This window comes from Tympanuchus pallidicinctus, unplaced genomic scaffold (genome assembly GCF_026119805.1).
Source record: "Tympanuchus pallidicinctus isolate F22 unplaced genomic scaffold, pur_lepc_1.0 scaffold4, whole genome shotgun sequence".
In the NCBI taxonomy this organism is placed as follows: domain Eukaryota; kingdom Metazoa; phylum Chordata; class Aves; order Galliformes; family Phasianidae; genus Tympanuchus; species Tympanuchus pallidicinctus.
The window spans coordinates 14,723,580-14,970,000 of record NW_026294758.1 but is presented as its reverse complement, the minus strand read 5'-3'; the positions used below and the strand labels follow the sequence as shown (position 1 = coordinate 14,970,000).

Sequence of the window (246,421 nt, the reverse complement as noted above, 5' to 3'; positions counted from 1 at the left end):
TGCCCCTGCCCCACTGCACTCAGTCAGTTCCTTTATCCCAGAAGGGGGCTAGAGAGAAGGAGGAGGAGAAGGATGTGGAGGAGGAGGATGGGGAGCAAGAGGAGGGCGGTGCGCAGCGGTGACGCCGGCCGCAGATGTGCGTGCGCTGACTGAAGGAGGCAGCGAGGTTTGGCTCCCACCATGGGAGCCCCAGCCCAGCTCTGTTCCCGCAGTTGTGCGCGGGCCGCTGGGCAGCGCGAGAAAGGACCTAAGGAGCGTCTGCTTCTTTGCAGTCTCTCTGTACTGTTATTTTTATTTCCATGATTTGCGTGGAGCCGTCTGATCTCCTTTCATTGGGCCACAGAAGATGCGAGCACCTAGCAGTGGGGCTGGTAAAGCAGGAAATACCGAAAGAAACGCTGAAGGATCGGTGTGGTGGAACTGCACTGGATCTCACAGATCAAGCACGACCTTATTTAAAATGTGTTTACATATATGCATACATGCTTGTATACATACAGTACGCATATATATTCAAGTGTAAATCAGTAGTTAAACATATGTATATATAAACATATACATATATTTCATGTATACTCATATATGCACATTAATAGAAACGTATTTAGAAACACGTAAGTGTATTTAGGAACATATATGACAGTTTTTGCAGAGGGCTAGACCCATACTTCCATAGAGCTAAGATATTCCTATAGTGATTCATTACATATACACGTACCTCGACATCTCAAATAAATAAGTAGATAGATAGATAGATAGATAGATAGATAGATAGATGGATAGATAAATAAATAAATAAATAGATAAATGAAATAAATAAATAAATAGATAAATGAAATAAAGAGAAGGAAAATACGTGTAGGGGCAGCATTGTTTTTATGGAAGAGCTCATTTAAAACTATGCTATCTCTGAGCTGCACAAAGAAAGGAGTCTTCTGGCTTTATTCAGGTTTAAGTTATTGTTTATGTTTTAATAGTCACTGTCCCACTAAGGTAAATCACAATGCACCTGCCGCCTTTGAAATGCAATTCAGGGCCTGAGTATTTCTGGATCGTGGAAATGCAGCGCTACCTGCCGCACTGTGGCACGACCCCGAAAATGCCAATTTGGGGTGTTTTATTTTGGTTCGTTTATGTTATTGTTGTTGTTTTGGTTTTTGGTTGTTTCTTTCTTTCTTTCTTTCTTTCTTTCTTTTTTTCCTGTAAAGAGTTAGGCAGTCAGTTCAAATCTACATGAGCTAAGATGACAGGTGATACTTTCAACAGCGCGTTTAATAATGTAAAACTGCAGCGCACAGAATGTCCCCCTGAGAGGAGCTCTGTGCCCCCGTGTCTGAGCAGCTTCAGGGAAGTCTTTAAGCTAAGGATTCATGAGACAAGCGCAGAAGCAGGCGCGTCCACAGGCCGTTCTTCTGCAGTGAGGCATTACAAATCCATCGTAACAGTGCTCGCTGCTCCCAGCCCTGGTGCCTCCGTGCGATGTTTCCACGTTTCCACCGCAGCGGAGCGCTGCCCCCAGGCCCCGCTGCGTGACAGCACCAGCGCCGCAACTCCTGGGGGGGAGCTGGGAGAAGGGAAAGATATAAGGTTTGTTTTTTTCTTTTTTTTTTTTCTTTCGAAAGAAAGGAGAGATGAATGGAAGAGTGATAGATGTCAACTTTCAGCAAATTAAAAAAAAAAAAAAAAAGCGAATATATCTTTACATATGCATCTGTATCCAACGGGAGCGGCGGGAGGAAGGGAAGAAGGGAGCCCGGCCCTCCGACGCTGCCGCGGTCCCATCTCGGGGCCTCCTCACGCTGCTGCCGATGCTGGCAGCTGAGGTGGCCGCCGAATTTTTGCCGGAGTCTGGGCCCGCTGCTGCCAGAGGGCCCGCTGCTGGAGGATTTGCGTATCTTTTTTTTTTTTTTACCTTAATGTTCTAATTTCCTCGGCGTGTGTAAATACAGAGGACGTACGATGGATGACGTCAAAAGACGTGACCCTGCCGTTAAACCTGAACGCGAATGGGATTGGCGATGCGGGGAGCGACGGTGGGGCCGGCAGGGGGTACTGGGAGGGCCCCTTCCGCGGCCGCGGAGCTCTGCGTCTTCGCGCATCCCACGCAAACGGGCAGAGCCCCGGATGGCCCAGCACAAAGCCCACCCCGCTCTGCCGCGCCGCCCCCGCTCTCCTCCTCATTTATTTATTTATTTATTCATTCGTTCATTCATTTTCCCTTTAATGGAATATTATTTGCTGTTTCGGATCACCAGATGATGAGCGGGAAACAAGAAATTCAGAACAGTTTTAAGAAGAAAACAAAAAATTATATATTGTCCTCTCCAAAAACGATACGCGGTGGATCGCGGTCCTTCATCCCTACAGGGGTAGCCGTGCCTCGGCGGCACCTGCGGGGGTGGAAGGGGTTGAAAAGGACTGGAATAGGCCGTGTCACGAGCACGGAAGCGGTGGGCGTAAGGGCGTCTTCCCACCTCTCCCCCCACCTCCTTCTTCCCCCCTTCTCCCCCCATTTTCTTTTACCCAGGCCCTCTCTGATCTCGTGGCACTGCTGTTTGCAGGAACGTGGGAAGAAGTTTCAGCGGCGACACTGAATGCCATCAGAGTCCTGAAAGCGGAGGGTGTTCTCTATTCGGATCCAAGCCTTCCTCCTTCTTCTCCCAACGTCTATTTGCTGTGATGCCGTCAGAGCATCTTCCTGCGCCGTGGCACGGTCTCTCCGATTTGCATACACCGCACTCTGCTTCCCCCATCCGAGCGTCTTCCCTTGAACTCAAAGGGCCGAACGGGGGGATGCCAGCACGCGTGTATGTAGGGACAGAGCGGGGCCGGAATTCGCGCTCGTCTCCAGAGGCCGAGGATCGCCCTGCTCATCCGTGGGCCTCTCTCGGTCCTCACAGAGCGCCCTTTGTCCCACCGCACCTCTGGGGCAGCCCTGCCGGGGGTCTCCCAAGTACTTGGGCGGATGGAGGAGGCAGTCCCCTGCTGGCATGCATACACACATACATACATTCACGCGGGGCTGTGATAGGCACACACGAACCTCCTGCTGTCAGCCCGCCCCCAGCCCCCGCCACCTCCCCACGCCATCGCGGGCGTCGTGCACGGTCGCCAGCGGCCCGCCCCGAAAAGGGCAGTGGGGAGCCGTTCTGACGCCCCTCACCTCCTCCCGCCCTCCGCGCTGCTCCGCGCACACAAATTTCCGCCCTTAAGCCCTAAAGCGATGCGTTTCCACGCAGATCGCGCGCCGCTGGCTCGCAGGAAGCAGCGGAGGAGCCGGGAGAGCTCTGCCGGCTGGAGAGCACGCAGCGCTGTGCGTGGCAGCTGGAGTGGGGAGAGGCGCTCTCTCTCCCTCTTTTATTTTTTTTCCCCTTCTTTTTCTCTTTAAACGGTATGATTTATTATTATTATTATTTTAATTTTATTTATTTATTTGCTTATTTTGCAATTGTCGACCCGTTGTTTCGTTCAAAGAAAAGTTACCCAAAAAGGGCAATGCAGCCCATGAACAGCACTCGGTAGGAGCCGCTCTTCAGATCGTGGCTGGAGGAAGACACCTACAAAAAACTCCACCGTTCTCTGCATTTGTAAGTTTCCAAAGAAATGCACGCCTCCTTCCCTTTTCTCCTGGAAGACGCAAGCCACGGCTCTTCTTTAGGCATTTCTAATTTGTTCCGTCCGTCAGAGCGGCACTAAGAGAGGTTTGGTGCAAATTCATTATCTCTGGCAAGGCACAGCGCGGAGCAGGAACTGAAAAAAGACCGTGGCAATGGGTGAACAATGGGGCTTCAGTTCGTCGGCAACAAAAGCTGTGGGGAAATCGGTTGGATTTCAGAGCACGTCCTTCTCGACAGAGAGGGCTGGACTAGACCTTGGCCAACCTTCCAAAAAAACTTGCGGAACATCTCATGCAGGACTTCACTTTCTACACCGGGGCTTAAGAGGCAATATATATTAAAAAAAAAAAAAAAAGAAGAGGGGGGGGAGGAGGGGGAAGAGGGGAGGCGAAGGGTATTAGAAAACTTTCTGCGACCGTCTCCCGTTTTTCCGGATAGAGGATGCCGAGCTACTTTAAAGCCATTTGTCGCAAGAACCGCAATGTGGAGCTACGCGGAACTTTCAAAGCAGATGGAGGAACGACGTGAATTCATGGAGATTTGCCTGCTGGGATCTTAGTGTGTGCCTTACCGCCGGAACCGGGGGGGAGAATCCCCCCCACCCTCGGAGCCGCAGCGATGTGAGTACCGCGGAGGGGTCCCGAATCCGGACCTGTTGGTCGCGGGGCATGGGAACTGCCCGCAGTGGCAACGCTTTGTGCGGTTCTCGGAGCAGTGCGGGCATGGGGAGTGCTGCTGGCAGGGAGCGAACTCGGCCCGTGGTATCACTCTTTATGTGGAGCCTACCTGCGAGCTATGTTTAAATAAACTTAAATATGCATATATGTATATATATACTCTCGAGATGTCAGGCGTGTGAGGAATTATCCTCCGTAGTCTGAAAATCCTCCATTCCGCCCCTGCGTGGAGGAAGCATCCTGCAGTGTGCAAAAGGCCACCAGAGCAGAGTGTGCATCCCTGGCACGGGGCGAGGAGGAGTTGGATGCTCTGCACGGCCCCGAGCCCGCTGCATGCGGCCCTACAACAGTAGCATCCCTCTACCTGCCAACCGCTCTAAGACCATGAAACGAGTGAAATCTCTTCAGCATAACACGGGAAAAACAGTCGCTTCATGGGAAATAATATGCTTTTAAAAAAGTATTATTCTTATTATTTTTATTTTGTAACTAAAGCTGATGCAGCTGATATGATGCAATGCAAGCTTGTGGCTCACTGTTTTTATTTACCCCCGCTCCCTAGGCACGCTGTCAGTGCCGACAGCGCCTTCCCCGTGCTCCCGGTCCGAAGATCCGAAGGAGCGCGGGATGAGGCTCTGTGCACGCTCTGGGCTGGAGGCTAGGTGGAGCTCCGTCCTTCATTAAGGAGCCGCAGAGTATAGTATGCAAATATCGTGCCCGCCCCTGGAGTTTTGGCCACTTCCATTCAGCGGCCCAAAATATTTTCTATGCTTTATCCGTAAACGGAGTTGTCCACACAAATCGTTGTAGTCTTTATATTATTCCTTTTATTTTATGTAAATATTTATTGCCACATTTAACTCCGCAGATGCTGGAGCACATCACTTATATCTGTTCCGTGTTATGCTGGATCATCTGCAAGAAATGTGGCTGGTTGACTCCCGGCTTAACCCAGAGCTGAGCCTGCCAGCGGCAATCAACTTTGGGCTTGTTGAATGAACCACCTCAGATACGAGTGATCTAGATCTGAGCACCTATACACCAATCTATTCACATACATTTAATGAACAAGAACCAAACAGTAAAGGTATTTAAATCATGACCCTTTGCTTCTTTTGTGGTTATTTTTCAGATTTAAACAACGCAGACTCAGGGCACTGAGCACAGGGAATGACATCCAAGGCACAACACGGTAATATGTTTTTCCTTATTAAAGCTGGACGGTGCTCTATGTGTTACCTACAGATTTTATAAACGCGTGGTGCTTAGCAGCGTGCATTGCTTCCGTGTGTGATTACTGACCGAGTGCGTGTTTCATTTGTTTTTCCCTGAGATGCTGTATTCTCGATAGTTCGCCTGCTCTTATTGCACAGTTTGGATTCGTGCTGACATCCCCTTGCATGCCAGCAGCAGTACGCCGGGGGTGCCGGTGCGGTGGCACCGCGGTCACCAGAGGGACGATAAGGGCAGCTCTATGGGAAGCGGCTCTCCTGGCTGCGGGAGTGGGACGCTGCGGGAGCGCTGCCCGCCGCGAGCTGCCGCGTCGTGGTTCCTCTCCGCGAGAATTCTGCTCGGCTGTAGTGCGGAATGGGGTTTGTGCCGTACTGCACCTCCTCCCGTGGTTCCTGCGCGGAAGGCGGAGTGCCGGCATGAAGCCCGGCTCTGATTGCGTTAATTGGAGCGTCGTGAGCATTCCTTTTTCAGTCAAATAGGGACTGTTTATTCTTAAGAAATCCGTGCAGGATGCTTCTTCTTTACGTCACAGCCATCTGGAGACCTATAAAAAGATTAGACAACAAGCATGACAATCACATACTGATCTACGGGCCATAAGCAGGAGTTCATTAGGAAGGTGGGAGTAAAAAGCAAACGTTTGGGTTCGGCGTCTCACAATATGCAGCTCGTCTTCACAAAGCCTTTGGGATAAGTAAGCTTTGTACTGTTATGTTATCTGGGAATAAAATTGCACGTAGTGTTGACCGCAGCTGTTACTCCTGACGGTCATTCCAGAGCAGCAGGCTGCACGAACTTTTCCCAAGCTGGAAAATGCTGCAGCCCTGGATGTGTATACTATCCACTGCAGAATGCATTTCTGTGACATTCAGAGCAAGCAAATACTTCGTGCAGTCTCACTGCACACGTGTAGATTTCAAGGCCCTGCCAAGTGATTGAGAGTTAGAGAATTCATTTGGTACTGCAGCTAAAGAACAGCTGGTTACAGCCATTGCGTTGGCTCACTGCTGAAGCTCTCACAATGGGTGCATTGCATTTACTAAATCAGTCAGTGTGTGAGTAAGTGAGGTGGTGCTGAGAACAGATCTTCATGTTTTAAAGGTACACCTTACATCTCTGAAACATGCTATTTTATTTTTATTTTTTTAGCCTTGCATTTAGCTGTACGCCTGGTCACATTGTGATTTGTTTTAAATGCATGCATTTATATGCACTTATGTGTCTGCGTTGATACATATTGTACACACACACATGTCTGTAAAAGCATAGACTTACACACAACAGCACAAGGAGCACCTGAACCATCATGTCTCTCACTGGAAGAATTCAATGCACGAGCTCACAATCCTGCTGTGCACAACACATCCACATACGTCTGATCACTGATGCTGCTGCCTCTGAACGTTGCCAAACAAACAAACAACAACAACAAACGCATTTCTATCTGTTCAGAAGAAACTCTTTAGAATTTTACTTAACACCAAAATGACCATATGCTTCCAGAAGTCCCACTTGTGACTGAGCAGCCTGAGAGATAATGAAGAAGCAGAGGAAGAGTAACACAGCCCAGTAGGAACCCTGACCACTCTGTGCAATCAGCTCCTTGCTCTCTCCTACATTAGTGGCAATTTGCAGTGACACCTTTACCGAGACATCTGATGGGCATCACAGAAATATACAAACAAACAAACAAATAAAACCCAAACTCAGAGGCTGAGAATACGAAAGCACTGATGAGAGACTTCGTTAGTAATGTAAACACTGAATTCAGGGCTTGGCGCCTTCACAATGCATATCTGCTACTTCTTGGGCCTTGTCTGATAAAGGAAATTGCTTTTCCATTTTCATGGTTTTGTAATGTCACCTTATGATAAAGAATGAGGCAGCTGGTACTGTGCCATTTCACAGTGCAACCACACAGCCCTGTCTGTGTATTTTAACATGAAAACATACGTGTGCATTCATGCGGATAGACTGACACTTGTGTATGTGGTTTCCCTATACATGCACCAGCACATAGACATTTGTAACGTAAACAGACCATGCACTCACAACAGAGCTACAAGAACTTAGATTTATCTCCATGCATTGAAAATTTTCACCTTAAAACCAACAACATGAGTAAACATAAGTAGATTTACAAACTGATTGAAGTGTGGGTTGATATATCCTCTATAATGCTAAGGGAAGACAGAGCAGGATATGCAGGGATATGCTTCTCCTCTTAGGAGAGGATTTTAAGCCCTCCTTCCTTAGAATTGTGGGGCAGTCCATATTCTGCCTGTGCTGAAATTTCCGATGGGCATCCCATTCCCAGTGCAGCATGCACAAGCTCCTGAACTGCATTTATTAATTCCAACAGCAAATAGTGCAGATCTCGGTGAGAAGATTCACTGTACCATGTACACTCGGGAGACCTTTAATGTTTGCACTTAAGACTTAGGAAAATTCTATACGAGTTACAGTGTTAAATAATTCAAATTATAATGTCCTTTTTGGTGTGGGGGAGGGGGAATCGAGAGATTTAGGTCCTAAAGCCTTTGCAGTTGGGAAGGAGGTGTCCCATCGGCCCCACGCGTTATGCAACACGAATGTCCGCACTCCACGTATGGGGTTCATAAACACGAGCGATAAAGCCGCGCTTTTACGGAGGCTTTTGGCCGAAGAATGCACGGCTTCTGATGAGCATTGCTGTGGCGTTTACCTGCGCTGCATTCTAACGCGGACACACACAGAGAATGGGAGGACAGGAGGTGCAGATGCACGGAGCCGGGCTCGCAGCCTCCTACGGACGCGCTGCAGAGCCATCCTGGCGAGAGCACCGAGCCCTGTGGGCGCGCACCGCCAGCGGGAAGCCATGGGCGAGCGGCGCTCGGCGGCCGCGGCAATTGCCAGTGCAGTCACACTCCGTCCCCGCTGCCAGCCCTGCAGGGAGAGGCGGGCGGGGACAGCCCCGGCCCCGAGAGCGCCTTCCTCTGCCCGCAGGGGCAGATCTCCCGCCCCGCAGGAAGGCACGGCGGCGGCGGCGGCGGCGGCGCTGCCCGCGGCCGGGGCGGCGGCGGAGGCTGCGCCGGAGGCCGGGGCTGGCGGAGGCCGCGCTCCGCTCGGCGGCCGCCGCGTCTCTCGGCCACGTGTGCTCGAGGTTTCTCATGACATCATCATTACCTTGCTCTCCCGCGGTCCAGGACCTCTGACCTCGCCGGGCCGGCCCGCGCCGTGGCACCGGGAGCCCTCCAATGATGGCCCTTATCTCCTTCTTTCAGGCCGGGGGCAGCAGCACGCCGGCCAGAACGCGCCTACTTCTCCCCAGCCCCGGGAAAGCAAGGAGCTCCCCTCCCAAAACACGCACACACATAAGATGTTTGCCACCAAGCTGCCACCATTTGGCCAAAAGCTCTCTGTCATGCATAAGGGATCGGAAGCTGTGTCCTCACGTCACTTTCTACCGAAATGGGATTTTTTTTTTTTTTTTTTTTTTTTGGCTTCCTTACACAGTGCTGGAAATTACTGATGGCTTTTCATCTTCACAGAGGCTAAGGAGAGTTTTGTGAGAGTGGAGTGACTTACAACGCACAGAGAGACCTGCAGTGGGATGGATGCTTCTCACTCCTAATGCAGCCAGCGCACCTTCATCTTTGATGTTGTTTTCTGGGGGGAGCAGATGGACCTTGAGTTATGCTGTCAGGAATCAGTGGCTGGAAGGAAAAGTTGGGAATAAACTTTAAAGGTGATGGATCTCCTTTGGATGTTACTGTCTGCACACAAACCAGGGTACAGCTGCATGAAAGGATGGAATTTTAAAGCAGGACTGGTACTCCTGGAGGAGACAGCATGGCTGTTAGCCAGGATTCTAGCAAGGAAAATTATTATTATTAACAATAATAATAATAAAGCTTTGAGGGAAGCGAGTTGTTATCTTTGGTTATCTAGCTGTATGAGTGTTTTAGTCTTCATAAAGCTAGATAACCGAAAGTAAAAACTCCTTCAAAATCATCGTACAGCGTGTGAAAATGAGAGACTGCTGCAAGAGACAGTAAAACCCGAGACAGGCCAAGAACGCTCATTGCACTGAATGCTTTTACAGCTGGAGGTGGGAGCGGAGGGTGCTACATGGCGTGCTTATCACTTATCCCAAAATGCGAAGCTGTCAGATGTCACGGGATGGATGGCTGCTGGTGGAAAACAATGCTTGTGTGACTGCTGACCTGGCACAAATGGAAAAACAAGGACCCAGGCCAGTAAATGCTTAATTGAGAAGACACATATACACACACACCTATATATGCATATGTATCAGAAAGATGTTTGGAAATGCTGAGCTTCATTTTCCAGAATGATGCATTGCGGTGAGATAGCCTCAAAAATATTCTAGCAGCTGGTGGTGATGAAGGTGACAGTGGTGGTGATGGTACAGTGTGGACGGAGCAGGGAGGAAAACAACCGCAGACCTGTCTGCATGCATACAAGACAAAGCACCAGGGTCTCTTCTGAACAATGCCAGAGCAGGCTTTCAGAAAGTTTGCGCTGCAGTGTAGGCAAGCTTAATAATTTATACCTAGTAAGAACGCGGTAGAGCTGCACAAAGATGAAAAAAGTGATGGCCGATTTTTATTCTTCTATTCAAAACACCAGCACAGATGCTTCTCTGTTCCGAGAAGGTTTCCTTGAGGAAGCTACTGAAGCAGAAAGACATGATGGAGACGAGATTGCCTCCCCCCTTGTCAAAGTGTTAAAAAATGTTCTGTGTCTTACTCCGCGCCCAGCAATGGAAATGAAAGTGACATTTACTCCCCAACCCACGTGTGCGCCTCCTCTCTTTTTGTTTAAGGATGATCAGATCTATCCGGGAAACAGCTCTGGCATCCCAACCCGAAATAATTAGGACGTATATAGACCTGACAAAACAGAAGGGGGGGGGGAGGGGGTAGAGGGTAGGGAAGGGGCGGGGCGGGGCGGCCGAGGGTCTGTCCTGCCTAATTGATTCCGTTAACCGGCGCGCAGGAGCTGTGAACGGCTGGGCGCTCCCGTTCCCACGCTCGGGACAAGTGACAGCGCCGTGCCCTGGCGGCCGCTGACGGACAGCGCCGCGGGGAGGGGGGCGCGGGGGAGCGCGGAACTTCCGCGGGGGACGAGGGGCGCGGAGGGGTGCAGATGGCTGTGGGTGAACGGCAGAGCAAGAGGGAAGAAGTGGGGGTAATGAGCAAGAGTTAGGGTGCTGTCGGTCCTTGTAATTATAGCAGCAATCGAGCGGGAGTAATTTTTGAAGGGTACCATTTTCCTTTGGACTTGACCTAAATCTCTTCCCAGATGCGTGTTGAGTGATGAACCGAACGTCCGCAGGGCTGATCAGTCAGGGAGATGAAAGCGGGGCTCGGAGGGCTGCACCACTTGAAGGGCCACCGCGCACGAGGAGCGGTCACACATACCTACGTTGGAATGGGATCAGGCCATACAACGCGAGTTACTCGCTCGCAGGGGAAGGCGGCGGAGGGCCCGCAAGCGCGTTTAGAGCTGTGGATTTAAGATAGAATTTTCTCACTCTGCCCTTAGCGCGGGACTTTCCGGCCCCGGGGCTTCCTGCCCCCAGGGCTCCGCCAGGCTCTTGGCGCAGACCCCGCTCCGCGCGTGCCCGAGCCGTACCGCAGCGCCCCGTTTATTGACACCGCCCGGCTTTCAGCGAGCGGCCCGCACGCCTCCCATTCACCCCGTGTCTAGGGGAGCTATTTACCTAGGGCCATTGTTTACTACTATTAACATTTACATTACAAAGTACGAAGGCTTTCTTTCTCAAAGAGCTTCAATTAAGGCAATAGCTGTTTTCCTGGGGAAGCCCACTGTTTGCTTAGCCATTTGGCAGTGCCGATTGACTCGGGCTTTCCCTGGCGTCCCGGTCTTTGGTGTATTTTTAGAGATGAAAACACCATTGAAAAATATCAACGTTGCACTCGTAAGCTGGCCACTATCATACCAACTTGTTTCATACCCTCATCCCGTTACGTGATTTCTGCTCAATAAAAAATATTTGGGCTGCTATCGCTATTATTATCGTTACTCCTTCGCTGCCTGAGAAGCAACATGCCCCGTCTGTGCTCCCTTTTGTCCCGTGCATCTAACTTCTGACGTGTAAACGTGGTGGCGTGCTTTAATTGGCTCACGCAGCAAATAATGTTTTATAGGATCATCTATGTGTAAAGTGCTGTTTCCTGAAAACTAGGAGGGGAAAGGGGGGATGGAGGAGGAAATCAAACAATATACAGCTTCACATTCAAAGGAATTTTTTTTTTTTTTTTTAAAAAAAAGTAATTAAAAATAATATATTAAAAAAGATGTAAATATTTGCCCAGCAGTCCTTTGAAGGCTAGTTTTATCACCGGGAGAGTCCAGATCAAGTTTATTTAGCATACCAGTGCATTGTAAAACAGTTGGAGTGAAGTTGCAGGTTGCGTGAGTATGCATGTTAACTAGCAGGGACCCAGGCTTATTCTCTGTGAAAAGGGAGCAGCAGATTGCTGTGCAAGGCCAATGTTAAAAAGGCAGCTGAATTTAACACCATCTGGAAGAAAAGATCCCTTCACGACTTTCTCACACCGTCAGACAAAACTAGTGTCTCTTGTTCGGAGCCCTTGTCTATGCAACCGCACAATACTGGGTCATTATACTTTTGCTGAGAGAAAATTTGAGAACACAATATGGGTAACCAGTGAATGACCAAGTTTCATTGTGCCCGCTTAAGTCGATTGAAATCTAAGTCTAGAGACATGAATGGCAGCATTGTTTTCCTCACTGGGGCTGTACTAAATGTCATCACAGTGTAAAGAAAAACTTGAAGTCTGCAAATAACTTACCAGATCTCAATTATAATATTTTCCCACACTAGAACTAATATCATTGCTACAACTCACAGTGCATGAAATACAAAAAGAAGTGAGGAAAAACAATGAATTAATTTACTAGCTATTCTAGCCACATAAACATTTTAAATTTCTTATGAGGAAACTCCAGTTCAATGTGTGGAGCTCACTAATCGCTTCCTGAGAAGTGACAAAACTGCTTCTTGTGTAATTAAGAAAACAAACTGTGTAAACAAGCTTGTCTTCTGCAACTAGTGCAGCTCACCAGCGTGGGACTGACAAAATGGTAATAAGTGTGCTCCATATTACACGGGTCGCTTCTTCTGATTTGGGTGTAGGGAAAGATCTCCTCTTGAATATTTAGAAGAAATAAGGCAGACATTCACAAAGTGTTGGGAACTGTGAATCTGCAGGTGTCAGAGGAGTGTCAGAGGAGTCTGTGGATTCCTCTGTGGAATCTAGGTACCGAAGAAATGCTTCCAGTTCCCTCTGCTTTCACTACATTCCCTCACTTTGGTGATGGTTTTCTATTATATGTGCCTAGCGCACAAGGGATTCACACCACTTCACACAATGCAAAAAGGACTTAGGCATGGCTTATTAGAGTGCCTGTCTTAAACACGATCGCCTGCGCCCTGCATGAAAGCACAGCATGAGGAGCAAGGAGCGCAGGCAGGACATCTGGGCGGTGCTGTGTGCATGGATGGATGGATAGACGGACACTAGCTTGGCTCCAAGTCGAGCAACCCAGCTGGTAGCTGTGGTGCCGGGCCTTGCTGCCAGCCCCAGCAGGGCAGAGTTGTTCTCCCGTCCCCAATGGCTCTAGACAACAGCACGCAGGTTCCAAAAGTTTGTTTCAGTGTCAAAAACGTGCACCACAGTCATGGATTGTGCACTCCAAGGTGCACAGGAGCCTGGTCGCCTGGCAGTCCATTCTGCTCTCGAAGCTTCTCCTCTAACACACGGCACGACGCACAGTGTGACCAGTGCGAGACCACAACCTCACACAGGCGCCGTTGCCGGGAGCTAAGAAGGACCCGCAGCCCCACCCCCACAACCACCCCCCGCCAAGATGGCTGCCGCGGGGTCGCGGGGCCTGCCGGGAGCGGCCGCGGCCATTTGCCACGCCCCTTTCCCCCTCCCGTTCACTGATTGGCACTCCCCGGGAGGCCGCCGCGCCCGGCGGGGCGGGGCGGGTGGTGGCAGTGAGGGGCTGCGCCCGAGCGGGGTGCTGCCCCCTGAGGAGCCGGCGGCGCGCTGAGCGCGCCTCGCGGGGCAGACAGGGAGAGGGGAGGGGGAGTGTTAGGAGTGGCTGAAGGCAGCTAATGGCATCTTGTACGGGCGTTTAAACTTCTTCTAAGTCCCAGACAGGATTAGGGAGGACTCCTGCTGAGCGCAGCTAATGACACCGCGCACCTCTAACCTCTCTCACCTTTGATTATTTTTTTTTTTCCCACCTGGCCTGCACTTCAGAGAGGTATTTCTGAAAGGTTTTGCCTTTAAACGGCAAATAATCACAGAGTGTGTTGAGTTCAGGGCGCAAACAGTCGCGTTCCTCCAGGTGCAGGTGCTTCGTTGGCAGTTTGTTCAGTTCCTGCAGCAGTTAGTAAAATCTGATGGGTAGCGTGTGCTGGCGAGTGCTCTGAAAGGGACACAACATGAGAAATGCTCCACGTTCTTTGCCGTTTGGAATGTTGTCTTTAGGAAAGAAGATTTGGAGGGCTATAAAGTAGTATAATCCTGAGAATAACAGTGAAGGGTTAACGTTACTGGAATCTAACGCAATAACCTTGCATGAGACAGGTGGAGTATGTAGTGGAAAGCCTACACAGCAAGGATAGAAAGCACAAGTGCAGTTCTTTCTTACCTGTCTGGCTCAGCAACTGTTGTGTTATATTAGAAAGCATAAAATTATATAAATCGTGAATTACTGTTTTTAGCTCTTTGTCTCAACAATTAATTGCGGATGTGGCATCTCACAATTCTCTACAGATACATAGAAAAGTACAACCTCATGACGATATAGCCTGAGCTAATTCTGTGCTTCCTTTTCTGCATTAAATACTTCCTTCAAAACAGCAGCAAAACCTCCTTCTCTATGTTTATAGTTGGCTGCTATTGACTACACTATATAGGCCCAGCTGAGTACTGCTCTGTAGAGTAGTGAGAGTTTTCTGAGGTACCTGTATTTACAAGCATGTGTAAGTATTTTGCTGGGAAATATTAGTTTTATGATTAGTTTTATAATGAATATTATATATATATATTGCCCATAATTCTCAAGTAAATTAGACTCCTATAACAGCAACGTGGATCCTCTTGTCACTTCAGCAGCATTTGCATGGACACAGTTGGCATAGTCCAACTTGTTTGTGTTTACATGTGGGTGAATATGCATTCAAATCTTGATGACCTGTGGTCTGCAAGTGCATGTGCATTGCTATCAAGTGAGCTGGCTGCACCCCATAGAAACTGTGCGCTTTGCCCCGTTTGACTGGGAGGAGCTTCTTGGCAATTAACTGGCATGAGTTACTCTGCCACCTGTCTGTCTGCATTGGTGAGATAGAAAACTTGTATTTCTTCCCTGTGTTGTTCTTCAACACTAGTGGCCAGCGGGACAGCTCACTGTAACTATAAAGAATCATATGACATTGTGTGATGGCATTGTACGAATATGTTTAATATTCCTTCTGATAGTTTACAAAGAGAGACTTCAGGATTTGATTGTAATTTATGTTTAAATTCACACCCACTCTAGTAGGATCATATTTTATATTCTACTTCCTATTCTGTGTGTAAAAGTTGCCTTTTCATAAAATAAGACTAAAAAGAAAAACAATATTTACATATTCATCATTTAAAAATAATTCTTCAAATATAGTGATGCTAGCTATCTTGCACATCACTACATTGTTAACTTAATCTAATGCCCAAAATTGTTAGGCACGTTCCTGGGTGTCTTTCTGATATCTCTCCAGTCCACTGGATTTTGAAGTGTGATTATGTAAATTTTTCACTGATAAATAAATTACTATAATTGTAGTTGAAATGCCACTCAAATCCTTAAGACTATTGCATCTAAATAATATATTATGCATTAATTAATTATTTATCAAGACTAATACAAAATAACTGTAGGGCAAAGTATGCATTTATTTTTAACCGGTCCTTTTTTTTTTTTATTTTGCATCATGTACAAGAATATTCCAGAAAGAGAGAGAACAAAGTTTCCTTCATTAGATGCGACATTTCTATTTGGATTAATAATATTGCAACTGTGTTGCCATTCTTATTTTGATCAATTGCCATCAATTTGAATATAGTTCAATATGTATAATTTCATTTTATTGGGGCATCAAAAAAGAGATGGTTAGCATGGATAGAAGGTGTAAACAGTAAAAAGAGAATAGCATCCTTGGCTTATATCGAGAAACAGTGAGGAGCTGGCAAGATTTTGGTGGCTTTACACTAATCTGTTAAAAGATAGATCAAGCACTGCAAAATTAAGATCATGAGCAAATTATGTTAAGCCTCATATTCAGTGCTTGATTTAAAAGTCTCAGTGAACTGCCTGGTGGTTATTAGCAGGACTTGGCTGCTTTCAGGAAGGCCATTTAAGTGCACGTTATTTATTTTTAACTTTATTTTCCTTTATCTGCAAATTCTAATTCTAGATTGGGTTCTAGTCATTGCATAGGAATCATCATCAGTGTTGGAAGTTCCCAGTCTTTACACAATAGTTTTACTTTTCCCTTTTCAAGGCATACCTCTGTCTAGCTACTAATGAAATACAGGAGATTGATTGCAGAAAACCTGCAAGGGCATATTTGCTGTGCCATATATAGTAAGCCCCATTAGCATGTAGCTATTTTATGCAAATTTGGTGAGAAAATGACTCGTGTATATGATTTAATATGCATGAGCAATGTTACATCCTTATGAGAAGAAAGAAATTAAAAATTCATTAGAAAACTTGACTAGTGTCACTACATGGCTAGAACATTATTAAAGCATATTTCAGTGTTTTGCTTGCACTAGTGTTCTCATCATGGTGCCACCATTTCACGACAAAGAGCGTAGAGGAGAAAACATTCAACTTAAAATGTCTGCTGGCACACACTGCTGGATTTGTATGTCACTAAACAATGAACGAGCATAGTCTTGAATACCAACTATTTAATTAGCACTTTTGCCAGCCATGCATAGAAAATAGCTCATTTACATGCATCATGCTTAATGATTGTTCTCATATAAACCTACCAATTTTTAGTTTGATGTATGTTGCATTCTAGTAAGTCATCATAAGGAAATAAAACATGTATTATTATTTTAAACACCTTGAAATTCAGAAATTCAATTAAAACATGTAAAGTCTTTATATTTCTCTTGGAGGTATATTTTAATTATTTAATTTAACCTTAAGTGTTCCATAAAAGGCTGGATACAACCAATAATTAAGAACATCAAAGGGCAACAGAATCCCTCTAAGAGTCCCCAGTTTAATTAAAGGCCGTTATTACAAACCTCCTGAACATACAGTTACATTTAATGACAAGTGGCGACTGGTAAATGCTGCATTCCAAAGATACCACTCCTATTGTAAACGCTGTTGATAGATGATGCTGAGTGTCATACATTTTCCAAGTGAAATATACCATCTTGAACATAAATGGAATACATTCATGAAATTAAGTACTTCTGTCACTTTGGAAATACGTTATTTTGAAGTATTTTGCCTACAAATATTCATTAGATTTGTTCCTGTCTTTCAATATCCGCAAAACAACTACCACTGAAAAAGAAAAAGATATGCCAGTTATTGTAAATGAACGTCAGCTGTCTGAGCACGTTTTGCTAATAACATACAGTATGCAGGCATGTTCACACTGTGCACACATAAACATAGCATGCCGTATTTAACACAAATGTTTAATTTCTTAGATTGGGTTTAAAGCATTGTGTTTTCAAAATGATATATCTTCAAGTACCTGCAGGAATGCAGGCCACGACACCATCCAAAACAAAAGCCACTGTATGAACTATTAGTCACATATCGAGCCCCATCGTGTGAACTCCCTGTTGTTCAGGTAGCTGTTACTCACCTATCATGTCTCTTAAATGAATCAGCTCCTATACATATAAACTACCAAAGCAAATAGATTTGGCCTATCGCACAGAAAAATTAGAATTGCTCCTTAGTGCTTAACATTTTGTATGTTTTGAGTTTTATACCTGATTTCGATCTGTGCTTTGTCTGTTTTCATCCCTCTGGTTTTGCTGCTTCCAGCGTTTTAACTAGCTTTTAATTACAGAAAATGTTAAAGATCAGAGAAATTTGAAGCCTCAAGTCTCATATGATGCATTCACCTAAAAATGAACAAAACAGTAAGCATTTTAATGCTCTAATAAATTCACAAATTAACATTTGTTCCCCAAAAATATTCATTTAATTGCACACATTCGTGATTTTAAGGAAGTTTATTTAGTTCTCTGAACACAGAGTTAATAATCGAGACCTACCAGCAGTGTGGCCTGGAAATCAAAATACGCAATTTAATATGAAGAGAATAAAAGGGAAATTGGTGACTGTGAGAAAAAAAGTTTCAAAGACAAATAGGTGTCCTGTGGAAATAGATACTAAATCATAGGAAGAGATCTAAGAGGAAAAGTGGACAAAAAGTAAGTTACAAAGTTGAAATATGATTCAAAAATAGTAGCATCATCACTGTCTTTTATGTTATATATTTAAAGACATCATAGTTGGTAACCCATGATTTCCAGATGACAGTATTAGACTATACAGAATACAGTATGCAGTCCAAAAAAACTATAATGAGACAAAGTGAGGAGATTAAATTTAAAAAGGAAAATTGTTTTAAGTTACAGAATAGACTTTTAAGTCAGTGATTCCAGAAGAAAGCTGAAGAGAACTGGCTGAGTTAACTGATAATCAAAAGCAACTGTGCATTGGAGTCAGGTAGAAGTAATCTGAGCTCCCAAAGGCACGCAGGCATCAGCTGGCCATGCTTTGTGTGTGCCTGGACTTTTCTGTAACGTGGACCAAAACCTGTCCAATCTAACTGAAAATGAAACACAATGCCAGAACAGTGCTGACATGATGGACAGGGTACGTGGGAGTCGTAACGGAGAAGAAACTGAGCACAGGAGCTGGTTGTTTGAATATCTGCAAACGTTTCTGGTAAGGAGGTGAATTGTAGAATCACTTCAGAGGAAATGATGGTGACACTGTAGTTGAGCCACTTAAAGCTGGAGTGAAAAAAAGCCCAGAGAGAACCCAACCTAGGTTGGGTTGCAGAATGTAAACTAGAGAGTGCTGACCAGGTCAGCTCTTATATCTTTTTCATCTCTAAAATTTTGCTATTATTTTGTCATTTGCTTCTGAGTGACTCTTTTGCCTAAAGTTAAATCTTTGAATAAAATGTTTCATGAAAACAATCCTAGGCAGTTCATTTCCACATTGGTTTCAGGAAACAAGACAGAAAAACTTCCCTTGTGTTAGTATTTGCTGCCTAGCTACTGTCCCAGGAGTCACAAGCATTGGCTTGAAATATACATTTAAAAATCAGAAGTGAAAATTGTAGTCTTAGTAAGTGTGGTCATATGCTGAAGATCTCAAAGGTATAATTGTATTAGATAGAAGCACATTCCTTCAATTTATTTGACACGGGTAGATATGTGCTGCCTTTGTCTTTTCTTACACTTTCTGTAGGATGGTATCCAAGTTACTTTTTTCTATTAACAAGTGAAATAGAAATATGTCATATTACACATTTACATTTACAATTACATATTACATAGTTATATTTACATAGGGATAAATATTATGTAATTATATTATACTTTGGAAAATATTTTGCATATAATTGGGGAATATTAAGAGAATTTATTAAAAGCTCAGTTTTCTAGCTGATGTCAAAATGAGGCTTGGAAGTATATCCAATCTGTTGGACACCACAGTCCTAAGCCTTTGGATACTTGGTTTTGTGGAGAGGACACACAAGGTATGTGGGAATAAGCCCAGTGTAAACCAGCTGCATGCTATAGAATGGTCTGGTGCTAAAGAGTGGTTAAATCATTACCAAAATACTTAAGTGCGGCTTCAGAGAATTGCTGCTTGCAGACAGAGCTCATTACGTTTCAGACAGGTGTAGGAGAGGAGATGGTGCTGAAAGTACCAGGAGTGCATGCAAGGTAACTCTCCTCAAAGCAGTGACTTGATGGTGGGATCACTCCTACAGAAAACTGCAGTCAAAGGATTGGCTCCTTCCCCTGCTGTTCTCATATTTTCATGTCAGCTACAAACTGGGTGAAGCTGTGCTGCTGTGTGGGAATGTGATTGAGGACTCTGTTGGGCAGAGGAGGACGAGAGCAGAAGGCACAAACTAGGGTCTGGGGGTTGCATCCATGGTTTCTTATGTTGTCCTGTTTGTTCTGATTGCTAGCATGCTGTTGCATCCACTTTCATGGTCCTGACTGGAGACTGGTTTAGGGCTGGCATGGATGAGAAGTGGTGCACTTTTGGTGGAGCCTTTTGTATGGGATCTATGTCATAAGTTTCTCCATTCCTTTTCTCCTTATTTCTTATGAGAGAGGCCATCAATGACAGAATTCAGGCTTTGCAGACTAGGGCACATTCTGATTTACTAGCTTTGCTTCCTGACAGTGATGTTAATTGAATTAGTTCAGATTGGATGTGACATAAAATGAAATCCCAGTGAAGTACTACTTTTTCTGAAGTTTTGCTATCTTTTAGTTTCCATTCTAATAAGGACAGGTTTTCTGTTCACATTTTAAAAATGTCTTTAAACAGCCAATGAACTAAAGCTGACAGACTGGAGAATTTGTATCTCACAGCCAGCCAGATGAAATTGTTTTAATTGTTTAATTTATTGTGAATGTGAATGGAAATGGTTATTACTGCAAAGCTTGTGCAGTTCTGAGACTCTTTACTGCTAATCTCTGAAAATTAGTAAATGAAGATGTATCTTTTCCCTTTTCTTGAATAAACAAAACAACATTTTGTGGTTTTGCTGCTTCACTACTTTGTCTTCTTTCAAATCTGGTAGAAAATATATGTATAAATTAATAATGAGCCTTTTGCAACACTCCCTGGAGGCATTCAAAGGTGGGTTAATTGGAGCTCAGTGCAGCCTCATCTGCTAGGTAGGTCTCTAAGGCAGATGGGTTGGAACTAGCTGGACTTTAAGGTCCCTTCTGTGCTTGTGTGAAATAATATGACATAGCATGTGTGTTACATATGTGTGCATCCATGTGTGTATGCGAAGATGTATATGTATGTAGAGGACTTCACATATCATGCCCTTCAAAAATTCTTATTAATTTTAAAATAAGGTACATTTGATTTTGAGGCTGACAGGACATTACTGGAGCAGTATTATATTTAAAATATATATAATGTAATTTTAATTTAATTAATTAATTATTAATTAATATAATTTTAAATATTCAACAAGTGTTTTTGACTTTTGAATTAAGAGTTGACATACGCCATACTTCTAGAGATTCTTTAAATGTAGTGAACTGAATAGTCATCCTTGTTCTGACATTATAGCGAAGGAGAGACAGCTTCATGTGAATGATGAAGCTGCACGTTCAGCGTTTGTCAGTTCAAGGACTGCTTGTTAGACACATGTTCATGATAAGCAAAACTTCTAATGTTCTTTGGTCACTGACTTAAATAGACTAACTTCAGAAAGTTTTAGATAAACTAAAGCTTATTGGAGCAAACTTCCATGGCTCATTTGATACAGTTTATCATTTTTTTGTTTTGTTTTGTTTGGTGTGGGTTTTTTTTTTTTTAATTCTTCAAAGCATCCTGTCTTGAAATTCATTTCAGAGTAGCATCTCTTAAGCCTGGGGATCTTCTAAATAACACCAAAAGTGTTATATGAGTATTGACTTAAGAGGCAGTGTACAATCGAAACCATATATTAATTTAGTTTGAGATAAATTTAAATATTTATCTATAATAACTTGGACAAGCCACCAACTCTTAGGGAGCTCTGCTATCACTTACTTTAGCAAAGTGTGATAGACGTGAAATAAATCTATGGAGGATACATATATATATATGTAGGAGGTCTTCAGAAAGTTTATTTACTTTAGACACAGAATGGTGGTTTTCAGGAGCACAAGCTTGTGTGATCTTCCTGTCAGTACATGTCACAGCTGTAACTAGACTTCAGGATAGTTTTGCAACTTGTAAGAAAGTTGAGTATCAAAGCAAATAAGTGGATGCCAGAATCTCCCTGTCACGGGGGTCTGCAAAAATTCTTACAAAGCCTATGTAGAAATAACTATTATGACAATTTTATCCAGGAGGTTCATTTTCAAAAAACAAGAATCAGGAATGAACTTTTCTTAAAGAAAGCGGTATGGTGGATGAGACTCATAAGCTTGACAGTTGAATTCCTGTCCTGTTTTGACACGCTTTAGTTTAATCTCAATGGACCCAGCTGAGGATTTTACATCTTCGTGAACAGATTCTTAAATTGGATAGGAATAAATTCTTTATACATCTTTACAAGGTTTTCTTCACTTATTTGTTTATTTATATTTTAAATCCAACAACGAAGGAAAAGATCTCAGCCACCATGCTATACCGAACCTATCAGGTTAAGTAGATACTGAAGTTCTTGAAACTTGCCTGCTTTGGACAGGTGGATCTTGTTTCCCACAGCACACTGCAAATATACAACTCCACAAAAAGCTTAGCATCTTCTGTGACATGATCATTTTAATGTTAATGGAAGTTGAGATCATTTACCACCTTGTAGTGGTCACTCAGCAGGTCTAAAACTTCAAATGCAGGGAAAAGAACAATAAAAAAAAATTCAAGACAGAGTCAATGTGCCATTATGGAATTTTTATTTTCTGACCCAAATCTAGCAATCAGTGAAATGTAGTGTATCATATTAGAAATTTCTGACAGAACAAACTGCATCCTAATACTCCTGTCTAAGCTTTAACACTGAGGCAAATGGCAGACATAAAGCCACTGGAAAAGATTGGGAGAATGTATATGTGGGACATTTGTTGTTGAAGAGCTTCTGCTTCACGTTAGAAATTCTTGATCTTCTGAAAGGAATAGATTCATAGGAATATGAACAAATCTGAACACAATGGCCAGTGGCAGCCAGATTGTCAGATCTCCTTGAGAAGTGAGAAGGCTTAACCAGTGTTGTCCTCATGGAGTTGGAGAGCTGTTGTAGTACTTCAAAACCAACTTTGTAATTCCTGATTCTTTTCTTTGTTTTATCCTAAACACAGCTGGGAGTTTAAAAAAAAAAAAAAAAAAAAAAAAAAAAAGTGCTACATGATAAACACTAGCCAGAGTAAAAAGGAAATTTTCTGAGCTTAAATTTACTAGACATGATAAGAAAGAAACCTACTTTATATTTGTGATTATTGAGTTGAGCAGAGATCAATGCTGCACCTGTGAGAGCTGCTCAGCCTCCTCTGTTCTGGGTTCAGGGGCCTCAGTCAATCCTTGCATATTTTGCCCTCCAGACCCTTCACCCTCTGTAGCCCTACTTTGGATGTTCTCTAATAGCTTTATGCCCTTCCAACACTGTGCCATCCTACCCACACGTGGTGCTGGAGGTGATGATGCAGATGATGAGAGCAGAGGGAACAAATCCTTGCCTCATCCAGTGGCAGTGCTGGGCCTGCTGCATCCTAGGGTCCTGTTCATATTTAATTTGGTTCTTGCTGGTACTATTTGTTGATGGCTTAAGAGTGAGCAATGAAGGAGCTTTTCTTTCTCCCGAGACTCAAATACACTGTGTGGATATCTAAAATCTTGCAATATTGACAATGAAACAACCGAAAACAGAACCACAACTTTGAGTTGCAGGGTGTCAGTAGAGATATACTTGGTATTTGCTGTGTGTGGCTTTAACATGATTATTTCTGAGAGACTCTCACTCTCACTGGCCCATGTGTAGCATCTTTTATAATTGCACTAAAAGATGAATATGGTAATGGAAGTGTTGGGGAAAAAAGAAGTGGAAAAAAAAATTGAATGTTTGCTAAAATGTTTTAATTTTCTTCTGGAGAAAAAATATGGTTTATTCATTTCTATCTCTCTGTGTTCCAATATCACTGCATAGGAGTTTCACACTGGATGCCCTTTCTCCTATGTGAATAGTGCTCTGATGCAATATAGTCTCCTGTCTAATTGAGTTGTAGGTGCATCACTGAGTTGTGTGGATGCAGGTGCTTTCATGCTGAAAAACAAACCCAGTGTATAAAGTAAAAAGTAAGCAAACTCCAAGAAGAAAACATGGTGCAAGATTTAAATGTATGAGGGCTGCTTTGAAAGTATTGCCTCCTATTTTATGATACTGACCCACAGTGTCAGAGGAGGATGGAGGTGTGTCAGTAGAGATTGGACCTTTCCCACCAATATCCCATTACAATTTGTTGCTGTGTGACAAATGGCAGTGGAGGGGCAGTCTGACAGAATGGTGTCTGACATGGAAGTGCGTCTGGAGCAAGCCTGTGTCAAAGAATTCTTGTATGCAGAAAAAATGGCATTTTTTTTTTGTGACTGACATTCACCGACATTTGCTAAATGTTTGTGGAGACAAAACAATGGACGTGTGCACAGTGAGGCAGTGGGTGGTGTGTTTTAGCATCGGTATCCATGACATGAAGGACAAGTCAGATACTGGATGGCCATGCAGAGCTGTTACAACTTGCTGCGAAGAGTCTTGATCAGCTCATCCATGTGAATTGGCAGATTACAACCAGAGAACTGTGTTCAGATTTGAATACTGGCTTCAGTGTTTTGGAAATAATGGTGGCAGTGTTGAAATATTGCAAAGTTTGCACCCACAAATGCTCACGCAGGAATGGAAGAATGACCACATGCATGTTTGTCAGATGTATGTCAGGACATATTGGACCAACATGAGGCTTCAGTGACAGTTTTCAGGATAAAATTATTACCCGGGACAAGATGTAATGTCATTACAATAAACCAAAGTCAGAACAGCAGTCCATGGAGTGGTGACTTGTGAATTACTAAGAATAAAAAGTTCAAGACATAGTCCTCAAAGGGCAAAGTGATGTGATCTCTCTTTTGGGCTTGAAAGGAAGTGATCATTCTTGATTTCCTGGAACCCGGGTAAGTCAACAACTCTGACAAATCCATTGCAATATTGGCTGAAGCTTCAAATTTCCAGAGTTTGGCCAGGAATGAAGACAGTTTATGTCTGGCATCAATATCAATCCACACAACTTCGAGGACTGTGGAGTATGTTGCCAATCTTGGCTACTCTGTCATACCAAACCCACCTCACAGTCTGGATTTGCTACCTTCTGGCTTGGATCTGTTTGGGCCAATGAAGGTGAACTGTGTGGACAACATTTTCCGAGCTAAGATGTGGCTGTGAAACAGTGGTTCACCTCTGCTGGTGCAGGTTGTTAATGAGCATAACATGCAGGCTCTTGTTCAACTCTAGTGAAAATGCACAGCTAATGTGGGTGATTGTTAAAAATAGTGTCTTGTAGCTGAGAATTTGCTCTATCAGATAGTGTTATTGTTCTCTCTGCATCTGATGTTTTCTCCATGCAAACAAACAGAAGGCACTACTTTTGGAAAAATCTAGTTGTAATATCTGATGTTGCAATTAAATTTTGAAGTGTCAGAGTAATAAATAATGGGAAACTGAATTTTTATATGCTTTTTTTGAATTCATGTAGATTAGTTTACAATTGCATTGTGTCATAGAGAGCAGAAGCTACTGTTTTCAAAGAAAAGAAAATGAGGTGGCTTTAAAAGGAAGGAAAAAATCAACAGGTGTTAATATTAGGAAAAAAGAAAGATAATTGCGTTTTCTAATTATCATAGCAAGTTTAACCTAAGTTGTAATATCATAGCCACTAAAGCCAAGAAAATATTATTTTAACCTAGATGAAATCTATGCAGCTTGACTTCAGTCTTAATTTATTTGTCTAGATGTATTCTTGCTTGAGTTAAGCAAAAAAGCTAAAAACCTTTTTTTCTAGTATTTTTTTTTTTCGTTTTCCCAACTTGTATATACACTTCAAACATCCCTTTAGTCAGTTTGGGCAATAGAAATAAAATCCTAATCAGTGGGGGTAGGTAAAAAATGTCAGTAATGAAGAACAAGTTTTTTTCTATGACAGTGAGTAATTTAACCAATCATATTGATTGTCCTTAAAAAATAGAAAGAAAGAAATTAGCAGATTCTCAGACTAAATGGATGATTAAAAAAAATCATTAATGATTTTAGTCACAATCACCATCCTTTTTAACAATAATTTTTGATAATGTATATGAGCAGAACTTGAACTCAAGACTGTACACAGTACACACAAAAAATTTCATTTCTTACTCAAGACTGTACACAGTACACACAAAAAATTTCATTTCTTCTTCCATATGGATAAATGTGCAGAGATCAGTTTCTTAGTTAATGTTATGTAAGTCTGTGGAACAGCTGATTTATCCTGCTTCCACACTGACAAAAAAGCAGAGTCCTTAGACTTGCTTGTAAATGCAAGCCTAAAATTGTTTTGGCTATTAGAAGTGGCTGTTTTTACTCATTAGTTAGCTTCTTCTGCATCTAAATTATAAGAAGAGAAGTAAAATTCTACTTATTTGCTTACTCAGGTTACTAAAGTGAAACACTGTCAGACTAAACTGTACCAGTATACATTAAGGATGGAGGTTATTTTTTTCCAGCAGGACTGCACAGTCTTTGTGAGGACAACTTGAGTATCAGGCATAGAAATAATTTGAAATTATAGATGATCCAATTTAAAAGTTGAAGATATATTTGCAAAATGTATTGTTTTTGTACATTTTATCTGAAAGTTGATTTTCCAGATTAATCTTTTAAAGCAGTGGTTTGGGTTATCTAATTACTCTTGCATTTTATTTAATAAGGTAGAAATAGAGAAGGTTCATAGTTACATTATTGTGAGTTTTGTAACTTTTGCAAATAGCCACAGTTGTCAAAATTTAGAAAATAATCTTAAAAAATGAAGCTGCAATATTTATTTATTTATAAATTTTGTTTACTTACAGTAAATACTTATTTGTAATTTTTAAACTAAACTCTAAATGCTATTTTAAAATGGAGAGTATTTTTATGATAGTTAATGGAAACATACTGTAGAAAGCAATACAAACGTCAGTGTATATAATATAAATATATACATCAGTAAATGTGAAATCATCATGTGCTAGTGGTATAAGAATTTTTTTAAACGAGGAATGTGTTTTATGAACATTTGAAAATGTGAATGGTACTTTTAAGGTAGAAAGAACTTTTTAAAAGTAATTATATCTTTTTTTTTTCTTCCCCCCCCCCCCCACTAAGGCAAAAATGTATGGAATATGCAAAGTCCCATAACAGATAATTGTCATGAGTTGCTTTTTTTCAACCTGTTTCTCTGTTCACTTAAGGTAAGATACTGCCTCTTCTCCATCCTCCACTAAGTAAGTGAAAAGTATTAAAAACCCTAAAGGCTATGGATATGCTGTTGTCACGGAGTTGACCAGATCAATCTATGTCCGTGACAGGGGCGACAGGCCTCTGCCCTCCCCCCCCCACCCCGGTCCCACAAAAAATGGGAAGGAAGGAAGGGAGGAAAAGAGCAGCGGCAACAATCTATGGAGGAAAAACTTATTTTACTATAATATTGGAATACAAAATAACACAATATATGCAATTTAATTGAAATTGAGATGAATAAATCAGACAAGATGAGAGAGAGAGTTCCCGGGACCGATTCAAACCTGAAAAGCTTGGAACGGCTAGGAAAGCACCCTCCTGCACCCACTGCCAGACAGCAAGAGAGCGCTCCCCCCCACCCGGAAGGGCCAGATCCCGTGACTGCTGTAATGTACAGGGATAGGTAGCTGGGATTGGGGCAGTGACACTTTAATGGCCCATACACTACATGATGTTTTGATGTGGAATACTGAAATCCAAAAACAAGAAAAGCAAAAAACAAAAACATAAAACCATGACAGCTGTAATGCTTAACTTTTAGGGGCTCACACAAAACATCTAATTTTGCGTTAAGCTGCTATTCACTTATTGCTTTTCTCCAAGACTTAGTCACTCATTTTAGGCCAGATTGTGCCACTGATTTTTAAAAAGTATTCCTCACTGACGCTAATAGGAGGGTCTGCTCAAAAATCAATGGCCTGATCTGGATCACCGTGAGATCCTTCACAGGGAAGGTGCCTGGTGCCTCATAAAAAAGGATAAGTGGAAGTACTGATAGCGTGGCAGCTGGAAAATGAAAGGAGGGCTGATAGGAAACGATGCTCAAAAATAGAAACCGAGCTGAAGGTGATGTTTTGGCTCTTGGGCCTTCTTCAGCCTCTATGCTGACAACAGCGTTTTTCTGTCTGATTCAGCTGGAGGAAGGCCTCACAGACAGAATATTTCCTTCATCCCAGTCTGCATTCCCATGTGTGTTTTAGAGATAGGAGGAGTGTTGCTGGGGCAAAAGCAGTGGGCAATAGAGAGTTCGGAAGAAAACTATTTGTCCTAAGTAACAGGCTCTGAGGAGCATGTCCCCAGAGTTACTCTGACTTCAGAATTCTGTCCAGCGACAGTGCTGGTAAATAATTATTTACAAGTTGTGTGCTACTAACCTAGCTAAACCTGGAGTACACAAATGTTGCTCCAGAAATTGCTGTCTAAGTATTGTCCTAGTGTTGGTGTCTTGCAGCAGGGCCTGGCCCCAGCCTCTGCTTTCATCAGGAGTTTCATGGAGGTAAAGCATTCAACTCTAGGTCTCAACTGCACACAGGGGACCTACTTCAGGTATGCAACCATGGAAGTACCAGCTTGCAGGGTATATTCACAAAAGATTGATTTATGCTTAGTTAGGAGTTTGGGCAGCCAGGTTCTTTTAAAGATATACATCTCAACAGTTGTGTCATAATTTGTGTGCTTACCTCATTTACATACCTCCTTTAAGTTGCTGGTTTTTAATTAATATGTAAATGTAAACTTTTTAAATAATGCCCTTGAATTCGAGGAGATAATGCCAGAAAGAAATCAAAACATTAACTCTTCATTCAGTTGAGTAGCTAGTGGTTATTGCCTCTCACAGAGACCTCTTATAGATGCATTCCAGTAGCATACACATGAACTTACTCTGCTAAAAATAGGTTTGCCTTTGACAGATGTGGCCTTAGGCATGCAGAGGCTGTGACATTCAGAGGCATAAAATATGAAAGCCTAAAACACAGTGGATGCAGCTTTCCGATTTTCTCAAAATAAAGGGAAGCAATCTCATGTAGGAAGGAGTACATGCATCCTCCGTAAGAAACCTAAATATTATTGTTTAGAATTACAAGAACTGTCAACAATAGTACTAAACACTTTTACAGTGTTTTCTATTCAAAACATTGCGCAAGCTGTAAGAAATTAACCAGTAAGATAGCTGATTTGACATGATGTCTTCTTGGCTTAGGATAGCCACGTCTTTGGGTAAAAATATATACAGCTGTGAACAAAATTGTGTCAGAGAGCAAAACACAGCAAAGGCTGTACAGCCCTGAGTGTTTCTGGAACCAAAAGAAATGAAGTAAAATTCAGGCATGGGCAACTTTGTTATTTCTTGCTCCTTACCTGTTTCAGTTACATCACTTATTTATTTATTTATTTATTAAAGTGATTTTCTATCTAGGAAGGTAATTATAATGGAATGCTTCTTCAGCTGTTGTTAGCCCTAGGTGCTTTAGAAATGACAGCTTTGTAAAGAAAATTCACTACCCCTTTCAGTTCCTCTTAAAGTTCCTCTGTCAGACTCTTCTGAGCTCCTGAGGAGTTGAATGAGTTTCATATTATGGAGCTTCTTACCTGCACGACATTTGTCCTGGATGTAGAAATATTTGTTATCTGTTCTACCATAAATTATACTGTCTGAATGTTTTCTCTTGACATTGATACATACTAATGAAGATAACAGGTGTTTGTGTTCATAGCTGGCTGAAATGAACTTCCAGTTATGCCAGACATTATAGACTAGTGGCTGAAGTATGGAGGGAACCTTGAAGATGATGGCTGAGCATCACATTGTGCTTTGCTTGCTCCCTCCTCAGAAGGATGGGAGAGAGAATTGGAAAAAAAGGAAAGTGACGAAGTAGAACTTGTGGTTGAGATAAAACTATTTACTAAGAAAAGGAAAATAATTGTAACAATTATATATAGGTATACACATAAATGTATATGTACAGCAAGTGATGCACAAGGAATTGCCCACCACCCCCTGACTGATGCCCATCTAGGCACTCCAAGCAGCTGAAGAGGGTGAGATAAACTCCCACTCCCTTCAAATTATCTTTTGCCTGATGGCATATTGTATGGAACATCCCTTTGGCCAGATTGAACCAACTGTCCTAATTCTGTTCCCTGCCAGTTCCTTGGGCTCTTTGCTGAGGATGGCTTTGGATTTACAACACTGCTTAGCAGCAACTATAAATATCAGCGTGTTATCAGTGGCATTTTTCTCCTAGAACTGAAACATAGCATCATAACCGGTGATGAAATAACCCAAAGAAATAACTCCATCTCAGCAGGAACTAAGACATATCATATAGTATTGGTGGGAATTTTGCTTTTGCTCTTGAAAGACAGACACAGTCCCTCATTGGCAGGATGGAGTACAATTCTTTAACTGAGTAAGTTTGCAAGGTACAGAGTGGAATAGAATAGAGGAGAAATGATGGATTAATCATTTTGGAAATGGGTGGTGAGGTGATTTCGTAGACATAGCAGATCAGCAAAAATGACTAGTAAGATTTAAAATCCTGAATAGAACTGCTCTAGAAAATGTGAGAACCCAGAATCTCCCACAGCTGTCAGGAAGACAGTGTCATGGCTTTAGGCATCAGCTGCAATACCTGTGGGCTTATGGTAGAGGCTTGCACTGCAGACATAAGGACAGTGTCCAGAGAACAATTTGGTAGATACAAATGGCAACTCCTCTAATTGGTAATGACTTGAAATTACAAAATTATAATGCAAATGTAGATGAGTTGAGGTAGAGAGAGGAATTTAAAGCAGAGTTTTTAGTATTCCGCGTTTTCAAGTGAATGTCTTTTCGACAAGGAAATTGTGGAAAGCACGATATGTTTGTAGAATATGGCACAGTCAGAGGGAAGAGTGAGTGGTACTTACTGGAATGCATATGGAAACATGTTTCTGAAATTATATTTTGCCCTTTTTTGTTTTTGTTTTTAAATACACACTAAAGGTAGAACTTATTTTTTATGAGCAATTTCGGTTAAAGTTTGCAATTTGTTTGTATTTTCCTGAAGTTTTACCTGTAGATACAGATTATTTCCTTCTGAGTAAGCTGCAGACATTATGCCCTACAGCTCAGCACTTTAACAGTTACTTTTATGTTATGATTATACTCAATTAAATGACATGTAAAAACCATGACTTTTGCTTAACCATTCCTGTTATACTGAGATTGCTATTGGTTAACTGAGTGACCTACAAACTTCAAAACAAAGTTGCTGTCTCTCTTTTCTCTAATATTAGTGTTTATATTGCTCCTCCAAATGATCTTATTAAAAATACCTAAATGTGATTCCAAGAGGGAAACTCTAAATCTCATGAAGCTGCAAACAGCAAGTTGCATCATAGGATAAAACTAGCAGCAATTAGTGTTTTTTTCAAAGTGTGAGGGGTATTTGGAATCTAAACAAAAGAACACGCAAAGCTACAGGGAGTATTTCCTGCTGCAAAAATAAGGTAATCTACATGAAATTGTTGTTGAAGCTGAGAAGTACTTAAAGGTGTTTAAAACAGAGAAAATATTGTTTCTTAAGCTAAATTACGGAATTTACATGTAAAATCAACTTTCATAAGAAATAACTATAGTGATTTTCTAGCAAAGTTTTAGCTATACTAATGAGCTTCACCTAGCTTCAGTTATGCTATGCAGGAATTTACATGCTGCACAAGTGGCTCACTGGCTAAGAAAATAAGTGAAATTTCCTTCTTGAGTTGTTGCTTCATGATGGGCCATTCTTGTTTTAGGCAGATTTTTGTGTGTGTGTTGAAATAATGCTGGCAAGGTGCACTGCCTGGATAGTCTGATCCAAGGCATCAGTTCCCATTCTTTTTGTCACTGGACAGTTAATTCCCATGGAAGTAATGGAAACAGCCTCTGCGACAGTAATGGTTAAAAATTCATAAGGGTCACAATTAAAAGTTGTCTGTGAAAAAATAGTAGGGACATTATGTATTAAAATATGTGAACAAATGTAGCCTTTCAGCTCTAAAATAAAAAATACCTTAATCCTCAGGATTTTTCAGGTCACAAACTATTTTCCAATTTGGTGGCTACGGTGTTTCAAACCTCAGTAAATACATTGAAACATGTTTTGTAAGGCTGCCTTCTGTAAGACGACTGTTTGATATATTTTATATTCCACTGACATTTTTAAATGAAGATTTCTTTGTATGTGTAAGAGCACTGTGAAATCGTAGTCTCTTATTCTGTAAAATCTAATGTAATCTATAGACCTTTTCTGCAAAGTGCAGTCCACTCTTTTGAGACACTGAAAGACTCCTTCAAACATTTTGCTCATATCTTCTTTTTCTGTTTTGTTGTTGATTTTTGTTGCTTTTTTTGGTCTGATTTTCCACAGCTCTTTCCTTTATGCCCTCCAATATGCATTCTACTCTCCCTCTGAGTGTCAGCGAATCCCTTATGTCTCTTTCTTCTAAGCACCTTTTCTATTCTCATTCAAGTACAGACAGGTGATTTTTTTTCTTAAGTTAGTAAAGTATCTCTGAGCCTAATTACTCATACCATAAGGTTATATGGTTATTTGTCACACCAGCCAACAACTCTGAACTGGCTTAGCACATTGAATAAACAGATTGACATAAATGTGTGGAAAATATGCCCTTCATCTGAACAGAAAAACTTGCCCCTTGCTAGAATTGTTACTTTAAGACTTCTTCAGCTGTAGCAAGAAGCACAATACCAAATTTACAGAGCATTTTATGTATGCTCAACCATCACAGGAACAGTAAAAGGTGAGACAAATTTACGGCTTTTTATAGTATATAATATCTGATGATCACCTCAACATGTACATGCATATTCTGAAACTACTGAATATGGAGATTTTAAAGGTGAGCTATGTGACTTATCTCAAAGTCTTTTGTTATCAACACAGTGTAATGAATAGGCAGCAATGTCATAAAATGCTTTTTTAAAAAAAAAAACCTCAATCTTCTCTTTGAGTTCCCTGGATTCTTTAAAAACTGCTGATCCAATAAAAAGATATATAGACATAAGCTTTAATAAGCACAGATCTGCCTGTGCAGATATACACTCTAATAGGGCATTATTGCCATCTCATTGCTAGGTTTAGAATGTCATTCCTGCTTTTTCTTAATTAGATTTGAATTGCAAAGTCACGCTTCAGAAACAGCTGGGCTCATTTTAATACTCAAGAAATACTATTTTTTTGCTCCATGTTTCCCATTAACTAAGAAGTAAACACTATTTTTTTCTCAAGTAGGTTATTTGGATTATACTCTAACTAAAATGAGGAATAAAGGAGTTCAAATTTTCATGACAACGAAGGGAATGACCCTCTTCAGATGCATCTGTGTTTGGTCTCAGATCTCAGAGCTCACAGACAGTCCACAGTGTGTGCATGGCAGAAACCACAGACATTTCTGGATGAAAACCCTTCTGAAGAACCCCAGACCCTTGCTCTCATATCAGAAAGGACTATTGTCATAAATGTGTACCTTCAAGTATAATTTCATTGGAGCTGGTTGACATTATGCCAATGTTTTGAATGGATGTTTTTGTTTGTTTGTTTGTTTTTGTTTGCCTGTCATATGACAGAAAACTGGAAATAAAGAATCAAGTAATAAACCAAATAAAATGACCCAGGAGAAGGTTGCAATAATATTTATAAACATCTATAAACTTCTAATTAAAAGAAGGCACTGACAATGAAATTCAGAGTCTAGAGAAGTGCACTGATCGTATCCTATTGAATGTAGGCTGCTGCAGCTCTCAGGTACTCACACCAAGAAATGCTGCATAGTTACAACAGCTGCCTCCCCTCTGCAAAATTTTCTTTGCCTTACTTGCCAAAATACACATCATAAATACGACAAAATGCCAAGTTGGCGATAATGGTGCTAATGTTGCCAGTGTGAAGGTTTGCAATCATACGAGCAATTGGACACTTTCAGTGGTGTCATGACATTTTGAGTCCTTACAGCTGGTGACAACTCTTTTCTTTGTGCACTCCTACCTTGAGGGAGCACATACAAAGCCAGATGAATGTTATTCATTTGTTCCTTTATGTTACTCTAGGGGTGCTTTCAAAACAACAATCTGGCATTGAAGGACTTTGGGTACAGTACTCTGTAGCCACTTCTTTTCTTTCTGTGACACTGTAGAATTTTCTTTTTGGAAGAAAGAAAACATGAAAATTCATGTTATATCGTGACTGACTATTTTCATTGGCAGTAATCGCAAACAAACTTTTTTTTTTTTTTCCATAGAAATTTTGAGAAACTAATTTTCAAAATTAGGCAAAAAGTACCCATGACAAAATATTGCACAGTCAGTAGAGGAGGTACTCCAGCCCTCTGATCATCTTTTTGCCCCTCTTCTGGACCTGCTCCAACAGCTTGCTGTCCTTGATTGGGGGTCCCAGAACTGGACACAGTACTCCAGCTGGGGTCTCACGAGAGCAGAGTAGAGGAGCAGAATCACCTCCATCACATTTCTCTTGATGCAACCCAGGATACAGCTGGCATTCTGGGCTGCAAGGACACTTGTGTTACATGGTGTGTGTACTGTCCTGCTTTCCTGTTCTACCTATATTATGAACCTTTTTTTCTTATTCACAAGACTCAGAATTCTTAAACAGATATGTAGCTTGTTCTGGAACAGGGCAATTTTGTGAACACATACTTACATGAGTACTGGTATTAGCCTTAATGGTACTCCCACTTTTGCCAAGGAAAAAAAGATGTAAGTGTGAAAGTTTTCACAAGTCATGCTGACATTAAAGGAGTGAGGTGTTGTTTTTTTTTTTTTTTATAACCAAAATAATATTTGTTGTTTCTTACTGCTGTTCTATTTCTCTGTCTCCGCTCAATCCCACAGCAAGCAAAGGTGGTGAAGAACTTATGGATTGTCTAATACCTTTCTTTACCTCTCTAGGATTGTTCCTTATAGTATATTTTTCAGTGTTTTGTGCTGTGTTTTATTGTAAAGGACATGATCCGACCATTTCCCCTGGAAATCCACTCAGCAGTCTAATAGAATTTGCCATTAGGAATATTTTTCCTTTGTTCTGCTCACATTTTCCTTTCTTGATTTCATTCATATACTTCTATTTAATGGTAATGATCTGACAATCACACTGTATCATCTTTCCAGATACATTCCCAAACACTTGGAGCCTAATTCCACACTCATTTCTAACTCACAGTGACTCAATGATGATGAAAATTTGATCTCCAAGGGCAGTTCTGCAAGGTACAGCACACATTTCTCTAGTTCACTGCCACCCTGTTGGATCCAAGTCTTCTGCATTTGTGTTCAAGCCCCCTCATCACATTGCCCTACCTTTTTTGACATAGATTTTGACCTACTTTTGCCCTCTCTTTTTGGCTGGTGATGTTACCCCAGTGCCCTGTCTGACTGCTCACCTCCTCCCTGTTGGTTGCAGAAAGCATCATCATTGTCGTGAATAGCAAGATGCCCACGTTCACCTCAGCTAATGTCCAGTTTTCTATGCTAACATGAAAGTATCCCAGATGATCTTTTTAGTTTTGGGGAATTTATTTAATTTTCAAGTTATAAACGGGAATATTCAATCGTAAGTTGAACTTGCTTTTGCTGAATAACCATAGTTATTTTTTTGTCAAGAAGTTGATGTCTCTTCTCTCATTTTATCCTGTTCTCAGACTTGAGTTGAGATTTTACTAGAAGAAAGTTTCTCTAGGAAAAGTTATTTGCTTTGGAAGCACAATGCCTAAATCCTTTGTAGCTAAAAATAACACACACACACACACACATGCACACGCACATGCACAGACATATATATAATGTATCAGTATGAAATTCTAACAAGACAGAAGAATTCTGTAATTTTCACTAGACTTTGTACTTCAACATCAAATGTACCTTGAGTTCCAAGGAAATAAATAAATGCACAGTAAATAGAGCACATCTCCATTCTGAATGTGAGCATCCTGAGAAAATAGCAGGAATCCCACATACAAACATTGCTCAATGACAAGAATAAGTACAAAGAATGACTTTGGATGCTGAGGCCTTGTGATGAAAAGGCCTTTTGACATGAACTGTAGAAGTATTTGCAATCAGTCTTGGCTAGATCTCCAAGTGTATCTGCAAATTAATTGTTATTCACTCAAGTTTTATGGGTACTTTTTCATGAGCCTTGCCAAAACTCCTTGCTGGAGAAAGGAGAGCTTTCTTTCTTCTCTGATGAAAGTATCTGTAGAGCTTTCAGGCTGGGGTGCACTTGAAGGTAAGCCTTCTTTGCTGTGAAAGGTTGAGGAAAGGAAGGCAGTACAAGCAACTGTGGTGCTAACAGTGATCCTGGGCTGAAGGAAGGACAAGAGGTAGAAATTTGGTTGAGAACCCCATTCTCATTTGATTTTTTAGGGGAAAAAATAATCAAATGAACAAGAAAAGAAAATAAAACAAAACAAAAAAAAAAACAACCAACCCCAAACAAGCACATTCTTTTCGATCTTGCATGGGAAAATATCTGTGGAGACCACCTTCTTTTGATTTTAGTTCTAATCCTCTTGCCTCTTCATTACCTTCCATATCTCCTTAGGGAATTGTCTTTATTTTTTATTTGACCTGACATAAGTATCTCTGCATTTTACAAGATGGCATGTATTTGTTTCACTGATATCTAAATTCTCTTTTACCATTTGCCTCAGGCTTGTTTTGTATTATCCCTAACCAGGAATCTGTGCACATGGTACACTCCTATGGCTCCCTGAGCCTGTGAGCAACATCTGTAAATTGCCATCACTTAATAGTTTGGCAAAAGAGCCCCCATTTTAATTTTATTTACATTTATTTGCATACCAGAACTCTTTCTTTCTTTCGACTGTGCAGTAAATGTAAACAAAAGATACATTTTCACAATTTATTTAAATAATGAAAATGCATAATTTTTTGTTTTTAATATTTATTCATTTTGACACTATTTTTAAGGGTGGTTTTTTTTTTTTTTTTTGCATTTGTACTCACTCAAAAATCATCATGCAAAGAAGCCCCAGAATTATTTAAAAGTAGATTTGACCAAAAGGAGTGCACCATTTCATCTTTGCTATTTTTCTTTCTCCTTTCTTTGTACCTACATGAAGCCTATATAAAAATTTTCATCCTTAGACTTAGTTTTAGGTGTGATGATATCCTTGTGTCTGGAGCAGAGAAACCCCTCCTGTCAAAGGTCCCATCCATGCAGTTCAGTGCCTTCCTACAAGCTCTTTGTTGAGAAGTTGAAATGGCAGTCCCCCTTTGTCCCAGGCTGCATATACTAATTTCATAAAGGGTTTATATATTCTCTTGGTAAAAAGAAGAGGCATAGCCACAAAGAGCACACACACTCACATGCTCTGTATTGCTAATTACAATGCTTGATAAAGCACCTTTTTATTTTCTTCTCATATATTCTTGGCTGCGTTTCTTCATCTGATAGGCCCTATCCCTCACTTGTATGTAGTTACCATTTCCCTGTGAGACTGGCTTCACCCATATTTAGGCCCTCAGTAAGGCTTATTTAGTGGTTCACAGGTTATCCTTTTCCAAACACTTGCGCTGCATGACAGAGAGGGTGAAGTTTTGATTTTGTTTGGTTAACCTTTGACTGATGTTTGTACATAGTAAGCAGATTGGAATAAGGGATGGTTTGTCAGCTCTGGAATCCTGTGGGCTATTGCAAAATATGAGTCAATATTCGCAACAGTCTCTGTGACTGAAAAATTTGTGTAGGTTACAGTGTGTTCTAATGAACTAAAAACATTTATTAATTTTAAGCTCATGATTCATATAAGCACAGCATAAATAGGAAAAATTCCAAGTATTATGTATATTCACATTGAGTGATGATTTCTTGCTTTCACAACATCCATTATTATATATATATATAATATTATTATATTATATATATATGTTATATATATATATATATATTAATATATATAATATATATATATATTTAACCAACAGAGCAATAGGGCCTGGATTTGTTCTCAGCAGAGATATTTTTCTGGCAAGGCAGTGCAGCTGACTGCTCACTTGAATGTTTAAATTAATGCTCACTTATGCAGAAGTATGCCAACTACCGATGCATAAAACCAACTTCTGTATCACCTGTCTCTTATCTCATTCCCTAACATGGCCCAGCTTCACTTACTCTTTGAAATATTGGTGCTCTGTTTGACTACAGATAAGTATACATCCTTGCATCCCTGAACAGCTCTTTTCCTAGCTTAGAAGTTACAGCTTTCAGGTTTCCAATCTGCCTTCCATGGTGCAATCCTTTCTTTTACAAAACTCTTCATATATTATAAACTTTACTCATGCAACCCTCTGCTTAAAGCTATTTGCAGTCTGACAGTATTTTGCTACAGAGCAGAGAACACAAAAATGATGAGGCAACTTAAGTACCTCCTGTCCCACACCGAAAATGTGGTTTCTATCCAGGTTTTGATTTGGTGACATTCTACAGGAAACAAAGAAGATTGCAAATTGTTTTTCTTTTATTTTTCTGCCGAATTTCATTGAAGTTCTTTTTCTTGTCCACTGCCATCCAACTTCTCAGAAACTGTAGGAAGTCATTCCAGGACCTTTAGGAAAAAGATTCTTAAAAGATTTTTTTTTTGTTAGTTATGCTGGAAGAAATACTGTAACAGTAATAAGATCAATAGAAGTAGAGAATTTTTCCTTCTTGGGGATTTTAAGATTGCTATCTCCATGCATTTGGGGTAAGTAGAGAAGCAAAGGTGTAGCAAATGAGAAGAGTGCTCAAAGGTTTCATTTGTGTAGCCATCTCAAAAACACAATTTGAAGAGTTGGAGCAAATGCAAGTCATGTTTTGGCATGGAATCTAGGAGGAAGAACAGTCTTGAAAGGCATAGCCTGTGCTGATTATGGGATGGTGTTGCTGGCAGGGCTGTGCTGCTCACATTTCATGCATGCTGGGGTTTGGTAGCTAAAATTATTATTTAAAGACAGCCTTTCACCTTAATCAAGTTTTAAAAATTGTTTCCTTATTTATTCAAGGAACTTTATCAGTGCTTATTATAACAAGCTTGGCAAAGTGTGGAAAAATACAGGTTTTGTCTATTCTGTGTTTTCTAGAAGTTTGAAATTGTAATATGAACCTAACTTGACACAAAATTGATTTTCACAGTCTAAAGGAAGATTATGGGATATATAATATTCTTTGTGCAGTACGCAGCAAAAGGATCATATATGCGTGATTTAAAAGGTTATCAGCCTCTCAAATATTCCCTGTAAGTTCAGTAAGTCTGTTTGCATATATCCAGCTAAATATAGCACTTGTGGGGTGTGTATATATGTGTACATATATGTATATAACTTTGTAGATGAGCACGTAAAATGCCATCTTTGAAATTTCTTAAGCATATATATCTGCCAATCTATGGAGGATTTCCAATTTCTCTCTCTCTTAGCAAGAGAATCAACTCAGATTGACCTACTGTCTTATGCATACAGTTCCATCATCAGACTAAAAAGCAAGAATAACATCACATGAATCACTGGAAATAAAACAAAACAAACATAAGAGATTGCAGTGTAAACTCAGTTCTGTTCCTTCTGGTGTATCTAAAATAAATAATCTCCCACTTGGCAAATAGTTAGGTGTGCAGGAGTTCCCTTCAAGGTAGCTTGCCATGACTCACGTGCATAAAATAAAACAGAGACCGCCACGCGGAGGGCTTGTTTATTGAATTCCCCTGATGGCTACATCTGTGCTGGGAATGGGCAGCCCTTGTACACATTGAAGCCCTCAAAACTCAGCCTAGAAAAACATTTTCCCCATAGACATAATTGTTTTTTTGTCAGGAGTAGTGCAGTGGAGCACTTTTGTGAGAACTGTAACCAGAAAGTGCTCTGCACAGGTGGTTGCACTGATAGATATTATTCAGTAAGGATAAATACAGAAGGAGCGTAAGCCAAATTATGCGTCATCATGTTTGTGATTAACCTGCATTTCCAGGTTGCTTTTCAAAGGGTGAAATAGTTTAGGATGCTTATGTTGAGCAATCCTTTGTCTTTCTATATAACATACAGCTAGGAGATTCCCCTTTTGAGTGACAGATAATACAGCAAGCAGTCCAACTATTGTGTTATTATTTGCAATGATGCTACTGGGGAACGAAGTAAAACAGAGAAAATTGCTTTTCTTTTTTTTCTTTTCTTTTTGTTTCCCTGAAATTGATTTTCCTACATGCAGTGCTGAAATATCTGCTGTTTCAACGCATTCTAAAGGCCCAGTCCTGTAAAACCCCTCTCCACATTCCTGCACTGCAGCAAGATTCCACACCTGTGTCCCGCACTAACGCCCGAGGGCCCAGGCCCTGTGCACACACATGCATTAGTCATTGCATTGAGCCCAATAGGGGGGTGACCTGCTGACATGACCGCACCAGGAATGAACAATGCCTTATTCTTGCGGCAGTGCTACAAACACAGGCAACAAACACATCTAGCATTGCAGCCATGAGCTGAAAGACAGAGCCAATGGGTAGGCAACTTTATTCTACGGTATAGGCAAATTAGAGGGAAGAAGGATTAGCAAATCTTAATGGTGGGACAGTTTTTGGACGTTTTTTTTTTTTTAAGGGAATAAACCAATAATCAAACAGCAGCGAGTGTGTATTTAAAATGATCACCAAAGCACTTCTTAGAAGCATTTTCTGAGAAAGTCTGATTGGCACATTATATTGCTACATACTTTTACATTTTAAAACAAATCTACTTAACTTCAGAGAATGGCAGCGTCATCTGGGGGTTACAGGGAGTATATTTGCTTACATGTCTTCAAAATGGGAAAAAAGCATGTTTTACCTAACTTCATGGAATGTCTTGAAACTGTCAGAAGATATGAACAGTAAATACCTCCCTGCCTTTCTTTTCTTTAGACAGTCCAAACTTTGTCACAACATCAGAATGGCAGCTTGTGCTAGCTGCAGCCACACAATAGCTCCTTACTAACTGTATTGGAAGTCTAGTTTTTACCAGTTCATACAAAGAATATAAATACAATATTCAAATGCAATATTTTATGTCCCCATAATTTTTAATGAATGTTGAATAAAATGGGCTTTCTCAGCATCAATCTAAACTCTGAAAAGAGTGTTTTTCAACCTTAAACTTTCCTGCGTATTTACATCTCTATTCTGTGTCTTTCTAACACTCAGCTCTGTGCCATGGTTAATAATCTTTTCTCCTTTTTCATTCTATGTGTGCTGATTCTGTGTGTATCATAGCAGCTAATTACCAGCTTCAGTAGTTAAAAGGAAACGAACTCAGAAAATGAAAATAAGGGTTAGGTAGGAGATTAGGAAAAAATTCTTCACCAGAGGTGGCTGGGCTCTCTTTTCCTTGCTGCAGGAAGCACAAGTCAACTGCCAGGCAATGTAAAAGGGAGCACTGAGTATGTTCCAGGCCAGAGCTGGGCTGCAAATCCACCTCATGGAAATGATGGAGGAAGCCTAAGCCCACGTGTGAAAACAGGACCTGGGGGGACAGTTTCACTGTAGATGAAAATATTTAGGTTTTTTGTAACAATGTGTTCATAAAAAGCATTTATTCTGCTCAGATTATTTGGTCTTTAGCTTGTAGAATAGTACCTGTGTGGAAAAAAATCAAAGCTGTATGAATGAAGCTCAGTCCTGCAAAGTTATCATATAAATCACTCATGATTAAGTAGATTTTGTGCCTAGCCAATATATTTTCAAAAGAGAATTTTGCATGAATCTCCAGTAATGACAGTGCTTTAAAACAATATACTCACTCTGGGGTAGTAAGCCTCACATTCATTGCAGCAAAGAGCAAATGGTCTTTTTATTTCCATTTCCCAGGAGTAGAGATATACGTGGGGTGAAGAGTTTTCTGAAGGTCAAGTACAATATAGCAGAGCTGGTATTAAAATAGGAGTTTTTCCAGTCCTGTTCCTATACTTGAGGCACTTCATATTGCTATGTCAGTTGTACTTTTATTCTCATAAAAATGATTTTTTTATGACAAGAATGTTAAAGTGCAAAATATCTATAAACATTAATGTATAATTATTTTTGTGTCCTACTATCTATAAACTGAGTCTCAGTACGTGAATACATACCTGCATCATTCTAATTCACAAAGAGAAGGAATTGTTCTTTATAGTTTTACTTAAACAAGAAAAAATGGATGTGCTTCCTTTTCAACAAGCATCCTTTTCTAATGTACTTAATAATTCTGTGTTTCAGAGCAGTGCACAGATAGTGACTTATCTTCCCGAGGAGAATGAACGAGATGTCAGTTTGGAACTATTCCTGGAATTACACCAGCATGAGGTCTCCTCTACCAATCTAAGGCAATACTACTGAAATGCAAGAAGTCCAAAGTGATCTATGTCCAGCTGACCATGCACCGACAGTGTCAAGCCTGGCAAACGTTCTATATGCCTGCACTCAAAAGGAGAAGGAGAATGGGTACCCCCTGGGACATTGCTTCACAAGGCATTGCAGACACACATTTCTCTCTGAGGAGTATTTATTCAGCGGAACAGAAGCTTCTCTAGCAGGTGGACATGTTTACTAATAATGCTAGACCAGAATTCTGCTCCCATGAAGCACCTTCTTGAGGTCACTGTGAAGAATAGCTAGGTAGTTTTTATCCACCAACACAGCATAACAGCAAATACAGCAGCACTGAAATCCTGCTTTCCTTGAACATGGAGCGCACCAGAGAAGGTTTCAGTTGCAATCATTTTGCATCAGGATGAGTCTGATCTAAAACGAGGGCGGAAGCAGCCCTACTGGGATTTGTTCACATGAGTAAGTCAAGTAGGATTTGCCAAGCGATATGCATGAAAACTAATTTGCTTACTGGAATATTCTTTTGAAGTGTTTTCTTTAAATGATTGCAGCTCAAAAGCAGCAGAAAATTTATCCAGGTCTGAGGTATGTCTGCCTCATTCTGCTTTCTTAATGTTGCATCAATTATGTATGCCCTTGTCACTTTGGATAACAGCCTGGATAGATACTAATTGAAGATATTAATGATTATGTAATGACTTTCACTAATTATTTTTCTCTTTCAAGTATTTTAAAAAATTGATTTTGTTGACAATAGTATGCTATGATGAATGGTTGTTAAAATGTCTCTGGTGCAAAATGAAATACATTTCTGCAATAATTTCAATTATACCAAGTCAGGACAATTTTAATAATATTATGGGTAGATTACACTTTTTTTTTTTTTTTGCCTTTTTGGGAGTGGGAATATCTTTCATATTTACTATTATTCATTAAAAACCTCCGTAAATGCAATCAAATTATTGTAAAAAAAACCACATTTAAAGATCCTGAAACATACTGTAAATGACACCAATCCTTCGTGTTCAGAAACTTCAGAAGTTTGTCTTGATTTCAATGTGAGCTCTGTAAATCATTTGCTGAAATATATAAATATATATATATATATTTGTTTAAGAAAAAAGCTTGAACAAAGATTTTTTTTCAACTTTATCACATATTTCATCTAGCTATCAAAAACTCATTAACACAAATTCAATGAACGTCTTAGTACTCGGGAGAATTATGGTTTCTTAACATCTGTTAAAGACACATGTTGCTGCATTTTCTAAAAACTGTCTTGGTTTCATTCTTGTTGCCAATCTGAAGTGCATCACAGTGCATATATACAGTGCCCATTATTAAAGAGGAATTACACACATAAATGAAAAAAAAATATTTATACAATATATGTATATATATATATACAATAAATGTGCCTATATAGGCACATTTCCCTCTAATTTCTAGTGGCCTCTTCTAGAAGTAAATTAACAACTTACACTGTTCTAATGAATGTGCCTAAAGAGTACATTATTCTGTAACACAAATGCCTTGACAATTTCTTATGTCATTTAAGCAGCATTGTACATATTTAAATTCAATCAAATACTTGATCTCTTCAGTATTTTTAATTACAGCACTACTCTTATTTCGTGAAAGTGCTAATGAGATCTCAGACTGATTTTGGTGATCTGTTCTTATATATGTGTAGCTTAATGGTCTTCTACAGTACAATAATGGAAACAGTATTATAACTAGAACATAGTAAAATACAGTCACTACAAAACAAAACAAAACAAAAAACAGAAATCAAAAAACAAAGAAAAGCCTTTTGAAAAACAGTGAGTACCTTCATTTAAGTACAGAGAACAGACAGGAATACAGATTTCCTTGCTGTGCTGCACGACTGCTCCTCAGGTGCAGCTTTGCTGAAGTCTCATGTAAATGGCCCTATCTGAACTCTTGGGGATGCAGCGAAAACCACCATGATAACCAGTAGCATTGTGTTTGCCTTAAGTCTTCCTAAAAACAGCTTGTGTCCGTTTGAGCTGACTTGGATCAGTAAGAGGCCTGGAGTTAATGTGGTATCTTTTCATCTTCTGAAGAATGGAGATTTTATGATAAAATGCCAACAGATATTTTGATAAAATAGGTCCAGGACTAGCTGCTGTTACTTCCAGACTTTTTTTTTCTGTGCGTCCTACTGAATCTTGAGCATTTCTTTGCAATGTTTTATGTTTTGAGCAGGAGTAAAGCTGTTTCTCACCCAGGTATAGTCCATTCCTGGTGGCTGGGATCTTTCTCTGCAGAGATAAGACATAGAGGTAGCTCTTAATAGGAACAAGTGATAGGATTTAGGCAGAATTTAACTGACGGGGTTCAGGACAGTCATGTACTTCATTATTGCAATGTAACTCACTGGATTTCACATCAGGATCTGTCATAGAATCATAGAATCACCAAGATTGGAAAAGACCTAAAAGATCACCCAGTCCAACCATTCACCTATTCCCAATAGCTCCTACTAAACCATGTTCCTCAACACAGCATCCAGCCTTTCCTTGAACACCCCCAGGCTCGGTGACTCCACCACTCCCTGGGCATCCATTCCAGTGCCTGACCACCCTTTCTGAAAAGCAATACTTCCTCATGTCCAGCCTGAATCTCCCCTGCCGTAGCTTGAAGCCATTCCCCCTGGTCCTATCACTGATGACACGAGAGAAGAGGCCGACCCCCAGCTCACTACAGCCTCCCTTCAGGAAGTTATAGAGAGCAATGAGGTCTCCCCTGAGCCTCCTCTTCTCCAGGCTGAACATTCCCAGCTCCTTCAGCCTCTCCTCATAAGCCCTGTGTTCCAGACCCCTCACCAGCTTTGTTGCCCTCCTTTGAACACGTTCCAGGGCCTCAATATCTTCCTTGCAGTGAAGGCCCAAAACTGGACACAGTACTCGAGGTGCGGCCTCACCAGTGCTGAATACAGGGGAACAATCACCTCTCTGCTCCTGCTGCCAACACCGTTTCTGATGCCAGCCAGGATGCCATTGGCCTTCTTGGCCACCTGGGCACACTGTCGGCTCATGTTCAGCCAGGCATCAATCAATACCCCCAGGTCCATTTCCTCTACGCAGTCCTACAGCCACACCGCCCCAAGCCTGTAGCGTCGCCTGGGGTTGTTGTAGCCGAAGTGCAGGACCTGGCATTTGGCCTTGTTGAAACTCATCCCACTGGCTTCAGCCCAGCTCTCCAGCCTGTCCAGATCCCTCTGTAGGGCCTCGCTACCCCCAGGCAGATCCACACTTCCAGCCAATTTGGTGTCATCTGCGAAGTTACTGAGGGTGCACTCGATGCCTTCATCGAGGTCATCAATAAAGATATTGAAGAGGACAGGCCCCAGCACCGAGCCCTGGGGAACACCACTCATGACCGGTCGCCAGCTGGATTTGACTCCATTCACCACCACTCTCTGTGCCTGGCCCTCCAGCCAGCTCCTTACCCAGCCAAGAGTGCACCCATCCAAGCCTCGGGCTGCCAGCTTCTGCAGGAGAATGCTGTGGGAGACAGTGTCAAAGGCTTTGCTGAAGTCTAGGTAGACCACATCAACAGCCTTTCCCTCATCCACCAGATGGGTCACTAGATCATAGAAGGAGATCAGGTTGGTCAAACAGGACCTGCCCTTCATGAACCCATGCTGGCTAGGCCTGATCCCCCGGTCACCCTGCACATGCCGCATGATCTCCCACAAGACAATCTGCTCCATAACCTTCCCTGGCACCGAGGTCAGGCTGACAGGCCTGTAGTTCCCCGGATCCTCCTTACGACCTTTCTTATAAATGGGAGTCACAGTGTCCAGTAAGTGTCAAGTGTCAAGTAAGTCTGGTGGTGAATTAATGATAGATGTGTGTGTAGAGAATCAAATATATCTGCAAAGGGATATTATTTTAAAAGCAAGTTTGCTGAGCAAAGTTCTGTTCTTCCTAGTGGTGACATAAGCAGCATCTTCTGCTGGCGTGCTGCCACCACCTCCACGATCTACCACATTTTGCTTGTAAGCTTCATTAATGAAATTAAATGGTCCCATGATGAAATGGCCTCTTCTGTATTTAGTAACACATTTTAGTAGCCAGGATGAAAGCAAGGTTAAGCATGAATCAGAGGTAATCCCAAATGCCTTTTTCTTGTATATTTTCACATTATAACCAAATTTTTAATTTTAATTCTCTAATCAGTTATACTTGGCACTGTCAGCCAAACTCCTATCAGTCTTGGAAGGTGTACATGTTACGTGAACAATGACTCCCTTTTGTCATCATTTTATGGAAAAAGAGATAGTGTGCATTAATATATGTGTAAAGACCTTGGAATGCTCTAAGTTTGAAAGTTCTTACTAAGTCCATGTAGCAAAAGTTTCATTAGAAGAGAATTGTGCAGTTGAGCTTTTGAAGTGTAAGAATTAAAGTATCCTTTGAAATCCTTACGATGTTATCACATACAGTTCTCACTTACTCAATGAATGGAGGTGGAAGATAAGATCTTCAAAGGTGTAATGTACTGCACATAAATGGAGTCACCAATAATTGAATTTGGGCACCTTCTGTACATAATGGACAGGGCAGTGAGATCACCAGGCTCTATTCCTGTTACTGTGCCCTTGAGATGTGCTGTGACCCTGCCTGGATTCCTTCTGTAAATGGACAGGATTAAACTTTTGCAACTTCAAGGAAATTTCACTTGAAAAGTGGATATCTATTTTCTATCTGTAAAGGTAGTGATAGGGATTAATATATAAGCAGTAAACTACAGGGGCTATGAAATAAGCAGAAGTCTTCTGATCGTGGTAGAAAAGAAGGGAATGGACTCTTTTTCTCCCCTGAATCACGACCAGATGTGCTTTCCTTTTGTAAACATCTTTTGTAACATCTTTGTCAGAGACAGGCATAGTGGAATTGGGTACACCACCAGCAAGACTGCTGATGACACACAGCTGAAAGTTGTGATTGAAATGCAGGAGGGAAGAGATACCATTCAGAGACACCTGGACAGGCTTGAGAGGTGGGCCTTCGTGGGGTTTAGTAAGGCCAATTGGAAGGTGCTGAACCCGAATTGAGGCAGTCTCAAGCAGAGATACAGCCTGGCTGATGAGTGACTTGAGAGCAGCCCTAAGAAGAAGGACTGGTGGGGTTCTGGTAGATGTAAAGCTGCACACAATCCATCAGTGTACATTACCAGCTTGAAAGGTCAGCAGTATCCTGAACTGTATCAAAGGAGGGGTGGCCAGAAGTGACAGGGAAGTGATTGTTCTCTCTTCTCTGACATTGTGTGGTCCCATATGCAGTACTGTGTCCAGGCCTGGGGCCTCCAACACAAGAAAGATAAGGAGTTGTTGGAACAGGTCCACAGGGAAGGCTATTAAGATGATTAGAGGGCAGGAGCAACTCTCTTATGTAGAAAAGCTGAAGGAGCTTGGCTTGCTCAATCTGGAGAAGAGAAGGCTCTGAGGTGCTCTTATTGCAGCCTTCTTGAAGTGGGTCTACAAAAAAACTAAAGAGTGTAGTGGTAGGAAAATAGGTAATTGTTTTAAAGGAAAGCTTTAGATTAGACATTTGAAAGAAACTCCTTGCATAGAGTGTGTTGGGACACTAGAACAGATTGCCCAGAGAGTTATGATGGGAGTTGGACACGATAACCATTAAGGTCCCTTCTAATACAAACCATTTCATGATTCTATAATTGTATGAAATCAACATTCTAAAGTTTGTATTGTGCTTCTTCTCCCCTTTAGATGATCTATATAATTCTCTTCACTATACAGGGAATGCTATAAATATTAATGTATGTATAGAAGAATAGAGAAGACAGCATCTGGTGCATTTTTAAGCATGGGGCAGCATGTCTCTTTCACCAGCTGCGTGCAGGATGTTCACTGGTGAAAGGCTGGAGGGATAGACTGATATCCTCAGCCGCCAAGGGGAGTGCCAAAACATCCTTCCTACAGTAGGCTTTAGGATACCTTTCGTGTTGAAAGGATTTCCAAAATAAGTTGGGTGAGAATATGGTCTGTGCATCTCTCAATAGGTGAAGAAATATCACAGTGTTTGAATTATGATAGGCTGAGTTCTTCTCTCAGTTGCTTACATGTTTACGCACATGCTGATTTTATTTTGACTGAAAACTGCTCCTGTAAACTCTGGTTCTAATACTTGAGTTTGATAGTATTTCACCTTCATAGGAAGAATTGCTAAGGTGAGATCTGGAATGACTTTGGCACTTCAGACCAAAAGTCTGCAAAAATAGCCTTTTATGGTAGGATGAGAAACATATTTGTACTTCCTAGGGGGACATCAGAGGAAGGAGGTCATTATGAGTGTCCCCTGTTGGTTCATGTTGAGAGCTTATTCAGAGGCAGCCAACAAGAGCTCCCATCTTCTGAAGAGGATCTTCTAATGTCTTCCTGTCTGATATGGTATTTCACATGCACTGATAACAAAGAATGGCTGTTGGGAATTCTGTGTGATAGTGTGCATACCAAGACCAAACTTTTAGGCTTGGATTTTCTATATCATTTACAGCTTCATAGAGAGCAGCAGCATTTACAGCTACATAGAGAGCAAAGTTCAATTTCTCGAGAGGCTGCATGTGAAGGATTCCTACAGGCATGGGTCCACAGCTCAACTGAAGATGTGATGGTTTGCTTGCTGCTCTGAGGACTATAAGCCCCCATATTCCTATTCCTGGGCTTCATCTTCCAATTTTGTTATGAGAACAGGAACAATGACTGTATTTCATATGTCATATAATCACAGAATAGTTTGGGTTGGAAGGGACATTTAAGATCATTTAGTTCCAACCCCCTTGCTATAGGTAGGGGCACCTTCTGCTACACCAGGTTGCTCACAGCCCCATCCAGCCTGGCTTTGCAAGCTTCCAGGGAGGGACATTCACAGCCTTGCTGGGCAATCTGTTCCACTTGGCCTTGCTGAACTTCATGGGGCTGGCATGGGCCTATCTTTCAAGCCTGTCCAGATTCTCTGGATGGCAACCCTTCCCTCTAGGATATAAGTTACACCATTCAGTTTGGTGTCATGTGCAAACTTGCTGAGGGTGCACTCAATCCCACTGTCCATGTCATCTACAAAGCTGTTGCACAGCAGTGGTCCTAGCAGTGATCCCTGAGGAATCAGTGTCCCTATTGTGTCCACCCTCTTGGGCATGGAGCCAGCTCTCTGAGAGCAACCATCCAGCCAACTCCTTACCCAGTGAGTGGTCTGTTCATAAAATCCGTTTTTTTGCATTTTAGCAACCAGGATGTCATGTGAGACTGTGTCAAATGCTTTGCACAAGTCCAGGTAGATGATGTCAGTTGCTATTTCTTTGTCCACTGACACTGTAACTTCATCATGAAAGTCCACCAAGTTTGAAAGATGTGAAATATGATCCGTGAAATCAGGGAGAAATAAATATTTGGAGCAGAGTGATAATGACATAGCGACTGAAAGCACCTCACAGTGCATTGCTTTATTTAAAAGTATGCATAGCATAAGCCTTAGAGACAGGTAATGGTGGCAGCTCTGAGGATGGCACAAATAAATTCTTGCTGGTAATTTTAAGAAGGCAGGCATTTCTTCCTCTGAATTATGGAGCTATTTTTGTATGCCATATCATATCAATGAGATGTAACCAATAATGCTAGGAGATGCTCTGAAAGAAGGAGGAAAGAGCAGTATTGTATGCCTTAGGACTAGAATGAGAAGTATAGCATCACAGAATCATCTATGTTGGAAAATACCTTTAAGATCATAAAGTCCAACCATCAGCCTGAACTACCAAGTTCCAACAAAAAACCATGTCCCTGTGTGCTACATTCGTACATTTTTTTCAATATTTCCGTAGAGATTGACTCTACCTCTTCCGTGGGCATCCCGTTCCAGTGCTTTACCACACTCTGACAAAATTCTTCCTAATGTCAAATCTAAACCTGTGAACAATTTGAGGCCATTTTCACCTTCTGTCACTTGTTAACCCTAGATAAGAGACCAACCTCAATACAACCTCCTTTTAGGCAGATTTAGAGAGACAAAGTCTCCCCACAGCTTCATATTCTCCAGACTAAACAGCACCTGTCTCCTCAGTTGCCCTTCATATGCTGTTTCTAGTCCCTTCTCTATCTTCATTGCTCAAGCAGCTCAATATCCTTCATGCACTGAGAGGCCCCAAACTGGACATGGTACTTGAGACTCAAATTTCCATACCATCAAAATATATTTGGTACATTATATGAAAAATCTGAAACGAATATTTCATGCTCGTGGGTCCAGTCTCTTTGTTCTTAGATACAAGGAAAGTGGGAACCTTTGGAAATGAAGGTAAGATGCCCTTATTGAGCCTTATCTTCCAAATTCTGGAATATATTTCATAACACTTTATTATCAAAATTAATATAGCTATATACATAGCAGATATCTCACTTGTCGAAAAGAAACAGTTCCTTCTTAATTGTTACATATCACTGCTCTCTTTATTTATCCTGTTAAAAAACGAAAACCTGAATGCATCATAAAAAACAAAGATTTTGTGTGTCAGTTTAGTCATTGGCTTTTCCTTTTTTAAAATAAGTTTGTTATTATTTTATAAGCAAGGACATACTTCTGTTTTAAGACTGAATTATGTTGGTAAACAAAATTCTCCTCTCTGATGGTTGGAAAAATTCTGAAGGGAAAAGGAAAGGTCTCTGTCTATAGGTTTTGCTTTGTCACCCTTCTGTACTCCGCATCAAAAGAACAAAGGCTATATGCATAATGAGGCCATGCAAATGAACTGAAATCAGCAGAAGTAGAGTGGGGGATGGGAAGATGTAAAATAGGGCTATCAGTGTAACGACCAAGGAGTAGAGAATTTAAATGTTTAATGCTTACACATTCAAGTTCATTTTTCTGTCATCTTTTTGAAATGCAGACTGAGGCTTTTGAAAGACCACAATGGAAATAATTCTGTTTTGCACCTAAAGGATTAATAATGTTACTTAGCAGACTGCCAAGATATACTGCCCCTCCCAACAGCTTTTTACCTTTATTTTTTAAAAAAATAGAAGCCTAGTAATAATTAGTAGGGATAACAGAGGAGAGGTAGAAGCCCTGCTATTTGTATTTGCAATGAGGGCTTATTTCTTGCCCTGCTGCACTGTCTGGATGCCAGCTCCCCATCTCAGACATGATGGAAGCTCAGAGTACAATAGAAGCAGAGCAACAATATGAATTACAAATACATGTATATCCTACTGCACGGCCTCTCCCTCCCCCTCCTTTAAATGAATGTATTCTAAAAATATCCTGTATTCTAAATTGCTTTACTGCTGAGGCAATACCTTGCAAAAACACCATGCTTATTTACAGAAGAAAACAAAACCTTAGACCCCAGACAGAAGAATGTTAATGTGAATCATCTTGTTTCTGACTGTAAATTAGGCATAATTTTGAACATTCAGAGTGATATTACTCTCATTAAATCTCGTGGAGTCCCCCCTGCTTGTGTTAAGAGCAATGGTATTTTACTTACAGTGAAATGATAGAGAATAGCTCCTCACTTCAAATTAAAAATAGAGAAAAAATGTAGATATCACTTGAAAAGTACATACTGTGGGTTGGTTTGTTTTTTTTTTTATAATTGTGGCTTGCTAAAATTAATTAATACAAGCTGGTTGAAAATAATTAATTGTAAATTACTTGTTAACAAGAGTACTTTCTGAGGAAATTAAAAAAAAAAAAAAAAGAAAAATACTCCACAGTAGTAAATTGAATGCATATTAAGACTATTTTTCAATTTTAGAGCCTGATTCACGAATTCACTTACAACAAATAGCTTGCACGACCAATCCACAGATAAAAAGAGGTTTACTCAGGTAAGTGTAGTTACACGTATGTGAGGTCTTGCAGGAGCAAGCCCTTGTCTGTAAATATTTGGCAAATAAATCATTAATGAAATACAGTCTATGCTTGTGTTTACAGAATGTAAATGTCCACTTGGCAATTGTAAAATGTGCTAATGAAAGGCCGTCTTAAAGACGTGAAAAATAGCTCAGTATGAATGACTTCCTTTTGAACTAGTTAAATCCTTTATTTTGTTGCTTCCAAAAGGAACGCTAAAATGAATTACTCGTTAGCATTTTAACTCTTTTGTGCAGAATCTTAGAGCTGCCAATGTCAGAGTGTGGGGCTTAATCTGACAAAAACTTATCGACTTTGTAATTCCCAGTGCATTTGCATATACGCAAGCACGTATGTGTACACCAGTTCATTTTACTTCAGCTATTTTACACAAGTGGAACCTTAAGTAGGCGAAATACTAAAAGAGCCAATCAAAATTTTCTCAATATATCCATAAAACCCCTAAAACTGACTCTTTTTCTTTTTTAAATAAAGCAGACAAAAAAAAAAAAACCCAAAAAAAAACCCACACACACAAAACCCACCGCTAAATGATGGAGATGCAGACTGCCTTACAGAATGTTTTCCAATTCTATCTTGCTTCTGATTTGAAATTCCCGCGAGAATAAGGGCAGGCCAGAAATATAAACCAGAGAAGCAGGAGAAAAAAAAAAAAAAAATAGTACATGGGGACTTGTAAATAAATCCATGTACATCAGAAGCAGGGATGTTATGATTATGCATTTTACTGGTACAAGTTGCTAGTAAAGCTGTAAGACCAGACATCATCAGCGAGATGTAGTGTCGTCTGTGCTGCAGAGGGGGAGTGGGGGTGCAAGTGTACGTATGTATGTATGTACATATGTAAGTATGCATGCATGTATGTGTGTGGAAGACAGATGGGAGAGGGAAAAGGAAGAGAGAGGTGAGAGAAAGGCAGCGAGGTGGGGACAGGCAGACACAATACAGCATAATAACCTTCCTGCATGTCTAATACTTTAAAGATGCTGTGTTCCTGTGCACCCTATTGCAGTCTATTGCAAGCAGACTCAGAGACTCAATATTTCATCCTTGATTCAAATACTTTTTAGCTACAACAAAAAAAGGAAAAATGAACAAAAAGGAAAAAATATTCCTAGCTTCAAGTACAAGGAAAAATGAAACATTTAACAATATTTTGAAGATGTAATACTGCTTGTACTTGTGTCTCATGTGCTTAACCTGGTACACAAAATATTTAAATTATTTATAATTTAGTTTTGCATCACACTTTATAGCAGAATATGAGTAGTTTCAGTTTATCTTTGAATAAAGACAGATTTTTAAAGATTGCAGTTTCCAAGACAAGCAGCGAAGCCAAGCCCACAGTGGGCAGCGCACATTAGCAGTAGCATTTGGTTCTTTTGGCAGCTCTTCTGGGAAAATAATGGCATTTTTTTGTTTACGTGATAGATGCTGTGGCTTCAACAAAGGCTGACCAAATTGTCTTAACAAAGAAGGTCCGGGCTGCACACTGCTCACGGAGCAATAACCACCCTGTAACTCTCTCAAGCCCACACAGTATGTCATGCATGTCTCAAGTGGCTTTTGTTTTTGACATCTTTTGTAAGGTTTAGTCCCCCTCACCCCTCCCTACATCAAATGTCAAGTTAATTTACAGGGTGCTATTACGGGTACGTTTCTCCATGCTGTGGCTGCCTGCCAGCAGCAGCTGGGACCTCATGGGGCAGCAGGACAGGAAGCCCCTGGCCATCATCTGGGTATTGGGAGGGACCAGCAAGGGAGCTTTCTGTTCAGGGTTGAGCCTTAGAAGCTGTTTGGCTTGCAGAGCTCCAGGAGGAAACTTTGCTTTCCTCTTGTAGGTGAAATTCTATGATATTAACAGCAGCAACTGTAAATAAATATCATTCCTTATGAATTTAGCTTATGTGAGTACTAGGCAGATGCTTGCCATTGAATTATTGTGTTTGGCTCCTTAGCAATGCAAAAGGAACTCTCTATCATAACCACTGCACGGAATGTGTGGAAGGTGCCCCTTTAATTTTTGAAGTTTGCTTTCCATAAATTGCATTAGAAATGTTATTTAAAGCAAATTAAAACATCATTGAAAGTCTATATGCAAATGCTTAAGAATGAATTTATTTGGGAGATGCATTTTTCCAACTGCTGCATGCATCCATTAGTATTTTCTAAGCAGCATGAGAAATGCAAGCATCTGTTACATAGGAGTAGGTATGTAGTGAACTTAGAATGTAATGTCTCCTCACATTCATTACCAATTTTGGTTATTCCTAGCACTCCAGTCCTAATAGGTGGTAGTGATAAAAACTCAGAACCCCACACTTTAATAAGATCTTAATGAAAGAGAGCCTCCTCTCTGAATGGGAGCTAGCAAAATACCTTGATTCGTCGCTAATTTAAAGCAACACATAACAGTATCTTGAGGTGCTGCTCTCAGAACTGCTCCTTCAGCAATTTGGACACAGGCTGTTGGTACACCTGTGAGCTGCATAGGGGCTGCAGGATCAGGGTCTCAGCAGGTGTATCCCCTTAAACATGACTCCTAAATCTCAGATTTTAAAAGTTAGCTTGTTCTGAGCACCAAGATCAGAGGATATATGCAGCTCAAGGGATGATGAGGGTAGAATATGGAAAAATGCATGTAGGACAGAGCCCTTGCTGATGTCATTCTTCCTACAGTATTTTATTCATACGAGCTTGTGATAATTTTCATTAGTCAGAGAACTGAGCTCTCATGATTGCTTTGATCAAAGAACCTCTTGGAAAGGCTCTTGGTCTGCACACAAGTGTCCAGGCTTGGATCCTGGTGAGGATGGGGCAGGGCAGGCACACCTTGCTGTCTGCCAGAAGCAAAGTATGCTCAAAGCAAACAGAGAAAATTCCTACGTATGTGTCTCACTATTTTCTGAAAACAGTATCTTAAGACACTCCCTTGATCCTCATGAATGCTTTGACAGATTATAAATCCTGCCATTATAAAAATACCACATGCGGGGGCTGTACTGCTTTGTGCAGATGTGATGCACATGTACTCATGCATATTTCCAGGCACACGTGCTTGTATATGTGGGAGCAGCATTTTTCACTCCCTTTGTACAGAAAGACACCTCTGCAAGTTTTGTCTGCAGTGTGCCACAGTCAAGTTTGCAGTGTGTACCTGTGCAGTCACATGAAACAAATAAACGTAAAATACAAGGTTCAGCTCCTCTATGTTATATAAGACAAAGGCTTCCCAGTTATTCCGTTGTTTCAGTACCTTCTGGCTGGTTTCCCCAATTAAATTTGAGATCTTGCACAGTACTGGAAGACAGAACTTTCAGTGAAGTCCTCTCCTACTTCCTCGTCAGGGATGAAGGGCAGGATTGTGTTTATGTCTGTTAAAAAATCCATAGAGAATACCTAAAAAGTTAAAGAAAATGACAAAAAAAGTTTGTTGTTTTTTTTTTTCCCCAGGTGCAAATGAGTCTTTATGTAAGTACTTCAGACACAATGAAGTGGACTCTTAAATTTTATAAGCAGCCAGTAAATTTTATTAAGAATGTACGTAACTGAAGCCTAAGTGCTGTGCTTTCTTTAATTCGACCTGCAATTTGTTTTTTTAATTTAGTTACGTATCAGCACATTAATCTCTGCTAAGGCTGAAGGATTCATGCAGTACTGATGCTGCATGTTTTGTCCTGTAAATATGATACAAATACATTTTTCTGCAAAGTAATTATCTCTACAGTAATATGCAGTAATTATCTGAGATAGAGCATGGAATTTTACAAGGTTTGGTTTTGTTTGTAAAAAGCGAGTCTTCTCAGTCTTGCCATTGCATACTGGTGTTTAGGGAATACCACTGGTATCTGAGGCATCAGAGAGCACTGCCCCTCCATCCACAAGTAACTTCAATGATTTCAAATGAAATCACATCATGAATTTGAAGGATTAGTGGATGTGCTATCTTCTTAAATTGTGTAGAACAAAAATGATCATACATGGTAAACACTACAAAATGTAATTTTGAGGTTAGATCCAAATTAATTTCTTCAAGAAAGAATGTATCCAAGCTCAGGGACATGCAAGAAATCTGAAACATAACTGCAGTATGCCATAGTTAACTGGATCTGATTTAATCTCTTTGCCTCAAGTCTGTGCTCAAAATAAAAACAAGAGAAGAAGCTTGCTAAATCATTCTATCGGGTAGGTGATCTGATTACTGAGGTAGCTAGACAGATCAAACTCATTTTCAGAAGCCATATTAGAAATACCTTGAAAACCAAAACTTTATCAAGAAGCATGCTGGTAAATTTGGTTTTCATTAAAGTGTTTTGTTCGAATTCCTACCAGTTCATCCTGTTCCCCGAAGAGACCAAGAAAATATTAAAAATGCTACAGAAATGAAAAGGGTAAGATATTTGTCACTCTTGTTTAACTTGAAGCATGCAGCTGTCCTATAAACATCACACTGGATAACTCTGAAAAATTACCATGAGTCTGCATAATTACACATATTCATGATGGTGTTTTCCATAGCATGAGCAGCAGGTAGAATGGGGAAGCTACAGAGGGAAGGGGCAAGGACAGACTGAGTGGTTTGACAGGCTAACAGTATTGCCAACATACTCCAAACAGGTCCCACTGCAGTTTTCTTCCTCTGGCTTTTCCAAACCAGAGCCAGTTCCCAATGCTAAACCTGCTGTGCTTGTGATCCGTTGGTGTATCAGTGCTTTGTTGCAAAGACGCTTTGGAAACACTGATTTAATATGATGCTGCACCTCCCATACCCAAAGTGTTTCCTTTGCTAATGTTCCTGGGTGAATGACAACATGAGCAAGATGAGCCTTAGCTAGGCTCCATAATAAAAGGGGTTTTGAATATCTGATTCCTGTTGAAGAAAATGGGAATTGTGTGACTGGAGGCCTTGAAGAATTAAGTTCCTTCACTCAGTAAACCAGAGGAAGGTTAGTCTAAATGTGGAGGACATCTGTATAAGTTATCTTGCAGAACTACATCCCAGCAATGTGGCCTTTGTTAGGCAGGCTTTAATATAAAGACATGCTAAAAGCTGTGTGATCATGCATGCCTGAACATGCACTGCAAAAGCAATGATGCTGAGAAGAATGCACATGAAACTTTTTGTTAACTTTATATTGATAGTTAAATTGGAGGCAGGAAATGATTTACATGTTTGCATTCATCATTCTGTGCATATTCATATCTGAGACAGATACCTGTGTACCTATGAATATTTATATGTAATTGTGAGTGAATTTATGAGTTTTCATGGCTGAGTGTACTTGAAAAGAATTCAAATACTGAAAGCAGTTCTCAGCTATTTCTGATGCCAACACTTGTATGTATTTAGTGGGAAATGGTAGAGAAGTTTGCCAGTGATGAGGCTACTGTTATTTTAGTTGTTGTACTGTAATGATTCATATGGAGAAGAGCGTGCTGTATACTGACTCAGTATGAGGCTTTGCTTTATTTATGCATGCTACATTTAGCTATCCATCAGCCACATGATGCTGGTAGCTTGTGCTTTAAGTGCTAATCTTCTAAACAAAACAGGAGAACTGTAATTGAATGATCTGTTTGCCATGCTGCAAAAGCTGTGCAGAACATGTACAAGAAAGGTCCACAATAAACTTCTATTTTGAATCCTTAGGTTTATTTTTTATGTTGGCAGCCTATCGGCAGAAACACACAAGGGAGTGCCCACAATGTTTTGCATGGAGAAGTACCTGATTTTAAACAACAGTCTCGCAAATTATATTTTCTGCTCTCACAGACAAATTTTTGTGCAACTGTGACTTGAGAATTGTTTACAGTGTTCAGCTTCCGACAAAGGGTGTTCTGCTGTAGAAACGAAATGCACAAACTTGCACTATATAACAACCCATAGTTATATGAATACGGGCACATAAAAACACACTCTAATATACTAAAATACTTCATTATATTCACCAAAACTTGGATTTCAAAGTATTTACTTCTAGATACTGATTTATTCCTGCCTAATTGGCAAAAGGAGAAGAAAGTGTTTATGATGTATTTGAATTGCAAAAATAAGACCAATTTCAGAAGGACTCCACAATCTGAGAACACAGTGGACATGTTTTCTTTCAATTTTTTTTTTTTCTTTTCAGTTTTTAGGATTATTATAACATTTATTTTTTCTTATTCCACAAAAATTAAAGACTGTATTTCATTACGAGTCTTGGCATTACACTTTCAACACATAATGACCCAATGTTTTGATTTAAGGCCTGCCTAAATGAAGTGTCTTTATGTAATGCTTCTGCAGACTGAAAAGCATTGCAAGCAAAAAAGCCTACTTGGAGCAATTATCACGATGATGTCTGGTACTGTGTTTACTAGCCAGAAACCTGCTGAGTAATCACAGAAGCTATAACTGTGAAACTATTTAGTAACAATACATATACATGCATATTATTAATATTAACTTAAACAGCAGCCCTTCAATTTTTTGGGAAAGGTCACTGGAGTTGAGTGATGCTTCTGAATGCCAGCATTGCTGTACAACAGCCTTAATGTCCATATGAACACAGTTTGCAGCTACAATGGAACAATGTTATTCTTTATGCAAATAAGTAAGCTTTGTAAAAATGCAGTCTAGATTTGCTATCAGTTAGAGAGTAGTTGAATGTATTTTTAGAACTGTAGCTAGTGCAATCACCTACATGTGAGAATAAAGCAAAGTGCAGTGGCATGATTTCATGGGTGATAATCTGTCTCTTAAAGACTTTCTGGTTATATTTACAATTATGTGGCACGCAAAAACAACACCTAGAAGAACTGTTCAGCAAATACTAGCTATGCTAGATGTAAATTACAAGGCCATAAGATACTCTGCAGTCACATGGAAATTAGATATCTTGTATGGTGCCTGCATGTAGTGCTTCCACCTCTGCAATCCATGTGTTTTAGATACATGATGATTAGAGCCAAATCCATGGGGAGGATACACAGCTAGAGTAAACATGCTTGGAAAATTTGGGGGGTTGGACACGATGATCTCTGGAGGTCGTATGCACGTACACATGTATGCTTACAGTTACTCTGCTATAGATATGCAGCTATACAAATGTGCTAATCTCACCAATTTTCTGTGTATGAATAACAGTGTAAGATTTTAATGTATGACAGCACTGTTTCTCTAAAAATGAATGATGTACAGATTAATATCAAGGATAATATAGAACAACACATTTATTCTTATAAGAATTAGCCAAAAAAGAATCAATTTATAAAGTCTATGTTTTTGGCTTTCCTTTAGTAGGAAAGACAAGAAAGTAAAAATTGACTGAGATAAAATATTACTGCACAGGTTACAGAAAGTCATTTAGTAATTTTTCAAACATACCATTTTCTACTTAGTTCTGTAGTCCTCCCTTGAATTGTCTCCACCAAAACTTATTTCATCTCCAACACCTAAAATGAGTGAAAACAGTAGCATTAGACTCCAAAAGAAACATTGAAGATCCTAACAAAATCACTGGAGCAATCCTGCAAGATACTTAGCATTTTGTAGCTAATCTGGCTGATGGATTCTGGAGCAGGACACCCTTACAGCATGCCCTCAGAGTCAAGGATGTGCTTCTGGTCTGAGCTCTTTGTTGAGTGGGAGAGAACAGGAAATATGGTGCTGCGGGTGCCAGTGGGTTCTGCTCAGGCCAGTGCAGAGCAGGATGAGGTGGTGAACTCCAGAAGTGCCAGTGGTGCCTTGTGCTGAGCAATGGATGTATTTGTTAGTTCCCAAAGCAGAAAGACTTTGCAGTCCCTTGAGAGATTTCAGTGTTTATCCTGCTGGGGGCTGTTCTGGAAATACCTGATATTTTGTGCACTCCTCAGGCAAATCAATCACTTTTTACAAGGTAGGAATACTAGTCAACCCCATCAGGGCTGGCTTGGGAATTCACAGAGAGGGCCATAGCTTTCATATCTTTACTTCCCAACATACTTCACATTTGGCATTGGTATAGAAATCTGGATAGCAATGCTGCTCCTTTCTAGATCTTGTGTTTTCCAGCAATGATTTGTATTTTCTCATTGTTTTATGATAAGAGAAATCATTGATAAATAACTGAGCTATACCTTGGACACATCTATGCCCACAGCCTTGCATCACTCAGCTTTCCATTAAGTTCTATTAAGTTTTTACTAATTTTCTCAGACTCCTTGTTCTGCATTCCCTGACATTTTTTCCCCATGGTCTTCCTTGCAGGTTTTTTTTGCCAGTTTTGTACACATTTCAACTTCAGAGGTCCTGCCCTTGCTCTCTGCCTCTCTTTTCCTTCTCTTTTCCTTCTGCTTTATCACTTTCTGCACCCCTACAGCTGAAGACTCCTTCCATTTCTCTGTCTCTCCCACAAGGATTTATTTCCTTGCCTGCTGTTTCCAGCATCATTCCCACTCCCTTGTTGCTTCCTTTTGCCCTTGCAGCCATACCAGGCTGCTCACTCCTGGGGGATGTGCAGCCCATCATGCTCTGAGCACTGTCCTCTCCTGCAGCTGCTCAGAGCTCTGCAGGCTGGTCCCCAGGTTTTGAAGTGTAATTAGGAGCCACTTGTTTTTCATACAAGTGCCCTATGTGCACCTGGCTACTTTCTTCAGCAGGAGAGGGCCAAAGAAAGCTTTTTGGTAGCTGAGGCTCAGCTGAGGCTGAGCAGCATTAAGCTGCACAATCATACTTAAAAGCATTGCCCATGTGCTTGTTTTCAACACACAATTGAGATGTTTATTCCAAAAGTAATTCTGCATACATTCTTTTATATTATGAACAATACATGTACAGCAGGCAATATCTCTATTCCTGCATCCTTACATACTACAAATTATAAAAACACCATGGTGTTGTGTTTTAATATATGATGCAAGCAGGAAGCATGCATCTCTATCAGAAACACTAATCAATGCTCCTAAACAAAGTATTTTATGCCTGCTGCACTAACGCTCAGATGAAACAACTTTACTATTTTATGTGGTCTGTTTTCAGACAGGACCACACAGACTTGTCTTAGACCAGACCTATTGAAAATGTCCATGCATAGTCTAACAAAAATGAATGTCCCAGCTGTGGGTATTGCTCTGACTTATGAGCCAGAATTCCTAAGTCTTGTTGTATTTGAAAGTTAATTCAGCTACTTACATGCTCTGCTAATTATTTCTTATTTTATTTTTTTGTTTCTGCAAGTTTATTCCCAATGAAAGATAACTGGCACAGTGTAATGGATGAGTTTTTTCTAAGTTTTAAGTGTCACATGAAACTTCATGTGGAAACTTCAGCTCAGAAAGATCCCCTGCATAGGGAGAGCGCTCATACACAATTTTTGGAGAGGATAGGCCCTCCAACCAGCATGAGAACTTGCACACAGGAGGAGTCAATGAGGTGGATGATTGTGTGCAGGACTAAGACCAGATATAGTTACTGTGATAGGAACAGAAGCAGTCTTCACAGACATTAACACATGATGAATCTGAGTATACTTGGGAACGGCACTTTGCTCCTTGGTGTTCATAAAATTTATACCATAACTGTGTATTGCAAGTGCCAATATAAATATAAAAAAATCTTTAGATAATGTATTTCTAGAGTGGAGATAATTCACATAAACCTCAATGACTCAGAGTAAAAAGAGGTAGCACTGAGCACCCACCCAGAACTGCCAGCACTTAAGCAATGTGTTGTGACTTCTGCGAAGCTTTCCATACAGAGGAAGTCACCTCTTTTGCTAAATGTTCTCATTGTTGTGTTCTGATAACATAATTCATCTTATACAAAAAACACCACCCCTTAAAAAGCAAACTATTTATTTTTATTCCCTTTTTTTTTTTAATAATTTTTGCTTTGACACCGCATGCAAAAAGTAGGAAAATTCTGCAAGAATTTAGGAAAAACGTCTAAACATTGCAAAGATCTTTTATTTTTTTCCCCAATAAACCCCTAAGTTATTTAAGTAATAGAGTTCCTTGTTCAGGATTAGTTACTGTTTTATAGAATAAACTAGAAACTGCTCATGTCTTGTAAGTCATAAATTCTGCTAATTTATACCATCTATCTAAGAACTAGCCTCAGTTACTGTCGTTCATACGTAAAAGGTGAGAACAAATTGGGGCAGTATTGATTGGGATGGTAAGTCAAAACAAATGAATTTTAGTTAATCCTACTTTATAACTCAACAAATGTGCTGTTGGACAGCTCTCCAAACTCGGCCTAATGGACCACATGCACGAGAAAGTGAAAACATCTTTGTTTCACAGAATCACAGAATCAGAGAATTGTAGGGGTTGGAAGGGACCTCTAGAGATCATCGAGTCCAACCCCCCTGCCAAAGCAGGTTCCCTACACCAGGTCACACAGGCAGGCGTCCAGGCGAGACTTGAATATCTCCAGAGAAGGAGACTCCACAACCCCCCTGGGCAGCCTGTTCCAAATCATAAAAATTTCTAACTGATATAAATTTATCAATAACTATTCTGAAAAAAACAAAGAGACTTACTGTTGTTTTTTTTCTCTTCTATAGTAGTTGGCCACATGCATGGTGCCATGAGGAGAAGGAAGATCAGGGCAGCAACCTGCCTTCCTCAGCAGGACTGTTTGTCCTCATGTTCGTCCAAGAAGAATGGTTGGAGTGTACCCTCTGGACAGTGTAAATCTGCTGCCCTGTGCCAAGGTTTCAGTGTGCAAGATAGGAATTGGAAAGACGCTGAATACTCTTCACCCTGATGAACTGCCAAGACCTTACTTCATGGCCACATGAGCTTCCTTCATGGCTTCCACCAAAATCCATTTTACAAACTTGTACACCCACAGCACTGGAATTTCCCATGTTCAGTCACAATCACATTACCAAAGATTTCCAAGTTCATTACCATTTGCTTACTACTGTGTCAGCGTTGGGTCCACATCACAGTATTCCAGTGTAAGAAAGTAAGTCTGAACATTTTCTACATCTCTATCAGTTTTCCTTAAACCAGTGCACCTTGGAAGATGAAGCCAAAGATTTTGTTCAGCTTTCAAGAAAGCCAAGTCATATCAAATCAGTTGAACGCTGTGACTCAATGTTGCTGGAAATTTTACTTTAACCTGAATACTGTGTTTTTCTGGGAAGTTTCGTTTTGTGGATTGCAGTGCAACCTGGATCCTTAAAGTTCTGAGTATGAGTAACATATCCTTGTATGAAGACTAGTTGCCAAAGTGGTATTTCATTCTTCATAACTACCCTCAACACCATTTTGAAGCAGGCAGCAGAAAAAGCCTGAATTTGATCAATGAGGAACACTATGCTGAGTCCAAGGGAGATAGAAAGACCAGTTCTACTGTACATATGAGTCTGCTTGCAGGAGGCAATTTAGGCAGCATCATGATTCTGTTCCCAGATATTCAAATAGGTTTAGACATAGCTAAAAAAAGTGCACTCTGACTATTCTCTGTGCTGTTTACATTAGGAAAATTAAGAGAACAGAAAGTGATACTAAATTAGTGAAAAAATAACAGAGGCAACAAAGAATATTGTGCAATATGGCAAGGTTATCTGCATTATAAGTTGTCCACTACTTTGTATCTATACAGATACATACACAAATATACTACCAACAGCACAGCATCGCGTACCTAGTGCGTATATGGATGTTTTCCTATCATCAGCATCCACTTCTGGATGAATTACCAGACCCTGCTAGTTAAAAGCAAAAGCCTAAAATTTTGAGTCTTCTGAGTCTGATCTTTCCTGACCAGAAATTTCTGCTGACACTAGTAAGACAGGCAATAATCAACATTTTGGAAACTCAGCTCTCCTTAGAGTAAAATTTTGCAAAGCTCTTGAATATGATTGTAGGAGAGGTAAAAAACAGGGAGGTCCTCAGGCTCATCAGCTCTTCCTAATGTCTCAGCATAGTAAAAGGTATTAACTCCTGCTATAAATATTATCTCATGCAGAGCGGCCTTTGAGTTTACAATAAAATTGCTATAAAATTGTCTTCAAGAATTTAAACTTTCTATTTTTAAGGGTCCTAGTTTAGCTTCCAGTTTTTGATAGGCATGATCATCTGCATTCTTGGTTGAGGCTTTCCTGATACAGTGTTTGGTGTTGAATTAAGCTGGTGACAGTTTTACATGACCATATTACTCTTCCATTTTTTCCCTATTTTCATTCCTTCAGATATTCCATTTTCTCCTGAAAATCTTTATATTTAAGAGTTGATTTTTCCCTATCTTGGAAATCTGCTACTGATAAAATCAGTGAGACCTATGTCACTGATGTCTGAACAAGAATAACAAAGACATTATATTGACAAAATATGTCAATCTTCTGTCTTCTTGTGATTTTAAAGTCTAATTCATGCATCATTTTATTTTATAAGCAAACTTGACTCTTTATTGAAGCAACTTGTTTGCACTCTTCTACTTTGTACATAAGGAGTAAGTACCATAATGTATAATTTTTCTCAAGGCCACTCATCAATAAAATATAGCAGTACTGCAAACGTAGTGCTTGGCCTTTTATGAATGAAAGATAGAAAATCTCTGTATTTAATAGAGGACAGTTCTGACATTCTGACACACTGATGTGAATTATATCATAAATGAAGCTTTCTAGTTCTCTATCATTTTCTTGACTAAGGAACCTATATCTGTTCTTAAGCATATTACCAATTGTTTTTATTTAAAATATTATATATTTAAAATATATAAAATATTATTTATTTTATTTTATTTTGTATTTATTTTATAGCCTGCTAATTGCACCAAATCCCACTCATATACTGTAGGAGGAAGGCTAATTTACGGTAGTAAAAAATCAAACTGCTAAAGCACAGGCTGAACTTAGACTAGACTACAGCATTTTTGCAATTGCAATAGATGCTTTTTGTGTTGTTCTAAACTAGGTATTTTAATTATGGTACCTGACTCTTCAGATAAAGCTAATCGTTTTTAAGACAGAAAAGACTTGGTATAATTTCATTTTACCTTTTCACAGCATGCCACCATACCAAGCAGTTTGCAAAGAAGGTCTGAAGATAATATTTTGTTCTTGTTGATTTTTAATAAGAGTGTGGTAGTGAATAATAAGTGGAGAAGTAAAGGGGGTGGCAACAGGTTACCAGCCTAACAGTGCAACTATTTACGCTGAAACCATCTTTGAGCTAATTTTTAGTCAAGAATGAGAATTATTTGATAGGCTTGCTCAGTAATTAGCAAGATATATAACAAGTGGAACTGATTCACTTCTTCTGGTGAATCCAAGCAACTGAGCACCTCTGCTCACAGCAGATAGACAGACTGCAACTGATTGGCTTTGTCACAGCAATACTTGTACTGCCTAGAAAGAAAAATAAGGAAAGCTATCATTGCATTAATAGCTAGGTTCATGTATTAATAAAGTAATATCCTGAAGGGATAGAAAATGTGCTGTGTTATTACATTTGGTGGTCTATGTTGTTGTTGCCATCAGACAGAACCAAACATATGGAGCTGTGCTGGATATAGACAAGCAATACTTGTACTTTAGAACTCAAAACTTAACTTATTTTTAATAATTACATAACTTGCCAGCTATAAATGATTCTAGCTCTTTCTGGCAGTCCTGTAGCAGGCTGCTGTGCTGGCGACTTCCGTGTTTTGGTCTTTTTTATCATTTGGCTCTTTTCTGATGGTTAGCAGATGAGACACTTTCAGGTTCTGTTCAGGGAACCTCAGGGCTCTCTTCTAGCAGTTCAGCCTAATGGAATTAAGTCTGACATGTTTCAACTCTTTTTCTTTATAAAATAAACATAAAACAATGGTCTAGATTTCTAATAAAACTCTTGAACCATGCAAGATTCAAACTTTCCCTGCTCCTTTGCACCTGTGTCAGTGAAGACCATAAAAGTGAGTTCAACAGGATCAATCAACACGAATCTGAAATCCACTGCAGAATATTAAATGGTGCAGTCTCGCTGAAAGAAAGGGTAACCCTGTAGCTCCTTGCAGTCTGAAGCTAATTATTTTCGTCAAGATGGGAACATCTGGAAGTCCACAGCAGTGTCCCACCAGCAAGGCTTCAGTAACTGAGCCAGCCTGCGGAGAATGAGCCCACTTTGTAGCGACACAGCGGGCTCAGACACCACCTATTCTGCTCTCCAAACTGTCATGCATAACAACTTCATTGTGCTAAATTGAAGTTGAAAGCAACCAAAGGCTATGAGAAGGAGAGGCTATGAGAAAAGCATGTTGTCAGCGCTGGAAAAGGCTGACCTGGAAAGTAGGCTCAGAGACAGCAGAATAAAAGACCAGGACCCATGAACACTGCATATTCTTTCATTTTAAAGTATGATTCCCATACCAGTGAAAGTAGCAAATGTGATGTAAATTTATTTAAATGGATTCCACCACTTAAAAGTTTGCCAGCCTCTCTTATCCAAGTTTCCCAGCTCTCTGATTCGTTACTTACAGTGGGAATATAATGACATATAGTCATCATTGTAACAGCTTCTTTGCAGGGGCACAATGATGATTAATAGCCAGCAGCAAATTTTCACATGGGCTCTGAAGCACTATAGCGTTAAGCAGCCAAACACTCCCAAATGCCCCTTTTCTGTTCCCGTGAAAAGTTCTCTCCTTGTACCTTGCAGATATGAACAAAGCCTATCTTAATTCCAATCAGCTTTTCCTCATTCAAAGAAACTTACTCTTTTCATAATTGATTCATGTGCATTCTTTCTCTTAGCCTGTGAGTCTTTGTTGAAAATTTTATTGTAATTTTTTTTTTTTTTTTTTTTTTTTTCCAGGAGGAGGTTGGAAATCATTTCAGAAAAAAATTTTAGCTTTGTTTTCCCCTCCAAAATACATTTCAAGATATTTCCCAGCTAGCTGAGCTGCACGTATAAAAAAGAATCAAAAACCAGGAGGCTGACAAAGAGGCCTTAGCTTTCCCTGTGTTGAAAGGTGATTAGCCTATAGCACAGAGGGATGAGCTTGGAGAAACAGCTCTGGTAAAGTGAGGCAACGACTGGAGAGCTACAACAGTAAGCTGATTCTATTTATTGCACCAGTTCTCATTCCCATGATAAACTTACAAATAAAACTGAAGTGGACTTATTTTTCTGTGCAGAATTATTTCAAAGATAAGATATCTTTGAATAGACATATTTTTTCAGAAATATTTAGAAACATTTGATTTTTCTTCTGGTGTTCACTGATGTGAATTTGCTGGCTTTCCACAGACATCTTTTCTACAGTGACAGATTAGAAACACTTTGGGAGCTGATTCAGTCTTCCCTTCATCAGTTTCATGTATCACTGCACTTTGACAGAGTTGCACACGATTTGCCCCAGAATCAGCATAGAACAGATCAGAAAAAAATCTGTCTTGATTTTCATTTGGGAAAACATTTTTAAAGACAGGGAAAAAAATTCAAAGCAATATTAGAAAGACAAACATCAGTCTGCTTTTTTCTCTGTGTGGAGGAAATTGTTACCATTCTATAATTTTACATGCAGATTGTACACTGCTAATGTCTCACTGATGATACACTTTGTGCACTATTGGTGTTCTGCTAATAAACTGCTGCACACTAAATTTGGTCTGTCCAATGCAAGAAAGTATTTCCTAGCCATTAACATAACCAATATAACACAGAAAGGAATGAATTTTGAAATTAACTTAATATCTAGGAATAAATAGTGTTTGCTGTAATGACTTCATACAGCATGTGAGATGAGCAAATAAATATGCTTAGCATCAACCTTCTCCTTTATGTGTTTTAACAGAGCACTCTATTCAGGTTGCCCATAAATTTAGCAGATTTATTTTTCAAAAGAGGATAAACTTTCTTCTAGTTTTACTCCCAAAATATTCTTTTGAGAAAATACGAACTAACAGAACATTTCCAATTATTTTTCATCTTTGGAAAATTTTCACCCAGTTCATTTTGTTTCAGCTTCTAGTGAGACAAAACAGATTTGTTTTACAATTTCCACTGAAAATTTTTTAAGATTATTTAAGAAATAGCACTGCATATCAAAATCTCTCAGGCGATCAAGTTGTGACTCAATTTCTCTGTGCTGCAGAGCTCTGCAAGCAGGGCTGCAACTCTTTTTTATCTTTCTGAGATTTTTACCCTGGTGTAACTTAGCAGAGTTACATGTGATTTAGTGCACCTGACCCAAGGCTTGAATCAGACTCAAGGGAATTTTGTCAAGTATTATTGATGCTCAGTGAAGTAAAGGTTGCATCACAAAGGTGAGATTCTTCTGCTGTATCACTGGGTGACACTTCCTCTGTTTAACTGGGAGATATATCACATCCAAGAAAGCCTTGCTTTGTTTTCCACAAGCGTTTTCACTTTGCACTGTTTTGAAATCTGATGGAAGGAGTTAAAAATAATGCAAATTCTAACATAGTAGCTGGTACTGAACAGTACTCACAGGCCATTACTTAAGAGGGACCATTGCAGAAAATATTCCTGGAGGAGCAGGAACCTAAAATTATATATGGATGAGGGTGTTTTGTTCTCAGGTTTATGGACCATGAGTTCCGCGGGCGGAGTCACAAATCTGCCTGCTGTCCCTGTCCACAGAAGAATTCTAGATGTGGTGCAAAATGTGTAAAATATTATGCAGCCAGTGAATTCCCCATTGATTATGCATCTGAAAAGCGTTATGAGTGTTGTTTATGTCAGGAAATGCATAGAATGCATGCACAATCCTGGTAGTCTCAAGAAATGGTATGCAAATAACTGGTTTGTGAGACTAAAATCTCAAATGACATTCCCCTTTCAGGAAGCATCAGCATGAGCACATTCAACATGCTAACGTGGTCATGCATCGTAATGTATCTTTTGGAGGACAGCAGAATCCCAGCATAGCCAGGATTTTACAGACAGGAGGCTTGCAGAAGTGTATTTGTTCATTCTGGTTTCACAGAGCTGAGCTTTATATAGCTACAGTTTTAGACTGGAAAACTTCTTTTACCAAGAGTCTCTGGTGATTTCTGGGCATAGGTCATACCACATAATTTGCTGAAAGTATTAGATGGATCCAACTCAAGAGCATAGCCAAATATTCGTAATCGTGCAGAGGGCTAGCTCTAAAGCTTAGGCCCGTGTCTCCAGTTACCTTACCCTGTATCTTCCGCTGTATTGTGAGCTTCTCACCCACAGTTTCAGCTATCTTTCCTCATTTTGGAGTGCATCTACCTACCTCTGCTACCCTTCCACCAGGAGTCCTGAGGTATTTTGGTAGGCATCAACTCTCCAAGATTTCATAAACAAACAACACATATCTGACCAGCACAGTAGTTGCAATTACAAAAATTAAATCTAGGAAATTGTTGAAGTAGTATAAGCTGAATTTAGTGGAAAAAGAGTCTAATTCTACCATCTTCACTTCTGCTAAATAACCCACCTCAAGTTTCAGAGGAAAACTGCTGCTGAATAGGACTCACTTTTCTTTGTGATTTGGTAACAAAAAATTCACTTCTTTTCCACTTTAATTTGCACTTCATAAGTATATTCCTTCCCTTTTTCCACTTTCAGCCTTATCAAACTTTCTTACCTATTTTTTTCCCAAATCTCCTTCCTCAAATGCTTCTTCTCTTTCCTCTGTTGTTTTTTCCTACAATCCAAAAATTATTGTTCTCTGTGCAAATACCTCCATTCCTGTGTAATCTTCCTTTCTTCTAGCTTCTTCTAGCTTCCTGGTGTTTTTCTGTTTGTTTGTTTGTTTTTTCAGTGTGCTTTGTGTTTGTTTTTTTTTTCCTTTATTCCATCTTTATGCTTGATTCTTCATTGCAGCCTTCCAGCTCATTTTCTCTCTTAGAGTTTGAGGTCAGATCATGATTTCCATTTTCAGTGGTTTTTTTTACTGCCTTTTTAAGATCCACCACTGTGAAGCTGTACCACACTCTCTGTGCATTGATGATCACTGACATAATGTGCTTATTCACGTGTTGTAATTCTGCCCGTATGGATTTACTTTCATAAGGAGGAATAAGTTCTGTATAGTCCTTCAGTTCTTCATAAATCAAATTGTCTCATTCCAGATTTACACAGTTGCGTATTTCCAAGTTATCCTATTTTATTATGCAGTTCCAGATCACTACTTGTTTCCTCTGTGAGCTATCAACCTTGTGATTAAACTAGATTAAGTATTTGGATTAAAATTGTGACAAAGCTGCTAAACAAATGCATTTAATTGTCTTGGGGAACAAAGCTATGAATGTATTGGCATTACATTTTGTGCTTAGCTTCAGCTGCAACAGTTCCTGTTGAAAAAAGAAACCAAATACTGTGAAGAAAAAACACTTCATTTCGAAGTTAACCAAGTTATCCACATAACAACATTTTACTTTAAATCTGAGCTCTGGAAGAGTTATAAGAATTAAAAATGTCTTGCAGAAGGCTACCCCAGAATAGGACCCCATCTGCCATTTTCTGATCTTTATTTTTGCCCCAGGGTTTCTGTATATTATTTAGGTCATCAGCAAGAGTAATAAATCATAAGTATCATTAGTATCATGGACACAGATATCTTGTGACATCATGTTTCTTGAATTATTCTTCTGGTCCCTTGCTGACAATTTCTCTTAATTGCTCTGAAGGCGGTTGGTGCTTTCTGTCTTGAATGTGCCTGTTCCTGTTTTCTCTCCATCTCACCTTTAACCTTTAACTTTCAGACTCTCATGGATCACCATTCATTTTATGCTTATCCAATAAAGGGCCATCTCAGAAAGGAATCTCCTTCTAAGCATAATACATCTTATTTCTCCAGTCTCTTCAAGAAAACAATCTTTTGCAAAGAAAAGCACTTTGTACTCTTTGGAAAATAACAAAGCAAATGTACAATCTGCTATGGGTAGAGTCAGCATATGTTGCCTCCTACCCAAACATCATGCAGTACAAGGTATTGTGAAGAATAGGAGACTAAAACGTGAGCAAACACTGAGAGGAATGAATCCTGCAGTGGCAATGGATAAGAACAGACTTAGAAAGGGCATAGGGAATCTTTGTTTTTTTACAGATGATGATAGGAAGATGGGGGGAACACCGGAGTCATGGAAGTGTTTCAGTAAGAAATTATGTGTTCTTCTTTTATTAATTTACATGATAAATTACATTTTACATTTTCATATTCTGAAAGAACATAGAAAACTTTCCAGAGAAACACTGAAAATTGGAGATGATCTAGCAAAGTATCATCAAGATGGTTGGAGTGCTGGGGAACTTGATGCTTGGAGAAAAGCTGAAGGAACTGTGTCTATTCAGCCTGAAAAAGAGAAAGCTGAGGTGTTTCCATAATGGAATGGTTGTTATAGAGAAGAACCTATCCCAACTTCACAAGGATGTGTGATGGCAGGGCAATAGGCAGTGGGCAAAAAAAAGATGTTTGAGGGGAAATTCTAAAGAAAGAAACTCACTACAAAAACTCTCAAATACTGGAATATTTTGCCTGGGGAAGTAGTAGAGTATACCTTGATGGAAATATTTTAGGTTTGGCTTGACAGTGGCCTCAATAACATAATCCAAGGCTTTGCTTTCAGCAGAAGGTTGGATCACGTGATCTCTAGAGCCCCTTCAGCATTTCAATTAGCTGCCTCTAATTTTTTATTCCTTTTGTTATCATTTGCCCCAAAATAGTCCGTCAGTTCTCACACCTTACTGCCGCGATGTACTTTCTACATAATTTCTGCTTGGAACTGAACTTGTGCTATGATCTTTCAAACAAAATTCCTTTTTTCTGTTGGTCTCCACCCCTATGCATTGCCCTTTCCAAGATGTACAACATGACAATATCATATCTGCTGTATTTCTTTCTTCTATTGAGATTATTATCCAGGACTTTATATTGTTCGCTTTTCATCTTTCTTTTCACCTTTAGTGTTTGCCTCTGGTAAGACCACAAACATTACTTTAATCTTCTATCTTTAAGCTTTCATTTTCTAAAGTGATTTCCTTCATTTGCATATTTTGTAGAAATTTTGTTTGTAAAATAACTGCATTTCTGTTTCTGACCAAGTGCTGCTTTTGCCCTCTTTCCTGCCTGTTCTGCAGCTTCCAGTCTTTTGTTCTTACTTATGCAGAAGAACTCACCCACTCACACAGTTCTTTCCCCTCTCTAAAAGACAGACAGTCAGTCTATCAAATAGCTTCTGACATAAGTTAGATCAGCCTGAAAATGATCTTAGTGACCTCTCTGCATCCCAGAGGAACCACTGCATTGGGTACAGATCAGGGCAATAATTACGTATTTTGCCCTATATTATCTGCCTGGTCATTACGCCTCCCTGGCTTTCCATGCATACAAATAAGTAGCAAGTGGCAGTGTAGAGCACAAAACCCCTGCATCCAGGGTGGTAGACATGCCTCTAAGGCTGACAGTTTCTCACCATTATGAGCACATACATACAACTAATAAGAACTTGATCTTATTCTTTCAGGAAACCATCAGAGTGAAAGCACACATATAATTCAGATTTTCTGTATGAATCACAGATTTTTCACAACAGACTACACCTTTAGGTGTAGAAAGAAGAAAATACCTATATCAAAAAGTAATTGATCATTGAATCTAATATCGAGGGATTCTCCATGCTTTAGAGCTTCCTCATATGAGGAAGAGGAGAAAGAATGAAAGATACACAATAACACTAATTGATAGAGCAAATTCTCAACTACAAAACATTATTTTTCAGCATAATCTACCACTGGCTATCCCAGCAATGAACAAATGCTGGTTTGCTATGCTTGAAAGAAATGTTCACCAGTGGAGGTGACATGCTGTTTCACAGCTGCTATGGCAGCATTGTTGCTTGAAAAATGTTGTCCAGGGAGTCCGTCTTTGATTGTCCCAGACAGATGGAAGCCAGAAGGCACCATATCCAGACTATATGTTGGGTGTGGTAGGACATTCCCACCAGGACTAGCAGAGTGGTCCACAGTGTTCAAACTGGTATGAGACCTTGTGTTGCAAGAGAAGCGCTGTCTCCTTCTCTGGCCTGATTCTCAAAATTAGTTTGTGTCACAATGCTATGCTTTCAGCTGATGGTTTGTCCAGATTCCAGGAAATCCAGAAGGATCACCCTTTCCTATTCCAAAAGACACTGTACATCACTTTACCCACTAAGAACTGTGTCTTGACCTTTTTCTTCAGTGGATAATTCACAGATCACCACTCCATGGACGGCTGTTTTGACTTCGGCTCATAGTGGTGACATCATGTCTTGCCACCAGTAATGATATAATCCAGGAAATTGTCACCTTCATCTTCTTATACTGGTTCTATGGGTCCTGAAAAACATGTATACAGTGTTCTTTCAGTTCCTGTGTGAGCCTTTGTGGAACTAACTCATCTGACACAAACATTGCAATATTCCAGCATTGCCACCATTTTTTCCAAAACATTGAAGCCAGTATTCAGCTCTATACACAGTTCCCTGGTTACAATCCACCAATTCACATGGACGAGCTGATGAAAACAGTCTGCATGTGACCTCCAGAGTGCAAAGAATAATGCTTTTTATACAATGGAATCAGAAACAATAAAACAATTAACACACTGGTGTAGAAAATGGCACAGAAATAAGAACAAATTTGGCATAAGAAAAGGTAATTATTTTTATTAGAATTATCAGTAATTATCTTTTAAGTAAGTTGCAGAGTAAGTGTGTTTTGAAGATGGAGTAAAGTGAAAAGAGATCTTTTGTTTGATTTTTTTTTGGTTGTTTGCTTTTTGCCTTCAGTTAAATTAGAAAATTCAGATGTGATGCAACTTTTCTTCCTCTGAAAAGCTGGGGTGAGCTTCTTTTAAAGTCAGACTGTCTTAAACAGTGAGTGAAATATGAAAACTACTTATAAGAAAACAACTTCCATTCTGTGAATAACTTCTACCATTTGTCTCAGTGAACTTGGCGTGGACTTGAAATATGCAGAGAGTACAATATAGTAATAAAAGAAACCTATAGGGAAATGAACAGACCAAAGCCAATTAAAGATCACCAGAAAGCCATTTGCTAATCTGTTGTGTACTCACTTACAGATGCAACTCAAGATCAGCAACAGTCTGAATTGGGACGGGATCTGGCAAATGGTTATAGAATCAAACCATTGTCTGTAAAGTTTCCATATGTATTTTGTGTATATTTTTACTCATTAATTGAGTAATAAAGCCTGAAATCATGCATGAGGCACCTTAGCTTTTAGCTGTGAAAAACACGTGCTCTGCTGCAGAAATTCTAATTGCTTGTTGTTTAACAACTGCAGGAAACAAATCCTATGAAACACTGGAAATAATATAAAAATGGAGCATCACTGTCAAGGTATCAAAAAGAAATCAAACCTTCAGTACATAGATAGTAATGCTACAATCTACAAAGGTGCTATAATATATTATTTTCAAGACAATATGTTGTAAACCCGCTATTATTTCAGAACAAAGATTCTTTAAAAAGACAAGCTTTCATCAGAAGTCTCGGTAAACTTACTTCAATGAACTTAATAAAATTGGACCTGACTCTGCTTTTAAATCTCATAAAATTGCCTACTTCTTGACATTTCTTGTATTGGTTCATTTCTCCCTAAGGAAATATACCAAAGACAAAAAGAGAAAAGTCTTGAAATCTTTTTCCTGCTTTTGATAAGATAATTTCTTCAGATAATATTTAACTTGAGTAACTCTGCAAGCCATGTAGAACAGGATATTTTTAAATGCTCTTCTTTCTCCATTCTCCGAACAGTTATTGGAATAAAAAGAAAGCAATTGAAGTATCAGCTACATGATAGAGAACTCAATTTACTGCTTTCTTGCCAGGTAATCTGTACATGCCAGGAAGTACAGTGAGGCCTCTATACCTTTTATAACAAATATTTCAAGGTGAGGTCTTTCTTTGAAGATTTTAAAGCTCTGTTTCCTTTTTGATGGATTATTAATCTTTTCTTTTTAAATAAAGATAAATTCACTTGATATGAATGATGGCTTTTGTTTCTTGATATAATAGCATTTTTCCATTCTGTAAAATACACAGAAACTACAATTTTCTTTTCTTTTCGAAATAACTTTTTCATTGAAGTTCCAAGGAATAAGCAAATCTTAATAGTTCTCATAGTCTTATAAATTCTATAACTTTTTTCTGCTTGTCACATCTCACATAAATTGAAAATTATGTAGTTTTGAAGGTCTTACAATTGATCATGCATACCACAAAACAACTTGTTTTGTAGGTGTTTTTTTCAGATAACATTATGCAACTATTGAGATTGTGTGTAATTCTCTGCTAAACTGAAAAAGAATTAGTATTCTGCTAAAAATAAAAATGGCATTTAACAGAGAGAAGATTTACCTTCGGGTAGTTTAAAATCTCTCTAAAGTATAACTTGTTTTGTTTTATGACAAACTATTCCTATTTGCTGCTTCTTCCCATCCTTTTCAACTTGTCTAGCATTCTTTATTTCTCCAAATGTAAACTATTCTTTAGATTTTTGTAAAAGGAAGGAGGAAAGGAAATTAGACCGTGTCTATGTAGAGAATTCACTTCAGTGCTCTTTATTGTTGAGAATGTAACCAGATTCTTAACTAAAATATTTGATCCACTTTTTTTCCACCTGAAGTTCCTTTTTAAATTATAGATAAAACTTGGTCAGAGGAAAGGCATTGCTTTATGAACTGCAGAAGTCAACTGGGTGCATGTTTTAGAATAAAGCCAAATCTGGAACTTGTTTCAGGTTTAATATCTTTCACTGAAGGCAGACCATGAAATTCAATTCAAAGAGCTCATAAACGGGGATTTGGTTCTGTGAGGCTGTAATTGCACTCACTACCTCAGTCCCAAATCCTTATATCACCGTCACCCTGCTTTAGTTTGTACAGCGCTGCTGCAGTCAAGTCGTGGAATGTGATGAGCTGTTAAGCATTGCTGGTGTAGGTTTACACATGTGCGAGGTCTCTCTGTTTTACTTTATGTGAACGTAGTTTAGATGCTCCTCATGAGGTAGTTTCCCTGTGTATTTGCTTTTATGCCTAATCTCCGTGTTAAAAACATATATATATGTGTAGCAAATAGGTGAAATATTTTTGTTGCATTTTTTGTTTTCAAGCAAAACAAGCTCCTTTGTTGTAATCATTCTCCTCAGTACTGATAAAATTCCAAAGTATACATGCTGTACTGTATGTATTTCACAAGCTACAACTGGATCAGATTGTTATAAGGGATATGTACATTTGTTCCTCTTCCTTGCAAACTTCCTTAAACCTTTTGTCCACAACCTGGAATCAATCAAAAAAATTTTCTCTAATTTCATTAGGTTTCATATCTGATCTGTAGTGAACCCATTAAATCAACAAGATCACAATATCTTCCTTCAACAAAAGTATGTTTAATTTTTATGCTTCCATTTCTTTTCTTACTTGGCAGCTTAAAGTCTTCTGCTTACATTGTTTGGATTATGCAGCAAAACAGCAGAAGGAATGGTCAGCTCCTTTGACCCACACACTGCCCATTTTTACCTTCGGATAGAATCTACCATTAACACTGGAAAAGAAATATTCATAAAAGTGCTTACCCTTGTGAAACACTTAGCCAGAATGACTGCCTTGGGGTGGATGATATTTTTTTTGTAAAAAGTCATTTTGCTCCTGGACAAGAGAACCAGTAAATTCTGCCTGGATGCTGTGCTATTATGAAGTTTCAAAAAGTCTCCAGGAGATCTCTGAAGGCAAAAATTCTGATGAAATTATCCAACTCTAATTACAAGAGGAATAGGGTCAGAGGCTGCTGGTGCAGAAAGCAGCAGCTGCCCCTGTTTGCTTTGCTTGTGCCTATGTCCTGTAAAACTGTGCTGTCTCCTGTTTCCGTGATGGATGATTTGACTCTTGAGCACCACATGTGCTATGTCTAAGGAAACAAAAATTACAATCTGTCTTACCTTCTTTGAAGAGCATTCTCTGTTTGTAAGGAGGACATGGTGAGCTGTTCTCTGACCACGTATTTTCCTTTATTTGGCTGCTGATGCTGGCTAACATTCTGTCGAGATGTCTGAGAAAGCCTGGACCTACCTTTGTGAGTGGACAGCAGCCTGCTGCTGCTGAGACCTAGTTTTTACTGACTGCACTACATGGCCAGCCTCCTTCAAGTATGTGTGTCACCAGAGATCTGATCCTCTGTGTCTCTGTGTTTAATTTTTAAAGAAAAGACAGAACCATCCTGTCCCTAGAGGCTATGTTTGTCTTTGGCTGTTTTATCCATAGCACTGTGGGTATAGAGATGTGCTAGAACCACACATAAATGTCATATGAAACGCTCGTTTTCTGCCTGCCTTGTTGCTAGTCTTATCTTTGAGGAATTCTTGAAGGAATTAGGGTGAAGGTTTCAGACTGGTACTTTTGATTGCAGAGTTACTGTTTGTTTGATCGTTTTGTGGAGGGAAGTTGTTTTTGTTGTTACTTATTTTTAATCAGGCTATGGGAAATTTCTGAAACCAAGGGCCACCTTAGAATTGCATTGTTTCTCCCTATGAACTGGAGAAGCTTTTCTTGAAAATCTACAGTAGAACCCAAAAATCCTCTTTCTGTGTGTAGGAAAGTGTGGAGATAATAATTTTATAGTGCTATTGAATACTAGCACTATATAGCACTGTAAAAATTAGGGATCAGTTTCCTCTGACTTTCAAGACAATTCTTTAAAAAATAATTTTAGAGTAATAAATGTAGAGAGCCATTTATTTTCTGCCTAACATTTACAACACTTGTTGACATCCAGGTCACATTATCCAGCATTTCCTTGCAACTATAAAGCTAGAAACTCTCAAATATTTAAAATAAAAATAGAGATATCTTTTCCAGTTGTTTCCAGATTTCTTCTTTTAACATACTTGTTTTCCAAGGATCTACTTCTCTTGATAATCCCTGAAATATTGTTCACCACCAGCTAAATTAAGTAATCTTGCCCTGTTGCCAAATAAAAAACTAGGCTACAATCAAAAATCTATGAGATTTTGATAGATAGGAGATCTAGGAGATGAATAATGTGGATAGATTACACATTATGGTCTATAGCCAAATCAGAACGTTGCACAAAAGTTGCTTTGTGTTCCCTGATCTCACACGGACCAGGTCCCCCCTGCCTTGACTGTACTGTCAATCACTTAGTGCTATCAAAATGTCAAAAGGACTGCTATGGTGTTCACTCCATGCACTCCCATTTTCTCTTTGCTTCCTGTGGAGTGTAGGGGCTTGTGTTAGTTGTCACCCGTGGGATAGCTGCACTTGCAGCAATGTTTTTGGAGGTGGTAGATAGCCATGCTGAAGAAAATAAGGAGGCCCATTAATCTTCAGATGCAGTCCATAAGTTAGGGGAAATGCACATCATCTCCACGCCCAGCACACCTGCATCTTCTATTCCACTTGAAGAAGCAGATTTTCCATTGCCATTGAACTCATATAGCAAAATGATATCATTACATAGGGAAAAAAAAGAAGTCTGAGATACAAGCCAATGAAAAGAGGCATATTTTGGCCAGAGAATATGCAGAAAGGTGTGAAACAGAGATAGATTGAAATAATAATGGATTTTCTCAGAATGAAATAATTGTCTCATTTTCCCCGTAAATATATAAAATATATTTTTAAGTCTTTTGTCTGAGAACTGAGACCATCCCGAGGGAGTAACAAAATACCATTGGTCATCTGTGCTTTCCTGCAGAACCATGGTATTTCAGGGACAGGTCTTTTGTTAAGCTTATGATGACAGTCTTATTTGGCCTAGATGCACAAAGAGATGGCAGATGGCAGAATAATTTGCTGTCTTAATTTGATATCATACATATACCAGCTTTGTAAGAAAAGTTCAAAGGGAATTAAGGTGTAACAGCAGAGAAAAAAGATACTGGTATGATATGGATGCATTGTCAGGGCAGAATCAGCAAGTCTGTTTCTAGATTGCCTATTGCAGAAAGTTCCTTTTTTCTTTTTTAAATCCAGAAAGACAAAATCCAGCATGCAACTTGTGCACAAGCTGCTGCCTATAGAAGTAAAGAATCACTTTTTTTTTCCAGATAATTCCAGATAATCACAACTTCTGAATAGAAAGATTTCCACTGGGGAAAAAGAGTTCAAAAGATTATTTTAATAAAATATATAATGCTAATATATGAAAAACTAAAATTACATGCATTTGCAACAATACTTTAAGTGCTGCAGAAGTAACATTGAAAAGAATATTCTCTCTAACTTCTCAATTTCCTTTTTTTTCCTTTTGTATGTACTTTTTTCCTTGTTTCTGCTCATTCATTACATCAGGATGGCATGTAGGAAAAAGGCTGAATGTGCTGGAAGGCTCCTCTCCATCTTCCACATGCATTCAGTGTGATTTCATGAATTGTATGTGACAGTTCTGCACCCCTGATGGTTGAAAACTATGGACAGTGGGGCTTGCTGTGACATTTTTGCTGGGTAGGATTTTCTCCATATACCTTTCCAGCTCCTGTACTGTCCTTGCATGGTTCAGTCTTGTCTCCAGACCTGTTTTGTATGGATCCCTGAACACTTGACTAAGTTCAGCTATGTCAATTTGAGATCTGCTGTTCTCAAACTCCACCTTGTTCCTAAAATATTTAGCAGGGATTTTGACACTGTGGGCAGTGAGCTGAAATTTCTAGTGCAAATTGATCAAGATAATGAAGTTTTAGATTTCTGTAATACTTCTGTAGTCATCGTATTCATTTAATTCTTCCAACTCAAATTGCTATGAAGTGTCATTATATAGGAACTAAGAAATGCAATTAAATGTAAATAAGAAATGATTTTTTCAGTACAGAGCTTGCAACTGAATAGCGCATTCTATAATGAGAAAAGCATACTGCTGTACATGTGGGAAGAAATAAAAGTACATCAAGATAAATAGAGCAAAATTTCATTATTTTCTCTTCTTTCCTTCCTTCCCCTTCCTCTACAGTAGTCTGTATCTGGAAGTTGTTTATATCAGAAAATTAAAAGAAGGTAAGATATGACCTCCACTTCATAAACATTTTAATGGCTGTAGATACTGTGTCACACTCACTGTTCACATCATACTAACCATTTTTACTACACTGTTTTACATCTTGTTATAGATAGGTTCTGCAGGTGAGCATTCAGACTTTATGCCACTAAGAGACGATGCAGACTTGTTTAGATTGAATTAGGCTAGATTTAAGTCACTCTCCTGTGTCTTTATTTGGACAACTGGGCTCTTGCAGCTTAATTCAAACTGCAGTTTGCTAAAGACTCCATGTGCAAACAATTGAGAGAGCAATATCACAAATATAGTGAAGTTAAGAAAGAGAAGAGTTGGAAAAAAAGCTCCGTTTTTTTTTCCCCTCAAAAATGTTTTTATAGGTTGGCATATTGATGTCACGTTGAATCTATTTCCTATATTGAGATTGTCAGAATACTATCACAAAAGATGTGAAGTTCTACAATAACTTTAATGGGATTCTAACTTTGTTGCTTAATTAAGGCCTTTTTCATGTTAACAGAACTAATTAATTCTGCAGATTAATTGCACATTGCAGTATCTGTCTCAGGATGAGATCTGCAGTTGGTAACATGTAATTTGGGACTCTCACCATTGTTTTTGGCTGGCGAGAATTCCTTGACAGTATGACAGTATAAACGTGTTTGCCAAGTGCTTCTCATATTATAAATAGCACGTATGTAGGCAGCTTGTGCAAAATTGATATATATTGAGTAAACATAAATAAAAAAGGACTTCACTGAGGAGTGATGTGGCAGATTCATCTAATGTTGTATGATGCACCTTGAATCTTTTATTTGAGGATATTCTTTAACAGCCTCGTCCTGGAGTTTGTAGTAGTAATAGCTGAGCAAAAGATAAACTTGGAAATCATAAAAGGTGAGTCTGTTTTGCATGTTGAGAAAGAAAAAAGAACCAAACTTGTGGAAACAGTTAACATCTTGTAAGAGTAACTGGTGAACCAAATTAAGTATGCTCAAAAATATGGTATTTCAAATCCAGGGGAAAAAAAAAAGAAAAAAGAAAGGATATCTTTCCATATGAGTATACTATATATACATTTTTCTTAGCTTATCTCCGATAATAAGGCCCTAATTATTGGTTGAAAGAAATCTATCATTATTTATAATAAGAGCAGTTCTCTAGCTGGTAGTCAGTCTCAGCCTTTCCCAAGTTATACTAACATTAATCATGCAGTTACAATACAAATGCAAAGAGAGAATTAAGCTTATTACCTCTCCATGTCATCCTCTTCCTCCAGGACATGTCAAATTTACATGATGATTTTGTGTCCAGCCTACTTGTTCCCTCACAGGCAGTTCCAGCACTGTAGGCTGTGATAACTGCATACTAGAAGCACTTCCAGTAGAATCAAGTTTCAGAAGATGCCATGAGAGTCAAAAGCTGTGACAGAAACACAAAATGAAGTAGTGTATCTCATCATGGGCTGGGTGCTGAACTGAATTGAATTGCTGAATTGAGTTGAATTGCTGTAGTGGGCTAGATCTACTCTTCTGAGTTGGGTACCTGAGCTCTAATGAGATCTATGAATTGGAAGGTGCAATGAGGCCTGCATGCTGTGCTTATGTGGAAGCAGATTAGCACAGGAAGAACTGGGTTACTCCGTGCTCTGAGAACAGCTGAGCAAACAGTGAGCAGCATTGGTCGCCTTTAATAATAACTATGGATTTAAATAAAAATAATAAAAATAAAAAGAGAAACCAGTCTATTACTGGGTTCTTTTTCTTCTAGTTTTTGAGCCCTGAGGTTTGAACTCCATTACTGATTCTAGCTTTTTGAATAGAATCATTTTTTTTTCCCTCTGATCATGCAGAATTCCTCTCCCTGTCTCTCCATAATGTAACAATTACAGTACAGTCAGGAGTTGATGATAACAACCGATTCATATGCATTCAAACAAAGTAGTAGTAATGGGACTCTAAGAGGAACTCGTGTTGTGGGAAGAAAACAGAAGCAGAGATTCTGGGGCTGATTCTTAGAGGATTACTGAGAAAATGTTGAAGGAGAGATCTGTCTCAGGTGTGAGTTTACACAAAAATGTCTGAGTTCTGTAGTCACAGAAAAGAGTTGAATGTTTATGGGATTGATTTAAAGCATCAGAATTAAGTGTGTAAAGCCAAACTGTGTGAATATCCCTGGGAAGAAATGGAGGGAAGTGACGTAGGATTGTCTATATTTTCACTAGGAGGCATCAAACTACTCATTTGAACAGTAATTTATAAATATTACATGATCAATTTTATATTCTGCTTGGGAAATAGTAACAAGGAGAGTTTAACAAAGAGAAGAGCAGTATTAAGAATCTGGTCTGATCCTTTCCTATCTAACCTTCCTGAACACATTACTTTTTTTTTTCCTTTGTAATTTGAAGGTGTGACAAAGATCTTAGCCAACAAAATTAAAGGCAAATGTAAGTAATCAAAGAGGGCTTAGCTGTCATCCAGGTGGCACCATGAGATGCAGGGCTGGGCAAGGGGCAACATAGTTCTTTCAAGGAACGTTATTCTTCCCAGGGAAATATGGAGGTTCCATGATTTCTTATTCACTGCTTTGTTTCTTCTGTCACTAGCAGCATTTGCATTACAGCTAAAGTCAGCTGAAAACTGTTTTTTCATGATTTATAAAATCTCTAAACTCATAAACATTACATATCTCTTCCTTGTCTTTTCCCTTCCTTGTTATTCTACAACTTGGAACTGTTACCATTCTGTTTACACCATGCTAGTGTCTGTTGTTTTGAAACTAACATCTTGAACCTGTATTTTTTTGAAGCACTTTGCTGCAGTCCATTGACAGTTTCTTAGTACACTTTGATCTCAACTTAATTGCTTTTGCAAGACCTTGTTTATAATGAAATCACTGCTGCTGAGCACAGAGCATTGCTACATTAGGAAAGATCAGTTTGCTTGGTTTTCATGTACATTAGCAAATTATGGAAGATTAAATACCACATGGAGCTGACATATGTGGACCTGGTCCTGAAGCAGCCTTGAAGTCCCTGTTCCAAGTTCAGGACACTGTGTGAAGCCATTGCTCTCAAAAGAGTCCCAAGAGCAAACAAAGATGATACTCGAATGTTGAATGATAAACAAGATATGAGATAGCGGATAGCTTCTGTATTTGCAAGTAAAAAGCAGGCTTGGGTGGCTGACTTATGCACTTTCAGATAAGGTGTTAATTGAATGAAGAACTTGTGAGCCTAGAATACTAAAAGCTCAGGGCTGTGGGCAGGGTGACATTGTGCAGATAATGCAAAATTGCAAGGAAATTAAAGGAAGAAAAACTGAAGTTATTAATTCCATCTTACACTATTAAATGTAGAGAAAAATGAATACAGTTTTTGCATGGTGTTATGCAATGAATATTAGAAGTTTTAACTAAAACCACATACTTCTAAAAATACTTTCTTATGTGTTCTATTTTATGTTATTTTTCTACCTACCAATTAATGCTGATTCTTGATCAGTTCCTGAAAACCATTATCTATAACATCTCTATAAGTAGCCTTTTACTGCTAAGTATTGACTAAGCCATAGTAAAAATTTACATCAGCTGTTTAGAAATTTGTATATAAATATATATATATATATATATATAGAGAGAGAGAGAGAGAGAGAATATCATAAAAGTGAAAAACAGAACCAAGGCAACAGCAGGCAGTAAGAAAAATGTAGGTGTATTATGACTCTTCATGGGTCGCGTAATGTAGATGCATCAGCAGCAAACAGTTAAGTATAAACAGTTCTGCTAAAAAATAGAGTTTATCATTCCCTGTCTTTAAAGACAAAGCATCTAATAGTAAATAACCCTACTTCATATCTTGATGTGACGGACAAAAGAAAGAATTCATCTTTGAAACTTGGTTGCCCAAAAAGTGATTTTGACTTGATTGCATTCTGTGTGAGGAAAAGGAAGAAGGTTCAAGTAGCAATATATGTCATCTTTTCAAATTGAAAATCTTCTAGGAAGAGAAAATGAAAGGATCAGTTGAAAATAAGAACTTAGAATTAACTGTGTGAATGAAAAGTAATGGCTATATGAGATGAATTTATAAGACAACCAGAAATTATGAATACATAAAGAAGAGTAGGTAACACTGTGTTTTGACCACTAAACAGAGAAGTGAAGGCAGAGCACAGATATTAATTTAAAAGAAAAAAAAGCAAGAAGTGTTACAGATGGGTAACAAAGAAAATGGATTGCAATAAATAAAAAAGAGAATTTTAGTGTGGATAACTGAAAAATCTAAGACAGTACAAAGAGATCCCAAGTGTCTTTAGAGAGATAAAGAGACAGATAAAAGGTTTTCAAATATTGGAGGAAGACCAATAGAACAACAAAAAAAAGATATTCTAGGAGGAAAAAAAAAACCCAACCACATCCTGTACACATTGGGATTCTATTTGTAAATAGTTATGATAAACATATTAATAAACAGGCAACTCAGAAAAATTCAAATTTATTTCTGCTTTCCACTTGGAAACAATATAGGCATTTTTATTTTCTAAGATTTATTATCTAATAAGTCTAACTAAAGTCTAACTTTATTATCTAATATTTTATTATCTAATAACTCTAATATGTTTAGAAGAACTTTCCAGTCAGTTAATAGATGTTAAACACCATATGTCAGTAGGTTTGAATAACTTTTACTCAAAAGTTGTGGCTGGGGAAAACAATTGTTCACTGATGTTAATTTTTAATAAACCTGGAAAGAGCGAGGAAAAGTCAGAATACTGGGAGAGTGCTGCTGTGCCAATATTAAGAAATGGCAAACAGTTCTGTTCAAGTAACTTGAGCCTGTTAGGAAGAACTGCTTTGGGACTCTATTGGTCAGAAATTAAAGGACAACTCACAGGTGATTAAAGGAAAAATATTTTTCCAGATTGACCTAGTTGATGAGTAAAGCTCCTGCTATTACATCACATAAAACAAAATATATTCTCCATTCAACAAATTCCAGATGGTAAATGGTTTCTGAGCTAGAAAGCAGGTGGTACTGAAAATAGGAATACAAAAATATGGATTTTCTGGAGAGAATGGGAGCACTACTTCTATTTATCAGCATTTTCACTGATGATGTAGTTGTGACTAAAATCACTGGTGGGAACAATGAACAGTGTGGTCTGCTTCGCTTAATAAGTGAAGGCAGCTCTGACTTTTTATACTGCTCAATGAAAGGTACACTTTGAAAGCAAGCAGCATCTGCAAAATAAGGGGCAGCACCCTAGTCAGCAGAGTCCTAGAAGAAGATACCAAGTGTCAGACAGAGTTTCAGATTTCTTTGGTTACAAGAGGGCTGTGCTATCCATAAAGGTATGTTATCGTAGGAATTTGGTGTTCATCTTTGCATTACACTATGATGAGGAAAGACTAAAATAAATAATTTAGGATGAGGTCCTTTAAAAAAAGATATTGGAAATCCAGAAGACTGTTCAACAGTGAGAGTCTTGAAGATCCTCAATAACAGAATTGTTTGGTTTATTAAAGGGGACATCACAAATGGACTTGATTCAGCACAGAGGTACTTGCATGGGGAACAGAGACTGTGCTCTAAAGGTCCTTCATCTACCAGAGGAAGGGAGGAAGGCAGATGAAGAGTTTGGGGTAGGCAATTGGAGCTAGGAGGATTCAAATGAGAAATTAGATATAACATTTTGCCAGTGAGGCTGTTCAGCCATCACACAAATTGCAAAGGGAGACTGCAGAACATGCATCTCTGGCACACTTGGGTGAAGGCTAAGTGTCTTTTGTAAAATATGCTTTGGCTCAATACAAAGAACAGTTCAGTCAAACAGAATGCAAATGAATTGCCACATCTTGTGATGCTCACGTGCCACACTGGTGTGGTCTGATGAGAACTCCCAGCTGAAAGCTTAAGGGAATTATCTTAGAACCATAGAATCACAGAATGGCTTGAGTTGGAAGGACCTTCAAGTCCCTCCAGTTCCAGCTGACCCAACATGGGCCTGTTGCCACTCAACAGTTCAGACTGCCTAGGGCCTCAACTAACCTGTTCTTGAACAGGGATGGGGTTCCCACAGTTTCTCTCAGCAGTTGTGCCAGGTCTCACCCCCCCGAGGAACGAAATGGTCAAAAATGGTCAACAAAAAAGAATGGGTCAGTAACAATAACAGCAATAGAAACAGCAATCATACTCACAGCTGCAGTCACAGTTGTAATAGTAAGGAATATACTTTTGATTTTTTATGTATCTGAAATTTAAAAAAGCCAAATGTAAAAAAGCTGTTAAAGTGAGATTGCCCAAGAAAACAGATTATCCTATGGTGGAGGGAAAGTAAGGTGTGGGGCCTCTGAAATTCTCTGTATTCAAGCACTATAGAAAGATGACTTCTGTTTCAGCAGGGCTTTCCTGCAGTGAGATGAGGAGACAACTGGCTAGATACTTCTTCATCTCCTTGCCTCCCGTGTCCTTCCACCTTACATTGTGGTGCTGCTGGGAAGGGGCAAGCAGCATCTGAAGACATCTCCGCCTCTCTTGTTCCCTAGATTCAGCATTTCTGCAGAGCAACAGCACCTGAGCCACTCTAGATGGAATGCTTCCTTGGATGGGAGATTGGTCAAAGAGATACAAGCCCATTACTGCCTGTCATTTGGGAAAAACATAATTGGCTATGGCATTCCGTCTTAATAAAAAATGTCGTCCTTGTAGAACATCTGTGGTCAGGTTTCACAAAGATTTAAAGTATGCTAATTGTAACCTTATGTACATCTCCTTCTCCTTGACCTGCTTGCCACCTTTCATGTAATTAGCTTCCACAGGGGATTATTTTAAACTAAGAAAACTTTTGACATATCCTGAATAAAATTCTCAGGAGAGAGGAAGCATTTTTAAATGAACATACTTAGGGACTGCAGATGCTTCCTCCCCTGGCTTCTAGAGTGAGGCAGCACCCTCTGAGGTTTCTGCACTGTACAATGCCTGCTGCCATTTTTCTTGCTTCTCAGCAGTAAGACACAAACTCAAGCCCTCTGCAGTATGCTTAGAACCAACGTGCCAGGAAGTTCTTCACTTGGTTTAGAAGAATTTGGTTGCATGTTTTCATGATCATTGTGTAATTATTCTAATTCACAGTACATTACAGTATCACAGGGTTGTAGGTTTTGGCTTTTCCAATGGAAAAGGTGTTGTATCAGATGTTTAAAAGGCTGATTAGCTTTTCCTAAGCACATTAATTTGCCTTTGCAGGTGGTTTTTTTAAATCTCAGATGTGGAAGTCTTGCAGCACAAGACTTTCAGAGGAGCAGCTCTATGCTCTATGGGTCACGAGCCGTCAGTCCTACGTGACTGCCATGTGCTCAGAGCATCAGAGCTGCCTTTGGCATTTTCTCTTTGTTTTACTTTTTCCTCTTTCCCTCACATGATGGCATTTACTTTTCCCTGCAACTGCAGTTGTTTTAGATGCCTACAGAAATTCGCAAGGGAGATCATGGTTAATTTCTTTTTGTCCATTTGTTTGTCTTCTCCAGTTTGACATACCAGTGTGCTGGCACAGTCACTTTGCAAAAGGAAACTGCAAGAAACAACTCTCCTGGGCATAATGGAGGAACACCAGCAGAACCAGCAGCATCCCAAACACGCACATCATTGGCAGTGGTAACTCCGAGAGCTGGAAGTGCATCTTGGTGCATCTCTGCATGCTGTGCAGTGAGGATGATGCTCATGGCATTACAGAATGGAAGAATGGCAGCCAGATCTTCCTTCTTCTAAAGTGAGCTTTGCAGCCCCAACTCCTGTAAAGGGCTGCACGCAGAAATGCAAGGAAAAGTCCAAGTGGAATTGGTGTCTGTGTTGGAAACACACGTTTGATCCTTGACTGCAAGCTCTCTCTGAGCAGGAATGAATGCTAACTGTCATGTTGGTGAACACCCTGTCTTAGGTTAATAAGAAAACTTATTTCAACCATGACAAGTGTCTGGTCATACTTATTACTGAAGATTTTATACTTACCTTTGCTTTTTATACTTGTGGAACATGGTCTGTGACAACAGTCCTACTGTACTTTAGGTACAAAACACAAATACTCATCCCTAATTTTCACTCTTGTTTTGAATAAATGTTGATCTTGGAACAGAACAAAAAGATGTTGGCTCTCATTTTGCTCTGCTTCTGCTCTAGGAACCCCACAGGCACTCCCAAGCAGTGTGATGCTGGGCACACACATTGGGGCCTCTTCAGGAATACATGAGAAGAAATGTCCCATATTCACATCTCACCCATTTCACACTGCGATAAATATAAACACTCTCAACAGGAGAGCAGTGTCTGCATCAAACTGTTAAACTTTTATTGCCTGTGAAAACTGGGTAAAAAAAATTAACTTCATGCAACAATAAACCAATTAAGGAACTTAAATCGTTTGTATCACCTCTGGTGATATCTGCTAAGTATTTTCTGACCATTCATAGAAAGCAAAATAGAAGGCAAACTCACCATGAATAGAAATAATAACAGCTTGTAGCATAGGTTGTGTGTTGTTTGAATGGAAAGTAATTTATCACTTCTGAAATAAAAGCTGTTTATACTCATGTTTCACTCTCTGTAGCAATCTTTACAATTTATCTGTGAAAAAGTAAAGCACTGTACAGTCATTAGCATATGAATACCTGACACACCAAATTGGCTGTAAAATAACAGAAGGACATTTGCTATTGGTGTATGCACACAGACAAAGCAGCCATTATGGAAAAAAATTTGGAAAAAAAAAAAAAAGAGAGAGGGATGGTGAGGTGCTTAACCCGTTTCCTGTCTCCCTGGTTTCACACTGCCACATTGATGGGACAGACACTGGAAACACCCAAAAAGCACCAGCACTCAGGTTAAATGCCTGGACAAAGATCGTTTGTGACAGATGTGTGTTGGGACAAGAAAACTGGTATGGGATGAGTGATTCTGTGTGTCCTCACCCAAGGCACGGGGGGATGCAGAGAACAGCACATTGCCATGGCATGGTTTTATTTCACAGGCCTTGGGTCAGACGTATGAAACTATTTCTCAAAGAGGCTGCATACATAATTGAGGCCCAATAAAAGGCTCTCAGTTGAAGTTGCTAGGCTACATTCATTTCAAAAGCAGAGCCATTTGTTATCAAATTTAAATTAACTCTCTCAGCGCTGAGCTCAGGGTGTGCAGAGCAGTGTGTCAGTTATCACTGGTGCCTGGTAACCATTATCGCATAACCAGAGCAACATCACAGAGAATGGGAATCTTGAGCGTAGTTAGGCCCATCAAGTGGTTAATCTTAAAAATAAAATAAAATAATTAATTTCTGAGAGGTATCTTTGCACCTTGTTGTGTATTAGGAATCACGGTTCTCTTTATTTTCTCTCTATCTCTTATTCCTCTTCAAAAAAATCATCATGATTTCAGATTTAATTTGGAAATAGTTAACTAAGTCAATAGTTACCACTGATTTCTTGCAAGCACACCATGTCTACCCTCAATATCTTTTTCCCATAACAATATTTCAGTAGTTTCAACACGCAGATATGGCAGCAAGGAAAATATTTGTACAGCCTACAGTGGCTGGGCCTTGTCCCACAGCCATGCCCCATCAGGCAGAGTACTACAGCTCCAAAAGCAGAAGAGTTGGTTTGGCAAATTCTGAGTCCTCCAGCCAAAGGCACTGATGGTTTGCAGTGCAGATTCTGAACATCGGCAAAGTAAATATAGAGTAGGGAAAAGAAAAAATAAACAAAACTATCTTGCCATCTGCTCACATATATGACTGTGGAAAAAAAACAAAACAAAACAAAACAACAAACTGCGTTTATGAAGTAAATTATTCATTGTGAATGATTTGCTCTGTCTAGCCTTAAAAAAGTTTTATGCAGGCTAATCAGCAAAGAAACACCAACAGTTAAGCTAGCAGAACATGCCAGCCACAGGCATGGTTTGTACACACCTGAAAACATCATCACATTGTGCAAGAAACAGAAGGTGTTAGTTCTACCAGTCCTGCATAAAAGATGGAGACATTTTTTCCAGTAAATTTCGGTTTAGGGCTCTTAAAACAGTTTGTTGTTTTTTTTTTTTTAACCGAACTCAATTTGACTGTTCTATTTTAATTTCTCTGATAAATTGGAGTTCCTGGATAAGAGTAAGACCTATTGCTATGGAGCTTAATGTCAAATACTGCAACCTTCACTATTGCATTTTTCTGTCCAGAAGCATCTGGGGAGGAATAATTGCATGCACCAGTACAGGTTGGGGGATGACCTGCTGGAGAGGAGCTCTGCGGAGAGGGACCTGGGTGTCCTGGTGGACGACAGGTTGGCCATGAGCCAGCAGTGTGCCCTTGTGGCCAAGAGGGCCAATGGCATCCTGGGGTGCATTAAAAAGAGCGTGGCCAGCAGGTCGAGGGAGGTGATCCTCCCCCTCTACTCTGCCCTGGTGAGGCCTCATCTACAGTGATGCTTCCAGTTCTGGGCTCCCAGTACAAAACAGACAGGGATCTCTTGGAAAGAGTCCAGCGGAGGCCACAAAGATGGTGAAGGGCCTGGAGCATCTCCCCTGTGAGGAAAGGCTGAGTGAACTGGGTCTGTTCAGCCTTGAGAAAAGAAGACTGAGAGGGGACCTGATCCAGGTCTATAAATATCTGAGGTGTGGGGGGCAGAATGGCGAGGCCGGACTCTTTTCAGTGGTGAGTGCAGACAGGACAAGGGGAAACGGCCGGAAACTGCAGCATAGGAAGTTCTGCACAAATGTGGCAAGAACTTCTTTACAGTGAGGTGACGGAGCACTGGAACAGGCTGCCCAGGGAGGTGGTGGAGTCTCCTTCTCTGGAGATGTTCCAGACCTGCCTGGATGCCTACCTGTGCGACCTGCTGTAGGGAACCTGCTTTGGCAGGGGGGTTGGACTCGATGATCTCTGGAGGTCCCTTCCAACCCCTACAATTCTGTGATTCTGTGATTCTATCCAACTTTGTGTTCTCCAAAACTTTGGAGACAGAAAGACAGCAAGAATACCACTGAGCGCTGTACTGCTACATTAAAATTACTTATTCACACACACACACACACACAAAAAGGCAGTTTCTTAGTATTCATCTATATAAAAAAATAAATCGTTTGCTTAAGAAATTAACAGGTGGCTGCCTCATTATCTGCCACATTAAAGAATTATCTGCCATGTATTTAAGAAGGGAAAATCAAAGGCAAAGACAAACTGAATTAAATTCTACAGTCAGCACTCACCTTTCAATTTCTTTAAAGAAAAATGGATCATGCATGCATGCTCCCAGACAGCCCTGGGTATGGCTCTACAACGATGAACCATTTGCTTATTTAAAGCTCTGCGCAGCTAGCAATGCTATGGGGCTAGTAAATCCCACTGAGCACTCCTTGAAATCCATGTTTATTTACTCATGGAAGTAATGTACTGTACTTGTGTATCCATGACAACGCTGTAACATGCCAGAGCAGTATGAGATCCTTTCTTGCTACTGCAATGTGAAATTAAAAGTAAGAGGCTAAATCGTATTAAATAGCAGGAGCTTTTCAAAAGATAAAGCATCAAGTTTATGGAAGCATATGATAATTGTTCATCATAATAAATTTGTGCTATTTCAATGCTTTGGTTAGGTTCATCTGCTGATTGTGAATGCTGAGCACACCAGGAAAGCGTCAGTATTCACTTTACAAAAGTGAACGAGAATTAAAAAGATTTTGTGAAATGAAACAACAGAATTGTAGAACAAGCAAGGTTGGAAAAGACCTCTAAGACTGTCCAGTCCATCCACCTACCACCAATACTGCTCACTAATTATGTCCCCAAGTACCCCATTTACAAGTTTCTGGCATGCATTCAGGGACGCTGACACAACCACCTCCCTGGGCAGCCTGTTCCACTGCCCAGGAGTTTTTCCTAATATCCAAACTAAACCTCACTTGGCACAACTTGAGACCATTCCCTCTTGTCCCTATCGCTGTTACCTGGGAAAAAAGGCCTACCCCCACCTCATCACAACCTCCTTTCAGGTAGTTGTAGAGAGTGTTAAGATCTCCCCTGAGCCTCCTCTTCCTCATATTGACCAATCCCAACTTCCTCAGCCGCTCCCCATAAAAACTGTGCTCCACACCCCATACCAGCTGGAAATGCAGTTCTGCTATTGTCAGGATTGACTGGTAACAAAAGTCAAGATAATACCACACACTGACTTGCCATCACTAGTGTTGTGCATTTGTTAGGCAGTCAGCAACACATAAATGGTAAAAAAGTGTAAAAATTCTATTTGATATGGATAAGCATTCAAAGATGTTGAGGTTGGGTGCTGGAACAGATTTATGCAAGGATATTAACAGTATATTGCAGCTTATGTATACAGGACAGAGTGTGGAAGCAGCAACAGATTCCAGGGCAAATAAAAACAACTAGAGACTGGTGGAAGCAGTTCTTTCAAAAGCTCTAATGTGCTTGGGCAAAGTATACTTCCAATGTAAAAGTACTGAAAATGTGCTGCTTGATCACAGCACTCCAGATGGGGCCTCACATAACACTTATACATATTTACAAAAAAAGTGATGTACAAAGCAATCACTCACCACCCATCAAACAGTGCCCAGCCAGTCTCTGAGCAGTGGCTGACCCCTTGAACAGCTTCTCACAGTTTATAGTCTTTTCTCATGATGCTGTGTGGAATGGAACACCTCTTAAGCCAGTTTAGGTCAGCTGTCATGGTTCTGTCCCTTCCCAGCTCCTTTTGTCCCTGGCCCCATCACTAGCATTTCCACAACATTTTTATAATGTATTAATAAATTAGTATCAATGCTGTTTAATTATTGGGCTTACTTAGAATCATATAATCACAGAATAATAGAATCATTAAGATTGGAAAGGACCAGTAAAATAATCTGATCCAACCATCAACCCATTCCCACCCTATCCATTAAACCTTGTCCCTCAGTGCAACATCTACGTATTTCTTGAACACTTTCAGGGACAGAGACTGCACAGCTTCCCACAGCAGTCTATTCCAATGACTCACCACTCTTTTAGAGAATAATTTTTTTCCTAATGTCCAAATTGAACCTTCCCTGATACAACTTGATGCCACTCCCTCTCATTCTATCACTGTTACCTGGAAGAAGAGGCTGATTCCACCTCACCACAACCTCCTTTCAGACAGTTGTAGACAGAGATAAGATCTCCACTGAACCTCTTCTCCAAACTAAATAGTCCCAGTTTCCTCAGCCGCTCCTCACAAGACTTGTGCTCCAGACTCCTCACAGCTTTGTTGCCCTTTTCTGGACACTCTCCAGGACTTCAATGTCTTCCTTGTAGTGAAAGTCTTAAGACTGAATGCAGATCTCAAGGCATGGCCTCACCAGTACAGAGGGGCAGAGTACAGAGGGGCAATCACCTCCCTGCTCCTATTGGCTGCACTACTTCTGGTACAAATCAGGATGCCATTGGCTTTCCCAGTCATCTTGGCACACTGGTGACTCACATTCAACTGGCTGCCAATTAGCACCCCCAGATCCTTTTCCACAACAGTTTTCCAGCCTCTCTGTCCCAAGCTGTTAACACTGTGTGGAGTTGTTGTAACCAAACTGCTGTACTTGGTCTTGTTGAACCTCATTCAGTTGCCCACAGCTCTTTGATCCAACCTGCCCTCAGGAAGATGAACACTTCCCCTCTACCTTAATGTCATTTGCAAATTTACTGAGGGTTCACTCAGTCCCCTCATCCAGGTCATCAGTGAAGATATTAAACAGGAACATGATCCAAAACTAACTCCTGGGGAACACCACTTGTGACCAATCACCAGCTGGATTTAATTCCATTCACTACCCATCTCTGGGCCTCACCATCCATCCAGTTGTGTATGAGGCACAGAGTGCCGGTCCAAGCCATGGGCTGTCTGCTTCTCGGGAGAATACTGTTGGAGAAGGCATCAAAGGATTTGCTGAAGTCTGGGTAGGCTGAATTCTGGGTAGTGAACAACCTTTCCCTCATCCACCAGGCAGGTCACCTGATACAGAAGATTAGATTTGGTAAGCAGGACTTGCCTTTTATGAACCCATGCTGGCTGGGCCTGATCCCCAAGTTGTCCTGCATAAGAAAATATTTTGCTAACCTGGCCCCGCAATTAGACTGCATACATTCTTAATCGGCTTAATGAGTGTAGACATTGTCACAAGTATGCAAAGTCTACAGTCATTAATTGATTTATCTGCACGTGTTCTGTTTGTATTCTGTACACTAGTTCAAATCTTATCATAGAATCATAGAATCACAAGGTTGGAAATGACCTGCACGATCATCTAGTCTAACTGTCCTCCCATTACCATTGCCACCACAAGCACTAAACCATATCTCGTAGCTCCTCATCCAGACGCCTCTTGAACACTGCCAGGGACGGCGACTCCACCACCTCCCTGGGCAGCCATTCCAGTGCCTGACCACTCGCTAAGAGAGTTTTTCCTTATGTCATATCTAAATCTCCTGTGGTACAACTTGCAGCCATTTCCACAAGTCCTGTTTGTTGCCTGGGAGAAGGTAACCCTCTTCACCCCAACCTCCCTTCAGGAAGTTGTACAGTGCAATGAGGTCTCCCCTGAGCCTCCTCTTCTCCAGACTGAACAATCCCAGCTCCCTCAGCCGCTCCTCATAAGGTTTGTGCTCCAGACCCCTCACCAGTTCCGTTGCACTTCTCTGGACACCTTCCAGGGTCTTAATGTCTTGTAGTGAGGGGTCCAAAACTGAACACAATACTTGAGGTGTGACCAGTGCTCAGTAGAGGGGGATGATCACCTCCCTGCTCCTGCTGGCCACACTATTTCTAATGCAGGCCAGGATGCCGTTGGCCCTCTTGGCCACCTGAGCACACTGTCGGCTCATGTTCAGCTGAGCATCAACCAACACCCCCAGGTCCCTTTCCTCTTCACACTCATCCAGCCACTCATCCCCAAGCCTGTAGCGCTGCATGGGGTTGTTGTGGCCAAAGCGCAGAACCCGGCACTTGGCCTTGTTGAACCTCATCCCATTCACCTCAGCCCAGCGATCCAGCTTATCCAGATCCCTCTAAAGGGCTGCCCTACCATCAGGCGGAGAGACAGTATCTCCCAGCTTGGTGTCATCTGCAAACTTACTGAGGGTGCACTCAATCCCCTCATCTAGGTCATCAATAAGGATATTAAACAGGATGGGCCCCAGTACTGATCCCTGAGGGACACCACTTGTAACGGGTCGCCAGCAGGACTTAACTCCATTAATCACTACCTACTGGGCACAGCCCTCTAGACAGTTCGTTACCCAAGGAAGGGTATACCTGCCAAGGCCCAGGCAGCCGGTTTCCCCAGGAGAATACAACCTGCCCTTCATGAACCTGAGGCTGCTCAAATATGTTGTGGAATGTCCTTCTGTGCATATATTCAAGACCCACCTGGGCACCTAAATGTGTGACCTGCTTCAGGAAACCTGCTTTTGCAGGGGTGTTGAACTTGATCTCCAGAAGTACTTTCCAATCTCTACAATTCTGTGGTTCTGTAATATCTAGGGCAGCTCCTTCCAGCTGGAATAATACATCACAGCCTAGGCAGAAACATTAGTTTTGGTCCATATTGTGGCAGCAAAACCCGTGGCAGAGGATGTAGGGTGATGAAGATGCTGAAAACATGGAAAGCACATGCAAGGTTTGATGGCAGGCACCAAGCTGCAAACTATTCTTCCATCCATGCATTTTTATGCCCTTCTTATTTAATGCATTTCACATTAGTTGCCACTGAAGTAATGAAGCCAGTGCTGCTATGATATCAACAGTGTTAAGAAGATTCAACTATAATTTACTTTATCTTCAAATGGATAATAAAATTTAAAGAATTCTTTATATTGAGTTACAAAATGATGCCATAAATTTATGCAAACTTTCATTTAGATTTTCTGATGTTTAAAATCAGATGGCAGATATCTGTGCTCACACATCTGCTGCTTGATCTTGTCATCATCATCATTACTGTAATCTCACATGAACATAATTACTCTTCATGTAAATCATAAATTTAAATGCAAACCATAATGGTATTTTAACAAGTGCTGGGAACTAAATGCTTATTTTCAATAGCTGATGTTAAATGTGAAAACATGGACAAACAAGAATAATGTGAAAGTTAACAAAAATAAGTGAAAGGCACCACACATCACAGAATATGTTCAAAGAGCTCAGAATGGGCTGCAATCTGGTGGCTGGGGAGCAGCCCTCATGAAAGGAACCTGGAGGTCCTTTTGGACCTAGCCTAGTGGCTAGAAATCAAGAACAGTCAAATGAGTGAGTCTTCCCAAAAATCAGTCTGCTGCAAACAGGGCAATATAGTGTAAAGAATAGAAGAAGCATTACAGATGGAGCTTCCACAGGAGTTGTTTCTAATCACAGATTAACAAAAATAACCACAAGTTTTAACATGGCTAAAAGGTAGTTTTCTGTAGCATATCTCAGAATCATAAAATGGCTTGGATGGGAAGGGATCTCAAGGATCACAAAGTTCCAAGCTCCCTGCCACAGGCAAGGTTGCCAGCTGCTAGATCAGGTGGTAGATCAGATTGCCCAGGACCCCATCCAATATTCAGGTGCTTTCCTTTAAAAAAAAAAATAATAATTTTGCAAAGTGTAGAACAGTGCTGCTGCGTGAAGGTTGCAGCTCTGTTTGAAGCACTGAAGACTTTCCAGCCTCCTGTGCTAATGGGAAATATCATGACATTCTGGCACTGCACTAGAAGAGGCTATTGGTTCGACAAAAGTTAGTGTGTCACTTCATGGAGATGTTTCCCACTGCTTAGATATACTTGAATTAATTTTTGAATTAAAATTTAAATGGAGATGTTAATGGATAACACCAGGGTCAAACATTCTGAATTCTGTTCTTTGTGATTCGTAAAAAATACGTATCACCATGAATGAAAATATAGTTTTGTTCCACCCTCTTTTGCGTTTTTAGGTAAACATTTACATAAACAGCTACTTATGAAAATGTTCCTGTAATTAACCACCACCAGAAAACATTTTCAACACCTTAGAAACAATTTTTATTTGATTCTTGTTTTATTTAGAGTATGAAGTAAAACTGAGAAAAAACAAATGGCTCAACTGTAGATCATTTTGTTTGGCATCTAAGGAAACAACCAATTTATTTCAGGGTATTTATCTTGCAATAAAGAGTTGTCTAGCTCTTTTTGTTTTGTTCTGCTTTGTTTTGCAGATGAAATATTTTAGCCATACTCCATAAGAGCATGTAAGATGTATTTCTGAGAAATACATCCAGTCCTGAATGCTTTGGAAACAAAATATAGTAAGAAAAAATGTCTCTATCTGCACTACAGCATATTTCAAGTGCTGTAATTTTTGAGGAATGTGAATCTCACACTGCCATAGATGCAGGGAAGTCTGCTGATAGTCAGCATGTAGCAAAAAAAATTGTACGAGAGGAAGCACTACTAGGGTGTAAAATAAGTTAAAATATAACTCTTCACTTATTTCTAGTGTTGTTCTACTTTTTGCTTAAGAAAGCATCGATCATCCCCAGGTTTTGAGCAGATGCAGAGGGGCACATTCAGAACATGAACTCTTCCTAGTGCATACAGAATGACAAGGGGTGTGCTTCTTCCTTCTTCCTGGGATAGAGATCCTGAGTCCTGCAGTCAGAGCCATGCAGGCAGAGGATCTGGGCAGTAGCCATAGAATAATAGAATCATAGAATCACAGAATCACTGAATGGCCTGGGTTGAAAGGGATCTCAAGGATCATCAAGCTTCAATCCCCCCACCACATACAGGGCCACCAGCCCCAATACCTAATACTAGACCAGGCTGCCCAGGGCCACGTCCAGTCTGTCCTCGAACACCTTCAGGAACAGTGCATCCACAACCTCTCCGGGCAGTCTGTTCAAGCACCTCACCACTCTCATAGTAAAGAACTTCCCCCTGATCAGAAGACTCTAATTGTAATTCATCTTCAATGCATTAACCATACGTTAGCCCATGTGGGTCTGAGTGCTCAGCTGGAGCACTTCTAAGAGGACCAAATCTGCTGAGCTGATAACTAAACTGAATGGAAGATGGAAAAGCTTCATAAAAACCTTGAGTTGCGTGTAATACCTCTTTATTTGCTTACTCATTTACTTTAGGGGATTTATGAGTAAATTTTACTAGGGTCATTCCATTACCTATTGCACTACCTATTGAAAATGCAGCTCTTCTATTGCATGACTTCAATTAGTTGTTTGATTGCTTTTGATACTGTACACCCTAATGGGCAGGTAAGTTATGTTGTTTTATTCTAAAGGTACATAAACTTTAGAAACAGGCAATTTCCTTCCAGTCATAATGTCGTAATGGAAACCAGCAAGATAAAAGTGGTAAAAGATGATCAGTATTTTATAATATTTGTGAATTAAATTTTAATATTAAAATTCCATTGGTTTTTATGAAATGCAGTTGTGTGTGTTTCATTCTTAGAAATTTGCCTACATATTTTTTTTTTGTGAAATTACTGCGTATTTTTCAAATTTCTTACTACATCTGTGTGTTTTTATATTTAAAAATAACTTTATAGATTTGTTTAAAAAGAAAATCTAAAATTTAGTGACAAATAATTTTCAACATAATTATAATTTTTATGGTCTTGTTAGATTAATTTTATAAACGCAGTGTTTAGCTTTTTGAAAATGTGTAGTTCCTTTTCAGAGGAAATCTTTGCTGAAATTTCATGAGATAAGGATGTTTAGATGTTTAAACTGAGCTGTCCATGTTTGTGCATGATGCGATGCTCTGTTAGCTGTTCAGAACACTTCTATCTCCAACCTTGGTGATTCTATGGACTCTTTCCTATTCTGGGAATCTACTTTAGCAGAAGGTTGGACTAAATGATCTCCTTCCAACCCTTACAGTTCTGTGATTCTGAGTGTGATTCCACCTTGACTTGAGATATAATTACCCTGACCTCTAAACTTTGGAGTTGATAGAAGCAATGCGCTGAGTGAGGAAGGAAGGCTGCTGAGGCTTGCTTTCTCTTGAGAAGAGAGAAGACCAAGGACTGTGTGCTTCCAACATACACTGCCTCTTCACAGCACCTAGGGATAATTCTAGGATTAAGCAAATCTGATTCTGAGTTTGCTGTGGGCATAGAGTAATAGAAGAAGGCAAAGACTGCAAAATTTGGATCTTAAGTGTTTACATTCATTAAGAGTATTTGAGGGTAAAATTTGTCTTTTGCATTTAGCAGAAAGCCATAGGACAGGTGTGTATGGGTATACACCCACCATCATCCCAATCAGAGGGCAATATCACCTGCATCAAGGAATATGCAGTTATCCATAGCATTTATGAAACAGCCCCATGGAACTCAATTCACCAGTTCATTTTTCACTAGTTTTCATCTCTATGACAGCGGATCAAAGACTTAATAAAATGTCACTGTTCTGAAAGGTCATTATGCAACTAAACATGGCAGTTCAAAATGGAAAATACAACAAATGCCAAGGCAAGGTTCCGTGAGCTACTAATGGTCCAAGATGTTATCCTTGGATAACATCTCTGGTATTGCCTAATTGCTTAAAATCATGCAATGGACCCATCACAGCACTGGTGTTGCCTTTCATAGCTGAATGCTGCTCAGGCATCGTCACTCCACTGGCAGCTACGAACACATTTGATACTGAACTGTCCAACATTATGGAAGTGTTCCTGTGCATTTTTCATATTTAAATGCTTACAAAAGCATTATTTCATTTAGCCTAAATATGAAAAAAGTAAATCTTCTGCCTTGCAAGTCTAAATATTAAAATGTTAAGATTTTCTGATTCATATTAAACTGCAGGGCTTCACCAGTCTTAAGATTTATAACCAAGCTCTGTTCAAACTGTATAGGACTGCAATTTAACCACATCTCACATCAGTTAAATGTTTATATTTTTGTCTTCTGACCGCAACTATGGAACTGCATACCTGCAAGCTGTCACTATTGTGCTTATTGATTTTATTCGAAAGAGGAGTACTAGCTCTGCATTTCAACATGTGGTTTCCAATGACTACCACTCAAGTACAATGTTAATCTCAGCTTCTAAGTCTCAGCATGTTAAACACAGTGGATTCCATTCTTGGCCCAGTTATTTTTGCAAGAGCAAAAAGTCACAGTTATCTAACCACAGCTGGGATTGACTATATCTCTAGGAGTATGGTTTCATGTCAGGTTTTTTTTTTTTTTCTCTCAGTGGGTATCCATCAAACTAAACATCTTCAATAGCAGTGGGGAAAAAAAAAAAAAAAAAAAAAAAAAAAAATTAAACACGCTCCTTTCTTTTTATTGAATATCAACAATTAGTAAGCTGGCCAAGAGTTTGTGTCTCCTTAGTTCTCCAGGGTTACGGGTAAGTTGCTCCAACCAGCTGTTTGGTACTTCAAGGCTCACCAATTTGACTTAAAAACAACTGAACCTAAATCCTCCCTCCCTAGCCTGCTGTTCTATGGCTCTACGGGAGCTATAATTTTACCCTTTTAACATAACAACTAGCCATTATGACTGATTTCATCCTAATAGAGACTGCTGAAAAGAAACAAGCAAATGGAATGTTTTTGCTTTAGAGTAGTTACCAAGTTTTTTTTTCTCCTGGGCAGTGAATCAGCCCCTTCCATTTTTTCCTACTTCACTACTGCCGCATCTACAGGAAGCATTCTAACTAGCTTTGATGCAACTTGCATTTTCTTTATGCCTTGAAAACATGAGAGCAACCTCCAGTGAGTCATATCCAAGGTCAGACTGGCCTTTTATCTCATTTCCAGTCAAGGTCAATAGCAGATATTTAGGAAAAAATACAAGAACAGGGAAAGCGTTAATTAATTTTTATCAACCTCTTGTGGTTAAGAAAATTGTTAAACAATAGATTTCTTTTTTTATATATATTAACTTCAGCTGTTGTTTCTTTTTTCCCAACAAATGTCCATAATTTAAGAGTTATAGCAAAAATTCACATTGTAGAGTTTCACAACAAAACCTCACAAGCATTAGAAATAATGTCCATCAGTCTGTGCTGAACCTAACACCTAGGAACCTACCACAGTGCAATCTTACAGGTTTTCTTGGTTTCCTCTTTCTCATTCTGGGGTTTCCTGATTTGGTAATTTTCAGTTCTGCAGGAAGAGCCAGTTCTTGTGCCTCCAGGCATCTATTTAACTGAGATAACTCAACTGAAGCTATGATTAGGATGTAAGTAATGTTGGACTTTGTGTTCCCCTTTGCAAAATGTATCGAATTTGATGAGACAACATCCTAGAATACTTCTCCCTTTTCACCTAAAGCCCTGAAAGAAAAAGAAAATTTGGAAAAATTAACAGCAGTTTTTAAAGTTATGGTTACCTTCATGTAAGGTAGACATCAAGTGTTTCACAAACAAGATGAGAGCATTTTGCGGTCAGTTTCCACTTTGCAAATCACTTTGGAAGCTACAGGACAAGAAATCAATATCACCTAAATGAGGGTAGTGCCATTTAAAACAGGGATACCCTGACCCAGTTTAAAGTTGCCATTTCAAAGGTTGAGATCAAAGATCCCAAACAGCACAGATTAATTTATCCAACAGAAAAATAAATTAGTTGATATTTAACACCTTCATGTTGTGAAAGGACATCTATGAGCATCAATCACTGGTGTCCTACCAACTCACACAATAGAAAATGTGTGAAGGCTCATATGTACCCATATCCTTGAGCTGGGAGATTTCATACTTAACTTTTACAGATGATCATGGAAGTTCCTTAGTCTGAGGGCTTACTTAAATGCCAAGTAAGAAGAAAAAAAACATAACTGTTTTTATATGTCTGATTCTATATCCTTAGCAGAAATAAGCAGGCAAATTCTCAGCCAGTATGTCTTCATTGATTCGAATAATGTATTCTGCACAGTTTCCTTTTCATTATTCAATCCAGCTGAATGGTTTCTTGCCTACATAAATTTCAAGTGGATAAAAGCTGCTTAGCTGCATGCAACATCCTTTGGAAGGCAAAATGGAAGGAATTTCAGAAACAGTTCACAGACTAAAGAAGACCACGTAGGAGCTGTGTTTCTATGCAGTTTTGGATTGAACATGCAGATTTACTTGGGCCTGACTTTGACAGCCAGTTCGTGCCAATTCCCACTCTCAGCAATGCCAGTAAAATCCTTAAACTGTTGAGGTGATGGTCCTGAAGTGAGAATGCTGATAGAAGTGAAAACCACAAGTTCACCTGCAAGATGTGCTCCTGTGGTTATCACTTTAGGGAGAATTGTTAACTTCTTGGTTTTGCATTTGCACCTCCAGAATTCAGAGCCCAGATTGTTGGGATTACTTATCAGGATGCTGCACACCTTGATAGATCGAATGAAGATCTATGAAGTTCCACTTTAAGATGGTTAATGTTAGAAGAAACCAATCTTATTGTTAGCTAGTTGGAAGCCATTTGGCAGTTCTGTAAGATCATATGTGTATGCAAAGAACAAATGGAAAAAAAAAAAAAAAAAAAAGAGAGTAGGGCAATATCATTTGTATTCTGGCATAGGCATGTTAGAGAACTGAAGAACTCACCTTTCGGTTTTCAGCATCCTGCAATATGCATATGTTGCAAAGTTACACAAAATACACAACATCAAAATCTGCATGTAATACAGGTTTTCCTTTATAGGCATTGGTTACCACTCCCATACTTGGGCAAAAGCCTACCACTGCAGCTGAAGTTGCTCAGGTTAACTTTAATAGGCATCAACATAAAAATACTCATGTTCAGAATGTTAAGTGTGCATATTGCTGTCAAACGACTTTGCGCTTCCCACTGCCAGTGCTTGTGGAAGAACAAGGAAAACTGGTAAAACGTTGAATATTTTCTTCCAGTACTTTCCTTATGAAATATTACAATATTTTCATTTTAAACAAGCCATATTGCAAATACTTCTCAATATATTAAAACCACACTTTAAATTGGGAAATAATTGCATTGTGCAGCTCTACAATAAACAGACATTCCTGTTAACACTCTGTTCATTCTAGTGACATCCAAAAATATGTTCCCTTTTATCTTATCCTCTGACACTCTTTCAGATTACTGAAACAATAAAATGTCCCAAGTCTTTCTTTTCTCAAAATGGGAAATCAAATATTAAACATCTGTGAAAAACAAACAAAACAAACAAAAGAACTAGTCTAGCACATCAACATACAATCCCTTATTATATAGACTTCAATTCCAAAGCAGTTTGAAGATCTTTTCAAAGACTTGCATGGAGGTATGCCATGGGATAGAGTGTTAGAAGATAAGGATGTTGAGGTGAGATAAGAGAACATAAACATCGCTTCTTCCAAGCTCAAGATCTGTGCATCCCTAAGAGTAAAAACTGGGGAAAGGTGGCAAGAGGCCTGTGTGAATCAGTAATAACTCATGGGTAAACTAAAAGAAAAGAAGAAGGTCCATGTAATGTGGGAAAAGGGCCTGTCCATCTGGGAAGAATATAGGAATGTTGTCAGCACATGTAAGGAAGAAATAAGGAAGGCTAAGGCCCTCTTGGAATTAAACTTTGTGAAGGAGGTAAAGGAAAAGAAGAGGTTTTTTCAAGCATGTGAACAGTAAAAAGAAGACTAGGGAAAATATGAGTTCCCTACAAATGAGATGAGTGCCTTAATAACAGGAGATGCTGAGAAGGTAGAGATTCTGAATGCCTTCCTAAGACCTGTAGCTACTAGTGTTCCCCAGCAGTCAGTGCTGAGTCCTGTCTTGTTCATCTTCATCAGTGACCAGGATAAAAGAATAGGGCCTACCCTCAGCAAGTTTACTGATGATACAAAGCTGGGAGGAGTAGCTTTGGGTAGACACACCAAAAGATTCTGTTGCCATTCTGTGAGACTTTGGCTGAGTTGGGCAGGGAGGAACCTGGTGAAGTTCAAAAAACTGAATGTAAAGTCTGAAACCCGGGGAAGAAAAAACACATGCTCTAGTAAAGGTTATGGGATGACCTGCTGGAGAAAACCGCTTCAGAGAAGGACCCAGGTGTTCTGGTGGACAGCAGGTTAGCCATAAGCCAGCAAAGTGCCGCTGTGCCCAAGACGGCCAATGGTATCCTGTGTGCATTAAAAGAAGCACAGCCAGAAGGTCAAGGGAGGTGAGGCTCCCCATATACTCTCCCCCTGTGAGGCCACATTTAGGATACTGAGTCCAATTCTGGGCTCTCTAGTTCAAAAAAAGACAGGGATCTCATAGATGGAGTCCAGCGGAGGGATACAAAAATGGTTAAGAGCCTGGAGCATCTCCTGTATGAGGAAAGGCTGAGTAACCTAGGTTTGTTCAGCTTGTGGAAAAGAAAACTGAGAAGAGATCTGATAAATGTTTGTAAGTATCTAAGGGGAGGTGGGAGAAAAATGGATGAGGCCAAGCTCTTCCTGGTGGTGCATAGTGGTAGGACAAGGAGTATGGCCTAAAACTAGAATGTAGGAAGTTCCATACAAACATGCAGAAGAACTTCTTTCTGATAAGGGGGGTGGAGCATAAGAACAAGTTGCCTGGAGTGATTGTGGAATTTCCTTCTATGAAGATATTCAAGATCCATCTGGATGCCTAGCTGTGCAACGTATTGTAGGGAACCTACTTTAGGAAGGGAGTTGGACTTGATGATCTCTTGAGGTCCCTTCCAACCCTTGAGATTCTGTGATTCTTTGATCCAGCTCTTTTTACAAGTGCTACTCATACAACAGAAAAGAAGAATAGCTGAGCCGTTACCTCAATCATCACTGATCTTTAAAGAACAGGATTATTTAAAGTATCTCATTCATGGAAGAGCAGTCTCTTTTACAATCATTTTTCCACACAGAACTTAACAAAGAATTTATTAAGTTATTTAGACAGCACTCACCAATAAGAGATTACCTTGATGACTTCAAAAGAGGTAGCTCATGTAGGTGAGGAACAAAATTCTGTCTGGTTTGTCCACAATCATTTTTAAAATGTAAGGAGTAAAACTACATGCCAATCTGATTTTCACAAAATGACAGAATTACTTCTGTGATCATTTTTGTAAATTATTGCCTGAATGATGCTACATATGTCCATACATAGAAGACCTATTCCACGTTGGGTTCCTTTGCAAATATACAGCGTGAAGGGCTTTAATGAACAAAACTGTTCATTCACAGATAGAGGCCTGTATAAAACTATCATCAGTCATTATGGGAATATTCACTGTTGTAAGGTTTATCTCTAAAATAATCATCTGAGGCTTTTTTAATTTTTTCTCCCCCAGTGGAAGCAAACAAATGGGAAATGCTTTTGCCTCTACATGCTGCATCTCCCATTCCACTGTGGAGAATGGCTGTAGGAACCATGAACACATAAAGCAGCTGTGCCTTATTAGCAATCTGTCAGATATAGCGAGCGATATATTACCAGTCACTGTGAACAAATGCCTACAACCTTGACTGTTCACATCAGAGTCTTGCATGCTCATTTTATGAGCAGATGTGTTATTGTAGTTGCACACAATGCAGTCTTTTGGGGAAAAAATAAATCATCCTTTTACTTGGAATGGAGCAGAAATATTTGCTCCCACCATATAACGTGGTTTTATGTTGGTGTAAGGAAGCACTCAGGGAGGGAAGTCTCTCTTGGGTGGCCTGTGCACAGTGGCAGAGAGATACCTCATTTTGGAAATGGCAGTGTGCTGCCAGAGCAGAAATCTCACTTCTGGCTATAAGGAGGAGCTCAGAGAAACCAATGGCAGGTGGCATCTTAGGGACTACAAATGTAAAAATGAAGCACTGTATCTAGCAATGTGATCAATCTTCTGTACTTCCAGGGTTGAGAGCTGCATACCAGTCATGAGGCAGGCTTTGTCCTTAGTGATTGAGCTGCACATCTAGTGGAAGTGTTGTATCATAAACACCAATCTCCTCTCCTCAAGTAATTCAGTTTTTGACTGACTTTAACTCAGCTGGAGATCATGATTCCATGGTGACATCACGGCCTGATGGTGGAGAATCTTCATTATCCATGCACACTAAAAATTATACGTGTACATGACTATTAATGTATAATACTTCGTAACAGGAGAAGAAAATATATGTAAATTACCTGTTAAATTGGACAGCTATTTAATTAACAGCAAATTTCAATTCTTTGATATTTTCACACTTCAGTGTTGCTAGTACGACTTCTTCCTCAAGCCCATTTACCTTCATACAAAAGACCAATTTCTGCCTTTTCCTCCCAGCATGGGAATTACAGAATGTAAGTGAAAAAGCCATTCAATTAGAGGCGTTTCAGGCTTGAAGGCAGCAGCCGCACTTAGGAGCTACACACAAACATAATTTGAAGAACAACAATGAACTGAGCCATATTTATACAAGCAGTTATAATAATGGCTCGTAAGTTCCACAGAATGTTTTATTCCAATTAACGCATCAGCAGTATTCGTTTGTTACATCTGACCAATCTATGCATCTTCCCACTGGGGGGGGGAATTAAATCTGTTTTGTATTGCCCTTTGCATTAGGTACGCAACTCTGCTGCTGTACTGGGTGGAGGAAGGTGGATGGGAAGGGGGGAGAAAAATCTAGGGATTCCTTAAAACGCTTCATTATTTTTTATTTCTACACCACAGCACATCAAAATTAAGATGAAAAGCCCTGCACCTTTTATTACTCAATAAACATTACAGAAATTGTCATAATTTTGTGGGTTTTTTTAAGGACTGCTTCTTGTAAAATACCTTTGGTCATGCAAGATCAAAGTTAAACAGAGGTGTCTGCTGCAAGATGATAATTCAGGTAAACACACTCAAATGGTGCAAATGCAAATGTGATCGACGTTTCTATTCAATGTTTATTTTCCCTGCCACAGCAGTGACAAGTTCAAACTAATTCCACACCTTCTTTAAAATAAATTGAAACTATCATACATCAACCTGTTTCTGTTGAACTTAGCCCAGATCTCAAATGATAAAACACAGCTCAAAGTTTCATCTGGTCAGCCTCTGAAGATCTCCAGGAGGAATGTGAGGGAGAGTTTAGAAGAAATTAGCCCAGCTATAAATATTTAAAAATAATTATGCCATTAATTAAGCCTGTATAAGAATATACCATGTGACAGCAGCTCTGATATCTGTACATACAGCGTGTCCTATAATTGCAACCCAGCCTCAGGATTAAACTTTCTAAATGAGTGTGATGTCCTGCCTGGGAATTCTAAGTGTGAGAAAATGAAAGAAGATGATGGAGAAGAGGCAGAAGGGGAAGAGGAAGAAGAAGCAGCAGCAGGGATGCAGTCCTGCATGCAGAAAGCTCTCTCTATATGGCATGTGGTGCTCAGAGGCTGCAGGGAGGATCAGGGCTGGCTCTTGCGGCATATGCACAAGGACGGGAATGCTCCCTGCCTCTGCACACTTCACTGGCTAATTAAAGCAGTCAGTACCACTAGTTGAAAAGGGGCAGGAAGCAGCAAGGACAACATCCATGACACATTGCCACTCCATTGGCCAGTTTCACAGATTTTCACTATACTTTTATTCCCTCTCCACTATGCATTCAATGCTCCTGCTGAGTATCTCCTTTCTGGGAGATTATTGAGTCACCCCTGAGGCTTTATTTTATTTCTGAGGAGGGGTAGGTGAATTTGGAGTTCCAGATAGATCTGCCTTAGGACAAACACTCTAAATCTGAGTGAGCCCACTGCAGCTTGTAAACACATCAAATGGGTGCAGTGTCTTCCATGCAGTCTCGCACAGTGACTAGAGATATAAGCAGCAAAAATGGTGCAATTAATTACCATTAATCATGATAATCCTGCTTACTCAGGCATCATGGAAATCTGTCATCACAAGATTAAAGCTTCTCCTGCAGAGAGCTGCTTGAAGTTTGCTGTATTTACCTGTCCTCAGTTCTGTGCTCCTGGTCCACAGAAAAGTTATTATTCAAAACAGGGATCTCTTTGAATGAGCACACAGTAGCCCAAGGAAATGCCAAACAGTCTAATTCAAGCATTTTTATTAAATAGACAAAAATGTGAGAGTGCAGTAGCATACATAGGTTGCTCCAAAAGTAATGCTTCCTATGTATGTAGATTAAACTACAACAGATACAAAGAGCACAATAACACCATTTGATCAAGAAAATTCACGGCCACAAAACTATTTTTTTTCCAACACAGTCACCAGCTATGTATTTTTTTTGCCAGTGATGAACAAGAAGCTGCATGCCACACTCATAACAATCTGCATTAGCAGAGGTAACCCACTGTCACTGCTGCCACTGCACTACCCACCACCTCACTGTGCTCACATGTACTGTTTGGTCTCCATAAAAGTTCAGCAAGTGTTGATGAATGCCAATGGGTTCCATTTTTCTCCACAGGGAGGAATCCAATGACACACCTATGCTCCATACACACTTCAATACCAGACACCATTTTGTCAGATTGCCCTTCTGCTGCCATCTGTCACACGGAAACGTTGTTTAATGGAATATCTATTGGTGGGAAGACTCAACGCTTACTGACTTATTGCCTCTGCCAACATGGGCCAACACAGTGTGCTAGGAGGCACTGCTTTCAGAGCAGCCCTTGCAAATAGAGAGGTTAGATTACACACCATCTGTGAGAAATTGAGAGTCACAGAGATGGAGATGCAAACAGCCAGACAGACATTGCAAGCCTGTGCTGCAGCAGCCCTGCTCACAGGAAGAAGCACCTATCCACAGAGAGCATAGCAGTGGTGCCCAGGTACAGGCTGGCCTCCAATACCAACGATGCTGGGCAGATGTGTTATTACAGGTTCTCCACTGAACCACCACCCTCATTGCAACTATTACAGTAATATTTTTGGAAAATGCACCATCTGTGCATTGGAAATTGCAGCTTCTCTAAAGTTTCAGGAAAACTTAAAAATGAAAATCATAGAGAAGGTTTGATCTGAGTGCAAATTATTGAGCTTGAGAAGAGTTACCTCTGAAGGAAGGATGTCTTCCACTCCTAAAACCAGAGTAAAAACATCGCCTCCTTAACATTTTCAGCAGACACCAGCAAGGCTGGAAAATCACTTCAGTTTTCTATTCCTTCATAATCTATTTAACTCCATCAGGTATTTTCTGATGAGCATATTCAGTGCCTATGTGAACATGTAAATGTTCAGGCACATGTAAGAGAAGACAGAGACTTGTGTTTGTGAAAGTCAAACACTCCAACACTGAAACACCCTGAAGTTCACTCACATCTGAGACAAATCTGTTTCTGTGTCAAACTTTATGCATTTTAAAAAAAAAAAATCATCCTCAAAATGTATATAGATCCTTTTTTGCAGTTGGCTGAGACAATGGAAAAAAAAATGGATGAAATAAGATTTAAAAATTCCAAGTTGCCTAACTAATTATCAGTGAAAACACAGAAGGCTTAGAAAGAAAAAAGCCCTCTAAGAGTAGCAAAAATAACTTTTGTGGATACAAACATTTCTGGCCTGTTTTACCATGGGATATTTTTAGGGCTAGAAGTGCTTGATGAATCCCTATTGGAAATCTCTTTTGTATGCACATGAAACTCCCACATTCATTCTCCATTAAAGTAGCAGACACTGGAATGATTAGATCTTTGGATTTGTGGAAAATTTAAAAGCCAGAGGTGGAATCCCTTCTCTTTAATAAACAGAAGAGTATGTGCAGCTGGAACACTGAAGCATCAGTCACACCTGAGGGAATTCTAATGTGGGGAAGTACTGAAGGTTTTCCATCAAGTCCTGAAGGAGGTGAATCTGTGGTTAGCTAGAATGTTAGATGACCAAAGGGGCACTTTAAATTAATGCCTAAGTTATTTTTGTTTTTGTCTTTGTTTTTTTTAACATGTATTTTATCTGACAGTACTTGCACTAAGCAGTGAAAGATGTCACCTTCTGTTTTAGAGTTCGTATTAATAGGCAGCTTAATCAAATACTTCTCAATGTGCTCTGACTGTTGTGACTCCTGTTCATGTCCCACTCTGTCCCCAGAACTCAGGATGGCTGGGCCACTTTTTGCGGGGTTGGACTTGGCAAATCTTACCCCAGTGATGGTCAAGTTGTTCAGGGCTGGGACATGAGTATCTCATCCACGAGCTCCGTCTGAAGTGTCTGCCTGGTCCTGTAGGCTTCATAGCTTAAATAATGGAGTAATTCCTTATCACATGTAACTGAGAAATGTTTTTTAAAATATTTTTCACAGTAAATTGCAAAATAAAAAGTGCAAAAGCACATTTAAATTATTTGTGTGTGTATGTATGCAAAACACCCTTCTTGCTCCAATGAAAGTAAAGCACTACTATCATTTGCACACAACATTTAGGAAATTTGACAAGTGAAATAATCTCTGACAAATTGATTGTCATTAAATTTTCCCTTTTATTTTGTATATACGCATATTCAAATATTCAAATACTATTAATTCCTGCTAATGAATGTACTTGATACATGACATTAACAAGATTTAAACACCAGGCACAAATGGGGAAATATCCATTTGCAGAGAAGTCTGCAGACTGTGTGCAGAGGCCATTCATTAAACAGGGAATTCCTAAGTGAATCTTTAACATCCACCTAAAACAGAACAGTCCTTTGTTTCCAGGCTGCAGGATTTGCAATCACACATAGATTAAAAATTCTTCAGGATTTTTTAGTAAAAATCTGTGTTTCTTTCATCATAGGGAGAAATAAAGAAGGTGACTTCAGCACGTGGATTCCAAACAAAAATTAAATCCTACTTCCAAACAAGAAAATTGATAAACTTTATTATTTTCTCAACCCCTCAAAATTGGGGATTTTATCTTAAGAAAAAGGAAAGAGACAGAGAGAATGAGTTGTTTCCTGTAGGAAATCAGAACATAATGTAGAAAACAAGAAAATAAACCTAAATGATGCTGTAATCCCCAGAGAAAAGCCTTTGGTAATACTGTGCCCTCAGCAGAGAGCTCACAAACATGTAAATCATTTTATCTATAATAACTGAAGATTGCAAGAAACTGATATAAATTGTTTTCTTCTCACTTAAACATACAGACCGATTGGAAAACAGAATTAGGACAGACTTGGGATTCAGAGATTTCTGGTTAAAAAAACTAAAAACCAAAAAACAGCTAAACATCAGTGCTGATTTGAAAGGATTATTTTATGAGGCAGAATGAGGAGGGCACAAGAAGATCCTTGCTGCTGGGTAGTGGGGAGCCAAGCAGGCTCCTGGCCAGGTGAGGAGGGGAAATATTCCTTCACCTTGGGTAAGGGACATTCATTTTATTTGTGTATTTGCACACTGTTGTGTTGGTGAGCAAGCACTGGTCCTCATCAGTGGTATCACGACTCAGGTATCAGTGGATTGATATCATGCAGCTCCTTCTCCTGTAGGTGGTGTCCCTATCCACAGGGTATTGGATCTATATGGGCTTTGAGGTCTTTCCCAGCTCAAGGCATTCCTTTGTCCACGGGTCAGGAATATTACATGTAGCCAAGTGCAGGTGTTTTTTTACACCTTTAATTTCTGGTATTTGGGCTTTTCTCATCACATGACATTGTCAAGTATAAAACCCTCACATTGGAACCTCCATGCTGCATTGCATTACAGCCATCAGTTTAGGCTCTGTCATTCCAAAGAGAAAACATGCAAACTTCGGGTGTGCTCCTAGAGTGGGTGGTATGAATAAGGGCAGAAGGACCACAGAAAGTTTGCAATCAAACATGCCTATGAGAAGCTCAATATTATCGCATCTCATTGAGATCAGAATAAAGAAAATTACATACATATATATATGTATATATACATATATAAACTTCCCAGAGAGCTTCCTATTTAAAAATGAACAAAATAATAAGTAAAAGGATCACAGAGTTCAGAATAGTGGAAAATGAACTATTATTTTGATGGGCAGCAGGCACCTTGCTAGGCCCAAACAGAGTGTCAGAGAGCACTGCCCGCTATGTGCCCTGCTCAGATGGTGGATGTGCAGACACAGGAACATTCCATAGATTTTCTTCTAGATTGTGCACGATGTATTTCCTAAAACTTCTTCATTGCAATAGATCATGAGGGTCTTTGTGTTCATTTTAATAATTTTCCTAGCTGTTTTGCATCATTTGCTGTGTTAGTGCCAAAAAGTCTCCTTGTTACAAAGTGATGAGACGCACGGTAAATACACTGCCAAGTGTGCAGCAATTTATTTCCTATTGACTTCCATTGTTTTTTCCTTTAAAAAAGAGACAGCCTAAAGTCCTGCAGGTTTTCAGGAGGAGCTGAACCCAGAACAGCACCATCTTCAATAGGGGAAAACCCAAGCAGTCTGTGCCACTAATTGCAGTGTAAACATTTAATATTCTTTCTTCTAGTCTCTTGCCCTTTTCAGAAATGAAAGGTTGTAATTTACATCTGCTATAGTTCCTAATTGTCTTTTCACAATACCTGCTTGTTTTGTTTGTTTTCTTCCTCCTCTGGGGAGGATGTGGTGGAGTTGAAAAGGCAGCAGCATTTCTCCTCTCATCTCTGCTGCAAAACAGCGCTGCCCCAAAGCAGCCCCTGCTCCCTCCCAGCCCCAGCCAGCATTTCCCGAGCACCCACCAGTGACTGCAAGCAATGGTTCTACTGAGAGTTTTTAATTAAGAATTCTACAGTTTTAATTACGGAACGGTTATCTGAAACCATATGTCTGCCTGCTTACGTATGTGCTCACGCCTGCACACTTGCTGCAATAGCAGAGTTTTGTTTGCTTTTCTGCTTTGTAACTGTTCTTATATGGATATGGTTACAGAATGCATTTGGCTGACATTTGTACGTGTCTGTGTGGTTGTTTTTATTTTTTACAGCAAAGGGTGGCTGCAGGAATGGCTGTGTTTGGGCTCCATATGCAGGTTCCAATCATATATTCAAGCTGGACAATAAAGCAGGGAAAAAACAGCTGATACACAAAAGGGGCCGTCTAGACAGTGCCCCATCAGTCTGGCTAAATTTGGTGCTGGCATTCCCCATGGGATGGTAATATAATTGTCCTGGTGTCTGCGTTCACTCCCGCTGTCAAACACCATCCCAAATATACATCCTTTTTCCAATGCAGTGGGTCCAAACTCCACCATTAGATTGAAACAGCTTTGAAGAAAAAGCAAAAGCAACAACAACAACAAAAAAACAAAAACAAACAAAAAAAACCCACAACAAACTAAAAACACCACAACCTGAGCAGGTATCTCCTGAATACCTGTTGTTTAATTGTCAGACAGAAGGAAATAGATCAACTAATGTGACTTTGAGTTAAAATGTAATCATTTTGAACAAGAACCTAATAATAATCTAGACAAAACAATCTGGAAATATACTTTGGTACTCGTAAAAAGCAAGGTCTTGTTCTTTATGTTTCTTCATCTCCCAAATAAAGTTGAAGAGAAACTCAGATAAATGAAAATATGGTAATGCCTATGGATTACTGGTTACAATGAAAGAAAGGGACCAAAGGAAAAGAACTAATGAGGAAAAGGCAAGGAAGGAAAAACCTGTCATTTTACCAAATAAAATAAAGCAAAATAAAAACCAAAGTAACTTCTTGGGTGTATGTGATTTGATTGCTTTATTTATTGGGAATTTTGATTGTTCATAGGAAATTTGGTAAATATGAGAAGCGCCAACATATTTACAAAGGTTTGGAATAAATCTGTGAAAAATCTGGAATCACCTACCAAAATAAATAAATAAATAAATGAAAATCAGGGAAATGAATCAACAATAATAGAACTTTAAAATGATGGGGAAAAAAAAGAGTGGAGGCTGTCTCTCTGTCCTCAGCACAGCAGCCCAAACATGCAAACAAAACACAGAGAAGCCAAACCCCAAGTTTAGGAAGGCAACCTACAGAAGTGTGTTTGTAATTTGACCACATTCTCAGTTATTTGTAATCATTTCTTTGCTGCACTGCCCTTCTATTGCAAGAGCGTGCGTTATTTCACAACATCTGGGACGGTGTCATGGCTTTTAGGCATCTCTCAGAGCTCATGACCAGTATCTGTGTTATGGGGAGTGCTGCTGCAGTCTGGGGCACAATGCAAAAATAAGGATCTTACCGAGCCCTGCGGCCCCAGCATCACACAAACAAATCTGCTTCCCCGATGCCCAACTTCCTCAAAGTTCTCCTTGCAGGAGATTTTGATTCCTGCAGCTCCTTCGGGGTAACGACAAGAGGAGACCTCCTTCCCTGACCAAAAATCAGGGCATCACAGAATATCCCAACTTGGAAGGGATCTGTAAGGATCAAGGAGTCCAATCTTGCTCTGAAGGGCTGAGATAAATCTGGAGGGGGGAGGGGGGGGGGGAGGGGGGGGGGGGAGGGGGGGGGGGAAAGGGAGGGGCCAGGGAGGAGAACAAAACAAAAACAAACATAAAAACAAGGTGATGCTGATTGGGAAATAAAAGAGGCATGGAAATATACAAATATGATCCCCCAGAAAAAACAAAAAACCCTCCCACAGTTAATGTCGGAAGGAAGGAGGGAAGAGCACAATATAGGGGGTTCAATTTAAGGTGCAGCTGCCTGCACGCAGCTCACACAGCTGAATAAAGGAGAAGTTTCCTTCGGAGAAGGGCTGTGATGTGTGAATACTTCATCCAATAAGAGATGGGGCATACCAAAAACTATATTAAATTACCCTGATTAACAATTTAGCCACGAACAGGGGAGCTTTGGGAGATCTCTATAGGCAGGGCTGGGGGCTATTCATGCCAGCAGCTACAGGGTCGAAAGGTTTCTGAAGTTCACAGACTCAGAGCCTTTGTTATGCTAACAGATGGCCCCAAATCAGCTGCCCGCTGGAGTGTGAAATATAAATGTTTCCTTGAGAACTTCTAGTTAGCTGTCACTAGTGTTCTGCACATACCTGGGCAGGCTGATAATTTCTGTCGGGACTGTTTTTGGAACCGTCCTGAGGCCCAAATGAGTGCCCGGGTACTTCGCATGATCTTTCAAAGGAAGCTGTCTGTCAGTAATAACCCAAATACGCCCTGGATTTTTGTTTGTTTTCGTTAGAGGATGAAAACGGAGATTTCTGCGGACCTGGCTTTCCTCGTGCCAATGTTGCTTGGGGTCAGTGAGAGGGCTTCTCCCTCTCTTTCGATGTTGATATCAGTTAAGGGCTATCATAAGTTTCGGGCCTGCATCACGTGGGGCCCAAACTTGCTCTCTTCGAGCAGATACCAGAGCTGAGGGTGATAGGAGAGCTACCTGCATCCCTCCTCCGCAGTTGCTTTGCCATGCTCCCGGGAGGATGGACTGCAGCCGTCCAGGTCCGAGCACAAAGGGTAATATTCATCTCCTCTTACAGGACACCGCCGCTAATGCCATTAAAAGGAGAAGAATGAGTTAATTATCTTCATACGAGAGGAAACCAGTCTGTGGGAGGATGCGGTCTGTACGGAGGGCGGAGGAGCACCCCCTCCCCTACACACACACACACAGCGGGGCTAGGTGCGCAGCTTTGCGCCTCCGCGTAACCGCGCCATTTTCAAAATGAAAGAAGTTGCGGTGGGGAATCAGTTACGTGCCCGCCCGCAGGCAGCCCGCGGCCCGCGGCACACGATTCGGAGCCTCCGTGGGCGGATGGATGGGAGGAGCAGGGAGGGAAAGAGGGGCTGAGCCACGGCCAGGCCCGCCCCGCGGGGAGCGCCGCGCCGCGTCCCGCATCGCACGAGGGAACTGCAGCACCGAGAGGCGGGGAGCGACCGCTGCGCCGTGCCTGAAAAGCCGTTTTTCTCCTAAAACAGGAGAAATAAAAGCTTGGCTCATCCTGTCTTCAGCAAGACGCGGGGAATGGATCTTTCGCCCCCGTTTTTATTTTGTTTTTCGGTGTTAGCTATGGCGCGTACGGCTTATTACGCTGAAGCACGCGAGAAACGAATTGTCCTCAGCGTTAGAAACAGCACTGCGAATTTCCTTCGCGCTTTGCTCTTACAGAGAGCTGAAGAAACGGGCACTGATCAGCGTTCCCATCTTAATGCTCTTTCTCGGAATTTCTTTTCCAAACTTAAAAAGAGTTTACTGTTTTTCTGAAAGTTTTCAAGCAAATAAAAGCCAGTGTATTAATCTCCTATTGAAAGTTTGCTAGCAAATAGCGAACTGTGCCGCAACCAGTAAGTTCTGTAGATGCCAGCCCTGACCCACGCAGCCTGCAGTGAATGACGGCGCTGCCGACGGCTCTTACTTAAGTGACAAATAACTTCACACCCCATCCTTGTGGTGTTACTGGTGGCCTTCTGCGCACTGGAATTTAAGTTTCCTCCTTTAAAAAGATATGCACTACTACAGAAATTGTGTACTGATAGATGCTGCAATTTTTAGATTACAGTAAGTAGATTTTCAGATAAATTTTCTTTTTTAAAACGATATCTTTAAAGTATGCGATACTCAAAGCACGAAGTTAAGGATTAGTTTGCATACTTCTGATCGACATCGAGATAAAAATCAATGCAATGAGCTACCAAAGCTCTTAATTCTTGCGTAGAGACAACACGAACGATCTAGGCAGTAAATAGATATTTCAGTAAACACCAACAGGATTAGAAAGAGTGAATTTAGTGCCAAAAAGGGTCCGTCCCGGTGGTTTCCCATTTCGCCATTCCTGAATAGTGCACCTGAATTATAGTTTGCAGAAAGTTAATCTTGTTCGCAGCAAGAATATTTTTTTTTACTCATTTGTCCTTTGCAAACAGATTCTAGCAGAGCCATACAATAATTATTAAACAACAACAAACAACATCAACAAAACATCTTCCACTCATATGTACGGGTAAATGTGGAGATGATGCAGTTTGCTGATCACCACCTGGCAGAGAAAACCCGAATTGCCCGAGCAGGGACAACTTTCTGCAGTGTGTGTAACGATGGAAATACATTTCTACACATCGAGTGCTACCTTCGAGGGTATTTAAAGTTAAAGGAGATGAAAGAGCAAGACGAGAGCAGGTGAGCAAAGAGCTAAGGAGAAAAAGTGCAGTGTGACACCCTCAAGATGGCTGCTCACCTCCTCACTCCTTCTCTGTGATTATAGTCCTATTTCTATAGGAAAGATATTGGAAAATGTCCTTCAGCAAATCAAACAGCAAAACTATAGTTGCGTTCTTCTAACACGTGTGCAAAGAATAATATCTTGTATTGAAAACACTTCGATTACACAAATAGAAGAGCCTACTGAGACAATGCCCACAGCCTTCAGTCATCAGACTGCATCTACCAGGTTGTGTAGGTGGGAAGGGCGGAATGACACAGGAGCATAAGCGAGAAAAAGGAAAAATCACTTCAGTTTGAAAGGCAGAATGAGGGTAGATGTACCTCTGCACAACAGTGTGCTGTTTTAGCAGATGGGAAAAATACATCTGACTTTTTAATGTGTATTTTTAGGGAGGTTTCTCAGATTCAGGCAAAGAACCTTAGCAAGATATCTCTAAATTTCCTTCTCTTGTTAGAATTCTGTGATTATTAATAATCATTCCTATAAAATAAAGGCGGTATTCAGCGTTGGATCACGGTTCAATCATAAGCAAATGATATTACAAAGCCTTCGATTCGATCCATCCAGCCCAGAAGGAAATCAGGTTCCATGTAAACTGTAACCAGTTCGGAGTTTTTGTCCGTTCAGCAGAACTGTTAGGTACGGGGTTACTGTGTGGGCTGAGACTACACAGTAGTCAAAGCAAAGCGAAGGACAAAGCAAAGGGTTCAGTTTCAATAGGAAATATAATAGAAACCCCTTTATCTCTAAGCCATCAGGGACAAGCACTCAATACAAGCTAACAAGCGGGAACTGATAAGATAACATTTATATGAGGTCAGAAGTCAAATGCCAGTCAAAAGCATTTAACCTCTTGGGTCATAAACAGGAACAGTTAAAACACACCGAGAGTTATTTATCGGGGTTTAAAGGTAGCTCATCACCGCCGGCGAACAACGCGATGACGGAGCTAATTGGTATTTATAGGAGAGGGACTGTGCGGTCGTTAACACGAGATGCAAAGCTCCCAGCCTCGCCGTTATTTATTTGTTTACTCATGTAAACTCTCATTTCCGCCCTCCCCGAAAATCCGCAGAGCAAAGCGAACCTCGGACCGAACCGAAAAACTTGGAGCAGCGCACACGCGGCTGATGCACGGATCGACCAGAGGATTCGGAGGGTCAGTTATGTACAGTCAGCACGCACAGAACCGCAGCCAGAAGCTCCCCACTGTGCGCTACTGCCACCAGGGTTTGTTGCGTTGGTTCTCTTCGAGTTTATGAAAGGAAGAAGAACCTTTGTTCCAGGATAAAAATAATTAGGGATTTCCGTTTAAAAGGAAGGGAGGAAGGGAGGAAGCGAGGAAACGAGGAAGCAAGGAAGCAAAACAAAAAAGCTCACAGTTTCTGACAGACACCCAATTAACGTGCATAAATATTGAAGATCTATTGAATAGATTTAGAAGAGATGTAATTACACTTTTAACCCAGACAGCAAATCGTGTTTTCTCCACTAGGTACTTTTGATTTCCTCCTGCAAATCCAGTCTCCAAATTCCTTAACAAGCAAAAGAACATTTAGGTCACATTAAAAAAAAAAAAAAAGAAAAGAAAAAGTAATGTCTGCCACCTTAGAGAGAAACAAGGGCTGAGAGAAGGCCTTTCCAGGCCCATTCTTAAACAGAGCTCACAGTAAACCAGGCAAACATTGTGGATTTAAAATGCTTTTAAATATTTATCAGAAGTATTTTATTGCCATATTCAAATGACACCTGGAGTGCACTCACCTTTACTGACAATCGCTGTTCTGAATGTCCATTTGCTTCATTGGAACCCCCCCAAGCAGAGCAACACGGGCTTACTGCTTTCATTCAGTTAATGTTTGGTAAAAAACCAAGCGACCTTAATCAGCATGCTGATTGCATCGTCAACTAACAAATAATTTACTACTCCGAGCATTGCATGCCATTAAAAGCTCATTAAATTTTCTGTTCTCCAATGGGAGCTTCAGCTTTTGAACTGCACGCTTTAGCTCCAAATTGTCACTTCTTCCATTTGTTTTCTTTCCCTTTTTCTTCTTCTTCTTATCTTTTTTTACAAAATTTGTTGTTGTTGTTGTTTGTTTTTTGTTTTTAAAGTTTATTTTCTTTTTTTTTTATTTTTTCTTTTTCAAACCTAGATGATAATTTCAATGCCTGTATCCAGGAAAGTGGTGGGAAAATAGATTTGATTAATCGCTATGAGAAACTTAGAACATTTTGGTTCCTGGGGGTAGAGAGGTAAACGACTGTGTTCTATTCTCAGACACTTCTCAGCATTCTTTGGGAGTGGCACAGCGCGTGGTTTTGAAGGTGCGAATGCTCTGAACAATTTCGGTATTTTTAACACTGAAGCATCTTGTCCTGTTTGCAAAGCGATCACATATCGGGAAAAAAGGGAGGAAAGAAAAAAATAAAAGGGGGGTGGCAGTGGGGAGGAAGAAAAAAAATAACCCAAGCCCCTTCTCTTCATCCATGTAAATAAGGAACAAAGGGGGGAGGAGGGGGTGGAAAAAAAAAACCCTTTGGGTTATGGAACACAAATCTCGCACGTCCTAAAAATATCAGAGATTCCACGTAGGATAGTTTGGGGGGGATCCTGGAGCACTGAAGAGCACATCGTCGTTACATTCAATAAGTAAAGCGCAAGGAAATGCCGGCACCTCAATTAACAGAGTTGCTAATTCTGTCCCGTTTCACAGGAGCGGCTGTAAGGCGGGCTGGGCTGCGGCGCCGCGCGGCGGATGCCCGGCTCCACGCGCTCGTACCGAGCGCAGTGATTGCGTCGGGAGCAGCGCTGAGCCCCGATCGCTAGCATGGACTCATCAACGCAAATGAGGCGGAGGCTCCCGTGTCGTTTCCTTCCGCACCCCCCCCCCACCCCCCACCGCTACTATAACCAGCTTTTTGCCAAGCAAAATGAACGGGCAGCAAAAAGAAGAGCAAACACGGGGACCTTGGCCGGCGGGGGCAAAGGGATGGGGGAGCTGGACGTCTTCTGTGATGGGAGGGTAAACCCAAATATGTGCGTGTCCTCTGAACTCGGATAGAAGCCTAACAGCGATAGGTAACGTGATGCGTGAATGTTGCAAGGAAGACTTAAGAGGAAAACTCAGATATGCAATATGAATTATATTTTGTAATTTTATATTTTGCATATTTTGTTAGATTTTGTAATTTTATATAGCAGTAAAATATATAAAAGTCCGTGACTGCAGGTTTTTCCCTTTTCCAAAGACGTTTCCCAGGAGGGGTCTGTAGGTCCATCCATCCATCCGTCCGTCCCGGCGGCGGGCAGCAGGTGGCGGTTTTGCGGCAACTTCTCTTGGAAGAATTTAGAGTTATAGAATAGAATCATAGAACCCTTACAGTCGGAAGGGACCTTTGAGAGCCATCTAGTCCAACTCCCCCATAGTGAACCGGGACACCAGGTTGCCCAGGGCCTGATCCAGCCTGACCTTGAAAGTCTCCAGGGATGGCGCATCAACCACATCACTGGGAAACCTGTTCCAGTGTCTCAGCACCCCCACTGTAGAAGATTTTTTTCCTTATATGTAATCTAAACCTACTTTCAGGGCACCTGGGGCCGGGACAGAGCTGCCAAATCCCTGGGGGATAGGAACCTGTGCCTCTTGGGCACAGCTATCCCATAGGCAGGGAATGGAGGCAATCAAATGTTCACATACAGTAATGTCTCCCTTTCCTTCCCTTCCCTTCCCTTCCCTTCCCTTCCCTTCCCTTCCCTTCCCTTCCCTTCCCTTCCCTTCCCTTCCCTTCCCTTCCCTTCCCTTCCCTTCCCTTCCCTTCCCTTCCCTTCCCTTCCCTTCCCTTCCCTTCCCTTCCCTTCCCTTCCCTTCCCTTCCTTCCCTTCCCTTCCCTTCCCTTCCCTTCCCTTCCCTTCCCTTCCCTTCCCTTCCCTTCCCTTCCCTTCCCTTCCCTTCCCTTCCCTTCCCTTCCCTTCCCTTCCCTTCCCTTCCCTTCCCTTCCCTTCCCTTCCCTTCCCTTCCCTTCCCTTCCCTTCCCTTCCCTTCCCTTCCCTTCCCTTCCCTTCCCTTCCCTTCCCTTCCCTTCCCTTCCCTTCCCTTCCCTTCCCTTCCCTTCCCTTCCCTTCCCTTCCCTTCCCTTCCCTTCCCTTCCCTTCCCTTCCCTTCCCTTCCCTTCCCTTCCCTTCCCTTCCCTTCCCTTCTTCCACTCCCACTCTCCCTTTCCTTTTTCCTTGATTTTCTCCCCTTTTTTCATTCCCCTTCTTTTCTCCAACCACCCATTTCCCCCTTTTTTTCCCTTTTACCTCAAGCAAAAAAGTTACCCAGATTAAAATGAACTCTGATCTTACATCATGATGTGAGGAAAGACGAGTCTGTAATCTTTAACTTCCGAAAACTATGCATATATTCACCAGTAGTGAGTATTCACTGAGTAGTTAACAGTGGGCTGCTGGAGCTGTAGCAGCCTCCTAAATCCATCTGAGCTGATACATGGCTCTTTCCTACATAACCTGAGAGCTGCTTGCCTAATGGCTAAGACTCAACAGATGGTTCAATTTGTTATATTCCTACTCTCTTTGCTCTGTTTGTATTCATTTTCTTGCAGAAAAAAAATAATTTTAAAAAATTAAACTGAAATGATGACTGAATACGTCAGAAGAAGTGAGAAGAGGAGAAAACTTGAAGACCTGTTTGTCTACCAGAAATGGTATCACAACAGCTATTGGATTCTTACAGTATTTAGTTCTTATATACTTAAGTCTCCTTCCAAGACATTACAGTGACAGTTACAGGAGGGAGGTCTGAAGCTTTTTGCAATTTTTTTTAGTACAGTGCAAGCATCAGGAAAGTGCTGTTACTATAAAAAACCCACATCATTTTTTCCTAAATGATTCACAACTAATAAGCGTAATAACAGCTTACATAAATTACATAGATACATTCAGAAGACGGGCAGAAGTGATGTGAGGGAATGTCTCAGCTACACATTTTCAACCACACCAAAGGCAGAAAGTCCCAGTTCCTTTCTGTGTACTACAAGGCAGTTTCTAGGTATGCTATTACACACCAGGAGAGCCAGTGATGTTTACATTCCTAAGCTATGCTTTCTTTCCAAAATATGAGGCCTCAGTGTGAGCATCTCTGCAACACTCATGTCCTGAGAAACGCTACCTATGGAAATCTTACATGGAAAATGGGTCTGCAGGGCTCAAAGTACTGCTCTGAGTTATTGGAGGGGAGATTAATGGGGGAAGGAAGCGCGCAGTCACTCTTCCCTCCCAGTTTAATATGGACCCAACTCTGATTGCCACTGGTGTGCTTCTGCAGGCAGCGTGCACATTCCTCATGCCTTCCGCAATATTTCAGAATGGGGAGATGCCTACATGTTCACAATTATGTTTGCTCACTACCATGAATAAAATACTTTCTGTTGGTCTTTCAGCTCTGCTAGCACTTGCACATAGCTGATGTTGCCATTTGCAAACCACTCTAAACAAATGCCCCGTGATGAAAACCCCTTGTCAAGAAGCCAGGCCAAGCTCACACATTTTTGTAGGGAACATACTTCTTGGTGGCTTTTTTATTTTTTGTATAGATAACCAACCAAAACACATTGAAATGATCATAAAATGCTTACAATGGGGGAAAAAGCTGGAAACATGCAGCAAATGAAGAAGCGTTTTGGAAGCCATGTGACAATTTAAGCGTTGTCCTTAGTTTTATGTTTTGTTTTTTTTTTTTTGTCTCCTCCTACTCAGCGAAGACTTAAAAAAAAAATCCTATTAGAATTCATTAGAATTCATCTTCATTGTTCAGATGTCATGTGCAGTTTGGTTAGTGAATTACTATTAACCTACTGTTTTTCAAGAGATTTTCACTAAAAGAGAATGAAGATGCATGCATATGCAGACACAGGAAGAAAACTTATTCCTGAGAGGCTTCGGCCTCCAGCAGATTTTGAAGTCTCAGTGATTCGTCTTATTTCTCATTTGATAGAAATGGTCTCAGCCTTTGGACTGTAGCTGAGAAAACACTTTCTTTTGCAAGTATTCTCATGTCAAGGCATACTGGACCTCTCTCAGCTTATGCAGACATTCATTCCTCAGTTGCTTGGAACTGAGGAAGTGGAAGTGGAGAAAAAAGAGGTACCTGCTTGACATGGGCCTTTTGTCTAAAGAGCAGTATTTGCATAAGAGCTACAACATAAACTCATTTGATAAATCCATTTTTTTATCACCTAAGTGGTCTTATGTTTAAAGATCCAATACAACAGCATTTGCTGCAGTCTAAGTAAAATGTTCTTAAATTTAGATGCTCAATCTCAAAATCTTAACTAAGAAGGCAGCAATAGCATTTTGCCTAGATTTATCTAAGCACAAATACAGTATTCATATATGCATATTTACACATACTACATACACATACATTTTTACATTTGCATACACACATTTTGTGTATATATACATATGTATATGTATTAGATATTTTCCTATATCTACTTATCTAGCTATCTATCTAGCAAGCAAACTGAACATCCACAAAGACAGGTGCAGACTTGCTTTTAACACCTGTGAAGAACATTTAAAAGGTTACTGCATAAAAGGCTGCATAAATCCTAAAAAAATATTTTTAACCAGATAATTTTATTTTCCAGGATGTTGTTAAATGACAGACTCAGATTTACCCAATCTCAATTACCACATTAGCAACAGAGCTAATGAAGCCTGCTTTCTTTTGTATTTGTGTCTTGAACTTGGATTTGTTCATGTGTGAACAAGATATGAGGGGCAGTTGACGTTTCACTTGTATTTAGCATGCTTCTCCACACGGATTTAGTAGGGGTGAGTTCACACTGAAGCACTATACTTTTTGGTGGCGGTACGAAGCGTCTCCTCTTTACACCGGCTTCATACTTTCATTGACACTGTAAAAACTTTGTCTTTCAAATCAATTTGGTTGGAAGCTGGCCAAGAAGCTGTACAGTATGGAGGTGAAATGACAGTAAGACATTGTCATCCACTTGCTCACATGCATACAGCAATCATCAGTAGTTCAATTCCATACGATAAATACCTCGAGCATTTAAGAAAGAAAAACACATAGCTTCCAATTAGCTTTGAAAACCTGAGATTCCCTTTACTCCATAAAACTTCAGGATGTTAGAAGACTTCTTTTAGATGTGATACATGCATACCAGAAAGTATGTCATTTATTTTTGCAAATATACTCAATTTTGATCAATTTCATCATTCCCTAAACTAAACTAAAAGGGCTTGTTTGAAAACGATAATATCTGAAAAGTCAGAGTTGGTTTAATCAGAGAAAAAGAAAGGCCTGTGCACTAATGTCAAATGTCGAGCATAAAAGGTGGATGGGAATGAAGGGGAGGATACAGCAAATCAGGAACAGGAAAAGGAGGTAATATCTGAAACACAGGTGGGTGCTGCGGGGGCAGACAGCCCATGGTGATGTCCCCGAGCAACAGGCTGTGACATCACCGGGTGACGGATTGTGACAGCTCTGCCCTCACAGCTCACAGTGGGGTGCCGGCAGAGCCTGGCTCAGTCTGGCTCGTTCCTGGACCGTGCTGAGCAGCTCTGCGAGGCTTGCAGGTCGAGCAAGGTTTTGGCTGTGCTGTGCTGGGTCGTGCCTGGGGCTGCTCGCAGCATCTCAGTGCCTGACCCCGCAGTATCGCTTCTGTTCCCCCGGCCCTGCCTAGTGCAGGCAGCCGGGACCCTACTGAGCGCACCCGCAGCAGCGGAGGTGAGTGGTGCGGGGACACCTGGGTCCCTCAGGGCAGCCGTGGGGAGCCTGGCCCTGTGCCAGCGGGGAGCACGAGAAGGCCCAGTCGTGGCCTTGGGAGGGCTTTGTGCTGAGGACTCGCACACCCTGGCACAGCGAGTGACTGTGACCTCCCTTCTTTTGCAGGGCAGACAGCACCTCTGCGGCTGCGTTGAAGGAGAACAGCTCGTCATCCTTGGTTCTCCCAGCCCCTGCAGCGAGAAGACCATGGCTGCAGAAGAGGCATGGACGTGTCCTGTGTGCCGCGACGTGCGGCAGGACACGGCCTGTGTGATTCCCTGCAATCACACCTTCTGCCTTGGCTGCATCCAGCGGTGGGCGAGGCTGAGGGACAGCTGCCCGCTGTGCAGGACGGCCATGCAGACCATCCGGGTCTCTGTGCGGGGAGACAATCAGTTCGTGGATTGCATCGTCTCCCCGCCCGCAGTGCCGGTGCCCGCCGGCTTCGGCGCCACCACTGCCCCTGACCCTGACAGCGAGGAGGACCTTCTTCCACCCCTTCCACCGCTGTCCCCTGAGCCTGAGCCTATGGCCGAGGAGCCAGAGTGGGTTGGCGGCCTCCTGCTGGATGACTGGGCAGCACTTTTCTATGACAGACGAGACATCGTCAACCCAGTGATGCCCTGGCTGGAGCAGGAATTGCGGCGCAACGGGGAGCTCCGCTGGTGGAAGATCAACTGGATAAAGAGCATAATCCAGGCACTCCTCTGCCAGGTGGGGCCAAACAGAGACATCCTGGTGCGGTGCATACAGGGCATCATGGGACCCAGCTCCGCACCGCTCATCGATGGCCTCATCGCAACCATCGAGAGCCGGTGCGGCCCGGGGGTCCGGAGGCTGCTGGGCCTCCAAGATCCCAGCGCTGCCCAGGAGCAGCAGGGCGGCCCCGCGGCCCCGTCCGGTCCCGCCGCCTCCCCGCAAGACGCCGTCGCTCCCCGCGCCGTGCCCTCCGGCAGCTCCTCCGGTCCCGACGCAGAGGAGCGCCCCGGCACGTCCAGCGGGGCCCTCGGCACAGGTCCTGGCGAGGAGCCGGCTCCCGAGGCACCCGGTCCCTCCGAGCAGCGCCGCAGCCGCGGCCCCTCCGCTCGCGGCCGGGGCAGGAAGCGCTCGGCTGGGGGGCCCCGGCGCCCCACCAAGAGGAGGGCCGGCAGCGCCCAGCGCGCTCCGCCGCCCTGCAAGAGACGGCGCCCCCGGCGCCCCTAGCGGGGCTTACGCATTTGCAATAAAAGATTAGAACGCAGAAGCACGCCTTGTCCCCAGTGTCCGTGTTTCGTATCCGCTCGCCCTTCCCACACGCGCTACACAGCGCTGCTTTGACGGGGCGGAGCGTCCTCGCGCCTCATTCGCCCAATTCAGCGCCTCTTCGTGCTGCGCGCGTGCGCCGTATGGCGGCAGACGGCCCGCCTCGCGCAGAGCAGCGGTACGGCGCATGCGCGAAAGCGGCTCTCGCGCACTCCTCGGGCTGTCTTTGGCGGTGCCGGTGCCGTTGTGGCGGTGCTCAGCGCAGCGTTGGGAGTTCTAGCCGTGCCTGCCTGACCGGAAGCCTCTGGTTGGGTGGCGCTGCTACTCGTCAGGCACCTCATCTTGCCTTTTCCGTCTGTGTGTCCGTCAAGAGCCGGACGCGAAGCGCGGGGCCGTTTGTGCCGCTTGCCTGTCGTCTCGTTCGCACCTTCGCTCAGGCTTTTCTCTGGGCAGCCCGGCGGGGCCTGGCGCCGGCGGGCCGTTGCGTGACCTCGGCCGTCTGCAGCCGGCGCGGGGCCTGGCGGGGCGCTGGGCCGCCGCGGCGGAGCGGAGCGGTGCCGGGCTGGGCGGAGCGGGGCCGGGAGTCGGATTTATGCGCTGCGAGAGGGTTCGGGACGGGCGGCTGGAGCGGCGGGCGGCGCCGGCTGGAGCAGCATGGTGAGCTTGGCGGTGGGTCGCGGCGCAGGGGGCAGGGCGGGACTTTGTGTGAGCTGGGAATTACCTGCAAACTTCTGCCGAACGCTTCGGTTGGTTTTAACGCTCCTTCTTTTTCGGTGTCCCGGGGTTCGACGGGGCTGTGTGTGTGTGGGGCGGCATGCTGGAATCCTAGGTTTATGGAAGAATCGGGCTGCTTTTTGTAACTGAGTGCGGGCGTTGCACGTGGGATAATACACGGGAAATTAGCTTCGATGGATAGCAGCAAGAGAGCAAAGCCTGGTTGGCGTAGTTAGTGTAGTGATACAGGCAGCATGGGTGTCTGTAGATTGAATTGTAGAGGTGTGAGTGCATCGCTGCTATATAAAGTTGGGGTGGGCCCTGTGTTTGGCCTTAACTACAGTATGAAATACCTGAGTTATCTGAGTGGGGTGGGTCTCCTTTCAAGATACCTATTCCACATATGGTTGGGCACCACAGTGATGTATGATTCTTGGTATAAATATATATTCTGTATGTTCCATTAGTACTTATGGCTATAAAAGTCAGTACATCAATTTAGCTATGGACAGCATTTGTCCAAGTGCCACAGAACTTGCTTGGCATCTTATCTCCACTTTGAAGTTGTGCTTTGGGTGAAATCAGATACTAAAGTCTTGTAACACTGGAATATTTAACAAGCTGATTCTAATTATCTGTTCTTTTATTATGCACATCTTGGAACGTGAAAGGAACTGTGCTGTTTTCTTCCCCACTGTGCCTCTTCTTCCTTCTCTTTTTCATTTGTTTCCCCCTACTTTTCCTTTAAGGGTAGAAAATTGACTCTAAAATTCCTGTAATATTCCTCCTATTTGTAGGATACTGTTGTCCCACTACTCCACTTTGAGCTATTTTGGGAAGTTGTAAACAATTACTTGGTTTTCTTTTCAATGTGACCCTTAATTGAATACCATTAGAATCATAGAATTGTTCAGGTTGGAAAAGACCTCAAAGATCATCATGTCCAACCACAACCAAACCAAACTACTATAATTCTAACAACACTAAATCATGTCCCTGAGCACCACATCCAGATGGTTTTTAAGCACATCCAAGGATGGTGACTCTCCCTGGAGAGCCTATTACAGTGCTTACCAAACCTTTCTGTAAAAAGGGTTCTCTTGATATCCAACTTAGACCTCCCCTGGCACAACTTGATGCTGTTTCCCCTCATCCTGTCACCAGTGAGAAGAGACCAACCCCACTTTGGCTGCGCTCACCTTTCAGGTATTTGAAGAGAGCAGTAAGATTTTCCCTCAGCTTCCTCTTCCCCAGACAAAACAGCCCAGTTCCTTTGGTTTCTCCTTGCAAGGCATGTTCTTTGAGCCCTTTTTCCCTTCTTTGGGCCTCCTCCAGCACCTCAGCGACCTTTACTGGGGTGCCCAAAACTGAACACAGTACTTGGCCTCACCAGTGCTGAGTACAGGGGCAGGATGACTTCCTTAGTCCTGCTCACCCCATCATTCCTGACACGAGCCAGGATGCCAGTGGTGTTTTGGCCTCCTGATCACATTGCTGACTCATACTTAGCCAACTGCCCATCAGTCCACCAAGGTCCCTTTCCATCAGGCAGCTTTCCAGCTACAAGCTGGATTTAACTCCACTGACCACAACTCTTTGGGCCTGCCATCCAGGCGGTGTTTCACCCAGCAGAGCGTATGCCCATCCAAACCGTGGGCAGCCAGCTTCTCCACAAGAATGTTGTGGGGGACAGTGTCAAAGGCTTTACTGAAGTTCAGGTAGTTCACATCAACAGCCTTACCTTCATCCACTAAGCAGGTCACCTTGTCATAGAATGAAATCTGATTGGTTAGACAGGATCTGCCATTCATAAACCCATGTTGACTTGGCCTGATCCCCTGGTTGACCTTTAGTAGATCCGTGATGGCTCTTTAAATTATCTACTTCATAATCTTCCCTGGCAATGATGTGAGACTGATAGGTTTGTAGCTACCAGGATCATCTTTCTGGCCCTTCTTGAAGTTGGGCGTCATTTGCCAGTCTCCAATTTGCTGGGAAATTCCAGTTAGCCAGGACTGTCAAGGATCATGGAGAGTGGCTTGGCAGCCACATCCACCAGCTCCCTCAGCACTCTACACTGCAATCCATTAAATGCATCCTATAAGCTTGAGAAATCATTTCCACTTGAGCAAGTAATAGTTGCTGGCTATATCTACAAATGTTATGGAATCACAAGAAAGATGCAAGTCACTTGAAAATATAGTCCTTGGTAGTCTATCTGTAGGCTGTGTGAAAGCTGCATTCTCCAGTTCTGACTCAGTGGCAGAATGAAATGTACAACGGTTTCATTTTTATCAGTAGGCTCACAAACAGTTGTCGCAACAACTGACTGGCTGTACAACTCTTAGCTGTGGCTATCAGGGCTGATATTTCTACCTGTAATGCTCATTATGTTCACAATTCTGTGCAAGCATTTTAATTCTGCCATAGCGTTTAGGCTGTACTGCAGAGACATTAGATGTTTTCCACTTGTTCTTGGAATGATTCTTGCAATGGCAAAGCCTTCTATAAAATTAGTTAACGGTTGTGAGGGTGAGAGCTTCCACAGTTTATGTGTCAATTAGGTGAATATAGTTATGGTAGATTTTAAAAATCTTTTAACATAATCTTCTGCCTTCTTTTCCTTCATTGTAGATCAATCCTCTGAACTGGTTTTGCCTGTAATTTAATACTACATTGAATATGTACTGATTTTCTGCCCAAGGCACGTTCTCTATTGATTACTTCAGTAGTAATGATAATTCTGTGACTTCAAAAGTGGTTTGGTTCCAGTCATGAGACTTCTACAACAGTAGTTTGATTTTCCTAATGATCCTTAATTCTGTAATTGTGGTGTTTAGGGAGTACTCTTTCCTGTTTCATGGAGGATAAATGATGTTGGCTGACAAGACTGTAGTTTGATTTTTAAACAATGCTCCTTGATTCAAAGGGAGTCATACAGCTTCTGACTCCTATCCACCAGTTTATGACCCTCCTTTGAACACGAGGAAAGCACTGGCCAAGGCAGAAGTGGTGCATGGAGGTGAGCAGTTGCTGGTTCTGAATTCCTTCTGTATTCTCTGTGCCACCTGATGCATCATTTGTTCTGTAAAACAAACATGTTTTTACAAGAATTGTTGCTTCAGAAATAAGTAGCTGGCATTGTAGTTCTGAACATGAAGCTGTGTTCTCCTGTCTGTTCTCTCAAGCATGTCGTTGTTTGGTTGGTGTACTATGCCAAGTAATCCTAGTGTATGCAACTGCTGGCTTCAAATCATGGCCTTCATCCTGCAACTGGGGGGGAGAAAGGGGTGAGAGTATGGGGGTAGTGGTGGCTGTTATAAATATTGTTACAGAGTAAGTAGTTTTGAAACCCTGAATAAACTTAGGTTTTGAATATTAGTACTGCGTATCTGTGTGATATGGCAAGGGAAAAAACTTGATGTGATACAGTCAGAGCGGGAGAATAACCTTGGGCAAGGTCAAAATGTGGGGTCTGAAGAGTTATCTTTGATAAAACAATTAACCTTGATTATTCTTGCTTTGCATGTTCTGTAAATATAAAAATATACTCTAGGAAGAAGTACTTTTAACAATGTTCATATTTTCTGTTAATATTATGAGGTAGCTATGTTTGTGTTGTAAGTGCACGTTCATTTGTAGATAAGAGTATGGAAGCTTTATCATACTTATTCTTACTTTTTGTTTTCTTTTTTATCAGTAGCACTGTCTGTAACTACGTAGTGCTAGAGGTATAGACTGTGAAGGCCGAAATCTAGGTTGTGCTTTGTTCAAACTTACCGTACTGCCTTTTGGGCCTGTCATTTTTCTAGATTTTAAGAGTGCGTCTGTCTTATTCTTTAATGTAGCTGCAAACACTTCCATTGTAGTCTGCTTAGGAATTCTTTATTATGTTTTATTCAAAGCTTTCTTATAAAATATGTTCTCTATAGCACAAACAGAAATAATGATGCCATAAGTACTTCAAGGTCCTGGAATTGAGCGATCGAGATATTGAAAGACCTCTGACCAAAGATCTTCCTCTGAAATGAAAACACAAGTCTGCAACTTATTAGGCATTATAGTCACTGTCTGGTTGTTCTGTCTTGCTTGAGACATTGACCATGGGGTTACTAGCCAGCCCCTGTTTTGAAGAGAAAGTGATTTATAGTCTTCTTACCTTGAGGCTGAGGGATTTTCAGCTGTTTACAGGTTGAAAGAAGTGTCTGATCTGTAAGGTACTGACTTCTGTCTCTAGTGTTTGTTTAGTCTGTCGCTTGCCCAGCACAGAAGCAGCTTCCCTGTCTTCAGACAGAACATCCTGCATTCCAATTTGTGCTCATTGTTTCTTGCAAAAGATTGTGTCTTGTAAAAGAGCTTCGTCCTTTAATGTCTTCTCCTTTAAACAAGCTATATTCTATTAAGTTGGGATAGATTTTTAAATTCTAAACCATGTCTGCTAATTAAGAGTATGTCAAGTAAAGCAGAAGATATTGGTTGGAACCAGTACCTAATCTGCCTTTGTATTCATTCTTGAAATGAGTATCAAAACTAATACTAGTGGTAATGGGAGGACTTAAAAGTGTGTGGGAGCTTTGATTTAGATATAACCTGAATTGGAACAATCCCTCAGTTTTGTGGTTTTCTGTGGGGAAAAGCAATTCTGTGATTAAAGATAGGTTGCGATGATATATATTTTTTCCAGAGTGTATTAATATACATATAAATAAGTTGTGCGTAGGTACATACAGGTAAGTGACAGCAAAATGTGTTTTCCACATAGTATGTTATTAGAGGAAATATCACAATCTGTGCTATTACTAGCTCCTTGCAAAAATTTATTGCAGTAATCCCTGGTCTTGCTGAAGGGAAGCTTCAGAAATCAGTTCTTTTGAGGTGTATCAAAGAATTGATGGTGGCTATTTAAGGAAGCAGTTGAAATTTCAAGAAGGGGGAAGTGTTTGTGCAAGACCACTGGAGAGACTTTGATCACAGAATGGTTTTGGTTGGAAGGGACCTTAAAGTCCACCCAGTTCCAATCCCCTGCTGTGGGCAAAGATGCTCTCTCCCAGCTCAGGCTGCCTATGGCCCCGTCCAACCTGAGCACATCCAGGGGTGGGTTACCCACAGCTTCTCTAGGCAGCTGTGCCAGGTCCTCACTGCCCTTTGAAGAAAAAAGAAAATCCCTTAATATTGAGTGTAAATCTCTCCTTTTTTAGTTTAAAATCAACCCCCCTTATCCTTGTGCTATCAGATAGAGTAAAAATTTGTTCTTCCTTCTATTTGTAAGCTCCAGGCCAGAACAGCTGAAGAAAACCCAAACATGTTATTTCATGTAAAAATGTAACAAAATGTAACAAGTACTTAATTGATAATTGATAAATGTAACAAGTATCTCAATTGATAATTGAAACCTCATTATGAAAAGTCTGGTAACATTCATTTCCAATGATTACAAATGGAAGGTAGTTTATGCTATCTTGATATTTTTAAATCATGTTTCATTAAGGATGGTATTGGGCATCATCCATTGTGTTTGATTGGACTGTAATTTTTTGTGAAAGCAGAATTGATGGCACAATTTCTGATATATTTGAACAACAGAAAAAAGTTGAAAGAGAGAAAAGATAATACAATACATAAGTTACACTGATTATTGTGCACCTTCCCTTCACCATCTATGCCATTCGTGCAGTAAGGAGCAAATGCTCTGTATTAACTGGAGGTTTAAATTTCAAGAGATGGATGTTGTAAATGGTGAACTCTGGTGGATTTGGAGGGTGTCAGGTGTTAAATCATGTAGAAGAGAAAGAGACCACGAACAGCACGACTGTGATGAGTGATTTAATTGTGCAGAGGAGTATCTTGTGGAGTGCCATATCAACATGTGGTATCCCAACTTATTGAGCTAAGGCACTCTATTGGAAGCTGGCAGGGTGCTGATGCTGCTGGCCTTGTGATGCTTTTTTCTTTTGGTAAAGGATGTGGTGGGTTATTGCAGGTTCCAGGGGATTTCCTGAACACTGATATTGCATGAGTTTTTTACCTTCTAGATTAAAAAATAAAAAAATATATTATCCCTGTTACGTGAAGGTGTTTTTAAAATACAGGAACAAAAACCAAAAAGTTACTTCAGCAGATTTTAAAAGCACGTGCTGACTTGTTAACTTATTCCTCTACAGGGTGTGATAGGTGTACAGTTGGTGGTTACCATGGTAATGGCTAGTGTCATACAGAAGATCATACCTCACTATTCTCTTGCTCGTTGGCTTCTCTGTAGCGGCAGGTAAGATACGAAACTGTTGATACATGGGGTGTGAATGTGGTAAAGCAACTACGCATTGCAGTAGAAACATTACTAGTTTGGTTTGTCTTGAAAAGTAATTGATCTACTTGCTGTTCTTGAACGTTACTCAGCATAGTGACGCCTGACTTGCAGGTTCAAAGTATTTAGGTGTAAAAGAATAGACTTGTTGCTGTTAATTGTGTTAATGCTAGCTGTTTTCCAGCTCTTACCTTACCAAAGGTACAAGCTGTGTAATTTAATATTGAAAAGCTAAAGTAAATTCTGTTGAGAATCAAAGGACTTCTTTCTCAGTATTTATTACAATTGTACTGATTAGCCTTGCATAAACAGAGTGCTTAGGTGTTTATTAAAAATTGTGTTTTTGAGAACTTCATAGGACAGGATTACTATAAATTTCAATATAGACTTCATAATGATAGCTTAAACAGGTATAAAATGTTGCAAGAGAAGCATTCCCTGTGTGACAGTATCCATTATAAATAAAAATGGCAGGTTTTGAAGATGATTAAGTATCTTAAATATTAAAAGAAACAGATGCTTCGTTTTTTCTACTGGGAAGAAAAAAACTTTGAATGATTAGGAGATATTATGATGTCTTTTAGAATTGTTAAACTTTGGAGAACACTACAGCTCTGCTCCTTGATTTCTAAAGGAGTTTCCTTAAATGATAGTGTATTCCAAAATAGTCTTACCTAATCTTATATAGTTTTCCACTGCTTTTTTTCTCCTCAATATCTTGGCATGCCTTTTTTTTTTTTTTTTTTCATCGTTTTTCCCTTTTCAATTTCCAAATGATTGCCAACAAAAAATGTCACTAATGTGACACTTAAAACACAAATAAATGTGTGTTAAATATCACAATAACAGTGGTGAGGTGGAATGGAAAACAGAAATCAGTGTGCAGATGATGCAAATGGGAATCATGCTCTTAGCTGTTTTGAGAAGTTTCATTGTTGACCACACTTGCAGGGTATTGACAACCTCTTTTTTTTTTTTCTCTAAAAAGAATATTATACTGTAAGTGAGCTCTAGAAAATTTTCAATGAGTATGAAACTTTGTATCTTCCTTGTTTATAGTATTCCTCTCAGAGTGTTGTATCGGTTATATTTCAAATGATATAGTCTACTTTCTATATTGCATTTAAAACATTTGTCTCAATGTCCATTTCAGAACTTTTCTTTTTTTTTTTTTTTTTTAAGGATTGCTCAATATTATGCCTGTGTCCTTCATTCTAATGCCATTTTCAGTCTCTGTATTCACATTCTTAGGCAAATGTTGTGCCAGTGAAAGATTTGCTGTTCAAATACGTTTTTGGCCACCCTTTCTTGTTTTTAATCTTTGTACGCATACAGATAAGTACGTAAAGCAAAATTTCTGCACTAGTGCTTTGGAATTATGCTCCCACTGAGGTCAGTGGGTGTCTCATTGCCTTTCATGTTAGTAACCTTGAAAATCTCATTGTTGCTTTTCAGCATACTATTCATAAGGTAACTATTCTAGTGTGTTGTAATTTCAGTCATTATGAATAACATTCTGAATGCTATAGTTTTGTAAAGAGCTGTGAATACTTCTGTGTTTCAGAAATAAAATCGTCAGGAGCTTTACTGAAACAAGAATCTGAATTTTAATGTCAGAAAGAAAACTTTTTTTTTGTAGTTTATCTGATGAGCATATATAAACCTATTTTCCTAAGCATTGTCCATTTGCAAAGTGTTTTCTTAGATGGACTTCCATAAGCAGGGTAGTGGAGTGTGAAGTTCACACAGTGAAGTCCAGCTTTCCAAAGAAAAGTTACTAGATCTCTGTCCTTTCCTGTCAATATATTATTTTCAACTAGATGGTAATCACCAAAGCCGATTTAAGTTATTTGGCCTGAATGTTTTTCTTTGGAAGTGTTGGGAGACTTTTCTAAAGAAGTAATCTGAAATATCTTTAGGAGGTAGTCCTTGCTAAAGAGGAGAGAAGGTAAACATTTTATGAGGAAAATGCAGAACCTTCAAGTGGCCAGCTGGTTTCAAGATGTCGATATGTGTCCATTAAAATGGAATATAAACATCTCAGAATTTAAAATAGTTGTTAGAATAGACAGACAGAAGTTGTTTTTTCATTTGTAGGGTGGATGGTTATCTTTAACTGCTGAAACACAATTTACTTACATTTGAAAGGGAATACAAACCTTTTCAGAACTTGATCAGAGTATGAACATTTGTTATTTTTTTGAAGACAGTGAATTGGCAGCTGAAGTATCTACCCAGGCCTTTCCATTTTTTGTTAGTAAGTCTGCTCTACCAAAATGTTGCTTTTCTCAGCCTCTTTCATCCAATTTCCAAGCCACTTCAGGAGAAAAGTGATGCTCTGTTCTACAGTCATTAAAGGCAATCATTCAAACTAACTGGGGCATGTTTGTACAGGTCTTCAGAGTAAACTCTATCAAAGCTACAGAGTAATCAGTTGTCTCAGTTTTAAACTCACTAAAGAAAATGCAAACGTTTTTTTTCCCAACCTCTAACTTAATGAAAATGTGTTCACTTTTTTTTGTTTTTGTTTTTGAGATTTTTAAATTGAAGACCTGTAAGCTTTATTAAATTAAAAAAAACAACAATACCCTTTTGTATGCTATTACTTCTGTTGCTTGTAATTTTGAATTACTTGCAATGCTTTTTGTAGTGTAATGAAGGCCAAGTTGTGGTTTAAGTATTCTTGTTTTGTGTTAGCATACTAAATTTTCTAACTTGAGTAATAATAATAGTTATGGATACCATTGCTCTCTCTTCATTATTATGTTGTATTAAACTATATCATAAATAAGTGCCCTTCTCAAAAAAGAAGTATTTTCTCAAGAAAAATACTCGTACATTAAGACTGATAAATTTTCCCAGTATGTTTCTGTGCATAGTTGGACTTTGCCTTAACATTTTAGCAGAAGAATCAGAGTGACAGCCATCCAAAATCTGAAGGACACCTCACCTTTGCTGTACACAAGATTGTGCTTGAGCTACTAAGGTTGTTGCTTAGAAGTTTGAATAAAGTTACTGAGAATGAGCAATCTTTTTTTTCCTCCACTTTAGAATTTCCTTGCCACCACTTGCCTTTTAAATAAATGAATAAATAGATAGTGCATTTATGTGTGAAAGTGGAAAACTGTACACTTTACATGTAAATTAGTGAATTTTGTTTTTTTGAATAACTCTTGTGTGAAATCCATAACAGAGATAGTAGAATATGCAAATATTTTTGTAGACAGCAGGTACATATTTTAACGTTTACCTATCTGTGCTTTTGTAAGCTGCTGTCCTTTTCCTAGTAAGTGTGGAAGGTATCACAAGGGTGATGTTGCTTAGGGCAGAAATACAGATATTACAATTTTGACTGTTTAAGAAAAAAGTTGGGTAATAGTTGTCTGCTTTGAGAAGTGAAGGATTTGTTGTGAAGGGGTAGCATGTGTTTCTAATGGTATCTGGTAAGTAACTTGTACTGAAGAGAAGTGAGGGTCAGTTGTTGTTTTTCAGTCCAAGCAGGGTATTTTTGTAGATGTTGCAAATGACTGCTATTTTAGTGTATATATAGATCTGTGTTTATACATAGTTATGTTTTGTTTGTTGTTGTGTTTTTTTTTTTTTTTTTTAATCATTCTACATTGCTAGTGCTGATGAGGTTTTATTTGCGATTTTCTTTTCCTTTAGTTTACGATGGTATCAACATCCTACTGAAGAAGAACTACGGATTCTTGCGGGGAAACAAAGAGGGAAAAGCAAGAAAGATAGGTAAGTATTTGTTTTAAGCTTCTTTCTCCTATTTTTTTTTTTTTTTTTTTTTTTGTATGATGTGTATGACAGCTTTGGCCAGTTTCTGTCTTCTGTGATTATAAAACTGCTTGTTGCATATGACTGCAATACATGTATCGTCACAGCTCTGTACTGAACTGTGTTCTTTTGTTTTACTAGAGAATTTCCAAATTGTGCAGCGGTGAATGATTCCCAATTCTTAAATGTTGTTTGTGAAATTGCTAATTAGGTTACAGAGGTTCTTTTAAGCAATATACCCGTGTCATGGAGTCTGAGGAAAGCAAATCTTCTGTAGGGTTGAAGGTCCTCATATTTAGGCAGGATTTGAATGTACTTGATATGGGATTGTTGTTCTGGATCATAACTCGTTTACACAGCTGTGATAAAAGTAAATGTGCTCCTAGAATTTATTGAGTTACTTCCAGTGGAAGTATTAGTCCCCTTGCACGAAGCACTGGTGTAGAATTTTGTTGTGATTATTGTGAAAAGTTCTGGTCATTCATGTTCAAGAAGAATAAATTCAGACTTGAATAGGTGAACAGAAGGGCTACTAGCATCAGGCAGGAAACAGCATGTCTTACAAGAGCCATCTGGAACAGCTTGACTTGTTTAACCTAGCAGAAAGAAAATGGGGAATGATGAGATAGATGTTCATCAGCTTCAGCTGGAAACAAGATTCTCACATACAATCATGAAGGTCTCCAACAGACTTTCCAGAAGTAGAACTGCCCAAGAGCCAAGAGTGATGATGAGGAGCTTGTTGTGGTAATTGAAAGATAAATAAATTTTAAAAATCAGAATTGGCTGGGCTTAAAATAAACAGCAAAATGCACTCTTTCTTGTTGATTTCCTTTAGTCCTTTTCCTTTAACTCTGATATGAAATACTGATATACAATTCCTAACACCTGTTTTAATCCATGTATAGTCTATTCTTTATGCTTTTTTTTTTTTTTTTCTGGAGTTTTTAAGTTACTCAGGAAACTTATTTGTTGTGTTTTGGATAAAGACTTCAGTTGTTCCCTCAACGTAAGTATCTTTCATTTTCTTTCATATGTCACATTCTTTCATATTGTGACGTTTGTCACAATACTCTTAAATTCAGACATTAGTTATCTAACAACGTACTTGTTTTCCTTCAACTTGTTAAAAGATCTGTGAATAGCATTACATTTTATGCGTTCATCTAATCGGTAATATATGTAAAATAATTAGTATGACAGAACTAAATGTTTAAGTCCATAAATAGGAGCCTTATACAAAATAATTTTACTTTGCTAATGTCGTTTCTTAGTGTTGCCAATCTTCTGCTTTCCAAAGCACCTTCACTTTCACTTTCACATATGATCAATTGCATACTCATTACTGAGTAGCAACATGGCATATTAATTTGTTCTGATATCTAAGCTTTGACTTTTCAAACTTTGGAAAATGTACTGTGAAAAGTAGCAGGAAACTGTATCTGAAGGCACATAAACACAGATCACTTTTCAACTATTAAAATGCTACATTTAATGCTTCAAATATGATGCAGTGTTTCGTGTCTGTGCAAATTTTGTTGGTGTCACTCAATTATCAGATTGATATAATACATTAATATATAACCAAGAAAATAGTTATAAAAGGCAGTTATTTGTAGTGAGGTGTTATTGGCAAGTCTTCATTCAGATGTAGACACACTTTTGAGAGTTGCTTTAGATTTTTGTCCTCATTTTTCAATTTGTCCATTAAAATTCTTGTGCTTTGAGTGATAGTAAGAACTAGTATCACATGAAAAAATAATGCTTACTGACTCTTTCTGGTTGTATTCTCAGCTTACATGTGAATTAAGAGGACTTTACTCTTTAAAACCATGTTCATAGTTGAATAAACTTCTTTTTAATGCTCATGTACCAGTAACTCTTCTTTCTTTGGAAAATCCACCTTTCCTTCACTGATTTCAGAGGTGCTGTTTTGAAATCTGGCAAAGTACGCTGTTCTATTGTAGTCCTCTAGGGGGTTATGAGCTTGTAGCATGGCTTATTTTCACAGAATCACAGAATTGTAGGGGCTGGAAGGGACCTCCGCATATCGAGTCCAGCCCCCCTTCAAAGCAGAAACCCTACAGGACACTGCACAGGTTGGCACCAACGTGGGCTTAAATGTCTTCCGAGAAGGAGAGTCCACAACCTCTGTGGGCAGCCTGTTCCAGTGTTCTGTCACTCTCACTGTGAAGGTCCTTCGCATATTGGTGCAGAACTTTCTATGCTCCAGTTTACGGTCACTTCCTTTTGTCCCCACAGACCTCTGAAAAGAGGTTGGCTGTATCTCTTTGACTCCCATGCTTATGGTATTTATAAATATTAATCAGATCCCCTCTGAGTCTTCTTTTCTCCAAGTTCACTCAGCCTTTCCTCATAAGGGAGATGCTCCAGGACCTTTATCATCTTTATGGCCCTCCACTGCACTCTCTGTAGGAAATCCTTGTCATTTTTCTACAGGGGAGCCCAGAACTACATACAGCCTCCAGGTGAGGCTGACCAGAGCAGAGTACAAGGAGGAGGATCACCTCCCCTGACCTGGTGGCCATACTCCTTTTAATGCACCCCAGGAAAAGATTTTGAAGTTAATGGTGTTGATATAGTTTCCAAGCTCCAGGAGAGAAAAAAAAAAAAAAAAAAAGTGCTCTTGTTGCTCTGAGTAGCCCTTCTGGTCTTTATCTCTTTGGAAACATGCAACACATTGTTCAAAACTGTTATTTGTAACCAGAAATTTGAGAAGCATAAAAAAGCTTCAAATTATATATTACATTTTTGTTTATACTGTATTTGGAAGATAACTCAGTGGGACTAGAAAGGGGGAATGATGATAGCTAAAAGTAAGGCTTCCATGCAAAGAAACAGGTATGTATGGAGTGGGCACAGTGTGTGGGTATAAAATAGTAAAGTATGTTGTACAAGAAGATGCTGAATGAAGTTAAGTAGGGTAGTTATCAGGGTTTTTTTTAATGTGGGACAAACACTGTGAAATTAGCTGTGCAGGTCAACAAATTTCAGAGTGTTTCAGAAAGGGATTGAATAAATTAATGTCGAAAAGAAAAAAAGATATTTCAGAAGATGTAATACCTGGCTTAGATTATCCCCAGATTGCTTAATTCTAGAAGCCAAGAAAGATTTAGCAATGTGACAATCAGCCTTTCTCTTAGTCTTTCCCTTCATATAAGAAACTTTCCACCTGTGCACACATGATAGGAGCAAGTTAATCTCTCTGCAGCTCTTCTTAAAGCCTCTGTGTATCTGTTGTGTTCTGCAGGAATGGCTAAAATCAGGAGCCTGCCCTGTCTCAACATCAGAGTATGCATAGTTTTGTCTATTTCCTCCCAAAGAGCATGATGTATTTATTTCTTTTCAAGGCCTACTATATCTCTAGGATTGCTATTAATACAGTGATAATTGTTTGTACTTTTTTTACTTTTTTTTTATTTTTATTTTTAACTTTTTTATTTTTTTTATTTTTACTTTATTACTTTTTACTATACAAGCAGGATATGAATTGAAATAGGTCAAAGCCATTTTTGCAGCCATCCTTTTAAATTAGAAAACTGCCTTACAGTTCTGTTATTGATGGCTGATAGGGTACATCTCTCAAGGATCTAGGTTAATCTAGCTTAGGCAACAAACTTAAAAGCCTAATGCTATTTTGGGAAATCTGTTTTTTTTTGGGGGGGAGGGGGGAATGGGTTTGGAACCTTGCCTAGACTTCATTTGGAAAGCATCACTTCAGCTTCAATTTTCTTCAGGGTATTTGTTCGGCAGGACAGATGTATTCTTCTCTATAGTGGTACTCATACCTGTTGATGCTGAGGTTACTTATTATATCATTACAGATTCCTGTCTGTCTAACAGTGGGATGGTGCAAACAGTACCCACCAGCTCCTGTCTTAATGCATGACTTTGATACAGCATGGAAGCTACTTAGACCAATGTGCATAACCACCACAGTGTATTAGAACATTACAAGATAAACCCAGTAGTTATTGGCATGCAGTGTTTGCAGTTAAGGGAATAGCAGTCTGAATTCTTAAATTTGAAATGGTGTTATACATACAAAGAAAAAGTTGATTTTTGTGGAATCTATGTTTATTTTATTAATCTACATATGTATTTTCTGTTACAGAAAATATAATGGTCACATTGAAAACAAGCCTTTAACCATTCCAAAAGATATTGATCTTCATCTGGAAACGAAGTCTGTGACTGAAAGGGACACTATTGGTAAGAATAAGGGTGCTCACAGTGATGTAGTATATTAAATACATCGTGGTATTTAATATAAAGTATTTATTTGCAGTAAATGCTGGAAGGTATTTTTGGAGTGCAACCGATAAAAAGAGTGTTAAATGAGATTACAAAAATTGTTGCATTCAGGCACCCAAAGCAGTATCAGACAACACAGAAAGGATCCCATCATGGTCTATTTGAAACAGTCTTTGTATGAGAAAATGGTAACTGACTGATCTTGAAACATATGCTTTCTGCTGGCCTAAAATATGAAATGTACTATTGCATTGAAACCTAGACCTACACAAACAAAACTGACTTAAAATGCTTAGCTGCCAAAAATGGCAGTGCAGAAACAAGCAATGTTAAATGTTTGGAAAGTTGCTTATTTTTTAAAATAATAATTTTTGATTCCTTAACAATAACCAACTTTCTTTACGTATGTAACCTTAAGACTTTCCTATGCACGTAAGCTATATATTTTTCCTTGTTTACATTCTCATATGCAGGTGTTGTATACAGCACCTAAGTGTCTTCCTGAGTGTTTATAGATATGAATGCAGTTGAACACTTAACTGGTTTTAAAGAACTAAGCATACAAGCATGTTAAATCTAATAAAAGTAATTATTTCAAAATAAGTATAGGACTTGGAAATACCTGAATTTAACCAATATGTTGTGTTTGTCATCAGCTATCTCTTAGTCAGCAGACAAACGCTGCATAGCATTTGTGGTTGTTTTTTTTTTTTTTTTTTTTTTAAAATCTCATGATCTAGGTAATGTGTTTGAGAGGGACAGGCTGGGCTTTATTATCATGAGTTGTTCTTCACATTTCTCAGGAGCTCCCTCTTTGTAAATAACCCAGTCTGCCAGTATGATCCCCAGAATTTTTAGGTGGAATCAATAGTTTATTACCGTGCAGAAGACGTTAATAATGTTGAGCAAACTCTGAATGGCTTAGATTTTTTTTTTAGGAGAATATATAAATATATATTATTTATATAAAGTGATAGCCAGTAACCTTTTAATCTTGAACCCTTAGAACTGTAACTAAAGGAAAGAGCCATTTTCTATCATGATATTGATATCTAAACTGGTTATAATCTTTGAGTTAATTAGATCAATGTGTAAAAGCTGAGATGCTAAATAAAATCTTGTAACCTAATCAAATTGCTTAGTACCAACCCAGAATATTCACTGAGGTGAAGAGAGAAATACAAATTAAAAGGAGAGGCTATCAAATAGAAAAAAAGCGTGCCTTTTTTGTTGTCGATGATCTTAACTTCCATAATCTTGTTACGTCTAGATCAGTTGAAAATAATTTTTGATTGTTATTGTGTTCTGCATGTGATATGTATATATCATAGCTGTAATGTTTGCAAACTTGTATTTTTCAGCATTACATTACTTTCCTGAATATCAGTGGTTGGTGGATTTCACTGTTGCAGCTACAGTTGTGTATGTGGTGACTGAAGTGTATTACAGCATTGTGAAGCCCTCACAAGAAATGAATATCAGTGTAGTGTGGTGTCTACTTGTCTTGGCTTTTGCAGTGTATCCTTTTCTGTTTTCTTATATCATTCTACCAATTCCATCATGCTGCAGTTCATAGAAAGCTCTCTATTGTTGTTTTAGATAATATATAAAATTTACCATTTGGAAAAAGAATTGTAGCTAGCATCATTTTCAGGTAACGTATATGCTGTAGCATGCTTCTTTATGCTGATATAAATAGCATATAAACATTTATACCAAACCATTTATAGAAAAAATACAGCTCTCTGAATATAGAATTAATGTAACGTGTAGCTGTTGTGAGCTAATGTTTGACTGTCAGGGTGGGCAAATGTTGCTGTCCATGCAGATTGTAATTTTTGAAGAAGCATGCAGTTTACTGCCTGGCTTTTCTGTTATGTTTAACCTCATACTTTCTGAACTAAGTAATACAATAATGTAAATCATCATTTGTTGCAAAGTTGCATGCATGAATTCATAACTTCAGAATTCAAAAGATTATTATTTCTCTTAGATTCAGTGCAAAATAAAATGTATAGACAGTTATAGGAGCTAAAATGGTACTGTGTTTTCAGTGGTCTGTGAAAAGCAACATTTTCTTCTGGAAATAAAAGAAACAGTATTTTAGGAAACAAGCAATACTGAACCATAAGAAGAAGTAGCTGTCCTGTTTGTATTTGGTAGAAAAGACAGTGCATGGTTTCGCTATAATTAATAATTAATTTCCACATACCAGTCATAGAATTTGCAGAGGAAAGTTGGGTTTTAAAGATAGGAGAGGTAATGAAGCAAAATAATCAGATAAGGTTCTCAAGGAGCATAGATTATGGAGAGAGGAGCTGGAAAATAAAGCTGTGCAACTCCTTTGGTACCGCACAACTGACAAACAGATCAAATGCTTAGTTAGATATAACACACATATATTCAAAATTTGTTCCTCTGTGCCTTTACAGTAAGGACGAATTCCTTTTCTGACTAGCCTGAAGTGCAAGTGAAATGCATAATTTTCCTGGTCATGAGTACCAACTTAAGTGACAGAGCTGATGAAGTTAAGGAAAGAAATAGCTGGCAGAAAATCAGCTCTTGTGCACCTTTTAGTGATGTTATAGCTATATAACTAGGCACCCTTTTTTGTATATTATTATTTGGTTAGGCAAAGTCAGGAATCTTGGCAGAGAGAATAAGACGTTATTAAGAAATAATTGATGAAAACAAACTCTTTTGACTCCCATAATGAGAAGGAGAATGAGATTAATGAATTTATGGGGAAAAAAGCTTCATACATTGTTCATCTTATTGGTCATAGTGCCCTTTTTGTTTCCTTTTTTAGACCTCGGGCATAACCAGCTTAAATAATTTTACTGTGGTTGTGAATTATACATTGGCATAGATTTCATAGGAAAGACAACTGCGGTGTTCCATTCTTAGAGTGGTGTTTTAAGGCAGTCCTAATTACTACTTTCATTTAGTTAATTCAGAGCAAAACCAATTGTAGAAATTTAAAAATGTTAAGTTACATGGCAGCGCAAGTTTTCTGTCTTAGTAGTATGAACATACAAGTAATTATCAAGGTCTTCTTCTGATTGCTTCTTTCTCACCACCTGTTTTTATATAAATTGAGCCTAAACCACCATTTTTCACTTTGTCTTATTCAGTTCAAGCATTTGAGGTTTCACTGCATATTGGGACCTGAAGGAGGTTGTAACAGAGTGAATGTTCCTTGCATGTCAGAAGTACATCAGTTGTATTTTCTTAACAACCTTTCGACATGGCAGAAAGAGAAGAATGATAGAGGGGAAACTTGTGTATGTTAGAATTGATAAGAGAAAGAGCAATTAATTTGTGGTTTCTCAAAACACTGGCATGAAGCACATTTCACACCCTAAACATCTTGAAATATGTTATTAAATCCCATAATTATATGTCAGATTTCAAGTGTAAGTTCTGCTATGGAGATGGACAGTTGATTCTTATCCATTGTTGGAAGCTATATAATCAGTGAATATTAAGATGTTATAATTACAAAAAACAAGAGAGTTAGGCAAAGCAGATCATGATAACAAAAAGAGGATAGAAAGCTTACCCCTATCCTGGGCTCACTTACAAAACTCCAGAAGAGATCCTTCCCCCCTGGTAGCCAGCTCTTAAATAGGTCTAGAAGAGGTGCAGCCAGGCTCCACCCCTTCCAGCAGCACAGGAGAATTGCCTTCAGCTGTGCTCCTCTGGCTGACTTATTGCTCACCTCAGGTGATCAATCAGAGTTCAGGCCGTGACTCAGCAGTTCCCATACAGAAGCAAATAACTTTTCTGTGTGAAAGAACCTTTTGTACTAGATGAAAATTAAGTTTGGTGCACATATTGACATGATGTGTAAAAGTACTTTGACTTTTTAAATTGTAAGATCAGATAGGATATTATTAAAAGCAAGCAATCATCAACCAGAAGCTAAATTTTATTTAGTAACTTACTAGTTAACTTCATGTTTTAATATTTTTGCATTTGCGTGGGTATGTATTAGCTAAAGAACCAATATTCTTCTGAGTTTTTTGTAATAATATACTTTGGAGATAATTGTTAAGGATTTCTAATAGTTTGTAGGAGTTAGAAAAAGTGAAAGAGAAGTTAAAATTTAAGATGCATGAGACTTCTTAAAACAAGCAAATCTGGAAAAGCCAGGGGAAGAATGGCATTGTATGTAGGACCAAACCTTCAGAAACAAATCCCAGGAAACAAGAAACTTGTATGCAAGAGTGTCCTTTTGTTTTGAATGCGTTGTCAAACAGCGAGGCCTAAATTCTAAGGGTTTTAATTTGTTCAGAAAAAAATTCTGTCTTTTGGATAGTTTTAGAGGTAGGGAATCCTACGCAATGGAATGTGTAATTTGTAACCTGGTAATAGGTCATTCATTAGTTGTATGAGGGAAATGTTCTAGTTAGGACTATTCGTGTTCCACTTCGTACAACTTGTATTGCTGGAATTTTGGTTTTTTGTTTGCTTGTTTGTTATTTTTCACATAATAGTAAACAGACTTTACTTTTAAGGGAGGCTTCTCTGCAGAGCAGATGATTTTGTAGAAATCCTGGTGAAATCACTGCTCTGTAATATTGAACAGAGCTTGACTTTATTTGACTGTATGGTTCCTGCGCTGATGGAATGAAGCGTTGTGACCATTGCCCAGTCTGAGAGCTTAGGTGGGTTGATACAGAAGTCTGCAGTACTGAGCAGCACATTCTAGACTTGTTATATTAGAGCTGACACTTACATAAACATATTAATGTGACTTATTCCTAGCTTACAGCTGGGTTGAAGGGCTTTTATGCAATGAGTGATAATACTGTGCTATTGGGGAAACAATCTTTGTGATTTCAGGAGAAAACTCCTGTGTTCTTGTGTTATGATATCAGGCCTCAGTGCTGCTGAAACTCTTCTAAAATCTACCAAACTGTTTAGTCATTCAGTATGTCAGGGCCAGAAATTATTCATCGTGACTTAAGTATTGGAAAAATGTGGTTGACTGATTTCAATTGAGAACATGGGTTCAAAAGGATGTCAGTAATTATGTGGGCTGCTTCTGTTATGTTGGTCCACAGTGTCAAAGGCAGATGTTGGTGGTATGACGGTTGAGGTTGAACATTGGTACCAGCATCCCTTTACATATTACTGTGTGACAAAGGGCAGCAGAGGGGCAGTCTGACAAATGATTTGTGACATGAAATTGCCTATGAAGCAATAGTGTGTCAGTGAATTACTTCCTGTGGAACAAATGGCGACCACTGAGATTAACTGATGTCTGTTTATGGAGACCAAAAAGTGGATGTGGGGGGTGGATGGTATGTTTTAGCAGTGGTGACAGCCACAGTCATCACTTTCACTGGTGCAGATTGTTCTGAGCATAGCATGCAGGGTGTTTCATTGCAGGTGAAGATACATAACTAATGGTAGTGACTTTGTTGATAAATAGTGTTTTGTAGTTGAGAATATGCTCTATCAAATACTGCAGTTGTGCTCTAATCATTAGAATTGGAAGAGACTTTTAAAGGTCATCTAGTCCAACTCCCCTGCAATTAATGGGGACATCTACGACTATAACAAGTTGCTCAGATTGCAGACCTTAAATGTCTTCAGGGGTAGGGCATCCACCACCTCTCTGGTAATTCCAGCCAGATATTCTTATATATTATTATTAAAATAAGATAACCCATGGTAGAGAGTATTGCTACAATTGACAGTAAGTAAGCCTAAATTAAAATGATATTGCAGAGAAGTGTGTTCCTAGCTACATAATTTTTTTTTTAATCACTGCTTTACACTGTCCTTTATCCTGGAATTGGCTCAGCGTAGAACATCCTTAGTGAAGATGATCAAAATACAGCTTTGTAATTTTTAAATATTGTTATTTTTCCAATTTAATTTTCCTTGACCTTTTTCCTGTGTAGTAAGGTACTATTTTCATTGACCACTCATTACTTCAAAGTAGAGGAAGGAGGTGAAAGATCAGTCTGTGTCACATTTGGCTTTTTCTTCTTTGTGAAAGCAATGGCAATTTTGATTGTGACAGAAAACTATCTAGAGTTTGGACTGGAATCAGGTAACTCCCTTCTTTAGTATTTGCAACAGTCTTACTTATTGCATGACCAGAAAGATTTATTTCAGGTCTTTTAGAAATTTTTGAGAATATATCTGTTAATTTTAACTCTGTTATGTGATACACTTTTTCTGGAGGATATTCTGTCTATTTTTCCTGCTTTGTTTTAAGATGTGTAAAATGGCTTGGTTTTTTTTTTTTTTGTTCACTTTTGCCTTCCAGTTTTTAATTTTTAATTTTTTAATTTAATTTAATTTTTAATCTGTTTTGCCTTGCATTGCACAGTGAGCTGCCTTCACTGGAAAAAAAAAAAAGAAAAAAGAAAAAAGAATAGGTACTTGGTCTGTAAGCATCAGTGTTAATTCCATTGGTGTTCATGAAATGTTCAAGTATCAAATAGGTATTTTCAAAGACAGTTAATATCCGAGTTTTATTGTACTGTGGTGTAATCAGTGCATGAAAGAATTATCCTAACATATGAACACTTTTCAAAAGATGTATTATTATGTGGGGGGGAAAGAAGGGATGGGAAGTATTGTTTTTACTGTGATAAAATACATATAATCTATGTGTCTCCGCAGGATTCTCAAATTTCTCAGAAAGTGCAATGCAGTTCCTTGAAAAGCAGGGTTTGGAATCCCAGTAAGTCCTGGAAATACAGTGTTTTACATTGTGTTTGCATTTATAACTCAACCACTTGGATTTTCTTAGCAAGCATTTGTCTAGCATATTGTGCTGTTGTACGTGCTTATAGTTGCTAAAAAAAATGTGAAGAGGTGTATTAGTGAGAATAATCCATCAATATTTCAAAGTATCTTTGTTTTCTCTTTAATTTAGATATAGATTCCAACCTGGTAGTTTGGCTGTAGCATTTTAAAAAATAAATTCAGAAGTACAATTTTCATGACAGTTCTTAAGCAATCTCTGCAGTACTGAAGGAGCTATTTAACACACAAAAAAATCTTTTTGCTGTTTCTATGGTGTGTAAGCAGATGAACTTGCAAAAAAGCTTCAGACACTTCAGATGGAGCTTGCGAGGAAGTCGGCTTTAGGAGGAAATTCTGACTTTTATTCACATCTTCAAGTTCTGTAGTATTTTCCTCCTTCACAAATACATCTGCTTGCTACAGGATATCTCAAGTTTTGTACGGGCTATGAAAGGAGTGTGCCATTTTTGTTATTTTACTTGTGTACACAACCACTGTCATGGATAGGCTTTGTGTATTGTAAAATGGACTTTCAGTACAACTCTGTCCTTACACATTTGCTGACATGTGTTATGGGGTATATCCTTACTGTGAGGGATAAACTTTTGATTTCTAAGTTGGGAGTTCTCAAGTACTGTGCCAGAACTATGGAATTTCTTTATTTCTGTGGAACAGATCTTTCTAATATGCCTACGTAGAAAATATATCAATTTTAGGTAGGAATATCAGAGAAACATTTAACTGAATCCCATGTATTTCTTAACCTTTCTTTACTCCATTTTACCTAAGCTATTACGACTTTACTAACTTCTTTGTTAATTTTTCTGTTAACGTTCCTTTATTTTTAAACTTTTGCAGTGCTTTGGCTGTTCATAGGAATGACTGAGTTGACAATGGTGTCTTTTGATATTTTGAGGTTGTGGACTAACAAGTTTGAAGCTTATGTGGATAACTAGAATTGTTTTTGTTTTTCTTTAATCTGTTACGTTCTTTGATTTTTTTGTATGTATGTATGTATGTTTGTAATTCAGTTTATTAATTCCATAATTCATTTAATCCTTAGTACTTTTTTCAGTAATTGTGATGTAATGCATAGTTAATTTAAAAAAAAAAACAATACTGGCTACTTGGAAGAGACATAAGTAATTGGGTACATGTATGTGTTTGATAAATCTGTGGGGAAAAAAGTAATAAGTTTGACAAAGCTCCTTAATGGGTAAAAGGAGAATGCAGCTAACATATAATTTAAAAAACATTGATTTTGACTATGAAAATTTAAAATTGTGATTTATCTGTTCTCTTAAAAAAAATAACCACTGGTTAGCTTGTTAACTAGTTAATTAGTTGTTAATTTTAATATAAAGTTACTCTTTTTTTGTTTTATTGTACTAACAAATTTAACATCTTTTACGAGGTTTTTTTTGCACTAGGAAGTATTTTTAATAGGAAGGTTTTCTGTTCATTTTATTAAATAAACAGGTGACTTATTTTTTGTTTTGGTGCCTGCTTGAGTTATAATGATGCTGGTATTCCCGAGTAAAACTGTACAATTCTTTTTGCTTTTTGATTAAATATTAGATACTGTTGAACGTAATCACTGATACCCTGCCCATTCACTTCCTCCTCAAGAAAATGCTTATTTCCTCTCTTTTCTTTTAGGGGTCCTGTGTCTAAACTAACCTTCAAATTGTTCCTGGCTGTTTTGTGTTCACTTATTGGTGCTTTTTTGACATTCCCTGGCTTGCGACTGGCTCAAATGCATCTGGATGCTCTGAATTTAGCAACAGAAAAAATAACACAGTAAGAAAAAATATATACACATAGGTATATGCTACTCAATCTTAAGTCTTTGATGTCTGGAAATAAAATGAACTATTCCAAAACGAAGGTAGTGACTAAGACTTCTGCTGCTGCCTGCATTTTGTATCTCAAGCAGACTTGCCACCTGCCTCTTTTCTGGTCAACCTGTGCTCTGACGGTCTTTCATTCTTTGCCTTGTGTTTAGAGTCCCAGTTACAGGAATATTTCTTTCCTTTCCTCCTATTAGAGCACCACAAGGAATGTTTCTACATAATGCTTTCTTTCCTCAGTCATGTTTCTTGGGAAGTTAAGTGGAAGAAGACATACAGCCACAGACTTTTTATTTTCCTCAGTAGCCCAATAGATGAGCCACAGACTTTTTATTTTCCTCAGTAGCCCAATAGATGAGCATCATGCTGTTGTTAATAAACGTAGGGGAAGATCCAGAGGCAAACACAGACAACAACAGCAACAGCAACAAAAACCCACAAAAAATACAAATAGACAAAAAAAAAAAAAAAAAAAAAAGGAAGAAATAGCCTTAGAAGGGCAACTAACTGGAAAAATGTTTAAAGTGAATCTAAAACTCAATGAAAACTTCTGTTAATAGATATAGAAATTAGCATATAATACTTCATTTTACAATATTTTGTGCTTCTTACATTATGACTCAGAATATTTTAAAAAGTCAGATGCTAATATGACTTTAAAGGAGCATTTTATTTTGCAGCTGCTCTTGAGCAGTAAATGTTTTCTTAGATTTAACTTTTTTTTTCAGCTTTCTCTTGTTGACTGAGGAGCACCAGATGCCTTTTGTAGGTCTTGACCATTGATACTTAATACACAGATGTTACAGCATAGGCCATTGTGATGATTTAGTCTGTCCACTTTACTAAGAGAAACATTATGTCACCAGCAAGTCGAGGGAGGTGTCCCTCTAATCTGCTCTTGTGAGACCCCATCTAGAGTACTTTGTCCAGTTCTGGGGCCCCCAATACAAGGAGGACACGGAGCTGTTGGAGTGGGTCCAGAGGAGGACCATGAAGATGATCAGAGGGCTGGAGTATCTCCTCTCCACAAGGACAGGCTGAGGGACTTGGGGCTCTTCAGCCTGAAGAGGTGAAGACTCCAAGGAGACCTTATAGTGGCCTTCCAGTACCTGAAGGGGGTTTATAAGAAAGCTGGGGAGGGACTTTTTATTAGGACATGTACTGACTGGAAGAGGGGAAATGGTTTTAAACTGGGAGAGGCTAGATTTAGACTAGATATCAGGAAGGAATTCTTTACTGTGAGGATCATGAGACACTAGAACAGGTTGTCTAGCAGGGCTGTGGATGTCCTTCCCTAGAAGCATGCAAGGCCGGGCTGGAAGGGGCTGTGAGCAACCTGATCTAGAGGGAGACGTCTCTGCCTGTAGCAAGGGGGTTGGAACTACACATGATCTTCAAGGTCTCTTCCAACTCAAACCATTCTATGATTATGTTTTTGGATATAATAAATATTTCGGCATAAACTGAAATCTGTTTAAGTGCTCAACTTAAAAAATTAGCTGTGTTTAAATTGAGTCCTTCACTCTTCGTAAATATTTAACTAAGTACTTTGCATTAGATTTGAGCTCTTTGTAGATGAAAGCATGCAGTTAGAGCTGCAGGGTCTTGGCTCCTGCTTTATCTGCTGTTAAATTTCTGTCTGTACATAGGCTGTGACCAACTCTCAGTCTGTTCTTATCAGGCAAATAAAGTGCTCATTTTTTCATTTTTATGTACTTAAATATTTTAAAATTTCTTGTGCCTTTTCTACTACTATGTTGTAATTTTCCAGCATATTCCCTGATCTGTGAATGTGAGATTGTCTGCAGGAATATAAAATCTCTGAAACAGAACTTGATTGATAAGATCTAAAAGGTTGATTGATGATTACTGGTATGAGGTTTTGAAAAATAAATCTTGTCTGTCTTGATGTTTACAGAATATTAAATCTGATTGTTGAAGGTAACATTATGTAGCACCAACCAATTTTTTAATGTCTACTAATATTTTGCTTATTCAAGCCAAAAAAATGTAAAACAAAGAAAAATCTTATACTGTTGGTCAGTCAGCACTGTAAATAAGTAATGGAGTTAAAAACAAAGAGTTATCATTGGAAGTTTCCAGTGGGCCCTAAAGAGATCAATGTTTGCTCTTTGTGATGTGTTTTAGTCAATGAGCAGATCATTGCTTAGTGTTTGCAGTTGTTTGGCAGTGACTGAAGGGAATAGGAAATGAGTATGAGTGTAACTGCTGTAATGCTCTTTAAATTGGAAGTGGGAAAACAATGCCTTTCTTTGCAGTCAAACGTGGGATTATACTTGGTAGAAGAAACCAGAGAGGAGAAGCCATATTTATAAAATGGGAGACATATAGAAAACGTTGACATCCCACATAAGTAGCTACCACTTGAATAGTGTGGTTGAAATAATTAACATTATTCTTCCACAGATGTATATACAGGGAATAAATTTTAGAGAAAAGTAGGAGAAAAATAATGTCACTTTTAATTTTGTTAGTTTGATTTTTGTGAGCAGTATCATTCTTTGTGTGTTTTTTAGAGTTGTCTTAATTTGTACTATTTTCATACAGTCATTTTCCAGAACTTGTTACAAGAATCCATCAACCTGTTTCCTTCTACTCAAATAAGCAGAAAGGGAGACTTGCCACCATTTGGTACATTGCAGTCCATTGACTTAGTAGGATGTCTTTAGCTGGAAGCTCAAGTAAAATGTTCTCACAAGTTACTAAGATAATCTGGACTGCTCTTTGGTGGTATTGTGCTCCTTAGTACTTGAAAACTTACACTGCTTATTTCTTCATATGAAACCAATGGTTTAAGTGATGCTGTAACTGCTTCTGAAACACTCCAACTTTTCAGTGAGTATAGAATGAGTTTAGCAAGCTTGATTGCTTGAAATCAGTACAGTATTTCAGAATAACTTTTGGTTACCTCATTTTTTTTTTTTAATAGTTTAGAGGAAATGTCTTTGGAGATGGCCATATACATGAGCCAATTCTGTTAGAGAAGAAACATTGCAATAGTGAAAAATACCAGATCACAGGATGAAGTTTCAACTGTTCTTATTTTATTTGAGAATTGTAAATCTGGGGTATGGACTTCAGATTGGTCCAAAGGAGGAATAAAAGAAATATGTTAATTTCAGAGAAAACTCCAGAATAATATTTCCTTTTTTTAAAATCTACTGTTTTATATGTTGAGTTCCTTTTAAATTAACAATGTAGACAGTGTAGTTTTATACTTTAAACTTTGCTTTTTAAACATTGTAATTTTTTTGTTAGTATCTTTAATTGAATGCAAATTTCCCCTGGTTTGTATAGATAATGGAAATTAATCTAAGTACCTTTTTCATAAAACAAAAAATCTTAAATTAATGACACGCTATCCATCTAAGATGCTAACTGCCTAGATTAAAACTGTAAAAGCTACTGCACTTTGGTGTTATGCTATAGTATGAAATTTTTAAACAACTGTCTTTTCTATAGTGTGATATGGTGCATGTAGTTAGTTGCTTTGATTAGATTGTTAAAGTGTTTAGAAAAAGAATTATTTCAAAGAGCGCTTTTAAAACCACAGTTTCACAGTATACAATATTTTGTTAAAATGTAAGTCATTATCTTAAAAATAGAGAAGTAATCTCATTATTTACCTTTGTCTCAACTATATTAAAACTTGGACTTATCTTTTTAAGTTTGTTGCCAATTTCAACAGTACGGTAATTGTTTGCATTTAACAACTTCCTTCCCCCTCCCTTTTTTTTTTTTTTTCAGAACACTGCTACATATAAACTTCTTGGCACCTTTATTTATGGTTCTTCTATGGGTAAAACCAATCACTAAGGACTACATTATGAACCCACCTTTGGGCAAAGAGAGCATACCTTTGTAAGATTCCCTTTAAAACCTTTCTGGGGTTATTCAGTGTAAAGCTATCAGTCTAAGCAGTGCCTTCTGAAAGTTTAGTGGTGTGAAAGACTAGAAATTGTGTATCGAGAGTCACGAAAGTATGCCCTTTAGAGCTCATCTGTCTCAGAGGGAGAATGAATCGCAGTGTTGAGTTGATGGTTCTAGAAAAGCCACTATGTGCTGGCATCTCTTTGGCAGACTAATGGGTTGTTTTTCCTGTTGAAAACCTTACAGCTTACATATTGGTTTAAGAAATGAGTGGTTGTGTTGAAGACGAATGAGATGCATAGATATGAGGACTGGTCAAAGGCTCTTAATATGATGAGAAGTGTTTCAAAATCATAGGTGTAGTGCCTAGCTTCGCTATTAATTTCGCTTCATTAATAGATAAAATACTTAAAAGCATAAAAATGGAAGATTTTCATGAGTGATGCTATATTATAAAATACTGTTTTCTACTGAATAGATGGTTGTTACTATTGCTTTTAGTCTAGGAAAATCAGAATAATAGTAATTGGGTAGGCTTATAACTGATATGTTTGGCTGTCAGTTTTATTGCTTAATACGTAGGTCACTCTGAAAGTAATGCCTCCTATTTATTTCCATGGGAACTACAACAAATAGAAAGATCACAGTAGCACTGTTTAATAGGGCAAATACTCAGCTACAAAACAGTGTTTTTCAGCATAGTTACCAGTTATACATTTTCATCAGTTATACATTTTCACCACTGATGAACAAGGGCTGGAATGCTGTGCTCAGTAAAAATCTGCATGACTGTCTGGAACATGGCTAGTCTTTCACACCTTTGTCACCACTGCTGGGGCATTCTGCTATCTCACTGTGCTACCTCCACTGTTTTGTCTCCATAAACGTGCAGCAAGTGTCAATTAATGTCAGTGGGTCAGTTTTATTCTGCATGGAGAAATTCAGTGACACACCGTTGCTTCATATGCATTTCTGTATCAGATGCTTTTTTTTTGTCAGACTGCCTTCTGCGGCTGTCTCATGGCAACAAAATATAGTGGTGTATTGGTGGGAAGGTTCAACCTCTACTTCCATGACACCAACATCTGCCTCTGACATTGTGCACCAACATAGTAAAATAGGAGGCAGTAATTTCAGAGCAGGCCTTGTAGATCTAAAAGATGCTTGAAAGACAACTTTGTAACCATCAGTCTATTACATAACATTTGGAAATACAGATTTTTTTGCTTCCATTTTACTTCTTACTTCTTAGTTTATCTTAAAATGATCATGCTGTAGTTTGTAATGTTCTGTGTACATTACTCAAATGTAGTCATTCAAGAGCTGTTATTGTTTGCATAAGTAAGTGAAATTTAATGCTGTATTGGGGCTGCTGAGAAGTAATAGTACAAAGAGAAATGGATGGAAACAAATACTGATTTGCACATTAACTTTGTAACTGTGAATTATTCATTAAGTATTTCTGACCACATGCCTGAAGATTTCTTTACAGGACATGCATTGCTTTTTATTTTTTAATCTACAGAATGTCAGAAGACACATTTGACACCATGAGATTGTGGATTATAATCCTGCTGTGTGCTTTACGATTGGCTATGATGCGCAGTCATTTGCAGGCCTATCTGAATTTAGCTCAGAAAAGTGTGGATCAAATGAAAAAGGAAGCTGGCAGAATAAGCACAGTGGATTTACAAAAAATGGTAAGTACAGTGGGACTAAGGTTGCATTTGGAATGCTTGCACTTTTTAATGTGCTTTTTTTCCAGTTTTTGTGTCTTCTGGGGCACCAGGACTGAAATCTGGGTGAAGCTTTCTTCTACAAAAATAGCACTAAGAAGTTCTCTAAACCAAAATATGCAGAGATGTGAACCATATTATGCAAATACTTTATCTTAAACTGTTCATGTGTTATTGGAAGACATCCCGCTGTGAAGTGTTTTTTAAAAATACCATGGCAGACAGTATGCTTCTCTTGTTTCTGTTGCATGGATATAATCTATGGAGTGCATAGGCTCTGTGGCGATTAACTGTTGTAGTGTGGGAGAAATAGGGAGAATTTGAGTTTAGAAAGAATTTAAGATATTTAAGATAGATTAGTTATATTTTGGGATAAGATGTATTTAGTTCTGTAAGACCACTCTTGTGATGCACCAGCCTCACAACAAAACTACCTATCTTGTTACCGTCAAAAATGTTAGGAAAGACTGTATTATTTCTTTCTAATGAAAAAGAACAAACTGGCAAGGTAGAAGTTTGTAAGCTTGCTGTAGAACAGTGTTGCATGTTACCTGCAAATTAAACTTAGATTTCTAGTGTTGCGTGATAGTGCTGTCTGATGATGTTGCTGATCTGGGGTGTATTCCATGAGGAATATTGAAATATGCCATGGGATGAGGACTCCTCTCTTAGAATTGTCACTGTCACTAATAATTCTGTCTTTGTTGCCGCCGGATATCTTACTGTTAGTAGAGGACTGTGTTGTAGTTATTTCACATGTTTAATGAATAGTGTTTGGCTCTGTAGTAAATGTTAGGAAATGCAGGTAGTGACGACTGGTTATGATGGATCTGTATGACAGAAGATGGTTGTGAATGCATCTTGGTTTTGTAGGCTTTCATCTTACCTGTGAAACAAAAATGTCTTCTATAAGTCTGTTTATCCACTACATACATGTCTTCTCTTTAAGAAACCCATGGCCACTAAATACATTTTGTTTTATTACCATATTAGCCTTTTCTTCTGAAGTCTTGCCCGTAAAATCTTTCCTGTCTGCCTTGAAGGTGACCATTACTTTCTTACTTGTTCTTTTTATCGTATTTCATCATTTATCTTACAGTATTTTCGATACTTCCTTTCTGAGTGTCTTACTGCATTTTTTTCTCATGCTAGGTTTTGATGCTTGCTCATCTCAAAGCCCTTTGACATGTTTTAGGGGTACTTCCAAAAATGTCATGTCTGTCTTCATCTTTTTTGCCACCCTGTATTCTGTATTTTCTAAAATCTGATTAGCTTTAATTCATGGCTTGCTTTCTATTGATTTTTATGACTTTTTCTCCTCTTTATCTGATATATTCTTTTAGGTCAAAAGCTTATATGAAATACGTAATGCAAAAATATTGAGAAATATGGAACAAATTACAGGGAGGAAAGAGTGATAAATTTGAGTAGGTTTCAAGAAGTAATAATGTATATAAGAAATAAAAACCTTTTAAATAGTTTGTTATTGATTATCTGCTAATGAAAAATCCTCTTGTCATTGTTTTTAAAACTGGTATTTTACATTGGGAAAGACATGTCTTCCTTTTTAACCAAATTTTTGTTTACTTTGGGTGAAACTTGGGATTTTAACTATCTTGTTTGTGTAGTGGAATTTATTTTGTAAATAACAAAAGTTTTGATTTACAGTCAAAACTAATTTTTTGTTAGTGTGGTGAAATAGGAATCTTTGAACAATGATATGCAATGTTCATAAGCAGAATTTTTTCAAATTTTGTAACTGAACAGATATTTTTATTTACTTTCTTTCACGGCTTCCGCTCAGAATTTTAAGTGCCTTGATGAGCTTATCAGCTAGGGTTTTTTTTTTTCATTTTTATTTTGAAGACGGTGGGTCATAACACTGAAACATGGTAGAAAACTTAAGATTGCATTTGTGCGTGTGCGTTGTTCTTAATGAATTGCATGTTCGTGTAGGTTTGCTCTGAACTCAAATGATTTTATTCTATCTTCCCAGGTGGCTCGAGTATTCTATTACCTTTGTGTAATTGCACTGCAGTATGTTGCACCATTGGTAATGCTTCTTCACACGACTCTGCTTTTGAAAACACTAGGTAGGCAAAATTTGATGGGCAAATCTGTTCTGTACAGGACTCTTATATTTTCAAGTTGCTGTAAAGAATTAGGATTTATAAGTAATGCAATACAGAAAAATGTTGTTTTCTGTCATTTAAAACGTACTGATCTGTAGTTTGTAAGTTATCATCTTCTCTTGCTGCTTTTGATGTCTATCAATGATATGCTAATTTGGTTGCTTTATTTCTGAGAAATTGCGTAGTACAACAAATGAAGCTTTTTATTTCTATTTAAATATTCATATTTTTCAAGTATTTTAAGTGAGCTGTATAAGGCATTGTTGATACAATCTTTTATCTATTATTTGATTTTTTTTTTTTCCCCCAGTTCTTCAATTTTCAGTGAGTTATTGAAAAGAAATTGAAATAGAAGATTCATTTCACTTACAGGAGACTTGATATCACTGTTTTTTTCACTTCCTTATGAGGGATGTCTTTTACAGCCTGCCATGCAATCATGGCATTCTTTTTGCAAAATGTCAGCTGAGAGAGAAAGGCTTCATTAGGCTGTGATTCATCTCATCCTGAAGCAGACATCTATATTTAGTGAGATTAATCATACCAGGTACTGACGAGTCCCATGGCAACCGTTTCACATGTAGATGTTAGTATGTCAAAAAGCAGGATGAATCCTACCCTGATGGGTTACTAGAGTGATCAGGGAGCCATAGGGAGCAAAACAGGTAGTTCTTAGTAAGTTTGAAATATTTGTGTATGTGTGTTAAAAAATATATAAAACAATACAGTGTATAGAATGAAGAAAATTTAATTTAATAAAATTTGTTAATTCTTTATTTCGACAGGTAATTATTCTTGGGGCATCTACCCGGAACTGAGTTCTAACACTCCAGTAGAAAACAGTTTGCTTCATAATTCAGCTTATTCTGAATCTGCACCTGCTGATGGAAAGATGAAAGTAACCGTAGTACAAATAACAATGGCTTTGGGAAGCCTAAAGAATATTTTCACTCCTCTCCTGTTTAGGGGACTCCTGTCGTTCCTTACCTGGTGGGTTGCTGCTTGCCTCTTTTCTACAAGCCTTTTTGGGCTTTTCTATCACCAGTACCTGACTGTAGCATGAACAGATCAACTGATAAGTATGAAGTCAAATTCCAGATACAAACCCAGGTACCCAAGAGGAGGTGAAGAAAAAAAGAAGAAAGATATTTATGAAGAGAAAACATATCATATTTTTAAAAATCTTCCTCTGTGTTCTCAGGGTGAATATTCTTCAAATGCTTAAAATCACAACTGGGTTTGTTAGTTTTGTTACCCAAATGGTAGGTAACTTATTCAATTCTAGTGGTAAGACTGATATTATTATGTGGCAGGCATTGGTGTGCATGTTTAAAAGTTACAACTTCAGAGTATCTTGGTTTCCATAAAGAGGAAGTTGCCTTCAACACTTAAAGAATCAGCAGTCAGTAACTGAACTGTGTGAGTAGGTTCTGGTCATGCTGATGGTGGCTACTTGTTGAGTATAATATTGAAACTGAGCCATACAATGGACAGAAAAAGGGGATTTTAAAAAGTTCTGTTGGGTATTTTTTGATCACTTTTCAGCATGAAAAATGAAATAATCCAACAGGACAAAAGCAATGCTGTATATTACAGTAAGGAAAGTTGTATAAAATTTCAATTTAACATAAGAAAAATGTATGGACCTGGCAGGTATTGCTGCCTAAATATTATGCAGGAATGCTTGCACAGTGAAAGGAGAGTTATAGAAAAATAAATAAATAAATTACTTCAGTCCATAAGTCATTTTGAAGTAATGGCCATTTGTATTGGTGCTAATTTTGATCCACAGATTCCATTCGGATCTTTTAAAATTTTTCTTTTTAGATAATAGATAAAATTCCATTGAATTCACAAAATAGTATAATTAGACTAGTGATTCCAATTAAACATTTCAAAACAATACAGTTTAATCCTGCTGACTGAGAGTGTATGTATCTGTGATGTACATATATATATATATATATATATTATATATGAAATATATAATATATATGGAGTTATAAAGTATGGAATCTTTATTTTAAATTACTGAATGTATATTGCAGGGCCATGGGAGAGGGATATATATGTATCTAGTAATTTCAAGAACCCATTTGAAATGAAAATTAAATTTTTTTGAAAGTTCAGTTGAAAGGGCTATTTGTTTTTGGTGCCTCTACAAAGGTACTTAGCTCTACTAAAGAACTTATGCTGTTCTGAAAGAAGAGATCTGCTTCATCTCTTAGTCTTGAAACTTCTGCTCTGTCAGATCATTTCCTTTAATCAGTCTAATTTGTGTTAACTTAGCCATGCAGTAACAACTGGTATCTCTTGGCTTCAGAAATAAATTTTCTGTGTAGTAAAACAGTTGTTGTAAGGAGGAACAAGCTTTAACTTCACAACTTTTGCTTAACTGGAGGGATAGAGCCTGCATATCAAGCCATTGTGAAACAATGATAGATGAAGTTTTGGATATTTTGTGTGATGGGATAACAGGATGATTCATATGCAGTAGCTTTTTTTTTTAAAAAAAAAAAAATAATAATAATTCACTGTGCAGAGTTCAGTGCTTCTTTGACTAATATTGGCTAATTTATGTTACTGTTCTATTTTTTTCTCTTTACTTTGTGTACCACTTTAGCATATAGTCAGCATTTCTAAATGAAAGAGTTTAACAAATATTAAATATGTTGCAAAATTACCATGTGGGAAAGCAAACTGCCAGTGAATGCAGAAAAATCAGAGTTTACACTGGTGATAAACTGTCTTGCTATGTCAAATACCTTTTAAGCATTTACTAACACTAGGCAAAGATCTGCGTACACCAGCTAATACCTACTGAATGTGTTTGGGATATCTTGAGAACACCTTGCATGACTTGACTGGTTTCATTGCAGTATAATATTTCAGTGCTACTGGTGCTCCAAGCTTTGTTTTTTTACACCAGCTTTCCATCACTAACAAGGACAAAGATTCATCTGTGTAGATTGGACTACAGTATTTTACTTCATAGATTCAGGTCTTGAAATATTCCTAGGATTTGTATTTCAGATGAATAGAATGAGAAATTATCACAGGTACAGTAATACTAGATCCAGTTTCTGTTAATTCAAGATATTTCATTAATATAAGAATAATGCAAGCATCTAAGTCATAGGTGGGTATCCACCTTTAATGTTTTAGTCATTAAACTAGTAAAACAATGAAGTACAAATTGATACTGATTGTAAACTTGACCCAAAAAGCTCACTGCATGAGATTGTTGCAGTTGAAGGATAGGAAAAAGATGACTTCAAAATAATGCTGTTTCCTTTAGCATGGTGTGTATTCTTGGAAGCTCATAGATAGAAGAAACTATGGTTACATAATACTGACTCCGGCAAAGGATTGTGTGTAGCTCAGCTTTGCAGAGCTTTTGTTGAGGAATCACACTGTTTTATGTTTCAGATATCATACAGTTCACAGTGAAATATGCACTGGTTGATGCTACCATTAAGATCAGTGCTTCTGGTTGTTATTGTTCTGTTGTTCCATGGAATGGGAAGGATGACCCTCTGATCAGCAGTTTGATCTGAGTAGGAGGCAGTTTTCTTTGGTTTTATTTAACCCGCACGTGAGGCTTACTGAAAACTGTAATATAGCAATAAACGTCTTTGAACTTTTAGATGATAGTGAAATGGGATGAAGTATATTGCTATAGTTGTGAGCAATGCATTTTATAACTACCTTATATGACATGCTCAGAAGTGACTTTTAAAATAAAATAGCAGCCTTGATAGTTCTGACCTCCATGTATATTATATAAAATAAGAAGTATCTGCTTACTTGTTCAGGAAGTTCCTCTAAAACAGCAGCTGGCAAATGCGTCCCCCCTTACACCACCATCCCCAGAGAGATTTATTGGCACTTTGTAGGGAAGAAGCAGCTTGCGAAAATGGAAAAGCAGGTAGAATAAGTCTGAATTGCTAGTAATTTTTATTCAGGATTCTTGCTTTTTCTTCACTGCCTACTTCATTTTTGAGAGAGTTCAGAAGGAAAGATGCCTTTGAAGTTCAGATCTACCTTTATCACTCTGGTAATGTGACTTACTGGCCTGATGCTTTTATTCTTTTTTCTGTTCACAACTTTTCCCTTACATTAGTTATGAAGAACTGACCTAGCTAGATTAGTTAACATTTGTATTTTGATTATTGTTTTGTGGGCTTGAATTTATTGGTCACTGCAGGACCAGTTCTTTAAATAATTTAAATAATTCCAAAGTCCAGCTGGAATTTGAACAGAATTACTAGTAGGTTAAAAACTCTTTTTCTATTGCAGTTGTCCCTTCAGACAGAAAGTTAAGATGGTATTTAATCCATGTCTTCCAACAACATTCAGGATAGTCCAAGTGTAGCATTTGGGCTAGAGAAGTTAAATGGGAAAAGGAAGTGGGACTTGAACAAGCCTGCTTTTCCACTTTGCAAGCAGTGTTCTCAGGCAGCACTTGACCTTTGTTGATCATTTGAGGCTCTAGGATTTTCCAGGTGTTGAAGGAACTGTGGCAGTTTTTTTCTCTTCTTGTTTTCTCTTGCATGAGAAGCAAACATGAGAAAAAGTATTAAATCAGTACAAGAGAAGATCCTTTATAGAGGGATGTGCTTTAGAAAACTCATTTCTATGGCAGTTGTTCTTCCACTTCCTCTACCCACAAATACTGGAAGGTAAGCAAATAGAAATGCGTATTTACCTTTGTAAGTCATTGTAAAGTCATACTCACTACAAAAGATGCCGTCAAGATACATCATCTATGCAAGTAGGTAGCATAACTTTAATGTGTAGATAGGTAGTTAGTGCAGAGTTTTCAACTAACGTCAAAGAAGCAATTAAAATTATTTTTATTATGCTGTACTGAAGTACAGCTGAATTCTAATAGAGGTCGTGGATTGAATAGAAAATTTAAAAGTATCTTACATGAAAACGTGTAAGGCTTTTTGAAGGCTCTACAAGGTAAAATGCCACGTGTGTTTTTATTCTCAAAGGATTGTTTTAGACATTGTCTTGTTGGTTTTTTGGTTTTTTTTTTTTTGTTGTTGTTGGTTTATTGTTGTTTTTTCCAAAGAGATTTTGACTAGTTTTGAAATGTTACAGTTTCGGTATATGACAATCTGTGCCACAAAAATTCACCCTACAGTTAATGTTGTCCCTAACAAGAGTTAAGTTCATAGTGCAAATGGGCAATCTTGAATGAAAACAAGGCCACACAAAATAGACTGTTCTCTTGGAGAAGTCTTTGCACTGTGGCCAAGTTCTAACGGAGGAAGTCAGTAGCAGGTCCCTTGGATCGTAAATCATATACTGGAGCTAAATGCTTACCATAATGAGTAAGTAAGACTGTTATTTTCAGCATCTGAATTCCAAGTCCAAAATTCCAGATGGTAAGTTAAGAGCAGTCTGGTAGTTGTTCTAAAGAGCATCTAGGCAACACATACCAAATGCCAGATCTAGTTAAGAACACTGATGCAGGGAAGGCAGTCTACTGCAGAGTGATTTCTGTGCAATTTTTTCTTCAGAAAGAGCTGCCATGATTTATGGTGCGGGTAGTGCAAGTCCTGAATTGATGGTATATCTAACCTTCGTTCTCAGTACTAGTCTGAAAGGTTTTCTGCTCTGTGGGAGAGAGATTATGAGGCCAAGATGTTATTCTGAGGCTGCTTTTACTGAAATCTGTATATGCTGCACTTAACTTTTTCAAGTGTCTCACTGTGGATTGCCAGGAGAGTAACGCTACGCTGGACACTTCATGCCAGTGTACATGTATTTTTATAACTTTAATTTTAGTGGCATTTTTAATGGAAATTATTTTTAATCCTGTTACCATCAATCATATTTTAATTTTTTAATTAATATCAGTGCCTGCAACTAGAAGTCAAATACTTCTACACTCAACATTTTTTAAAACTTGATTTCCAGACTGGAGTGCTAGCAAGTATGCAGTTTTATATTGATCTGTGTAATCCACCTGTAAATATCAAATTTTTTTCACTTGATGTCAAAACATCAAGCAATACTGAAGGAGAAGGTTCGGATTTGCAGTATTCAGCAGCATTGTACCCTTATGACTCTGCTATTAAAACAAGCAGACACAAAAGCACAGGAAAACAAAAAAGTAGATTTTAGAACTAGCTTTTTATAAACTCTGTGGTAGTTTTTATTTTAGTGATGTGCTAAGTATTTTTTAAAGCTTGGCTTAAGATATCATAAAGTTAACTTTTTCTCTCTTTTCCTCTTTTCACTGTATGTTCACAAAGAGAACTTTGCTTCCCTTATAGCCCTAATTTTCAAGAATGAATATTTGTCTTACTTTAGATTAAAAACCAGAAAAAAATAAATGCACACAAAAAAGATTATTTTGTAATTGCAGTTCATACCTATGTCAGGATGTGCCAACAAACAGTTTTTTGTTGTCTTCAGTCATTCTCCTGTCCCACTGTTATCTTTCCTATGTGTTGTTAGTACATATGGTTTCCTAGGAAAAAGTCTGTATAAGCAATGCTAGGGCACTTTGTGTAATGTTACAACTGTTCCATGTATGTGACTAAATGCTAATGTAAACATGCTACTAAATGATTTAAGCCTAAAAATTCCTACAAGATGGGCTTGTTACAAATCACGCAGGAAACACCCTCCAAGTTGTAAATACTTGACTTCAATGTCTCTGTTGTTGTGTTCGCGCATAAATTGTGTTGCTGTTCTGTCTTAAATATTTTGCTGTCTTTTTAAGAGAAAAGCACATAGTACTGTATGTTACTGAACAAATCAGAGAATAGAGGGACTCCCCATCCGCCATTTCACTATTTGCCAAATGGAAAAGACTCTTATATTTTTAATGTAAATTTTAGTTTCCTATTACTGCTAAATTACTTCTGAACTATGATTTTGTAGTTAAAGTTTTGCAAAATAGTTCGATTAGCATGCTTTGTAGCGAAGGTGTTATCAAACGGATGTTGCATTGTATAGACCTCTCCTGACCAGTGTTGCACATCGCCTGCTGTTTTAAAAACAAATTCTCATTTACTGTGTGCTTTTGGAGTTCGTCAGAATTAGAGACAGGAGAGTGTAACACAAATTAAAAGAGCTGAGATGTTGTGTTTGGGGGATTGCTGGCACTTTAATTCTTTTTTTTTTTTTTTTTTTTTTTTTTTTTTTTTTTTTTTTTTAAGTCAGTGGGGATAATATTTAGGTGCAAGTACTGCAAATAATAAACAATCTAAAGAAATATTGTATTCTTTTTGTGCACCGTAGACTAAAGTGCCTAACATGGGTGGTCTGTAGAAGACATGCATTAAACTTCTTGCATGTATCTTTGTGGTCATTTTGCTAAATAGCAGGTCAGTGTTTGGAAAGAAAATGCACAGACTGCTAGTCCTAAAAATGGGGATATGATAAAAACATTCTTTCCGTACAGCTTTTGGCATTTAGAATGTCTGTATATTTACAGGTCATTATACACTGGAGGCAAGTAAGATTTTGGAGAAATCTTTTCCATTTTTATTACCTTAGTGATATAATGTGACACCCCACTGCCATATGTACCTTCAGTTTTCATCCTTTTTTGTGATTCAAGGAAGGAACTGGCACAACTTGGAAACAGTTGACTTTAGCAAAGTTTTCTAGTGACACCCTTGATTCTGCTCATGCCCTGCTTCTGCAGCTAGCTTTGACCTGGATAAGTAGCTCTGCTTGAGATCAGAAAGACCACACTGAAATTCATCACACCTGTATGGATTTGGACTACAACAGAGGTGGATTGTAGTATAACTGTTTGGGACTGAGCGAAGAAGAGGCTCCAGTTATATTAGCCATTTTGTAGAATGCTTTTAGAGTAACTGAATAGTAAACTCATCTGTAGCTGTCTGCTACTTCCTTGCCTCTGAAAATGGTGAGCAGTGATAATCCCCTGGTCTGATGGGGGAGCTGAGAAGCTTGCCTTTGAGTAAATTATCTCCAAAAGTGAACTGCTTGTAAGCTGAAATGTTGTAATAGGTTTAAATCTACCAAAGGAAGCCTTCCTCGAAAGGAAGCCTTATAAAACCATTTTGAGCTTTTAGCTCTGAGAAGTGGCTTTAGTAACCTACGCTGTATGTAGTACACTGTTGGGAACACTTGCTCCAGTAAGTGCGCTAAGCGTTTCCTTACACTGTGTGTAAGAGATGGTTGCTTGTTATTTTACTGCAGAGCACTAAGAAGCTGGTTTTGTCTTGTTTGTAAGTGTTAGCATATACCAGGCAGCATTTTTTTAATGTAAGAATAGTAAAAATTGGTTTGTCATCTAAAAACCTAAAACCTTTAACATCAATAAATGCTGTGAGTTGAAGCAAGATTATGCTTTATTATTCCTCTAGTAATTCTGGTGAAATGCTATAATTTATATTTGTTTTTATAAAGCACATGTTACTGAAGTTAAATTTGTGTTTGTTAGGTACTAGTGGTAACACCACAGCAAATAAGAAAAACTGTGATATCTGCTGTGTATTGAGTGCCCCATCAACATGCCTTTGTAAAGCATTGATCCGTGTGAGACATTTAATGTCTACTGCAGTTATGCTAATACAGTATTTAGTATCCCTACATGTACTCTGCATGTCTTTGCATTTGTGCACTGTAGAAGGATAAACTGTTTTTCAGTACTTACTCTAGGTTTAAAAAAGCTGACATTATTTTATATAGTATTTCCCATATCCAAAATAGGGCAATTTCTGAAGCCAAAGATCAATAAATGTTTATTGTCTATCAGTGTGGGCTTTTTTCCTATTTTGTACATCCCACTTGTTTAAATGTATATCTCTAGACTTGCCAAGTGTAACCAAACTTACTGTTTCTGTACTAGCCTAAATTATCTTCTTTAGAAATATTTTCGTATATTGTTTCCCTCCTCATTGCTTGGGGTGCAGCAGAATAATTTTCCCCCATTCTTCCCCCACCAGCATAAATGCAGACTGTCTTAATCATTTGAGTAGCTATTTACCCATGAAGAATCACTTTTCAGATTTGCTTAAAACCACCATGGTCTCTTCTAATTGTGTCATCATGATAGCACCAAGAAGCAGTAGGTCTGACGTGGGTTTTTGAAAATATTTTTGGAATGTTGAACTTGGTTACACGTGAATTTTTGTTCCATTCATGCACACATTGCTACACACTAAATGAATGATTCCAAGCTGCTTAGATAGTTCTTCAGCAGCAAAACATCCTTGACAAAACAGTTTCCTTTGATCTACTAGCAAAGTTGTACAAAAAAGAAAACACACACACACACACAAAACACAAAAAACAAAGCAAAAAAAAAAGCTTCAATTATGATAGGAAGTGTTGCTACAGAGAAATGACCCGTGGTCCCAAGGACAGTTTTTCAGAACATTTTTCTGCAAACACCAAAATGCATTGTGCAGACTGGTCATGAAAACTTCTGAAAGCCATATTAACTGGAACTTTGAAAAGAGTAATTGGAAAAAAATTGAATTGGGTTGGATGCATTTGAAAATACACAAGTTATCTGGGCTATGAGATCACCTCCTGGAAAAGATCAACACGCTGCAAGATGAGTTAAAATCAAGGTTAGGAGAAGCATAATGAGTTGTGTGGTATTTTTGTGTATGTTTGGTTTGCTTTTTTTATACCAACTAAGAACAGCATTCTTAGCAATTGGTTTCCTCCATACAGCCTGAAGCATTAGTTTAGGTCCCTGAAGCTGCAGCAGGATAGATACCCGGTGTGTATACACTCTTAATCATTTTCATCATCTGTAATTCCAGTTCACATAATGCATTGGTTCTCATGTGCTGCTTGAAGTTATCAGTGAGCACCAATGCAGTGCAGATGATCCCCAAGGTTTACTCTAGGCTAGGAGTTTATGCCTTATGAAGTTTGTTGTGTTTAACCTTCAAAATGCCTTTGGCTGGAGCCCAAATGGGTAATTTAGGCTGTTAACTCCACAGCATCTTGCCTGTGTGCACCACACAGGTGAGATAAATGCTGTAGTATTGTGGGGCATAGGCAGCCAAGCAGCTGCCTGGAAGATTTATCCTTCCATAAATCCTGTCCATTTATCCTTCAAGAGGACAAAACCTGTGTGTACTCTGCTCTTCTAGCTCTTTGCCTGCAATGCAGCAGAAGGCTGCTGTAGGACTCTCTGCAGCAGATGTGAACCCATGCTTTTGTGAGTATAATGAAGCCCTGCTTCTAACCCAAAAAGGTCACATTGCCCTAAGCACAACTGATCCAAAAGGACTTCAGTGAGGAAGGCAAGCAGAGCTGTCCTCTGCTGTGAAATGCAAACAACGCATTGTCTGCTGCTCACTGTAACAGCTGAAGAACCACCTAGCTCCTTAAAACTTTTAGCAGTATTCTGTGGAAACATACTCCAGACAGAAGTACAAGCATCTAGTTCCTGTCTGGTGCTACCTGCTTTGGGCAAGACTAGGGAAGCAGTGAGGATGCTTCTGCTCTGAATCAGATTATGAAGAATTTGCAAAGAAGTTAAATTACTGTCAGACTGTTGTCTGACCAACAGCAACTGGAACTCAGCAGAGGTAGGGAGATGGCTTTTGTGGAGGAATGTTCTGTGCAAGCAAAGGACGATGCTTGAAGACAAAATGGTATTTGTATGGTGTTACCACCCTTCCTAGGGGATGAAAAAGGACATTTCCTCTCCCAAATCTCATATATGGGCTATTTTATGTTAGTCGGAAGTAATTCATCATCCCAGCTCTGGAAATGGGTGAGCTCTGCAATATTTCATGCTGCTTGTAAGTGCTCGAAGACGTCTGTGGAACGCTTTGCTGAGGATCAGCATTTTGCTTTCCCCATGGTGTGGCTTTAACGCGTCTGGGGGCAAGGCTGCTTTGTTCATGGCATATGGTGCCACAGGTCAATTTTGTTGCTCTTGAAAGCTGACAGGAAAACAAAACATCCTTCTTTCTGAAATATGAATCTCATAGTCCTGTGACCTGGTCAGATAAGTAACTCATGCCTAGCATTTCTTTCCACCTGTCAGACTTGAGCACGCTTTTTTATTGAGTGCAGAACTAGTGTGATTTATGTTTTGGTGGATGTATAACATCAATAGCCTTCAATTTATCAGAAATTAAAAGCAAACAGGCTGTTGTTTGGAGACAGATGTAGCTGCTCTTTAGTGAGCATAGCTGCCCTGTTGCTTCCCATTCATTTGGGTTATGTTGGTAGAAGGAGTTAACTGCAAGTTTTGGTCCTGAAATCCATTTCTTCCCCATCTAAGCCCATACCATTGTACCCTCACCATCTTCCTGCTATCAACTCAGTCAGAAGGATGCAACAAAAAATGAGCGTTTTGATTTGCCTGTAAAAATGCTGCTGAGGACTTCAGGGCAAGAAAAATCTTCAGTGGGAAAGGTGAGAATTCTGCAGCGTCAGGTGAAGTCAGAGGCTAAAATACTCGAAGGCAAAATAAAAGCTGGATGGGGAGGGCTCTTTCATCTTAGGGCAAGACAGGACACGATCCAGAAATTGGAACCTGATGTTAAGCAAATTAGAGCAGTGAAAAATGTAGTTCTAATTACATCACAACCTGAAAGGGTCAGTTCACTGGGTTTTCTTCAGACATTCTCTCTATAAGCTGCTTGAGGTAAGCAAGTAATTGCTCTTCATGCAAGGAATATGAGTGGAAAGTAACAGAACTAGAGGACAAATGACTTAGTTTTCTGCTAAAACTGGGATTTGGGGATTTCTGCATTGGCACTACTATAGCTGGATGCCATGTGGCTGAGATGGGGGTATGCATTTCTTTACCACTACTGAAATCTGGTATACATCTTGCTATGTACATATTAACATGCTGTCTTTCTACTAGGATAATGAATGTCATTGAATAGAAAACTTTCTTGGGGATTCTTTTTTTAAAAGGTGCTGAATCTTCCTGGATGCCAAGAGCAGAGCAGAACATTGCTCTTACAGCACTGGAAGATTTCACTTGAACTTTTTGTTTCTAGATTCCACATTTATTGTACAAGCTTTTCAGCAGAAGAATACTTCTCAATATCAGATGTCATTTGGTATAGGATAGTTCTGCGATGCTTTTCTCCTGAGCTGTTGCAAGACAAATATTTCCTGGTTTTGTATTTATGTATTTCTCTTCTGCCCATGAGTGTACTTGGCATTTTGTTTCGTTTATTTAGTGGTTACTACTTCTTTGCTCAAACCCTTTCTTCAAATCTGTTACCTTAAATTCAAAGTAACAGTAACTTGGGACCATTAGATATCGGTTGTGTTTTCTGTTCAAATATACTAACAGTAATGAGAATGCTGAAGCATTTTGTCCTTATAGGAACACGCAGGCACAGACGTATTTATATGATTAGTACGTATGTATTTGTATACAGGTATATGTTTTTACATGTAGACACCATCCTGCTCCGTACTCCTGCCTTAACATCAAAATGTTCATCGTAGCTCTTCCACATCATGCTCTGACTGGTGTGTATCTGCTTTGTGCTCTTAATCCATACATTGTGGTTTGCTTAAAAAATTTTATGCCACATTTCCTCACAGGCCTTAGTAAACAGAAGGGTTAAAGCACAGCCTGCAGCTTGCTTAATTTTCCATTGAAGCAGCAGACAGCTTTTCATTTCTCCATTTGACTTCCCTTGTCCCTTGGATATCCTTCGCTCTGCTTTCATCCCAAGGTGCCCCTGGACAAAACACATGAAGTCATGCCGCTGTCTTCTGTAAAACCCTGCAGTCTGTGGCCCCCTGCACTCCTGATTTTATCTGCACGAAAAAAAGCTATTCTGAAAAAAAATGATCATATTGCAGGACCAATTTGCCTTTAGTGTGATACTCTTTTTTTAACAATGTTTTGATTAATATTTCAATCTGTGTGCTCTGAACTTGTTGATGACAGAAAGAGCTGTAGTTATTTTTCTCTCCATTTGCAGACCTGTACCAGAGAAGGAAAGCAGCCTTTTGTGGAAGGCTGAGCAGGAACAAATGCACCCAAAGTTTCCTATATTTTCCTGACAGCGCAGATCTGAACAGCTGTCCTGAAAGCTGCGTATTTGCTTAACTGACTTTGTAGTGCTTCTGCTTTTTAAAACATTAGGTAATGTTAAGATCCCTCAAAAAAAAAAAAAAAAAAAAAAAAAGAGGAAAAAAAAATTTTAACTGACCAGGCATGTACTGCTTATATAAAATGATCTTTCTTCAAATTTTATACTTTCTAATTCTGCTTTACTTCTGCTTTCTTTCGATTTAATGGCACAAAAATGTATATATATATTTTTTTTTGCAAGCTCTTTGCTGTGAGAGGAGTATTATGTCTGAGAAAATGACTGCAGTAAGCCTTTCAGATAAAAACATTTTGTATACTTAATAAAAAATAAAATTGTAAAAACATTGAAAGAAATTTTGTCTGGCAGTGCTTTTGTGTTTCAATGCATGTTCTGCTGTAGGAAACAGTGCAACAGGTAGAGACCAAACATATTTATTTACTGATGGTTTTGCCATTCTGTATCCGAATAAAAAGGCCATGTGGCAGCACCACATGATAAGAAAGTGTGGTCTCTGAGAAAAACAATGAAAAACTGGAAGTACTGATACTCCGGTTTAACTCTGTGTCTGTAGGTGGCCTCTTGCTTCAGAGGCCATGTGCGGAGTCTTGACCGTGGGGAGGAGCAACCCAGGGCAGCAGTGCTGCTGGAGGCACCCACCTGGAAGCAGCTCTGCATGGAAGGCCTTGGGATGCTGATGGATGCAGTAAGTTGAACATGAGTCAGCATCTGGTCTGCCACTACAGGATGTCCATTATGATTGGACTAGATGATCTTGTAGTTCCTTTCCAGCCTTGTGATTCTATGATTCTGTGGTTCTGTGATTAAGTACTGCCTGCAGGATGAGACTGGTGGTCCTTCCTATCTGCTCAGCACTGGTGAGGCCACACCTGGAGTCTGTTCTGTTCTTGGCTTCCCAGTACAAGGGAAATTTATACTGGAGAGAGTCCAACACTGGATGACCAGGAAGCTGTGGGGCCTGGAGCAGCTTCTCTTGAGGAGAGGTTGAGAGCAGGGCTGAGGCTTGAGAATTCACTGGTGTCCATAAATCCCTGAAGGAAAGTTGCACTGAGAATGGATCCAGGGTTTTTTCAGTGGTATCCAGTGCCAGGACCAGAGGCACTGGAAACAACCTGGAAAACAGGAGGCTCCATCTGACCATGGGACAGCACTCAGTGCTGTGTGGGTGATGGGGGTCTGGCACAGGGACCCAGAAGCTGTTGGGTCTCCTCCTAGAGATCTCCAGAAGCCATCTGGATGTGGGCCTGGGCACCCTGCTTGGGGTGTCTCTGCTGGAGCAGGGGATGGACTGTGTGTATCAAGAGTCCCTGCCAACCTGAGCTATTCTGTGGTTCTGTGAAATGAGGTTTTATAACAATGCTACAACACAGGCAACTACTGAGAGATTTAGCCCCGGCAGTCTGGCTACCCGGATACTGGCAGAATCTAAGTTATTTTTACCAAAAAACTGCTGGGAACACCAGCAAGCCTTGCTCAGTCACTTGACTTAGGGCAGCATGCTTCCTTTCCCCAGCCATGCAGGACTTACCATCCTGTCCTCCATGAGGCTGTTCATAGACTTTCTCCCCCCAGAATCCTCCCCACTGTTCCATGGCAAGCCTATTTTGGGGAAGTTCCCTGATGTCATGTGAGAGCAAGTGCAAATAAAACAAGGCAACAGAATACTTCAACAAAAACGTTCCAACTCTCCTTTACACCCTATGCTAAAGTTATTTGAGATCACACATCATCGTTAAGTCTGTGTCCTTCCAGTGGAAAATCAGATGCAAGGGAAGGGTGACAAATACTGACAGATGCCTGCTGGGACATGGACTGCTAAAGCTGAAAGGGGACACCTGACAAATACGTGTCAGTTGTGCCTGTGTTTTTCTCTTAGGCAAGCCCCTTCAGGATTCCTGTTCTGGTCCTGCTCCTTCCCATGGCTTTTCTTGCCTGTTGAGTGAGTTAGTACTGATGGCTTGCCCTGGCACCATCCTCTTTTTACACGTATTTCAGTGATAAGTACCAGTATTCTACATTCTATGCACATGGGAAGTTTGTGAGCATCAATGCTTTTTTAGTCCTTCCTGAATCAAGATGAAAGGATTTTGGTTAATTTTAAAAAGCAAAGAAAATTTAATTGAAGTATCTTTGATTAAGTGACATATGTATTGTGTCATTTGATACAAAATACAGTCCCAAAATGAGTGAAATAATGGCTTTAAGATCATGTTGCAAAGCTCAAGTGAGCACATCCCTCACTGATCAGCACAGCACTGCTCCAGTACTGTTTAGAACTAGGTTCTTGTCCTTGCAGACATCTCTGTTCTTTTTGTCTTTGTACTGTAAGGGTGCTTATATCCCATACCATGCTGCTATGCTATAACAAGCTTCAGTAGGCCTTCTCTCTGCAGGCCTGTTCATATGGACAAGGGCAAAAGGATTTTTTTTTGCAACAAAAGCGGAAGAATAAAAAACTGACATCAGAAAAAAGGCTTGCTATCGGAAAAGCAAGCACACACTTGCTAGCTGCAGCGATGAACAACATGAGAGGAAATGTGTTCAGATCCAAGGAGAAGCCAAAACAGCACGCTGTTCAGGGAACTAAAATATTTGTTAGTTACACTAGTAGTTGACTCACAATGAAATTTCCCCCCATGCACTGATGTCCCTTTTGTTTAATAGCTAAATTGCGACACCGTTGCTCACACAGCTGATGGTTATAAACATCTGACCTAGACAATTCAATACTGCTCTCTGCTGTGTGGTAAGAGCTATTGGAAAAATGCTACATTTAACACACTTTCTCTGTTTCTTTCATTACTCACACAGCATGCTTCAATGTATGCATCTTCTCCCTCTTCTGACCAGCAAACATGTTCACGGTTATGGGAGAGATCTCTGGAAATTGTGGAACCCTTCTGGGATTTATTTGTGTTCAGGGAGTGGGGAGTTAAATATAATATCTCAGTCATCCTTGCAAAAGAAAACTGAAATTATCTTAATCCAAGCAGTTTTTTGAATTTTGATTGCAAAGAAATGCAGAATAATTTTATTTACCCTTGAGTCCTTGTGACCTTCTTTTTATTATTTTTATTTATTTCTTTATTTATTTTTGCACTCAGTGAATAACACAATGGACAAGAGAAAAATACAGGACGATCTCCTGCGCTCAAAAAAGTCGATTGCTGTCAATTTGATGATGCTCCTTTTATTCATCTGCAGTAGTTAAGAAAGACTTGATCGCTTGGAGCATTTCATAGCACTTCAAAATTATTGCAGAACTACAAATTTTGTACAGTGCCTCAATTTGTTAGTGACTTGAGCATCACTGCCATGAGTTCTGTGGTGCTTTCAGCTGCACTATTTGCACAGCTCATAAAAGTCCCTATGATCTGTCCTGGTAAGTTCCCACCTGTCCATGTGTCTCACCACCTGTGAGATGCCATGCTTGTGCCAACATTTCTGCTTATCAGGAGATGCTTGCCTAGCCCTGAGTGTACAAGGAGGGATCCTTGCAGCACTGTTACAGGGCAGGTATGGAATTCAGGGAGCCACTTTGCTGTGCAAAGAGGTTGTACTGCATCATCACATGCTCATAGACTGTACAGTTTGCAAAACTGACATCAGAAAAAAAGCTTGCTATTGGAAAAAAAAAGCATCCTAGCATATTTAGAAAAAAGAAAATTGTCATTTTCTTACTAACGCTTATGGACATGAAATTAGTTTGTTATTCAAAGTGATTCTAGGTATTCTAAACTGTCTCCTTACATGATGGCATGATTTGGTTATTTTGAACATAAATCACAGCTTTCTCTCATTATTGTCTTCCTTCTTATTCTGCAGAGCAGCATGAAGATAGTTCAGTTTGCTTAGCAATTGCAATTACTCATCCCAGTCAGGCAGGAGTGCAAGAAAGCTGTCATTTTACAATACAGAGGTTCTGTCTTAAAATAATGACAAACATTCACACATTCCATCAATATTACATTTCACTTCAGTACAAATTTACACTTTTTTTTTTTTTTTTTTGAATGCTTGATCTTTTTTTGGTACTATATACTTGGAATGACCTGTGAAGTCCTTCTCACACACTGCTTTTGACTTCTGAAATCCATTGTCTGCTTGGGTATGATTGGGAATAAATTGCATTTCATCTTCTGAATGAGGATAGCTGGTCTGAATCCCAATGCAAATGAGTTTCCTGTTTATCTCTTTGGGGATGTGTATTCTTTTTCACTTTTTTTCTTCCTGCAGCCTCAACACTTGGCGTTTTCATGACCCTCCAGTGGATGTGCAGGACCTGCAGAGAAGAGGAGAGAAAAAGTGACTGGAAATTAATGAGATCTTCTTGTTGAGGATAAATGGTGAAGGCTCCTGCTCTGACTGTTCCAAACTGACTCAACAGTCTGCCTTGCAGCAAGCCAGAGCCACCCCTTTTCATCTGGGCTGCTCTAATGAACACAGGCTTATGGGCTTTATGTGTTGCAGTCTCCTGGGTAATTTTTCTGTCATTTCTCATAGCATAATATAACCTAAAGAGCAAACTCCCTTGCAATGAACAGGGACACCTAGAGCTAGAGCAGGTTGCTCACAACCCCCTCCAGCCTGACCTTGAGTGTCTCCAGGCATGGGGCATCCATCACCTCTGGGAAAACTGTTCCAGTGCCTCAACTCCCTCACTGTAAAAACTTCTTCTTCCTTAAATCCAATCTAAATGTCCCCTCTTTTAGTTTGAAACCATTTTGGTTTCAACCAAATGGCCTCTACCCAGCCTGGTTTTAAAACTGCACACTGGTGCATGAGCTAATAAATTAACTAACTAGCTAACTAATTAATTATCTATCCAACTAAGTAGCTAGCTGAGTGTGGCAGTGCTACCTTTATGCCAATAAGCTCCTGCAGCCTATGCACTGGTGGAGGTGATGGTATTTCTCACTTGCTTTACGTTAAGCATAATTAACTATGCTTAATTGAAATATCATTAATTAAACATAATTAAGTGTTCTCAATTACTAAACTGAAGATGCTTTCCATCATACTAAAGTGTTGTTCAAGAAAGAGATAATTAGTATCCTTATATTTCTGTGCCAATAGTCAGACTTTTAGCCAAGTCATTTCATGCAAGGTCTGACTTACTACAGTAGAAATTCTGGAGGACGTTCTAAATGGTATTATTTCAGCCTATCGCACCCTTTTTGAGAAATTAGATCCCTAAGCTCAATGTGAGCTCTAAACAAAGCAAGTACATCAGAAATAAAATAAATAGAAGAGTACATAAGCCAGCTTATAGTGGTTTACCATTAGTTAACAGTGTTGCATAAAAGCAAAGAGCCTTTGAGAACAAAGAAAAAGATAGTAATATATATTCAGTAATTACGTAAGAGCATCCTACAAAGTTTTTTGGTTTTTTTGTCCCTCTCCTGAATGGCCTGTGGGAGTGCTGAACTTTGCTTTTTAGGAAAGTGTGGATTTGGGAAAAACAGAATTTTGTTTATATATAGATGTAAATGGTAATAACTCAAGTTCTGTAAGTGTTCATATAATCATTTTATGGAGATGTTCCCAGTTTCCAGGGTTCTGTATGGTACAACTAAGGATGGCAAAGCATTTGCAAATGAAATAGAAAGGATCTGGCCCTTAACAATTGTACGAACATTTTGTTTTAATAAAATCAGTTTCCTAGCAAAATACTTTGTAGTGCAAGCAATGAGAGAAGCAGCATTGCCACGCACCTTGGGCTGCTGGGGACAGCGAGCAACGTGGGCTGTGGGCCAGAAGAACCCATTCTTATTGTTGGAATTTTCCTGAAATCATCCCAAACATTTCTGTATAATATGTGCACAGCAGACCTTTCACACTTTTAAAAATCCGTGTAAGCCTTTGTAAGGCAAACTTGACAGCTCTGCAGAATAGAAAATAAATAGATTTCAAAGTTTAATGAAAATCACTGTCCTTGAGTTCTCAAATAACAGTGAGAGTATCTGAGTGAGGGATAAATAATACCACACCATGAAAGGGTGAACTGGCATTTCAAGTTTGGGTTTAAAGAAAGTAAAAAGGGTGCCAAGGATTTTTAAGCATTTACTTATAAGCTGCAGCTTTTTTTTTTTTTTTTTTCCCTGAAATGCCACAGCAGCAAAATAATGACATCTCCAGGCTTATGTGGGGTATAAACAGGCAAAGAAAGTCCCAGAAGTAGGTTGACTCAGCAGTACCTGACCAGACTGCTGGCTGAACTGTGGAAATATCACTGCTATTAGGAATTAAGTGCTGAGGCTCTGTCAGCTTTTGTAAAGTTCTCTGTGCCATTTGAAAAAGGAACTTGGAAAAGAAAACTGGCTTTTAATTTTAATGTTTGACTAATTTATTTAAATAGAACTCTGGGTTGCATTGTTAAATGTGAATGGGCATCCCAGTGGAATTAAAAAAGTTAAATTCTTCTCTTTAATATCAGTTCACGTATGTGGACATCAGTGTCTGCATGTTAATCTTTTCAATATTAAAACAATTTCAGTAGTCATTAAAAATATGCCCCTTTGTGTTATCTTCTGAATGAACAAACTCCAGTTGCAATGCAAGATGGATATTTTATCTTTTCAGATCCGTCTTCTCCCTGACCAGACCCTCCTATTTCTCCTCTTATTTGCTAAGAGATTTCCAGTCAGTAAAGATCCTCTAATATTTCTGATTTTTTGCATGAAATCACAGAATTACACAGTCATAGAGATTGGAAGAGACATCTGGAGATCAAGTCTAAACTCTTGCTAAAGCATGTTGCCTGCAACGGGTTACATGGAATAAACTGAGAGGAAAAGAATGATGAATGTTTATCAACTCTCTCTCACTTCTCTTTCATTGTCATTACCTTTGTTTTCTTTCCAGGGTCACTGATACAGTTGCTCAGTTTTAATCCCATCTTCTTCCTTCCTGATCACTCCTCTAATTCCTTTAGGCTGGAATTTGAAGTATATCCTTTCTACAAAAAATGTCCATGTAGGCCACTGTCACTTAGCATACTTCAGAGCTGTCTTCCTCCTGCCTTCTCCTATGGTCTGACAGCAGAGATCATTTCTGTAATTTTCTTGTTAGTTTTCTTGACTTTCAAGCAGACAAACAGAAAAATGTGGCCTTTTGTTCTCTTCTTCATTGTCTTACTTTGTAATTTTTCATCCCTCTTTCTGTTTACTGTTATCTTGTCCATACCAGGATCTATTTTTTTAAAATAGATAATAGATTTTATTTCATTTTACAAGTTAGGTGCAAAATGCATATTGTTGGAATGTGACTCTGACACTGCCACTATATATACAATTGATGATCATTAAGCCTCTTCTTTTTTTTAGCGTAACTTTTCAAGTTTCAACCATTGTAAATTTTAGTGCTTTGTCACCATCTTGGCAAACTTGACCGTTGAAAAAATTCAACAGAAAATATGTCTTTTTTTATTGTATCAGAGCCCAAAATATTCCTTTTTTCTTCATGGACACATAATAGATTTTACCTTTAACTACAAACCTTGTTTTTCCCTACGTTAAAGGATGCCTTATTGATGTCATATAATGACCTTCTAATTGTGCTCAGCTGGGCACAAAGTTATAACAGTAAGTTGAGGGTTTCAAAACAGCTGTTGATATATGTTTTCTGCTGTTTGAATAAAATTTGCCCAAATTACTTTTGAGAAGTTGTATCTCTGAGTGCTCATACTTTTGCTCAGCTGTGGGACAAGGAGAGTTCAAAAATCAAGTGTTAATGCTAGTTTATAGGTTTGTTAGCCACTCTTATTCTCCAAGTAGGTTGTTAGCTCAAAAAAGTGCTTAATAAAGTTTGAAGCCTGAACAAAAGCCAGGCTGTAGCAATAACTAGGCCTGGAGAACTTCCCCTGCAAGTCCTCAGGCAGAGGAGAGATTTCCCTATCAGCAAGAAACCATTGCTACTTCTCCTTTTTGATGTAGTACACTTTCCTTTCCCACTTTTCTTAAATACACTGTTCACCATTAAATCATAGTTCCTGGTAACTACAGCGCCTAGACAAACAGAGAATGCTTAAGGATGAGAAGACTTGATTTCTACCAGCTGCTATGTGTGCATGAAATCAATGAAGTGAATCAGGTTCTCTGTCTTGCTGCAGGATGTCCTGAAGTGTTTTCCTCCACTTACAGGCAAAGAAGTGGTCCATAAACAAGATTTGCAAATAACAAAGCTGGAGAGGGCAACAGAACAATCTCTTTCCTATTGTTTTATTTCATATTGTGATATTGTTTATTTTTTTCATGTTTCTGTTTTCCTGGGGGATAGAATGGGGAAAGATAACAAAGTGTAATTCAAGTGGGGAACTAATCCTTGGATTTGAGCCATACGGCTGAATTCATCCTTAACTCTGGAGCTGCATTTTCATTGTCAATGACATGAGCACAACCCTTCACATCAATTATTGCCTTTTAGTGACTGATGGGCTACCTATTACTCTGTATGTTCTATTGCTTTTGAAAAAAAATAAAAAACTCACCGCAGGAGATCTGCACTGTGTATCTTAATGCATATTTTTTTCCCTACATTTGCAGAGTTTCCATTTTTAAACCTATTTCACAGGATCTCGTATTACTGCAATTCTGGCACAGTTGTGATGCTAACATATGCCTTTTAAATGGAGGAACAATAAGTGCAATCCAAAAAGCAAAGGGAATGGAAATCTTCAGGAGCAGATGAGTAGCATTATGAAACACTCTTTCAGAAATGAAAGAGCAAATTCTTCATGGGCACCTTGTGCAGCCAGATGGATGCAGGCAAGTATTTAGGCTCTCATCTGTAGGGCACTCATGCTAAGTATGCGTGACACATTCTAATAGTTGAAATGCTGTAATTGTTTACCTCAGAAATACTGAATTTGGTTGCTTTATGAGCATTCACAGCATGTTGTTGTTGCTAGGTAAGCTTGTAGATGTTTTGGCAAGGAGAATGTAGGGAATCAAGTATCATAAGGCAAAAACAGAATCATAGAATATCCTGAGCTGGAAGGGACCCATAAGGATCATTTGAATCAAACTTCTGGCTCCACACAGCACCACCCAAAATCCAAACTCTATGTCTGAGAGCAGTGTCCAAGCACTCATTAACTCAAGCACAGGGGCCATGCTCACCGTCCTCTGGTGCAGCCCCTTTCCCTGACCCCCAGCTGCCCTCCCTTGACGCAGCTCCATGCCGTTCCCTCGGCCCTGTCGCTGTCACACACAGCAGAGCTCAGCGCTGCCCTCCGTTCCTCTCATGAGGAGGCCCATATGTGCCTCCATATGTTTGCTGCTTGTGAGTCTGCAGCCAAAGGTTGAAGATGAAACATCTTGTTCATGCTGTTTTGGCACTTGCTGTGGATTTCGATGTTTGAAAACCCAGACTGGCCACTGCTGTCCCAGACAGAGATAGGGTCTGGCAGTAGAATGAGCACAGCACCACGTTACTTAATGCTGCAGGGCAGCTGATGGCTGATGGGCAGTGGGTGCCTGGGCCTAGCAGGAGAGGAAGGTAGAGCTTTTCCCAACACACACATCCAGGTGTCCCCCAGGCTCTGCTTTCCCACTTTGCTCAGAGCAAATAAAAGACAGAAGAGTGAGTCGTAAACATACTGTGAGAGATTTTGCTTTTATTTCAGCTGTCTTGAACAATGTCTTTCTTGCAAAGGAGAAATGAAGCGCTTTGCAGGCAAGGACCATAACTTATGTATAGAGTATAGCAAGAATTATAAAGAAATCTCTGCTTGTGAAGTTATTTCGATTTAGAAATCACTGAGAGTTAAAAAACATGCACACCATGGTAACTCTTCACAAGTACTCTTCTCAGAGTAGAAAGGAACTTTTAAACTATTCAATAATAAAAAAAGGATATCAAGCAATATAAATCCCATTTTCTGTTAAAAATTGAAGTTTTTTTTCTACAATCTTACTGGAAATTGAATTTTGCATGATAATTTGGTATTTTAGTTAAAATTATTATAAAATTAAAAATCTATATAGAACTCCAGTCTATAATTTCAATTTGTTGGTGTTCAATATGCTGGAAAATATTTTCAAGTTACCTTTTATCTGATAAATAGAAAGATTAAAACAGTACTGGGGAAAGAAATTGTGTCAAGGGATTGAAAAATGTTTGTCTCTTTTGGGTTAGTGTCCCAGCATTATGTGATATAAATTGACTTGACTGTCAGTATTTCCATAAAGTAGGAGGTATTTATAACAGTATTTCTGTTACAGGGGGAAGATACACTACAGTAATGCAATGCTAACTTGTCTTACTATGCATTGGTGTGACCCCATGACTATCCTCATCTTTGTCACAGGGAAGTCCTCCTGCTGTGCCCTGGTGAGGGCCACAAAGATGGTCAGGGGACTGGAGCACCTCCCCTTTGAAGACAGGCTGAGGGAGCTGGGCTTGTTCAGCCTGCAGAAAAGAAGGCTGCGGGGTGACCTCATTGCAGCCTTTCAGTACTTAAAGGGAGCCTAAAAACGGGAGGGGAATCAACTCTTTGAAAGGGTCGATAACAGCAGGACAAGGGGAAATGGTTTTAAGTTGAGGGAGGGAAGATTTAGGTTGGATGTCAGGGGGAAGTTCTGAGTGTGAGTGAGGTGCTGGAACAGGCTGCTCAGAGAGGTTGTGGATGCCCCCATTCCTGGAGGTGATCAAGATCAGATTAGATGGGGCCCTAGGCAACCTGGTCTAATATTAGATGGGGAGGTTTGTGGCCCTGCCTGTGGCAGGGTGTTTGGAGATTTATGGTCCTTGAGATCCCTTCCAACCCGGGCTATTCTGTAGTTCTGTGATTCTGTGGTGAGCACACAGTGGTTTATAAAACAAGACATAATGTGCAGCTTTTCACATGCACTCTGCATCAGCATCATTTTTTGCCCTCAGTACTAGTGCTGATGGGAATCTGACATACTCAAGAGAAAAGGTGCGTATTGTCTAATATGAATGCATGGCCAATTCTACAAAACACAGCTTCAAGTGAGCTGAGAAATAAAGTGCAAAGGAAACATAATCCAAATGAAGGCCAAGTACAAAGTCATACTCATGTTTGTTTTTTTCCAAATGATTTTAGTGATGATTTTGCTTCATTATTATAGAAATGGAGAATAATGAGTGATGATTAGCAACAGCAGAAAAAGAGTAGAAAGTTTTGTTTTTTTGTAGTGTTTTCTTACCCATGCATTTCAAGCACTTGTCAAGCATATACATAACCAATTTAATGATAATAACTGTTGGCTTAGGTCATCTGGATTTCATTTGTGTAGCAAGTGGATGTTCTGTTGGTATTTACAGGCTGGCTGGAAACAGTAAGTTGCAAAGATTCACAAGAGAAAGAGAAGATGGGAGGGGTGTAAATGCATTTTGGGAGCGTAGTAGTGAGCCTTGAAGAGCTCTAGGAAACAAGTGTTAAGAGAAATAAAAGGATATGAGAATTCACTGAGTTTAATGAAGAGATGACTAAGATGAATCTTCTTTATATATACCAAAAAGTAGTTGAAGAAAGGGAAGAATAAACATGTCTTTCTATCTGCTGTAAATTAGATAGGAATTATAAGTTCATACCAATTTCTGAAGAGTACAATGGAATTCAAACATGAGGAAAATCTAATGGGTTTAAGGATTGACAGGCATTAGAATATGTGTTTTGTTTTGGGAAGTGCTGAAATACCAATCAATACTATGAGCGTCTGTGCCTTTAGGTATGGATCACAGGATATCCTTACAACCCTGTTTAAAAAACTTGAATGTATGAAGGATCACTTCTGTACGTAAGGTCAGTTCTGTTCTGGTAATACAAGATCGGACAATTCTTGTAGATAGAATACTTGCAGTTTTACAGAAACTGAAGTTTTATGGATATAGATAAATGAAGCCAAAGTCCTGGTCACTTCAAAATTATTCCTTTACTAATTATAAAAAAAAAATTGACCTATGCATAGCGTCAGGATTTTACAAACCTTTCAGGTGTTGCACTTGCAGTTTGCTGTGTCATCAAAACCCATTCACAGTAATGTAACCTTTACTCACATTCATTTTCGCAGAACACAAAATCTGCTAGCAATTTGAAAATATGAATGTGAAAAGCATCAACAGTAAAGTAAACCTTTCCAAGTTTACCTCAGCGTGGCCTGAGCTGCACTGCTACACTGACAGTGAGATGCTGGGGCTATGGTTAACTGCAGCATAGTGTTGCTATGAGAGGATGGCTTTTTTCCACCACCCTTGCCCAGCACAGAAGTCCTAGTGGGGGTGCTGAAGTACGTATGTGCATGCCACTTTGGACTGAAAGATGAAAGGAATATATAGTCTCTTCATTCTGTGAGACACTTCAGTTGGCTCCTAGCATGTTTCTACTTTAGGGGAGCAGGAACACCATGCATGTTTTGAGGAAAATCTGATCATCCTGAGCATTTACATGAGGAAAGATGGCCTTTCTGAACAACTTCCTCCATACCTCCCACTTGCCAGTACTATTTCTTTTTATGCTATATGTAGGGTTAATCATGCCCAACTCAGCATGCACAGTGTTATTATCTATGAACACAGAGTGGCAATGATAACAACCTTGATTACACTCATGGCACAACACCAGTAGGCTAAAAGCCTCCTCTAGAGGCTCAGATTTGTTTCCAGCATGAAAAGGTTTCTCCATTCCCTGTATATTTGAGGCCCATAAATCACAGTGTTATGTAGGACCAGCCACTGTTTGAAAGAAGCAACTGTCTGATGGCTTTGGGCTTTGAGTTGCTAGGCTGCAGGAACATGCTCCTCCTGCTGCTTTCTGTGAGCCACAACCAGAAGTGAAATGCTGTCACTGAGATGAAGGGTTGCCTTCATCTGATCTCTATGCTACCAAATTACTCCAGTGCCACACTGTATTTTATGTCAGTACCTATTTTATTTTTCAAAATTGAAAAAAATGTAAGTACTTTTTTTCCCTAAATTCTTGATGCCCAGGGTAACCTAGCAACTCCTAATCTTATGTCATACTACAGCCTGCAACTCTGTTGCACATTCAAGCTAACAAGCAAGCAGGGTAGCATTTCACTTGCATATGATCCATGTAGACTCAAGGCTTTCCTTTAATTTCAGAAATGACAAAGATTCCTCCCTCCTCACACCTCAGCCTCATTACCTCTTCCATATCCTCAACATATTAATGGAAAAAAAAAAATAAATAAAATACATGGTCAGTAATGGTTTTATTCTCTTTCTTTTGGGCAACTCCAATTGTCCAAAGGCTCTCGGTGTTCACTGGAGCTGAATAGCTGAAGTTGTTTGCATGGGATTCATGGCTTGCAGCACCTTGCAAGCTGATAATCACTAGAAACATGAGAATATATCCAGAAGCACATCATGCAAAATAAGGAAGCTCAAAATGTACCTGTGGAAAAAGCCTTCTGGAAAAAAAAAACAACCTTTTAATACATGGAGAGCTCAAAAGGGTGGAGCAAGAGCACTGCACACCTTCTCCCTGATGGCAAGGTGTGTGGGTGAACTCCTCCCAAAGTACAGGAAGGAAGACCTCTGCCTTGGTCTGAGGGCCCTTCTCCAGCTGTGTGAGATGTTCTCAAGGCTGGTGAAAGGGAGAGGGGTGCCCACATTGCTGCATACCTTGTGGGTGTCTTGATGGGATTTTGGGTGCTGGGAGGTTGGTGTTTGTGTCTGCAGCAAGGGTGATGAGAGGACTGAATTAGCATGGTCTCTCAAAGTTTATATATCACTTGGAAGTAGAAAACTTCTACTGGGCTTGGACAGCATTCACCTCTGAAGTAGCTGCTGGAGAGTATGAGTAAGAGTATAACTAGTTCAGAAGGGGGATAAGAGCATTTTACAGGCAGATGTTCAAATGATCTTCCAGTGACATAAGGAACAGTGATGTTTCCTTAAATCTACAGGTAGTAATTTCAGCTGAGGGCATGGCTTAAATATTTTATTGTTTTGTACTTAACAAATCTTCTATGTTTTCTTCTATGTTTTGAATTTTTAATTCAATAGCTTTTTGTTACTGTTGTTGCTGTTGTTCATTTTTTCTTTTACTGCAGGTCTCATTTCATTAATTGTTCAGTATAAATACAAGACAACCAGCACAACTTCACCAAGGGCAAGTCATTCCTGAACAACCTGGTGGCCTTCTATGATGGTGTACCTGCATCAACAGACAAGGGAAGAACCACTGATATCCTCTATCCGGACTTCTGTAAGACCTTTGATGTGGTTCCTCATAACATTGTTCTTTCCAAATTGGAAAGGTATAGATTTGAGATGAGGAACTTGTTGAAAGATCATACACAGAGAGTGGTGGTCAATGACTCAATGTCCAGATGGAGATCAGTAACAAATGGTGTCCCTTGGGGGTCAGTACTGGGACCAATGCTCTTTAATATCTTCATCAATGACATTGACGGTGGATCGAGTGCACCCTCAGCAAGTCTGAGGATGACTCCAAGCTATGTGTTGCAGTTGACGTACCTGAGGAACAATATGTCATACAGAGAAACCTAGGCAGGCTTGAGCAAAGTGCCCAACAGAAGTTCATGAAGTTCAACAAACCTAAGTGCAATCTCTTGCACCTGGGTTGAGGCAACGCCCACTATCAGTACAACCTGGTTCTGTGCTTCTGTTTTTTGTAACATAAATGTAAGGATGAAGCACAGCCCTGATGAAAAGGACTTGGGGATACTGGTGGATGGCAACATGGACATGAGACAGCCGTGTGCCCCCACAACCCAGAAAGCCAAACATATCCTGGGCTGACTCAAAAGAAGTATGGCCAGCAGGGTGAGGGAGGTGATTCTGTCCCTCTGTTCTGTGCTAGTGACACCTCACCTGGAGTACTGCATCCAGATGTGGAGTCCTCAGTACAGGAGAGACGTGGACCTATTGGAGCACATCCAGATGAGGGCCACAAAAAATTACGCAAAGGATGGAACATCCCTCCTATGAGGACAGGCTGAGAGAGCTGGTGCTGTTCAGCCTTGAGAAGAGAAGACTCTGGGTAGACCTAGTAGTGTCCTTCAGTACCTAAGGGGGGGTCTATAAGAAAGAAGGTGACAGACTCTTTAACAGGGTCTCTTGTGACAGGACAAAAGGAAACGATTTCAAACTAAAAGAGGGGAGTTTTAGATTGGACATAACGAAGAGCTTTTTTACAGTCAGGGTGATGAGGCACTGGCACAAGTTGCCCAGAGATGACGTGGAAACCCTCTCCTTGAAGGCATTGAAGGTGAGGATGGACAGGACTCTGAGCATCTTGTTGAGCTGTAGGTGTCTCTGTTGATTGCTGGAGGGTTGGACTAGATGATCTTTAAAGATCGCTTCCAACTCAAAGAATTCAATACCCCCCCACCACCAGAATTGTTTTTTCTTGTTTGGTGAAACATAAGTTTCAGTGAATATCTCTGGCACTGCTGAATTCTACTGAATACCTATGCTGTATTTATTTGATTTTAAAAGTTGTGGTGGGAAAAGAGATTATTTTACTGATTACATGTCTTCTAGATATTAATATTCTACAAGATGAAGGAATATTTTCCTCTTATGGCATTTGGTGCCAATGCCATTCCCACACATCTCTTCATTGATTCAAAACAGTTGTGTGATATTTTCCCAGTCTTAGGCATACAATCTGAGTTTAGAAACATGGAGATAAACCAAGGTTGGCCTCATTTTCATTGTTCCAACAGCACTAAAAGGACTGTAAATTGTGAATGAGAAAATTTCACTTTCATCTCTTTGACACAGACAAAATTTGTTAGGAAACTTAATTTATAAAGAAGTAGTATAAGTAGCTTATATCCGCTGTTCCATTTGCTGCTGACTGTTCAAAGTCAGCAGTTCCACCAGTGCTTTACTGAAAGACTGTGCATACTTGGATAAAGCCTATTCAGTAAGTGAACATCTCCCAGCATGATTTCTCAATGACCATGATTTGTGCTGAACAACAAATGATTTTCTTTCTTTTTTTTTTTTTTTTTTAATTAAGCTTGTTGTCAGTGATCTTCTGATGAAATGGTAATGGTAATTACTGCTAATGCAGCATATCACGTTGATACTTGGTAGGGCCACAGTCTGTTAAGTGGCCAAAGGATTATCTCAGTCTTCAGCTGTATTTGGGAAAGAAAGGGAAGGGGAAAAAAAAAAAAAAGGAAAAAAAAAGGAAGGAAAATCTAAAAGAATTCTTTTTGGCTTCTGAAAGATCTTGAATATTTGAGAATGTTGAGGATGCAGAGATTTCTGTACTGATACTTTCAGGAAAGAATGAACTCTTGTATAACCAATGAATGTACAGATGTTATAGTTATGATATATACTGGAGAGTTTGGCTATACAGTTATTATACCCAAACAGAGTACATAGAATGCTTACCCATATCCTGGGCTCTCTATGAAACTCCAGAAGAGGGGATCTCCAGAAGAGATCCTTCCCTGCTGGTAGTCAGCTCTTAAATGCATCCAGAGTGGTGCAGCCAGGCTCCACCCCTTCCAGCAGCACAGGAGAATTGCCTTCACCTGTGCTCCGTGGTTGACTCAGTGCTCGCCTCAGGTGATCAATCAGAGGTTCAGGCTGTGACTCAGCAGCTCCCATACAACTCTAAAGTAGCACATGCTGAAAAAGTATTTGTGTATGCATCAAAGTTCCATGAAGGTACAAACAGAGCGCAGCCAAGATTGTGCAGAGATTGTGCACCCCTTGCTGAGGTGGAACTCACTGACTGTAGCACTGGGGCTGCTGCTGCTGCCAAGGGGAGAGTACGTGTACAGCAATGTGTGCGTGGGCAACTGCAGTCCTCCTGATCAGAAAATCCATAGGACCCTTGGCCAGAAAACATATATCACCTGCCCACCTTTCTTCTCTTCCTCCCTCTCTTTCCCTTTCAAAGCCTATCTTTCTTTCATTTCTTTTTCCTTCCTTCCTCCCTCCCTCCCTCCGTCCTTCTCTCCCTTCTTGGGGCCAACTTTGTGATGCTGGGTTGCATAAATCCCATGGGGAGATGTGCTATGGGCTCACTCAAGGATGTGGATGTGCCTGGCATTCACCTGCTTGAAATAAAAAATAAGCACAGGAAAAGAAAATAAAGAAAAAGATACATTGAGTTGAACAAAATCAAAACATTTTTTGCCCAACTGGGTACTTTTGTTTGAAGAAGAACTACAGATGAGTAAGGTAAGCCTGTAGAGATAGTCTTCAGGACAGCTTTACGTTCCTTGGAAACAAAGATTTTCAGGCATGTTTGTAAAGCTTTTGGAGTCAGCCTTCACTGTGCAAAGTCCATCCAGAGACACCTAGGAGGGGATGATTCACAAGAAGAATCACTGACACTTACTTCACTGGCAGCTCTAAGGATAGGAGAGAACAGCACAATTTAACTGTGTTGGATGAAACAGAATATTTTTATATCCTATTATAGGTGAGAAAGTATGACAAGCTTGTAGAAAGCTGCCCAGAGAATCTCTGCAGGCTGTATTTTGCCATGCAGCTCCACTGAAGTAAATAGTGAGTTTGAAGACAGGAGAGATCTGACATGTGTGAGAGTGTCTGAGCATCACTGGCTGATGTTCCAAAGCACAGGGCAACCTCTGGTCTCCAGAGGGAAGGAGGAAGCAGTTCCTCTGCCCCATGGATGCATTTTTCTCTTTACCACTGAATGTTGATTTCTCTGTGATCTGTAAGAGGCTTAATAACTAACTCTTAATAATTTTATTTTTCATCAAGCCTTACATTCAGAAGAGAGGAAGCCATTCCTTGGAAAGGAAAAGCTCAAATGCTGCTCGCACTGATTCACCCACCTGTACTCTCCAGTCTCCTTCACCACGCTGCAGGGAGAGTTCCTAGCATTAAATGGTTCATTAAGTGGGAGATATGGGCTCCCTTCCAGCGAAAAGAGAGGACATACAGTACCAAGCAAATCCAGTATTTTTTGTGTAGACAAGGTCTAGGTGACATGTTACAGGGGAAATAAAACACAGTGCAACTCATTTAAGACATTCTGCTCACCAGAAATTGAGGTTTTGAAAAGCTCTCAAGCAACTTAGTACACCTGCAAAATAATATGAATCTTTTCTCTGTGTTCGAAACTAGGGCGAATTATACCCATGTGTATACTGAAAAGTCTTTGCAGGTGGGTGTGCTAGTTCAGCTTTTGACTGCTGAATCGTGGATACTGAATTAATGGTTTTGAGATTTAGTAACTCACAGCTGTAGTTTTCTTATCTTTCACACCGTTTTACCTTGTGAAGCAGAAGCAACCAGGCAGCAGAATTTAAAACAAGCTCACGCAGGATGTTACTGTTTGTTGTACCTCATTTTGCCAGAAAGGCAACTAAAATGAAAATCACTAATTTCCTAAAGAATAAAACATGCACTAGTAAAATAATAAAATTAACAAAAATACCAATAAATTGTTAATCAATTTCTGTCAATCTCAAATCAAGTAATGCTGTTACTCCTAAAATATATGACCCTCTCATATTTTCTGTGTGCGTTTCACAGTATTTACCAGAATATTCTTGTGCAAAAACTTGGTTGAGCAGTAAGGAATTATACAATGACTGCTGCAACATAGCTTTTGTTAGTTATATTAATTGCTGTTTAACATTTATGAAATGTAGGATGCATAGCTTTTCTGTCCACCTTTCCCAGTGTAATTTTTTTTCCTTTTTTGATTAATCCATGTATATTCCCTGAACAATCTCCACATACTAGGTAGCAACGAGTATAAAACCCATCGTGAGGTACTGGATTATTTCCTACCATTTCAAATTCACTCCTTTCATGTTTTCTTGTCACTTTAGATCTCCTACTGTTCAGCTGCAGTGCCTGCTAACAGTGAAACCATCTGTTTCCTGACTTGAAGTATAGTTGCAAGTAAAGGAAGCTTTTGCACATTGCCAGTGCCATCATGGCATACACGCTCCTGCCCTGGTGCAGGCTCTGGAAGACATCTGTTTCACATGCAGTTTGCCTCTGTGCCATCCATTTGGTTATATTTGAGATTTGTATGCATTACCAGTATAGATCACATGCTGGAAACAACACTCATGTCAGATTTCATAAAAGAATTGAATCTGAAATGCTGAGATGTGGCAGCTTCACTTCAAAAGTATGTATATATATCTGTATGCCTTTTATATGAAGTTTTTGCTCCCAGTTTTCTAGGAAGTAATACCTTTCACTTTTACTTCATTAAATTTCCTTCCTACTTATCTGTCTATACACACTTCTTGAATTCCTAAAAACTTGTGCCATTGTAATAATTCAGTCTGATTCATGGCTTTATGGTTTCTTTCCTTTCAAACTTTTCTGTTCATTTGGTTTAGTGAGAAGTACTGGTGGTAGGAGGACAGTTGGACTAGATAATCTGAGAGGTCTTTTCCAAACAATATTCTATGATTGCATGATTCTATGTGTGACTGGTATATATGTATTTCATTTGATTTATATTATTCAGGGTTAATACAGTCCTGAAGCCTTTTGCTGATCTGATCAGAATATGCTGAGTTTCTCCCTTTTAACCTGCATTTGTATGTAGTTTTGTACAATACAGTGCTGAATGAAAGTCTATGATGTCACCGTTTGGCCACTGCTCTCTTTTGACTATCTTTATTATGCATTTCCCAGGGAAACTTCACTAAGTTGCATCTCCGCATGAGAATCAAATGACTGAATGCTCTTCACTGGTGAGTAAATGAACTGATATAAGTAAAGAAAAGGAAAGATAAAGAATCATAAAATGCACTTCATCTAACTGAGTTTTGCATCTGTATTCTTCCAGTGTATGGTAGGATGGGACATGGATTTCAGAAAATACAATAGAAATAACAGTTGTAGTGGTATCCTGTGGCTTCCACTGTTCAGTCTTTCCTAAGAGCTGGAGAGAGATGACCATATCTCCTGTGGAGCATAGAATGTATCTGAGCAAACCTGGGCCACTGGTAAGATTCAGCTGTGCAGAAACCTGACTCAAGGATCACTTGAAAAGGGAAAGAAATGTATCTGATTCTTTTTCTTTTTAAAAAATAATATATAAAGGAGGTCGAATGGAAACTTTTAAAAGAAAATGTTTCTTCTTGCACTTGATTTAGGCTATAAATTCAAAATTCAGGCCTATCTTAACTCATGTTAGATAACTCCTTTTTAGATGGAAAATTCATAGCACTGTCATATAAGAAGTACCAATGGTGCCTGATTATTTGACAGAAAGAGTTTTCTCTACTACACTGTTTAACATTTTTTCTTTGCTTGCCTTTTTTGCTAACAGTTACTGAAGGTGAGTGCATTAGAAACACCTGGGTGTAGCAATGATCTTTGTTAAGATTGACCACTTTCTGCCCTTTTAAGTTTTGTGTCCTGCTAACAAACTGAAACCTCTTTCCAGGAGAGCCAGAGAGGCTGAAGCCTCTTGCTTCTCTATGTGGGTTGAGGATGAAAGAGACAAATGAGAAGTAAGGTAAAAGGCAGCTTTTTTTCCCACACATTGCGTTTTAGAAAAGTCATTTCTGATGCAGAGTAGCTTGAAAAGAACAAGGTGTTAGTATTGATTCAAATGTAAAACAGTGTATTTTTAATTTCCTGTGAATATTTCTCCGAAGAAAATTGAGAATAAGATGGACAATACAGCAAAACTGTGTTTGTTGTTCTGATATTGTTCAGTGTTCAGAACTGTGTTCAGTTCTGATATTCAGATAGTGAGACAGACTTAACTCAGGGAACTGTTCTATGTGTTTTCAGTAGTGGCTTTTTCCAGTAAAACTGTCAGTTTTATAACACAGTCATGATTTCAAAACACAGCAATGCAATATTCTGGCTGAAATCAAAGACAGACTACGTATTTTATGTCTGTACGTTTTCAAGCCTTAACAGTAAAGCTGCTTGTTAGTCTTTTTTTTAGAACTTTGGAAATGAAACCCGCTAATGATGTCAGAAAGAAAAAAGAGTGATGCCTCAGGAAAAGCCAGTTTCTTTAGTTTCTTTCTAAAGAAAAATGGAGTTCTTTCCAATAGCCAGTTTTTAGTTCCACTGCAGATTTCTGGTGTGGATGCAGGATGATCCTAGCAGCTAAGATGAATCAGTTCAGGAGTATGCCTGGCAATTAAATAACAATATTTTTTATTTTTATTATTATATTTCTCCCACTAATAGACAAATCAATTATCATTTATATAAAGTCACTATGTCTAATCACTCACAGTAGTCTAACATGATGATTATCTAAGATCCCTGAAGCAATCATTCTACCTTCATTCTCAGATTGGAATGACTAATGTGCGTTTGTAAGTATGGGGTAAATTAATAATTTTTTTTTTCCTAGTAAAAGACTTTGATGTATTGCTTTTCTCTTGGGCTGGATGTGATTTATTCAAAAGGAAGCTTCACCCTACAAAGAGCAAACAGCTGTTTGGGTGATGAAACTGCTATATGTATACAGAGTGTTTTGATAGCCAGCCTCTTGATTCTAGAGGTGAGATATGTACTTTCCAGAGGCAGTGAGTATCAAATTTCTGATTCATTCTCCAAGCAGTCATTTTTAGATAATGCAATGACCTAACTAAAAGGTTCAGCCTTTGGGGCATGAGTGGCAATGAGGCCAGTTTCACACAGCGTTTAGGTATTAATCTAGTATATTAGCAGTCATATTCCTGGTCAAATGAGAAGATTGCACGACGACAGTTTGAGGCCTGAACCAGGGAGACTGATACTGTTTTTAAATTCTCTGGGAGGATGCTGCAGTTGCGAACGTGCCACCTGAGTCTTTCGAAACTTGTGTGGGAATACATTAGCTTAAGTCTGTAAGTTCATTTCTGGCCCTAACGAGGGAGGACGTTTCAAGTCTCTATACAACACTGAGCTGTGGGAGGCCACAAAGGACATATCTGTGTCCGCTGGGTGAGAGACTGTGTGTGGTGCTGATGAACAGAACTGTATGTTAAAATATCAGGCAGTCCTTGTGCCTGCTGCTTAATGACTGATATTTTTCTCCTGTGTAGCACATTCCAAATGAAGAGTGGGAGTGGGCCATTGCCCTAATTGTGGCACGTGTGAGCAGGCTGTGAGATTGCCCTCCCCAGACCCTGCTTCCAAAGGCTTGGAAAGGAGCAGCACTTGCAGTCACAGTGATGTGGATCTTGGTATCAGACTGAGGATTATTCTCATGTATTTTTCAAACCTCAAACATGCTCTTCCCTGTCAGAGATGTTTGCTTTTTCATTAGCTTATACAAAATACCTTGTGACAGTTAAAACAAACATCCATTTAAAGCTTTTAAACAGTACTTTTTCTATCCTACTAAATCATTCAGAAATTTAATTACATTTCATCACTGGCCCAAATATGCAATACTTCTTATCTAGCTGCTATAACCCAACAAGAGAGAGCTGAGATTTTGAAAAGAAGCAGTGAAAAGAAGTCACGTGCAGCTAAAGTAGATAGCTAAATTTCTTGGATGGAAACAGTGCAATATTTTTCATCCTGGTCTTAAGAAGCGATGGTTTGAGTTTATTCAGAATGGAAGATTCCCTTCTCCAAGCTGCGCAGACAAGAAAACCTTTAGTGTGTGGAGAGACTGTGACATTAACCTGCAAGTGTGCCTAACTTGTGTCTAGGACTAAGAAGGGAGCTTACACAGGGACTTTCTCACTGAAGGTACAGTCACTTTCTGAACAGAAATTTAAGTGGAAGTATTATAAACTCCAGCTGCTTGCAGATATCACAGAAAGCTACAGCAAAGTTTAAAGATCTATTCAAAGAGATCCTTGCTGCTCCACCAGAGGAAGATAAAAAGAAGGAAAAACACAATTCAGCTTGAGACAAAAATTCTTGAAGATTGTTATACATTGAATTGGATGGCATTTACGTACACTTTCTTGGCTAGAAGAAGTCAGATGGAAAGGAATGTTTTCAACATTTTCAGTATAGAAAGATTCTGAAGAGCAGCCACAAAGACAGAAGCAGAACGGCATTTAAGTGACATGCACTGAGAAGAGAAAAAAGAGCTTCTGCTTAGGTGTGTGTGTGTGTGTGTGCAAAGCTGAAGTTACATGCCTCCACAGTTCATGTATGAAGTTAACAAGGGGTTACTGAAGAACACACTTAAGATGCTAAAGAGCATGGGACACCTGTTATCTAGGAGATGCGTGTGCCTTCACAAGAGATAAATTAAAATCCTCAAAAACTCTGTAGCTGAAGCAAAGCAATTGCATTTATATGTCATTTACCCTGAAAAAATATCACAAATGCTGATTGTTATTTGACCTTCATTGGTCTGTTTGACTAATCAGTGGGGAAGCAACTGATTGAAAAGATAATGTCACATGTTGTGGGAATGGAAAATCTTTTGTTTCTTCATTTGTTTACAACAGGGTATTCCTTTATGGATGAGCTTCAGTAAGTTGCAATTCCATGTTCATCTGTGTCTGAGAAGTGTCAGAAGATTGTCTCTGACTTTTTGAGAGAATGTGTTGCTTTTTAAGAGACTAGAAAAATGCAAACATTCTTCACTGTGGAATAGTGCGCGTGGATCAGAATGGAAATAAAATCTGTTGTTCAGAAGAAGCCTATGGCTATCTCAGCACTAAATTTGAACTTGAAAAAGTGTTGAAGGATTTCTGTGAATGATGGTCAATCCACAGTTCTGCTATGGATTTGATATGTTTCTTTTACTGAGCTACAACTGTAGATTACTGATGACATTGCAACTGTAATTTTTATGAATGAATGCACAAAATATAGATAGCAGAAAATGTATTATGGTGTCATGGTAAGGTGGCTGGCATGTAAACAAAAAACAAACAAAAAAACCCAGAAAATTTCAGCACACACACAGTTGTGTAGCAAGAACTGTAGTGTTGGATATGTTTTTCATTTAAAAATTGCTATAAAATGAAATGAGAAAGTGGAATATCATCTGGGTCATTCCTAAAACTGGGTAATTCCTAAAACTGAAATAATTGGGGTTTTGGAGGAGATAGTGAGGACAAATGTGTCTTCTGCAACAGAGAAACTTCATGGAAAAGTGCATATTAGTCATCTGATTAACATGCTGAAAAAAACAGAAATCTGATCTCAAGTCCTAGCCTGATATTCCTGGAATACCTCTGGTAACTCAAATTTTATGTAAGCCTGAGAGTTTTGTGAATGAAAGAATGGTTAAGTGTCCCTTTTCTCTACATATATTTACAATTGTATTAATACCACTATACCTACAATGCTGCTGAATAGTTTGTGAACAGTTTTTGTCTAGAATATATTTTGTATATTTTATATTTTGTACTAACCAGGGCACATTTATTGCTATTCATGCTTGCCACAGTGGTGACAACAAGGGTACACCATCTGGAAGAAACCATGGTGAGGAAGTTTGAGCTGACTGACATCTTTTTTTTAATGAAATAATTGCTTATTATAGCAGACTGAAAAAAATTATGGAAGAGTTGATATATCTGAAATAAATAGCACAGATGAAGCATTTGCTTCTGTAAAAACAAAGAAGCTCCAAGTCTGTGGCAAGTGTATGCCTTATATTTAATACACTGAACACATACAATTGATGCTTTCCAAATACAGACTGCCAAGTGCACAAAGAGCAAAGTTTAGTCAAAGTTCATCCTCAGGTCATGCACTTAGAGCAGCAATCAATCTGGAAAACCTCTCAATAACCTCCACATACTTCCAGACAAGATCTGGGGTCCTTTGTGTCCTGATTAGAGCATGCAACAGTTAATTTGTTTTAAATAGAAAATTAAACAGTTGTGTAAAGTGTTATATGGGGGTCATAAAATGATTCTTGAGGTGTATTGGTGAGCTCTGCTTGGGATTCTGACTCTGCATCTTATTGCAACAAAAAGGAGCAGGATAACTGAAGAAAATAATTGCAATCTCTTCTTAATGAAAAAATAACAAGAGGAGTTGTCTTGAGAAAGTGCTAAATTGACTAAAAGGATCCTTAATTGGTTTAATTCTTGGAGGCACTGTCCCTCTGTGATGAGGCCGTGAAGAACTTGCGCACCTCTGGCAGTGCAAAAAGCATTGCGGGGTCAGGGTGCTAACAGGAGACAGTGAAAGAACTCCTCAATTAAAACATTAAAAAACATAACTTGTTAGAAGGTGGTGGAAGGAGTCCTCTCCACTACACTGAGTAGCATGGTGATAACAGATGTGAGGCAAGTGAGAGGACTGTCATAGTAAAATAAAGGCAAGAACTGATAGTGTTTTAATGTAGGTTAACCTAGGGAAGAAGCAATAAGCTAAAAGCAGATGTTAAGATGAAACAAAAATAAGTCTAATGCTGGTTATAAGTGACAAACAAGCCTCTAGAAATGTGGTGATTTGATTCACTCAAAACTTTTCACAACTCCTCAAATCTCTTACCTACAATATGGCTTCCTTTTTCTCTTGATAGTAAAAAGATTCCTCTGAAAGAAAGTTCTTCCTTTTTCAGTACTCTATCTCATAAGTGATGGAAACATCAAGCAGAGCAGCTTAAAAGGAGTTTACATAAACATAGTTTATCTTTTTATGGAGGGAGATTACCTTTTTATCTTTAAAAATACTGCATGCAAATCAACAGTTGCAGGTCTGTGATAGTAAGACAAGGTTTTTTACTACTATTCAGTATGTTATTTTCCTGTTTTCTGAGCAGTCACTTCTAACAATTATTGAGTAAAATGCAGCAACTTCTGAAGAACACCAAGTATGTCAGATGTTTCCAGGGATGAACTGTGCAGTGTGGCCTGATGGGACATCACTGTAAGAATAAATGGCAGGTCTGCATAATTCAAAGAGGTTTCTGTAGACATGATGCTATGTAGGATGTGATAGAAGTTCTGGTGTGATTTCAATTAGTTAAGAAAAATTTCAGCAGAATTCTGCATGTTAAATCAGCCACTGTGCAGGAGCTCTCTCTGCTGCAATGAAAGGGATCTCATGTATCCCACATTCATCCCACTTCCCTGCAGTTTTCAGTGTGACAGATAGTGATGCAGTAGGTGGGAAGTTCATAATCACGAATTTACCATGAAAGAAAAAGAGTACCAAAACATTGTTTTACTTGAACATGAGGCTGTAGCAAATATGTACTCTTTTATTTTCTTTCATTCCTTAATGAGCTTTATAAGTGGAGAATTGTAAGGAAATTTCAACAACGTATGGAAGAGTTATGCCTACTTATTACAAATAATGCATGCACACATGTACAATGATTTGCTGTTTGTTACAGCTGTACACTACCGCACATGGTTGCACACATACAAGAATTTTGGGGAATTTTGTTAGTTATGCACAACATTATCCAGAAGGTACACTGCAGAGGATTATGTTCTGCAAGTTTGTTAGCTACCGATAGCAACTATTTTTCTGCTTTAAAGATGCTTGTCATCTGAGGTGTGTTAGCTGCCACATATGGCCAAAGAGACTTGTTATATCATCAGCTAAATAAATGTCAAGTAGTCAAAAAAATCAGTTCCAAAATCACCCACACACTTTCTGAAAAAATATCCTTCTTCAGAACAATTTAATGAGTGCTCATTAAAAAATCCCTATTTAATGAAAATCAAGATAAGTATCAGGTTTATCAAAGTCTAGATTTATTCCTAGATAATTTAAAGACCCCAAAGAGGACTGTTGATTCTATGGAGAAAAATTTGCCTCGTTCTATACTGTTTCTTCAGATGCTGTCTGAGTTTGGGACATGGTCTGGTGGTGGAAAAAGAGGATACAGGATTTGGGGTAGGTGATGAATAGAACCTCTGCTCTGCCCTTTCAAGCCATGAGCCAGTGTGAAGAAGGAAAGGTCTGTGTCATGCAGTGTGTGAGCAGAAGTGGGAGGTGTGAAGAAGATTATGACAGGGCTAGGAATTAAACAGGCCCAGGAGTTGGACACAGCTACCCAGCTAAAAGTGACTTTCACAAGTGGTGAATTTTGGTGAAGTTGAAGTTCTTCTTAAAATCTTCACCATGAATGGCAAGAGCATGGGGTGGTAGAGAAGGGGTGTGTTGGTAAAGGCTTTACCAAAAATACTCCATTAAATGTAAAGTTTGCCTTTGTCAAGCAACAAGCACAAATGTTGTTGAGGAGGATCTACCTAAGTGTGGTGTACTCTATAACTATTAGTAACCCTGGGATAACAGAAATTTACGGAGGGATTGTCTTGGTGCTCAGGAAGACCAAACCAGTGTGCCCATTCACTGAGAACACTGGATGAATACTGTGCTATTGCTCAGCTGGCTGGAAGGAAGCACGGAAGGTAACACTCTATTCTTTTAAACTATGGATGCTGATCTGAGTTATTTAACCTAAAGAAACAGGTTAAACAAATGTTTTAATTTTTAACATTAATTTGCAGTGATATACAAGCAATTTGAGTCTCTAAGTAGAAATAAAAGTGCATGGTATTCCCAAAGTTGTAACTTCAGTGAGGATTTCTCTGACATTATAAACTAAAAGAGCTAGCCTATTTAGTCATAGGAATCTCAAGATGAAAATTATAGCCCTTGTAATGCACAGAAGGAGATGGTTTATACATTAAGAGCCTCAAGTGGGCCATTTGTGATGATTACACCTTCCCCGAAGACATAGGATGCCAGAAAAGATAGTTTCCATACCTACAAAAAGCATTTTTTTCTTCCATCTAGTTTTGCCATTTTCTCACTAAAGAAGATGTCACTTTGTGCTCAACCAGCAAAAAGTGATTATTAAATTCAAACTCTGTCACAAAAGAAGAATAAGACATTTGGAATACTGTATCTTTTAATCTGGCTTGGATAAAATTTCAGCATCTTGTCACACCAGTCCCATTATCCTCTGGCATCAGTGTTGTATGACATATCAGAAACTAATCATATAATCGTGGCAAAGACAAGAGAGTGCAGAGATTACACTGGATATACAGAAAGGTTGTCAAGCAATCACGGAGTATCATATTTTTCACCCAATATTGTATTTATCTGTTGGATCTTTAACCCAGAATGCCAAATGCAGGCAACTGTAAATCTAACAGTTGGAAAAAAACAAAACCCAACAAAGCGAAACAGAACATAAAAACTAGAATCTTTGCAAAATCTCACTATGAGAGCAAGAGTGGCCTCCTGCCTGAATCAAATCTTGCATTTCTGTTAATTTTAACAAAGTTGATTTCAACAAAGTTGATTGAACATATGCTATTCCGAAGACTGATTGAATAATTTGAGAAAAAGCAAAATGATATGTAGTTCTAGAAAATATAGTCTTTGTCTTTGTGCTCTCTTTCCTTGACAGAAAGATAAATTTCTGTGTGTATGTATACTTATCTGTTTAACAGAAAGCTAAAGTAAAACAAAATCAGAGCTATCTAATGAGCAAGCATCAGCTGATGTTACACAAACGCTACACACAAGCAATTTTGAGAGACCTATCGGGGGCACATTGGTGTGCACTGCATTTGTACAGAAATTTGATATCCAAATTAATAAAGCGTCTGCTGAATATTCAACACATTACATCTGTGGGAGACGTAATGCTCTATGCCTTTGTATTTTTGTGTCTACAAGAGTTGGAAATTGCCTGATGTGCAGCAGCACAATGTGTTAGCATCATACACCCGTACCACCTGACATGTTCTGCTCTTGAAGAGGAGGATTAACGGTAACCAGTGACATTCTCAATACACCATTTCATAACAGAACATGTAACTTCCCGTTCTGATGAAGGGTGGAACATATTCATATCTGTAATTCCTTGCTTACATATATACAAATAAATTAAACTCAATATATTTTATATTGTAATCTACTAAAAAGGTCCACTTTACATCATGGGTATTAAGCATACTCAAGTATCCAAGTTCTTGAATTCAATTCTGGATTGACCTTATTAACAATAGATTACCTGAAGTTCTCTTTGTTGGTTCCTCTCTCTTTTTCAGTAACTTGTTGCTTAACAGGTCTCCAAGAAGAGGTTATTAAATAGGGGACAACACGGGGAAAAACATTTTTTAAGAAGTTTAGATAAACAAATCTCTTAAAAGAAGCTCTGTCACAGATTTTTCACTGTTTTTTCCTAAAAAGGGCAGCTATTTCCAATTGAAATCTAGTTTTATTTTTTCCACAGTGGAAATGGGAGTTTATTTTTGAACTTTCCTAGTTAGAATCGTGTAAAAGGTTCAGGAGAATGCATTCATTTATAGAGATTTATAGCCAAGAAGTCCAAGGTCAGTTCCATCCACAGAATGCTGGCTAAGTTGCCAATCATTTCAAACAATGAATGGTTTCCATCAGGGCTTACACTGTGCAATTTACTGAATATTTCAGACTATCCTTTGGCATCTTAATTTCTCCAGTAATTCTTCCATATCAGAGGCAGAAGACTGGTGGTTCAGTTATTTATATTTCCAGAGTGAATAGACAAAAGCAGCTTTCATGGTTTTCTTTGGTGTTTCATAACGTAGATATGCCTGATTGGAAAAGAAGGTTTATGTTGGATTGCCATTGAAAATAACATTAGGATAATTTATGGAAAAGGAATTCACATAATGACTGCATTTGGTAAAGCTGCAGATTGCTTCACTGGTTTTGTAAGTTTGATATTCCCAAGGCCTTGAGATGAACTCGCTGCTCTTCTGATGACATCCAATCCCTTACATAAAAAATGTCCTACAACATATTTCCAGCGTTGTTCCTGTTTTCCCCTAAGGAATAGCATGCTACAGGAAACAAACAAGTTTGAAGTTTGGAACAGTGAGTTACTATGTGTAATCTGTTATTTTTATGTGAAAGATGCTTTTCCTTGTTTTAAGCCTCCAGTAAAGTCCGAAGCGGGATGGCATGAGGTGCTGGGCACCTGGCAAAGCTGCTAACTGTACACACATCTGTTTTCCACAGTGAGCACTTGGAAATTTCGAAGTATATAGCACTTGTCAGAATCTGTCCCTATGCAATTGTGCTCTTAGATGTAAATATTTTATGGAAATGAAGGCAAGGCAACACAAAGCAATCAAGTGCATATCTCATAGGTCTCCTGGAAGGATCTCAAGGATTGTTATCAGCCCAGACACATCCACAAATCATGGCTTTATTCTGAAGCAAGAAATGCTTCAACAAGTGGAAAAAAACAGCTAAGCACTGCATCAATTAATGTACTTCATTACTTGCTGTTAAAGGGCAACCTAAGATTGTTTGACAAGACAAATTTTGGAGATTATATGGAGGAACTAATACCCTACAAATAATCAGAGCAAGGCAAGAGTGACCTGCTCTGTCTCTCTCTGAGCATTCTCTTGTGTTAGCTCAGAATAGAGCAGAAAAGCTTGTCTCACTGAGTTACCTCGCACCTGGACTCACAGCCTGCCACTTTCAACTGTTTAATGCATACAATCATTTCCTACACAGTCAAGGGAAGGCATGATGAAGTGCTCGTATAAATGTAGCTTGACATCTCCTTTGGAATCTGCAGGAAATGAAAACAGCTCACTGTTGTTGAGAATGAAAGACTATTGTTCTGCAAGAGCAAGAACCATTAAGCTAATTACACATTTGCATTGATCTGGTGAAAACTGACTGAAGTTATATTAATACAAGCCTGATATAACCAATTTAGATGTATTTACTGGAGTTTTTACCAGTTTAATTGATTTAAAACCAATTTCATGAACAAACAAAGCCATTTTTCCTTTTTCTTCTTTACAGACTGAAAAGTAATCATTTCAACTTGAGTTATGAGAGAGAGCTCTACATTAAAAATGTATATGTATTGCTATGCAATACATGACTCTCATGACTACTACAATGTGTAAAATTCTAGAAAGAGATCTCAAATTCAGACTTCTCAGGCAGGATTGGTATAAGGCATTACTCTGATATGAGGGTCAAATTATAATTTACTGCCAGGCTTGTTTTATGTTGCTCATAGGGGAAAGAAAAAAAAAGTATGTTAAATTTTAAGTTCCATATTAGTATAATGGCACAAGAGAAAAGTGATGTCATATTTATTTCTGATTAAAATTCTACCAGGACATTTGCCTAGAATGTGTTTCACTGTCATACTTGGGCCTAGTTATCTACTAGAATGCAGGGGCACTCCTGGTAGAAATTGCAAGGGGAGAGGGGAACACCCCAAGCTCCTAAAACACATGCCAAAAGTTGCATGTCAAAATATGAGGAGTAGAGATGTCAGTGTCAAAGAGACAGGATGGCAGGGACCCTGGTTCTGCAGCATAGCAGAGAAATTAAGGGCAATTTTTGAGATATAAATAGTGTGTCCATGTATACATAGGCAAGTTCTTGAGCATGCACAGATGAAATAGAAGTACTAGGAGCATGTGTTAAAAAAGTGAAATAATGCTGCAGACTTAGAATTGTAGAAATGCTCTTGCAGAAAAGATAGAGTCTGCAAAAACCAATACTTATCTTCTGGAGAAAAATAATTGATTCATATTACATCAGGTTAGACAAGCCAGGTTTCTTCTATCTAAGTGTGATTCGTTGCTTCTCTTTAGAGCAAAGTTGCCTCCATAATAAAAATAAATAGAAATTCGTATTTTTCTTCAGTTTTCTTAAACAATTTTTATTTTTCATAATAAAATATATATAATTTACACTATTTAGTTTTTTGATTTAGTTGCCTTAAGTTGTATTTTATTTAGCTCTTAACATTAAAAGTTACTTTGCATGGCATAATTCAAAATGCTGATATAGGCAATTAAATAAATAAGCACTTGTTCAGAGATGGACATAGGAATTGGTTTTTGATTACAAAGTTATCAAACATGATTTGATGAGAAATTTTCTACCCCACTGCAAATGATTTCTTGATGAAATGTACTGCAGCTAGTAAGATAAAATCCACTATTGTTACCTGACCAGAACTGTGTGCAGGCTGAAATCATCAGCATATCATACTTCAGGGGTGACCTGATTGCTCTTCACAACTCTTTGAAAGGAAGTTACGGTGAACTGGGAGTTGGCCTCTTCTCCTTTACTAGCAATAAAATGAGAGAGAATAGCCTCAGGCTGTGCTGGGGAAGGTTCAGGTTGGATATTAAGAAAAATTTCTTCTCCAGAAGAGTGATCAGGCACTGGAATGAGCTGCCCAGGGAAATGCCCAGTTGGGTCGCTGTCCCTGGAGTTGTTCAAGAAATGTGGAGATGTTGTACTAAGGGAAATGGTGAGCTCTTGTGAGGCCCCATCTGGAGTACTGTGAACAGGCTAGAAAGCATAAGAAAGACACTGAGCTCTTGGAATGGATCCAGAGGGGGGCCACTAAGATGATAAGAGGGCTGGAGCACCTCTCCTATGAAGAAAGGTTGAGGAAACTGGGCTTGTTTAACTTACAGAAGAGAAGGGTCTGGGGAGACCTCATTGTGACCTTCCGGTACGTGAAGGGAGTGCATAAACAGCTGGGGTGCAACTGTTTATATGGATTGGTAGTGATAGGACAAAAGGGAATGGTTTTAATCTAAGATGGGGGGCTTAGATTAGATATTAGGAGGATGGCTCTGGGCAGCCTGGTCTAGTGGTTGGCAACCCTGCCTGCCGCTGGAGGGTTGAAACTAGACGATCATTACTGTCCTTTTCAACCCAGGCCATTCTGTGATTCTATGGCTTAGTGAGGAAATATTGGTGATAGGTGGATGGTTGGACTGGTTGGTATTGGAAGACTTTTCTAACCTTGGTTATCTGATTCTACATATCCTCCACAGTAATTCAGCCTATAAACTTAAAACCATCTGTTTCTACAGTTCTATTTTATTGGTTCTTTTTCTTTGTAAGTATCTGCACAAGCTCTTCACTTGAGAAAGGTGAATTCTTGTCAATGAACTAAGTGCTCTTATTTTGTTTCAGGGCTTTCTTGGAGCCTCAGGGATATATGCCCTCAGGCATCCTGACCTCTGCATTGGAGTAATGTGGGCTGCTGAAACTGTGGCACAGGCTGCTCTCTTCCAGGTATGCAGTCACAAAAATTAAATTAAAATACAAAACAAAAACAGAGAAACTTCTCAGTGCTAGAATTTTTCTTATTCTATGGTAACAGAGATGCTTCCTGGCTGGAAAATTCTTGACTGTAGGTGTTAATCAAAAAGTGGTCAACCTCCTGTAACTTGGAAACATTCTTCTTATAGCACAAGAAGCAAAGACAATGCCTGCAGATACTATTCAGCTTCAGAGAATTTTTGCTCTGCTTTTCAGTTGCTGAAATCTCAGTGTTGAAAACATGCTGCTTCACATTACTTATAGAATACAGTAAAATGGAGCCAGGAAGTTAATCTTTAGGAATAAAATCAACCTTTAATGTAAATTATGTAGTGGATTATCAAACCCTTGTACCTCGTCTAAGAAAAATGTGGCACTCCTATCATACTCCAGATGGGAAGGATTTAGAAGCTGTTTACACAAATTTTTACCCTTAAATTTGCCTATTACACTGAAAACTCATGGAGTCAGAGACTGCCTGCAGCTATGTGTTTGTACAGCATATTAAATTATAGGGTCTGAAATCTCATCTGTTGCAAGGATATAGACATAATAAACATCGTTGGTAATGGAAATTTTGAGCTGTAACAAAAATAATCTGTAACAATTCCTCTACCTAAAAAATTATACTGTAAGCAAGTAGAAAAACACATTCCTCAAAATTTGTGATTGATTTAATGAAACTGTACTTAGTCATTCTAAAATAGTGTCTGTGCTTGTGTTTGGCTGGAAGTGTCAGAGAAAAATTCCCCGAAATCAGTGTTGGTTCCTTTCTTTGCAGTGTATCTGTTTATGCACATCTGTTCTCTTCCTGCTGTCAATATCTCATGGTGCTTTGGGCACTGTCTCAGACAATTCACACGCAGAAAGATAAATAACACCAAGTGGGAGAGAAAGAGATGCAATCAAAATATGGTCAAAATTTCAATGTAAGATCTCTCCTTTGGGGCATGTGAAAAATCAAATTCACTTTCAGAAGGGTAAAAAACTCCAAGATGTGTTCTATATCTGTATTGTTACTCCACCTGCAAACACAGAAATGAAATTGTGCTTCAAACTTCATTTCAACTATAAAGGATCTTTATCGATGATGGCAAATAATTCTGCTTTATTTCCTCTTCCTGGACTATTTTTATATAATCCTGCAAGATGTGATGCTGGAGGTTCACAGCCAAAGTTATCATAATTCTGCACTGACCATGCACCTATTTTGTCAAACCTGAACAAGAAAACATAAAATATGTTTTAACCTACTTTTATTCCAAAACACCAGACCATAATTCAGAATCAATTTTATATGCCTCTCATTGTCTGTTTCTCTGATGTGACAACTAGACTACTAGCAATGACAATTATGCTATTCAAAGTGTGTGCTGGGATTCAGAGGGAGCTAGGTTCAAAACAAAGTCCCAAGAATGAACACAGAGATAATGCATCATTCCATCACAATGTTCTACCAGCATTCCCAGAGCTGTGACACCACACAAGCCCATAACATTTTTCACCAGGAAATTAGGTTGTTAAACCAAGCATATGGCAATGTGCTTAAGTTAAAAACAAACAAACAAACAAACAAAAAACCCCAACAAACCACAATCATGACAAAATAACCAGAAACCTCTGCCCCACCTGCCAAATTGTGCACGTGACGTTATCAGATATTCTGCACTTGTTTGCTGCCATTTAGACCAACCTGTCCTACAGCCTGAGCTTTGTGCTCCATCTCCCCTTACAGGGTCAGTGAGCTGGAAAATTACCACGTGCTGCCACAGTTAGCTCAGCCAGGTCTTGTTATCATCGTTTCCAAGGAATTCATTCTTTCCATTATTCTACATGTCGGGCAGACATCCTTCCATGGAGGATTTGGCTGCACTAGCTGGAAGGGCTAAATGTTAATGGGTTGGTGTTGTCAGCAGAATAGCAGCGCAATACATGGGAAAATATACCAGGCAGCTCATTGACACTAGTTTAAAACCTCTAGACGTAAGGGTTAACATGTGAGGAGTATGTAAACAAGACTCCAATAAACAAGAAGTATCATCTGTGTCCATATTCATAACCCATAACTTTGTCTTCTCTTCCCTCCTCCTAGATCAGCATAACTCTTCAGATACAAAGAGGCAAGAAAGTGGCATGGATGGCCAGTGACTTTCACAGTACAGATCTGTAGGATGTGTGCAAGAAAATGTACAAACAACCCTGATTTATAAGGGTTTATTGAGCCCCTGGGTGAAACAAAGCAGTTTTATTTCAAGCCTGCTTTACTATTAGTGTGACTGATAATGAAGCATGTGATTGGGGAAATTTAAAGTTTATGATTTGTGTATGTCATATCTGATGTGTAAAAATGAAGGCAGAGCATGCCTTTCTTTGCTGGGCATGGAATTTCAAGTAAATGGATTGCACTAATGACAAATTTTATTTTCCTCCTAGGAAAATGAAAGTCCCAGCAATGCTCAGAAAATATATAGTAAATTTTGAATATTCAGGAAAAATAAAATCAGGGTAAAGAATAATACGCTTGAGTTGTGTTGTTGCTCCTTAATGTTGATGGTGGGTTTTGTTGTTTCTTTCTTTTTCAGTTCAAACTCTTTTCTCAGTGTTTTCCCATGCACCCTCTTGATGTCAGCAAATTTATGGAGTTTGGATTCAAGGAGGAGCTCCAGCATGTGGCAGCTCCGCTAATTTCATATGTGCTCACCTATGTCCAGCACAATGCCAATGGAAGGAGAACCAGGTTTGTAGGAATGGAGATTGGTAGGTTGTCTCCAGGCAGTACGTGCCCCTGCTGTCAGCAGTGATAATGTTTCAGGTGCCCCACTCATGTTGGAAAGAGATGTTCACTAAAACATTCCACGCAAATGAGTTGCAAAAACATCTATGCTAAGGGGGAGGCAGTATAAAAACTACTTAAAAATTAGTCCCAGAGCAAGAATGTCTGCAAGTGCCTGGGGCTTAATTGTCAGATCTGAATATACTCTTCTGACTCTGATATCAGACTGGTGCTGAGGAAGGAATGGATTGGACTTGGCAACCACCATCCACTGCTCACACTTTGGGTACTGAGTCTTTTCCTTTTGTTATTGTTTTGTCTGTAAACAACAAATGTCTCGATAATATGACCTGGCTGCTCCTTGCTCCTGTTGTGACAGTATGTGATAATTAGCCAAGGCTACTGGCATTTCAAAAAGCCTACGTGAGTTTCAGCTTTTTAAACTTGCAAGCGATTAACATAGCTGTTATTTCAGTTAATTTTTTTTTAATTGATAATGGAAAACTCTCCAAAGAACTGCAGAAGAGACAGGAGCACTATATATCTTGTTTCCTGCAAACAGCACTGAGTGCACAGGAAGAATTCACAGGTTCTTAAAAAACCTGTCTGAATAGTATTTCAGATAGTAATGAGATGTGTGAAAATACTTGCACTAACCAAAAGTTAGGTTAGCCAGTTCACATCTCTATAAAATATATCCTAATTTCAACTAAGACTATTTCTTTGTCTGGCAGCTAATTTTTAAATAGTTGATGACATTAAGAGCCAATTGAGATGAATTTATTTTTGCATTTAAAAGTAATCTATGTCAAGGCTAGAGTTCCTATCCAAGCCCTCCAAGCATCATCATAATCAATCTGTAAACCATAAAAAATGTCATCTTGGGATAAAAAGATTTTTTCAGTGTGTGAAATATTACATTAAGATAAGCATTATAATTTAGTGTTGCTAGCTTGAATATAATCTTTTTAAAAATCTTTCAAAAGTTGTAGAAGTACACTTCAAAAAGAGAGGAAAAGAAAAAAGGAAGAGAAAGACAGAGAGAGCAGAAGAATACAATAAATGATAACACTATTTAAAAATCAGTTATTTCAGGCATTCTGAAATGTGATGTTTTGTCTTTAATTTTTACAGCTTTTGTATTTGTGCACTTGCATGTTATATCCAATATATTTAGAGAAGATGGGATCTGGAAGTGAAACAAGAATAAAGCAATAGAAATGGGCCCTTTGTGTGGTCTTTTAGAAGTACAATACCAAATATACAGATTGCATTATTCAATGCAGCAGATTTTCCCTATCTTCACATGGCAGTAAAAGCACTTTGAGTGGGGAAAAAAGTGCAAGAAGAAATACATTGTAAAGTACGGTGGCATATAAATAATCATGTCCTACTAACATTAATGGAATTAGGGCATTTGATTTATTTATTTACTTTTCCATTCTGAGTATTATTCCAAGCATTATCATCTTTATTCCAAGCATTATCATCTTTGAAGTTATGTAATCCTTAGCACAAAATGACATCAAAGTAATTGCTAGAACTGTAGCCTGTCTGCTGTTCTGGCAAAGCAGAAGGAGCACCTTTACGTAATAAAGCCAGTATGCAAGCTTCAGCCTCCTACAGCATTAAGCACAGAGATCCCTGCTTACTGGAGACCACTTATCTTTATGAATAGCATGGTGTGCAGCAAGAGAGACTGTTTTGCCAGCAGCATTTTCTTCTCAGATGATCTGCTTTACTTCCAGCATGTTTCAGAAGTTTCCTGCAAACTCTCTGACCTCAAGCAAACATCTAGGTACTGCTAATGACATCCAGTAAGGAGGAAATCTTTCCATTTCTGCTGCTTACATGTAGCTTGGACACACTGTGGGTGGCTAAGAACCTTGTAGATCCTAACACTGTTCAGATGAGCAGAAGCAATTGGAAACAGAAGATCTCCAAATCACTCTCAGAAGAGGGTCAGAAATAGTGACAGTCAGGTTATGGGATGTACAAGAAGTGCAGGGGATACCTAGCAGTTCAGGGTGCTGTAAAATGCATTTGTCCATATATCTAAATAAAGAAGGAGAAAATAACATTTTTAGACTGGCCAAAGAGATAACAAGACAGACTAGAAGAACACAACTGTTACTGAGATTGTAATGAGATCCACTAAGATTTCCCTTGTCCACCAGTGCTGTCACTCCATCATAGAAGGCCACCAGATTGGTCAGGCACGACCTTCCCCTGCTGAAGCCGTGCTGGCTGTCTGATCACATGCCCATTCCTCATGTGATCAAGCACATCGTCCAGGAGCATCTGTTCCATGATCTTCCCAGGCACAGAGGTGAGACTCATCGGCCTGTAGTTCCCTGGTCCTCCTTGCTGCCTTTCTTGTAAATGGGACAGACGTGGCCCTTCCTCCAGTCATCCAGGACCTCACCTCACAGCCACTCCATTAAATGAGGCTCCATTAAATGAATTTTCATAGGCTAGCTTTGCCATTTTTAATTGACAATTATGAACTCTAATATTTACTTAGAATATAGAATATTTAACTTAATTGGACATTTTGAATTCTTTAATATTTTGGTGGTTTTGCTTAAAGTAGTGGAATTTGTGTGCTTATGCACACTGCTTATTGCTCATCAGCAGTTTCTTCTAATCCTAGCATCTCACGGAGTTTATGTAAGCATAATTCTGTTATAACAGTTTGAGGCCAGAGCAGGGCTCCTTCTGTTTTAGCTAAGCAAGTTCTTTGAGAAAGAATTTGCTTAAGCTTGTCAGACAGAGCTCTAGAAACAAGAAAATTCTGAACCCACAGTCTGCCTGCAGTTGCCCTGAATATGGTTATGCAGGAGCAAATGTAGCTTTCATATATCTTTATGCTAATACACTAATTAGAGATGTTTTCAGTCCAGGGTGCTTTGGTTCAAGCCTCAGAAGCAAAGATGACTTCGGTAGAGAAAGTGGAGATAATGGCCTTCTGTTGCAAGGTGTATTACTTCTGTCACATCAGCAGTTTTAATTCTTCTTGATCCTTGTTGCATCTTTTTGATGCTACAGAGCATGATGCTCTTTTGAAGCACTTGGAGTGTGTTGTGTGCTTGCTGTGGACATGGCTTTCATTGCTATTTGCCTCTGCGATGTCATTCCCAGTTAAACACAACAACAACAACAGCAAAAAAGAATGTTTTCTGAATGAAGAGGTTTCTGCCTTTGTGCAGAATTATGCCCATACACATTTATCTTTCTGTTTCAGATATTTAAATACTCTTGTTCTGCTCCTGAGTTACATAGTCTATAGAGTCTTTTGTATGTTTATGTACTTGTAGACTAAATCCAACATGAAGGTCCTGGGTGCAGCACAGAGAAGGGAGAGTTCTGTGATCCAGCATTTGCTGATGGCTTCGTGTTGAGTGTGGAGTCCCCCATTTATGGGCAACAAAACCTGAAGCTTATGATGCCTTGAGGCAGCATGAATGAACTGCAGGGATAAGTGTATTCCATGTTGTCATTTTCCATATTAGTATGTAATCTTTCTGCCAGACATCATTAGCAGTACTAGCTCACTGCTGTCTAGAGAACTCCCTTAAAATATAATAATTATGCTAAGCCCCCAACTAATGTCACTTCCACCGCTAGGTTTAAGGAACTTAACCTAGTTTTACAGGTGGTCTTCCCTATCTACAGGTGCTGAAGTGTCATTAGAAACAGGAAAGACAAACATCATTTTGGGGTAACAAGTGTCATTAATTTGCATGACCAAACAAAAGTGACTAGGTAAACTCACTGTGCAAACCAAGAACATATCTCAGTGTCAGTCATGTATTGCTCTGTCAGCCTCCATAGCACCTGCAACTGTGGTGCAGTAATGACAAAAATGCTGAATAGCTCTGGGAGAAAAACTAGTTCATGGGGTATCCCATTAGAAAGGCTCCTCTTTGGTTTTTCTCTACTGACTAACCTTGAAATATGGAATCTGAGTCAGATTCAAATCTAAATTGGCAGATTCTTTTGTTTCAGTTAATACCTGTTTAAAATATATAACAGCTTGCAATACAAAACCTTAGATGAATTCACACATCGTATGGAATATGCGATAATAAAACTATTTTCAAACAGTTATAGGAAGATATATACATATATATATAATATATATATATATAAAGATATATAAAAAGAAATCAAACAACATCATAAAAACATTATTATTGCCATGAATTTGTTTAAAATCAATTACTTAAATTATGTATTGCCTCCAGTTTTAGGTTTAATTCTCTAATTGCTTCCCAGATCAGCTGCTTTCTTCAGTGCAACTTCTTTGCTGTCTTTATAAAATCACTCTAATCTTTAATTTTCTACTACACTCTCAGCCAAGCATTGTACCTCATTTTGTACACCTTCTTTGGTGATTCCCTCTGAATTTACTATAATTTATTAAAAATTCCAACTTGCAATTCACAGAAATCCTTGCATTGTTCAGCTAGGAGTCTAGTATTTTAGTTATCCAGACCTGTCTATTGGAAAAATCCTGTGTTTCTGGCTCCTCTCCCCTCCCCTCCCCATCCTATCTCTTCCCTTCCCTCCCCTTCCCTTGTCCTTCATTTACAGTTATTCTAAATTCTGAGTTCAACACAGTAGCAAAACACTGAACACAGCATCACCAGGAAGAAATATTCTTATTGTAAGTAAATACTGCTAAAGCTATCAGAGCAGGCTTATACATTTTTTTACCTCTTTATCCTCTGACTGTACAGTTGAGTAAGTGCATTTTCAAAAAACGTAGGAGGAAAAAAGGATACAGTTTAAATGCTTGTATTTTACCTAACCTCACTTGCTAATGTTAAGATGAATTAAGACATGGAATGGACATCCTGTTTGGAGATCCTGATCTACTGCTTTGAAATCATCAGAGCAGGTTCACATCATGGAATGATATGGGAAGAATACATTTATGCTGCAAAAAACAATTTCTTAATTGCCGGATGCTCAAAAATGTAAAACATAAACAAGGACTCAGATTCTGGTTTGAAAGGGTACATAATCACACAAAAGAGCAGATATAAATCCAAACAATTGAAATTGAACTAGAGAAAAGCTCTAGCTCTCTTCTTTGTTGTACTGGTCTTTCAGGATTAATGGGATTAAGTAAAGTAAAATGCTTTAGTCATTAAGGTCAGCAGACAGGAGTGAGCTGAGTACAGCAGTAGTATTTTTGCAATATTTTTTGAATTTAAATGTATTCATTAAGGGAGATCACGTTGTCAGAATAATCATGTAAATACATTCTGCAAGAACTAGAAAGAATATCTTTCATTCCACAATTACTAGAAAGGTATTATGCTGTTCTGTGTATTTGCCATTTCTCTATGAGGAATTTTCAGATCTTTAGTCACTGGTTTAGATGACATATAAAACAGACACAAGCTTTTAATTTCACTCATGTTTTTAACAGCAGGTGGTTGCATGATTGACATTTTAATTATTTTTATTAGCCTATTTATATAATAATGGATATTTTAAATAGGTTATTATCGTTCTGAATTCTGCATGAGCTATACCTTAAGTACATAGTGCATAGTTGTGCACAGTAGTTGCAGTAGATAGGCATAAGCAGTAGGAATGATGTGTCTGACCTTGAGTTGATAACACTCCGAGAAGTCTCAGTGAGGAAAATGTCAAAAAGTCAGCAGTCAGTCTAGCTCTCTAGCAGTCACTCTAGCTCTCTCTTTTTCTTTTTTTTTTTTTTTTTCTGATCTATACTTTTGGTTATTTCTGTTTTTTGTTTTTGTTTGTTTTTTTTCTTCCTCTGATGATTTGTTCAAGATTTAAAACTGGTGTTTTGTTTTGTTTTGTTTTTTGTTTGTTTGTTTGTTCTAAATTCCTACCGACAACCATTTCTTAGTCAAATGCCTCCTTACAGCACATTGCCAGTGGTGCATTTCCAAGAGACTCTACAAAGACAGACACATACATTGTTTTAAAACTGAGATTTTAAGCAGAAAAAAAAAAAAAAAGATTGCAATAAAATACTTCTTCATAAAGTTTCCAGGGGGGAAAAAAAGAACATTTTGATAGGCTATAAGCATGACTTCACTTGGCTCCCTCTGCATGGCTTTCTGATAGCACTACACAGTTGGCAGAAAGGTCACTGGATGAAGACACTTGATCTGTCTTCTTTCTTTTTTCTTTAATGATTCATAGTTTCAGAAGGCATCTGTCTCCTGATAACTGCTTCATCCATTCAAACAATGACAAAAAATGAAAATGGTAACAGTATAAAAACTCCAACAGAAATTGCAACCTGCTTCCATTCCCAGTGAAGTTAAAAATCTTTTTAATTGGAGCTGGACAAGCTGCTGTGTGAACAGAATCCTGTCATCATGTTTCAAATCAATTAATGTCTTCAGAAAAGAGCTAGTAAACTGATTATGGGCATATTCTCTCCTACAGATAGAAAAGTTTAAACATGCATCATATAAAAGGAAGTAGAGTGCTGAATACGTAAAATATGTTGTGCTGTGGTTATGTACTGCAATTCAACAGTGTAGACACTGGGGTAAATACTACAGGGGAAAACACTACTACTGTTAAATGACTTCTCTTTTTTTTTAATTAAGGGTTGGGCAAAGGCATGTACAAAATCTGTGAACATTTTCTCCCAGATGAGGAGTTCTGTGGTGCCTACTATCCAGAAAGACTCTCTCAAGCAGCTGTGGAGGTTTCTCTTGTGATTTTAACCTATTTATGTGAAAACAGAAAAGGAAAAATAGAAGGCACACTTTCTTCTTTCTGCTATGTTACTTCTATCATGCCAAAGGAATTCAGATGTAGAAGAGTTACCAATCTCCATCTTTTTGGAGTTCTTTAAATAGTCTTCTCATGTTTTGATAGGTGAAAGATAGTTTGGTAAAGGAAAATAAAGAATCATCTGGGCAGCTAAGACAACTTCAGATTATAGTTGAAAGGTTTTAACATCCCCTCTCCACCATCAGTACATTTACTCATTAACGACAGTGAGCTTCAGGCCTCTTTGGACTTCATCTGTCTTTCCTCCACATGTTGCAAAGTAGTGGTGATTTTGGAACACACCATGGGTATCACTGAAGGACTGTCAGCATGACTTGGGGACATAAGCAGCATCAATGGCTTTGGTACCACAGTATCAGATGAATCTTCCTGAGAAATTGGAATTTGCCATCCACTACATGTGGATTGGTTTGGCCAGTACTGCACGAAATGGAAGAGGCTGTGAGAAACCAAGTTACCTGGAGAATCTAAATGTTGAAAAAACACATCTATACTAACAAGTTTTTCTAAGGTAGGCACAATTTAAAAAATAATTTTTTTATTTTTTAGTCTTTGATGTATCTTGTTTATTCCACGAGTAAATGCATAAATTTTCTATTTTAAAAATCTTTTCACCTTTTTTACTGGTAGAATGTGGTTTAGGGTCTTTCTTTAACATAAATTTACATGCGAAAGTTGAAAAAGATAAGTAAAAACACATCACTTTTTCTTTATATAGCAACCTAATTCTTGTTACATAGGTACATACGTTGTTCTAAGTTACATATAAGATATACCATAGGAAATTGTGCTTTGGAAGGTAGTGATTTAACGATGTTTTGATGAGATAGGCAATATTGGTACAGAGATAATTATAATCATTCTTCCTTTTGATTTGTTTAGAAAATGCCATATTTTTTTCAGCCTTCATTTTGTTTTCTCACATGATAGGAAATAAAAATATTTTTATTCAGCTGTGTCAGACCTGTTGCAGATTTCCAATTTTCTTATTGTTGGGACAGAAAAATATGTTTTCAGTCAATTCTGCAGAAACCCAGTGATAGCGACGAGGATGCCTTAGCAAGGTGTGAGGCACCTGTGAAAATTTCAGGACAGTGCTCTTGAAGACATGATATCCAGCATCCCTGCGATCTCTGGGCATCTTTTCCTTAGTGCACAGCCCCACTCTGATCTTTGCTTTGCTTTGGTGGAATGCCCCCCTCCCCCAATTCACCCCACAGCTCACACTGTGTCAGAGTCCACTGATGTTTCCACTGACATGGCAAAAAGGCTGGAAGCTGATTGTATAAGGAGAACTTATTCCTTGGAAAACAAAAGTGATAAACTAAGAGGCTGAAATGGTATTAATTGGTATAACTAGGGTGTGATTAGGTCACTTGCCTCTCTAATGCAACTGTGCAGCTTCAGCAACACCTACAGTTTTCCAGTGGGAATGGCAAGTATCAGTTCTTTGCAAACCTGATCACAGTCAAGTGGCAAATATCATCACAACTGATTCTGCAGTTAATTTTTGCAGAAAAAATTAGAACAACAACAAAAATGTAAAAGCTTTCCAGATGTTCAATAATGTTCATCTACTACCTTAAAAAGAAGTAGCCAACTGACTATGAAGTTTACTTTCTGTCAGAAGAAAGATCAGTTTTGGCAGCAATGTCTGTAGCATGACTTTGTTTTTCCTTGTCTTTCTCTTTTTTTCCCCCCCAGAACATATCCAGCTGGCAAGTTTCTTTTCTGGGTCCTGTCATTTGAAATCACAGCACTTTGCTAAAACATTTCTTAAAAAGGATTAAATGTAACATTTTGCCTTCCCAGTTTTTCAAAGATCTGTGTTCTGTATATTAGACATTCAGAGTTCTGTATGTGTGAATATTTGGTATAACAGAATCTAATCCTAGGCATAATTGAGATCCACAGGATTATTTTCCTTTGGCCTCTCTGGACATATCCCTGCTGTTTCACACGTCACATGAAAGTGAAATAGTATTTGTCACTTGTTGCCAACTGTTGCTGAGGTTCCAAGTTTCTAACTGAAATAAGTGCAGTCTGCAGACCTATTTCGTAGTAGCAGTGGTAGTCTGAATGGAGAAACAGAAACTAATGCACCATAGATCTATTTATTTCCCTTTCTTAATTTTACATACTGAACTAAAAACTTCAGTCTTAACTAAAATGTTAATGTTCATTAAAGGGAAACAGTCTACTAGTGATTTAACATTGTTTTGTGGTAATTGATTCAATTGAATTAAAAATATTTATTCCAGAATATGATTATTTTATTGAGTAATAGTTTCAAAGGTGTTTATTCCCAACTACTAGAAATATTCTTCATTAGATGTACCAAACAGTTTTATTGTTTGGGGGCTTACTCAGAGTCACACAGTCTTTACTAGAGCAAAGAATTTATTTATTTTAAAGAATAATTTATCTCTATTTAAAGACAAGATTAGCCAGTGAGAATTACTAAAATTATGTTTGTAAGAGTTGAGAGGCTAGTTGTATTTTATGGCTTAGGTTTTGAATTTGTGTTTCATATTGTTCTACAAATTCTTTACCCATTTAGAAAAGGAATTGCATAGAATTGATTAGCAACTGTGTGCAGTTAATTGATCCCCATATGAAATTTTCTGCCACAGATGAGCATTTGGATGTTACTTATATTAACATATCATCTTTTAAAAATCTTCCTGCTCTTCTGCACATCTCATGAACATCACTGAGTTGCTCCCTCAACATGCACGTTGTTTGGAGAACGAGTGATAAAGCTAACACACCTGGCCTTTGTTAGTTTTGTCCATTAGTGATCATCACTGTATCAACTCTACAATTCATGTAACCTGCTGACTTGCAGGTAAAAAATTAAGAGCAAGAAAAATACATGTGTATATTCTTCAACATGCACTGAAATTGCCAAGAATTTTTCTGCTGACTTAATATGAAAATAGTTCTCTCGTTCGTTGTGGAGGTTGTGAGATTGTGCATAGTTTAGAGTAACTTTATTAAAATCAATAGCACCCTACTGAGTGTACTGTTTTTAAAATTTCACGCCTGTTTTTAGCTGTAATTTGTCCACACACGTTCATAGAATCATAGCATAGTTTGGGTTGGAAGGGACCTTTTTCCCACCTCTTAATGTTCTTAATAAATAAAGAGGGAGCCTCCTCTCCACTCAAGAACACATCAGAAATAAAATGCTAACAGTATATATATTAGAGTTCACGATGAAATAATGAACAATTTCACTCCTTCAAGAAAAACAAAATTCAGTCTTTGTCCCAGACAACTTGTTCTTTAAGCATAAAACTGGACCCGTGATCTAGATTAGGCTTTTCAGAATAGGCCGACGGCACCAGTGATGCAATGATTCACTAGAATCACAGAATCACAGAATCACAGAATTATAGGGGTTGGAAGGGACCTCCAGAGATCATTGAGTCCAATCCCCCTGCCAAAGCAGGTTCCCTACAGCAGGTCGCACAGGTAGGCATCCAGGCAGGTCTGGAACATCTCCAGAGAAGGAGACTCCACCACCTCCCTGGGCAGCCTGTTCCAGTGCTCCGTCACCTCACTGTAAAGAAGTTCTTGCCACATTTGTGCAGAACTTCCTATGCTGCAGTTTCCGGCCGTTTCCCCTTGTCCTGTCTGCACTCACCACTGAAAAGAGTCCGGCCTCGCCATTCTGCCCCCACACCTTAGATATTTATAGACCTGGATCAGGTCCCCTCTCAGTCTTCTTTTCTCAATGCTGAACAGACCCAGTTCACTCAGCCTTTCTTCATAGGAGAGATGCTCCAGGCCCTTCACCATCTTTGTGGAAAGATTTTTTTTTAAGAAAAACCTGTCTTGCCCATCCCGCTTATAGCTGATGTTCCAGGAACACTCTTGGGCAGAGATTTCTTGACAAAACTGGGAGTATGTATTACAGATTTATGGTACGGGCCACTGTCTACCAGTTATCTGTTGCTTATGCTATTCCCTTGCGCTGGAAACGGGATGCTCATCCCATTTGGGTGGATCAGTGGCCCCTTTCGGATAAGAAGCTTACAGTGCTTAGACAACTAGTTACTAGAGAACTCTGGTTAGGACACATTGAACCCTTGCTTAGCCAGTGGAATACTCCGATTTTTGTCATTAAGAAACGTTCAGGCGCCTTTCGCCTGCTGCATGACCTGCGTGCCGTTAATGCTCAGCTTTTGGCTCAGTTCAACAAGGAGGTCCTATCTTGTCGGCTATCCCACGAGGGTGGCCAAAGGTAGTTATTGACTTAAAATATTGTTTCTTCTCTATTCCTCTAGCAGAACAAGATAGAGAGGCATTTGCTTTTACAATCCCAATGATTAACAATGAGGGGCCAGCGGAGAGGTTTCAATGGCGTGTCCTCCCCCAGGGAATGATGTGTTCCCCCACAATTTGCCAATTGGTGGTGGGAAGGATCCTGGAGGCAGTTAGAAGGGATTTCCCTCAGTACACAATTGCACATTATATGGATGATCTATTGCTTGCAGCCCCTTGTTATTTAGGCTTGTATATGTTAGAAGATCGAGTGACGGAAGCTTTGACTATGGCCGGTTTTGTTATCTCCGAGCAAAAGACTTAGAGAGGACCAGGAGTTGAATATCTCAGGTATAAGTTTGGCCCGGAGATGGTACGACCGGTAGGCCTTGATATTCGGCCCCATATTACCACACTGTGAGATGTGCAAAAGTTAGTAGAGGCAATCCAGTGGATTCGAGGAGCTTTGGGAATCCCACCTCGGCTTATGAAACCATTTTATGATCAGCTGAGGGGATCAGATCTGAGAGAGCCTCGGAAACTTACTCCGGAGATGACCACCGCATGGCACGAGATCCTACAGAATTGTATGAGAGCATTTTTAATGAGATGGGACCCTGATTGGGCCCTCGAGTTAGCAGTAACTAGATGTGAGGCGGGTGCGGCTGCTGTGATAGGTCATACCCTTGATGCTAAGCCCTGACCTCTATGGTGGTTGTTTTCTGTACAGCCTACACGAGCCTATACCTCCTGGCTTGAAATTCTAGCAATGTTGCTTAAGAAATCTCGATTGCTATCACTGCGAGCCTTTGCAAGAGAACCTGATGTAATATATCTACAGAGCTCATTTCGTGATATGCAACCACTCCCAGATATCCTTCTTACAGCTCTACAGGGATACGGAGGTGCGATTGAATATTCTGACTCACTGCCTATCTTTGAACTAGCAAAACCCCTCAATGTTTCCCTCTGGTGCCGCATTCAAACCTCCCCACTCGAAGGGCCTACCTGGTTCACAGATGCCTCCTCATCTACCGGACAAGGGTCTGTAGTATGGAAAAACTCAGACAATAAGTGGAGCACAGCTATTTTCTGTGACCGGACAGTTAGCATTGCAAATATTGGAAGTTATGGCTGTAGCAACAGCACTTCATCTATGGCAAGAAATCCAATGTAATATAGTTACTGACTCTGCTTTTGCAGCTAAGCTGCTTGCACGCATGGCTCAAGAAGGACATCTGAGTACTACAGCCGCTGGTCTGTTGGAAGAAGCACTGGTCTCTTGCTCGGCTCAGTGGCTACACTACATGTCCGTAGCCATTCGGAGGTTCCAGGGCTTTTTACAATGGGCAATGCAGTCACTGACAAGATCGCAGGCACAGCATGCTTCACTGTCAGAACTGTGCATGATCTTCATGCATCTCTTCATATAGGTGCCAAGGCTTTGGCACAGGCCTGTTCTATTCCCTTGCTGACAGCTTGTAATGTAGTTCAGGCATGTCCATATTGCAATTCTGCCCCAACTATTGGTGCAGGCATTAACCCCTGTGGCTTAAAGACATTACAAATCTGGCAGACGGATTTTACATAGGAACCCTGTATGACCCCTCGTCCATGGCTCGCCGTTACTGTAGACACAGCTTCTTCTATGATATCAGTCACTCAACATGCAAAGTGCAATTTGACTGCAGCACAGAGTCATTGGGCCACCTCAATAGCCGCTATGGCATTGAACAAAATATACAGAGTAGCCACAGAAATGGTATAAATGTTGGCTCCTTATATTACGCATTTATAAAGTGCTGTTTTCCTTGAATGAAGTGAATTTTTTTTAGTTATACAGATTTTGAATTAGATCAGAGTACAGTAAATTGTCAGCCTCTAGTTAGGCTTCTGGGAGAAAAAAGAATTAAAACGAAAGCAGACGCTATTAATTTAGAAGGGCCAATATCCTCAGCTGATGTTACTTTCTACCTCTTCTCCACCAAAAGAAAAGAGAGAACCTTATGTGTTTTGAGATTATATTTGTTTTCACATTAGCTCACTGCAGCTGCCTAATCTTGCTAGATCCCCTCAGCTTTTAACCATTTCCCACAAGCACTAGGAGGAAATATAGCCAGCCCCATTTTACAAATTATTTGGGTTTGGTGGACTCCAGGATTTGCTTAGCATTGTGAGATCCTTTCTGAGATCCTCTGATAATAACACATCTGATATTATCCCTAGGTTGTAGTGACACTTGTTGGTTTTCTGTATGTTGGATGAATGGAAAGATGTTTTCTGTGCTCCAAGGTTCCCACAGTAAAACTTTCATGTCCACTCTCAGGCATATCTGTTTTAACCTCTACCACAAAACATCTCAGGTGCCAGCACTGAAATCAATGAGGCAAGTTTAAATTTTATTCCATCATAAATCTCTTGACCTTGTACATAGAGTTTCCGGAAGAAAACATAGGGTGAGAGAAAACATAAATTATCAGTCAGAATCAACTTGAAACACAGAAATTAAATGATGTATCACCCTGCGCTCTGATACTAGCAGAAGCTGGGTACACATAAAGCTGAGAACTGAGGACAGCCCAACACAGTTCATTAAAACAAGAAAGAGATGACAATCAAGTATATCTTATTTATAACTTAAAGGATGACAGGACTTGTTTACTTGGAATGATATTTTCTGCTGTTTCCATGAAGGAGTAATGATGGACCTTCAATGGCTGCAAAAATCTGCACAAAGAAAAGGATCTGTTTTAGTTAACACATTGTCAGGCTTTAATGGCTGGTGTTCTAACAGCTGGTTTTGATGTAATTTCTTTTGAGGCCACTAGACTACAAGACATTTATTGCATTCTTCAGACCAGACTGCTCCCTGGATACAGCCTGGAGTCAAGAGGTCAGAGGTCTAAAGCCAGAAGCTGAAGAATTTGTCATCATTTAACAGGTCATTTGTTGCTGTGCACTGTGAAAACCGGACAGTGCCTTGGGGCCTAGTAGAACAGCATGGTACATTTCATTTCCAAAGGGGGAAGTGATTCTGGCCCCATTGCAGAAGCCACTTCCTTACCTGGAATCATTATTCTGTGCCAGCATGTCATTGGGAGGAAAGAATGCACAGTTACACACCCAGACAAAATATCCTAATTTAGCAGCATAACTATGGGTTGTGCAGAGCTGTGCTCAGTATTCAGTTATAATTCTCCAAAATAACTCATAGTGAGGATAGGATATGAGCAGGAAGGGCAGATCATTATCTTCAGTGGGTCATTATAGCTTCACCTTCAATTCCAATCTCAGTTAAACAAGAAGGGCAGAATAGTTACTGAGTAATTTACATGCCTGGTCACTGGATATAACTATTTCTGTTGATTTTTGTTACATAGGAGTGGCTGCATTATGACTTTCTTCTATGAGTGTGCGAACAATTTGGCTTAAAACACCTGCAGTTAGCATGTGTTTTCTGTAAGGTGCACATGCATATGGGATTTGCAAGGGTCTGAGCAAATGCAGATAACTTCAAAAATATGGGAACTGGATTCCTTGATGAATTGACCCTTGAAAGACTGAAGGGAAAAGGTAACATATTCTGCAGCCAAGAATTTCAAGCCTCAACAATAAAACTAGGTGGGAATCTAATTTTTGTGAAGAACCTCTTTTCTATGGAGGAAAATTATATTCAGCAAGAAAGTAAGTAGAAATGTTCACCTATTTTTCTTTTTTTGTACAAATCACATTTCAGATATTAAAAGAGCTTTATGAGAATTATCTTCTAGTAATTGTTATTCTTTATGCATACAAGACCAGTCTTTTGCTTTTAGTGCGTGTTCAAAGAACGTATTCAAACAAAATAGGAAAATGTTTCTTGGCAAACCCAAGTTTGCTGTTCCTTTTGTTATTCCTCAGTGTCGGCACTGTATAATCTGCAAGGTGATGAAGCATAAGGCTGGACAATTTCTGTGAGCTTGTTTTCATGTAGGGACTTTAATAAAGCAAGAAATCATCAAAGTCTTCAAGAATGACAATTTGTGAGTTCACTCTGCATTGTGACAGCTATGCAATTGCTTTTCAAGTCTGAGCTTTCTCAGCAGTAGATCACTTAATCTTTCAGGCTTAAGTAGGCTTGTGTAGCCACCCAGATGCAGCTGAGCACTTCTGCCTGGAGCTGGATAACACGTTGAAGGATCTTCAGAGCATTGACCTGAGCTGGAGAAGTGGAAGGATAAAACCTGGTAGCTCTTACAGCCATTCACTGTGGTCACCCAGTGGGGACACAGGTTAGGTGGGAATTCACAGTCAAGCAACTAGTTTTTTTCTCTCTCTCCTTTGCACATTCATCTCTTAAATATGAAATATTATGATGTGAGAAGCTTCAGTATTATCTATTTTTTGTGTGCAACTTTAAAATAGACTTATTCCTGATACTATTACCTAAAAAGATCTCCCTTTTCTCTTTTCCCCCAAAGTTTCATCATTCATTTAGACATAAAGTCAGATCTTGTAATATGATCAAATCTACCACAAGACTTTAAAGCACAATCACTAATATATAGAAAATCTTTTTTACTTGTATGCTTTTAATATTCTTCTCTTTAAGGGTAGCAGGGACAGAAAAGGAGTATATTTTCTGTTATTTACACCTTAGGAGAACTTCACTTTCTGAGAAAGAAAAACGCAGATGAAGAAATGCCCTTTGCCTGATGAACTGATCTAGTCTACTGTACCTTTGCCTGCACTACTTGTAAAGAACTTACCTGACTTTTGTATAATGCAGTGGAGACAGGATGTACTGTTTCTGGCACTGATGCTTTCCAATCCACCTTAAAATGTTTCTAAACAGTATTTTTCTGAGCTCTAATTTCAACTTAGTACTAAAAATATACGAAGCTATTTGGGTGAATTTCTTAAAATGAATGAGAGGGTTTAGGGGAAAAGGAAGGGGGAGGGAATAGAAGGAAATGCAAGAGAACACAGAGGTAGGAAAGAGAAACATTTACCCTTTGCAGTTTTCTCAGTAAGAAAATGTTTGACTGTCAGAATGATGTTGTTCAGAACTCAGTGTAAGTTCTGCATACACCAATGAATATCCAGAACCAACACATGAGGAAAAAAATGGAAATAATGGTTCTAAGACTACTTGATTCACCACTTTAATTTTTATGACTAGTTTTTTCAGATTGGATTTGAAATCAGAAATGGTGTAGGTTTTTTTTATGTATAGAGAGAGACCAGGTCATGCACATCCATCATATTAAATCCGTATACTTCAAAGTGTCCAAAATAAAAAGCAAATTATAAGTTAAAAGTCCTCACCCCCAAATGTGGAGACAAGTCAGGAAGTCCATCTAACAAATATGGCTTTGAATTTGTTCAGTGTTAGTCTCACCATTGCAAATCTGCACTTAATCCTGTATCAGATTTTTCCCAAGAATATGTAATTTTGATATGTTGAAATATATATATATATTACTTACTAAATCTTTCCTTATAATGTAAAAGAAGAAGCTGCTCTTTCTGTAAGAAACTAATTGGAGAAGCAATGGCTTTAGAAAAAATCCCTGATAAAAAAAGTTGGAAGCAGATGCTTTGTACATTGCAGACTTGTCGACTTGTGGAAGAAGTGCTGTTTTGTGGCTAGCTGAGACAATGTGAAGTGAGACTGCTCAGGTTGACTGGACAAGCCGGGGCATCTGAAGTGTCCTTGTTGGAAGAGGCTGTGCTTCCCATGCCCTCCAACAGCTGAAGTCAATACCAGCAACTCCTATCCATGCCCACAGTGTATGAGGGAAAAAATGGCGTGAGGGCATTGCTCACTGTCAACACCCTTTGTCTTTCCTGCAGGTCCAGAACACAATTTCTTGAGATGAGGTACGAATTTTGCACTTTGAGCTGATCAATCCTGTCAATTTACTCATGTGGAACAAAGGGATTTGCTGGTGGGGCAGTTCCTTGGAAAGAGGCAGGCCTACGTAAACAGCCCTATCCTTGCCTTGGTGCTGAGTGCCTGCGCCATATGGTGCCATTATGAACTTATTAACTGGAGGATTAACTCATCTCACCATTTGTGATCCCCAGCTTCCAGCTGGGAGAGTTAGTGATGGTCTAACTGCTGCTCCAGCCTTGGAATTTATTTCCCCATTTAACAGAGTCAAGAAGACAGAAAATTGCCCCCTTAGTAAATGCTAATCTCACCACTCCTTCCAGCAACCAACAGCAATTTGTTCCAGGCAAAGTCTTTAAATTGGTATGGTACACATCAAATGCATAGTAATTAGTGATTTCTTTTGAAAGCTCCTTCAGTTATTAAGGGTCTCCTTTTCCATATGTTCATTGTGCCCCATTTCACCCTTCAATTACAAAACAGTTCTTTCTACTAACTGTGAAAAGGTACATTGTACCTGATATGTGTACTAAAAGCTACACCATCTGAGGCTTAATTTGGGGTTATAGGAAAAGCAGACAGATAGGCAGACATAAAGTCTTAGCAATGCTGTTCTCATTTTAGGCATACTCATTTTCATTGCTGCTAGCTATGCTGCTGACTGGAGCACTCTATGAAAGAGCACTTTATTAGAAACAACAAATCTCGTGCCTGCATGTCATTACATCTGCATTGGCAATGAGATAGCTGCTTTTCCACTGCTCTGAATAGCACCTCACTTTCAGATATTTATTTCTGAGTAACTTTGTGGAAAATAGTGACAAATCTTAAAATTCATAACCTGATTACAGTGTCTGGTCTATGTAATTGTGTCTGTGTTGGTTCAGGCTTATTTCTTTTAGCATGTATGATTCTTTATAATGGGTCTTTAGTTCTTAAAAGACTAGTAATATATTACTTGTGAATACCATCATTCACACCAAGACTGTAACACAAAGATGGAAGTTGTGAAGAAAATAAGAGATGTGCAAAATAAGAGATGTGCCAAAAAATCGCATCTTTTTTCTTGTTGAAAATGTTAAAGTGTTCTCTTTGTTTTGTAACAAAGTTGTTTCTTTGTATGATTGTGACTACAATCATAATCTTGACAAAAGATCTGTGTTTATGACTTATAACTAGAGATGGATAAATAAATGGCCACAATCTGACGCAGATTTCACTGCTATGGTATTTATTATCATATCATATCCGTGGGCAACTTTGAGTTGGTTTAGGTCAGTATCTTCTTCAACACATACATTATCTAAAGCCCCATTCAAAGTGAATACATCACTATGCAATGAAGGAAAACTGTCTCATGTCGGTTAGAAAGAATGAAAGCTCGAGATGCTTGCAGAAATGCATGCTTTGGTGGTGTCCCTATCATTTCTCTAAAGATGAATATGCTTTTTTTTTTTTATGATGATGATGATGAATTAAAAGATTATAATTTTAGAGCGTATGTAAGGGCTGACAATTCATTTGAGTGAATAGAAAACTCTGGTTCCCTTCTCTGAACCCAGGAGGAAATATTTATTCAAACCTTTGTGGACATTTTTCCTTGGTTTTGTTGAAACCTCGTTGCAATCACAATTTTCCCGGCAGTTCTATGCAAGAAGAAATGAAACATCTTTGTCTTTTAAGAGGAATATTAAAGGAAGTATTATCTCATTTCACTTCATGCTGCAGCATTTTAAATAGTCACGTAAAGTGTTAAAACTGAGGTTAAAACAGGTGTTGGCACATATAAGTGCCAGCTGCAAACATGCCACATTTGGGTTTTCTACCATCGAGAATCCACTGAACAGACGTTCTAGCCAAACTTGTGATTTTTCAAAAGCCTTAACTAATTTGTTCTTTATAAATTCTGTTGTGTAATATCAAGGACTGTTGCAAGAAGTATGGAGTATGACTTCAAATTTGAAGTAGCCTTTACTCTGATGTGCATCAGTAGCAACATTTGAGGAGGTATTGCGATGGAGTCCAGAATCTGCAGGGAGATTATCACTGGTAGATGGTTCATTCTGCCTTGGGCATCTTCCATCGGACAGAAGAAGGAACATAACATTACACAGCCTTTACAAAATGTCATGTTAACGGAGAGCCACAACTCTTGTAGTGGATGATGATGACCAAGTAAAACAGTAGCCAGACATGGGGCTATCCAATCCCAGTTGCAGTTTGCACCCAATATTCAATTCCAGTGCTGGAAGCAACAACCGTACTGTCCCAAGTATTTCATATTTTAAAAAATACTGATATGTATCACTTGACTGACTCTTCCTATGATAAGTCATGTCTGTGCTTGTTTTGATTTGAGGTGGATCCACATTTTCAGCCTCAAAAATAATGATTTAAATTGAAGTCTGACAGAACCCTACAGTCCTACAAGTGGAGATGTTATTGTGAAGAAAAGTAATTACATTATCTCTGTCAGAGAGAGATTTGGCAAGTCACAGTATACATGTTTTGTGCAGGCACCTCTTTCACTAGCTATTAGCTTTATCAGCTTTAGGTGTTTTATTTTCAGCTAAAGCATCACACTGATCAAACTACACCTCTGAATCCCTTTAATTAGGAATGCAACATCCTTCTCTTCTCAACTTTTGTCATCTCAGATATCAGATCCTTTGCCAGCAGAGCTGATCATGATAATAATTATATTTTTCTTTCTAACGGGAGATCAAAGCTTGAGAAGAGGTGACATACATCTTGGGTATTCAGACTCAAGCTTGGAGGTCAGTTGAACCTGGAGAAGTTATTTTGCTGGTTTTATAACATAAAAGCTACCTTTAGAAGTACCGTTAGTGAAATGCCAATACTGAACTGCCGGCCTAAAGCACTGTGTGCTTTGTTAAGGTACGTGGGTTTTTCCTCTCACATGCTGTAATTCATTTGAATTGGGCCCTGGGCCACATGATAATTGTCAACCTGATGGTTGTCAACCCTGCCCATGGCAAGGAAGTGGTAACCAGGTGATCTTTAAAATCCCTTCCAACCCAAGCCATTCTATGGCTGTATGATTCTATGAATGCAAAAAATTGGCATGAAGTCAAGGCTCAGATCTGTGAAAACATAAGGAAAACTGCGTAATTTTAAGCCGAGCTTTCATATGTACTGTTTTGAAAGGTTTTGAGAAGGAATTTGTATTTGCTTCCTCACTCTAAATTCTAGCCATTCTGCACTCACCTTGGAGAGTCTCTAACCTCAGGCTGTAAGTGGGATTTCCTACTTTCCTTCTCCCTTCTCTACAGTGCATGTTTTTTTCCTATTGTAACGCGAATCTCCAGATCCAGGAGAAATCCCTACCCTTCATGGGAATTCTCTCATTATGGAGGTCAGCTCCTAAAAGCTGCTTGTGTCTGTCCCAAGATGTGCAATACACAGATGTTGGCAGTGGCTGAACGTTGTGAATGTGTCCATCATTTTTCTATGATCACTTTAAGACTGCCTCCCAGCTAGGCTGTGAACAGACATAAATTTTGGTCATTTCTGTTTTTAAAAAATTTCTCTTTCCAATATAAAAACTGCTAGAGGTGACAAGAGAGTCAAATAAATCCTCCAAGGATTTTACAAGCACAAGAAAAGATTTCCCAGAGGCCGCTGGGAGTGAGAGTAAGCTGCTGAAAATCAGCAGTTCAGCCAGCAGAAGGTAGTCTGGGTGTGGTTGAGGAAATGAGTGCATTTCCTATGGAGAAATTCACAATTGACAGAATGTGAAACTTTTCATGTGAACTAATGCAACGGCACTTTGAGGGCAATGGTCCAAGGAAAAAAAATCTGTTTTAAATTGAGAAAGAGGAGAGCACTGTGCTAATTGAAAAAGCAGACCCAGTGATTTTATACAATGGTTTGGTCAGGAGCTTTCTATTATGCACTAGTTTATTTAAACACGGCACAGCTGTGGCTCTGGTAAATCACACACAGATGGTATCTCTTTTTGTTAAAGTGCTTGATAGCCTCATTGCTTGCTTGTCAGTATAGATAACCTCTGGTAACACAAGGAAGTTGCTCATGTTAGTCTTAATGACAGCTTCATTCATTATGCCATGTAATCCATTCTCTTTATTTGAATTTTTTTGAGTACTAAAACTCTTCTCATACATGAAAATTACAGATGCCCTGAAAAAGCTGCCCCAGACAAACTGCACATCACTTCCCTTCTCTGGGTGCTCAGCTCTCTCTGCCACCTCACACAACACAGCAGACTAATGTCTGAAAAATGTTCTGGGCGCAATGACAGAAGTCTGTGTTCACACTATGTGCTACTCATTAAAGTGAGTCCCTGGCGAGCATGAATGCTATGCAAAGGTGAAAGGGAGAAGAATTGATTACTGTCAATCTCAGTAGTCACGGGGAAGCAACAACTCACCTTCCCATGCTGGCCTTGATCTTGCCTTGGACCTTATTAGCTACAGGACATGGTGGCAAGGGTCTGGTCTCTTCATGTGTTTTCTTGCAAGAGACTTGAAGTAAAGGGCTCTGGGACTGAAGAAGGACTAGAGGATCTTCCATATCTTTCCAGCTAAACATTAATCAAATTGTGTGAAACATTATCCTTCAACATTTGAACAAACGAGGTTGCGAGAGGAGGCTGACAATCTCTTAACCCCTCTGCACACACAGACAATTTTGCACCTAGAAATTAACACTTCCTGAAGGATTTTTTCCACAGTAGTGAGTAGAATGGAATAGCTCAGTTGGATGGAAGCTTGAGAGACCGTCTACTCCATCTACCTGACCAGTGGGACACGTTTGCTCTTGTACAGCTATGCATGCCTGTCTATTGACAAGCACAAAGGACAGATCTTTAATCAGTCATTGCCAGGTAATTGTGGCATCAGAATAGGAACAGAGAAGTACCTTAGACAAAGGGCACCTTTCTGTCTGTAGACATCCAGTTCTCTGTGAAATTGCTGTGATGTAATGGAAGATGTTATATAAGAAATGGGACTGTGGCTCTTTAATGTCAGTTCTTTTGCATTGCATTTTCTTCTTTTCAAGAAGTCAAGAGCTTATGGATGAAAATCAGTGATCGGTTCAGCAAAGGACATCCAGTGGTCATCTGATCAGGAGGAGCCTGACAAGGCCTTCCTGCTTCAAATGTGGGAGGTGTCGTGCTTGCAGGATCTTGTCCTGATGGGGGATTTCAACCACCCAGATATCTGCTGGGATAGAGACACAGTGGGTAACAGACAATCGAGCAGACTCCTGGAGTCTGTTGATAAGTCTGTTTATAAGAAAGGGAGAAAGGATGACCCAGAGAACCACAGGCTGGTGAGCCTCATCTCTGTGCCTGGGAAGATCATGGAGAAGATCCTTCTAGAAGTTATGTTAAGGCACATACAAGATAAAAGGTGATCCAAGACAGCCAACATGGCTTCACCAAGGGCAGATCATGCCTGATCTATCAGGTAGCATTCTGTGATGGAGTGATGACATCAGTGGACTGGGGAAGAGTGATGGGTGTCATTTATCTGGACCTCTGCAAAACCTTAAACATAGTTCCTCAGCACATCCTTCCCTTCAAATTTGAGAGGCATGGATTTGAAGGATGGACTGTTTGGTGGATTAAAAATTGGTTGGCTGGTTGCAGCCAAAAGGTTGTGATCAATGGTTCTGTGTCAGGGTAAAGGTCAGTCAAAAGTGGTGTCCCTCAGGGTTTGGTCTTGGGACTGGTGTTCTTCAGCATCTTCATCAGATGATGATCACACAAATGATAGCATTGAGTACACTCTCAGCAAGTTTGCAGACAACACCACGCTGAGTGGTGCAATTGATACACTGGAAAGAAGGGAAGCCATCTAGAGGGACCTGGACAGGCTGGAGAAGTGGGCCTGTGAGAACCTCATATGGTTCAACAAGACCAAGTGCAAGGTGTTGCACTTGGGCTGTGGTGATCCCGCGATCAGTCTGTATTTATACAGACTGGGTGAAGAACCCCTTGAGAGCAGCTCTGTTGAAAAGGACTTGGGTGTTCTGGTAGGTAAAAAGTTGGACATGAGCCAGCAGTGTGCGCTTGCAGCCTGGAAGGCCAGCTGTGTTCTGGGCTGCATCAAAAAAGGGTTGGCCAGCAGGGAGAGGGAGGTGATTGTCCCCCTTCACTTGGCTCTTGTGAGGCCCCATCTGCAGTACCGTGTCTAGGCTTGGGACCCCCAGTACAGGAAGGATGTGGAACTCTTAGAGAGGGTCCAGAGGAGGCCACTAAGATGATCAGAGGGCTGGAGCACCTCTCCTATGAGGAAAGGTTGAGAGAACTGGGCTTGTTTAGCTCTGGGGAGACTTCACTGTGGCGTTCCAGTACCAGAAGGGAGCATATATACAGGAGGGGGAATGGTTGTTTACGAGGGTCAATAGTGATAGGACAAGGGAGAATGGTTTTAAACTGAGACAGGGGAGGTTTAGGTTAGATATTAGGAGGAATTTTTTCACACAGAGGGTGGTGACACACTGGAACGGGCTGCCCAAGGAGGCTGTGGATGCCCCATCCCTGGAGGCATTCAAGGCCAGGCTGAATGTGGCTCTGGGCAGCCTGGTCTGGTGGTTGGTGACCCTGCACACAGCAGGGGGGTTGAAACTAGATGATCATTGTGGTCCTTTTCAGCACAAGCTATTCTATGATTTTACGATTCTATGATATGAAGATATGTGTGATGAAAAAAAAATATTCTGATTGAAGAAAGTTTTGGATAAGTTTTTGGATAAGAAGGACATAAGATATTCTGTCCAGAGTATCTGCTAAAAATGGTCTTTACTATTGTAACGTTGAGCAGTTCTTCATATAGGAAGATGGTAAAGTCAACTGTCAAACACATGGGGGAAATACAGGCAAGATTTCTTTTCCTCTCCATCTGCTTTTACTGGAACATTAGAAACAGTCTTATTTTAACTGTACCCAGAAAGTGTCTCTTAAAGGAGAGCTACTTTCACAGCACAGGAGTGTGTGGGGAAAGCAAGAGAGTGGGAAGACTGCTTTGTAGCTGATCATCATGGACTTCCAGGGGTGAATCCAAGTTGGGAATAGTATTAATTCAAAAGAAAATTGATAGAAAATTAAATACCAAATTGGGCATAAACTTGCCTTTGAATCCTAATATCTCTATCCTTGGAGATTTGGATTCCATTACAAATATTAGCAAAGATCAAGGGCATTTTATTTTCAGGGCAAGCCTAATTGGAAAAAAGTTAATTCTACAAGAAGTAGAAGCCAGCTAAATAAATTAAAATCAATGTGAGGTCTTCTGTAGACATGTCAGCCTCATTAGGATTTTTCCTAACACATTAATTGATTAACACATTAATCAAGCCTCAGTTTGCAATGGTCCTGTCATATATTCCAGACCTCAAACTTCTCTCTAGCCTGTCTATATCCCACCACCCCCTCTTATGCACTTTTTGCCTTTGATGTGCGATCAGATCCTTTTTTCTCCTTCCCAGTACTTTTAGAGGCAAGAAATGCTCTTTGCCACATTCCTAAGCCACTGAGAAAAAAGTGGCAGTGTTTTTACCTTTTTTTTTTTACCTGAACCCCTCTCTCTTTCTACTGTCTCTGGCAGTAGGGGATCTGTGGTAAACACTAGCTTTTAATTAGAAATAAGTGTAAATGGCAAACAGCCTTGTTTGAGGAGATTTCCTTTGACAAAAGAAAACAAAACAATGTACAAAAAAGATTAAGTAAAAACAAACAAACAAAAAACCATGTTTGAAATATTTGAATCATTTTTTAGTATTACAAATACTACTCCTCATTCTCTTCCTTAGTTTCTGAATTTATATATTTCAAGTATTCAAAGTAATCAGTAAAAATATCTTTGCAATGCAGATGAGACAGATAAAGAGCAAGAGATAGACACAGAAAGATGAAATTGGCTTCAAATTTCTTTTTAACCTGTTTCTCTAAAGAGATTAGGCTCATGTTGTCATAGGGCATGATCGTGTACTCCTATCTCTGTGCACATATGAGTCTGTCTGTTGTTGGAATTTTTGTGCCAATCTCACTAAAACAACATAGTGCATAGTCTGAGGCCATTCTATGCTTTATGAGGAAATACAGAATCACCGTCTGCTTGCCTCGCTCCAACTCTGCTCTCTGTTGGCCCCTGCAGAATCCCAGCTGCTGCTTGGGTCTGACTGTGCAGCTGGTTTTATGTTCATCATAAACAGCTGGGCAGATGAGAGACATCTCAACATCTCTGCCAAAGCACAATCTGCAATGATTTACCACTCAGTGTGGATCTCAACTAGGACTTTCAGTGAGAAAAATGAAATAAACGCATGCACAATAATTAATTGTTATCCATAACATAATAATTTATGTTTATGCCCTCAGTAAAAAGTTTCATAATAATGAAATTATTGAGAGATTTTTTTTTTTTTTTTTTGGTAGACAGATATCTTATTATTGCATTAACTATTCCTGTAATTGTGCTAGCAGAAATATGTAACAGGAAGATAAAATGGGAAAATATTTGCTATGTAAAAACTGAATGAAATTATGTTAGAATCAAGCAACTAGAAAAGTGACAGTAGAAATACTGAAAATTGAGAGCTACAAAATAAGTTAAATCAAGGACTCACATCACTTCAACAGATAGAACATGGCTAAACACAGGCCATTTTGTTTATCAAAAATAGATTAAAAATACCACATGAAATAAAGACAAATTCAAAAGGAAAACATGCAGTGTTACAAGACAAATAATAGCTCATTATAAATCTAACGTGATTTAACACAACAGCATGAGTGAAGTGTTTCAAAATAATCTCTATAACGACACTAAGCTAAGAACATAACAAAGCACTGTAGTCTTATTCACAGACTGCAATTACAATGATTGTTATAAAACACCAACTCCTATTTCCAAGATTCTTTGAAACCTGAAGTAGCCTGGTCACTTGCAAGCATAGGAATCTTTCTTTCGTAGGAATGATTCTGACCATCCAAGTTGTTTATAAAAGCAAGAAAACATCATTGGCAAATGGAAACAATAGCTTCTAAATAATATACAAATATATAAAAAAAGCTTCTCTGTGTTAGCTGAGATGTTAATTTTACTAGTGCTTGAATTTCTGACAGAGTTAACAGTATAGACATTCGTGGTCAAATGTATTTTTTAACAAATGATGTCAACGATCTTCATCTTTTGAAATGTTTATGGTTCAGGCCATAGAAGAGAGAGCGCAGTTCTGAAACTTCAGTTAATGGATGTAACTGCTGTTTTGACTTTGCAAAACATTTTTAATTTATAAGGCATACTTACAGCTGTGTCAGTGTCAACCTCTACCAAATAATCAGAGTTCTCAGGAATGAGCTTAATTTTTATAATCAAAATAAATGGTATTGCCTATATACTTCATATTTACATTTATTTAGGTGTTTTATCATAAAACTGAAGTGAAGCTGAGACTCATTAAGATCACAGATTAGCTATGCAACAAAGCTTGCTGGCAGCACAGCTCATCCTTGGCACGGTCCTTTCCTCATGGAGATGCTCAGGGCCAAGCCCTGACCTTGGTCCTCTACATTCATTGAAAATGGATTTTACTGACCCTGCTGCATAACTCTGCAGGGAGTTACAGGAAACAAAACAAAACAAAATACAAAAACAACAAATCAACAACAAAACAACATCATTCACACACACACACACAAACAACACCAAAAAAAAAAAAGGGTGTGGGGGGGAAATAAAGCAGAGTGAGGAAGAAAGATACCACTCATGAAAGAAAGGTAGAAATTGTTACTGCTTTGGATAAGCAAACATCTCCATACCAAGAAGACCAGGAATCAAAGTTTCATTGTGAAGACTCTACCTATATGCAGCATTAAGCTAGATGGGACAAGGACCAATTTTTAGAAAAACAAACATGACAGACAGTATTAGACCCCAGCTGGGAACAGAATATTTTAACTGCTTGCAGGCATTTGTTAAAGATCTAGAAGCTCCTCTTTATTCTTTGGGCACATACGTGGTCTGAGGTTTTTCTAAAAGAGCTCTAAAAAATCCAGCAAATAGCTGTGAGAATTGTGAGCATTTGCAGTGTAGAAGAAAATGCTAAGGCTGAATGAACTTCTAGGGAAAGGCTACTTCTAACAACAGGGGAGGCTGCATAGCAGCAGGAGTTTGTTCTGGCAGGTGTCTCTTCAAAGATAAAAATGATAGGCAGGGTTTTCTTCACAGATGTTAGATGTTCTGCAGTTTTTCATTTCATGTAACATATCTCCAAGGAGGGTGGGGAGGCAATGTATAACCACTTCACAGAGGTAATCAACATTGAATCAAATAGTTTTGGCCTCACCAAAAGGATTTATGTCGCTGGTAATTTTGAGCTGCCAGACCCCTTCCCGCTTGACTACTTTAATATCAGTCAGTCTCACAGAAAGTATTTCCAAAGAGAATGCTAAAGAAAAAGTGCCCATTGGAGTGATTAACTGGGGAATTTTATAAAGACATGAAGTGATTTCACGTACAAAATGGTACATGGCACATGTGGGGGAGAAGGATCTTATTTTTGCTTTTCAGATGAATGGATTTTCAGCCAAGGGGATCTCTACTGACTCAGCTGAAATCTTGGGATTTCAGCTTGGGAAATTCTTTCTGTCCTGAGATTCTTTTCCTCCCTAATATGGCTCATACAACCAAGCTGGACTAGAACTGGCAGCACCATGTCTCTCTGAGACATAATCATATTGTTAGAAATGTATATCTTTTCTCATAATCTAGGAGTATTATTTCAAACTTGAAATGATATTACCGATGAACTACTATTATCTATCAGACATTTTTTTCCACTGTGAAGCTCAGAGACCCAAGGTGTCTCCAAGGTTAAAAAAAAGAGCGCAATCATAGTTTTAATGTCTTTATTCTGCTGATAAAGGATACCAAATCAGGAAGAGAACAAGGAATTATAAAAGTAACAAAGTGAGTATTGAGACTAGTAGGATTGAAGTGGGATCAAGGCTTTGACATGATAATGTGTTAGAATAGTAAAGTAAAAGACCATTTATTGTCTTCAGGGAAAGGCAGTCCTGCTCATGGTGCTTTGACAGTTTATCACCAGAATTGCTTTCACATTGATTGAGGTACTAAAAAGGAGATACCTGCATTCTTACATCTCTGTTCTCTCACAAAAACAGTTCAAGCATATTTTTCTACAAATCTGAAACTCCATACAGAACTACCTTTCATGTGAGTACGACAAAAGTATTGACCTCAACCTATGCTGCGTACGACAGCTGCCTATGAGCATAGGGAGGAAGAAAATCCATAACTTAAAAATGATCACAGCTAATCTATGTTAGTGTGATGGCATCTTCTGGAGTAAAAAAACCAGGTCTTATGGGCACAGTAACTGTACATACTCTTTAAGGCAGTACCATGACCAAATCCTTTGGGGAAATTTAAATAAGGAACAACTTACTCTTCAGTTAAGTGGTGCACCTTTTAACCCACTTCCTACTTTAGAAACATTTAAGAATGTTAAATTACCTAAATGGCTAGGGAGGGCTATGCTTAGTCATTTACTAATTGCCAGTAGAGTCTTTCCAAAAATAGAAACCCCAACTGAGACCACCCTAAATCTGCCAACTCACTAATAGAACGTGAGTACTCTGAAAAAGTTACTGGTATGCGAGTGCTGATTGTGTTTGACATTGCTCATAGTTTGAACAACTGAGGTGACTTCTCAGACTTTCTCAAAACAATGTAAAAATATTTCTTTTGAGTGTAATGAGATGAGAAAGCCACACGCTTCAGTCTTCTTTGTAGTCTCTTCTTGCCATTTGTTCGGGAAAAGTTCCAGCAGATCACTGCCAAACACAAATGAGTTTCAGTTTTGAATGTAGCATAGGACTACTACCCAGTGGTAAGATTGTTTAACAGAGTATTCAGTGCAGTAAATTGTCAGCAGTTTGTATTTAGAAGGTCGTTCATACGCTTAAACCCAGGTAGGTAGTTATTTTGTAATTATTTTCTATCCGCATCTGAAGTTTTTGATTGATTTCAATACCATTAACTTGAAATGAAAATACAGCAGTACAGGCAGTGACTGTGTGTCACTAATAACATATAAACCATACTGCTAACTAACCATTTAATTCAAACACAGGCCTTTGTGATATGATGCCAATGTCAAAATTTTGTCTGCATACAAATTATGTGTGGTACTCATATTCTGTGAAATATGAAATATGAAATATTAGCTGAAATGCTAAAGAAAAATGCAAAAAAAAAAAATTCTGAGGAATATTTTTACACTTTTTTTTTTTTTTTTTTTAATCTGTTTTAGGAGAAAATTGTGCTTTATACTTTGCATAAAGTGCCTTTGAAAATATAAGTAATGCTTTAGTGCCAGAGACAGACTTGCAGAAGGACCCCCTGTCATTCCTGAGAGCACTGATAGACTTGTGCCGGTAAACTGAAACCAGCAGGTTAAAGCTGATACTGTTTCAGCTGTTGGATCCATCTCTCAAACAGATGGATGGCCAACTCAGAATGAGCTGATCTGCCCACAGATCAGTGCCCGACATGCATGGTTTTCAGCCTGGAACATTAATGTGAACTAATTCAGATTTCGTTTTTTCTTAGCAAACTTTGTTGAAGCTTGTGACAGTTCAAGAGCTGATTCATGAATGGAGTGTATGTTTTTGCCTCAGGGTTGAGAATGTCATGGGAGAGACAGGGCAAATACCTGAGGGATGTAACTAATGCACTAATTTTCATCAGTTTAATTGACTCCTTCATCTTTTGTAAGCAGTCTGTTTGCCTGTGAGTATCAGATAGAATCTTATTATTCCTTTTCTACTGTGGTTTCCATACTACATCTTCGAAACATAACTGAAAGGTGCCACTCAGCAAAGCCTTTTGAAGTGTGTTTAAAGCCTTTTGGCCTTTGATGAAGGTTTTAATAATTTGCCACATTCACATCTATTTACATGGGATTTTTCTAATTCATTTTGCACTACAACACTCAACAGCTTTAGTAGATGCAAATACAATTCCCTCACTGATACAGAACCCAAAAGGAATTGTAAAGAAGTTTCTACTTTGTCATACTTCAAATGACATCTTGGCATTAAACTCCAACAAAACAACAAAAAATGGTATCTCTCTCACACGGATGCTTTTGGTTTCTCTTTTCCCACTCACATACTGACTCTGGGTGAAAGCTAGTAGCCCACAGATAACTGCTAATAGTATGAAGAGAGGCAGTGGGCCATATCTCACTTAGTTGGAGCTTCCCTAACACGGCCTTATGATAGTTATAACATCTTTTTTCTTCATGCTTGCTTGTGTGCTTCTTTGACTCCCAGCATACCTTTTCCCTGACTTGATGCTCATTTTGTTCTCTTCTGTAGAATTATAGGAGTTTCTCAAATTTGCTCTCTGTACCTTAAGGAACATGAAGATCATTTAGTGTTCAACCTATGAAGAAATTGTAGATGCAATACTGAAGCAGTTACAGAAAAACTCAAATACTTTTAAGGAAATAAACAAGTGGATCTAATTGTTCCTCAGACCAGAACAATATCCAGCATCATCTTGCTATCTGTCTATATTAAGGAATGTCATTATTTTTAGTTGGTAATTAGAAAAGAGATTTACAGATGTAGTGTTGAGTTTCTTCACTGCTGTTGGGTTCTTCAGCAACAATTTCTAGCACTACGTTACAAAACATAAAGTGCCTAAGGCAACAAGCTATTTTCCCTACAATTTTGCTACATCATTTAGCATTAAAGAAATTAATTTTGGAAACAATGATTTGCCCAGCAAATGCAGAATAAGTCCAGATTTTAATAGATTTTTAGGGAGAAAATTTTCAAGATTTCAGGTTTAATTTTGGAGGAATGCAGTGATGCTCGTGATTGTCCATCAGCTAGCTCAATGGCAGAAGTGAGACCTCCCATCAGGAGCAATCTATGGAGCTGGTGACCTCCTTGCCATTGTAATAACAGGGAACACTCATACTATCTGCCTTAAAAAGAAATGTCAAGGGAATCTATGTGGACTGCAAATCACATTGTTGAATTCATTATCCCTCTGATTTTTAATATACAGTTCCTATTTATAGGACATAAGACACTGTGATGTGAATGATCTCCATGGAAGTAGAAAAGTAAGGGTTTAATTGGCAATTTTTCATCACTTCATCAGGCCAAGAGAGTTCAGATCACTGGAAATTTGTCACTAAAATCCCGTCCCCTATTTCCCTGTATCTTGTCTTACAATCAGTATTTATCCTGTGAGTATCAAAGAGCTGGAAGGTAACTATTAAAGTATTGTAAGACATTGAAAAGATCACACTGTCTTGCATTATTTTTTCTTTCTGAGTTTCAGATATTCAGTGATAAAATCAGCAGTGCTTTCTGATTTTGCACAGAGTTGACATATCAGGTATATCTGATGAAAGGGTAAACTGCAAAACAGCAATCAAATTCTTGGAGCATACAATGAAAAAATATTTGCTTTGTCACTCTTTAATAAGAAAACAGGCTTGGCTCTTTCAAAATTCATCATAATGTGTTTTGATGACTTGTTACTAGTTAAGCATGAGTCTTTTGGTCTCCTGATTTTGATAGACAATGCCCTGTCATCATATCAAAGCACCTCCTATTGCAGTAAATGTAGAAGCTTGGCTCTCTAGAGATATCCTTAGGGCAAAGTGCATATGCATGGACACGGAAGAGAGAAAAAAAGAGAGAGCTCTATAGCAACTAGCCTATTTAGGGTTTTTCTTCACTAGAAATACAATTGTGTCATGGGACCCACTTACAACACTCTTTCATTGCAGAGTGCAGCTGGTAACCTTAACCTTTATGCCTTGCTGTGGAACATAGTTATGGACCTATCAGCACAATAAAGTAGAACCATATTGTATTTGGGTCAGGGGACAACTATGTTGTAACTTTGTCCCTTGTCGCAGCTGTGATTTTAACACAGGCAAGACCTTCCAGATCCGGAAGTACATTATTGCATGTCTTGCTCACTATGATAATTGCTGCTGCTACTGTTGTTGTAGGAGAGCCACCTGCTGTTCCCCTTTCTTCTGTAAAGCAGTCCCTTTAGCAGTCACAATAGTAATTGTGAAACACTAATACAGACTGTTTATTGGGTACAGTAAGTGTAAATTTTGTGTAACAAATTTCTAACTTTGATGAGAAAGATAGAAATTAAATTCTCAAAGGGCACTATTTGCTCACAGAAACCACATGATTCTGGTTCTTTCAGATGCTGATAAATATCACAGTTAAAGAGTCTTCTTTTAACTTCTTCTGATATAAACTTGACAGTGGTGTGTGGAGATGTGCATCATCCAGACTGACACTTCAACATGATTGCCAGTGTTGGGTGATAAATCCAGACAGAAACATGAAGAAATGGGCAGCCTAAGAAGAGCGGGGTAATCTCAACTGCGACACATTGCAAAGTCATGTAATGTGTTTTTGTGACATTGCAGGCTGGGACAGACTCCTTTGGCCTGCATGTACCATGTGCAACCTACCCTACAGCCCTTGGGGTGTTAGGAATGTTATGCAGCAAAACTTACAATCTTTTTCCCTCTTAGAAGACTCCACTAGATCTTGAAGAAGGATCAAAGGATCAATAATCTCCCTATTGGTGTGTGTTTCGTCTCAAGTGGAGAACTTAGTGTCCATGTCCTCTTTTCCCCAGTATCATAATTAACCAGGGAGTGATGCACATCTTTGCAAGGGAAAGATCCCCTTTAGAACACAGCACAACTTTCTGGAGCAACCTTTTCACCAAGAGAGGCAATAACTTAGTCAGGATGACTATACTCAAAGAAGAGGTAAATTCAACTGCCTCAGTGGGGAGCGTGTGGAGGCTTCAAAATATTGTGCATGGTGCCTACATACTGCAGAGACTAATGTGCTAACTGCTGAGCAAGGTATGCACTGCAGACTTGGGGGGTGGAGAAGCAGCTGTCCCTCTCAGCTGGGCTCCCACTCTGCCCCCACCTCCAGGCCAGGAATAGAGAAAGAGAAGGCACATTGAGCATTATGATGAACTTCTTTGCTTCAAGAGTTTTATTTGCAGCAGTTGCACCTCCTCGCCACCACAGCTCCGAAAAACTGTCTGCAGTGCTCGGTACCTCCTTAGTACTGTCTTTTCCATGAGGAGCAGAAACAGCTGCTCGGATAGTCTGGGAGATGAACACACACAAATATGTGTCACAACATAAAAATGACACACTAGATTGGAGTGTCAATGTCAGCCCTGGGCTGGTGTGGAGATACAGTCAGTGGTGACTGCAGCCTTCAGCTTCTTACCTGCTTTTATCTGCAAGAAGGTGACAAAAGGCCTAGGGCAGGAGTCACTCTCTGCCTAATTCCACCCCTCCAAATCTATGCACGCAGGTTGGGTTGCTGCTGATGTGTGGAATTATCCTAGAGAAGGCAGTCATAGTGACTGCAGAGCCTGAGGGGATACACATTGCTGCCTGCAGCTACAGCCCTGTAGTTTTCCAGAAGCTGCTGCTCCTCCTGCGCAGCACACAGAGGAATAGGTGCAGAAAATATTTGCATTTGTTAACTAATTCCAGGACTTAGTAATGAAGATACTGGCTTCTCTTTTCCTTTCTGCAATTTTACACTATCCTATGTTTTTTGTTTGTTGATTTTTTTAATGCCTTTCCTGCTATAATTTATTATTTTCATTTGTTCAGGAAAACAATGTATTTATTGCCAAAGGTAGAAAGTAATTTCATTAATTCTATAATAGTCAACATCTAGCCAGCTTGTCTTCTCAGATAGATAGAGTTGCTGTTCTTGTGCTATTGTTTTCTTCCAAAAAACAATATATTATTTTCCTTTCTACCAGCTCTGTCCTGCAGGAATTAAAATAAAACAGAATGAACTTGATTGTGTTGTGGGCCTATATAAAACCTTATGCTCAAAATCCACCTCTGTCCCCACACCAGGATTTCATTCTGCCTTGAGTCTGTTGGCTGCTGAAAAATTGCTGATGCAGAGGCAAGTAGTTCTGTGTCCACCGAGACAGTGCAGGAGGAACCCTGAAAAGAACAGGATAAACTCTTCCTGCTTATGGGAGAAAGAGCACTGTCCACTGTAGACTCCTCAAAGGAACATTTCTGCAGGTGTCCAGGTTCTGCAGGGTTCTTCTGAAGCCTATTGTTAAAAGACTTGCAAGGCCCAATAACCTGTAACTTCACCATAGTCAAGGTGTGGAAGGGGCTCCGTAGGGACAAAATTCAGGTCCCAAGAATTTAAGGTGAGGTTGTTATGAGCGCTCAGAACTACCTCTTGCATTACTTCTTGTTCAAATCAGTTTAATACCTTAGCATACAGTTCTGTTGGGATATCAAAATATATTGCATCTGTGAAACAGTTTAAAATAAGCAAAAACAGTAATGAACAATATAAATACTTTTTTTTTTTCTTTTTTTTTTCTTTTTTTTTCTATGAGAAGCAATAAAAAAATATACTTAATGTCCAAAGTCATCAGTGGCAAGTCCAGGAGTCTCTTTAATTTTGTAGCCAAAGGACACTGCTTCAGATACTATTCTCTCCAGTGTTCTTCTTTTAAAGGAAAATAGAAGTACACTGTTAGACAACTCTGAGACTTCATAAATTTGTTTCTTCAGGCTTAACCTTATAAATAAATATCTGGACTGATAGTTATCTAATATGTTATCTTTTGTTTCTTCTAGAAACATTTTTGTTATCATTTCTAGCTTCGGATGACATGATGGCTGACAGAAACCAGTGCTTGTCTAACATCTATACTGTCACTTTAAATAAAATATATTTATAAGTAATTATTCTTCACTGGGGCTTTGTGCACTATACTGCTTTCTCCTGCAACATCATTTTTTATTCCTTCATAAGCCCCAGTCTTCCCCTTCAGAACTCGGTTATGATTCTCTGTCCTTCCCTTCATAGCTTCAAAAATACAATGGCCAGTCAGAAGTGTGTCATTGATAAAAAATTGGAAAAAAAAGAGCTTTTCTTAAAATAATTAAGCCATAATCTCAGCCTTCTACATGTTGTGCACACTTTTCTGTGTGTTTTACACAGTTTTCTCTGCACTGTACATCCTCACCACCTTTGATGCTTGATATCACTTCCCCTTCTGGATGAGGAAACAGGCAGATTTTGCTACAAGACACGCAGTGTGATGGCAGAGAAGAAATACAGGCAACAATTGTGCATGCAAGAATGGCCTGTTGTTCTATGTCAAGCTGTGATTCACACTGCTTCAGGAATCTACAGCTTCAACACGATGAAATAAAGTTTATAAAATACACAAACTCCCAAGCCAAACACAGAGGTGTGTCTATAGCCAGCTGCAATTCATAGGTGGCGTTGTGGTGGGTGCTCCCACTCCCAACTGACTGATGATGGATCAGAGCACTGCATGCTGACAGCTCCTTAAGTCTCTCCTCTCTGTCTTCCAATCAGTGTGTTGGGTGGCAGGGCTGAGGATCTGCACTACAGTCAGCACTCAGTGGGAATGTTTCAGCAAGGACTGCTGCACCTCTCCTGAGGCTTAGTTCCTCTCATTCCAGCAGGGCAGATGTCCATTTTTTGCTGAACTGAAAAGTACAAAAGAAGGCAGACAGAAAGAAAAGAGACAATAAATTAGAAGTATTAATAAAAATTCTGTCTGACTGGAGAGAACACACTGGGCACAAGTGCTATTGTTCTACACTACATACTACCACCAGTGTGGTGTTCAACAACTGCTGTTAATTGAGAGCTCTGTAATTCATTAGGCACAGTTATGTACTTGAAATGTTATTCTAGAATCTTTTTCAAAGGCCCTTGCCACAGACCTAAAAAGGTGAGCTGAAAGGAATCAGCTACTGCATTTTAAAACCACATTTAACAGGAAATAGTAACTTTCTCAACATTAATCTTATGAAAGCAGGAAATCTATAGTGCCTATTTACTTGGTCTACTTCCCCAGCAATAGAGAGACAATAGGTCTGAGCAGGTTACTCTGAGGGAGGGAACAGAGTGTTTATAACAGTGTGCACTGTACTAGGGCTGCTCTGAAAGTATTTTATTCAGCTGGTCCACAACATCAGAGGTAGAAGTTGGTGGTATGATAGTAGAGGTTGAACCTTTCCACCAACTTCCCATCACCTTTTGTTGCTGTGTGACAGATGGCAACAGAGAGGCAGCAGAGTTAGTCTGAACTATTTTTCCATTCTTTACAGGGCATGCTACTTCCTGATATTGAATTTCACTGGTGTTGTCTTCTGCAAGCAGAAACTTTTTTAGCTGCTTTTGTAGATTCTACTGTTCTTACCTTGACAACTCTGAATTATTTTTGCTACTTGCAGACATTGTCAAGCTTCTCCTGATCATTAGGAAATAGACTACATCAACTATTATATAAGACTGTAAGCATTTAATTATCATCCTCTTCTTCAGAAAAATCTGTATGCTTTTAATTTCTGATTTTTAGCAAAGTATTTATTTACAGGAAAGAAGAAATAAATCTTATTTATTACAAGACTTTTCTTACATCAAAATATCTTTGTATACCTAGCAGCCAGAAGTAATGGATTTTGCTGAAAGAGTTTCTGGAAAGTTGATATTGCATTGACTATTTCTGGTTCATCCTTACTGCTGATAAAGTATTAATATGCATGTGTAGGTTGCAGAATTGTGAGCTGTTGTTTTTTTGTCCCTTATTGTATATATATAATATTTTTATGATCTATGTGTCTTTGTTCTTCTATTGGGTATCATGCAGCTAGGCTGCTACCTTTCCATAAATGTAGGCTTAAAAACAATATAGGAAAAGAAGTTTCTCTACACTAGAAAGTATAAAAGTTGGCAACCTGTAAAAAAGTTTTGCTTGCATGATAACAAGCAAAGAAACTTATAAATAATAAAAATATATATAACTGTGTACATTACAGAATCACAGAATATTCCAAGCTGGAAGGAACCTACAGGGATCACCAAGTCTAAATCCTGGCTCCAGACGGGACCACCCAAAATCTAACCCTGTCTGAGAGCATTGTGCAAACACTCCTTGAACTCCAGCAGCTCGGGGCCCTGACCATTGACCTCTTCCAGGCTAACATGATTACTACTGCTGAGTTTTATTGCTATATCCTAGCTAGGGGTGAGTAATTCTATACATTTATAGTAATGCCCAGATCCTCTCTTGAGGGTTTGTAAAACTTCTTTTTCTAAAGCTTATGCAAGTCCCTTATGTGTTACTTCATTTCTTTTAATAGCTGCCAGCCACGGAACATTTTTTAAAAATAAAACTTATCAAGTGATATTTTTGGTCAGTTTACACAGTAAATATTTGAATGTGTATTTTTAACACAATTTCAGTAAGAACTAAGACACAGTGTCTTTTTAGTCACTAATTTATTAGCGAAAGAGAATACTTATATATTTTGTAGACTTTTTTTTTTGTGTTTGCCTGTTTGTTGCTCAACTGGGAAAATATCATAACAGTGAAATCTCTGGAAACTTGGGACAGGTAAGCAATTTCTGACTGTAGGCTAAGACTGTCAAGGAATTAGACAGCTGCTTGGCAGCTCTAAAAGTGAAACTCCAGCGTGTGCTGTCAAATGGTTCTACAGGAAGTTAACACCATAACTGGAAGACAATGAAGTTGCTGTTAAAGTGACGTGTAGCTGATAGTTGGTTAAAATATGTGTTTTTATCTAAATGAGAGTAGGATATAGTTTTTTTTTTTTCCTCAGGCTGAAATGCTGAGAAAGAACTTTGACTTTAAAGAATCTTCATTTTGATAGATATTACTTCAATGTTGTTTACTCATCACTTCTTTTTACTCAATTACTTAGCAGTGTTAACTGAAAGACTACTTTACTAGCTTTGTACAGTAACATTTGTTGAATCAGAAAAGTTTGTTACCAAATAAAATGTAAATTGTGCATACTAAGACCAGTTATTTTTACCATGGATATTCAGTATTCATACAATCTCCTGTAGAGAATCTGCTTTAGCAGATTGGATTAGAAGATATTCAGCGGTTCCTTCAGTGATAATGATTATTTTGTACCTGTAAAAGTAGCTGCTTCTAAAGAACAAATATACAAAGAATGTACTTGATAAAGCACACACACTGGACTTACAAACTCGCTGTTTCAAGTGGAATATAATAGTGCAGAAGTGACTCTGGTTGCACCTCTTTTTGTCCATCTATCCATTCACAGTATTTTAAGACTTTGGTATTTAGATTTTGGTATCTACATTCTGACTGGCAACAAGAGCTACAAAATGAGATCGCACTTCTATTGCAGCTTGCTGTTAAAGTTTGGAATTAATTTGTTACAATGAGCATCGCACAGTATCTACTCCAAAAATTATTTGCTCATATCAATGACTGCATGTGCCACATTTTAAAGCCCTCCTTGGAGTGCTTGTCAAGTCTTCTGCACTCAGCAGCAACGCTCAGTTCCTGCCTGAAGTGTCAGCTGTGCAGCTAAGGGCACTGTTTTGTGAAGAGGTTTCATCAGGCACATTAAGTGTATTCCACATATTGAGAGATCCTTTTTGTTGACAGAGTGGGCTGTGCTGTGGCTTTCTCGCAGGTTTGTTTTTAATTAGCTGGCAAAACAGAGGAAGGAATGGGAGCTGAAGGTGAAAGAGGGCTTGTGAAAGAAAATCATATGGAAGCATGGTGTGATTCTGAAGGTGTCAAACACCTAAATAACAAAAAAAAAAGAAAGAGAAAGGAGCAAAAATGTCAAACTTTTCCCTATATAGGGGAGACAAGACTGCTTTTTTACCTGATGTTATGAGGTGACAATTATTTGACAAGCAAGCAAACAATGAAAGACACAGAAGAAATATTATGTCTGTATGTTTGGACTTCATTTGAGTGACAGCTGCAGATTCAGAAGAAACTGCAAGCTGTTCCCTTTCTCTGGCTACAGGTTCAAATGTTGTGACTCAGGCTTCATAGCAGTGCCATTGAAGCTGGGCAAACTTTTCATAGCACAACAGATCTACTTCTGAGTAAACACATTCAGAAAATTGAAACAATTTTTCTAATTGATTAATTCATCATTATTTTAAATGCACATTTAAATACAGGATTCCATAAAAACTTTTTTTTTTTTTTAAATTGCTGCTGAATTTTATTTTCAAATACACTCACTATAATTCGCATGGCAGTGATTTTGATTTTCCTGATAGGAAAGAGGACTGATGGAAGCCATGTAGCCTCTTTTTTTGTACAAGGAATAGTCATTTTCTACAGTTAATCTACACCTTGTAAGCTTCTTACCCAGTTTGAAGAATTCTTCAGTGGCAACAGGAAGAAACAACTTATGCAAAGATGAAAATATGTTAGAAGAATTTGGTTATTCATTACTTGGTTATGAAGGGGAGCTGTGAAAATAACATTTTTTCTACACAACATATCTATCTATCACTACTTCTTTAACCAACTTTAGACCTTGAGTTTGCTTGATCGAACGTGAAATTTTTGGATTTCCTATGCTAGGAGATGCATAAAGCCATCTAAAATCTCCTCTTAAACTCTTTTTTTAAATAAAAATAGTATCTTCAATTTTCAAAAATAATGTCTTTTTCATTAAAATAGTTAAAATTTTCAGAAATAGATCTGGGGTGAGGAATCAACTAACACAGATGTTTGTCTTTTCCTTCCAACCTCAACAACTCCACGATTCCGTGATTTTCTATTTACCACCAGAGATAAAGCCATATTTCTGTTCACAACAAACTTCCTGCCCTCAAAACAAAGCAAGACAAGTTATGTAAAATCCTTTCAATTTTTTTCATGTTTAATTTTAGGAGGGCAATGTCTACTGAATTAGTTGGGCAAACAAGGCTTTGGCAGGAAAGAGCAGCTCCTATCTTGCACAGTAAGACAATTTGGGTTAAAAGGCCTTGTGGCAGAATATATCCCAAAGGATTCATTAATCCTTAGAGTGACAGCTGTTTTTGTGCCCCGATGTAGGCTGATTAATAATCCTCCATTGATTTTTCTAATTTCTTCACTGTAGATACATTCCTCACCCAAAACTCGCAGCACCTATCTTGGATGTGTGCTACTGATACTGTTCCATTGTGGGCACATACAGTTTGATTTTGCTAACCACAGGGCTTCACAGATGCCTATGTTTTATTTCTCTTTAGCCATAGCTATT

At 39.3% G+C, this 246,421-nt stretch overlaps 1 protein-coding gene, 1 long non-coding RNA gene and 1 pseudogene across 5 annotated transcripts; 2 read left to right on the top strand and 1 right to left on the bottom strand.

The window, feature by feature from the left end:
• Nucleotides 1–4,010: 4,010 nt before the first annotated feature.
• On the top strand, nucleotides 4,011–43,420 carry LOC128089653 (uncharacterized). 2 transcript variants are annotated; one of them, XR_008210636.1, is made up of 3 exons: nucleotides 4,011–4,237; nucleotides 5,427–5,486; nucleotides 41,970–43,420. It is a non-coding gene; the product is annotated as an uncharacterized LOC128089653 (long non-coding RNA). The 2 variants fall into 2 exon arrangements; XR_008210637.1 differs by lacking the exon at nucleotides 41,970–43,420 and having other exon boundaries at nucleotides 5,427–6,277.
• Nucleotides 43,421–44,586: 1,166 nt separating this feature from the next.
• Nucleotides 44,587–115,269, bottom strand: LOC128089691 (uncharacterized; annotated as a pseudogene).
• Nucleotides 115,270–126,567: 11,298 nt separating this feature from the next.
• On the top strand, nucleotides 126,568–166,788 carry TMEM161B (transmembrane protein 161B). 3 transcript variants are annotated; one of them, XM_052700522.1, is made up of 13 exons: nucleotides 126,568–126,722; nucleotides 132,941–133,044; nucleotides 136,750–136,830; nucleotides 137,470–137,610; nucleotides 141,005–141,102; nucleotides 142,506–142,662; nucleotides 147,060–147,211; nucleotides 147,790–147,850; nucleotides 149,575–149,715; nucleotides 153,534–153,647; nucleotides 155,182–155,356; nucleotides 157,389–157,485; nucleotides 158,310–166,788. In XM_052700522.1, the coding sequence occupies exons 1-13, from the start codon at nucleotides 126,720–126,722 to the stop codon at nucleotides 158,585–158,587; spliced, it is 1,602 nt and encodes a 533-aa protein (XP_052556482.1). In that variant the 5' UTR covers nucleotides 126,568–126,719; the 3' UTR covers nucleotides 158,588–166,788. The 3 variants fall into 3 exon arrangements, with proteins under 3 accessions (XP_052556482.1, XP_052556480.1, XP_052556481.1); XM_052700520.1 differs by lacking the exon at nucleotides 137,470–137,610 and having other exon boundaries at nucleotides 126,570–126,722; XM_052700521.1 differs by lacking the exons at nucleotides 137,470–137,610; nucleotides 149,575–149,715 and having other exon boundaries at nucleotides 126,570–126,722.
• Nucleotides 166,789–246,421: the final 79,633 nt, after the last annotated feature.

Bases quoted from the DNA above. Each gene is read 5' to 3' on its own strand.
- TMEM161B (XM_052700522.1), top strand. The intron at 141,103-142,505 runs GTAAGAATAAGG...TGTATTTTTCAG, and splicing joins GACTGAAAGGGACACTATTG to CATTACATTACTTTCCTGAA. The intron at 147,212-147,789 runs GTAACTCCCTTC...GTGTCTCCGCAG, and splicing joins AGAGTTTGGACTGGAATCAG to GATTCTCAAATTTCTCAGAA.